The sequence below is a fragment of the Passer domesticus genome, chromosome 12, assembly GCF_036417665.1.
Source record: "Passer domesticus isolate bPasDom1 chromosome 12, bPasDom1.hap1, whole genome shotgun sequence".
NCBI classification, from domain to species: Eukaryota; Metazoa; Chordata; class Aves; order Passeriformes; family Passeridae; genus Passer; species Passer domesticus.
Window position 1 is genome coordinate 1,962,426 of NC_087485.1, and position 278,496 is coordinate 2,240,921.

At 50.8% G+C, this 278,496-nt stretch overlaps 8 protein-coding genes, 1 long non-coding RNA gene and 1 other non-coding gene across 18 annotated transcripts in view; 8 read left to right on the forward strand and 2 right to left on the reverse strand.

Moving 5' to 3' along the window:
* Positions 1 to 4,866: 4,866 nt before the first annotated feature.
* Positions 4,867 to 6,127, forward strand: LOC135279169 (uncharacterized). Of its 2 annotated transcripts, none has more exons than XR_010346479.1 (3): positions 4,867 to 4,955; positions 5,219 to 5,295; positions 5,730 to 6,126. It is a non-coding gene; the product is annotated as an uncharacterized LOC135279169 (long non-coding RNA). The 2 variants fall into 2 exon arrangements; XR_010346480.1 differs by having other exon boundaries at positions 4,870 to 4,955; positions 5,183 to 5,295; positions 5,730 to 6,127.
* A 4,906-nt stretch (positions 6,128 to 11,033) lies between these two features.
* CA5A (carbonic anhydrase 5A) lies at positions 11,034 to 24,223 on the forward strand. Its single transcript, XM_064386288.1, has 7 exons — positions 11,034 to 11,227; positions 12,255 to 12,452; positions 16,191 to 16,309; positions 17,267 to 17,362; positions 17,811 to 17,873; positions 19,142 to 19,297; positions 20,204 to 24,223. The coding sequence occupies exons 1-7, from the start codon at positions 11,110 to 11,112 to the stop codon at positions 20,336 to 20,338; spliced, it is 885 nt and encodes a 294-aa protein (XP_064242358.1). The 5' UTR covers positions 11,034 to 11,109; the 3' UTR covers positions 20,339 to 24,223.
* Positions 24,224 to 28,347: 4,124 nt separating this feature from the next.
* On the forward strand, positions 28,348 to 60,780 carry SLC7A5 (solute carrier family 7 member 5). 2 transcript variants are annotated; one of them, XM_064386280.1, is made up of 12 exons: positions 28,348 to 29,120; positions 39,931 to 40,056; positions 47,187 to 47,292; positions 47,751 to 47,795; positions 49,222 to 49,345; positions 50,456 to 50,559; positions 51,158 to 51,254; positions 51,699 to 51,848; positions 52,651 to 52,828; positions 54,070 to 58,660; positions 58,718 to 58,972; positions 59,649 to 60,780. In XM_064386280.1, the coding sequence occupies exons 1-10, from the start codon at positions 28,532 to 28,534 to the stop codon at positions 54,123 to 54,125; spliced, it is 1,575 nt and encodes a 524-aa protein (XP_064242350.1). In that variant the 5' UTR covers positions 28,348 to 28,531; the 3' UTR covers positions 54,126 to 58,660; positions 58,718 to 58,972; positions 59,649 to 60,780. The 2 variants fall into 2 exon arrangements, with proteins under 2 accessions (XP_064242350.1, XP_064242349.1); XM_064386279.1 differs by having other exon boundaries at positions 54,070 to 58,972.
* Positions 60,781 to 75,697: 14,917 nt separating this feature from the next.
* KLHDC4 (kelch domain containing 4) lies at positions 75,698 to 100,013 on the forward strand. Of its 3 annotated transcripts, none has more exons than XM_064386282.1 (12): positions 75,698 to 76,140; positions 77,091 to 77,182; positions 77,970 to 78,048; positions 78,882 to 78,980; positions 81,070 to 81,206; positions 86,428 to 86,520; positions 86,886 to 87,045; positions 91,261 to 91,342; positions 93,082 to 93,290; positions 94,375 to 94,783; positions 95,206 to 95,328; positions 99,478 to 100,013. In XM_064386282.1, exons 1-12 carry the CDS (start codon positions 76,042 to 76,044, stop codon positions 99,579 to 99,581), a joined length of 1,686 nt encoding a protein of 561 aa, XP_064242352.1. In that variant the 5' UTR covers positions 75,698 to 76,041; the 3' UTR covers positions 99,582 to 100,013. The 3 variants fall into 3 exon arrangements, with proteins under 3 accessions (XP_064242352.1, XP_064242351.1, XP_064242353.1); XM_064386281.1 differs by lacking the exon at positions 99,478 to 100,013 and adding an exon at positions 95,579 to 96,119 and having other exon boundaries at positions 75,713 to 76,140; XM_064386283.1 differs by lacking the exons at positions 75,698 to 76,140; positions 77,091 to 77,182; positions 77,970 to 78,048; positions 99,478 to 100,013 and adding exons at positions 79,532 to 79,654; positions 95,579 to 96,119.
* On the reverse strand, positions 99,222 to 147,024 carry JPH3 (junctophilin 3). Its single transcript, XM_064386277.1, is given in 6 exon segments — positions 99,222 to 100,805; positions 110,689 to 110,879; positions 110,882 to 111,592; positions 116,871 to 116,995; positions 131,704 to 132,481; positions 146,239 to 147,024. Coding segments are annotated over 6 exon segments (2,268 nt in total). The 5' UTR covers positions 146,621 to 147,024; the 3' UTR covers positions 99,222 to 100,724.
* A 23,402-nt stretch (positions 147,025 to 170,426) lies between these two features.
* ZCCHC14 (zinc finger CCHC-type containing 14) lies at positions 170,427 to 219,788 on the forward strand. The gene is made up of 13 exons (XM_064387260.1): positions 170,427 to 171,414; positions 184,247 to 184,370; positions 205,289 to 205,362; positions 207,168 to 207,239; positions 207,440 to 207,549; positions 209,481 to 209,575; positions 209,662 to 209,716; positions 210,176 to 210,449; positions 211,692 to 211,783; positions 212,696 to 212,823; positions 213,120 to 213,260; positions 213,330 to 214,796; positions 215,684 to 219,788. The coding sequence occupies exons 1-13, from the start codon at positions 170,851 to 170,853 to the stop codon at positions 215,737 to 215,739; spliced, it is 3,252 nt and encodes a 1,083-aa protein (XP_064243330.1). The 5' UTR covers positions 170,427 to 170,850; the 3' UTR covers positions 215,740 to 219,788.
* A 139-nt stretch (positions 219,789 to 219,927) lies between these two features.
* On the reverse strand, positions 219,928 to 228,263 carry MAP1LC3B (microtubule associated protein 1 light chain 3 beta). The gene is made up of 4 exons (XM_064387261.1): positions 228,107 to 228,263; positions 225,605 to 225,660; positions 223,227 to 223,333; positions 219,928 to 221,383 (listed from the first exon to the last, which is right to left on the reverse strand). The coding sequence occupies exons 1-4, from the start codon at positions 228,144 to 228,146 to the stop codon at positions 221,209 to 221,211; spliced, it is 378 nt and encodes a 125-aa protein (XP_064243331.1). The 5' UTR covers positions 228,147 to 228,263; the 3' UTR covers positions 219,928 to 221,208.
* An 8,475-nt stretch (positions 228,264 to 236,738) lies between these two features.
* On the forward strand, positions 236,739 to 236,811 carry TRNAM-CAU (transfer RNA methionine (anticodon CAU)). Its single transcript has one exon. It is a non-coding gene; the product is annotated as a tRNA-Met (tRNA).
* A 346-nt stretch (positions 236,812 to 237,157) lies between these two features.
* Positions 237,158 to 262,050, forward strand: FBXO31 (F-box protein 31). Of its 2 annotated transcripts, XM_064387318.1 has the most exons (10): positions 237,158 to 237,614; positions 245,009 to 245,080; positions 246,814 to 246,900; positions 250,479 to 250,555; positions 251,931 to 252,098; positions 252,758 to 252,832; positions 254,154 to 254,263; positions 254,916 to 255,069; positions 255,631 to 255,986; positions 257,241 to 262,050. In XM_064387318.1, the coding sequence occupies exons 1-10, from the start codon at positions 237,236 to 237,238 to the stop codon at positions 257,461 to 257,463; spliced, it is 1,701 nt and encodes a 566-aa protein (XP_064243388.1). In that variant the 5' UTR covers positions 237,158 to 237,235; the 3' UTR covers positions 257,464 to 262,050. The 2 variants fall into 2 exon arrangements, with proteins under 2 accessions (XP_064243388.1, XP_064243389.1); XM_064387319.1 differs by lacking the exon at positions 246,814 to 246,900 and having other exon boundaries at positions 237,160 to 237,614.
* Positions 262,051 to 267,080: 5,030 nt separating this feature from the next.
* KIAA0513 (KIAA0513 ortholog) overlaps positions 267,081 to 278,496 on the forward strand; it is a 22,535-nt gene continuing 11,119 nt past the window's right edge. For 2 of the 4 annotated variants that reach the window (XM_064386513.1, XM_064386516.1), the window contains exon 1: positions 275,246 to 275,497. The gene's annotated coding sequence lies outside the window, so the exon portion shown is untranslated. Of the gene's footprint in view, positions 267,236 to 267,914; positions 268,105 to 275,245; positions 275,498 to 278,496 lie in introns of those variants that run through there. The other 2 variants (XM_064386514.1, XM_064386515.1) reach the window with 2 other exon arrangements.

Below are 278,496 nucleotides of genomic sequence, written 5' to 3' on the forward strand. Positions count from 1 at the left end.
TGGGAAATTGCTCCCTCGTGCAGCTTTGGGAGTGCTCAGCTGAGCCTGTTGATTTATTTACCACGTTCTCCCCCTTCACAAGCAGATTAGGCAGTTCAAAGGTTAAACTACTTAGAATCTGACTTTTCACACCGGATCATTTCACGCTTTGCTGCACCGATTTGCCCTGCAAAGGTTTTGCTAAAGAGTTTCTGCTGGACTCAAGCAATTGCAGGTCCCAGCTGGAAAAACAGGGATACAAATATCTGTGTTCCATCTGCTGGTAAAAGCTTTTGCCATCCTAAACCAGCCCGATGTAAAAGCTGCCCTGTTTTCTCATATTTTCATAATATTGCCATCCCAAAGATTATTAACTCCTGTTTGCTGGAGGTGTGAGGTGTTTCTCCTCTGGAGAGCCATGAATCATTTCCCAACACAAACATAAATCTTTCCTTGTCATAAACCAGTTATGGTATTTACCCAAAGTTAATTTAGCTCAAATTAACGGCAGGAAATACTGGCAGGATCCAGCTGATGTCTGCGGCTGTGATCAGAGATAACAGCAGAATAAACAAATAAAACAATTTATCCCAAGGGAGGCTGCAGCACCTCCTCCTGCCAGTCCACCCTGATCCAGCAGCTGAGAATCCACAATTACCTCATCCCTTGGAAGAGTTTTTCCCTCTTTACCTGAGAAATGAGTTTGGATTTTTTTCCAAACCAGGGGGTATTTCTTTTTAAAATTATGGATGACACCAATGAATCATAGAAAGTCTCCTTTATCCTGGTTTACCCCGTGTTTCCTTGAGACTGCACAGCCAGAAATGACAAACACTTCATGCAGCACAAAGTCTGACTGGAAACACTGGGAAGCAGCAGGAGGAAAAGGATCTTTCTGCTAAATCTGAAGGGCCAGATTTGGCTTTTTAGTCCTTCATTCCCAGTACCAATGAGTGTCTGACCAAAGGGTAATTGCTTCCTGTGCTTCACAGTCTCCTGAGCCTCAGCTGCTGCCAAAACGGAGCTCCCAGGACTATTTCTGCAATAACTGAAAGAAATTTAGTGTAATCCCCATTTAGTGAATGAGGGCTTCACTTCACCCTGGGATAAGTCTGCCTATGAGCAAATGCCAAGAAGAACTTGATCCACTGGAAGGTTTATTCTGATTTAAGCCATGATAATTTGCTCAAGTGCCTACATCAAATCCATTCTTAATTTCCTGTCCTCATATAAAAGCAACTGAGAACTTCAGGCTGCTAATACATCATTTATTTTTTTTTAATTTTACAGGAGAAAATACCCCCTGTTGCCCTGTTAGTCTGCTGTCCCAAATAAAACAAGGGATTTCTTTGTTGTCTTATTTCCTCACATTTTCATGCTTTTTTTTTCGGTCTCTTGCATTTTATGTCTGTGCTTTGCCATGTTATGAGGAGTAATTTGCTTCCAGGAAGTATCCAGCTTATTTCACCGTGGTCTCAGCATTCATATACTATTGTTTTCTAAGGAAGTTGCTGCCTTCACATGTTTTGTGCGGATCAGGAGAGATTGGGATCTCATTCATTGGTTTCCTTTTTTTTTCATTAGGGGAAAAAAACCCTTCCCAAAGCATCAAAGGTAAAAAATTAACACACTGTGCACACAATTTTGCAGCTGCAGCAGAAAAAGAAAGGTTGCCAAACAAAGCTTTTGTTTAAACATGTGACAGACATCCATAATTATCCTCAGTGCCGAGCATGAGGACACGGGGAAAAGGGATGGGGAAGATGTGAGCAGGGCACAGAAGTCACTCCAGAGTATTTGCTGGAAGAATAATTTTGTTTCCTAAGGATAAAATCCCCAATTACATCCAAGAGTAAAAAAGAGTACTTAAAGCTCCCCTGTTTATTATTTTTTTCTGTTTGGGTTTATTCATTTTCTCTATAATATCTCTTGTAAGTATAAAGTTAATAAAAAATAAACCAGCCTCAGCCTTATGAACACAGCCTGTCCTATATTGTGACTGTGATGCTTAAGGAAAAATTACATAAAATCCCTCTTCAGCCAAGGGAATACTGATATTATTTGTACATGTGCTGTAGCAGCATGTGAGGAGAAGCTCATCATTTAATTTTCAGATGCCACCTCCATTTTCAATCCCCTCAGAACTGTTGTGTGGTTTGTAAGAGAAAACAGGGCAGCATCAAGTGGGTTTTGCTCCTGGACCTACTTCAGCTGCCTCTGTATCAATACTCTGATCTCATTCTGGTTTCTGCTGAGTAAACTCCATTTTATTCAATGAAAATACTCCTGGTTTTCATGAAGAGGGATGGAGGAAAAGGCCCTGAATCCCCTCAGCAGAGACAGAAGCAATGTGACACGTTTTGCCACCTGGTCAAAGTCCACGGTCCTGCAGGGTCACTTCTGCCAGTCTGAGGAACAAAGGGAGAGGGGTCAGGCACAGCCTCGATGTTCTCTTATTTATTTACAGACTCCTCCATCTCCCTGGACACATCCTGGAAAAAAAAATGATGGGAGGCTCCTTCCCTTCAAGAAAGGTGCCCCTGGCACAATCCCTGTGTTTACACTTTGTCTGGCTGGGATCTTCCAGGATCTCTCACAGATCCTGTGAGAGAAGAGAAGAGAAGAGAAGAGAAGAGAAGAGAAGAGAAGAGAAGAGAAGAGAAGAGAAGAGAAGAGAAGAGAAGAGAAGAGAAGAGAAGAGAAGAGAAGAGAAGAGAAGAGAAGAGAAGAGAAGAGAAGAGAAGAGAAGAGAAGAGAAGAGAAGAGAAGAGAAGAGAAGAGAAGAGAAGAGAAGAGAAGAGAAGAGAAGAGAAGAGAAGAGAAGAGAAGAGAAGAAGAATTCAGAAGGAGATCTCTCTCCTTCTCTGCCCTTTTACCTCCCCTCCCCAGCTGAGATTTGCCCAGTTTGCCCAGCTCTGCTCAGGTTTGCCCCAGACCACATTTATTTGGTCAGATACCGTTATCATTTCAGTATTTTTGGGGGATTATGAAAGCTTGAAGGGGATTCACTCCACCTGCAGGTTTTAGAGGACTTTATCCTTCTGTGACTCTAAGCAGAATTTCACCATCTCCTCATTCTGGACATGCATCCATTTCGACACATCCAAAATTATTTATAACTCCAACATTTCAGGTGTGAGAGGTAAAATAAACTGAGTGGAGATGTCCAGCTGTGGCCAGGGTGGCAGAACGTCCCTGAGCAGGTTTCCACACAGCTCCACGTGGCAGAGGCAGGAGGGCAGGGCTGCTCTGAGGGGCAACCCAGGTCAGCCAGAACCTCATCCACAGGCAAATTCCAGCCCTTGGGATGGTGAAATCCTGCATTTCCCTACAGCCTGGGCACTGCAAAGCTCTGGAGACAGTTTTTCTCCCATTCCAGGTGTTCTCCAGTAGATCCTGGAGTGCTCCCTGGCAGGGATGAAGGTCCATGGGCTGTATCAGACAGAACTTCCCAGCACTTCTCAGGAATTCCTCCTGCTCAGCACTCACAAATCTGGAATGTTCTGTCCTCTTTGGGGACTCCAATGCAAGAGAGAGAATGAACAATTAGAGGTGATTCCCACACCTCTGAGCTCAGCTCAGTGTCCCAGCAAAATGCAGACATCAAAAAAAAGCTTCTCTCAAGTAAAATCTGCCATGAGAACTGTGAGCCAATCCTCAGGGAAATGAGGGGCACCCAGGGCTGGCCTGGCTCCTGTGGGGAACCTGCACTAAGTGACATTTTTAGTCACTCCACAGAGGTTTCCACTCCTCAGCAGCAAAATTCCCCGGCAGCTTCCCACAACTTGACTGCGTGTCCTGCCAATTAGACAATAATTAGGTGAGGAAAATGTTCATTATTAAATCACTTCCACAATATCTAATTACAGTAAATCTGTAACACTGTATTTTTTGCTGAATTACTGGGTTTGAGTACAACACTAGGGCAGGAACACCCTTCCAAGGAGGATGCCTGGGGATCAGATTCCTTGGACTCACTGCAGTGAGGAGGTGATTTTCCCTCTGCAAGTAACACAATTTATATGAACAATGGTGATATAAAAACAACTAAGTACTAACAATGCTCTAGTAAAAAATCCCAGTTATTGATCCTCTGCTCAGTCTGCAGGCACTGACAGCAAAAGTCAGATGGGTGACAGCAAGAAAATTCTAGATTTTCCCTTGTTTCATTTCTGTGAGGAAAAAGAAGCCCGTTTCCATTGTGTGCACTCACACTCCTCAGCCACACTACCCAGTGATGGAGAACAGTTGATGTTTGAGTTCTTTGGGCAGAACTCAGAGCTGACAATACAGGCAGTGCTGGCAGCTCAGGGAATAAATGACAAGCAAGAAGGAAAACTCTGCTAAACAGGAGGGGTTGGAATAATAAATAGCACAGCTCAGCTGGCCACTTCAGGCTACCAAAGAGGATTCCCTGAGCCTGAGCCCTGCCCTGACACCGTGTGAGAAAGAGATAGCAGGCAGGCAGATGTTTCATGAAAATATCACCAAAAAGTTTCTAATTCAAAACACCACTTCGTTAAAAATAAATAAAGAAATAAACCAGAAAAGAACACAAACCAAAGCCACTGAAAAATATTTCACAATTTAATTTTCTTAGTTCATGAATTAAGAAAAGAGGAGGAATCAATTGCAGATTGTTAATACTGTTATCATTATCACTTCTTGCTCTGTCATTGATGGATTCTGGAGTTTTTAAAGTATAACCAATCAGGTATTTAATGAAAAATAGAATCACATGGGTTGTGTAAATACTTTCATTTTGTCATGAGCCTGAGGGATTTTTAAATTAAGTTTTAATGACCTCCATAATCCTCACCTGCAGCCTCCACCCACCACAATGGGCCAGGAGCCCATTTAAGCCTCAGCGCTGGGGCTCTTGGCTTCAGGTTTGTCTTTGTTTCTGTCTCTGGGAAGGAATTGGGATTTTTTTTGCTGCTTGGCTTTGCTGCCGTGTCCTTTTTCTCTGCTCCTGGGTAGGACCTTGGACCCCATTTGTTATTTTGTCACAGGGGCTGGGAATGCTGGGGGACCCTTTACTGTGCTGGGTTATCCTTGCCTCCCTGTCCTTGGAAGGGATAATTCTATCTTCCATGGTGTCTCATCTTCATTCCTATTTGTTTGGTAATAATCTGAAACATTGGGAAAATTTTATGGGAACAATTCCTTTCCTCTGTTTCTGTGCTTGGCCTGAAAAACGCAGCTCTGACTTGGATGTGTTTGTGCTATTGGTGTGGAGTTTTTTCAGTCGGAGGAAGAGCAAACATCCCAAGGAAAATCGAAGTGTGGGATTTCCAGGGAGGATTTTCACATAAGGTAACAAAGTTACTGGAAAGCCCCTGGAAACAGCAAGAGAGTAACACTCTTGTTCTTATCCCTGAGAAATATGGGTCAGGAAAATATCTGCTTCTGTCCTCTCCCAAACAAAAATTTCAGCTGGGCTCAAGTATGAGCAGAGGAGTAATTGTGGGTCCTTTTGTTACTATTTTCAGTCTATACCAAATCAGGGGATGTTTCTGTAACAAAACTTGTCGTTGGCATCCCTTGTTCTGCAGCTCCTCACCTGGAGGCTGCAATGCTGCTGTAGCAGGTGCTCAGAGCTAAAACGTTTCCTTTCCTGGGCCCAGCCTTGCATAGCTGCTGGATTTTGGGAATTCCTCAGTCTGAGCAGCAGCTCGGGGCATTTCAGCTGCTCCTGACAGCATCTCTTGGCTATCAGTATTCAAATATAGAACCATTCAAATTCACAGCGTGTATACACCGAGGAGTGATAAGAATTTTCTCCTTGCATACCAAAGAGGAGTTTTCTGCAATCCTTTTTTTGTTCTTGGAACCAGCTGAGGGGGGGAAAAACACCTCTGGGAAGCACATGTGGAATAATCATCAACTAGCCAGCCTCTGGAGAGAATGGAGAGCCAATGGAGAAGACAGTGCAGGGACAAGTTGAAAATTAACTCCCGGGCCGGCTCCACCTCTTACCCAGCAAAGGGTGCTCTCAAAATTATTTATAAAGAAGCCTGGGCACCATCAGTGGAGCTCTGCATCCATGTGGGTTTGATTCTCTGGGATGCTGCGGGAGGCTCCGCTGGGGCAGCGGTGAAGGTTTGGAGTGCCCTGGCAGCGATGAGTGCGGGGAAGGTGCCAGCCCTGGGGCGTCTCTGCAAGCTGCTGAAAACCCTCCGGGCTGTGCCAGCACGGCCCTGCAGCCTGGCTGCCTGCTCCCGCAAAAACACCAGGAACGCTGCCTGTAAGTCACTGCAACTCCTCCAAAGCCGTGAAAAATGGGAGAGGCTGGGCTGGGAAGAGAGGTGCTGGGGCTGAGTGTTGGTCTTATTTGTTAGCCAATTAAAAAGGGGGATTTGGGAATGTGGCTGAAAGGTTGAAGGAGAAAGAGTGGATAGAATGAAAGAAGTGAAAATACTTTGTGGAATTTCAGAGTTCCACCTTGTTCTTTATTTCTGCTGTCAGCAGCACTGGCCACTGGATTTTTGTGACTGGTTTTTTGTGACTGGTTTTTTGTGACTGGTTTTTTGTGACTGGTTTTTTGTGACTGGATTTTTGTGACTGGATTTTTGTGACTCCAACCTGTGACAAAAAGCAATCATTACTTGGGAAGGCTTGGCTGCTTTCAATGAAAACCGTTCATGAGCATAATTCAAAACACATTTAGCACAAATTGATTCTTACTCGGAATTTCATTGCCACTGCAATGTTTGATTTGGAAAATGAGGCCTAGAACAAGCCACAAACCCCTGCAAATGTGCTGTACAGACCTCCAATAAATCACTTTGAAGTGCAAGGCACTCCTGGAGGATGTTAAGGATTTAGTTATTTAAAATACTGATTAACTTGCTTTCAGATAATATGGGGCCAGCCAGAGATTGTCTACTCACTGCTGTGCAGATAATGTCAGCTGGAGAATAGCAAAGAGTAATTTCTTATAACTAGAAAAACCATTTGTTTCTTATTCTTTTTCCTCTGTAAATTTGTTCAGTGTAATAACTTCTGACAAAGAACAGAGCTGGGTTCCTCCTCGAACATTTCATGGTTACCCAGGGTAAGAGGGGATCCCATTCCAAGGAGAAATCAGACTGTTTGTTCCATCCAAGCACTGAATGAGCCACAACTGGTAGTTATTTTTATTCACATTCCTCTTTTCAATTTGAGCTAGGTACTGTTTACTCCTTCAGCCTTTCTCTCCTCTGTGCCATTCGTGCAGGAAATGCCAAAACAAACTGATTTGGGAAATCCCTGTCTTTGGAGTGGCTGGTTTTGGCAGGCAGGGAGTGGACAGGAGCTCTGAGTGAGGCAGCCTGGGGGTTACTCCACACTTACTCACACCAGCTTTAAACAACTCAAAGGATGACAGTTTCTGCAGCTTTTCGATTCCCCTTGTGACCCCGCAAGGAAAAGGGCTTTTCCTGCACTTCACTGTAGAAACACTGGGGAGAATTTGGCACGGATGTCAAAATTCCCGGTGGTGTGGAGGACCAGGGAGCGTCTGTGCCAAGCTCTCAGGTATCTTGTAATGACACATGGAGGTGGAGGATTTGGACATTCATTTTCTAGAATAATTGCTGGAAATGCTCTCCATGGGGATTTTTATGCCTAATTTAGTAATTATTAGCAGAGCAGGTCTGAAATGAATTTTTCCTTTCTTGCGCTTTTAGAAATAGTTACAAGAAAAGTGGAATCCTTCAAGTTTTGGGGTTTTTTTTCCCCCAAGAATTGTACAAGTCCGGCAGAGCCACACAATCCAGGTGTGCCATCTCCAGGCCTGCACATATAACTGCACTGCCTCCCCAAATTGTCCAGGAGTTTTCTTCCAAGCCCTTTCCACGCCGAGTTCCTAAGCCTGCATGCATAATTTCAGCACGTGTTTTTTATACAGGAGCAGATAAAGCCTCTGTTTGCTTTACCTCGCCAGCTGGAATTACCTCCCCCTTATCTGGGCTCAGCCACTGCCTCCTCAGCCAGGCTCCTATCTCAGCCAAACACTGTGGAGGCAGAGGAAAACTCAGCATTTCCCAATCTGCTGCGCTCCCCTGTCGAGCTGGGAGCACCCTGTCAGCTACATCTGTTTGATAAAAAGCTCTGGGCTGTTTATCAATAAACTGGCCTAAATCACAGCCCCCATCTGACATCAATTCAGCAGAACTTTCAGCACCTTGTCACGATGGGCCTGAGCCAAGCAGCGCTGTTATCCTCCAAAATCTTGATTCAGACCAAAAAAGCTTCAAGGAAATCAGCCTATCTTGGATTTCCTCTGCAATATTTGGTCCCAGTGGCTGAAGCAGAACTGTGGTTCTTTCAAGTTTAAAACGGCTCTTTACTGAGTTTCAGCAATGTGTATATTTTATTTTCTTGTTCAGAAAGTGTTGCTATGACAAACAGGGCTTTATTTCCTTCCCGGGTGGGGTTTCGCAGCTCTTCCCACTGCACTGACTGCCCTGGTTTATATCATTTGTAAAGAAATCAAAGCACTTGATTCTTTGAAAAGGTATTTTTCTTTTCAAAGATAAAAACTTTTATTTTCATCTGGATCTTGGTCCCCCCACTCTGAAGTTTTACTGAACTTCCTGCTCAGGAAGAAGTAGCATGTGCATGTAAAAAACTGGATGGAAATTCTGTCAGTGATACAGGAGGGAAATAAAAGTGTTGCAGGTCTAAGTTATTTCTCTTTAGTTTTGTACCTCACCAGCCCATCATTTCTGAGAGTGTACTGTAAACTTCCTTTTTTTTGTTGTGCAGTTCAGCCCACAAGAAGTGACTTGTGCTGTTCAGCTTAGCGAACAGCTCTAAATTTTTCAAATTTTGCAGGATCAAACCACCAAAAAGCTTCATGAAGTTGGGTTGTCTCGATGGTGGCACAATGCAAAGCAGTGGAATTTGAGGCTTTTTATTTCATCTGCTTTAATATAGAGAAAAGGGATGGTTGTCATTTTCTGTGATTTTTCTATCATTTCACAGTCAGGTGTAGACATAATTTCTAAACTGCCCAAGGTTATCAGTTGTATTTAGAGGACACATCCTGGATGAATGAAAAGAGGCAGAATGGTGGAGGGATGACAGCAGTTTGTTGGTAGATGAGAATAAGCCCCAGTATCTCTTGTTTATGCTGAATCTAAAACACCTGAAGCTCATCTGGGCTGGCCTGATGACCAGGAGCTGCCTAGAGTTGCCTAACCATGAGCAACAGGCTGTTAAACTGTGATTAAGCCTGACTGGATCATGATGTTCATGAGGTCTTTTCAATCTCATTGATTATCCATCTTTTTAAGCCACAGGAAGCATTCTGTTGAGAATAGTAAATTAGCCACCCTAAAAAACATTGGAAGTCGAACCAAAAATTCATTTATTTACAGTTTTGCTACAAAAAAGATTTTGCAGGGAGGAAGTAAAATGAGATTTAAACCAAGTTTAACATCCTGACATCACAAGCTGTTTGTACATCTCCTGATGATCTGTTTGTGATCATGCAGCCACTCAAAGCAAATCGGTGGTCAGATTTCAACCTGCTCTTACTCAACTCAGTACTTTAAACATGTTATACTGTGAATGCAATGGAAACTTCTTATGCAATGTTGGTAAAACAGGGCAAACACTTCTTGGTTGACTCTGGTTGAGTATCTGGTCCTGTCTTCATTTCAGTAAAACATTCTCAATGTTACATCGGGTTTCTTGTGAAAATTCAAAAGTCCAAGATTAAAAAAAAATCCCCAAAAAAGAAATGAAGATTTTCAAAATTATTTTAAGATCATACAGCAAGATGAAGGTCAGGAGGGTGCTGTTCTGCTCCTGATTGCCCAAGAGAACTGGCAAAAATTAGAATTCTTGCTTTATCTCTTTCACTGATGCTTTCAGGTTTCTACTGGCTTTCCTTTTTTTTTCTTTAATTTTATTTTTTGCCATGTTTTGTTTTTGCTTTACTGGCAGCTGGAACAGAAGGAGTGATGAAGGTTTTAGCCAGTTTCATTGATATTTCTCTGCCTCAGGTGGTGTCAGGTGAATACTGAGTTCAGTTGAGTTGACCCTTTCACCATCCAAGATGGGCCTGTTTTGGCCTCTTGCCTTTCTGACAGCCAAAAAAAGTAAATGCAAATATTAACTTTTCATAACTTTTCCAAGTGTGGCCTGGAGAGGGGACCCTGCTCTGCCAGGGCCACTCACCTCGGTGCAATTTTTTGGTGTGAGGGAATAAACACTTTTTTGGCGTTAGGGATGCACTTGGTGTGAGGAGAAACACTTTGGTGTGAGGGAATAAATATTCTTTTGGTATGAGGGGAGGTGCTTTTTGTTGAGGTGGACCATCCATGTGTGAGGACACGAGGCTTGACTCTATTTTCCTCAGAAGGCTGATTTAGTATGTTATATATTATATTAAAATACTATATTAAAACTATGCTAAAAGAACAGAGAGAGAAGAAAGATCAGAAGGCTACAAAGAACTAGAATAGAATAGAATGCATAACAAAATCCTGTGACTGCTCACAGCCTTGGTACGCGTGGCTGTGATCCGTCACTAATTGAAAACAATCTACATGGACTAATGGAAGATGCACCTGTTGCATTTCTTTCCTGAGGCTCTCGGCTCCTCAGGACAGGAAAAATCCTAGCAGAGGATTTTTCATAAAATATCATAGCTACAGCTTTTGATGTGAGGGAATGCTTTTTGGGGTGAGGTGATGCTCATCGGGTGTGAGGGGATGTACTCGATGCGAAATAATCACTTTTGATGTGAGGGAATAAATACTCTGCGAGGGAAAGCACTTGATAAAGGAGTATCGCTTCGGTGTGAGGGACTAAACACTATTTTGGTGTGAGGGGACACTTTTTGGGTGAGGCGATACTCTTTTTGAGGGGATGTTCTCGGTGCGAAGGAATCCCTTTTGCTGTGAAGGGCCGCGCTCGCTGTGAGGGGACGCGCTGTTGACAGGGCCACGGGGACCACCCAGAGCACGAGAAATGCCCATCCCCACCCGGCACGGAGCTGCTCCGGGGGCTGTCACAGCCGGAGCAGCCACCGAGGGCAGGCCCAGCCCGCCCCCGGGCCATGGCGGGGAGGCCGTGCCGGAAGGGGCCGCGCCGGGCCGGGCCGGGCTGGGCGGCGGCTCCGCGATCTCCGCCGCGATGCTGCCGCTGCTCCGCCGCGCTTGGGCGGCCGCCGTCACCTCTTCTTCCTCCTCGTCCTCCTCCTCACGGCGGTGCAGCCTCGGCGCCTGCTGCTCCTACCGCCTGCGAGACGCCCGTGAGTGCCGCTCTCCCTCAGCCCCCCTGCCCGCCCCGCCATCGCTGCCGGCGCCCCGCGCTGCCCAACTCTCTGTGGGAAAGGGACGCCGAGCTCTGCCCGGCTTTGTCCCCGGCTGAAACTTCAGGAAGTGACAGTGTTTTTTAAACAAAGGGAGTGTTTTGCGCCGCCTTTGCCTGAGTTGACCTCACGGAGCTCCGCGGTTTGCGCCTCACTGAGGGAAACCGGGGCGGGAGGGAAGTTTTTCGGCCACCCCTCGTGTGAGCGGTTTGAAAGTTTAATTTCCTTTCAATTGCTCCTTTAAAAGACCCTGAGCAGTGGTATTTAATGAAGTAGCCTGTGGAGTGGTGCTCGAAGCGTCACGATTTGGGGTTCGGCAGAGGCACTGTGTGCGGGTCACAGGGTGAACACAGGCAGCAGTTCTGGTTTTAAGCAGAATAAAGTCCTGTGGAAACCATTCACGTACCTGTCCTGCTTGTGCCAGTTTGAGGGACCCAAGCCACCCCAAAATTGCTGGGTTTTGGTTTGACAGGTGTGGGATCAGCAGGAGCCGTGTGCACGAAGCAGTTTGGTCAGGATCGGTGTGGTTGGGGTCAGCTCCTGCGCAGGAGCTCTTTGTGGAGTAACCCTTGTGCTTGTGTGTTCTTCTAGAGAAAGTTTTGCTTCCCAGTGGGAATTATCCCATGTTTGGAGTGCTCTCAGCTCAGCTGATGGTACTGGTGTGTAAAGAAAGCTGTAAAACAAAGCTGCCTTAAAATCTGGCAATAATAGGAAAACATTCTCTCTGGGAAATAAGGGAAGAATTTCTTTGCAGAGCATTCTGCAAAGGCAGAAGGTACTGACATGGTTCTAAGTCAAATTACTGCGCTTCCCTGTGTGGCTTTGAGTCATGCAGCTGGAATGTTTTATTTTTCTTTTGCTTTCCTGGGCACCAGCTGACTCGAATTAGCCTTTGGTGACACAGCACCTTCCCTTGCCAGAAAGTTCTGTATCCTGCATCAGCCTGACTCTGCCCCTCATCTTGCAGTGCATCCGCTGTGGCAGAGCCCGCTGACAATTCCCGGAGGCACCCGCCAGTCTCCCATCAACATCCAGTGGAGGGACAGTGTTTATGATCCCTTCCTGAAGCCTCTGAAAATCAGCTACGACCCCACCACCTGTCTTCACATCTGGAACAATGGCTACTCCTTCCTGGTGGAGTTTGATGATTCTACTGATAGATCAAGTAAGTAAAAACTCAGGGAAGAAAAAGAATCTGTTTAATGTCTCGTTAATGCTAAGAGAGGAGAAATACTTGTGTGATGCAAGACCTGATGTTGAAAATGAAAGTACAGTAAAAATGCTGGGTTTAAAGTGGAATCATGATGAAGAAATTCCATACAGACTTCACATTTACAGTGTTTTTATTACCATGGGCATTGTGCACAAATCCCCTGCTGTATGTTGAAACTCCTTTCACAAGCCTCAATGCCCTGCCTCATAGGTTTTGTAATAAACTTTACCCACACGAGTCAATCTTCAGTCATTTCTGTGTGTACCTACTCAATTTGAAACCTGATTCCCTCACTGTTCTTTATTGAAGTAATCTGCCACTTATCTTTTGTGGTGTTAATAAAGATATTTACTGCACTTGAAATAATCAGCAGCCAAATGAGTTGCAGTTGGAAACCACACAGGTTTATCTCCGTGGGGTTTTAGGGAATGAAATAACACTGAGCTCTGCCCTGGGGAGCAGGTGTGTGTGTCCCTGTTGTTTAGGGGAAGCAGGAGTGCATGGAAAATCCAACCATGCATTCCAGCAATTTCGTATGAGCAAACCTCTGACCTGAGCTGCTCAACCTTTTTAACGGCTCAATAGAGTAAAAAAAATTGACTTAAAATCCAGATATTGCTCCCAAATCCCAGATTTTCTGTCCACTGTTCCTTCTAAAAGCTGCCTTTACCAAAGGTTATTGCAGAATATGAAGGTATTTCATAAGGGTGGGTGGGCTGGTAGCTATTGGTCAGAGCTGTTGTGAAGCACAGGATTGCTCAGCTTGTCCTGCAGGGAAAAACTGAAGGACCCTGAGCAAGTTTGAACCTGTTGGATTGGAGTAATTTATGTTTTAAATGGCTGCTCACCATGAGAGCTCCTCCAGCTTCCTGAGGGATTTAGCAATGCCCTTGGGGAGGGAGCCTCCAGCACACAAACAAACACTTTGTCTTCACAACACCAACATTTGTGGTTTGTGTTTGGAAAGAGGCTGATAAAACACTGCAGCAAAAAACACTGGTGGTGGAATGCATGGAGCTTGTGTGACGTTTGGGACTCTTTTTTTTTTTTTTCTTGTTTCTAGCTGTTCACTTGGAATATCATTTCCAAGAGGGAATTATCCATTTGGAATAGGGAATATCCTTGCCCTTGCTCATTTAAGCACTGATATCATGAAGTGCTGTTTTTTTCAGTGAGGTTGGCTTAGGGGACAGACATCATTTGTTACCTCATTAGTGATTTTAATTTACTAACTTTAGATTGGCTTTGCTTTTCATTAAACAGCCTCTTGCTTTATAAGCCACACCCCACTATCTGTTAAGGATAAGATCCTGAAAAGTGTTTAGTGGAAAGGGGAACTGCCTGTAGGGGGTTCAGAAATATGCAATATTTAATTGCACAGGCACAGTTTTTGTGCAATAAAGGCAAGGCTGGAATCATCAGGCCTTTGAGACTGTTGCTCACCTCTGAAAGATCTTACCTGCTTTGTCTGTGAGACTTTCCTTGAGGTAAATTTTTCCCTGTGAACATTTGCTACCTTTTCATCATCCTCATCTTCCTTCAATGAATTAAAGTCCATGAAGGATAGGATGGCATCAATCAATCAGTGACAGGGCTCCAAAATGACACAGGAGCAACAGACAGTGAGGTGTTGCTGTGTAACCCCCAGTTTTCAGGTGCCTGCCTCTCTCCTCCACCTTTCTCTCTTCACTCTTGCTATTTCTGGTTTTTCTCACTGCCAGCTTCTGTCTAACAATCATAGAAATCCAGAGGAGAAAGCTTGGGAACAAACAAAAGCACCACAGTGGAAACAGAAGATGAGAAAGACACCCAGGATAGACAGAAATGCCTGAATCCTGAGATGGGGTTTGCAAGACTTGGGCTAAAGCTGAAGGTAGAGCAGGAGGAAGAAGAGGGTGAGGGGAAGGTATGTACAGCGTGTGGTCTGTCTGTGTGTGGTGCCACCAGAAACGAGGCTGAAACAGAGCCAGGGCTGCAAGAAACACCTGAAGTGGTTCTTGTTGTTAGAGCCCCTTAAACTTCAGTTTTGTTTTGAAATTGTCAAGGTTGTAATTTGAGGAGAAAGGCTTCCCAAGGGACTGAAGTTCCTGTTTGTTTCCTGTCACTTCCTGGTGGCCACTACAGGAACCTGAGTCTCTCCATACTGTGTCTGTGCCTAAAGTTACTTGTGAGGTAAATATTCAAGTGCATGTGTTAATAACACAAATTTGTAGTCACTTGTGAGTTTGCATCATCACATACACAGGAGTGGATCGTGTTAAAACAGAAACTTCACTTCTAAAGGCTTGGCTGTGTGACCCACATGTTTATCCCACCCCTTTTCCAGCACAGAATCCCAGCATGGTTTGGGTGGGAAGGACCTTAAAGCTGATCCCATTCCACACCCTCCACTACCCCAGGCTGCTCCAAACCCTGTCCAGCCTGGCCTTGGGCACTGCCAGGGATGGGCATTGTGATTTCCCAGTGATGGTCAGCATTGCATTCATGCCCAGAGCTCAGCAGCAGGGGGTGAAATTAATTCAATGTCACTTTGCACAGCTCTTTTTAATTTATTCCTTTTTCACAGACAGGCCTGTCTGGTAGGATTTCAAACCTGCTGGCTGGATTTCAGGAGAAGAAAAAAACAACCAAGAAAATCTCTTAATGCCACTCATTGTTTTCTCCTTAGCATGGAAGTGATTAACTTATTTCCAAAAGCAGTGTTGGGATTAGGTGCTTTATACCAAAGTTTGCTGTATAACTTTCCTATGTCCTACAGTTCAGTAAAAATCAGCAGATGCTGATAGTTTAGTGCTGGATGAACCCTTGGAAAAGCTCTTTTCCAACCTAAATGGTTCCCTGATTCCATAAGTGTTATTAGCCCTTGGGAAGCAATTAGGGTTTCTCATTTACCGGATGTTCTCATTTCATAATTAGCAAGATGACTTTGCAGGATGCTTTTGGTCCAGGTAGGAGGGAATGAGTGGAAGCAGAGAGCTGGGCATGGACTTCATTCATGTGTTTGCAGAAGGATGGGAGGCCTGAAATCAGGAGAGCAGACTGAAGTTTTACCTTTACTCATTGATGAAAAGGGCTTAAATCTTTCAGAAACTTGCCCAGTGGCAGACTGGATGTTTAAATCCTTCCTGAACAGCTTGTAGGCACAACAAAACATATTTCTGGCTGACCTTTGCTTGTGCAGCCTGGAAGCTGTGCTGGAGCAGAATAAGATGTTTGGATTTTTGCAGCTTGCAGGAGGCTTGAATGTTTGACTCCATACACTGATTTGTCTGGCAATATTTGCTTTTTGAAGTCTTGTCATGAGAAATGTCAGCATTTTTCACAGATCCTTGTAGGGATGGCATTGAATACATTTAATAGATGTGTCACTGCTGTGTCACCTGGTCAGGCAGTCCTGACACTCCTGCTCTGACAGAGGGGTGAGAACGTGACACTCATCACTGTGACTGTGCCAAACTTGGTGTCAGCTGGGAAAACATCCCCTGAGGAGACTTCACTCATCTCCAGTTTGGTGCAGAGAAAACCAGAATGTGTTTGCTTGAGTGACTTGGTCATGGCAAAGTGTAGAGAGGCACTGTTTGAGTTACTCCACCTGACACTTTTTCAGGGGCAAATTTCTTCCAAGGATTTACTTGTCTGGCCAATTCTAAATCATATTTATTAACATGTGTGTCTTGTTTTGTTTTCTAGTCATCGTTGGAGGCCCCTTGGAAAACCAGTACAGGCTAAAGCAGTTCCACTTCCACTGGGGAGCTGTCAATGACTGGGGCTCAGAGCACACAGTTGACTGTAAATTTTACCCAGCAGAGGTATGAGATGAAATCCTCAACAATGTAAATGTCTCAGGTGTCTGTGAAAACTCTCACATTGAGGAGTTGCAGTTTATTTTGAAGTGCTACAGCTCATCTGCTGTTTTATTCTATAAAAATTAAGCTCCACTGTATTTTCTGGAGAAGAACAGCCTGAAAACTGGACATTGGCCCCATTGCTGCAAGTGAAAAATCTCTTTGTTTATTCTTACTAAATTTTTCAGAGAAACAAACATATACTCTTAAAAAACATCACTTTATTTTCCGTTTGCAACTGATGAACAGTTACTAAAATAGCAAAACTTTGATGCTTAAGTAACTGCTAAGGAAGAAAACGTCAATAAAAAGGATGAAGTCAGTGAAAATGTGAAACTGTGACAGCTTTGACCACAGTTCTTTGCCAAAGGAGAAGCATTTGTCAAGTGATGATGGGTTATTTTTAAGGAGAGTTTCTCTCCTGTTGGTGTGTTCATGGTGCTGCTGCCAGCTTGGCAAGATCCTCATTAACAGGGAGGCTGTGACTAAGTTTTTGGGCTGGGGTATTCATTTATCACACAAAGCTCTCTCAGTATTGGCTGTCAGCAGTGCAGAGGAAGATTGTTGTGTGCAGGAGGATGTTCCTCAGGAGGACAGGGTGCTCTGCTCCTCCTGGGAAGAGAGGAAAGAGATGGAAAACTGAGCTTTGTCTGTGCCTTTGACCAGCATTCCTGGAGGCACACTGCCACAGACTAAATCTCTTAAATGCAGTGGGTCTTAACTATTGTTTAAAGCAAAAGAGAAAAAAGGAAGGGAAGGACCATTATTCACCAAGAGCACTTTGTTCCTCATTTCTGTGGTTTCTGAGGAGCTCCCTGCAGTGCCTCACCCTGCCAAGGAGCAAGTGCAGCCAGGATCAGGAGTCAGGTGTGGTGTCTGTGCTCTGTGCAGGGGCTGATTTCTCCCTCACTCCTCTTGCAGCTGCATTTGGTGCACTGGAATGCTGTGGAGTACCCGAGTTTTGAGGAAGCTGTGATGGAAGGGAATGGCCTGGCTGTTATTGGAGTGTTCTTAAAGGTAATTTTGTTCTGTGGGACCAGCTCTGATGAGGCCTTTGTTTGCATTCTGTTAAAGCAAATTTAGGGTAATTAAGGGAAGGCTGAGAGGGGATCCCATCAATCCCTATCAGTGTTCCCAAGGGGTGTCAGAGGATGGTGCCAGTGACAGGATGAGGAGCAATGGCCAGAAACTAAAAAAAAAAAATTCACCTCTATGTGAAGAACTTTCTGTTGAGGGTGGAACAGCTGCCCTGGGAGAATATGGAATCTCCCTGTCTGGAGACACTCCAAACCCACCTGGATGTGTTCCACCAGCTGCCTCTGCCTTGGGCTGGATGGTCTCCAGAGCTCCTTCCAACCCTGAATATCCTGTGATTGTTGTTATGCAAAAATACTAAGGCTGATAGGTAGAACTGATTGATTATTGATCAGCTTATTGATTCTCTAACCCCTCCCTGTCCCTGCAGCTGGGAGCACGGCACGAGGGGCTGCAGACCCTGGTGGATGCCCTGCCAGCAGTCAGACACAAGGTCAGTGCTCTGAGGTGTCCCACCCATTGTCACTCAGCAGGAAGAACCCTTTAAAAACCACAAAAAACCCAGGAAAACTTTCTTCCTTAAATTTTACCGGGGGGGCTGATTGACACCTTGGAAGTGGGAAAGGAAGATGATTTTTCAGGAGGAATTGGATACTTGAAGCTTTCCAAACCTCTTGAAGAAATGCTGCTCTTGAGACTGTTTCCCTTACAAGGACCTGCTTGAAGTGGGTGTTTATTTACTGTGGGATTAAGGCTTTTTGATTTTTGTCTGATCTTCGAGGAGGTTATTTGCTTTTTTGTAAACACTGGATTTTCTGCGGGAAGGAATGGGATCGTTCCTGGCAGGCTCCTGCCAGGAGAGGGAGTGCTGAGTCTGACGGAAGCATTTCTTCCTTCCCGTGCCTGTTCCCTTCTGAAAGTACATTCAAAAAACCACATCGATCTCTTCAGCTTCTAATCTCATCCAGCTGAAGTCGCTGTGCCTCTGCTTCTCACAGGAAGGAGTTTTTAAAATCCAAATAAAACAGGTTTTTATATCACAGCAGTGACAGCTCTGCCAGATAAACACCAAACATGTCAGTTCAGTGCCAGAAGGCCTCCCCAAATCTGAATGTACATCTATTGTGATAATATAATAATTTACAGCATGTGAATTTAAAAGAAATTTATCCAAGATCCCCCAGTATATCCTTAAACTCCCCCTGGAGCAATGTTTGTGTGGGAAATCCTGGGTTTTGAAGCTCCTATATTCTGTCTGATACCCGACGTGTGTGAATGAGCATTCTGGAGATGGGAATATTTGATTTAAATAAAACTTCAGTCCTCTTCCTGCTGCCTAAAATCACATGGTGAAAAGTAAAACACTTTTTGCTTGCAGTCTTTTAAGGATCTGGCACAGCTACCTAAATTTATTTCATCACTTATTCCCTCTTTTTCCTGGTTGCATCCAGCTCCCACAAAGCCTTAGGCTGTTGATCCTTCTCACTCCTTATTTCTCCTGCACTGAATTTCTAATGGCTTGTGGGGACAGCAGAAATATTTAACTTCTGTCTGCTCAGCAGCTGTCCCTTACACCTCAACCCCAGTTTTACACAAAATTTAAATAAATAAATTTAAAATAACATTATTAATATTCCCAACACCCCATTTCCCATGCACACACCACACACAGCTTTTAACCTCACTGTCAAGATCTTTTTCAGCTTTGTTGGTTTTTTCTCAAAACACCATCCTTAAACATGTTTTTTTCCTGCTGTTTAGGACACTGTGATTGAGTTTGATGTCTTTGATCCCTCGTGCCTGATCCCCTCCTGCCCTGATTACTGGACCTACGCTGGCTCCTTGACCACTCCCCCCCTCACCGAATCAGTCACATGGATCATTAAGAAGAAGCCAATCGAGGTGGATGAGGAGCAGGTAAATCTCAATTTTCCTTTCAGATCACACCTCTTGCTGCCACAGAGATGCTCAGAACCAGTTGTTTACCAGCAATTCTCTGTGAAAAGACAAAAATTCTCAGTGTTTTCAGAGATCTGTGACTTTTTCAACCCAGGATCTGGGGAGGAATCCTGGCATTAACAGCCACTAATACTGAAAGACCTAAGACCTCTCCAAGACGTTTTTCCAGCTTTATTCAACTTTGCTATCTATTCTCAAGAGTTTTAATCTTGATCTGTGATACACAATTCTGGAAGCTGCCTCTTGAAAACTTGGGGGAGTTTTAGGAACCTATTGGAATTCTCATAATTTTGCTCTCCTTAGCATGATGCAGCCTTTTTTGCAGAGGGAAGGGAAAAAGGGAAGATTTTGTGAGATGGAGATTGTTAACAGAGAACTGCAGGCACTGTGGCATTCCTTTAAATTGAAATTTTTCCAGTTTTTTCTTGGCTTTTTACTCTCATAGCAGTGACTTACCATTGGAATGGCCTTGTGAGCATTAAAAGCTGATCTCCTGCTGCTTTATTTTAATCCCAGTTATAAACCAGTGAGAGAACAGCCTGGGGGTTGTTGGGGTTCCCTCTTTTCTGGGCGCCAGGGAGGCTGTAAATGGAGGTTGGATGAAGTATTGGGGTGGAAATCTCTCTCTCAGGTGTGCCACATTTGGGGTTTAATTTCCCTGAGGCTAGCAGTGACTGATAATCCTTCCATGCTGGTGTGCATAACGGGACAATCTCTACCAGCAGATGTGGGTGCTGAAACCCCTCAGAACACAAACCTTGCTTTTACCCCCCTCTCCGAGAAGAACCTCTTGTCCTTTGCCACGAATTCCCAAAGTGGGGGGGTTCCTGGGCAGTGACTGGAGTGGCCCTTTGTGGTTCCCAGCTGGAGGCCTTCCGGACGCTGCTGTTCACGTCGGACGGGGAGGAGGAGAGGAGGATGGTGGACAACTTCCGCCCGCTGCAGCCGCTCATGGACCGCACCGTGCGCTCGTCCTTCCGCCCCCAGCTCAGCCCCTAGCTGGCCAGCATTTCCAGCATTTCCCCTTCTCTCCATGCCCTCCCACTGCCAGTGCTCCTCGGGAAGCCGTGGGTTTTTTTAGTGTTTTTTTTTAAAGACATGAGTGATATTAACCCTTAACGAATTGTTCTGAGGCAGGGGGTCAAGAAGGAGTTATTAAGACAGTTAAAAATAAGGGCAGGAGAGCTCGTCCCCTGCTCCTTCTTTGAATTGTTCTGTGTTTCTTCAGATGCTCTTTCAGTGCCTTGCATGAATTAATAATCCTGGGTAAAAATTGTTGAGAAGGAGGAAGTGGGAAGAAAAGAAAAATATCAGTACTTTGATATCGGTACAGGACTGATCAGATCCTTTTGGGGAATTGTTTGATGTCTGGGAAGAGAGCTGGAAGGGAACCAGTTTGTCTCAGAGACATTTTACCTTCTTCCTTTCTCCTTGGATGGGAGGAGAAGGACAAAGATGACTTCCAGGATCTCTTTCCATTCTGTTTGCTGTACATTCCATGTTTGATGTGGGTGCCACAGAACGCCCACTGTAAGGACACCAGGAGCCAGAAGACTTTTTCTAAAACCTTTTAACAACTCTAGAAGCTTTAGCAGCTTTTGTTTTCTGTGTTAATAATCTATCAGGAGAAGGGAGGAGATGAGAAATCACCAGTACCTCAAGACTGGCAAGATCAGCAAATTAGGTGAAAATGTTCAATTGATCCCAGGAAACTGATCACATCAAAGGAAAGCAAGATTAGATAAGGCCCAGATGACCCTTCCAGTGGGATTAGGAGGGCAAAAACCCAAACCAATTCCTCAAACCAGTGCTAGGAGAGTGTGGACAAAACACAGCACTGAGAAAGGGCTTTTATTTCAGTAACTCTGAGAGCACCAGTGCTCTCTTCAAAGTTTTGCCTTGAGATGTATTTTCCTGTAAAAACACTTACCCAGCTTCAGGAGCAGTGGGGACCAGTTAGTTTTTATTGCACCTTGTGGTAGCAAGGTCCAGTGGGGGTTGGAATTGATTCGTGGACCAAGCAGAGCTGCCAGCTCTGAGCCTTTCCCAGGAGCTGTGATCCAGCAGCCCCAGGGATCACTGACCTCTCACATCCTACCAAACCTAATTTTCTGTCAGGCACCTTTCTCTCTGGCCCTTTGTGCTCTGCTGTATTTAGCAGATTAAATTCCTGCTCCAGATTTCTGATGAGGAGCAGCTCTGTCTGTGAACTCCCTGTGTCATCTCCATGGGTCCAGTGTCTTTCCTCCCTCTGATTCCTGGTGGGATTGAGTGAAACCAGGACCTGGCTTGGCAATGCTGAATCCAGACCTTTCCAATTGGTACTTTGGTTTTTTTGAAGTCCAAGTATTCAGTTTCAAAGCACCTTAACACTTTTCAGTGTGACCCTGATGATTTTAAGGGTTTGAGATGATCTCGTTGAAGCAGTTGAGTGCCCAGATCCTGCCTTTCCTTTCTCAGTAGCTCTACCTCAGGCTGTGTTCTGGTGCCACAGTTGTGCCTTTGTCCCCTGCATTGTGGTCACTTCAATTGAGTGGCTCTGGGTGCTGAAAGGGAGGAAATCTCCCTCCATCCCAGTGCAGGACATTTTTCCTGTTGGGAATTCAGTGGAGCTCTGTGATTTCAGCACTTCCCCCAAGCCCTCCCTGCCTGGGGGAACATTTCCATTCTGGTTGTGCCCTCTCCCTTTGGATGGGGCTGGGATTATCCTGGGGTTGTGGAAGGTGTCCCTGCCATGGCAGGGGTGGTGCTGGATGAGTTTTCACGTCCCTTCCCTCCCAAACCATTCCATGATTTTCTCATTCCATGATCTCATTTGAACTCTGCAGGCTTTGCCATCATCACACAGATTTTTAGCTACAAAACCATATCAGTGATGATTTTGCTGGAGAATGAAACATTCCAAAACAAAGCTGGAAGGAATATTTACAGTTCTGGGAACAGGAAAAATAATTATTTTACTTTTTGCCTGAATATATATTATAATTATGATCCTGTCATGAAGTTTGAGATATTTATTCAGTGCTGTTCTTGCAGACACTTTCTGAGGAGGACCCTGGAGTAAGGTGGCAGCAGCTCAGATATTTTCTACTCATTAATAGAAAAAATTGTAATACAAAGACATTTTAATGTTGCTTTTTATTTAAAACCAGAGCTGCCCCAGCAGCACTGAAGTGTAGGTGCATCAATCTCCTTATCATTTATGAATGGATCTTTTTAAAAGCTTTTGTAAATGCTCAGTTTTTAAATTGCTTATGTAATTTAAACTGAGTTTTTGGATTTCTCTGATCCACTGAGAAGAATCACTAGTTGATCCAGCTTTCCCAACAAACCCAAAAACCAGATTATTTTAGGGAGCTGCCAGGGTTTAACTGTTTAACTCCAGCTGCTCTGGAACTCTGTAGCAGCCTCACAGCCACTGAGTTCTCCATGGTTTGCTCCTCTCAATCGTGTTTTCCTCCTGGATGTGTAAATCCCTTTTGAACCACCCTTCATCCATCAGAGGGAATGTGGGATATTCCCTTCCCAGTGATCCAGTTCAAGTTCTCACAGAGATTTATTTGAAGTTCTCACAGAGATTTACTTTGTTCAAGTATTGCCATGGAAGCTTTGGTAGAGAACAGTGAATTACCCAGTGATGCAGTTAAACTGTGTCCATATTTCCATCAAATCACACCTATTTTTACTGACAGAAAATGAAGAAAGTCCAATTTCAGCACTGATCACTTCAAATACCTGGAAACAGGGTTACAAAAAAAAGTTTTACAGGGGTTTTACATTTTGCTGTTTCTTCTTTGAGCCCTGCATTTATGTGTAGTGTTTTAGCATCTCCTAAAGGCAGGCAGGAGCTCAGCTGCAGGGCAGACTGTTGGAATTCATCTGGAAATGAACACACTGAGGTTGGTTTGTTTGTTTTCAGTTCTAACTTTCCTGTTACAATGACTTTATTTACCTTATGAATGTAAACTTTAGAAAAATAATTGTGTTTAAATCAAGAGATGGGATAGAATTCCTGTGCCTTATTCTCTCAGATCTGTGTGGAAAAAATGATTTGATTGTTGGGTTAGAGCTGATTTTGCACAATCAAGTTAAAAAGGAATCTTTGGGCTCTTTTGGGTGGCACAATACAAAAGGGCCAAAGCACATATTTCTATTTTCCTTGCATAAGAGTCACTTTATTAGTAAATACTGCCCTGGGAGGCATTCCTGGGGCAGCAAGTCCCAGGAATTAAAGACTGTCACAGGAGTGATTCTGGGACAACTCCCTGCAAAGGGAGGAGGAGGTTTGGAGGTCTGGGCTGGTCTGATGCCAGCTGCCTTTCAGGATTCCTCTGAAATGCTGCTCTCACCTTGTCCTGGGTGACTTCACAGTGGGGACAACTTCCTGTGGTGTTGGAATGCTTGATCCCCGTTCCTGCATTCCAGAACTTTCACTCTTCACGTGTTCCTGGGCACTTTTGTGCTGCCTTTTCTGTCAGGGATGACAGGAGGGTCTCCTCTGGCTTTGGAAGCTGCAGAATTGGAGTTTGCTTTGACCTCCACAGGGTTTTAGAGGACTGGAATTCTGCTTTGGATGAAGGGTCCCCTCATGCCTTAATTTGGGATGTTTTAACTTGTATTTCCTGGCACATCTTGGCTTTTTTTTGGTCTTTGTGCATCTCATTTTTGTGGCCTTTATGATGTTGTGTGTTTAATGTGTGTTACCTGCCTGACCATAACTGAAATCACTGTCTGCAGACAACACCTGGAACAGGGAATGCTTTATGTTTTCCTGGGATGCAGGCCCTTCCCCAGAGTTTTCCCCTGATGTATAGAACCCTTCAGCTGCTGCATTTTACACTGTTACATTAGTGTGCAACTACAATAAAGGAACAGAGAAACCCATGCCTGTATCTCGTTGTGTAATTAAGCTTTTCAAGTAAAAAAAAAATCAGATTTCCTGTCAGGAAAGCTTAGAACTCCTCTTTGGGAATGCCCCAGTTCATTAGGAGCAGAGTCTGATCAGCTGTCAGATGTTCTGTGATACTTCCAAGCTCTGAAAGACTGCTGAGCTGTGTTAGAATGAAAGCACAAAGAGCTCTCTGTGCTGCTGATGGGTATCCCATGATTGATCACAGCCAGCCAGATGCCACAGGCCATCTCCAGCAGCATTCCAGGCTTCCAGGACCTTTCCTGAACTCCTTCACTGGACACTGCCCATTCAGCTGGACCTGTCAGCTGAGCTCCTTGAAATGAAACTGAGCCTTGGGCTGTGTGCTGTGACTCAGCTGGTGCTTGTGGCTGCAAAAATGCTGTCTAAAAACCCCTTTAAGTCGATTAAGTTACTGATACAAATTAAAAGTTGATCTAAGAGAGCGGATTTAGATTAGATATTGGGAAGGAATTGTTCCCTGTGAGGGTGGGAGGCCCTCACTCTGTGCCCAGAGCAGCTGTGGCTGCTCCATCCCTGGCAGTGCCCAAGGCCAGGCTGGGCAGGGCTTGGAGCACCCTGGGACAGTGGAAGGTGGCAGGGTTGGAACTGGATGAGCTTTAATGTCTCTTCATCCCAAAGCATCCCATGATTCCATGAACTTTGGGTGAAATAAGTGTTAACTTGTCTGACAGCTGAACCACGCTTGGAGTCCAGCTGTCACCCAGGCAGGTTTTGTTTAGCTGGATTAATTCAAAGATGTTTCTTTTGATAGGAAAAACAGGAGATTCCATTCCGGGTTAAGGAATCCCCCTAAAATAATTGTAAGTTATGTTTCTAGAAGGTTCCCCAAGTGTGCTGGTGGGTGGGCAGCCCATTTTCTTCTGGACAAAGAGTGGCCTGGGTTAGGAGCGAGGCCAGCTCTGCTCTTGTGACCATTTAATGGTTCTAGAAGCTGCCACCGCTTCCATTAACGCAGGAAAAGCAGCTCTGAGGTCTTTATCAGCACAGCTGAGGTGTTTGCTGAAGAAATGGGGGATTTATGCCAGCAGGATCAAGGCAGCTTTTCCAAATAACTGGTTCAAAACATCCCCATCCCTCCTCACAAATGGCCCATTTGCTCCTGCTCCTGCTCATTGTTTGTGCTTCTGACAAATCCTTCCTTCCCTCCTCCTTTTTGATGTGCCAAACTCTGAGTGTTAGCACATGGAGAGCTGATTGGATAATCAAATAGTCTTCAAAGATCCTGCGGAAGACCTCGGGGGCCTGAGGAGAGGTAATGCTCAGGGCCGGGCTGATAACAACCCCGCCACTGGCAGGTGCTTTGAAGATATCGGCTCTGGGAACACACCCCAGTGCCAGGCTGCTGTTTTCTCAGGAATACAAATGGAAAAACAGTTGCAAAATGAACCCCATGCAATAATTTGCAATAGAGTCAAGCACGAGGTTGGCTCGGAACAGGGCAGTTCAGTGGCTGCTGTCCCATGGCCTCTGGAGCCTGGCATTTCCAGTCCTCAGCTGTGAGCAATTCCCCTTTGGAAGAGTTAGAACAGGATAACTCTGTCCCATTCTTGTGGGAGCTCATGGAAATGTCTGTGTGGGTTCATAGCAGGTGTAAAATGCCCATGGTGGGATTCTTGGGGCCAGGAATTTGACTTGATCCCTGTGGGTCCCTTCCAGCTCAGGACATCCTGGTTCTAGGTCATTACTGGCCTTGAGGAGCTTGGCCTGGAGCACTGGAGAAGTAAATCCTTTGATAAATGATTTTATTCCCTCAAATATATAACTGAGTTTGAGTATTCATCCGGAAACACCTGAAGCAAATACTTAATTTCAATCCCAGTCCTGTCTGCTGCATCCTGATGTAACAAGGCTGACACAGGGATAATCCCATTTGTTGTAAGTATCTGGTTCTTTCCCTGATTTCATGGTCCTGGGAGAAATCATGAAATGCAGTAACAAAAATGGCCGGTAATGGTAAACTAGTAAAGTAAAAAAGGCTTTTGAGGTTTCAGAAAACCTGTGATAAATGTTTTGTTGTTTATTTTTAATTAATTATCAGAGTCTTTTCAGTCTCTTCAGGATCCCATTTGTCCTTGAAAACTGGAGGAACGTGCTTAGTGCCAAGGTAATTTCTGGTTTTGCTCTCTTCTACAATTTGGATGTTTACCTAAAGCCAGCAGCAGGTTTTTGAGCTCCTGAGCAGCCACTAGATGTCAGGTTTGGACTAGTGCTCCAAGGATTGGGCTGGTTGGGACTCTGCAATGGCTGGAAGTGGTCGTGGTGGAAATGAAATGTAACTGAAATGTGCCCTTTCCCCCCCAGAATGTCCATCTCACGTTTCCCTGGAATTCTCTTGGAGAAAACCTTCCAGCCCACCTCCTGCCTGCCTGAACTGTGCTCAGAGGGGCTCCAGGGGGATGGACCAGCCTTGGGTCTGGAGCTCGGGCACCACTCCTGGTGTGACAGCACTGCCTGGGAGGCAGCTCCTCACAGGTACCCCTTCCACCCCCACAGGGAATGTTTGAATCAGAGCTTCCAGGCTGGAGCCTCTGAGCTCCTCTCCTCCCTCCAGGGAATCTGAATTTACTGAGGAATTGGCTCCTTGGGAGTTATTGTATTATCCTACTGAACTGATTCTCCTTGGATGCAGAACCTCTGCCTTCAGTGAGGCACACGTTGCTTTTTTGCCTGCACGGCTGCCAGATGGCTGAATGATTTTACATTTTCCTTTCACAAACAAGCATTTTGGTGCCTTTGCCATCTGTCAGATTTGAGATTGGTGACTCATTAATGTTTCAGAGAAGCCTTTTTGGCGATTTTGGTGTCTGCCAGGAGGGGCTGGTTCCCGCAGCGCCTCTGCAGAGGTGCAGCTGATGCAGCACCGGGGCCTCGCCCTGTGCTGTGAGCTGGGATGGAAAAGCACGGCAGGATGGGGCTGGGGGAGCTGGGACAGGCAGGATATACATACACACACATGTGTATATCATACATACACGTGTGTGTATCCTGTATATCATACACACATGTATGTATATCCTGTATGTCCTGTATGTCATACATACACATGTGTATACCCTGTATATCATACACACACATCTGTATGTCAAACATACACACCTGAATATCCTGTATGTCATACATACACGTGTGTATATCCTGTATATCATACATACATGTATGTATATACTGTATATTTTACATACATGTGTGTATATTCTGTATATCATACATACACATCTGAATATCCTGTATATCATACATACATGTGTATACCCTGTATATCATACATACACATCTGTATGTCAAACATACACATCTGAATATCCTTTATATCATACATACACGTGTGTATATCCTGTATGTCACATATATGTGCATGTATATCCTGTATATCATACATACATGTGTGTATGTCCTGTATATCATACATACATGTCTGTATATCCTATATGTCATATAGATGTGCATGTATATCCTGTATATCATACATACATGTGTGTATATCCTATATATCATACATACGTGTCTGTATATCCTATATGTCATGTAGATGTGCATGTATGTCCTGTATATCATACATACATGTGTGTATATCCTGTATATCATACATACACGTGTGTATACCCTCTATATCATACATACACGTGTGTATGTCCTGTATATCATACATACATGTGTGTATATCCTGTATATCATACATACACGTGTGTATACCCTCTATATCATACATACACGTGTGTATGTCCTGTATATCATACATACATGTGTGTATATCCTGTATATCATACATACACGTGTGTATACCCTCTATATCATACATACACGTGTGTATGTCCTGTATATCATACATACATGTGTGTATACATGTATACATACACAAGGACCCGCTCTCCTTTCAGGAACTCCTTTCCAGAGCACACAGCGCCCATGCAGGGCAGAGAGGCGCCGCTACCCCCGCTCCCCTGCGGGCACCGCGTGCCACCCGGGGCCGAGCTGCGGGGTGGTGGCACTTTGCCTCCTCCTGTCCCCTTCCGGGGCTCGGGGGCGCTCGGAGGGCCCCGTGCCGAGAGCGCTGCGGGGCGGAGCGGGCACCCAGCGCCTGCCGCGCACCCCGGGGGCGCTGCAGCATCCCCCGCCGCTCCTGCCCTCCTCCTGCCGCTCTCCTCCTCCTCCTCCTCCTCCTCCCCCCGGAAAGCAGCCCGGCCCACCGCCGCCGGAACAAAAGGGGCGGCCGAAGGTGGCGGCGTGGCCGCGCCCGCTGCTCCTGCCGCTCCGCCACCATGTCCGCCAGCGGCGGCAGCTCCCCCGGCAATGCCGTGAAGAAGCGGAGCCCCGCCGGCTCGGCCGCCTCGCTGGCGCAGGAGGACGAGAAGCAGGCGAGGGAGAAGATGCTGGAAGGGGCGCAGGAAAACGGCTGTGCCCGCTCGCCATCGCCCTGCGGCTCGGCGGAGGCGGAGGGGGTGACCCTGAAGCGGAACATCACCCTGCTGAACGGCGTGGCCATCATCGTGGGCACCATCATCGGCTCCGGCATCTTCGTCACCCCCACGGGCGTGCTGCGGGAGGCCGGCTCGCCGGGGCTCTCGCTCGTGGTCTGGGCCGTGTGCGGCGCCTTCTCCATCGTGGGCGCTCTGTGCTACGCCGAGCTCGGCACCACCATCACCAAGTCCGGCGGGGACTACGCCTACATGCTGGAGGTGTACGGCTCCCTGCCCGCCTTCCTCAAGCTCTGGATAGAGCTGCTCATCATCCGGCCCTCCTCGCAGTACATCGTGGCTCTGGTGTTCGCCACCTACCTGCTCAAGCCCATCTTCCCCACCTGTCCCGTGCCCGACGAGGCTGCCAAGCTGGTGGCGTGTCTGTGTGTCCGTAAGTAGCGGCTCGTGGCTCTCAGCTGACGGGCAGGAGGGGTGGATGGGGTTTAGGGGAGGAATTCCTCCCTGGGAAGGTGCGGAGGCCCTGGCACACCGTGCTCAGATCCCTGAAGTGTCCAGCTTGGAGCATCCTGGTCTAGTGGAAGGTGTCCCTGCCCATGGGACGCGATGACCTTTAAATTCCCGTCCCACCCGAGCCATTCCATGACTCAGTGACCCTCTGCAGGTCCCCGCTGTCCTACTCCACGTGGTTCCTCACTCCCCATCACCTTCCCCTGGAGATCTCCACCATCTCTCCTGTGCCACGCTGGCTGCATCCTGGGGGTGTTTTGGCTACTTTGAAATAGCCACAGCAGAGAACGTGTCTCCACCCGTAATAAATCGAGCAGAAAATTGCCCAAATGCCAGCTGTGGGCTAGCGAGGCTCCCTGATTCCCGAGCAGCGTGTGATAAATGCAGCGTGCGTTTTTCCTGGGAGCTGGAATAGGATTCCTTGCGCTTTCCCGCAGGAGCGAGCCCGGGCAGGGTAAAACCCCCTGGTTCCCAGGCTCTGCAGGGCCGTGCGGACGTTGGTGTGCGGCTTTGGGTGAGGATAACAATTATCTGTCAGCAGCAACTGGTGCTGAACCCGCCCCTGAGCTGCGCTGCTTTCAGCACCGGTTGTGACAGGAGGTATTTCCCGGCCGTGTGCGCGCTGATACCGCGCTCAAAACCTGATCTTGTGGGGTTTCTTTTTGCAGAAAACAGTCTGTCTGTCTGTCTGTCTCTGGGCGGTGCCTTGCAGAGAAGTTCAGTCACGATGGAGTGAATTCAGGGCTAGGGATGCCAGCCTGGGCACACAGAGCCCTGCCAGGGCACACAGATCTCTTCTTCTTATTGCCTCTCTGCTCTTTTGGGGTCTGCAGTTTTGCCATTCAAGTCCTATTTTCATCCTATTTTCTGTTTCTTTGATGACTGCAAAGTCACCCCATCCAAATTCCCAGTCCTTTAAATACGGGACCCTGCCCTGCCTTTTCCCTCCTCATTTCCCATTCAATCTGTTCTGCTCCACTGGAATTTAATGCCATTATAAAGATGTTTATTGGGAGAAGATATCATTTTTGTGAGAGCTTTATGAATCATTTATCCACTGTACAAAATCACAGCCAGGTGGTCTCTACATTTTTGCATTTTGAGTGATGAGTAGGAAGCTGCTGGTTGGTGCTGCCCTTTCCTGGGATTGTGTGAGATTCCTTCCCCCTCCGAGGATCTCAGGCATCCCAAAGCTGCAGCACATGGTCGTTATGGGAAGATATATTGTCTGGAAATGTCTCAGAGCCAGCCTGACCCGGGCTTTGGGAGCTAAATTATATGGCTAATTATAGGATTGATAGCAGGCATGGCACGGGGTTGTGCTTTCTTCAGGCAAGATTGAAACTCTGCAGTCCCCAGCTGAATTTTTAGGAATATGAAGGTACCTGGGCAGGCATTGTGGATTTCCACCCAAATTTTTTACAATGTGGAGAATGTTTCTTAGGGAAATCTAACATTTTTTTTAACACAGAAAGCTGTAGGTGGTCAGGGAATAGTCCTGCTCATGGGTGTGTTGCCTTTGGGAAATTTGATTTTCGAGCTTTGCTGCCGGTCTGCACTGTGGTTTCCTCAGGGACACACAGGAGAGGGACAGGGATGCACGTGGCATTTGTGTTCCTTGTTGAAAAACCAGGGAATTAGGATATAATTTAAAGTTTTCTGTCTGCCTTATGGCAAAGTTTTGCCGTGCAAGCACAAATGGAGGAGGCAAAGCCTTTGAGGATGTGTTTCTAACCAAAAGTGACTTTTCATCTTCAGGATCATTCCCAAAAAGGGTTTCTGTTCCCATTTCATTGCTCAAAGCCCAGGGCAGGGTTGAACAGACCTGCCCACCTTGGGATCTGTTCACTGGTGGGGACTTGCAGCACGAAACTCCTTGGAGCCAGCTCTCATTCCTGTTCATGCTCCTCCAAGAAAAGTCTCCAGCCTTCCTTTGGTACCAATTAGGGTTTCCCTGGGGCAGAATTTGTTCTTGAACCTTTCTCCTGGACTGCCAAGGGAAGGGTTGGAGTTCTCCAGATCTGCATCATCCCCATGTGTTTCTCCTTTAAGCTCTGTTTCCCCTTGCACTGCTGGCTCTTGGTTTGTTTATGCTTTGGGTTAAGTTTGGGGTTGTCTCCTTTGCTCCAGGAGGTTTGTTCATCCTGCAGCGCCTTCAGCAGGGCAGCTTTTGGGAACTTTGATTTTTGGAACTTTGAATTTTGGAATCAGCTTTTCATCTCCCCGCTGCCAAAACCACACCGTGACCCAGGAACAATAAATGAAATAAATCTGCTCCGAGGGCTCAGGCAGCCACACAACACTTGTGGGGACTCACAAACAGCTTTGTTCAAACAGAAACTGCCCAGAGAGAGACTTTTTATTCTTTTCAAAAGCTCTGGAGTAGAAAAAAAATGACCTATTTGTGCGTAGGCTGTAGCACATACATGAATGAGTTACCTCAAAACGGGGGAGAGCAGCTTGGGAAGCAGCAGAGGAATTTGGGACCTGGGGCTGGAGCACAGTAGCCAAAATCCAGCCTTGCAGAACAGTCCCAGCTCTATTCCTTGCAAAGTTTGTATCTCCACACAAAATGCACTTGGCTGCACAGTTTGTAGTAAGAGGAGGAATAACTAAAGTTATTTGTTCCTACTTTGCTGCTGCTGAAGGGTTGAATAAATCATGTGTTGTTCAGAGTTTGCCACCATGAACTTCAGCGAGTGAATTAATGCATTAAGAGAATCTAAATCACAGCCTTGAGTGAAAGGAAAAAATGGTTGGAAGAGGGAATTTTGTTCCCCTGGAAGGTGCTGAGGAAAACAAGGTGGGTGGTAAGGAGAATTTACCTACAAATGGGTATTTTCTGCCCTGGAGGTTGTAATCTTCACACAGTTGGTATGCAGGGCTTCTTTCATGGGCACAGGGAGTGCCTGTGGTGGTTGCCACAAATAAAAGCTGGGAATCTACTCCAGGGAAGTCTTCCTGGAGCAGGAGGGGTCAGGCTGTTCATCCTTAATCTGCCTCATTTCATATTCCCCAAAAATTTGGCTGAAGGCTTTGCAGGCTGCAGGTTACTTGGGTGATTCAGAAACTTGAGCATCTCTTTCAGCTGTGAGGTTGGATGGTTGATACTTTAAAACTCATAACACGAAATCCATCTGTGTTTGGTACACAAAAATTGGAAGTTCAGGAAACAGAGTTTGTGCACTTATGTGAAAACCCAGGAATAATTTGAATTCTTTCACTTGTGAGCTCATCTCTAAACCAATTTACCCCTTCTGTAGTGGGTGGAGGGACAGTTATTAGGTGCTAAATTTGCATATTCAATGATTACATTACAATGTCAATATTGGACATGGCAAAGAATTCAACTTTGGATTGTGTGCTCTGTCTCAGGTGTGGGTGGCTCAGGTTTTCTTTCCCTCCTGCTGCCACTTTCGTGAACATTTCTTCAACTTCAAGCTGATAAAACCTGACAAAAATCAGTAAAAATCACCAGTACACCCTGTGTGTTCCAGAGAGGGCTGAGGAATGGAAAGTGTTAAACTGATTTATTAAAGATGCTGTGGCTGTTCCTCATTTCCCACTGTTAATTTGCAGATTTCCTGCTTGCTCAGAGGCACCTTCCCAGGTCTGGGTTGGGGTGCAGTAAATCCATTCCCAGTGCATCAGGGAGACAGGAATGAAGCTGCTGCCAGCCCTGAGCTGGATCTTGGTGTTCCACAAGTGCCTGAGCTGTTCATCCCACACATCCTCACACCCTGAGAGCCACACACAGCTTCCAGAATTCCCTGATTTCCTGACAAGGAAATGTGCTCCACAGTGGAAAACTGGGATTGGACTCGGTAATTAATCCTTGTGGATCCTTTCCAGCTCAGGATATTCTGTTGTTTTCATTTTGTTCTTGCTCCTCACTGTCAGATTCAGTTTGCTTCTGAATCTGTGTCTCGCTTGTTAATTAGATATGCAAATCTGGCACTAATAACCCTAGCACAGCAATATCAAAGCCAGGGAATTTTAATCTTCCTCAAAATTTATCTAAACTTCCTTCACTGCTTCTGAGCTCTGCTGTTGGGCACTCCTCCTGCAGGGCTGGAATTGCAGGGAATGCTGCTGAACTCCTCCTTTGTCTCTTCTGTTTTGAGCAGCCAGAGAGTGGAAGGATGAGCAGCAGGCAGGTCTGAGAGCCCTTGTCCTGTGGAAGAGCCTGACACTCCTGAGAGGAGGAATCCAAGCAAGGGTGGCTGCCAGCTTGTCCAGGAGGGAATATCCAGTGCCAGCATTCCACCCAGAGCTCACAGATCCTGGGGGAAGCAGGAGTGTCTTTATTTGACACCAAGGTTTTGCTGCCAGGCTCAGCTCTTTTACAGGTGTGTGGATTTTCACCTCATCAGATATTAACTGGTGAAAAGCAAACACAAAACACTTCCAGGGCCTGTCTGCCTGAGGTGGGTTCATTCTGCAGCATTGCTGCTTTTAATTAATCAGCCAGGACAAGCTGGCTGTGAAGCTTTGAAGATTTATTCTTCCTCCTCCAGAAAGGTGGATTAAGGGACTAAAGCTCCATCAGCAAATTGCCCTTGTTGGAGTAGAGTAGAAGGAAGGGGTCTGTGGAATCCCTGCTGGATGGCAGAGGCTGCAAGGCTGAGGTTGCTTTTTTAATCTGAGTTTAATTAGAGCAGCAGTAATGAAAACAGGCTCTGACACTCGCAGGACTCTCCAGAAATCAATGAGAGCTTGGAGGGCTCTTGAAACACACAGGGAGCAGCCACTGCAATTCCAGCACCCCTCTCCTGGCTCTCACAACAATTATCCCATTAAATGTTTCTGTGTCTGAATGATTTATGTTATCACTGAGATCCTTCTGAGTCTTTCTCCTCTGGCATGAACAAATTGGGAAGGCTTTTGTGGAAAACCCCTCCAGGGTCAGCCTCATTTAAAGCAGCATCACTTGTTTTGAGTATTCCAAGAGTTCCATAGTCCCAGGGTCAGATGTGGCCACACGTCCAGTCCAAGGGATGGAAAATCCAGGTTTTCCAGCCAGGATACAGAGCTGAATTCCGTGCACATAAGATAGCAGCAGGTGCTGCTCCCTGTTGGGAAGATGCTTCTGTGAAGTGAGCATGGAGCTAGTTTGGGATGGTTAATGTGCTGGGAGTGGGAGAAATAGGGAGAAAGAGCTTTTCCATATCTTTTCTCCCTGTATTTTGTTTGTCTTCCTGAGGTAAAGGGTCCTGTTGGTGGAATTGCTGTGTCATGTCCTCTGGAAACCTTGGCAGTAAATCACAGCCCTCATCCTAAGGAGCCAAAATAGCAACTCCTGCCTCTAGATAGCAGCCACCTCTCCCAACACTGAGGAATTCTTTGGAGTTTTCCTGTGTCAGTGTCCTACTGTTATTGTGGGATAGGGGTGTTGGCCTGTTCAGGGTGCCTGGGTTGTTTGTTGGGACATCCAGAGCTCCTGGCCTCAGTGTGGGTTTGGAGACTCCTTGGTGGGGCAAATTTGCCTTCTCCTTTGGATGCACCCATTCCCTGATTGCTGTTTTGGGAAGAGGAATAAAAGAGAACTGGGAAGCATTGCCAGGGATGTTGATTATTCTAAGTAGATTTTAATAGAGACACATTTGCTCTGGGGCCAGGAGCTTTCCAACAGCCTCATGTGCCCCCAGGCCTTTCCCTTTCCAGGACTGACTGCCCTGGGTGTTAAGTTTCTCCAGGGATTTGTCCTTGCAGAAATATCTGCAAAGATTTTTCCCTCTGCTTTTTCCCTTCCCCACCTTGCAGGGTACAAAAGTCTCCAGTCAATACCTGCCAAGTTGAAATACCCTGAAGCATTTTCTGCCTGTGACCTTGCCTGTCCCATGTTGGAATGTGCAGTTGGAAACAGTCGCCACAGATTTTTGGGAGACACTGTAACATCCCAGCTGCTGGAATACAAAATTGCTGAGGTGTTTTTGCCTTGATGAATTGATTTTCCCATGGGTTTAATCCACTCTGGTCAGTATAACTTAATTTTTCCTTTGTCCTGTGTGGATTAACTGTCACCTGCACTTCATGTGGAGGAAGGGAGCAGCCTTTGCTGTGGGGTGGGGAAAGGAAAGTTCTGAGAGTAATTGTGAGGGAAAATCAACATCACCCAGTGGCAGATGGTAAATGGGAGCATCATCTTACAGTGGCAAGGGCCAGGCATTTTGGAAATGTGAGTTACAGGCAGAGTCGTGAATGATAGAACAGTTCACAGTCCTTGTTTCCTGGCAGGGAAGCTGATGGAGGGGATTTCTCTTCATTTTCCCTTCAATTTCCCTTTATTTCCATAACTTCCCAACCTGCTCTGTGTTATCAGTGGGTCCTGTGATACCACAGACAGGAATCCCATGGGAATTAAGAGCAAGTTAATGAGTTTAGTCCCTTAAAGGCAGCTACTTCCACACATTTATCCATGTTCAGAGGTGTACATGGAATCACACTGCCAGCACCATAGGTCTGGCCCAGGAGGTGAAATTAGGGACAAAAGGGATATTGTGCAAGTGTGTGTGACCCCACAGGCAGCTGTGCCAGTACCTTGGGAATTCATTCCTGTGCTCACTCCAGAGATTTCACCTGCAGAGCTGCTGAGGAGGGTCTTGGGCTGAGCAAGCTCCTGTCACCCCAGGCAGTTCCCTGTGGAATTGGATCTTTGTCCATCTCCCTTATCCTGGGAAAGCTGCAGCTGTGCCTGTGGGACAGGAGTGCTGCCAGGGCTGTTGCATCAGAAGTGGCAGCCCAGGTTCAGCTGTGTCCAGCTCCATTCCCACTGTCTGCTCAGCTCTCCCATCCTGCCTCTCCCTGGACACACAGGAGCTGTTGTTCCGTGGATGTGTTCCAGGTGGGACCGATCCATCTGTCTGTCTGCAGTTTTTCCTGTTGTCCTCTAGGAGTTGTGTCTGGGAAAGAGCTTGGGAGGCAGCTTCAAAGGGATACACCATAAAATGGGAGTTGTGGGTAAAGTCCTGGGTCTGGTGTCACATTAATCAGTTTGTCCTTGTTCCTATCAGGAATGGGGAATTCCCTGCCTGTGCAGGTGAGTGCCAGTGGAGCAGGTTCAGTGAGATGCCTGAATCCAGCAGGGACTGCAGGACAGAGGAGATATTGAAGCCAGACCTGTTGGTGTATTTAGAAACTCGGATTTCCCTCTGTGGTTTGAGTTGCCTTGGAATGAGGCTGGGCTGGAGCAGTCCCTGGGGGGTGAAGGGATGAACAGCACCTGGAGAGCAAAAACCACGATCTGTCCTGCCAGAGTCATGAGTAATTAATAACCCCAGCTAGATTAGGTGTAGGGGAAACTTTTGTTATTGTGAGATTGGAGAGGCACAGGTGCCCAGAGCAGCTGTGGCTGCCCCTGGATCCTGGAAGTGTCCAAGGCTGGAATGGACTTGGAGCAGCCTGGGACAGTGGAAGGTGTCCCTGCCCATGGGATTGGAAAAAGAGGAGGTTTAATATTCCTTCCAACCTAAACCAGTCTGGGATTCTTTGAAAACTCACCCCCTGTCCATCTGCCATCCCTTCAGCTTTCTAACATTTATTATCCCCATTATGTGAAGCTTTGGAGAGGGGCTGCTGGCTCAGCCAGGCCGTGGCACGTCGGGTCACGCTGAAATCCTCGTTCCTCGAACGATTCCCGAGCTCAGCCCTGGTGGGTCACTCCAAAGCTCTGCCTGGCTGCTGGCTGACAGGGGCTGGAGCCTTAGGAAAACACTGCAGGAATTAGGGCAGCACAGCCTGCTCTCTGTGTCAGTGCCCTGATTTGTGGTGGAGCTGTGCAGCTTTGCTGTGTTTTTCCTGGAGTGATTCAGCCGAGGTGAGGGAGCGCTGCCAGGAGGATCCCACGGCCCCTGCCTGCCAGGGCAGAATCTGGGATCAAAGCAGACTTGCTGCCCTAAGAAATCCCAGCCTCCTGAGAAGCTCAGCAGCCACTGGAATTTGTCCTGGAGTTTTATGGAAAAGCTTTCATCCTGTTTGTTGTCTGTAGGATTCTTCCTGATGGGCGAGACTGGGGGATTCAGTGGAGTAACTCCACTGTACTCCTTTAGGAAAGACAAATATTATTGTGAAGTGGGAAGAGCAAAGCAGAGGAAATGTGACTGATGACCATGGCAGAAACTTCCACCTGTTTACTCTCTGATCCCAAAGCGTTTTCCCATTTTTAGGGAGTCTGTTTATCTGGCACTGATGGGGCTTTGGGGCTGAACACAGACACTTGGACCACATAGGAAACTTTTGCCTTTTATTTTCAACACCACCCTCCAGGGGCCTCTGTACAGAACCAGAGCAGGGAAAGCAGCCCCTAAAAATGAGTGTTGAAGTGGGGGTGAAGCAGTTATTGTCACAGACACAGTGTCTAAATGGGGCAGGGAACGTCACTGTCACACCTCTCAGGGCTGTCCTCACCAGGACAGCAGCAGCGTGGTTCTACATGGGTGAGCTCATCCTCCAAATATCCCTCCGTAAACAAGGGCAGATTTATTTTTAGCATAATCGCTGGTCCAAGGGAATCCTGCTCCAGAGCTCGCTGCCCTGAGGATTCACTGGAGGTGCTTTCACTGGCTGAGTTGGGAGTTCTGCTGGGAGACAGTCCCTGTCTTTCCTTGTCCCCTGTAGCACTCTAAGGTCACTTGGTTAAGCTGTGTTTCCTCCTTGCTGCTGTCTGACCGTGTCCCTGTCCCCAGAGGCAGACATGTCCCAGTGTCCCTCTGTGGGGACAGAGCTGTGACCCCACAGGACAGGGCTGCTCCAGGCTGGGAGCCCTCCAGGCCTGTCCCTGTCCCATATCTCCTGGAGGGGCCTGGCGCAGGGACAGTGGTGTGGCACACTGTCACCACAGTCACTCACCCCTGCTCCTGGCCAGAGCCCAGCTCGTGCTGTCCTGTGACCCCAGCACGGCTCTGCTTCCCCAGAAACAGCTCAGGGTCATTTCAGCCACGCGCCCAGAGGGGCTCCAAGGGCACGGTAGCAAATCCCTCTCCAGTCCCTGTTTGCTGCTGGCTGTCACCCCTGTGGGATGGGTTGGATCATGTGCTTTCCTTCCTGACACACGCAGCTCTCACTCCTCCACACTTGAGGTGCTCCTGTGTTGGAATGGCAGCAGATCCTGGAGATGGGAGGGTGGGGCAAGGAACCAATGATCCTGGAAGCTGTTGGATCCTGGGACACTGGCACAGGCTGCCCTGGATCTGTGGCAGTGCCCAAGGCCAGCTTGGAGCAGCCTGGGACAGTGGAAGGTGTGAGAAGGTGTCACTGGATCTGTGAGACCCTTCCAGCCCCACCCACTCTGGGATCAGCTCCGGGCTCTAAAGTGGGCACACAGCTCCAGCTCAAACCTCAGGAGAGGCACTGGGATGTTTTGGGGAGCAGCTTGGCACTGATCAAGAGCTCCTGTGAAAAGGAGCTGCAGGCTCTGGGAAAGCTTTTGCACGGGGGCAGAGGGAGCTGGGAAAGGATCCTGCAGGGCAAAGCCTCCAGCTCCAGGAGGAGGTTTGGGATCTGCTCCTCCCTGAGCTGCTGGTGAGTGCTCAGGCTGGGGCTGGCCAGGGGACAGCCAGGGGGACAGCAAGGGGTCACTGGGCTGGAGGGAGGGCAGCCAGCACGTGGGCACTGTCACCCTCAGTGTGACATTGCCTGTGTCCATAACAAGCAGCAGGCTCTGGGGAGGGAGCAGGGCACCAAAATAGTCAATGATTTGTGAGGGCAGCAGAGCTTTGCCATTATTTGCTCTGCAGCAGGTGAAGCTCAAGCAGGAGCAGAGGCTTTAATCACAGCCTAGTTCAGGCTGTGCTGTGCCTGGCAGGAATGTCACACTGCCAGGAGTGGGATACAGAGGAGCTGGGGGGAAATGTGGCAAAAAAAATACCAGGAATTAATCCCCAGTAGTTGCATTAACCACAGGGCAACTTGTGGGCAGCAGGAGCTTCTCAGCAAGCAAATACTGCTGGGGGGCAGTGCCATGCTGGGAGAGCCTTTCCTGGCTCCCTAGGGAGCCCTGGCACTGCCCCGAGCAGGGATGGGTTTTTCCCCAGCTCCCCTTCCCACCTGCCCCAGTGCCCTGCAGGTTTTTGTTTCTGGCCCAGGGGCAGGGCAGGGCCCTGGTGCTGTGGCCTCAGAGCCTTTGGGGTGCTGCTGTTATAAAATCACCACAGATCAGTCCTGGAGGCTCAGCCTGACATCCCTGAGGGGTTTCCAATACCTGCAGCTCTAAGTTTGGCTGATGGGACAGGCACTTGGGAGCTGGGGGCTGCAGTCAGTCCTTTATTTACAAGTCCTCAGGAGTGTTTTCCAATGGAAAAAGTGGCATTGCCACTTCTGGAGCATGGAGCAGTGCCATTCCATGTCCCAAGGACCACAGGCATTATTCAGATCACTTAGTGCAATTGAGAAGTGTGAGGCTGCAGAGCTCTCAGTGACTTCCTCTTCTGGGACGAGGCTCTGGTTGGTTGTTTTAGCAAAAGGGAATCACTGAATGGTTTGGGTTGGAAGGACCTTGGAGAACATCTCATTCCACCCCCTGCCATGGCAGGGACACTGTCCCAGGGTGCTCCAGGTCCCATCCAAGCTGGCCCAAGGGATCCAGGGGCAGCCACAGCTGCTCTGGGCACCCAGGGCCTCCCCACCCTCACAGGTTGGAGTTCCTTCCATGTATCCCACCTAAAGATTCCCTGTGATTTTTGGCGCATTTGCTGTGTCTCCCTGGGTGCTGACCTTGTCCCTGTGTGTCCCCTCAGTGCTGCTGACAGCTGTGAACTGCTACAGTGTCAAAGCTGCCACCCGTGTGCAGGACGCCTTCGCTGCGGCCAAGCTGCTGGCGCTGGCTCTCATCATCATCCTGGGCTTCGTGCAGCTGGCAAAGGGTGAGTTCTGCTCCTTTTCCTCCTTCTGGGGCTGTGCAGGTAAAGCAGGATGAGGGCCAAAGCCCAGGAGTCCAACCCCAGGTGTTCCAGAGCTTTACAAACCTCCTTGTTCTCTCAGGTGCTTTGGGGATGTTCCCAGCTTTACCAAAGGTTGGGGTTTTGTATTTTATTTGTGGGGTTTTATATTTTATATCACTGCCAGGCTTGATTTCATGCTCCTGAAACCACTTAAAGTCTTTCCCACTTACACAGAGACTGTGGCTTCTCCCTTTGGGATTGAAAATGTTGGTGCTGCTGCACTGGGAAATCTCTTTGTAACATTTTACTCACAGAGAATTATCTGCATGTGCAAACCATGCCCAGTCATCTTAATCCTTCCAGAGACTCCCCCTGCACATTTCCCTTCATCCTGTTCCAGGTGTGCAGTGGCTCAGGCCAGCTCTGGGTCACCCAGGGACACAGAGCCCACGAGGAACAGAGATTGGAGCTCTCAGCTGGCACTGGCACCTGGAAACGGAGATAAAAAAGGGAGGACAAAGCAGATTTTCTGGTGGTTCTGCTGGTTTGCTTCATGCACCCATAAAATCCTCTCAGAGCAGGGAGATGGTTTGTTCCAAACCCATCTGAGTTTGTTCCAAACCTGATTAACTCACAGTTAAACCAAAGTGTGGCTTTTTTGTGCAAGTTTTGTGGGAATAAATGTTTCTTGGGGAACAGTCCTGTCCTTGTTTGCTGAAAGGGGATAAAATCTCCAGGGGCTCCTGTCCCTGCACAGGGTGTGTCTGTGTGTGCTCGTGGGTCTCTAATTCCTGTCTCAGCTCTGGGAGCCAGTGCTGTCTTTGCAGAATTTCTTGCTTTGTCAGAGGTTTTATTTTCTTCCAGCTCAGTGCAGACACTCAACAGGGACATTGTTTGAGGCTTATCACAAAACACACCTCCTCCCTCTGCCCAGCTCCCCAGCCTGCTCTGCTGGACCTTTTGATTCCCTCCCAGGAGGAAAAGGATAAATCATGATAAATCTCTTTTAGTTGGTTAACATTTTACCATGAAGATCTTTACAACTGGGCTTTGTTTGCAGATAGAATCTTAATTTGCATCTTCAGAATGTGCTGTTCTTTTGGCCTTTTTGGGGAGGCTGAGCCACTTTCTGCCCTGCTTCCTCAGGTGGAAATCCATGAGGTTTCCCTTGACTTCTCTGTAACCCAGAAGGGATTTCTGCCCTGTTACAATAAAACCCCCCTTCCCCTGCTGTGTCCCAGGAGTTGTTTTATTTCCTTTGAAGTTCCAGGTGGTTGTGGCTGTGCAGACCTTGCAGGGCAGAGAATTCCATGTGATTTATTTTCCTGCTGATCCACCTGGCAGGGAGATCCAGAGCAATTCCTGGACAGTGATGCCTGTCAGCAAAGACTTTTCTCCCTGTCTGAGCAAACCTGGCTGGGTCAGAGTGGGATCCTTGGGATCCACAGCAGATCCTGCTTCCCACTTTGTCCCAAGTGCCCATTCCTGCTTGTCCACAATTCCACAGCTGGGATTCTGCCTGGGCTCCAGCATGGATTTTATTAATCTCCTTAGGGAAGTTCCAGGCTCTCTGCTAAATCCTTAAGAATGTGCAAGCTCCTTTCCTGTCCCTTCCTCAGCTCCCACCTGCAGTTTGCACCTTGCTCCATTTTCCTTTCAATCATTCCAGGTCACTCTGTGCTTTTAGCAGGGATACAGCAAGAAATTGTCTCTTTTCTTCATTTTTTTTAAATTCAAAGCACAAAAATTCCTATTTCAGTGACAATGGGAGAGCACTGCCCTGTCCTCCAGCTTTGTCCCACATTTCCACACCCTGTGCCCATTCCAGTGTTGTTTTTTTTGGACAAGGAGGACTCTTCCCACCAGCAGCTGGGTGACCCCATCCAAGCTGGCAGCACTTTTGGGGTGAGATCTGCACCCAGCTGGTTTTCAGGGGGATGGGCTTGTGTATTCCTGGGAGGTTCTGGACAATGAACTGGTTTTACTGGTTCCTGTCCCACTGCTGCTTTGTGTTCCCAGTATCCATAAACAGACCAGAGGAGCAACACCACATTTTTTGCTCAAATGTGGAAATTTCTGTGATTTCAGAGAAATCCCTCTGCCTTAACCTCCCACCTTCAGCCTTTGGCTTTTTCTCTTTTTATCCTCTGCTTGGCTCTTTTCCTGGTTTGCAGAAGAGTAGGGATCTCTCAAGGACAAAGGACTCTGTGGCAATTTTGCCCCACAAAAGAACATTTCCCTGTTAGCAGCTGCTTCCCATCACTCCTTCCCTGCCCTTTCCAAAGGAGCAGGCTGCAAGTTGGTTTCCTACTCAGCCTTTCAAGTGCTTGGAGGTTGACTCAGTGCTTGGGATGAAATTATTTTATTAATCCAAGAATGAAACTTTTAAAAGCCTTTTTGGGGCTGGAGATGTGTGGCTTGAAAAGTCCTGGATTTGGGTATTGGTTTGTAAAATCTTCTCTATGGCCCCCAGATTATAGCCTGCAAATAATAGAAATAAATTAATTAAACTTAAATCAATAATAAGTAACTTATTTAAATAACTTACATATAGAAATTACTTACTTAAATAATAGAAATAACTTAAAACATAGAGAGGGTCAGAGTTTTTTCTCTCCAGTATTATGACAACAAGATTTATTTTGGTTCTTTGGTTCTTAATTTACCAACTCTCTCAATTTGCTTACTGTCCAGCTGGGTATTTTTTGGCCACATTCCTCAGCTGGGGAGTGGGATACCTGGGCTTGGATCATGGAGAAGGTTTGGACAGCAGGTTTGAGGGGTATTTTTGCCCTGGATGTGACACAGAGGTCTGTGGTTCTATCTTCTCCATACCCACACCTTAAAATTTCCCTTAAAACTGACTAAGGTGTGAAATGGTAAAAAAATCTGGGTATTTCTTAAGGACACCCTTGTGCTTTTTACAGGTGAGGAAGTTCAGGGAAGGTTTTGGTGTCAAAAAACTGGAAATAAACAAATCACAGACATGTTTGACATCTGTTTATTCCTGTGGATGATGCCCCGGGGTTTCTGGAATGTTTCTGTGCCCTCAGGCAGCTGGAGCAGGGATGCAGCTCCAGCCCTTGCTGTGATCTCTCACCAGCAGCTCTGCTTAAAAACCTGGAACTGGGCCTTTGGGACTTAGAGAAATAGAATTTAACACTGATTTTATTGCTTTTATTGGATTTATTGTCCCTTTATTTATTGTCCCTTTTCTTTATCCTGGCTGTAAAATTCCTGGTGTGTGGTGCCTCCAGGAGCTGTTTGGTGGCAGCAGCATTTTTCTCCCTGCCTCCCTTCCTTGGGCTGTCAGGGATGCAGAGCTGCATCTGCCAGAGCAGCTCGGGGTTAATTAAGGACAGAACAGGCAGGTTTAACTCCAGAGCAGAACTTAGGCTGGGCAGGAGATTTGGGTTTAATTTGGGCTTTTTTTTTGGTTGTTGTTTTTAGGTTTTTGTTTGTTTTTTCGTTAAGGTTTTTTTTATTGTTATTGGGGTTTTTTGTGTGGTGTTTTGTTTTGTTTTGTTTTGTTTGTTTGTTTGTAGAATGATGGAATAATTTGGGTGGGAAGGGACCTCAAAGCTCCTCCAGTCCCACCCCTGCCATGGGCAGGGACACCTTCCCCTGTCCTATGATGCTCCAAGCCTGGGAGGAAAGGAAGAGAGACTCAATTTTCCTTCTCTCTCAATCATGGAATTCTTCGCCCCTCCCAAAAAGGCAGGGAAAAAATGTGGACTGGAAACTACTAAAATAATCCCCAGGGAAACATACAGAGGCCAAAGGGCTGTTTTGTAGCAAAAGGGATTTGATAAGTGAAAGCAGCACCCAGATGTCTCAACCCCACAGTGCCAGACATTTCCTTGCACCTGGAGTACTAAAAATGGCATTTTAAGAGCCAAGCTCTGCTCACTGAAGGTCTGAATCATCCTTCTGGTACTTTCAGAACCCTCCCAGCAGTGTTCAGGATTTTTTCAGCCACAATATTACCTTCAAAGAGCTTTTTACAAGCAATATGGGGGTGGCAGAGCTGGCTGGGGTTGTGCCCTGGGGCAGAGCCTGGGCAGGGGTATCCAGGGAAGCTGTGGCTGCCCCTGGATCCCTGGCAGTGCCCAGGGCCAGGCTGGATGGGGTTTGGAGCAGCCTGGGACAGTGGAAGGTGTCCCTGCCATGGCAGGGATGGGATGGGAGGAACTTGGAGGTGCCTTCAACCCAAAGCAGTCCAGGATTTCCATGGTCAGCCAGGGCTCCTGGGGGATGTCCCCACGCAGCCCAGCCTGGCTCCCACCAGGGATCCTCCAAATGGGCAGGGAACATCCTGAGGGCACAGGAGGATGGCAGGGACAGTCCTCCCTGCTGCTGCTGTCCCCTGGCATCCCAAATGCCACCACCTGCCATGCTTCTCCAGCAGGGAGCTTTGCAGGGACGCTCCTTCCTCATCCTCCCCTGGCAGCAGGGATGGGACAAGGAAAGCAGGGAGAGCTGCCACACCGTGCCCCTGTAAATCACAGCAGCCTCCTGCTGCAGATTAATCAGATTAATCAGGTGTCTAACGCTTCTTTTCCTGACTCGGTTCCCTGAATTGCCCCTGTTTTTCCTCCTCTTTTGGGGCTCTGGGTACAGACACCCCGTGCTGAGAGCCCCCTCTCCCCATGGCCGTGTTCCCTCTCCTCGCTGTTGGGGCAAGTTGAAAATATTTAATTATCCTGCAGTGCTTTGTGCAGGAGAAGATTGCTGTGCTATTAAAACCAGACTAGACATGACTGGGGAGCAAATGAACATTTGTGAAGCTGGGGCCCGGCACAGACACGCAGCCCTCAGCCGGGCCCTCCCTCAGCCCTCAGCAGCGGGGCCCCGGCTGACCCGGCGCAATTACCGCACTCTTGGCAGCCGGAGGAGCCGCAAATGGGCTTTGTGTCACAGCTCGTTACCTTAATTTGGTTAATTGTAGAGCAGAGTGCGGTGGAACAGCCGGTTCAAACCAGGCTCGGGCTCTCCGGGGTGCCGGGCGTGGGCAGGGCAGTGCCTGGAGGCCGGGATGAGCTGGGGATGCCCCAAGGCCGTGCTTGGCAGCCTCACCTGCACATTTGTAACTCTTAATTTCAGCCAGATCCAAAAGCCTGGGGCTGGAATTGTCGAGGCTTGAAGGATGGAGTGCCAGCACCCTCCATCCTCCCCCTGCACACCCCGGCTTCACAAGGTGGGGTTGGATCAAAGGTCCAACCCGAAATAACTCCGGGATTTTTTAGCAGGGCTTGTTCAGGGCATGAGGTTTTGAACTGGCAGGTTTAGATTAGATACAAGGAAGAATTCTTTTATGCTGTGGATGGTGAGATACAGGCACTCCTCTGGTTATTTAATTGTGTCCTGACATGTTGCTAAATCCATTTGACCTTGGGGCACAGAAATGGGAAATTTAACAACTACTGGGAGGTTCTGGGGAGCTCCAGCTCTCCAAAGGTGAGGTGGGAAGGGCAGTGAGGTGTTGGCTGCCTCAGGAGAAGGAGCATTTGGCCTGAGAGGGTTTTGCCTTTGACAGAAAAGGAGGATTTTGGAAGAAAGAAATGGAATGCTGCTCCCAGATGGGAGCATCCTTCTGGGTGGTGAAGGTGATGGTCCATGGATCAAGGTGGGAACATGGAGCCTCAAGACTTTGGGAAGAGATATCCCGAGGGCTGTTTGAAATGCTGGAGAGCCTCCTGCTCTCCCAGTCCATCCATGTGCTGTTGCAGTAGCTAATTGCAGGCACTGTGAACAAAATGTGTCTCTTATTCCCATAACAAAAGGTCTGGAAAGAATCAGACTGGTAATTATTCAGAAAGGGCAGAAAATGAAGTGGGGAAAGCTGAGCCCAAGGGATGCAGGGGATCACATTCCACCCTCCTGCTCAGCCCTTTGATTCACCTGGGCTAAATTGGGATTCTGTGCAGAACCTGCAAGGCAGGAATTGAGGTTAAACTCAGCCTTTTATCAGTCTCTGCATTTCCTGGCTCTCCTCTTGCACTCAGATTTGTTTTTAAAACCGATTGGTGCATTTTGCTGAGGAGGATCAAATACATCCAGCACATCCCAAGGGAGATGCAGGGAAGACCTTTGTGATGCAAGGAGCTGCTGGGGAAGAGGTGCCTCCAGCAGAGAGCAGTTGGGATTGGGATCTGGGCAGGAGGAGCCTTGCACACCTGAGCTTTGTTGGAGCATCCCTGAGCCTTCCCAGCAGCACCTCCTGGGTGCCGAGGGATGAAGGGTTAAGCTGCAGGCCCTGCTGACTGCCTTGTGATGCAGTTGCTGGGGTGATTAGGAGAGCTCTGTGCCCTAAGAGGAATCACATGGGCTCCCCCTGGGTGCAGAGGTGCCCCTCTGGATCCCACCACGTTCCCTGCACTCCCTGTGGGAGCGTGGCCATCCCTGTCCCACAGCCAGCCCCTCCATCAAAGACAGGGAACAAAACAACTGCAGAGCATTTGAAAGCAAAATAAATAAACCTGGGGCTGCTCAGGGAGAGCTGGGACCAGAGGCACAATCAAATCTTCTATTTCTGGCCTTTTCTTTCAAAAGCAGATCCACAACAGGAACTTTTGATCATCAGGCCCTAAAGAAGGTGACTTCTGATATCCAAACCCCCAGAACCTGACTTCCCTCAATCAAAGGGATTGCCACAGGCCTCTGCTTTATCAGGTGGCTGGTGGGACTGGAGGAAATCCTGGGTTTCTGGGGGTTTGGGTGGCTGGTGGAAGTGCAGGAAATCCTGGGGCTTTATCGAAGGCCAGCAGCCTGGAGTTGAGAGGACAATGTGACAATCTCTGTTTGCAAAGCATCTTCCAGCAGGAAGGTCCCCAAGATGTCCCTGGGACATCACCTTGGTGACAGCACGTCGCAGCGTGAGAAAGTCTGGAGGAGTCAGTCCTTGCTTGAGATGAGTTTTTGGGGTCGTCATGTGGGGTTGAACCCAGCTGGACTGATCCCTGGAAAACTGGAGGGAAAATGAGCCCGTGCTCAGCATAACCCAAAAAGCAGCAGGCTGATAATTAAAATAATTCCACCCTAAGAGCAGCTCTTGCCTCCAGGTTTCTCTGGAGGCCTTTGGGGTGGCACTGAGCAGGGTTTGTGTCCTGCAGGTGATGTGGAAAACCTGACCCCTGAGAAATCCTTCGAGGGCACCAAGGTGGGCGTTGGGAACATCGTGCTGGCCCTCTACAGCGGCCTCTTTGCCTATGGAGGATGGTAAGGCACAGCCCCCTCTTCCTTCCACACCGAGCTCCATTCCAGCTCCAGTCCCAAACCGAAGCTCCTGCAGGGCTCCTTTGTCAGTCCTCTGAGCACCTGCTCTCAATTTGCTGTGAAAAGAGGCCACTTGTAACCATCCTCATCATGCAATGGTTTGGGTTGGGAGGGACCTTCAGGATCATCCAATGGGCAGGAACACTTCCCACCATCCCAGGCTGCTCCAAGCCCTGTCCAGCCTGGCATGGACACTTCAGGGATCCAGGGACAGCCACCGCTGCTCTGGGCACCCTGTGTCAGGAAGAATTCCTTCCCAACATCCCTGGCCTTGGACACCAGCCATCCCAAGTTTTCCCACAGGATCAGTGCCTGTGCCACTCCTGGAATCCCCGTGCAGATGAGTTAAACTGGAGGGGTTCATTTAACCAGAATTAACCCCTGTCCTTTTGAAATTACAGGAATTACTTGAATTTTGTGACAGAAGAGATGATAAATCCCTACAGGTAGGTGTGAGTCCTGGCATGACTTCCCTGGGGGAAAAGCTGCTGTTTTGGGGAAGCCCCTTCCTTGTGTGTTTAACAGAGGAGGAAGCCAAGGCCTTCATCTGGAAAAAGAGAAAACAAGATGAGTTAATGACCTTCCACCTCCCTGGAATCAGGGAAAGGGAACAATAATCCCTGCAGGGGCAGGGCTGTTGTTTTCCCTGCTCTCTTGTGCCGTGTTATCAGTGCTGGGAGAAACCTCTGCTTCCTTGGCCTGACACCTCTGTGAGTTATGGGCCAGGAAAGAGCACTCAGGGCTTTATTGCTGCCTTGCTTCAACTCCCACTGGGCATTTGTGCTGCTGTCCATGTGTTTGTGCTGCTCTCCATGTGTTTGTCCCGTGCTCTTCCCATCCTGTTGAGCAAGAGCTGCTTCCTGCTCTGCCCGTGCCTCTCGGGGTTATTTGGGGCCCTCAGCAGAGCAGGACAGTGCTGAGAAATCCTTTCTGGGATCCTGGGAAGGTGCCTGGGAGCTGCCGGGAGCTGAGCCTCGGGGGCACTTGTGCAAGAGCCCATCCTGGCTGACCCTGGGGGTGCTTTGGTCCTGCTGGGAAGCACGGGGCTGGATCCGCCCCTTCCCAGAGAAACAGCAAAAGGGGGGCTGCATTTTGCAATTATTTTCATGTCTGCTGGATGCAGTTGTGGTATTTGACTGTGCTCCTGCAGCTTGGAGCTCTGCTGGAGCAATTAGAGTGGCACCAAGCAGGGTTTCCTTTTGCACTTTCCCTTCACAAATGAAATTAAACTGTTGGGAAAGGCAAGTTTGTACCAACACAGGCTGTTCACAGACCTACTTAGGCTGTGCCTGAACTCCTTTTCTTTGAGTTCCCTCAGTCCAGACAGCTGAGTTTAAGTAGAGCCTAACACTGCCCAGTGCATCCCTGAGATTCCCATCTTCCCCAGGAATCCCCCCAGCACAAGGGAGCTCCTTTGCCCAGAGAGAATCCCCGTGCTGGTGCCACTGGGTATTTTTAATTAAAAGTGATCTTGAATTTTTGCTTGCCCAGGCAGCCAGGGCCTCTCCATGCAAAAAATCCCTTCTGCCATCATCCTTGCCTCTCCATCTGCCTCTCCAGGCTGTTCAGGGGCCACGCAGTCCTTGAGGCTGGAAAAAGCCTTTAAGGCTGTGAACCAGCACCACGTTCACCACTAACCATGGCCTCAAGTACCCAACTGTGCCACATCCACGTGTTTTTTAGGGATGGGGAGTCCCCCACTCCTTGGGCAGCCTGTTTCCTTGTGGATATCCCCTGTCCCATGGGAGCAGTGTGTGCCTGGGACGCTGCACACCAACAGAGAACAGAGTGGCTTAGGTGGCTGGCAATCCCTGGGATCAGCAGCTCCCTCCTGCGAGCTGCTCCAGGACAATGGATGTTTTTTTTTCCTAGAAACCTGCCCCTGGCTATCATCATCTCCCTGCCTGTTGTCACGCTGGTGTATGTGCTGACCAACTTGGCTTACTTCACCACGCTGAGCACCGAGCAGATGCTGACGTCCGAGGCCGTGGCTGTGGTAAGACCCCGCTGCTCCAGCCTGACTCATCCCAGGGCAGGTGAAATCAGCCTTGGAATCACGGCACACATCTCCTGCTTTGTTCCAGGCTGCTCAGGGCTGCTTGCAGAATCCCTGATGTTGAGCAGGAGATAAAGAGCAGGGAAGAACAGCGTGATCCTGAGGGGATTATCCTGGGCAGCAGTGAGGGTGGCACTCAGTGCTGCTCTTCATCCTGAGCTAGGGAAGGTTGCTGCTGGCCTTGTGACTGCCCATCAGTTACCAGAGCTTGATATTTGTGAGGAAAGGTCACTCAGTCAACACTGAACTGGATTGTTCTCTCTCTGTGTCTTCCTTGTTTTAATTAAGAGAGAAAAATAATACTTCTATTAGTTAAAATGCCAGTGTGGTCAGGAACCCTGATGGCTTCAGAAGGGAGCAGACCTTGCAGGCTGAGCCTAACCAGGGTTGTTCAGGGTTTCAGGGGGAATCTCCCAGCCCAGCATGAGCTGAGCCCCTCAGGTGACACTGCTCCATCTTTTGGGTTGGGACTGAGGCCCTGCCACAGCGTGTGCTGCAGGGAATCCTGGAATGGTTTGGGTGGGAAGTGACGTGAAAGCTCATCCCATGCCACCCCCTGCCATGGGCAGGGACACCTTCCACTGTCCCAGGCTCTCCAAGCCCTGTGCAGCCTGGCCTGGAACAGCAGGGGCTGCAAATCAATCCTGTATTGCTGCAGTGGAGCAGCACAGGCTCAGCCTGCGACAAAAAGCTGCAGGGCCAGGTCCCTGCGTGTCCCCAGGGCTGGGTCCCAGCTCCTGACTCAGCACTTGGCAGGAGCTGCTGTCTGAGTTTGCTCCCAGTTTCCGTTTGGTCTTGAACTTTCCGATAGCTGGTGGATAAATGTCGTGTCCTGGCCCTGAGGGACAGGCTGGCTGCTGATGTGTTTTAGCAATTCCACAATCTGCTTTTTCAGGAAGGGGGAGCAGTGTGTGGGAATATGGGAAACTGTCACAGCTTCAGCACTGAGCTGTGGCATTTGTTGAGATTTCTCCAAATACTCTTTGTAGGCAGCTCTGAGTTTTCTGGGACATTGTGAGTGTGAAATGTCTCTTGTTGTCTCCCATTTAGGATTTTGGGAACTACCACCTCGGTGTCATGTCCTGGATCATCCCTGTCTTTGTTGGGCTCTCGTGCTTTGGGTCTGTCAATGGATCTCTTTTCACTTCTTCCCGGTAGGTTCCTTGCTCAATCCTGTGGGTTTTGTTTACAAGCTGTGCTCAGTTCCTCACCCTTTGGAGTTCTCCTCCGGAGAGTGGCTGTGGGCAGACACAAAGTCTGGAGGGCCTGGAGGCAGGAAGACAAAGTCAGACTTAAAACCAGATTAAAGGCAACCTTTCAGTGGTGTCAATCTTCTGTTCCTCAGGCAAAGTCCTGGTGAGGTCAATAAACAGAACCAGACACAGGCTGAGAGCTCGGGGCTGCTGAGAAAGTGCCTTTCATGAGAAGCAGAAAGTTGGGAAACTTCAGGGCTGAGAATCCCTCGGGAAGGGGTGAAAGGCTGGGCAGGGGCAGGACTGAGATGGTTCCGGCTCTGACACATCCCTGGGTTGCCTGAGGAGTCACTTAATTGCTGTCCCTGGAGAGCAGGGCAGAAATCCATCCTTCCTGCCTTCCTTGGCCATGTCCAGCCTCCCTGGTGAGCTGTTCCAGTCCTGCTGTTCCAGTCCTGCCTCAGGGCTGAGCTGGGGCTGGCCGCACTTGTTCTGTGCTGAGCACGGAGCCCTGCAGGGCTGTGACTGGGCTGTGTCCCCTCTCTGTGTCCCCTCCCAGGCTGTTCTTCGTGGGATCCCGAGAGGGGCACCTGCCTTCCATCCTGTCCATGATCCACCCCCGGCTGCTCACCCCGGTCCCGTCCCTCGTGTTCACGGTGAGCCCCGGGGCTGGGGGATGGAGCAGGGCTGGCATCCCCCTGGAATGGAGCCACAGCCATTCCTGCCTGTGCCCACCGGAGATGGACCCTTCCCATCGTGTCCTCATTGTCCCCTTCTGTCTTGAATTCTTCCCATCCCTGGAAGTGTCCAAGGCCAGGCTGGACAGGACTTGGAGGAACCTGGGATAGGGGAAGGTGTCCTTGCCCATGGCAGGAGGTTGGAACTAGAGGTCCTTTAAGCTTTGATGTCCTTCCAACCCAAACCATTCCATGATCCTATCAAATGGTTCCAGACACCAATTGAAAATAGCTTAAATAAGTAAAAAATAGTCAATGTGATCCCTTTCCTGGCAGGTATTTCCCCTAAATACCCCCATTTAGTGTTGTAACACAGATGGTTTTGTCTGCTGCCTTTCCTAATGGCCTTTTCCCTGGATTCAGTGTGTCATGACCCTGCTCTATGCCTTCTCCAACAACATCTTCTCAGTCATCAACTTCTTCAGCTTCTTCAACTGGCTGTGTGTGGCCCTGGCCATCATCGGGATGATGTGGCTGCGCTACAAGAAGCCAGAGCTGGAGAGGCCCATCAAGGTGAGAACGGGGTGGCACTGCCAGGGGACCCCTCCCCAGCTCCCTTCCCAGCCCAGGGGAGGCTCAGCTGCTGGTCCTGCATGGAAAAGGAGCTGGGATTGCAGGGCAGTGTTGTGTTGTAGCTAAAGGAGGTGTCCCTGCTGCTGAATCCATGCAGCAGCACAAAGAGCTGCCTTGGGGACAGCACAGTGAGGGAGCTCTGGGTGCCAGGGACAGGGTGGGATTACTCTCCATGAGTGCCAGGACAGATCCCAGGCTGTGGCTCTCAGTGTAACACTCTGTACCCCCGTGGAATTCCCCTAAAATAGTTTTCTGCTAAAGCAGCCGAGCTCTGTCCCTGGTGTCCTTGGCCAGCTTGGCAGCCCCGTGTCCCATCTGGGGGGAGGCCAAGATCCTGTCAGCCCCTGGTGCCTCTCCCCCAAAAGCTGTTTTTCCCTCATCCCATGGCACACTCAGGTCCGTGCCAGGCAGCAGCACCCACAGGGAAACAAACCCACAGGCCTGGACTGGTGCCTTCCCAAAGGGAATCTTTGCTGGCTCTTCCCTTAGGTTTTGGGGTTTTCTTCTCAAAGCTGGGCTGCTCTGGTGGGTGCCCTGCTTGGAGTCCCCTGGGAAACAGCCCCAGCTTGTGCTGAGCCTCTGCTGGCTGTGGTGCTGATGATTTGGATGTGGAATTATGGAACTGAGATCCAAAAGGGTGCTGAGAAAGCCTCTTGGCCATGGGGGAGCAATAATTCTGTCCCTCCCAGGCTGGATAAACTCCTGGAAAGCCTCCCTCAGCTGTCCCTTGCTCCCTGCTCAGGTGAACATCTGCCTGCCCATCTTCTTCATCCTGGCCTGCCTGTTCCTCATCGCCGTTTCCTTCTGGATGACGCCCAAGGAGTGCGGGATCGGCTTTGCCATCATCCTCAGTGGGATCCCCATTTACTTCTTCGGGGTCTGGTGGCAAAACAAGCCCAAGTGGGTTCTGCAAGGCATCTGTGAGTATCTCCAGGGAGGAGGAGCAGCTTTGGCTCCCAAAAAGTTTCCCAGTGCTGTGCTGTAGCTGGCAGTGCAGGTTCTCCTCCTCTGGAGGAGCTTCCAGCATCCTGGCCCTGCTCCATTCTTCTTTCATGGGAACAAGTTTATCCTGATGATTGCCATGTGTGCCAAGCATCCAGAATGCAGTAATGGCAAAGTCTGGGGCCAATACCATGGTTTTTGGGGGAGGTTTAATCCTGCCAAAGAGGTTGTTAGCAGCAGAACAAAATTCCCTGCTCCTGGAAGAGCTCAGGGCCAACTTGTGCTCAGCAAAGAGTCCCTTCCAGTGGTGTAGGAAGGATTGAGCACAGCTGGCCTCAGTTTGACAGCTGAAAATCCACAATTAGTCCCAACCCATGGCTTAGGCAGTGCTGACATTTGGGATCCAGGCTAAGCTTTCCTTGGCATCCCCCTGTGGCAGCAGAGCAGAGGGAAGGGAAGCTCCCCTGGATGCTTTCTCTCAGGTTTATTTTTAAGATATCTGCTCCAAGGCTTTCCACCAGCTGCCACAAGGCCAGGGTGTGTTTGGAGGGATGCAGAGGCTGTGCTTGGCACACAGAACCTCAACAACTGAGCCCAGAAAGTCAGTCCCTGCTGCCCAAGTAACTGAGCTCAGCAGCTGCCTCCCTGCTCTGCTGCAAAGGGCTGACCTAGAAAAGCAGGCAAGGAGAAGTGCCCAGCCTTAGCTGGGTGTTTCACGAGGAAGAGAAAAGCTTTCAGCAGCACTCAGCACTTGTTATTCTTCTTTTCCCCTGTCTCTCTCTGTCCCTCTGTCCCACACTCACTTTTTTTTTCTCCTGGGTATTAGGCTCAGTTCCTGGAAAAGCCATTTTTGCAATGCCTGGGTGGTAAATTACCACAATCATTGTTTTCCTCCATCAGAGGATTGTAAGGAGAATATTGAAAATATTCTGGGAACAGACAGTGATAATTTTGCAGATGTCCAGTGAGAAACACAGGAACTTTAGAAGGATTTATTGATACATTGCAGATAATCTGATCACCTCTAACTGATCTGAGCCTCACTTGGTTGTGCTTAGGATTAGTTTTGCCATGCAGGAAAGGTTTGTGATCTCCAGCCAGGGTGGAGCAGCAGGGAGCAGAGGGGTCAGGGTGGGGAGGCAGAGGGCTCAGCCCTTCCCTCGTGGACCCAGGTTTCTGCTGGGGGTGATCCCTGACCTTTCCTTTGCTTTCTCTGCAGTCTCCACCACCGTGCTGTGCCAGAAGCTGATGGAAGTGGTTCCTCAGGAATCCTAGGCAGGAACAGCAGGGACTCTGAGCTCGAGGAAACGCACAACGTTGTTCTGAGATGACACAAGGATCCCACCCCTCACTCCCCAGTCCCCGGCACCGGAGCTGCCTCCTGCTGCCACCACTGCCCCGAGGCTCTGCTCAGCTCCTGCAGCCCCTCCAGCCCCTCCCAGCCCTGCAGAGCAGCCAGAAGTCCTTGGTACGAGCCAGGAGGAGGAATTCCAAAGGGCACTTCCAGGGGGGTGCTGCCAGTGCCCTCTGTGTGTGTGTGAGGGCCGTGCCAGGCTCTGGGGGCTCCTTTGCTTTGGCTCTGGGATCTGCTGGAGCCTGCTCTGAGTGTTCAGAGTGCCTGGGGGGAGCTGGAGCTGCCATGGATTCCTGGGGGGGTTCTGAGCTGCCTTACCTGGCCCAGGTGGGGGTGGGAAGCAGAGGTTGGCTGATGTTGTCTCACTCCCCCAAACCCACACCCCCATGTGCTGCTGGACACTGGACGTGGGGGGGCCTCATCTGAGTGTCACTGTGCTCCTCACTCGGGGCCCCGCCACCCTTTGGATTTGGATCACCACTCTCAGATCTAAGCCAGCTCCCTGCTGCTGAGCCAGTCCTCCAGGATGCTCTTCCCCACAGTGCCCGTCCCTGGGAATGAGCACTGAGGGGGGAATTCCTGCTGGGAAACCCAGGAGCTGCAGTCAGCTGAGGCCAAGTCCTTGGCTTGCTCATTCCATGCTTTTCTGTGCCAGGCTTTCATCCAGCATGGGATGAGCAGCTCTGTGCTCTCTCTCCTCATGGCCCTGCTCAGGGAGCCATGTTTGCCCCATAACCATCAGCAGAGAGAAATAAAGGGTGGGGATTGCCCTGGCACATTCCCTGGGGTCTCTCCGTGCACTGCCTGGCGCTGTTCCCTTTGTCCTGCTGTGTTTCCTCTGGAATGTGCCATGGAGATGGGACCAACTGGCTCTGGGCTGTGGAGAAGGGCAGATGCTCTGGCTGGCTGGAGCCTCCTCGGGCTGCTGGAGATCATGGAATGGTTGGGTGGGAAGGGACCTTACAGCCCACCCAGTGCCACCCCTGAATGGCAGGGACACCTTCCACTGTCCCAGGCTGCTCCCAGCCCTGTCCAGCCTGGCCTTGGGCACTGCCAGGGATCCAGGGGCAGCCCCAGCTGCTCTGGGCACCTGTGCCAGGGCCTGCTCACCTGTGAGCAAGGAAAGTGAGCTCTGCTCTAAGGAGCAGGGCCTGGGGCTGATCCTCCTTCGTGCATCAGGTCTGGCTTGCTGAGATCCCAGCACCACCCTCCCGTTCCAGGAGCAATCCCTGAGCACAATCCATGATCTGCATGTGAAATCCTGGTTTGCTGCTGTGGGTGGTGCCATCCCATCCCTGAGCACCCCCAGAATTCCTGTAGTTCCTGAGTAGTCAGCACTGTCCCCTTAGGGACACGTTGCTTTCTTTGGTCCAAAGTGTCACCTTTTGGAAAGCTGCAGTTCCTGAACCATTTGCTCGTTGTGCCTCTGTGCTCTGACATCACCTGGAATTCTGGAATTCATTCTCACCTGGAATTCTAACCTTTCCCCACTGGAGCTGCTTTGCTGTCTCTGTTGCAGATCTTTGTGCTTGTGCTTTGTGCAGGTGGCTTGGTGAACTATTTCCCATTTTTTTTAATCTTGGCCGTTGGGAAGCCGGGGTGCTCCGGGAGCTGTCGCTTCCCGTGGGTTCCCCTTGGAGCAGAGTTCTTTGGGGTGAAGGGGCATTAAGGACACCATGGTACTCCTCAGGCTTTGTCCTGGGAAGTTCTGCAGCACTGCAGGTGTGGTGGGGCAGGGGCAGCTCCTGCCCAGCTGTGTGGCCGTGTCCAGGTGCAGCTCCACACTCCCACTTTGCCAGCCCCGTGTCCTGCTCCGAGGCAGGAAAAGGGGAGACAATCAGCTCTTTATTCCATGGCAGCTGGAGTGGAGATTCCCAAATCAGCTCAGTGACAGTGTGGAGATTCCCAATCCAGCTCAGTGACAGTGGACATTCCCAGTGACAGCGAGGAGATTCCCAGTGACAGTGTGGAGATTCCCAATGGCACTGTGGAGATTCCCAATGCAGCTTTCTGGGAGCTGAGTTAATCCATGAGGATTTGCAGCTGCTTTGGGAATATCCAGAGGGCAGACCCCAAGGTTTTTGGCCAGTGCAATGAGTTGGAGCATCTCAGATCCAATGCCAGTGGAGGGGCTTTGCCATAAATAAGGTCATGAATCACAAAACCTGAACTCGAGTTTTGGCTTCTTCCAGCTGAAGGCTGAGATGGTTTTGAGCTGATCACAGCTCCTGCTGGACCTGCTCCATGGAGAGGGGACCTCAGTCTGTCCTGCAGCCACTCAAGCTGCAGTTTTTGTTGGCTGTGAGGTCTCAGGGCAGCTCCTGCAGGGCCTGGGTTCAGCATGGGGCTCTCAGTGCCAAAACCCACCAGCAGAATTCCTTGGGATGCAAAGCAAAGGCATTGGAATCTCAGTACCTCAATCCAAAGTCAGCTGGCACCAAGGAGTCAGCTCTCCACAGAGAGCTCAGGACTGGGGCCAGACCTCCCAAAGGCTGCCTTGGACACATTGTCCATCAGGTGATGACCATCCCAATGTCCTCCTGGTGACCCTTTCACGCTGCTTTGAAAGAGGAGCTGTCACACTAAAAAGTATTTTTTAAGCAATCAATGGATTTTAATTAAATCCTTAACTGGCTTGCTTTGCTTTTTGTGGGTTTCCATGATTTCTCACTTGCTCTTGAGGATTTTCTCTTGTACTAACCTGAGGCTCTGATCCCACCTTTGTGGGCATCTCATCAGCATCTCCTTGGCAATAGAGGTTTAGGAAGAAACTGAACCAGGTACCAGCAGAGAGCCACAAAAAGGCTGAATTTGGTCAGCCACAGCTCACATCTCAAAGCTGATCTTCCAAAATCTGATTTCTTTCACCCTGGAGTCATTGACCCCCATAGCTGCCCTCCACCAGAGCTTGGTGGCACGGCTGGAAGAGCTTGGGTTGGATTTTCCTGGAGGTTTGGTAGATAATGAGGGAAGGGGTAAAACTGAATTTCATTTTAGAAAGAAAAGTAGTTTCTGCAGTCATGGAAATGACAGCCTCTGCTGTCTGGTGTGGTAGCTTTTCCTTTGGATCAGCAACATCTGCCCCCATCTTGTGCTGTTCTGATGGGTTTGGGTATGGAAAAGGGAGAATTCACCCCTGGGAAAGAGCTCCTTGCTGCTTGTTTTCCTCAAACATGGAGTGAGATGTGTCAGGGAGGGCAGAGGAGCGACAGTTCCCAGTTTCCCATCCTTCCCAGCACTGGAGCTGGGATTTTTCCTGTTGTTTCTCTGTCGTGCTCTTGGGAGCCTGTGGTCAGACAGGGAGGGAGGTGAACCCTCCCCACAAGGACCCTGCGAGCACAGTGACCTGCAGGAGGTCCCACAGGAATCTGTTCCTTTGACAGCTCCCTGCAAGTCCAGCTGGAGCTGCTCTGTCCATGGAATTGAGGTTGGAAAAGACCTTGAAGGTCACATTGCCATGGCTGTGCCATGGTCCTGTGCTCCTGAACTGACCCCAGCTTCAATTCCTGCTCCTCTGCAGTTGTTTCTGAGCTCAGGCTCCCAGGCTGGCAGCTGTTTGGGTGTTCACAGAATTGCATCCTGCAGGGATTGCTAAACAGAGCAGGAGCTGCTGGCCAGGCACTTCATTCCCGTTGGGTTCCTCTTTCTAAATGAGCCCTTCCTCCAACTGGGAGGGGAACCAGCCCTGCAAGAACCAGGGGGATTTATGTCATCGTGATGGGCTTGTAATGATTTTATTTTATTTTAAACTTCCTGCAGAATTGGCAGTGGTTTCCCTCTCAGACACCGTGTTCTGGTAAACAGGCTTTTGTTTGGAACGGCCCCTCGGAGTTCAAAGGGACTCTGGCACAGTTGAACAAACTTTAAAGGCCCTTCAGCTGGGTTGGAACTCCTGGGAAGTGGCTTTGTTGTTGTCCAAGTCCTCTCCCAGTGGGTGGCTCAGGCAGGGGAATAAGTTGGGCTCCTCCAGGGGCTGTTCCTTGGAGCTGTGACTTCCCAGAGATATTCCCAGAGGCAGAGCCCTGGTGTGGCTGCAGGGAATCCCAGGGAATGTTTCCACCAGTCTGGGCAGGTACCTGTGCCTTCAACCGAGGGCATGGCGCTCTCGGGTTCTAACAGAAAATCAAATTACAAAAATCCTTGAGGAAACTGCCAAACATTGTCCTTCCACAACATGGGGTGTAAGGACAGCTGCTGTGGGCTGCCAGCTCTTCCTCCATCCACTCTGCAACCTCATGACATGAAATTGGGAAAGGGCTGGAAGAAAGCAGCTCCTGGAGCTTGGGAAAGGACAGCCCCAGGGCAGGGCTGGTGCCGAGCTCTGGCTGTGACGCCAGGGATTGAATCCCAGGGATGAGGCACAGCCAGCCACGCCTGGCTGCCAAGGAGGGAGATCCTGCAGGGCTGGGAATCTGCTCCTCATCCCTGCAGGCTGGGAATCTGCTCATCCTGCAGGGCTGGGAATCTGCTCCTCATCCCTGCAGGGCTGGGAATCTGCTCCTCATCCCTGCAGGCTGGGAATCTGCTCCTCATCCCTGCAGGGATGGGAATCTGCTCCTCATCCCTGCAGGGATGGGAATCTGCCCCTCATCCCTGCAGGGTGGGAATCTGCTCCTCATCCCTGCAGGGCTGGGAATCTGCTCCTCATCCCTGCAGGGCTGGGAATCTGCTCCTCATCCCTGCAGGGCTGGGAATCTGCTCCTCATCCCTGCAGGCTGGGAATCTGCTCATCCTGCAGGGATGGGAATCTGCTCCTCCATCCCTGCAGGCTGGGAATCTGCTCATCATCCCTGCAGAGCTGGGAATCTGCTCATCATCCCTGCAGAGCTGGGAATCTGCTCTTCCATCCCTGCAGGGTGGGAATCTGCCCCTCATCCCTGCAGGGATGGGAATCTGCTCATCCTGCAGGGCTGGGAATCTGCTCATCCTGCAGGGCTGGGAATCTGCTCCTCATCCCTGCAGGGCTGGGAATCTGCTCATCCTGCAGGGCTGGGAATCTGCTCCTCATCCCTGCAGGGCTGGGAATCTGCTCCTCATCCCTGCAGGCTGGGAATCTGCTCTTCCATCCCTGCAGGCTGGGAATCTGCCCCTCATCCCTGCAGGCTGGGAATCTGCTCCTCCATCCCTGCAGGCTGGGAATCTGCTCCTCATCCCTGCAGGCTGGGAATCTGCTCCTCCATCCCTGCAGGCTGGGAATCTGCTCCTCATCCCTGCAGGCTGGGAATCTGCTCCTCCATCCCTGCAGGCTGGGAATCTGCCCCTCATCCCTGCAGGGTGGGAATCTGCTCCTCCATCCCTGCAGGGATGGGAATCTGCCCCTCATCCCTGCAGGCTGGGAATCTGCCCCTCATCCCTGCAGGCTGGGAATCTGCCCCTCATCCCTGCAGGCTGGGAATCTGCTCATCATCCCTGCAGGGCTGGGAATCTGCCCCTCATCCCTGCAGGGTGGGAATCTGCTCCCTGATCCCTGCCAGGACATCCTGGAGCCCTCGGTGCTGCGGGAAGCTCCAGGGCTCCTCATTCCAGGTGTCTCCTTGAGGAGTTACACCCAGGATTGTGCTGGCTTTGCCTGGGCTCGAGTTCTTCCCAGTTGGAACTGGAACTGGGTTGGGGATGTGTGTGGGATGCTGCTGGTGCAACCAAGAGCTCCCAGGTTGGTGGTGCAGTGGTAGGCAATGTGGCTGGGGATCACTGATCCCAAAGGATCCCATATCCAGAGGATTATTCCTTGCCTGAGAAGGGGTGTTGCTTCCTCCAGCTGTGGAAGTGGTAATGAGTAAAAATAAAAAGTATTTTTTTAAACACTGAATTAATTTCTAGACTGCCTAAAAGAGACTTTATAGCTCCACCTGAGTTCTTCCCCAGGGCTGACGCTGAGCCCAGCACAGGGGCTCTCCCTCGTGCCAGGTCTGGCTGTGCTGGGATCAACGGCAGGCACGGGAAAAACCTCCTGCTTTGTTCAGGGGAGCTCCAAGTGCCACCAGAATCCTTGGAGAGGGAGGATCTTGAGTGGTTCCCAGACCTTGCTCCCACCCTCAGAACAAAGGGAGGGCGACCTTCACTCCTGGTGGAGAATCTGACTTTTCAGAGACTTTGCTTTGTATTTTTGTTGGTTTTTTTAAACACAGAAAAAAAAAAAGGCTCTTAACATACACAAGAAAACCTGAACCTGATTTACAATTTTGTTATATTTGGTTGCTTTAAAAAACCTGTTTTACTAATTTAAATATATCTGTAGATGACACTATATTTATTTGAAAGGGGTAAATATCTTTTAGTCTTAATTCTTCTCCAGCAAGCGCTGTGTGTTCCCAATGTTTGTGTTCCTGGCAGCACAGCAATTCCACTGACTGAGGGCTGGCCAGCCAGCAGCTCCTGAATCCAATGGCCTTGGACAACAAGATGTCTCTTGCAATGTAATTTTTTTTTGTAGTATTTCTTGATTCTTTTATGTCTGTGGTTTAACAAATCTGTTCAATGTTTGGGTTGTTCTATGTTTTGGGTTGTTTTGTTTTGTTTTTTTTTAACAAAGAAAGCTGAATTACAACACTCTGGTTGCTGGTCTTTGCCTTGAAATGTTTTCTTTTTCCATGATTATCTCACATCCATCAGCACCTGGTTTCCAGATACTCCTCTTGCAGCTGGATTTAGGAGCAATGAGAGCATCCATGCCTCCATCTCCATCCTCCTTTTTAAATTCTGGGTCATTTTCCTGAGGTTAAAACTAAGGGAATGGGGAAGTGGCAGAGCTTTGGGCCCCAGGAGGCAGCAGGGGGGGAATATCCCAATTCCCAGGGTGTGTCCATAGATCTGTGCAGCAAAAGGAATGTCCAGCAGTAGGAAGGGACCAGGTTTTTATGGGAGAAGTGCTGCATTTCCTCTTCCCTGTGCATTCCAGGCTGGAGAAGAGGAGTATCAGTGGGGAAGGAGCAGAGCAGGGATGCTCAGGCTCCCAGGGCTTGGTGGAAGATTTGATTTTGGGTTGCAGAGGGCAGAACTCCCAAGGTTTTCCTTCCTAAGGGAGAGGGTGGTGCTGAGGGACACAAACACATCCCAGAGGAAGAAACGGGCAGGAAAAGCTGTGGAGAAATCCCAGTGAAGTGGGACTTCAGTGGTGCCACGTGGGCTGAGCAAATGTCACACAAATTCCACAGCCAGTTCAGGAGTGACCAGGAGGGACTCACTGAGCTTCCCATGGGGTTTGGAAAAGGGAATTTGGGAGAGAGGAAGCCCTGACAGAAGCAGTTACTGACAGAGGGAGCTCTGCAGAGCTCACCCAGGGATCATCTCCTGCACACAGGGCCTGGAAAAGGAGATGGACAGGCTGGCAGAGCCTGGAGAATGAGGAAATACAAGGGCAGGGAGTGAAATCCCACTGGATCCGGGCAATCCTCAGAGCTGTGGGATGCTGCTCCTGCCCCACCAGTGACCCCTCCAGGGCTGGGCTCTGGTGGGAGCAGGAGAGGACTGGACACCCAACAAAGGCAGGAAGTGTCTGCACAGCCTGGGGCTGGGGATGTGCTCAGACCACTTTTCTTTGTGCACTGAATTCCCACAGCACACACAAAAGGGTTTTTTTATGTGGGGGACACTCTGTGAGTCCAGGGCAAACCTGGGCTGGAGAAATCCTGCTCCACACATTCCCTACAGGTCACGGTTGGTCACCAGCTGGGGCCCTTTGGCTCCTGGCTCCCCCAGCTGCCCTTTCCCTGGTGCCACTGTGCCCCCACAGAGCCATGGAATGCTTTGGGGGGGAAATGACCTTCAAGCTCATCTTGGAGGTTGCTCCAAGCCCCTTGAACACCCCCAGGGATGGAGCAGCCACCGCTGGAAACGCCTCCAGAGAAGGGATGTGGGTTCAGCAGTGGTGCCAGCGTGGCAGAGGAAGGCTCCTGGAGGGTTTTTCCTGGGAAGGACTCCTGGAATGGGAGCCACATGTGGCCCCAGACACGTCCCCAGCTCTGCCCTTGTGGCTGCTGGGTCTGTCCTGGGAGAGGGCAGCCATGGGAACACATCCCTCTGGAAAACACACAGGGAGCAAGGCTGACATTTTCCCACCCTCAGACCCAACCCAGGATATTTTTCTCCCCAAACCCAGGAGCTCCTGTGTGGGAGGGCTGTGGAGAGCACAGGGAACGCCACCAAGGAAGGGCGAGCCCTTGGAGCAGCAGGTGGCAATGTCCCAGCACTGGAGGGAATTGCAAAACCCATAAAACTGCTGTTCCTTTGAAGATTTGTGTGGAAGATGAAAGGCCCTAAATCTGTTTGGGTTGGGAAGAAGCCACTGCAGGGTGGGGTGTGACACGGGCCGGGAACAGCTTCAAGGGTGCACGGATAAATCAAAACAAGGAGCTGACAGGCAATTGTGGCTGGAACTAATAAAGGGATCCTCGGAGGAAATAAATTCATGCAGTGAAAACGAGCTCCAGGTATGAGGGAAACTGGAGGCAAGCAGAATTGATGTTGACAAACTTCCTTGCAGCAAAATAACACCCAGTAACAAAATTGTTCCTTTAACATTGAGGCAATGGAACTGCCTGAAGGGGTTTTTAACCATTTTTTAAAGAAGTTGCAGATTTTAACCTGCAAAGCCATTAAATAAAGGTGTCTTTCCAGTTGATTTTGCTGGAGATTTATTTTTTAATTAATTTATTTGTTAGGTGTCAGAGCTCAACAAACCAGGAGTTTTGGAAAAATGGGTGTTAAAGATCTTTAACAAAAGGATCTATTCAACTCCCTGACTCCAGACCTTGAAATCTAACAGGGATTTTTTAGATCCCTATAAGGTTTTTTCCCCCTGCATAATTCCTGGAGATGCAAATTTCCTGCCTGTCCTGGACTGCACTTCCCAGCTGGGAATGGATGGCACAGGAAGCAGCAGGGTGGGCAGGAGGGACCTGGAAATCCACGGAAACCACCTGGCTCTGTTGTTGCTGGCTGTGCCTCAGTTTCCCCCACTGAGAAAGGCCTTGCTCATCCTCCCAGAACAGACTGAAATCTCTGTCTCAATCAGTTGGGACAATAAATGCTGGAAATTCCCCTGCTCTTCCTCCAAGCTGCACAACGGGGAAGATGAATCCACATTTGGATCCCTCCATCGAATCAGAGACCAGGGAAGAGAGAAATGGCAATTCCTGTTGCCTGAGCCTCTTTTCTGATTTAATTAATGTGTCCTTCAGCCGCTGTCCTGGGGTGGCCATGCAGGACCCTGTCCCCAGTTTGCAGGCAGGGTTTGCTGGGAAAATGTCCCTGTTGCCTTAGGCCAGTGCACTCCATGCCTTGGGGAGCCTGTTCCTGGGTTTGGGGGAGCTGAGCCCAATTATCCACATGAACCTGGAGCTGTGGGAGCCAGCAAAGAGCTGGGGAGGCAGCAGGAGTGAGGGACAGTGCCCAAGAGATGGGAACAGGGAGGGTTATGGACACATTATGTAGGGAAAATAATTATTTTTTTTTTAATTAAGAGCTTTTCCAGCACCTCCTTTTGGAAGTGATTGCCTGCCTGCGCAGCCAGGGCAGGAGCACTGCAGTGTCCAGCTCCAGGATCCCACCCTGCTCTCCCAGTTTTTCTGCATGAGTTGGCATCACTTGTCACTGTGTGTGTCCCTCAGGGTGACAGGGACACCCACAGGAGCCACCTGGGGGTGGGAGTGCATTTGGCCATGCTGCCTGCCTTCAGAATCATGGAAGGGCTGGGGCTGGAGGTTAAAGCTCACCCAACTGCACGGGCAGCTGCCACCCCACGTGTCTGCATCGTGCCAGGGATGTCCCCAGGGACTGTCACAGCACCAGGTGACACATCCTGCAGCTCCAGAGCAGCCCAGGATCATCCCAAAATGAGTGAGAGGAATGAAAGGCACAGAACCCCGAGCCTAAGCAAACCCTGGGATGTTGCAATACTCCAGGAGTGTGGTGAGCTCCACTTCGGAGCCATTTCCTGGCTGGTTTGGTCAACACCTCCAGGAGCCTGGCTCTGCATCTCGGTGAGGTCATTTCTGCTCTGACTTGCCCAGAGAAGCAGGGGCTGCCCCTCTGCTCTTGTGTAACCAGCAGGAGCTGCAGGGCGGGAGCCTCATCCCTTGGGCTGCACAGAAATCAGGTCTGGGCACCTCAGGAATTCGGGAGCTTTGTGCTGCTGAGCTGCTGCATGTTGGATCCGGGAGCAAAAAAAGCCATCGGCTCAGCTAAAAGACAATTGAAATGTCTGGAGGGGCCCTGGTGCCTGTGCCAGGAGCAGGGTGGGGGTGAAGCTCCTGCTCACTCACTGGGATTTCAGCCCTGCCAGGCTCTCTGTGGTGCACAATATTCCAAACACTCCTGGAGCCTGTGAGGACCTGAAGGAGATTCCTGCTGGCCCCAGTTCCCAAAAGCAGCCAAAAGGCACCAGGGCAAAAATCACTCTTGCTGGTCACAATTTTTTCTTGAGCAAGAACATTTGGGGGTGGAAAAATCCTTTTCCCCTTTATGTTTTTTTTTTTTTTTTCTTAATGTACCTCTAATATTTTCTAGAAAAAACAGAAACCAGGTATCACCTGGTGGCTCTAAAGCCAGCAGCCCATGGAATATTTCTGGGGAAGACGAAGCTGAAGGTTCTGGGGTTATCCCAGCTTTTCCTGCATGTTTGGAAGCAGCTGGATCTTTGAATGGTGCACTGCAGGAATTGCAGGGCTGGGAGTGCTGGGCTGAGCTCCCTGCTGGTGGCTGCAGTCTCCTGTCTGTCTGTCTGTCTGTCTGTCCACAGCCTTGCTCCTGCTGGATGGGATTTATCCCTGTGCCAGCACTGGGTTTGCATTAAGGATAAAAACCCCCATAATCCACACTGAGAGAGTTTGAAAGAGGCTTTCCAAGAGGCACTGGCTCCCCACAAGGTACAGAGTTTAAGCTCTCACATGATGGCTCAGGCTGTGCAATTAGAGCAGGAATCAGCTCTGGGCAGCCCCTTCCCAGGGGAGAGCAGCATCCTGGGGGAGCAGCTGCATGGACAGCTCCGGGCTGCTAACTGGGGACTCCTTCCACAGGTAGAGGAAATAACGGGTTCAAAATCAAAATCCCAGCTCACAGAGGAAATCATTAGAGCCACGTTAATCCCAGTGTATGCCAGACCCTCTGATTAATCAAAAGTTGCTCTTGCTGGTCACAATTTTTTCTTGAGGAGGAACATTTGGGGATGGAAAATCCTTCTGTCCCTTGTTTATGTTTGTTTTTTTTTCATGTACTTCTAATATTTTCTAGAAAAAGCAGAAGCCTGGTATTACTTAGTTAGAAATCCTGCAAGCCTCAAACCATTCTCTCTTCATCTTCCACATTTAATTAAAATCAATAGAAATTGAAGCAAAATTAGCCTTTTTCCTAGTACCCTGTGGAATTTCTGAGCAGGTGCTATCACTGCTGAGCAAAGGTTAAACAGGTTTTTGTCTGTCTTATTCATGAAACCAAATCCCAGAGAAGCTCCTGTACCCAAGGCAAACAAGATAAACCCACAAATCCTGCAAAATATTCTCCCTGGGATTTGCTTCTTGCTGTGTGGGCCAAATACCATCTGGATTTCTCCCCTGCCCTCCACACAGGAAAATCAGCCTGAAAAGCACTTTGACACTCTCCCCATTCTGGCCATGGGCTTGCAGCATCCTCAGGGACTGTTGCATCAGAACAGAACAGCAGGAAACAGTTGGCTCTGCCCTGTTTTCCCCCAAAATTGCAGATTCTTCTTCCTTTTTTTTTTTTTTTTTTTTTTGAGGAAAGGGACTTAGAGCCACGAGGCTGCTGAGTGCAGAGCTGTCTCAGGAAAGGGAAGTTGTGCTGCAGAAGATTCCCTCAGGAATAGAATTTATGGCAATTCTTGGACTTTCCCAGCTGCCTGCTGTGGCCTGCTCTCCACTGGGAAAAAGGCTCCAGCCTGGAGCCTTTGGATGCTGCAGCTCTGTTGATTCATGCAGGGGATTAGGCAGGGCAGGAGGCTTTAATTTGATTTTCCTTGGCTTTATTAAATGAATTCCAGCTTTTCTGTGGAGCTGCACACGCTGCTTTGTGTGCCACAGCCTCGCAGGCGCCAGGCCTGACCCTGCAGGGATCACTGAGGGCTGATCTGCTCCAGCCTCGTTCCTAAATCCTGCTGGGATGGGGATCCATCCCCCTGATGCACGTGGGGGAGACTGAGAACACAACAAGGACACAAAAAGGATCTCAGCGGTGGTTTCTCCAGCCAGGTGTGACAGAAACAGGGCCTGGGAAGAGACAAAGAGGAAAATTGGCCTGGAACCAAAAAGGGATTTGATCCTACAAACAGGAAAAGGAAGGTCAGGAGGAGATTCCCTGCTGGTGGTTTGGTGGTGGGCAGGAGGAAGAAATTCCTGCACAGAGAACCCCAAAGGGTGATGATGGCAAGCACGGGGCCACAGCCTTTGGATTGCAGCACTTTGGGAAGTGGAAAGCTCTGGCCACAGCTGCTCCAAGGCCAGCCAAGCTCCCTGCAGCACCTGGGTGAAGTTGCCATGTTTTCACCTGGGGCTGAAGGGATTTGTGAGGGTGCAGGCAGAGCTTTGGCTGGGCCTGACTCACTGCCTCTCCCCAGCAAAAATCCACTGGCCTGTTCAAGCCCTGCTTCCCTCGGGCTGCAGGGGATGAAGGTGAGGGATTTGGGAGGAATGAGGCCAGCACCAGCCCATGCCTGCCTCCAGCTGAGCCCTCTCCAGGCAAGTCTGTGCCTGGGCAGAGCTGCAGCCCCTCCTCACAGCTGCTCTGCACTTCAGAGCATCCCTGGTTCATGTGTTTGTGTGATATTCACCAATTCCCACTGATGAAACCTTCCTGGAGATTCTCCAAGGGATGTCCCATGGCAGCAGTGCCATGGAAGGACTCACTGCCCTGTGTGGGCTGTGCAGCTCCTCGATGTCATGGTGTCCTGAAATATCCAACCTTTTTCATGGACTGACACCCCCCAGGGCCACAAGTGAGCAGGAGGTGCCTGTCCATGAAAGCACCATGAAGAGGGCAGTGGGCAGCTGGTGTGCACAAACACATTCCCCGTGTCCTCCTCTTCCAGGGGCCTGCCCTGGACTCTCAGGGAAACTGTAGGGAAAAGCAGCTGTATAAAATCCAGGGGTTGGACTTCAATGATCCTTCTGATTCCCTCCAACTCAGAATATTCTGGGACTCTTCCATGGGAGTGTAACCCCCCACTCCTGCTGGCTGCTGTGGGGACAGCCTGGAAGAGAGGAACAACCCTTCATGGACACCCTGCAGCCCACCAGCCCCAGGGACTCGGCCACCATTCCAATCCCAGTGCCAATCCTAATCCCAATGCCAATGCCAATCCCAGTTCCTCCCGGGCTGCTTCTCCCCAAAATGTGCCAGTTTACCCTGTGGGAAGAGTGAAGCTGTGCTGGGTGCCAGGAGCCACCATAGAAACCCCGTTTGCGCTCCAAGAAAAGCCAGGCAGAGCTGCCCAGCAGGGAGCTGAGTAAATATTGGTTTTGCAATGTTGGGATCTAATTCCCACGTGCCTCATCGGTGGGATGGATGGAGTGTGGTGGGTCAGGCTGGTGTTCACGTGGTCATCAGGAACCCCTGCTTTCCGTGCAGGCACACAGAAACCCCAGCTGTGACGTGTCCCTGACACCTGGGGCTGGCCTTCCTGTGGGACTGTCTTCTCTAGCAACAGAAATGACATCTCAGGTCAGGAAACCAAGGTGGTTGTTTTCAGAGAGAACAGGATGGAAACACTTAACTGAGGCTGCAGGTTAAAATTAGGCCTTTTCTTCAAAACCTGAGTCAGTGATAGAGAGATATGGGACAATCATCTGTTACATCATGTCTGTAAAAACACCCTGAGACCTGTTCAGGAGTGGATGTGATGTCATCTTTTAAAATCTAAATTGCTGCAGGTTGAATCCATGTGGGCAGTCATGCAGGAGCAGTGTTGGGAGGAGGTGGAGGGCTCTGTAGATGACACTCCGTGTCTTGCTGGAAGGAAAAGCAAAGTTTTATTTACATTTCACGGTCCCTAAATTGCCACCCATCCTTAGAGGTTCTGCTGAGATTCTGGGGGTTCACAGGGAAGAGTGAGAAAGGAAATTTAACATAATTTTAACCATGGGGAAGAGCTCTCCCATGTCTCCTGCACTGACCCCACCAGAGCAGCTCCTCCTCCTGCAGGTTAATGCTTTAGGAGAACATTCCTGCTCACAGAGTGGTTAACACACCCACTTGTACCTTCTTAAGCTGCTGAGAATGAACAAATATTTTCTTTCCTTTTGCAAAACCACAAGGAATCTTGCCAGGGTCATCGTTTGCTGAGGGTAAATGCTGAGCAAGATAAGAGATGTAAGGAATTATCTCTACTGAGGGGCTCAGGGAACCAGACTGAACTGGAGCAGAACTCACCAAATCCTCCCCAGCCTTGCCCTGACTGGTAAAGCCTTGTCAAGTGCCCTGACAGCAGCAGGTAGGGCAGGAAATCCATCTGATCCCAAAGGCTGCCACAGCACCACCGGGAAAAGCAATGCCAGGCAGATGTGGGGAAACCTGCCCACCCGTCAGGCCAGGGTCAGTGGCTTTCTGTGGAGCTAAACCAGAATTAATGGCATCAGTGGCACTGTTGTCAGGGCTGAGGGAGGTAAAAATCAAACATTTACCTCCTCAGCTGGGCATGGCAGAACAGGGAGAAGTGATCCAGATCCACCCTTTCCACAGGACAGCTTGATTCCCTCCAACCCTCTTTGACTGGGGCTTAGACACAGCTCTGAAAATTCCACAATCAGTCTCTCCTCATGTCTCGCTGTCCTGGAACTCATTGATTTTCTGTGATGTTTAAATGAAACCTTTTTCTGATAAAATATAAGAAATCCTCCTCACCCTCCCTGCCATGAGATCACTCCCCTGAACACAGGTAAGCCACTGAGCTCAGGTTCCTAAGGCTCCCTCAGCAAGTGACAGAGGAAAATTGGTGTTGGAGAACACCTGGATAAGGGCATTTTTTCCTGGATTGTAACAAAAGCCAGCAGGACACTAAGCCCTGCCCTAGCCTGGCTGTGTCTCACTGCTGATTTCATCTCCCCCCAGCATTTCCTTCCCCATCTAAGGGAAACGTCTCTAAAACATTCTCAGCCCTGTGAGGAAGGGTTTGTGCTGGGAACTGAGTGTTTGCTGTAAGATAACTGGATGTTCATACAGCATTTAAGGTTATCTTTAAGTGAATTTGTATCTGCTTTCTGAGGGCAAACAATGCTGAGGATTGTGGTGAGTCCTGTGCAGCACCCACTGCAGGCTCTGCTCTGGGGGTGGTGTATCCCAAAAAACACCCTGGGCTCTCTGGAGGTGGTGTACCCCAAAAACAGCCCTGAGCTCTCTGGAGGTGGTGTATCCCAAAAAACACCCTGGGCTCTCTGGAGGTGGTGTATCCCAAAAAACACCCTGGGCTCTCTGGAGGTGGTGTACCCAAAAAACACCCTGGGCTCTCTGGAGGTGGTGTATCCCAAAAACCAGCCCTGGGCTCTCTGGAGGTGGTGTACCCCAAAAAACACCCTGGGCTCTCTGGAGGTGGTGTATCCCAAAAACCAGCCCTGGGCTCTCTGGAGATGGTGTATCCCAAAAACCAGCCCTGGGCTGTGCAGGCACCTCATGGCAGAGGAGGTGTCCCCGAATGTGCTTGGACACGTTCTCAGCAGAACAATGGGATTAATAGTGGGAATACTTTCTCCACTGCTAAATTCCCGAGAATGTCCTCAAGCTGGAGAAACTGAAATACAAAGGATTTCTCCAGCTGAACATGCTTTTCTCACTGGGAATCATTTCCCTGCTGGCCTCCTGGAGCTGGGATATCCACATCCCTGAATCCAGGGGATATTCACATCCCTGAATCCAAGGCTGTGCCCGGAGCCGGGATATCCACATCCCTGAATCCCGGGGATATCCACATCCCTGAATCCAGGCTGTGCCCAGAGCTGGGATATTCACACCCCCGAATCCAGGCTGTTATATCCGCATCCCTGAAAGCCGAGCCCTGCTCGGAGCTGATGCAAGGCTGGGGCGGGTGTTGCAGCAGCAGCAGCAGCAGCAGCAGCGGGGCTGCACTGGCGCTGACACCTCGTGGGGCTCCGCAGCCACTGCAGCCTGACTCCACTCCAGCCCGGGTTGCATCAGACTCCGAATTTGAATATTGGGGAGGAAAAAATGGTCCTTTGCACAAGGGCAATGGATTTTAAGGTGTTATTGGCTGCTTTGTTTCCTGAGCAATATGATCTCACTGGCCAGGACTCACTTCTCACGCCTCACCCCCGATTTTCCAGGGTTTCCTTTTACTCAATTTCTCTCAGGTTCACTTAATTATTTCTTTATAAATCTCAAAGTGGATTCAGAGATACTTGAGCCCCAAGTTGTGCCCCTACAAACCCCTGACCCCAGGGACCTGTGTAATGGCATTGAAGTGCTTCTGGGTCATCTTGGGAAATAAATGAATGGAAAAATATCAAAACTTGTTCATCAGCAAATTGGGAATAGAGCAAAACAAGGCTGGAGACAGGTAAGGAAAAGCAGTTTCAGCTGGTGTCAGCTGGATCCATCCCTGATATTGTCAGCACTGCTTGTCCAGGAAGATTAAGCATCTCTAAAGAAGCTTAGGTAGCCTAATTAATGGTTCACCAGCCTAATTAAAGAAGATCCGGGACAGACATAAAGCCAGTGTAAGATTTCTGCTTTCTCATGGCTGTTGTGGTGCTGGAGCCGATTGATGGGGGTCAGTGTCCTGGAAAATGTGACAAGAGCTGGACAGAGCCTTTGCGAGCAGCTGCTGGAGCGTTTCAATCAGGAGCAGCTTCGGTTCTGGGCTGGTGAATCCTGTCACAGCTCAGTGACACCACGGACACACCAAAACACCCCAAAGCTGCTCTGATGAAACTACGGCACCAAGGCCCTGCTGCAACCCCTGGTGTCTGATAAAGGACGAGCAAAGGAGGGCAGTGACACGTGCAGAGAAATCTGGCTGCTTCACGAGGAAGTTTGGCTGGAGCAGAATGGAGACAGCCATTCCTCCGAGAGCCCCGTCCTCCTGTGCCTGCTCAGATGTGAGCAGGGATTGAGCCACCAGAGCCTTCCCCTGAAGGAATTTTGGGATTTGGGTGCTTTTGAGGGTGGGGATAAGCCAGTGAACAGTGGGAGCAGAACCCTTCTTGTGGCAGCTGCTCCTGGTGAACAGCTGAAACAATTCCACAATCTCCCTGCTCAGGCACAGAAGGTGCTCCATGCAGGATCCCAGCACAGTCAGAGACAGGGTCTGCTTTACACAAATCAGAAATTCTGTTTTTCCCCCAACCCACAACCAGTTAAAACCAGAGATCAGAGAGGGTGGAGTCTCAGGCTCCTTTGCTCTGACATTCTTATTTATTTGCTCTGATTTTTCTCTCAAATAGTGCAGAAACCCCAAGGAAATGGCAAAAGTAAGGGCTTTCACAGCTTCACAGGGAATTTTTGGCCTCAAGCCTGGCACTTTGCTGATGGATTTAGATGGATGTCCCTTGGGACCTGTATCTGGATAGAGCCACGCTTTGTACTTCCCTCAAGGGAAGCCTCTGCCTTCCTTGGCTTCCTCTGTTCTCCAGATATTAAAGCACCGATTTCCAAACAGAAAATCCAGGAAGCCAATTCAATGGCTGGGAGATGTTATCAGCTCCTGGTTATAAATGAGCCTTGAATGGAGCAGCAGGCACCTGCCAGCTCCCAGTCCAGCTCCAGCTCTCCGGCATAAGCAGGGAATGAGGGGCCTCTGCTGGACTCTCAGCACAGCCGGGAGGAAAAACAAGAATTCCCGAATTTTTCAAAGTGAGCCCTGGTTATGGACAACCTTTGTCCCTCAGCTGGATTTGCCTTTGGAGATGAGCAACTCTGGCTGCCACCACAGCCTGGAGGGCACATTTTGGGTGGATTTCTCCCTATTTTATCTCTGTGGAGGAGGAAAATTGCACCAAAGGTTATTTTGATTCATTTTGCGAAGTTTTCCTGCATGAAGCTGCTTCCAGCAACAGGATGAGAAGAAATGGCCTCAGGATTTGCCAGGGGTGGTTTAGATTGGATATTGGGGACATTTTTTCCTGGAAAGGGTCAGGTACAGACTGGTACAGACTGCCCTGGGCAGTGCTGGAGTCTTTACACCTGTAACTGTGTAAAAACCATGTAGATGTGGCACCTGGGGACACGGCTGACAGTGAATGCAGTGCTGCTTTGATGATCTTAAAGGCCTGCTTAATGATTCCATGATTTTCTGGGTTTTTCACCACACAGCAGTGAAAGAAAATAATTTTTCCTGGGCATGCTGGCATGTCCCAGGGCACTCAGAGGCCTGGCTCTGCTGAACTTCTCCGACACCCCTGTGTTCCCAGGTGTCACTGCTGTGAGTTTCTGTTCCCTGGCAGTGCTCCCCATTCCCACTGCGGTGCATCCACCAGCATCACTTGACTCCCCATCCCTGGAAGTGCCCAAGGCCAGGCTGGACAGGGCTTGGAGCAATCTGGGATAGTGGAAGGTGTCCCTGCCATGGCAGGGGGAGGGATGGGATGGTTTTTAAGATCTCTTCCAACAAAACCATTCCATGATTCTATAAAACACTCGCCATCAGCAGCCCCACAGCTCTCTCTGTGTGCAGGGCTTATCTTTATCCTCCCCTTTCCATACAGACAGAGGCAGAAACTCTCCAACACCAGCAATTCCAACCATTGCAATGCTTTTTTGGTTGATTTAGTTCCTGTGCTGTCAGCATGTCCTCCCGCTTAGTCTGTGGCATTAATTCCTTCCTTGCTACTGGCTTCAGAAAGCATTAACAAGGGAAAAATAAATCAAGTGTTAGAGCACAAAGAAGACTTGTGGGAAAAAGCTTTTGAGCCTTTTCTGAGGCTCTCATGCCTGTTATTCTTTACTTTGCTGATACAGCTGGATTTACCATCCTGTTGAATGAGCATATTCCAGACTATAAAAAAATAACAAAGTCGAACCACGTGGGCTTTGTATAGGTCAGGGCTGGAGAGGGGCTGCCAGAGACAACAGCACAGGACGACTTCAGAGCACGAAATGTGCAAACACAGCCAAAGTGCAGCTCATGTTCCTCCAAACAAAGCAGGGACCAGACCTGAGACACCACAGAAAACAAGCGTGGGACAGCTGGCCGTGGGAGCTCCGTGTGTGTGTGTGCCCCAGCCCGGAGCCACAGCTGTCTGCCAGCTGTGTGCAGATGTTGGTGAGACTGTGGGAACGTGGAGTGGCCTGTCCCATCCTGGGTGATGGGAAGCTTGTGGAAAGAGCTCACCTAAGTCAGTGCTGGAGTTTTAAATTGATGTTTTAGGGCAGGTTGGTGCTCTCAGGTATTCAGTGTCATTTTTTCCCTCGTCCTTCCGAGGAAGACTCATCCCTGAAGTCACCATTGTGGACACAGCAATCCTCAATAGTGGAGCAGGGCTGAATTCCCAGAGGAATTCCTGCCCTGTTTCACGCTCCTCTTGTGCTTTGCATTTTCAAAGCAGAGCTTTGGTTGTCCCCCCATCCTCCTTTCTCACATCCCCCGTGAGAAGCCGGACTGGGGAGTTCAAGAGATCAGAGAACTCACACCAGGCAATGTCCTGCCCCACGTGGGAGCCAGCTCCAAATGACCCCACATCCCAAACTGCACCAGAAACATGGAAAATAAAGGGGTGAGAAAGCAATCTGAGCTCAGAGAATCTCTGAACTTATGGAAATAACCACGAATGATGAAGCACCAAAAGGGGGTGAGTGGAGCTGGGTGTGCGGGAGGTGAAAAACTTCTCACTTCCCTCAGCAGGTGAAGCCTTTAAGGGTTAATTTCCTAAAAATGCAGCTTTTTCATTTCAAAGCCTCCCTAAAAAGTGCTGCGAGATCTGGACCCAGAGGAATTGCTGACCTGTAGACACCAGGAGGGGACGTGTTTTCACACACTGATGTCTCTTTGAGGTTGAAGCCCCAGGAGCAGCAGGGAAGCTTCCGAGCCCGTTTGCAGCGCCAGGGAACTCGGCAGAGCTCCCACATCTGGGAATTGCAATTGTCCCATCCCCGGTGCCTCTGGGGTTTCTGTTCCCCTTCCTGCACATAAACACCGAGCTGGAAACACAATGTTTTCAGAACAAACAGAAAAACAAAGTGCTGCTCATGGTGAGCATTGTCTGCAAGCTCAAAATAACTTTCCCAGCTCTTCCCTCTGTGCTCCGGGGCTGTTTTTCCTTGATCCCAGGTTCAAGTGTAAGTGGATGTTCCCAGCAAAGGATCCATCCTGCAATTCCATGGCACGTGCTGGATGATTTGGATAAATCAGTGGGTGTTGAACTGTGCCTTAGTGGAGATCCTGGCTGGATTAGGGTGGTGATAACCACTCTGCTTCCAGGAAATTAGAGGTTTTGTGAGAATTTAGTGAAAAATATGATTTTATTCCTTCTCCTCCACAAGAAATGATCATGATGGCAATTTTGATACACAGTGGGTTGAACTTGCAGCTGAAAGATGCATTTCAACCGCTATTTGCACCCTTAGGTGTTCAAAGTAGGTGTTTTCCCAGGAATTTTTCCCTGGGCTCAGCATTTCTGTGTGAAATACCACATAAATGATCATTATTCCTTCTCCACCACTGAGGGAAAAAGCAGCTGCCTGGCATTGCCTGACCGTGCCTGTACTTCTTTTGGCTCTCCAACAACTCAGGAATTGGAGAGTGGCCTGGATAAACCCCATTCCCAAAGGTCTGCAGCTGGAAATGAAAACACTTGCACAGTGCCCCAATCCCTGGGGAATTCTGCTCGCAGTTTAATTTTATTTTATTTCTGCACGGGGCCTCCCCCAGGCCTGGCTCATGTCTCAGGTGATGAAATTACAGAATCCTGGGATTGCTGAGGTTGGAAAAGAGCTCCAGGATCACCGAATCCAACCTGTGACTGATCCCCACTTTGTCCCCAGCCCAGAGCACTGAGTGCCACGTCCAGGAATTCCTTGGACGCCCCCAGGGATGCAGACCCCAAACCTCCCTGAGCAGCCCTGCTAATGTTCAGCCACCCTTTCTGTGAAGAAATTCCTCCTAATCACAGAATTATGGAACATTTAGGGTTGGAAGGGACCTCTGGAGATCATCCACCCCAAGGCAGGGCCACCTGGAGCAGGAATGTGTCCAGGTGGGCTTGGAATGGCTCCGAAGATGGAAACCCCATAACCTCCCTGGGCAGCTGTGCCAGCGCTCTGCCACCTTCACGGCGAGGTGGAACTTGTGGTTTAGTTTATGGCCATTGTCCTGTCCGTGAGCACCACTGAACACAGCCTGAACCTCCCCTCGAGGCACGTCCTCGCCTCCCCTCCCCTGAGGGGGGGCCATTTTGTGTGAGGGGAGGGGGCCATTTTGTGGGCTCCACGCTCTCCTCAGGGCGGGCATCCACCCCGCCGTGTCCAAGCCGTTCCAGGGCTGTGCCAGCGGGTGTGCGGGGCTGCATGAACCCCTCTCCCTCGTCCTGCGGGGCTCCTGACGCCGGCTCGCAGCGGCCGCAGCCCCGCGGAGCTCCCGCAGCGCTCCCTGAGCGCCATCAGTCCTCCGGGCCGGCAGGGGGCGCTGCCGCGCGGCGCCGGGAGCGGCCCCATCCCGGGGCCTTCCGGGGTATCCCGGCCCGGCGTGATCCCGGTGCGATCCCGGGCTATCCCGGCGTGATCCCGCTGCAGTCCCGGGGTATCCCGGTGCGATCCTGGCCCGTCGCTCTGTGATCCCGGGATATCGCGGCCCGGCCCGTTGTGATGCCGTTGTGATCCCGGCGTGTCCCGGCCCCGTCCCGCTGTGATCCCGCTGGAATCCCGGCGTGTCCCGGCCCCGCCGCCATGGGGAAGAAGGGGAAGCGCGACAAGAAGGGGAAAGGCGCCGAGAAGACGCTGGCGAAGATGGAGAAGAAGGTGTCCCGCCGAGCCAAGAAGGACGAGGTGACGGGCGCCAGGGAGGGCTCCGGGGCAGGGGGAGGCTGAGGACAGCGCTGGGAGCAATGGAGCGAATCCACAGGGAGCCTGGGCTGCCCAGGGAAAGCGAAGGATGTAATGGGTTGGAAGGGACCCACGTGGATCATCCCGGCCCTGCGGAGATAATCCCAGTGTGCCTGAGAGCTTTGTCCAAAGCTCCTTGAAGTTGGACTTCAGGGATGCCCCTGGATCCCTGAGGGTGTTCCAGGCCAGGCTGGACAGGGCTGGGACTGTGGAAGGTGTCCCTGCCCATGGGTGGGATTTAAGGTCCCTCATTCTCTGATTCCCAGCAGAATCTTGGTAAATCCCCTCCGATCCCTTGTGTGTGACAGCAGGTGTAAAAGGAGAGGAAAACACAGTTTTCTTCTTGCTTTCCATCCCCTTCATCCTTTTCTTCTGGTCCTAAAAGCAGATGAGAACCTTTGTTTTTTGCTCTCCTAGAGGAGCTGCCTGTGTTTAAGGCTCAAAGCAGTGACTTTTCCCTGGTAAAAAGTGCTGTTCATGGTCTTACTCAAAGCTCCAGGGCTTGGAAGGTGCCCCTGTGCAGCCTCCTGGCTGCAGGGAGAGCTGATTCCATGCTGTAAATTCCCAGGCTTTGGAGATGTCTGCTTGGAGCACAGCTCCAGCAAAGTGACCTGAAGTGGGGTGGTGGGAGAGACCCTGGCTCAGAACCCCCATTGCTGCAGTCCTACTGCTGCCCTTGGCCTGTCAGTTTTTGGGGGGCACATTTTGCTTTTAATCGAGTGAAGTTGAAAAGGAATAAAGATGCACGAGGTTTTTCTGGATATAAAAGAGTTTCCAGTTACATTTGGGCAGTTATTTTTCTTTTTTAAAAAGGGAAACTGTGGGAGTGAGTGCTGGTTTCATGTGTGCCTCTGTGCATGTCAAGCTGCTCATGTCTGGCTTTTTCTTTCCAGGAGGATCTTGAAGCCCTGATAGCAGAATTCCAGAGTCTGGATGCTAAAAAGACCCAAGTAATTGAGTCCTCCTGCCCACCCCCCTCACCCAGGTGAGAGCTTGTGTGAGGCTTTGGCTGCCACTTGCAGAGCAGCTGGGAGTGCTTTTAATGTAATTTCTTTATGTTATTTCCCAAGAGTGGAAGGTGTAGATAATATCTGGAGTTATGGAACATCTGGAATACTGACTTCATGGTTAAAAAGAGACCAAAAGCCTGGTTTTGGGTGTCAAAATCAATTTTTTAACCATCACATCAGCACAAAAGAGGCAAAGCAGAATCAGATTTCAGGGCTTTGAGGGAAAATGAAAGTGGAGAGGAAGTTTTGGGTTTGGACTAGAGGGCTGAAGGGAATTCAGAGGCAAAAGGACGTGTCATGAGGTGAAAACCACTTTGTTAAGTGGGGTTCACAGACTTGGGGTGTTCAGGAGAGCAGTGACCAGCAGCAAGTGCAGAATAATGACACAGATAAATGGACAGGAGACAGCCCAGAGTTCTGTGCCCTCATAAAAGTAATTTTTGTTCCTGCCACCCCAGCATTAAAATTCAGGAGCTCACGTCAAAGGGGGAGTTAAATCACAGAGTAACGTGTGCTCCTGAAATAGGAGAGCCTCTCAGACAGTGCCCCATTCATCTTGCTGGAAGTTTTGGAAGAAATTAATTTCTTTGGAGAAGTTTTTAGCCCTGGGGTGAACATCACAGCAGAGTCATTTGGCAGATGATGGAGAGACCTTTGGGGCTGGAGGGCAGAGGTGCTGCTGCCTGAGTTAAAGGCTCCAAGATTCAGGGTTTTAAGGACCTTCACATCTTTTTTTATTTTTTCCATCTTCTCTTCTTTCAGGCTGAGCTGCTCCCTCTGTGCTCACCCCGAGAGAGACGAGCTGATCCTTTTTGGAGGTGAATATTTCAATGGCCAAAAAGTAATGTATACTTCATTTTCTTCTTCTTTATCTCCCCCCTCCCTCCTTTTCCTGTAATTTGCACGGGTCTCATTTGAAGGGAAATTCAAGGCAGAGTCATAAAATATGCATTTGTCCCTGAATGAGAGCAAAATAGCCTTTTAATTCTGCCATGGCTCTGTCTCATGGCTGAGCAGTTGGCAGGAAGGAGACACGCTGGAACCCATTAAGGAGTCAGAGTGATTGTCTCAGCATCAATATTTCAGGGCTTCATAATTTCTCCAGACTTAATTGTAGCCATATCTGCCCCTCATTTGGGATAACTAGTGAAGAATCTCTTGCCCTTCTCAAAACAAGGTATTTCTGCACCTTTGCTGCTGGCTGCCTTGGAGATGGGAGCAGCAGCAAATTATTGCACTCAGGAACACTCTTTTTGCTGAATTTCTGCAGGTTGCAAGTGGTTATTTTGCTCCTGGAGACAAACTGCTCTGGAAAACTCCAGCCTGGCAGTGATATTTGGCCACCTCACAGTTACCCAGAGTGATGAGCTGAGCTAATTCTGCTTTTTTACCACCTGGAGCTGTTCTTTGCTCTGGAGCTGAGCAGCTTTAACCTGAACTGCATTAAGCTCCAGCTTTTTAAGTCCTCCTATCTCAAGCTGTCACCAAGGGTTTGGGAGGAACATTCCAGCCCAGTGGAAGAGCTGCTGCCTCCCAGTGTAGAGCAGGAGCTGTTGTCCTCCTTCCCTGCCCTCTGAGGAGGTTGTGTTTGCAATCTTCACCCCAAATCCCCCCGCGCAGAGCCGAGCTGGGCTGAGCTGGGCTGAGCTGCTGTTTCCTCTCCCTGTCTCACAGACCTACCTGTACAATGAGCTGTACATTTACCACATCAGGAAGAACAGCTGGGCCAAGCTGGACATCCCCAACCCACCCCCGAGGCGTTGTGCTCACCAGGTAATGCCAGAGCAGCAGCTGGGATTGTTCTGAACGTGGTTTTGGGAGGAGGGTTTGAATTTTTTCACCTCCTGAGGGTTTCTTGCCTCTCTGTTTTCCTCATGATGGGCTGCCAGTGGTGTCACTTCAGCTTTTCTGTCCAAGGTGCTCTGGTCACTGGGTGTCCTCTGGCAGTGTTCAGTGTGGAATGAAGATTTGGGGTTGTGTCTGTTGATTTGGCAGAACTCAAGCAGAGCCAGGGGGGAGATTCTTCTTCAGAAATTAATTCTTGGCTGTATTGTACAAGGACCAGCTCAAATCCATAATCCCAGGGGCCCTGAATTTCCAAACTGGAATTTGACCAAAATCCATTGTTCCCTTCGTGGCCACAGCCCTCATCCATGAACATCCCAGACACTGCACTGCTGCCAGCAGGGAGCACTTGGGCTCTTCTCCACCTCTCTGCAAATCCAGGTCACTGGCTGCTTGTGAGGATGAGGAATTTGGGTTTGTTTACTTTATGTGAACACCTGCACAGCAGAACCTGGACCAAAGACTTGTATTTTTTGCAGGTCTTTGGCCCTCACCAGCTGATAGATTTTCTTACCTGCTGCAGCCAGTGGGTGACTGGTGCCTTCCCAAAGCTGCCATAGAGGATGTGAATGTCCTTTTCCCACCCATCCCAAAGCTCCCTGGTAAGATCCAACCCCCCAGTTAGGTTCATCTCCTTTGTTATGTTACCGAGTGCCAGTGTTGCTCTGAGCTGTGTATCCTTGACCTGAAAGGTTCTGCCTTGATTTTTGGGCTGCTTTGTGCTGTTTAAAGTAGAGCTTGGTTTCAGAGGCCACATTCCAGCAGCCAGCAGGTGGCTGTCGAGCAGCTCAGTCCAAAGGAGCAGCTCAGGAGCTGCAGCTGGATTACAACAATAAACTGAGGAGTCCTGCTTTCAGCAGTGTCTCTGTCTGATAATTAATTATGGTTTCACAGGATTCAGCCTCATGAGCTGACTGGTTTGTCTTCCTTGTGGCTTTGTATTTAATGCATAGCTCAGAGCTAAACAGAAGAGTGTCTGTGGGTGCCAGGTGCATGTTTTTAGTTTTATTTGTCATCCCTGGTCTCTGACACTGTTGGAGTTGAGGTGAGAGGAGCTATGGGCAGGTTTTGGCAGTTGTTCAAGGAAAAAGGTTTGGGTTTGTCATGAATTCAAGCCAGCTCTTGGAAAGGTCACCCACAAGTATGAGCAGGCTGTTGCATAAACCTTCCCTTTAAGCTTTTAAGCACTGGATGCCCATGGAATTCAGGCACACATCCCCTTTGTTTAGGTAACTTCATGTTCCCACAAATCCTGCCTGAAAGCACACCCTGGATTTTCTTAATTAATCATTTCATGTTTGGGCTGGTTTATGGCAGGGCATGGTCCTGTGTGGGGCTAAAAGTCTTTTTTTTTGCTGGGAGAGACAGGCAGGGGATGAAGCCTTTTGAGGAAGGAGATCATTATCCCAGTGTTGAGTTGTGATGGGTTCCCTGGAGAAAACACAAATTGAAATTTTTACAGCCACAGCATTTCCTCCTTGGGATTCCTTCCTTCTTCTTTGGTCCTAACACAGATAACTTTAGTGAAGTGGAGTCTTGCTCTTCTCCCTGCTTTTAACTGGCACCTTGCATGCCAGAGGTGTTTGGTGCTGCTCTGTGCAAAAAAAAAAACAAAACAAAACCCTCTCAGCTATGACACAATCAAAGCAGTAACAGTCTCTCCTCTTGTCCAAATGCTGCACGTTTCCTTCTGTATTTGGGGTTTTTTTTGTTGTTTTCTTTCTTTTGTTCGGTTTTGAACAGAGAGAGTTGAACAATTTTTGTTACATTCATCCCAAGATGTTTCCTAGGAAACTCTGAACTTCCCCCGGGAGGTGGGAAGAGCCCAGCTCCTAGGCCAGCTTTGCCTTGCTCTAGAGAAGATGTGCTAAACACTTTTAACCCAAATTCTCCTTCCTTCAGCCCCAGAGAGCTGCTGCTGCTGTTCCCTGGGGTTTGGAGCTGTGTGTTTGACACGGGGGGAGGTTCTGTGCCTGGTTTGGAGCCCTCTCTGACCCAGCTGTCCCTTGTCCTGCAGGCAGCTGTGGTGCCCACGGCTGGGGGGCAGCTCTGGATCTTCGGGGGCGAGTTTGCCTCTCCCAACGGGGAGCAGTTCTACCACTACAAAGATCTCTGGGTGCTGCATTTGGCCACCAAGACCTGGGAGCAGATCAAGTAAGTGCTGGGCCCTCGTGGCTGGACCATTCTTTGCCAAGAAATTTGGATTTCTGATCCTTGAGATCCTGGTGGTCAGTAACTCCTTGGTGTTGGCCTCATGAGGAGCTGTGCCACTGTGATCCAAGTTTGATTCCTGGTTCAGTGCTGTGATTTCCCTGCTCTCCATTAAATACAGAGATGCCCATGCTCAAAAGAGTGGAGAAGACACCCCCAGAAAGAAGTGGGAATGAGAGATGTGTTCCAAGTCTGTTGAGACCAAAGCTGGTTTATTTCATACATGATTTTTGGGGTGTGGGTTTGCCTTGGGGTACTTAACTGAAGGGAAGAGTATCATGAGCATCTCTCTGTTCCCAACTCTGGCAGGCTCAGATGTCCAAAACTGGTGCTCTGTTCTCCTGGGCTCCTCCAGTGGGGTCTGTATGAGGCTGGTGAAAGGATCTCCCAATTTTAACACCACTGGAGAAGCCAGTTTGTATCCACCCAGCTTCACTCCTGGCATTTGCTGCCTTGAGATTCCTCAGGATAAACAAGCCAGTAATTCAAGCCTGTCAAAGGAAATAGGTGCCAAAAGTTTTTGAGAGGAGTGAAAGTGTAAATATTTTCAGTGGATCTGGCCCAGAGTCCTCTGTTGATGTTTCTTTAACCCTTGACTCCTTGCTTTGGCTGTTCCTGTTTGTATTTGCGTGAGAAAGGAGTTATATATATATATATAAAGTGATATCCAGTGACTGAGAGGCAGGAGATTGGCTTTGGGTCTGAGTTTGGCATTGGCTTCCTCTTGGACTTTGGGATTGTCTTGTACCAGGACACAGCTTGGGGTGGGCTGGAGCTCCAGATCACCCTCGAAGTGCAGCAGAAAAGCAGCAGCTTGTGATCACTTAGGAGCTCCATGTTCTTCCTTCAGGTGGGAACACCAAATCTGTCCAGGTTGATCCCATTTCAACCCCTGTTTTCACCTTTATGTGTTCAAAGTAGGTGTTTTCCCAGGAATTTTTCCCTGGGCTCAGCATTAGAGGGTGTGGGGTCTGTTTGCTGTGCCTCCTCTCCTTGCACAGTAGCTGAGGCTGTTTGGGATGAGCTGTGCAGGGATGGAGCCAGGGACTGCATCCTGAGGTCACACAGTGCCTCACTGTGCCTGTCTCACCTTTTTCCCTCTCCCTGCAAGGTGGGAGCATTGATAGTGCCTGACAAGTGGGAATTTGGAGTCTACTCCATTTGAGCTTCCTGCCTTGTTTGGGTGGCCCTCTGTCCTTCAGGCCTGCTGGAATTTTGGGAACACCCATGCCCTGGTCCCAGTGTTGGAATCAGACAAAGCACATCCCCTCCCCATCCTTGGGCTGCTCCTGGAGCTGCATTAATGAGGCAGAGGCAGGGAATGGCTTTGTTTTAATGCTGGCCTGGCTGAGCACAAAAATGCAGGTTCTGCTGCCTCTCTGCTTTTCCATAGAGCATCTTGGTCAGGAGGCTGCTTGGAAAGGGGAACAGGAAAGGGCAGAGGTGGTTGGTGAGTTCTACAGGGGATTTTATCCTGCTTCTTTTCAAACTCTGATCATGACACCTGCTGCACTTCACTTCTTCAGCATTTCCCATTTGTTGGGGTCATGGAGGAGCCATCCCTGGTGCCAGGAGCCTTCACACAGACCAAGGAATAATTCCATGTGTCCAGTGTGCTGCCAGTGTTACCTGAATAAATGCCAGGTGACACACATGGGGTACAGAGTACTGTGGGGTTTAGAAAATGTCATTTTAGTGCAAATAATAAAGTAATAAAATTAATTATTCATGAGGAAAGGTCTGGACAAGAGAGACAAAGTTTCTGTTTCTGTTCCTTTGGGAAGGATCACGAGTGCCCTGTTCCAGGTGGGTTTGATGTGTTGGTTTGTCCAAGATGATCCTGCTGTAATATAAACATGAAATTCTAGAAAATCTGGTTATTCCAGCCCCCCAGTTCAGATTCCAGACACTGAGGTTGTCCTTCCTGGCCTATAATCCCTGCCATAACCCATCCTGGTGCCGTGAGGGGCTTGATTCTGAAACACTTGGGAAGAGGAAACCTTGACTAACTCTGAAAACAGCAGCTCCATTTTCTCCCAGCACAGAGCACAGTGGTGCCAGGCTGCCTGACAGAGTTAAAAGTTGCTAAATTTAGCAGGATTTAGCTGTGTTTCCTTGCATTTTGCATGCACAAAGATGATCCAAACACAGCAAATCCCAGCCCGTTAGAAGCCGTGCCAGCAGCTGACTTTGACTTAGTGCAGCCACCTTATCTCGTGTGTGATGCTCGAGGTTTCCTCAGTCCATGAACTGTTTGTTACCCTGCCTTGGAGCAGCAATATTTTAACCTAATTGCCTCATTCCTTCCTAGAGAGAACATTCCCAGTCAGCTCTCTGAGTCCCAGTGCCCTCCCTCAGGGAGAGACAAGGAGCATCCTTGGGGCTTGTGCTTGGGAATTGTCACATTCTTATCCTCTGCAGCTCCCTTCACTGAGATTCTGGAGTGCTGCTGATGCTTCCTGTAGGATTTGGTGTAAATTTCCCAGTTTCACCAGTGGCTGTTGAACTGGAGCAGGCCCAGCACAGGGTTGGGTCTGATGGATGCCTCTCCTTGCTCACAGAAAAATGAGTTCCTGCCACAGCAGGTGGGAGGTGCTTGAAGAAAAGGGTGTTTTGGTGTAAATCAAGCAGATAGGCCACAAATGAGTTTGTTCTTTGGTAGATCAGGATCCAGGTGTACAACTGTGGATTGACTTTGCAAGGGGTTGGAATTGGGGATTTTGGGCCCTGTGCCAGTTGTGTTTTCCCTTCTCTACTTCCACCTGAGTGTCCACACACAAAGGGACAGGATCTGTGTGTGTGTCACTGGTGTAAAACAACACAAATCCTGAGTTCAGCTTCCTCTGCAGGATAAAAGTGCTCTGTCCTCAAGTGCCCCTGTGATGGAATGTTCTCTTCATCCCCACTTTTATTGTTACTGAGCATTCCCAAGCTTCACCTGAGCATCCTGTGGATGAAGAGGCAACTCCTGCAGCCTGTAGCCACTGGAAAAAGTAATTTATGAATCTGGGGGCTGAATTCAGCTTTGGTTTGTTACTACTAGTCCCAGGGTAACTCCACAGGGAAAAGAGAATTCCTTTTGGAGCAGCTCAGATCAGCCTCATGCTGTACATGTGTAGAGCCAGTCCTTAGCCAGAGTTTTTAGTCTATTTTTAAAAAAAGTCTGGAGAATTTACAGCTCCCTCCTACATGTCTGCCTTCTGGTGTCAACCCCATGAAACAGAGCATTAATCACAAAGTCTGGGAAGCCATTTCCAAAATGTTTCTTTGGGACCAGGAGCACTGAAACAGGTAAAAGGGAAGAGTTTGTGCTTGGGAAACAAGTTGCAGGAGGATCCTCCTGGAGTGGGAATGAGGTTCTGCATCACTGCCAGTCCTGCCTGACTGTGCCATTTGTGCCTTGGAGTTACATCTACATTGGTGGGAGCTTTATTAAAACACATCAATGAATAAACTTCTATTGATTTTGAGCTCAGAGGAAACCTGTTTGAGAAACAAGGCACAAGATAATCTCTGAGAACAGGATTTTAGTGCTCAGGTTGGGTTTAATTCATCCTCCCCTTAAAAAAAATAAAAAGATGATTTAAAAAGTGCCATCTTTTGGAGTAATGACACGGGAGCTTTGTTACAGCAAGAGAAAATAATGATTTCAGGTCTTGATGAAATTAATACCAGAGGTGCTGTTCTGCAGGGTGATACTTAAAGATCCAGTAAATGCTTGGAAAAACCTCCTCTCTGCTAGAATAAAGAGTCAAAGCAATCAATATTAATTCAGTCTTCCCCAAACGCTGCTGTTCTGGTGGAGTTTCTCATTATCACTGGGGTGAGGTTGTCATTTTCCATGGTGAATAAGGGCCCTCATTTTCTCTCTCCACAGAAATCCATCACCACATTCCCAGCTCCCTGCTGCCACTCCAAGTGTGGCTGGGGGGTTGTGGCTTTAGGTTTTGCTGCTGTTTTCATCTCTATTTGTTTAGGCCCTGATTGTGCAGTCACTTCCACACCTCAGGGCTGCCTGTTGGAGGAGTCTTGCTGGGCTCAGTGGTGCCAGCTGGGAGCTTTGGGAGACTCCTCAGTGAGGGAAAACAGGATGGATCATCCCTGGGGGCAGAGAACACACAGCAAACCCTCTGTGGCCTGGAGTTGGCTGTGTTGGGAAGTTGTTGGGGTTGTTTTTGTTGTCTCTTGTGTGATGGTGGAGGTGAAGGAGGAGGAAGGAGGGTGGATCCATGTTGGAATGGTGTCCATCTGCCCAGCTCCTCAGGAGCCTTGTGGATGGGACAGATAGAGGAGGTGTTGCTTGTTCCTGGAAATGGAAGCTGCACATTTAACTGAAAGGTCAGGAAGGCTTGGAAGAGCAGAACAGGAATGTGTGGCTGCTTTTGAGTGTGTAGGATCATGGAGTGAGTCACAGAGTCATGGAATGGTTTGGGTTGGAAGAGACCTTAAATCCCATCCCATTCCTCCTCCTCCATGAGCAGGGACACCTTCCACCATCCCAGGCTGCTCCCAGCCCTGTCCAGCCTGGCTTGGACACTTCAGGGATCCAGGGACAGCCACAGCTGCTCTGGGCACCCTGTGCCAAGGAGAATTCCTTCCCAAGATCCCATCTATCCCTGCCTCCTTCAGTGGGATAATGCTGATAATGATGACTTGTTTTGCTGCAGTGCCTTTGTTCTTGAGGAAATCTGGGTAATTCATGAAGTGTTTTCACTGGTTTGGAGTCATACCCAAACTGCAGGTGGATGAGTGAAGGTGGTGTTGATTTCCTGAGACTCTGAGGGAGGGGGATGTCAGAGCCAGGCTTTGTCTCTTGGTGCTTGGAGAAAACATCTCAGTTTGGAGTGTCTTCCCTGCAATTGTGAAGTGCTGTTCATTAAACTCTCCTGAAGAATCAGCTCCTGAGTCATCACTGGAAAGACTCTGGGTGCTCTTAGGGTGGTTTATCTCTAGGAATAGAACTGCCTGTGTTGCAGTCCCAAGAGCTCCTGGAAGAGCACCCATCCTGTCCTGGGGAAGAGCAGCCATGGATTGAGTCCTCCACATTCCCATTTCCAGGAGAGGCTGAGCTCAGCCAGCTCAGCTGCCAGTGGCTGCAGTAAAAATGGCCTGAGGCACTACCAGGGCAGGGAATTTTGATAAATGGAATTTCTTTGTGTTTCAGGGCACCAGGAGGGCCCTCTGGACGCAGTGGACATCGGATGGTTGTGTGCAAAAGGCAGCTGATCATCTTTGGGGGTTTCCACGAGAGTGCAAGGTGGGTTGCTGGCGTGCCTGGGAGTTTGAATCCTCCTTAAAAAGGCAACAAAATTTCACCAGTAACAGAAATCTGGGTGTGAATGGGAGAGCTGTCCTCAGCAGGACTGGGACTGAACTGGATTTTTGTGTTAGAAAGACAAGGGATCTTGATTTAAAGTCTTCAGGTGTGGGAGAAATCATTGTAGCACTGAAGCAGCTGCCCATCCTTGCAGCCAAAGCTCAGTCCAGCACTTTGGTTCTCTCCATCTTGTCAGATCCTTGTCTTGTAGAAGTGGGGGCTGTGAGCAGAGCTCTGAAATGCTGTTTTGTCCTGTCCTGAGTGTCCCCATCACAAAGTGTGCTGTGCCCATGTGCTCTCTGCAGAGATTTCATCTACTACAATGATGTGTACACCTTCAACCTGGACTCCTTCACCTGGAGCAAGCTGGCTCCTGCAGGGATGGGGCCTGCTCCAAGGTCTGGCTGTCAAATGACTCCCACCCCTGAGGGCAACATCATCATCTATGGGGGCTACTCCAAGCAGGTAGGGGACACTCTGTGCTGTCAGGTGTCCACAGGCTGGGAACCAAAACAGGCATCTTCTCATTCTGCCTTTTTTTCATGCAGTTCTGCTGATTGAGGGGCTGATCTTGGTTCAGATGATTTCTCTATTTTCCCTGCTGTTCTTATCCAACAGAAGGAATTGATGTCACTGAGGGAGGAATAAGCAACTGGGAGAAATGACATTTTTTTGGCAACTTAAAGCATTCTCAGGTATTCCTTTGTGCTTCAGCACTTGCAGGTTAAAAGCAGCAGTTGCCAGGAGACTTTTATTTTGTGCCATCAGTGGCAGAGGTGAGAGAGCAAACTCAATAAGCCAAAACAGACTTTTGACAAGCACCAGGCTCCCCCAGCTCTGCTCCTTGCTCTGTTAATCCTGGGATTTTATACCAGAGAGCACATTCCTCAGTGAGCAGGTACCCCTGTGTCCATGCTGGGCTGCAGGAAGGAAGTGTTTCATTGAGCAGAAGCTTTTCATGTTGGGAATGCAGGCAGAGGCCCTGGATCCTGCTGCTCCCGTGGAAGGCAGCAGGGGAGGAGAAGCCTTGTTCTTCTGAGGGGAATGCATCAACAAAGGAGGGAAGCAGGGAGAGGGGAGAGAAGGGAGTTGGTCTCTCTGTATATTTAGAAGCATTTGTGCCTCCTCAGGTCCTGAGCTTCGGGCTCTGCCTCATCAGATGTGCCTTGGATTCAGCAGCAGTAACAACACAGAGCCTTCTCCACTGAGGGGCTTTGTCCTCTTCCCTTCCCTGTGCTGTCCTCACTCCTGAGGGTGGGGAGGGAGCAGGAGCCTGCATGCTCTGCTAGGTGTGCAGCTGGGCTCCAGGTGCCCCGTGGGAATAGAAAAGTCACACATGTTTGCAGTTGGGTCTGTCCCACTGCTGCTCTGGGTTGGTGTGAGCTGGTGAAGATGGAGGGGAAGGGATGGGAATGCAAAGCTGCCCTCAGCCTTTGGCAGGGCACTGGGCAAGGATGGGAGCTGGGGGAAGTTCTCTGCAGCTTGGAAAACAGCTTTTCCATTAAAACAGGCACTCCATTGAAGCAAAACAGACATTCCATTAAAACAAGACATTATTCACAGACGTTAAAAATCTCCTGCCTTTGTCATGTGGAGAGCTCTGTGTGCTTCTCTCTGATGGGCCATTCCTGCCAGGCTCTGCTTTTGCAGCACAAACTGACCAAAGCTCTGAACAGAATTTTCTCTGCAGCCTTCAGCATGCTCCTGAAAATTAAATTCAGCAGGATATGGCCCCTCTAGGAGAGACCCACTTCTGTTAATGTGTGGCTATTTAATTCTCATTGTGTCTTCACTTAGAGCTGATTGTGGAGCTGAGTGTCTGGGTTTGCTTTGAAGTGAAGAAAATGTGTTTGCCTGGGATACTCTTGGGAGAAGGTAGACATGGAGAAAACAATACTTAATTGGAGTTGGGCAGCTACAGGAGAGGACTTACTCCTTGTCTCCAGTTACAGGGTCAGATACTCCAGTCAGGGCTGCTATGAAGACATTTTGGGAGGTTTGAAGACATTTTCACATCTGAAACCAGGCAAATATGCAAGGAAAGCACCATTCATCAAATGCAGAGTATTCCAAGGAGAGGCAGGACTAAGTCACACATGGGATGGGAAATTTTGAAGGGAAGAGGGGTGGGAAATCATAATAACTGTTCTTTTTGAACAGGGACATAATTTGGCTGTCAGTGCAGGACCTGCAGAGCCAGGGCCAGCACCTTGGTCCCCACACACCTTTGCTGTGGATTTTCCTGAGTAAAACAGGCTGGAAATGGTGAAATGGGAGCTTTCCAACCCTGGGTGTGACTGCCTTGAGTTGCTGGTGCCTGATATTTTAAAGAGCAGGATTCTCAGCACAGTGGTGTCTCTGATCCTGTTTCATCAGCAGCCTGGAGATGATAAAGACAATTTTTTGTCATCTCCTGCAGAAGGGGATGTTGTGGGTGCTGCCAGCTCTGCCTAGAACAGACCTCACAATGCCCAGAGGAGCTCAGAGCTGCTCTCCTGCTGATCCTAAAGATGTCCTCAGCCCTTTCCTGTGCTGGGGATGGGGCTTGCTGCAGCGAGCTGCATTTTGGGCTGTCTGGAGCTCCATTGCTAGGCAACAGAGGGGCTGGAGCTGCTGCTGCTCCACCTTGCAGGTGCAGCCTACAGGCCAGGGGAGGGCTGGAGTTACACGTGGGCAGGGCTTTGGCATGCCAGACATGGCTGGGTGTGGGATCTTGTTGTTGTTTTGGTTTTTTATTGGTGGCAGTCATCACAAAGCTGAAGTGGATTCTGCTGGGAGATGTGGAAGTGCCTGGATTGTAAGGTCTGCTGGGACTGGTTCCCTCTGTAGCTCTGCCTGCTGGACACTTTTGCTATTTGGATGTTTTTGAACACTGTTGATCTCCTACCAGGCAATTTTAGCACGTGGAGAATCCTGATTCCACCTCTCAGGCTCTCTGTGCCTCAGTTCCTTTGCAGGCTGGCAGCAGAGTTGGAATTTTGAGCTCATGCCTCCTGTAAGGCTCTTGTACCTCCCCACTCCCTGCATGTGCAGAGCACAGGCTGTCCACTGTGGGTATCCCAGCCAGTTTTTCCTGGAAAACAAACCCCTGGAACTGGAAAGCACCAAGGACTAGGGGGGAGCAGGAGCCTCTTGTGAGTGATGGAATGATTTGCTCAGGGCTGACTTGTCCTGCCTGGGAGGGGATGGATCTCTCCAGCAGCTGGAAGTGCCTGTGACAACAAAAACTGACTCCCACTCCACCTCATGGGGGTTTTCTGAGCCCAGGGAGCTTTGTCATGTTGCACACACAGTGTGTTTACTACAGGGAGCTTTTCAGGAGAAAGGAATGTGGATTTTCCCCACAGCTTGGGTGGCTGTGCAGCCAGCTGCTCTCTGTGTTTGCTCTCCTGCCTCTCAGGCAGTGCTGTGCTCCTCACACTTCCCCTGGGTGGGGTTGTGCAGTGCCTGGAGCACTCTGCCCTCTCTTCTCCCTAAAAACTGAACATCATTCCCAGGAACTGGATACCAGGCCCTGCAGCAACCACAAAACCTGCCAGGTACAGGTGTGCAGCAGGAGAGGCCTGGACCCAGTTGGTTTTAATCCCCTGTGACAATTAATTTCTCTTATCTGGGTGCTAAAATTCCTGTATCCTGTGGTGTCCATAGAGCTCATCTTCCTGAGGGCTGGACCCTGGGCTGCACTGCAGGGATGCACTGCTGGGATGCACTGCTGGCATCCTGGGAGCAGAGTTCCTCATCCCTGCTGGCATCCTGGGAGCAGAGTTCCTCATGCCAGGAGGAAGGAATGACAGGAAGGATGGCTGGGTAATGTCATTATTAACACAGCTCCCGTGTGGTGTGGCACAGAGCTGCCTTGGGATGCTGCTGTTGCCATGAGCACTGGAATCCAGGGCTTGCAGGGAGAGCAGCAGGGAAATCACACTGAAAATCAGGCATTTCATGGCTTCTGCTGAGCTTTCACCTTGTGCTTGCTGCTGCCTTTTGGAGGGATGGGAGTGGAGTTTCTGCTTGTGTTTAGGGGGATGAACCTGTTGCTCAGGGCTGTGTGGGACACATGGCACAGCTGCCAGCTGCAGGGGGACAGAGCTGTCACCTCTGCCCCTCCTGTGCTGGCCCAGGGGGGTGACAGGGACCCACAGCCTGGGCTGGTCACAGGGATGGGCCACATGAGGTCACTGCAGGTCAGAGCTGCTCAACACCCAGGGCAGAATCCCAGAGGGTCTTTTGCAAGGCCTGGAAAGTTGTCATGTCCCACTCTGGGGAGTGGGAATTGCTCCTTTTACTGGAGTTAAATCAGCCCTGAGAGCACCTGGTCCTGTCTGGGGCAGAGCAAAAGGCAGAACCTTGGCTCTTCTGTTTCCCAGTGCTGCTCACCCTTCCTCTGCTTGCAAACCACTTGGTTTTACTCCCCTGTGACAATTTCTTCTGCTCTGGGTGCCAAAATTCCTGCATCCCATAGTCTCCATACAGCCACAAACCCCCAGCAATCCGTGCTGCAGCCTGGAGAGCCCTTCCTGCTGCCACAGGCAGGAATTCTGGCACATCCCAGGGAGTATCCCTGCTTTGAGTGCCTGGTGCTCCTTACCCATGCCAGTGTTTGCATTTCCAGTTGGATCCCTCTGTGCTTTGGCCACTGAAGCTGATTCCTGAGCATCCCTGTGTTTCTCTTCCCTGCAGAGGATCAAGAAAGATGTGGACAAAGGCACCCTGCACACGGATATGTTCCTGCTGAAGGCTGAAGGGGCAGGCAAGGAGGAAGGTGAGCACTGCCCTGGGAATGCAAATCCTCTCCCTTCCTTGGAATAACACACCAAAAAACCTGGAACCAAAATCCCCTCTCACTGATAACCTCTGTGCCTCAGTGTTGGCTCAGGAAGAAATGGAGGAAAAGAGATTTTGGTGAATTTTTTTTATCAGTTTGTATGTGGGAGGGAATTAAAACAACATTTCCAAATTCCTGTTTCTGGGACATTTTGATCAGTGCTTTCCTGTTCACAACAGAAAACCTTTGGGATTGCAGAATTCTCCTGTGGTGGGGTATTCCTGGGTGGATGCCAGGGACCTGCTAAAGCTGCTCCATCCCTCCCTCCCCAGCTGGAGAAGGGAGAGAAAATCCAGTGGGAGACTCATGGATTGAGATCAGGACAGGGAGAACCACTCACCTCTTCCCCTGCTCCAGGCTGGGCCCATTCCATGGGGTACAATCCTTCTGGGACAGATTGATCCATGGTGGCTCTGTGGTTATCTTGGATTGGAATAGGAATTCCATCACTTCCCTTAGGAGATTTTCTCCTTGACTCAGGCAGTGGGACAATTTTCTTGGAACTGAATTTCTAAAATGTTAAAATTGTGATTGATTTCTCCAAACCTGACTGTCTGGGATGGGATTTGGGGAGGAGGGTTGCTCACCAGCACTGTCTGGACTGCAGGCCCTGTTTGCATTATTCCTGTTCATAGTTTTATCTTGCTGGGACTGCAGTTCCTTTGGAAGCACAGGGCCTGGCAGTGCTTCTCCCAGCCTGCATTTCGGGGATTTGCTCTGAAGTCAGAGCAGAAGGGATTGGAGGAAAGCAGAGGGATAGAGCACAAGTCTTGTCCTGCTGCTGAGCCCTCTTTTAAAGCCTGCTTGGGGCTTTTTGGGATGACCTGTGTTTATTTTTGGGGGTAAGGCAGCAGTGGAGGGTGGCAAAAGAGGTGGAGAGAGCTGATGGAAAGTGGGAGGGCTCCATGGGATAACTGAGGGACATTTTTTGGTGCTTGGAGGCTGCATCTAATCAGGCCTGGTCTGAACTCCACACTCCAGTTTCTAGAGTCTCCTTGCTCCAGAAAGCTCTGGAAATACCCTGAAGATGCCATGAGAATATCCAAAGCAGGGCATGGAATTGATGCCTCAGGTTTTATATTTTATATTTTTCACATTCTGTGCTGCTTTAGTGTGTGGGTCTGGATTCACATCAGGGGATGGTGAGCTCTGTGCACAGAGCAGGGACACAAAACAATTCCTGCTCCAGCTGGGCACCAAGGACAAATGATCCAAATCTCAGCCCAGGAGCACAAACCCCGTGGGCTGGAGAGAGAAAAACAAGCAGGATGGGACTGCAGGGGCTGCAGCTGGGGTTGGACACTGAACTGCAATGTGCACATGGAGCAGAGCTGAGCCCAGGGAGAGATCTTGTGACCGGTTGTCAATTTTGTGACCATTTGGGTTCATCTTGGGTTCATTTTGGGACCATTTTGGTTCATCTTGGGTTCATTTTGGGACCATTTTGGTTCATCTTGGGTGCAGCCCTGGCTGGGCTCTTGTGCTGCCCAAGGTGGATCCATTGAGGAGATCCTTTTAATAAATCCCTGCTGAATTCTTCAGCTCTGCCCAGCCTCTGTTCCAGCTCAGCCTTCCCAAGGCATCAGAATTCTTTGCTGGAATTCTGAGAGCCTTGGAATACACAAAGCAGGCAGGGTTGTGCTCTGCTGCTGCTCACATTTGTTCTCTCCATGCAGACAGGTGGAGCTGGAGCAGGCTCAGCCCCTCTGGAGTGAAGCCCAGCCCCAGGTCTGGCTTTGCCGTGGCCGCTGCCCCCAACAACCGCTGCCTCCTTTTTGGGGGGGTGCACGACGAGGAGGAGGAGGAGAGCCTTGAGGGGGACTTCTTCAATGACATTTATTTCTATGACATCGGGAAGAACCGCTGGTTCCCTGCACAGCTCAAGGTCTGGGGTTGAATATTTCATTCATTTCATCACCTGGCACATCCTTTATGGCTGGTTTGGCCTCTTTGAGATTTCACAGATTGTTTGGGTGGGAGGGGACCCTGAAGATTCTCTCATTCCACCCCTGCCATGGTCAGGGACACCTTTCAGGAGCCCAGGTTGCTCCAAGCTGGTCTTGGACATTTCCAGGGATGGGGCAAGGATTTTCCTCTCTTTGAAGGAATCCTGTATTTCTGGTAGCTCAGGGTGCACCTGAGCAATCCCTCTCCTCCAGCAATCAGGCTGCCCCATTATTGTGGAATGCAAAATGAAGCAAAGCAGCTTGAAAACATATTTCTGGTGTTTTGCTGAAAATCCTATCCAGGCCAGATGAGTCTGACATGAGGAGAGTTCACTCAAAGCTGCTGTGAAAAGATTTTGGGATCAAGCCCCTCCCTTTTCTCCCCAGTGCTGATGAGCTACCAGAAGAGATGAAATATTAACCTTGAAATATTAACCAAGAGCTTCAGAGCTCAGCTCAGCTCTTTGATTGTGTTTGAACCACTCTCACAGGCCAAGGGAGGTGCAGACCTGGTTCAGCTTCTCCTTCCTCCTGCCCCTTCCTGGCTTTGTTCTCCAAATGGAGAAGTCAATCCCATAATAACAGGCAAACAGCCACTCAGCTGGTTGCTTCAGCCTTCCCAAACTGATTGTTTCCCAGCCCTTTCAGAGAGTTCTTCCAAGACCTGGAGTGCTGCCTGGTAATGGGCTGTAATTTAGCACCCAGCAATTGTTGTGATTTCAGGAAATCGTGGGTTACTTTCCCTTGTCACTGAACTGTGGCCTCTGTGTGTTTGTGGCACCTGGGAGCAGGAGAGCTGCTCCTCTCTTAACAGAGGGAGCAATTCCACACCCTGGATTCTCCAGGATCTTCACTGTTCCTTGTTGTAAGCTGGGAGAAGCTCATGCTGTAGGAGGAACTGCACTGCTCGCGCGAGACTTTAAATTGTGATGAAAAATAGGAACTGTCCCTTCCCTCCATGCTGTCTGTATGAATATGTTAGGTGCATGCAATGCCCACAAAATCCTCAATTCCTGTTCTCAGGGCCCAAAATCAGAGAGGAGGAAGCGCAGGCGTGGCAGACAGGCTGAGGCAGAGGCTGCTGGAGGGGAGGAGCTGCAGCTGCCACCTCCCCAGGGCCCCCTGGAGATCGTCAAGGAGGTGGTGGCAGAGGATGGCACCGTCATGACCATCAAGCAGCTGATCCCTGGAGCTGCAGAAGACAAGGACAGGTCTGGCTCAGAGGAGGAGGAGGAGGAGGAAGGTGGAGCCCTGGGCCAGCCCGTGGAGCCGTGCCCACGCTCCAGTGCCATGGTGGCAGTGAAGCACGGGGTCCTCTACGTGTACGGGGGCATGTTCGAGGTGGGTGACCGCCAGGTGACCCTCAGTGACCTGCACAGCATCGACCTGCACAGGATGGACCAGTGGAAGGTGCTGCTGGAGATGGATCCAAGTAAGCTCTGCTGCTGGGAGCTCTGCCTGTGCCTTCAGGGCAGCAGCACTGGGGGAAAAACACAACTGTGGGGCTTCCTCAGGGGTGGTGGAGAGCCTTTGAGTGGAGGTTCTCTCTGGGTAAGAAAAATTGTCTTACCTGTGTGGCCCAGAGCTTTGGGGTCACTGCAGAGTCAGCTCTGCCCTGTGACTTGGAAATCCAAGAGCTGTAAAGTGAGTTGTGGTGGCATGAGCCATCCTGGGAGTGCTGCTGTGCCAGCCTTGTCCCCTTCTCCAGGGAACTGGGATGCTCCTGCGTGTCCCCAGTGTCTCAGGGCAGTGAAGGGCTTGGGTCCTGCAGAGGATGTGGGCATTACCTGGGGTTACCTCTTTGTACCTTAATTCTCTCTTTGTGCCTCTCTTCTCTTTCCTTTCTCATCAAAGAAACCCAGGAATGGCTGGAGGAGTCAGAGTCAGATGGAGAGGAGGATGATGATGTGGAAGGTGCCGAGGGAGGGGAGGAAGAAGAAGAGGAGAGCTCTGAAGAGGAGAGTGAAGATGAGGAAGGTAATTACTAATAAATACTGTCTCCATACTAATCTGAAGTGGGGTTAGTGCAGTGCCTGGTTCTGCTGTGAGCCTGGAAGGTCTCCCTGGCATCCAGGTGAGTTTCCAGCAGAAGCACCTTTCCTAACACATTGCTCTTGGAATGAAAGAGGAATTTTCCTGCTTGCTGGTAGATTTTCAGGCTGTTACATTGAGCCTTAGGTGGCCCTGGTGAGCTGTGTGTGACCTCTGTGTCCCTGTCTTTGCCCAGGGGAGCAGCAGCACCCAGCAGTGCAGCCTGGGGAGGCCCAGGCCCAGTACCTGGCCAGGACAGAGCAGTACTGGCTGGGGCTGGCCCGCAGCCACATGGGCCCCGAGGCCAAGGACAAGAAGGTGCTCAAGGTGGCTCATGCCATGGCCAAGACTTTCTATGAAGATCCCGTGCAGATGTCCTGAGGCTGCTCCAGGAGTGAAGGAAGGTGCTGGGAGCAGTGGCCAGCCCTGCTGAGCTCAGCCCCGTGTCCCTGCTGGCTCCAGCCTTTCCCAGCTCTGGGCTGACCGTCCTGGATGGATGCTCTGGATCTGCTGGTACTCCTGGGAATGCTGTGGGAGGCTCCTGAGGAACAGGATTGCTGTCCAAGCACTTGTTCTGCTTGTTCTGGGCTGTACAACACTGACTTCGTTGTTGCAAAGTTGTTTGGGGTCTGTCTGGACAACTGTGCACATGACAATGGTTCACTGGTCCCAGATTCCTGACTGGGGCCAGGATGTGTCTCCAGGTTTTCCTACAATAAACTCACTTGGTTATATCACCTTGTTTTGCTCAGTAAATCCCATCCCAGCTTTTGTTCTTGTTTTCCTTCTTGTGTGGAAGAGGGATTGCAGTTCCTGCTGTGACATCTGCAGGCAGTGTAAAGTGCACCAGCAGCTCTGAGATGCCTGGAAAACCCTGGGAATCCTTTCCTGCCTTACCTGTGAGATGCACTCACAGAAACCTCTTCCATGTTCACTGTAGTTTTGCCTTTGTGGAAAGTCCCAGTTCAGTTCTTCCCCCTGTTGGCCCAGTTGTCCTGCAGGTGACCTCTTGATGACCAGTGAAATGTCCTCCTGCAGACCTCACTGAGGCCAGGAAGGAGTGAGCTGTTCCAAGGCTTTGTTTTCCAGCCCCTCTCCTCCAGGCATCCCTTCCTTCCCAGCAGAGCAGTGCTGTGTCCTTGGGGACAACAGATGGCATCCAAGTGTGTGCTGCAGGAGCCAAGTGGTGCCTGGAGGTGCCACCAGGACTGGCTGTCCTTGTGCAGGGAATTCCAGGTGCCCTGGGTATTGCTGTGGCAGGGCCATCCCCGGGGATGCAGCTCTCCAGAGAGCAGGGCTGGGATCTGCCGGGCTAATTGGAAGGAAGATTAAATAGAGCTGACAGGGAGCTTTAATTGGTGAGATAAAAACATGGCTGGCAGGGAGGGACCTTCCCCACGAAATAACAGAGGTGAGAGGTGAAAACAAACCATTTACTGATAACCTGGGAGAGGAGAAAACAAAGCATTTATTGATGATCTGGGAAAAGTGAAAACAAAGCATTTATTGATGATCTGGGAAAGGTGAAAAAGCATTTCTTGGTAATCCAGGAAGGAATCCCTCACTTGCTCAGTCACTCACCCTGTTCTTTCACTTGGGTAAGTTCACATCTTTTTGTGCAAAGTTTGGGGGATTTACCACTCCCTGTGAGGGTGGACAGGCCCTGGCACAGGTGCCCAGAGCAGCTGTGGCTGCCCCTGGATCCCTGGAAGTGCCCCAGGCCAGGTTGGATGGGGCTTGGAGCAGCCTGGGACAGTGGAAGGTGTCCATGGCAGGGGTGGGACAGGATGAGCTTTAAGGTCCCTTCCAACCCAACCCATTCCATGATCTGATGATCCCACAGCTGCTGCAGTCAGTCAGGAGCTGTGCAAGGAGCTGAGCTGTTCCCTAAAGCAGGAAAAGCTGTCACTGTCAGGATTCTGTTCTCTGCAAACCCCTCACCCCCTGCTCAGGAGATCCCATCCCATCCCTGCTCCATCCTGCCTCAGCACAGCCCTCTGGAGCCACCCTGTCTCTGTGACAGCTTCCAAAAATCCCTGCTTTCCATCCAAAGCTGCCTGTGTGATTAGTCCTTAGGTCTCAATTAAGCCCTTGCCGTGGGTCCCACCCTGTTTCTCCTGTCGCTCCTCCCCTTCCGATGCAGTCTGGCTGTTTTCCTGGCAGGGATGCTGCCACAGCTCGGATCTCTGGAGCTGAGGCTCTGGGGAGTGCTGGAATCTGGGCCTTGGGTACAACCACCCAGACACCAGATGGGCTGGGAGCAGCTGACGTGGCACAGGGGCTTTGTCTTCCTTCCTTCTTGCTTTTCCCAAGGATGCAGTGCTGGAGCAGCCCCTCTCACACAGGTGGGATCCAAATCTCCCTTCCCAAATTCCCCCTTCCCAATGGCTCTGCTGTACCAGCCCCCTCTCATGCTGGCAGAACAAAAAAATTCCAGTGCAGCCTTAAAAAATGATCCAAACCTTCAACTGACCAAGTGCAGCTGCCAGCCTGGACATAAAGCAGCAGGGCTGGATAATTTCCCTGGATTTATGGCCCACCTTGATGGGCATTTTTATGGGCCTTAGGTAGATCTGCAGGAGCCAGGCTCATAAGACAGGGAAATACACTGAATTACCTCTCTCTCTGGGCTACTTCTCAGGAATATTTCTGGCCTTGGGCAAATGTGAAAAGCCCAGGACTGAGACAAATTGCTCAGCTCCCCGGGATTAAGAAAGGAATCATTATTTTGGACCGTGTGGGTTGGGAGCCAATTAATATTAGTCTGTGGCTTCTTTCCTACTGAGTAAACCTTAGCTTGACAGAGTGGAACAGAGAGCTGAAAAATCCTGTGCTGCTCCAGGGGCAAGAGCAGGAATAACTGGGCAGGCAGCAGCGGGGAAAATCCAGTCAGGAAACCACCAGTGCTTTTATTTGATGGATAGCAAGAGGCATTTTGGTGCTGTTTTACAGATATCCAAATATCTGTGTCTGCAGGGCTCTGTTTAACCTGCTCCTGACAGGACCTTTGTGCCCTGCACTCAAATGCACCAAAAAAAAAAAGTCCTTGAGAGTCTTTCCAAGAGTAGAAGCAGAATTCCAAATCCCAGGGGTGAATTCCCAAGGCTGCAATCCCAATAAATGGGGTTTTTTGGTTCATTTCATTGGTTTGTTTCATTTCAAATGTGCAGCAAGCCTTGAAGAGGGGAAAAAAAAATTATGACTAAGGACCCAAAAGGAAAATCCAAAACAACACAAAAAAAGGAAGAGGTGGGAAGATGATGGACAGTTACTGTGGAAAATGGAATTTCAAAATTATCCTTTCCCCTGTCCACCCATCGCCCTGTGCCTGGAAAGGAAAAGGAAGGAGAAGAGGAAGCAAAACTGCGACAGGAGGGAATCAGACCATGTAAGGAAAAGAACTGAATTTAACTGGCACATGCTCTAATCCTTAGTTTATTTCTGGTTAAAAATATAGCAATCCAGTGCAGTGTAATAAGAAATCTGCTGAAAAGGTAGCAGAGAAACAGCTAAAACAGAAGCAAAGCAAAGCTGAGTCCACGAGTCCGGGCTGGATCCAACAACTCTGGACGTGAATGTCGGGGAGGGCTTTTCCCTCCTTCCCCACCCCCAAAATCTCCTGGGAGGGTCTCACCCCCCTCGGGAGCTGCCACCCTCCTGCACCCTTCTCCTGCTGCAGCTGCAGGGGGGGATGAGGGTGGGATTTGGTCCCCAAATCCCAAAGGAGCCGTGGGAGCTGCTGGTGGGGGAGCACCGAGGGCAGGGCTGGGAGCTCTGGGAACGCTGCTGCCCAGGGCTGGGGCTGGGAGCGCGCTGTGATCGGCACCAGGACAGCTCAGAACAGGGATACGCATCTTTAATGAGTATGCAGGTTATCCGTGGGGACAGGGAGGGGACAAAAATCAAGGCAGGCATAGTACAAAGATGGTAGAAACGAACAAATTAAGTGACATAGAAAAAAAAAAAAAGAAAGAAAATACATCCTTAGAGGCTGCCATTGCCAATGATGTTTGGTTTGATTTTCTTTTTTTTTTTCTTTTTTTTTCTTCTTTTTTTTTCTTTTTTTTCTTTTTTTTTTTTTTTTTTTTAATACAGGGACATGTTGGAAGCTGGAATATACATCCTGCATTACAAAGTGCAAAATACTACATGCTCAGAGCCCAAGCATGATGTCTGAAACAGTCCACAGCAAGATGTAAGAGACAAACCCACCACCCTCTCCCTCCTCTCTGGGACATGCTCCAGGTGCTCCTCCCCAAGTGCCTTTGAGAAACAGTTGGATTTTTGCTTGGTTTTGTTTTATTGTCATCCTCAGTGGATTGGAATTGAGCCCTCTGTCCCCTGTCCCTCCCCACCCTGCTCCCTGTGCACATTTTTTGGGATGGGCTGGATGCTCCTCACCAGCACAGCACCATCAGCCACTCCATCCGTGCTGCTGGAGGTGCCTCCAAGGGGTTTTCTGGGGGAATTTTTTAGCCAGGAGAAATTGGCTGTGAATTAAAAGTAGCTCTGGGTGGTTTTCCTGCCTTGCCATGGGTGAGGAGCAGCCTGGGGAGGAGGAGTGAAGGCAGGAGGGTGCTGGGGCTGCTGCTCACACCTCGTGTTCCCTATTCCCCCCCTGCCCCGAGGAATTCTGCAAAAAGCCAATTTTTGTTTTAAAAACAAGGATCAGAACGTTCTGCCATTTTCCCATCCAGACAGGGTTCATCCCTTCCCTGTGCTCCTTCTCTCCTCCTTCTCACAGCAGCATTCCTCCATTTCCAAAAGGTGAAAAGCCTGATTTTGCTTTTCTCTCCCATTTATCATTAAAGCTGTTGTGCATTTCCCTGGGAAACTCAGCCTGGAGCATCCCAGAACCCGTCCCCACTCCACCCAAACTCTCCCCATGGTCCCCTCGTCTCATCTCCATTTTGGGGTTCATTGCTGTTGTTACAAAGACAAATATTTCCTTTTGTTGGGGGGGTGAAGGGAAGGGAAACGAGGTTTTTTCTTTTGTTGGGATTCCTTCTCATCCTTCCCAGTGTTGGGGGGGCAGAGTGTTGATAGCATTTTGCCATGCCACACAGCATAGTGTTATACAAGCAAAGAATTTTGGCTAAAATCCAAAAAACATTACCCAGGAAAAAAGGCAAACTGTGAGTGAGACTCGATCATTTGTTGTTCTTCTGTGAAAAGACTTTGAAATTGTCAGAGGACAGTTCGAGTTATGATTTTTCCCTTTGTTTGTTTTTTTTTTTGTTTTGTTGTTGTTGTTTGGTTCTGATTTTTTTTGTTTTGTTTTTGTTTTTTTTTCCCCCATTCATACATGTAACTGTTATTTTTGCAAACAAGACAGTCTTGAATTAGATGAAAAAGTTAATAAACAAAATGGCGACTCCAATATTTAGTAAGATCACCATGACTACCAGGATGGGAGCTGAACCCTGCAAGAGAAAGAGAAGGACAGGAGTTAGATGGATCCTTGGAATTCTGCAGGAGAATCTGGGGGGAAACCAGGACAATTTGCTCTGGGGAGTCCAGGCAGCTGTGGGGATGAACAGATCCCAGCTGACACCTCCCCAAGTGCCCAGGAACCCTTGGAGGATTTTTGAAGCTGCCAAACAAACACTTGGCTGTACCCCCTGATGGATCATGGATCATCCCATGCCACTCCCATAGGAATTCTGGCCTTAAAAACAGAACTAAAATTGGTTGTTTATTGGGTGGTGAATGAAAAGGAAAAAAAAAAAACCAAAAAAGCAGGTTATATGGGATCTTAGAGTGGTTTGGGGATGGCTTGAAGTGTCCAGGACATTTCCCAATAAACACAGTTGTTTTCCAGGTATCCTGGACATCAGGCCAGCACAGGGGCGTCCATGTTCAGGCAACATTTTGGGAATGCTCTAATAACCTTTCCTGAGTTTGTATGGACCAAATGAAGCTCCTGGGAACCACCTGGCAGTGCCAAGGCCAGGCTGGACAGGGCTTGGAGCACCCTGGAATGGTGGAAGATGTTCCTGCCATGGCAGGGGTGGCATGGGATGGGCTTTAAGGTCCCTTCCCCACCAAACCATGCCAGGATTCAGTGATTTCACTTGAAAAGCATTGCAGGAACACAATGTGCACACCCCGACCCCAGCTGGGCTGGACATCCCAGGAAAGGTTCAATCCCTTGGGGAGGATCCATTGCTCCCCCTGGAGCACATGCTGGACAATCCCGTGGGACCCCACCAACATCCCAGGAACATCAGGGCACCGCAGCCAACCCTGCAGGACACTGGTCAGGAAAACATCCCTGGCACCTCATCCAGCCTGGCAGCTCATCCAGCCTGGCACCTCATCCCTGGTGCCACGGTGTGAGCGTGGCTCGCACAGGGCGGGTGCTGCTGGCAGCAGGTGGGTGGTTGCTTTTTCTTGGAGCCGCTGGGATCCTCAGCTATTCCTGCTGCATCCCAGCCCTGGCATGCTCCAAACGCCTTTCCCCAGGCTCCTGCCCCCTCCTGGCGCTCCCCACGTCGCTGGGATGGAGTGAGGACAAGGCTGGGCACCCCTTGGGAGCTTTCTCTGGGTGGCTCTGCGGAGCTGCTGGAAAAGGAACGGGGAAAAGCAGCTCCCGGCTGCCCGGGGATGGTTTCTGTTCCGAGCAGCCTGATTCAGCTGGCGTTTGGGAGTGGGTGGGAGCGAGGATGCTGGAGCCTGCTGGAAAGGCATATTTGTAGCTTAGCAACAGGGTCAAAGGCAGCCAAGCCAAGGCAGGGATTGCGGAGAGCAGCCAGGTACCCATCCAGGGCTGGCTGCTCCCGGCAAACCTCTCCTCCTGTGCCACGAAAAGCTTCCAAAGGCAGCAACCACCCCCTGCTCGCTGCTCCTTCCCTTCCCCAGCCCGGCCGTGCCAAGCCCGGCCTTGCTGGCGCTGGGAGGGATTAGCTGCATTTCAGAAGATTATTGGGTTTTAGGGTTTTTGAGCTGCTGGTAATATAATAACAGATTGCAGGCGATTATCAGTGTCATTGTTTGCCTTGGCACAGCCCCGCCGAGGCACAGAACGAGCTCCTGCCCCGGCCCTGCAGCCAGGGAGGGCTCAGCCCCATCCCTGGGCTGCTCCATGGAGGAATTCCCTGCCAAAACAGCACAGCCAGCGCTGCCCCTGCTCCGATTCCCTGTTCCCTCACTTTGGGATGCAGCCGAGGTCCAGCCCTTGGGGAGGGAGCTCAGCCTTCACTTCTCCCAAGAAACAGCAGCAGGACAAGAGGAATCAGCCTTGAGTTGTACCAGGGAGGTTCGGATTGGATATTTGGGAGTAATTCTTCACCCAGGGCAGTGGCGGAGTCCCCATCCCTGGAGCCGTGTGGATGTGGCACTTGGGGACATGGAGCAGTGCTGGGGGAATGGTGGGACTCAATTCCAGAGCATTTTCCAGGTAAATGATCCCGTGGTTCTGTGATTTACACACAGGGCATCAAAGCTGTGCCCTCAGCTGGAAAACTGGGGGGATCCAACACCTGCTCACATTGGATCCCTGTGCACATGGCTCTGTTCAGGCTGGGATCCTAATCCCAGCATCCTGCAGCCCTGGGCAGGGCAGGGCAGGAGAAAATCCTTCCTTTGCCACTGCAGACATGGGATCTGCCACATTTCCCATCCCAGGAACAGGATGATCAGGCTGGGGTGGGAGCTCTTTGAACCAACCAACTCAAATCCAGCTGACAAATTCTGCCTCCTTTTTACAGCTCCTTGTTTTTAAGCCCCTCTCCCCTGTGCTGCTGTCTAGGTGGGAATGGCAGCTGCTGTTGGATAAGCAGTGTTGCCCCTCCAAAACTTCTGTTTTAGCTCCAATTGTGGATCCTGCTGCACTTCTCAATGCTTCTGTCTGCCTGATTTCTGGCTCATGAGGTCTCACTGCCTTCCCCTCTGTGCAGGGGGAAGGTTTGCCCTTCTCCCCTCCTGTGGCAGGGATGGCCTGGGAGATGAGACAGCGCTGAGCATCATTCCTGCTCCGTGCCAGGGCAGGAGATGGATCAGTGCTGGAGCTGAGCTTTGGGAGGGAGGCTTTGCTGAGCCCAGCCTGGCTGCAGGGCACTGAGCTCCCTTTTGCTGCAGCAAAGAACCAGTGCTTTAAAACCAGTGGCTTTTAAACCCTTCCCACTGTGTTCCAACCTCCAACGGGAGCCTTTAAAAAGAGGAGACGCAGCCCCTGATTTGCAGCTTTGTCTGTTGCTGTCACAGTTTGATGGGGCCAAATTTCAATTTTTTTTACAATAATATCCCTGGAGTCCTTCACAGGAGGAGGAAAACATCTGCCAAGGATGAGAATCTACACCAATATCAGCTGGGCAAAAGGATCCTTCTCTATCAACAGGTTGGATCTTCAAGGATTTTTAAGCTTTGTTTCCAAGCTTAAAGAACAGAAACTTAGACCTTAACCCATGGAAACACTAAAACAGGAATAAGCCATGGTTATGGCCCAGGAGTAATAACAGTAATTGTAGCTGTAGAGTAATTCCTGCCCCTCTGCCTTGTTTGTTTTTATCCTGGAACTGTTGTGTAGCAACTCCGGAGTTTTTCTGGGAATACGATGGACAGCTGGTTTACAAATGCAATTGTGGCATAATTAATTTAAGCATTAGCAATCCATTATTATCTGTTATCACAGGGTACAAGCTCTGCCTCTCTGCCATGGAAACCAGAGTGCAGGTTACCTAGGAATCCCTCCGGGATCTATTAAGTGTAATTACTAAGGACTTGGATCAGCAAAAAAAAAAAAGAGAAAAAAAATAGATATGCACCATTTTCCAGCCTCAGCACTGCAGAAAGGGCTGCAAACTTAGCAGCTTGGTGACATTTGTGCTGAATTGTCACATCCTTGCCAGGAACAGGCTCTGTGAAATGGTTAAGGAGCATTTAGCAAAGGAAACATCAGGGAGCCACTTGGCTTTCTCCAGCGGATTGCAGCAGCTCCCGTGGCTCCAGGAAGGGGCCCAGGAGATGCTAAAAGTGCTTGTGTGAGTGAAAGTGAGTTGGGTGGGATGGAAAAACCTGCTTCTAGGGGAAAAAAAGGCTAAAAAAATTGAGAGGTTTTCCTCTTAGAGATCCTTTAGCCTCTTAAAGGATTTGTCACCCCTGGTTCAGTCCTCACCTTCCAGGTGCTGGGATTGAGCTTAGTGTTTGTTCGGGTATGTTTGAAGCTCTCATTTTAAGATTTTTATTCTAAAAACAGCAGTCAAAATTTGGTTCTAATGCAGTCAAAAGCTGGTGTTTGGCCCCAAATTTTCCAAGGTAAGGTATGGAATTGGGCTCAACCCCCATATCCAGTGATAGGAGCAGAGCCAGGAAGGTGCTCCCAAGTACATCAAAGGCCCTGGAGATGAAAAGGCTTTGAAAAGGACCCTGTCGAGTTGAACATCCCATTTCTCTCTGAAGATTATTTACCTCAGGTTGTCTGAACACGAAAGGGATTAGAGGAGGAACAGTTAGTGATTATTATTTAAGAAGAGACAACCCCTGCAGCAATGCTCAGCCCTGCCTCATTCCAGAGCTGTGATGGCAACAGGACTCCTCTTCCTCCTTATTGCCATGAAGTGATGGCTTCTGTTTGTCTCGGCACACAGCTGCCAGCTGGGATTGAGGTGAATCTGGTTGGTTGAGATGAGAGGAATGAGGAAAACCCAGGGATGATTGTGTTGGGACACCTGGGGATGGCTCCCAGTGGGGAAAGGAATAAATGGGAAAACCTGAAAGGCCACAGGGATAAATCACAGAGTTTAATCCCAGGAAGATTAATGCCAAACAAATCCCTAGATACCTTCATCCCAAAGCAGCCAAATGGGAACACCTCCATGCACAGGGAAGCTTCACACCCCAAGCAGGTTGGGGTGGAGAAAACACCCAGGTTTTATTTCTAACTCATTTTACGACCTTTAGGGCGAAATGTGCCTCAAAAAGGAAAATTCATCTCCACCTGGGATGAATTCCTTCAGGAATAATCTGGCAGCTCTGGCAAGGGGGTCGCCCTGTTCCTCTAAAGTTCTCGTAAGCCTTCTGATGTTTACATTTTTGTAATGGAGTTTCTCACGCACTTTTCATGTAAATAATGATTGTTTTGCTTTCCTTTCTGGAGGAAAAGAGAACTGATGGGCTGTTGGTTTGACCAGTGTGGTTGGAGAGGTAGCAATTTCATCCTCCAATCCACGGTCACTTTTGGAATTCTATAAACATCCAAGTCAGGAAATAAACGCGTCTTTTTTTGCCTTGGACATCTCAGCGTGTGAGATTCCTTCATTTCGTGTCATATTGCCACAGCAAGGGGAGATCCAGCGGGGAGGTGCCGGTGCCGGGCTCCATCCCTTTTCCCGTGCCGGGGGAGGCTGAGCCGAGTCCCCTGCCCGCACCCCCGGCTCCGGCAGCTCGGCAGCTCCCTGCAGATTGGCTGCGTGCTCCTGCCTTCCCCAGCGACAGCGAAACCTGCCTGCAATAGCTGCTGGCAAATCCGCCCCTCTGCCGCTCGCTGCCGGGGGAGGGAGGGAGGGAGAGGCTGCCGGGATCCCTCCCCGCCACCCCCGCGGGGGCACGGGCGGCTCTCGGAGATCCCGCAGCCGGGAGATGCCTTCAGAGCCTCTGCTGCTGTTCTTTACCCGGGAATTTTTTGCATTTGGGCCGGGATTTGCTTTGTGTGATGCTGCGGGGGAGAGCCGGGGATGGCTTTGGACTGCTGCCCTCGCGTCCCTGCGGTGCCATGGGACAGGGCACCGTGAGGGGCCGGGCCTGGAGCCCCCTCACAGCCCCGGTGTCCCCTCACACCCCCGGTGCCCTCAGCCAGAGCAGGGCGGCCCTGAAGGCTCTGGGCTGCTGCCCTCGTGTTCCTGAGGTGCAGTGAGACAGGGCACCGTGAGGGGCTGGGTCTAGAGCCCCCTCACAGCCCCGGTGCCCTCAGCCAGAGTCCCTGAAGGCTCTGGGCTGCTGCCCTCGCGTCCCTGGGGTGCCGTGGGACAGGGCACCATGAGGGGCCAGACCTGGAGCCCCCTCACACCCCCAGTGCCCCCTCACACCGCCGGTGCCCTCAGCAAGAGCAGGGCGGTCCCTGAAGGCTTTGGGCTGCTGCCCTCATGTCCCTGCGGTGCCATGGGACAGGGCACCGTGAGGGGCCGGGCCTGGAGCCCCCTCACAGCCCCGGTGCCCCCTCACAGCCCCGGTGCCCTTAACCAGAGTCCCTGAAGGCTCTGGGCTGCTGCCCTCGCGTTCCTGCAGTGCAGTGAGACAGGGCACCGTGAGGGGCTGGGTCTAGAGCCCGTCACAGGCCCGGTGCCCTCAGCCAGAGTCCCTGAAGGCTCTGGGCTGCTGCCCTCATGTCCCTGCGGTGCCATGGGACAGGGCACTGTGAGGGGCCGGACCTGGAGCCCCCTCACAGCCCCGGTGCCCCCTCACACGCCCGGTGCCCTCAGCCAGAGCCGGGCGGTCCCTGAAGGCTCTCGTGTTCCTGGGGTGCCATGGGAAGGGGCACCGTGAGGGGCCAGACCTGGAGCACCCTCACAGCCCCGGTGCCCTCAGCCAGAGTCCCTGAAGGCTCTGGGGGAGCCGGGGATGGCCACTACTGAGCGGGGACAGGGGATGATGATGATGGATCAGGCTGTGCCCGAGCCTGGCCCTTCCCGCTGAGCTGCTCCGTGCCCAAAGCTTCTCCTCCCTTCCAGAAGCAGCAGTTGTGCAGCACCTGAAGGAAAGCAGATCTGCTCCCTTCCCTTCCTCCCCAGCCCTGCCACGGGCTGTGGTTTGTGGGTAAAACGCTCACTGGCGTTTTAGAAAGCTCCTTTCCCTTTCCAGTCTCTCAATTCCTTTTTTCCTTTCCTGTTTTAGTTCTCAAAGGAACCTGTGAAGCATCCAGGCCCAGGCTTTGTGTCTGGTGGGCCTTTAAGGCTGGGAAGGATGGGGACGTTCCCATAAATCCCTAAATCCCACAACACTGGCACGGTCCTGGCACGTTGGCTCCCGTTTTCCTCTGCTCCAGTGCTGACAATTGCTCTCAGTTTGTCCTCTGGGTGCTGGGGTCAGTGCCCACAGAGGCAGAGAGATTAGGTGTCCTTAAATGTCATTTTAAAGCATTTGTGTGGCTCAGTGACCCCAAAACCCCCAAATCCCCTGAGAGCCAACACCAAGCAGTGCTGAATTTCATCGAGGTTACTGAGCTGTGGCCTCAAGAAATGACCTTTATGAGAGGATTTTTCAATTTGTGGTGTGCAACCCCAGCAAAGGGGGGGTGGTTCTGGGAGCTTCTTTTAAAGGACTGGGGAAAAGTGACAGAGGAGAACAAAGTTCCTACAGCTCCTACAGACCCCTCTGTGGAGTCTACATCCCTGCCTGTGCAGCTTTGGGAAAGCTTGGATTCAAGGCCCCGTGGCTCCCAGCTTGTTTTACAGACAGGAATGAGCAGCGGTGATTTTTTTGGGGTGTGTTTTTGTGAGACCTGCAGCCCCAGCCCATTCCAGCACTGCCAGAGGTGTGCTGCCTCTCCAGCAACAGAGCCAAGCCCTGGGCTCATGGATAGCTTGTGCAGAGCTGGTTTAGGGCAGATTATTTTTAAAACAAGCTAAGCTGTGAGGGTGACCTCACTTCTGCTCAGGGATACCTCAGGTAGGGCAAAAATAGCCGTGCCCAGCTCCGAGCATCCCTCCTGCTCATGGCAGCTCCTTTCTCTGGGAGCCCAGCTGGTGGGAGCTGCCCTTCGAGCCCCTCCTTTTGAGGGAGCTGGCACAGCTGGCACCCAGAGGAGTGAGCAGGCTGGAGCACTGTGGGCTCTCACACACCTGCCCACAGCTGCCTTGCCCTGCCAGGCCCCAGGGAAGGGGGATTTCAGTCCAGCATGGGGAACTGGGCTTTTGGGGGGGCTGGGGAGCCTTGATTTGCTGGGGGGGGGGGGGTGTGGAGCAGGAGCAGGATGCAGGGGGGTTTGCAGGATGGAGTGTGTGAGTGTCCTGTGCTGCGTGGAGATGGATGTGGGGTCTGTGGGATAAATCCTTCCCCCTCAGCCTTCCCCTCCTCCTCCTCAGGGATTCACCACTCCCTCAAGTCTGAAATGCTTCTGGTGGCAGGTGAGGTCACAGGTTTGGGCAGGAGGTTGGAGCACAGATCCTGCACCTCCCATTCCTCCCCTACACCTTCCCCTGCTCCTGTCCAGCCACCCCCTCTCTGCCAGGGCACTGGAACAAAACCCTGCTAGCACCATGCAATTCCTGCTAGAACAAATTGTTGCTGGCATTGTGGGTTATTTAAATCCACATATTATCTCTTCCTCTGTATTACATTAGCTTCCTCCCAAACCTTCGCCATCTGTTCCACCCTCGGTTATGAATGTGAGAAAACTGAACATGCTGCTCCACAGCTCCAGCACTTCCAAAGTAGGATGTGCATCCTAATGGCTTTTCCATGCACTTCTCCACGCAGGCTGGGCCCTTCCTTAGTGGTCAGGACTCGCTGGGAATAGCCAGGAATGTGTTGGTGGCAGTTTGCCTCCAGCCATGTGGAGAGAGGTTTATTGTGACAGCTCTGAGGTGGGAGCACATCTGATGGGCTGGGTGGGGACACAGCCCAGGGCTGCTTGTGCCACTGATCTCCCCAAAATCACGTGGCTCTCAGCGAGGAGAAACTGTGGTTTCATCCCTCCTGGGGGCCCTGTGTCTCCCAGGTTGTGTTGTCAAAGGTGCTGGAACATCTGCGCATCCCACAGCCCTGCCAGGGCTGTGTCTGTGCAATTACTGCTGCTGCTCTTCCCCTCTGGGAGCCTGTCAGGCTCCTAATGCTGCCTGTCATGTCTCCAGTGCTTCCCAGGCAGGCAAGGACAGCCTGCATGGCTCTGGTTTTCCAGGGCTGCAGGATGTGTCCTGTGGAGCCCCTGTTCTCAGCTCCCCCTCGGTGCTGGGTGGGAGCTGCTGAGCCTGAGCCCGGGGATGGGGAGGCAGAGAGATCTGGGGCTGCTGGGGGGGATTTATCAGCAGGGGAGCTGGGGCAGATCCATCCTTCCTGCATCCCAGACTGCTGTGGGCAGGATTTATCCACAGCTCCGGCAGGGAAGCTGGGGCACAACCATCCTTCCTGCATTCTGGGCTGCTCTGGGGAGGGATTTACCAACAGCTCCAGCAGGGAAGCTGAGGCAGATCCATCCTTCCTGCATCCCGAGGTGCTCCCTCCTCTCTGCACCTCGGCTCTGCTGGCAGGTGCTGGAGGATCAGGGACACTGCAGCCATGGCAAATGTCACCACACCTCACACACCTCGATGCCTCTCGCCTGAATTTTCGGCCTGACTGACAAATTCATTTCAGTTTCGTGACCAGGCACCATCCTGTGCTCCCCTGACAGGGAGATTTAGCTCCTTCCTGCTGAAATGTCACCTCCTGAGCGTGACAGGCTTTCCATTTCTCCTGGGTAGGTCTGGGGCGTCCTCATGGGACCAGCCCTGCCCTGTGTTTGGCACTGACTCGACAAGGGACAGTTTGGGGCAGTGGTGGCTTCCCCAGGGTTCCCAGCAGACCCTATCACCTCTCCTGTCAATGCCAAACCTACAGGGACAACATGTCAATGCCAAACCTACAGGGACAACAAGTGAGGAAGCTTCTAATGGGAAATCCAGGAATCCTCAAAAAACAAGACTGCAAAAAACCCTAAAACCCACTCAGCTCAGCCTTCTCCTGAGGAGGTTCAGCTCTGTCCAGGTCCTGTCTGAGCTGGTGATGTCCAACCTCAGACCCCCCCTCTCCAGGCAGTTCATTACAGCCCTCACCTCATTAGCCATGGTTAATGGCTCACCCTCCTTGACTTTAAGCCCATTAATTCTGTTCGTGGAGAACAGATTATTCCCTTCCACTCTGCAGCAGCTTTTAAGATCACTCTATCTTCTCTCCTGAACACCTTCCCAGCAGCCACTTCATGCCCAAAGTGTCCTTATCTCCCCCAAAATGAGGAGCCCGGGGTGGGATGTGTCACAAGGAGCTGGAGCAGCAGGAAGCTCTGTGGCCATAACCATAACCCAAGGGACATCACCAAAGCTGCTTCTGCAGCTTTCCCACCAAATTCCCAGCAATAATGGATTTTTATTGCTGGCCCAGGGGCTGGGCTGCCAAACTCCGTCCTCCAGGGCAAACCCTGCTGCTCCAACCACAGTCTGCAGGGAACACTCCATACCAACGTCCAGCAGGGTAGAAAAAGGGAGGAGAGAGGACTCAAGGCACAAACCCACGATAATTCACATTTTCCAAATTTCCCTCCCATCCCTCTCTACTCAGCCCCACAACAGCCCGAGGCTTTCAGGCCAGAATTGCAGACCCAGTCCCCTCACTCACCGTACTGGATTTGAGCGCATCCCCACTGTCCTCTTCAGATTCTAGTGCAACAGGTAAAGATTTCTGTGGCGGGGAGAAGGTTAAGTCCCACCTCAGTAGCCGAGGTTCAGCTTTGTCCCCGAATCTCAGGTTTTCCAGTTTCTGCACCGTGGGCTCAGCAGAGGAAGCTGGCCTGAAATTCTCTTTGTTAGTCTCTGAACCCCGAAGCCCCGCTCTTCCCCGCGGTGCTCGTCAGCCGCGCTCCTGCAGCCTCCCCCTTTGCTGTAGTGTCTTTTTTGGGTGTGAATCTCTTGCATATAAGAATCCATCCTCATGAGGGGCTTCATCTCCATCTCGTAATTGCTCATCTTCTCCTCGTCCAGCTCAAGCAGCTTGGAGCTCCCTGAGCTGTGGTTGTGGGACCTGTGGTGGGAAGTCCATGAAACCGTGGCTGGGGAATCTGTCCACCTCTCTCTCGGCTTGTGGTTGGAGGCCGAATGTTTGTGTCCCCCGCTCCGACCTCTGTAGTCTTCGGGGCCAGCAGTGGAGCCCAGCTGCCCGCTGCGCATCGTCCCGCTCCTCCCGGCGCGGCTCCCGCCCACCTTCTCTTCGCTCCAGCTGTTGGGGCGCAGGTAATCCCCGCCACGCCCCTCCAGCAACATCTGGATCTCGCCGCCCCTCTCTTCGTCCACCGAGACCTGCCTGGAGAAGTGGGCGCTCTTGTTCCTGCAGGAGGGGCCGAGGGGCGGCGTGGAGCAGGGGCTGGCGGGGAAGCTCTGCAGCGGGCTGTCCTCGGGGGTCAGGTCGGACGGGGTGGTCCCTTTGCGGTACAGCTCGGGGCTCTCTTGCTGCAGGGGCGTCCCGGTGGACAGGACCTCGATGTCATCGCTCGAGTTCTGCCGCTTCGGCCGCTGGCATTCGAGCCCTTCGGGGGCAGTCGTGGAGAGGAGAGAAGGGAGAAGGGAAAGGCAACAGGATTATTTCTGGTGCGTGGATGCCCCGAGGGTTTTTCGTGGCATGGAATGGGGAGCAGAGGGTTGGGTGGTGGGGAGAAATGGGGTGGGATTGGGACGGCAGTGTCACTGGTGTGGCACTAAAACTGCCCTGAGCCCTGCCCTGCAGAACCACAGCAATGGTTTTCCAACCCCAGAGGTGTGGAGAAGGCACCATGATGCAGAGCTGCTGGGAAGAGGTTCTGATGGTATTTTGGGATCCATCTGAGCACATTTCCTATCAGTTCCCAGTCTGGAAGCATGAGAAGGGAGATCTGTGATGTGGCTGGTGGCACACCCTATGCTCTGTGTTTGTGTGTGCTGGGTGACTCTGGGACTACCCTGGGTGTGCTGGGTGACACTGGGATTGTCCTGGGTGCCACTGGGACCACCCTGGGTGTGCTGGGTGTCACCAGGATCACCCTGGGTGCCACTGGGATCACTCCACACCAACAGCCCTCACTCCCCTCCTGCATTGGAACCACCTCAGTTTTCCTCTGCCGGGTACAGGAGGGAAATGGCCACATCTCGGCAGGTGTACAAGAAAAACCCCACAAACCTCACATCTGAGAGTTTTCCTGCCCCACACAGCCCAGCAGGACATGGAGATTTCCCTGCTCAGCCCCAGGATGGGATGGAAGGACAGGGCTGGTTGTTCAGGGCCACCTGAGGCCAGCACCCCCATCCTCCTCATCCCACTGGAGGCTCCTTATTCCTTCAGCTCAGAGACTTCCCAGAGAGGGTCACGCTGGGATGGGCACCTCAGGAGGGGCTGAATGTCTTCTGCTGCTGGAGGAACGTGGAACAAAAACCTCCAACATGTTCATCACTGATGAAACACCAAACGATTTCAAGCGAGCTAATAGTGGTTAATTCTCCTTTTCCCTTCTCTAGTCATTCCCAGCTAAAGCCATGCTAAATTAGGTGAACAATTTGATAAATATATTAAGTGCCTAATGCCCCTGAAATGCATCTAATTGTGATTGCTATGGTGAGACAAGAAACTAGTCTTGAAAAGAGAGAGCTCAATTTTCGTGCCATCGTTAAAAATAAACGCTCGGGAGCGCCTGCTCGGGTCTCTCCACTTCTGCTGAGCAATTTTCTCTCTTGGATCTTTTTGGGGAGCTGCTGGGACGTGTCTTCACCCCTGCCAGGACTGGGATACACACAGGGAATGCTGGAATTCCCACTGGAGCCATGGCAGGGAGGGAAATAGTGAAAAAACTGCTTGGAAATCTACCCAAGCAATTTAGGGGAAATGGTCTCCTAAGGACTCGGATTTTTGGGACAATACTCACATAGTCCAGCCTTCATTTTTTCCCTGTTTGTATGTGGGAGACTGAATCTCCTGGGGTTTATCCAGAGCCCCTGAAAAATCCTGGTAGTGGTGTGAAATTGCTGAGAAGGAGAAAGGTGGAGCTCACCTCTCTGTTTTCCTGCAGAATATCTGTCTCTGGGATAAAAGACAAGATTTTTGGGGGCTCTTTCCCAGTCATTCCTGTCCCAGCCACCTTCCAAGATCCCAAATGGGAAGCTGAGGCACAGAGGGAATAAAGGATTTAATGTGAGAAAGCTGGAAAGTCACCTGTGGGAACAGGCTCATCCAAGGTTTGGGGTGTCCCCGGCTTTTGGGCTTTATCTTGCCCAGTTCAGGGATTTTGCTGGAGTTCCAGGGAGTTGCAAGCTTTCCACCAGCTCCAAGGCCTCCAGAGCTGATGTCTGGCCCCACAACCTGGCTACACCCACTGCTGCTGTTCCCAGAGCCCCAGAGAGGGGACAAGAAGCCCCAGAGATGCTCCCCACAGCCACAACAGGGAGATGTCAGCAAATCCCCCTCATCCCAAACCTTCCCCAGCCCCAAACCGCCGGGGGCTCTGCCTTTCCTGGGTTAATCCCCGAGGGCTGGGGCTCTGGCAGGAGCAGAACCAGGGGTGTTGGGGGTTCTGGGGCACAGCTGGGGCACAGCTGGGGCACTGCTGCCCTCCAGCCCCACAGCCCGCAGGGATGGAGGCGTTTCCTTGCGCAGGAACTCCGCGGATGCACCGGGGCCCTTTCGGCACCCGAGGATGTGCAACAATTATCCGGAGCTAAAATTAGCCCCGGGGCACGTGATGTTCCTGGAAGAAGGGTTGTGAGAGCGAAGGAGGATGCACAGCACCGAGTGTGGATTTCCAGCGGGATGGAGGCAGCCGAGCCCGGCCTCCGAGGCTCCAAAGCCAAAGCTGAGGAGCCACATTTGGGATTTGGGAGCCTCTGGCTCTGTGTGCTGCTGTCTCTGTGGGGGATTCGGTTCTGCAGCACCACCCAAGCCTGGGTGATCCTGCTGTGTGCAGGAATTGGGGTTGGTGGGCAGCTGGAGATGCCCATGGCTGATGGGCATGGGAACCATGGGCGAGAGGGCGTTGCAGGAGACAAAACAGGGATAGTTTTGTTTTTACCTTCCAGGAGCTGCAGCTGCCCAGGGGTGCCCAGGGCTGATGCTGAGGTGGGCACAGACCCCTCTGTGGTGTCCCACAGCACCCACAAACCCCTCTGAGGGGGCACCCAGCACCCCTGGCACTCGCTGTGCCAGGTAGGTGGTACCTACACCCACCTCCCTGCCAAGAACACATCCAGCACCCAGCATCCCGTGGAAAGGGAGCACAGCCAGCACCCAGCGGGTGGGTGGCACTCAGCACCCACCACAGCACGCCGTGGGTGGCACTGGGGACCTGCAGCACCCTGCAGGGGAGCACAGCCAGCACCCAGGGTCCTGAATGAGGAGGGCATGTCCAGAACCAACAATTCTGAATATGGGGGGCACAGCCAGCACCCACAATCCTGTACAAGGGTGACAAATCCAGCTCCCAAAATCCTGTACAAGGGTGACAAATCCAGCACCCACAATTCTGAATAGCGGGGGCACATTCAGCACCCACAATCCTGTGATAGGGAGACAAATCCAGAACCCACAATCCTGTTTAAGGGGAGCACATCCATCACCCACGATCCTGTGACAGGAGGGCACATCCAGCACCCACAATTCTGAATAACAGGAGCACATCCAGCACCCAGGATTCCGTGCAAGGAAGGGCATTTAGAGCACCCAAAATCCTGTGGAAGGGTGACAAATCCAGCACTCACAACCCTAAATGAGGGGGACACATCCAGCTCCCAAAATCCTGTACAAGGGTGACAAATCTAGCACCCACAATTCTGTGATAGGGGGCCACATCCAGCACCCATAATCCTGTGGAAGGGGGGCACATCCAGCACCCATAATTCTGAATAACGGGGGCACATCCAGCACCCATAATCCTGTGGCAAGGGGCACATCCAGCACTCAAAATTTTGAATAATGGGGGCACACCCAGCACCCACGGTCCTGTGCAGGGTGGGCACGCAGAGCCCCTGCAATGCCCGCAGTGTGGTGGCAGCTCCCCCATCCCGTCCCGGCTGTGCCCAGCCCGAGGTGGCGGCTCTGTGGGTGACACAGCCACTCACACCCGCCACCTGCCCGGGCGCTGCCAGCTCTCCCGGCACATCTGGGATGCTGTGTTTGTTTTTTAATGCGCTCTAAGTGGAACCGCCTTCCTTCCCTCCCCTCACCTCTCGCACAACCCCCCAGACAGAGCTCCAACCGCACAAACCCCAGCACGAGTGAAGCGCCACGGCCCCGTCCAGGAGCTAGTAAAAAATGTATTACCTAAAAATATCTTTCCAAGAGGTGATTTAAACCAGCAAAGTCTCCTGGCAGGAGGAAATGGAGATGAGGAACATCTCAGGGCTGGAGAAGCCCCTGGGAGCACGCAGCCCTGCGAGAAAGCTCAGATCTGCCGAGTACAGATGGGGCTGGGCAGGAGGAGGGATGGGCGGCTGTGGAGCGGGCTGAGCCTCCTCCCGCAGCCGGGAGATGCGGGGGATGCTCGGAACGGCCCTGCCTGGGGATGTGCCCGCCTCAGGCTGCTGCAGCCCCCAAAGCTGAGCCATGGGATGCCCCCGGCCGCCCCCGCAGCGCGGTGAGGCGAGCACCGGGCCGGGCTGGGCCAGCAGAGCCGATGGTCCCTTGTCCCCGAGCTCGGGAGCAGCCCTGAGTCACCGCAGCAGCCGCTGGAGCAATTAAAGCCAGTGAGTAATCCTCGCTGAGCTGGGAGGGGGAGAACCGTGACAGCCGCCTCCCGAGGAGGGCTCGGGGCTGGAAAACTTCTCTATAAACACAGCCACACTTTAATTATGATGTTAATTATTGCTGGGGGGACTGGAGCGTCCCGCTGCCAGTCGGCTGCAGACCCCGGCTCGGCTTGGGCTCTGTCCTCCCCGAGCCTTTGGTGAGCAAAAATGTGAATAAATCAACAAGGAATGGTGAAAATGAAGGGAGGGAGGGAAGGAAGGGAAGGAAGGGAAGGAAGGGAAGGAAGGGAAGGAAGGGAAGGAAGGGAAGGAAGGGAAGGAAGGGAAGGAAGGGAAGGAAGGGAAGGAAGGGAGGAAGGAAGGAAGGAAGGAAGGAAGGAAGGAAGGAAGGAAGGAAGGAAGGAAGGAAGGAAGGAAGGAAGGAAGGAAGGAAGGAAGGAAGGAAGGAAGGAAGGAAGGAAGGAAGGAAGGAAGGAAGGAAGGAAGGAAGGAAGGAAGGAAGGAAGGAAGGAAGGAAGGAAGGAAGGAAGGAAGGAAGGAAGGAAGGAAGGAAGGAAGGAAGGAAGGAAGGAAGGAAGGAAGGAAGGAAGGAAGGAAGGAAGGAAGGAAGGAAGGAAGGAAGGAAGGAAGGAAGGAAGGAAGGAAGGAAGGAAGGAAGGAAGGAAGGAAGGAAGGAAGGAATATCAAATGTGGATTTTCCCAGTGACTGATTTGCATGGCTGAGGGAAGGGTCAGGTCCCACTGGGTCCAAACTTTCCAGAGCAATCAGGAACTGCACAAGCCATGGGTGTAAAGTCATTGGTGACCTCTGGGATCATCTGTTTTGCATCCAGAGCCCCTTTTGGGCTCTTTCTTTGCAACCAAGTTTGAACTAAAAACTTGGGGAGAAAGAGAAAACACTGGGAAAACAGCACTGAACAAGGTGGAAGTGCTGGATATTGACAGCCCTGCCCTAAATCTCCCAAAACCTGGTGTTCCATGGAGCTTTCCCCCTCCAGGAGCTCCGGTGGGGATGGGGAGCTGCGGGCACAGGCTGAGCCTCCAGCCAGGGCAGTCTGGGGGGTTTGGGGCGTGTGAGGGCAGGGCCTGGCAGGGACTGACCGTTCTCCCTGTGCTGGAAGGAGGGTGAGAACTCTTTGGCAGTGATCCTGGCGATCCGCGCTTCCTCCTGCGCTTTCTGCGCCGCCGTCACGGCCGCCTCCGCCTTGGCCCTGGAGTGAGAGGTCCTGCAAGGCAACAGAGACAGCAGCACCCCGTTAGGCAGCTCCTCCCTGCCACGGGAAACCCCACATTTCCCCCTACAGGTTCCTCCAAAACCCTTTGGCTGTGAGGGAGGAGCTGCCAGCAGAGCTTGGGGCTGGCTGGGGAATGGGGGATTTTCCAACACCTTCACGAGCTGCTCCTCAGCCTGGAAATCACCCAGGAAATTCAGATTTATTCCCCCAGGGTCCCTCTATCCCATTTCCCACCCCATCCCAGCAGCCTCTCCGTGCATCTCCCACGAGCCTCCAGGGTTGAATTTAAAGCTGGTTTGGTTGTTTTTTTAACCAAACCCGTTTTTTGGGGGGGGATTAAAAAAAAAAAAAAAGAACATTTCCACGCCCACCCCCACGTTTTGCGTAAAATGCTGGATGTAAATAAATACTGGGAGCAGAGGTAGGAGCGGTGGGTTCGGCTCTGGAGCCGCCTCCACCATCCCTTCACACATTTTGATCAGGGCACTTTTCCCTCTGGATCAACAACTGTCCCCTGCACTCGCTGATGATTCCCCAAAGGCTTTTTTTGGATGGCATTTCATCCCATCACTCAGGATTTACAGCTTCTCTGAGAGCATCCTCCGGAGGTTGCTTTTCCCCCTTTTCCCCTTATCCGAGCTATCCAGGCACTTTCAAAAATTCCTGCACCCACCCTGGTGCAGGCAGGGTTATAAATAACTCCGCTGATTTCTTTTCCCTCCAAAATCAGGCCCTCCATCTCCTTTAATCATTTTTTTTCTGCTTCTCTCTGAATTCCCTCTAATTTCTCGACATCTGCGTGGAGAGGGAGTGCCATTTCTGACAGGCTCCTAAAAATGGAAAACAGGGCCAGGAATGTGCCTGCTTTGGTTGGAAGCATCACCAGGGCTGGGGAACAGGGTGTGAGTGTGGCTGTGCTGTCACCTGTGTTTGCTCCTGACACTTCTCAGGTCTCTTTGCTCTAATAAATTATTTATTCCCAGCCACTGGCTGCTTTGGAGTAGCCCTGGAAGCAAATCCGAGCTGTTTTCCAGAGTTATTGGGGGTGGTGGAGAAGCTGTGGTGATGCTGCTGCAGGTCCTGAGGGTTCTCTGTGATTGTTCACCCAAAAATTTGGTTTAAATGGGTTTTTACCCAGCTGGAGTCCAGGGCTCTCCCAGCCCAGCACTCAGGTGGGGTCAGAGGAGGGGACAAAGGTGTCACAGCCCATTCCCTGTCGGGTATCCCAGCCCTGCTCTTTTAGGAGGAGCAGGGATGCCCCAAGGAGGATCTGCAGCAAACTGCTGGGACAGGAGGTGCTCCCATTTTTCATGGAATCATGGAATGGTTTGGGTTGGAAAATACTTTAAAATCCATCTCATTCCAACCCCTGACATGGGCAGGGACAGCTTCCACTAGTCCAGGTAATTCCAGCCTGTCCTTGGACACTTCAGGGATCCAGGGGCAGCCACAGCTTCTCTGGGCACCTGTGCCGGCGCCTCACCATCCTCACAGATATTGGGAATTTCTCCCCAATATCCCATCTAGATCCACCCTTTTTCAGCTTCAAGCCATTCTCCCTTTTCCTGTCCCTCCATGCCCTGTCACTGTCCCTCTCCACGTCTCTTTCCAGCCACATTTTTGGCACCAGCATGCTCTGTGGGCAACACTGGGGCATCAAACCTGTGCATTAAACTATCAGAGTTTGTCACTGGAGGAGCCCACACAGAGCCACCACCCCGGGCTGGGCTCCTGGCATGGCCCAGACTCTGCTCCTTTCAGCCCCCCTGGATGGAATCACGGGGTCATTGAGGGTGGAGAAGAGCTCCAGGATCACCAAATCCAGCCTGTGCCCCATCCCCACCTTGTCCCCAGCCCAGAGCACTGAGTGCCACCTCCAGGAATTCCTGGGACACCTCCAGGGGTGGGCATTCCAACCCTCCCTGGGCAGTTCCAGTGCTTTGCCACCCCTTCCAGGAAGAAATTCCTGCTGATACCCAACCTAAATGGATTGAAATCACCAGCCCTGGGGGATGGATGCATTTCCACGCCTGGAAAACTCACTCCAAAGACTTCTGGATCTGCTCATCCCCACGGACTCCCAGGATCAGCCCAGGAAGTGCAGAGAATTAAGAAAATAAAAATTTGGGGCTTTGGCTCAGAAAAGGTTAAAAATCAATTCCATCAATGAAGGGATGATGCAAATATACTTGGGAGGGATGAAATGCACTGGATTCCCTGGAGGACATGGGACACACTGGATTCCCTGGAGGACAGGGGACACACTGGATTCCCCAGAGCAGAGGGGACACACTGGATTCCCTGGAGCTGAGGGGACACACTGGATTCCCTGGAGGACATGGGACACACTGGATTCCCTGGAGGACATGGGACACACTGGATTCCCCAGAGCAGAGGGGACACACTGGATTCCCTGGAGCTGAGGGGACACACTGGATTCCCTGGAGGACAGGGGACACACTGGATTCCCCAGAGCAGAGGAGACACACTGGATTCCCTGGAGGACAGGGGACACACTGGATTCCCCAGAGCAGAGGGGACACACTGGATTCCCTGGAGGACAGGGGACACACTGGATTCCCCAGAGCAGACGGGACACACTGGATTCCCCAGAGCGTCACCGATTAATTGTTTGTAAAGCTCCCTGAGACGCTGGCAGGAGTGAAAAGCAGAATTATGGAGATCCATACGTTGCATAATAGAATCCATAAGTATTCCCAAATAAATGCCAGTAATCCAGTTAGTGCTCGCATGACTTTGTCACATCCTAAATTTACCAGCTGTCTCCTTTCTCCACGCCTGCTGCTCGTGGCGTGTGCTAAATCTTAATTCCCACTTAATTGCCTGGAGTTTATTTCCCTGGAAAAGTGGGGTTTTTTCCTCCCTGCCACATGGACAGGGCCTGATCTCATCGCTCTGCTCGTCCTTTCTTAAGCACTGCCATAAATTTTTTCTGGGATAAAGACGCCAAACTGGAGACCACGGTGAAAATAAGGCTGGGGCCTTCCCCATAAAACAGAATTATGGGGTGGTTTGGGTTGGAAGGGACCTTAAAGATCATCCTGTTCCTGTGGGCTCATGAGGGGCTGGAGGGAAGAGTGATGCAAGAGGAGCTGTTTAATTCCTCCCACCTCTGAGCATCCCCAGCCTCCTCCTCCAGCTGGGATGAGTCCAGGAGCCTGGGATAGTGGAAGGTGTCCCTGCCCATGGCAGGGGGCAATGGGATGGGCTTTAAACTCCTTCCAACCAAACCATTCCATGCTTCCAGGATTTTAGTGCACTTCACCATCTAAGCTGAGGTGGGGACGGTGCTCAGGCAAAGATTGGGATTGGGAAGAGCCAGAGGGAGGGAAGACCAGGATGGCTTGTGGCTTTTGAGACCCCGTTTTGGGTCTGAGGGCGGGGAGTCCCTGCTGGGGCTGGCCTGGAATATTTTATTTATTAATTTTTTGCCAAGCTGACTCACTCTTCTCAGAGGATGAGCGGGCAAGTGGTCAAACTGGCAAGGGGAGCTGGCAGGAGGCAGGGAAAAATCCCAACCAACCAGCTTCCCGGAAATCTTTGCAGATCTCCTGTGATTTGGCCAGAGCTGAGAGGCCAAGGGATAATACCTGGGCCTGCTTCCTAATGCCAACTTTATCAGCTCCAGCTAATCTATAAGAAGCTGGAATCAACTGATTTGCAAGGAAGAACTTGGCTTTTTAGGAATTCCAGGCTGGCTTGGAGTGAGCAAGGAGTGGATCCAAGGGTTCTGCTGCAAAGCCACTGCTGGGGGTGGTTTAGCCAAAAAGGGGTGAACTCCCAGCAAAACCCTCAGGGATTCAGGAAGGAAGGAAGCAAAATTCAAACCAGGTGAGGCTTGAGAGGTGTTTTGGTTCCAGGAATGCTTTGGCAGGAGAACAAGTGGGACAAAGTGCTTTAAAATTAGTCTGGAAATTAGAGCGAGTTTACAGAAGCCCAGAAAGGTTTCAGAGCTGTGAATGTGACACCTGGAATTGCCAGGATGGCACCTGAAGCCACAAAAAACCTGGATCACTGGTGACTCCTTCTCCATTCGCTGTTTGAATCCAGCCAGGAGAGGGATTTGCCCCTTTTATTCCTATTTTTCCAGCGTTTTTGTACGGAAAATACATTCCAATAAAAACCAGGCAGCAGACACTGAGCAAACTCATGCTTGGGGTCAAAGGGAGCTCTGTGCTGAACACAGAGAGAAATCCACATTATTGGGAATGTTAAAAGGCATCCTATGGGTCAGATTTCTGGGAAAGAGGGTCTGTTTCCCAAAATTCACATGGCAGCTTTGGCTGTTCTTTTCCAAGGAAACTTCTCGCTTCCCTGACCCCAAAGCCTGGCTGAGGGAAGTAAGAAATTCCTGCTTTATTGCTGGGATCTTGTGCAGGGAGGGAGATTCCTGGAGATCCTCCCCCCCACACCCACAGCTCTCCCATTATCCCAACTCCAACAGCAGCACCACCAGGCTGCAACAAGTCCCAAACCCTTTCCAGCCCACGAAAGGACCCCGTGGTCCCTATTTTCATGGAAAACCTGGAAATTGGCACATTTCCCACAGGCTTCTCTGGGAGTGGTGAGGATGGAGTTAAGCTGGCAGTGAGCTCATCCCTAATGAACAGCCTCAAATTCTCCTAAGGGGCCAGGTTGGCTCCATCTGATCCACTTTGTCTCCAGGTCAATACTTCATCAGGCAGCTTTGGGGCTGGTTTTTTTCCTCTTTAAATGCATCTTTATCTTCCTATAGGAGGGAATGTTTTCTCTCCCTCCATTACAGAGCTTCATGTATTTTTCAAACGGCAAAATTCAATTAAAACACACGCCAGCTGCAAGGAAATACTTCAGGAAAAATTCAGAGAGAGCATTTGCAGGGCGTTTGAGACTCGCTCATCCAAACCCCGGGGTCAGGAAAGCCTTGGGATGCACCTTGTCCTGGGAAGGGATGGCTGGATGAAGGAGAAAAAGCAGATTTTCTGCAAAACCCAGGCTGGCGTGAAGCTGGGAAGGGATGGCTGGATGAGGTGAGGAAAAGGAGATTTTCAGTGCAGCCTCCCCAGCGGGAATCCCTCGGCTGTGTGGGCCCCACGGGGGTTGTTTTCCAGTCCCTGTGGCACAGCAGGATCCAGCCCTGACTGCATCCAGCGAGGAACACAAAGCCCCATCCCCGGGGGATGGATGCCGGTCACCAGCCCGAGCCCTGGGGACGCTGCTGATGCTCTGCCGAGGATCTGGGATCGCTCGGGGATGGGGCAGCACAGGCGAGCCCAGCTCCCAAAGCCTGGCATCGATCGCTTCAACAGCCCCGGGAGGCTCTGCCTGCTCCGGGCAGCCAGGAGGGGAGGCTTGGCTGGGCTCCGTGCTCTCCTAGATGGGACAAATTGGGACTGAATTATTAATAACCACTGCAGACTGTCTGGTTTCCACCTCTGCGGGAGCCTCTCTGATTTAGGGCACAGCTGCAGTGCCCATCCTGCCTCCCTTTCCCATGCCAGGGGCTTCTCCGGGCACCGCATCCCGCATCCATCCCCCTCCGGAGGGTCGGGACGAGCGCAGCCCGGAGCCAGGCTCTGTCTAGACACAGCCCCGAGGGAACGGGGAGATGGCAGCAATTAACAACCTGTTTGTTATTTTCCCTATCTGCCGTTTATTACCCCGATCAAACCCTCTCCTAATTCCAGCCTGGCTCTCCCGGCAGCTCTCCCGGTTTCCCTGTTATTGCACCAGGCTCTCCGGGAGTGATTTGTGCAGGCAGCAGCACCGCGCTGGTCCTCAGGGGGTGCAATATTAGACACACCAATTAGCTGGCTGTGGAGAAATTCCCATTTACCTGCTCAGCGCAGGCATTTTTCCCAGCCTGCTCCCTCCGTCTGCTTCCCCCTCTGTTTCCCCCCCGCCCCATCATGGCTGGAATTCTTAATTAAGGGGGAAAAAAAAAGCTGCTTAATGTGACCTCTGACATGACGTAATGCAGCCCGAACGTCTGCTGGGGCTCTTTGCAGCCAGACACGGAGCAGGTGCTGTGCATAGCAAAGAGAGGCAGCCTTGGCAGCTCCAGATGGAGATCCGGGCTTGGGAGCAGGGATGGATCACCCCTGGGCTCTGAGGAGGAGCAGGAACGCTCCCAGCAGCAGCAGGGAAGGGTGGCATGGCTGGGATGGGTGGAATGGTGATGGCACGCTCTGAAAAAATGGCTCTGGAAGTCACATCTCAAGAGAATTAAGGGAAAATAAACACTCAAACCTTTTAATCCTGGGCAAAAAAAATCCCCTCAATGTGTTTCTTGCTGCCCAAGAAAGCAAAGTAGAGAGAAACACAGAAAATGTTGTGGTCAGGAGGCCAAATCCAAGTTTTCCTGTAGTTTTTTACAGTAGGAAATGTCACATTAGGGGGGAATCATTCCCAAGGCAGCTGGGACACGGAATGATCCAGATCTCCCAAATTCCTGGGGCCAGGGCTGGAGCCAGGTCCTGTTTAGCTCACTGCCAGAGCCTTCCCCACCTTTATATTTTTGGAGTTACAAATGGGGAGCAAATTCACTGAGGGATCTTTTGCCATTTTGTACTGAAATTTCATGTTTTAATCTGAATAAGGGAAAAAAAATATTCCAGGCTGTCCTTGTGTCCTGTGCCTTGTCTTGGAGTGGCCAAAAGGAGTTCTGACGGAGAACTGAATTCACAACGTGGAAAGATGCAAAGTCTCAGTGGCTGGGGGGACAGGGATGGGCCATGTCCCCAAAATTCTGGGAGAAACAGCTCAAACCACACCCCTGAGCTGGGCCATTCCCGGTGGAGAAAGATGAGAGCATCAAATGCCAGGACTGTCTCCAGCTCACCTCATTCCCACCATCCCAAAAAGGATTTCTGTATTTTATCTCTGTTTTTACTAAACAAAAAGTGCCAAGAAAATCCAAATCCGTCGACTTTAAAAGGCTGGGCCAGGTGGAGCTGGTACCCAGAGGCACAACTGGCACCAGGATGCTCCCAGCATCTCCCTGGCCAAGGAGCACATGGAATAAACAGGGCCAGGCAAATTCCTGCATTTCCCTTCCTTTGAACTTTGTGCCCCCAGCAAGGACAGAGCTGATGGGCTTTGCAGGGAGATGCTGCCCTGGGTGTTATCTACAGCTGGCCAGAAAATCAACATCTGGAGAGGGAGCCTCATCCCTGCCCATCTGTCACTTGGGGTGGAGCTCTGCAGGAGGCAGGTGGGTGAAAACACCGGGACTGGCCTTGGGAAAGGGTGGCTTTGAGGGCTGCAGCAAAGGGAAGCTGCCCACCATGGAAAAAGGGGGTGGAGAGGGGCCAAAATTGAGAAATAGATGCCACCAGAGGAATTGGGACTTTCTCAGTCACAACTCTAAAGGGATAATCAGTCGGATCCATGGGTTAAATCCCCGTGGGATTTTCAGGGGGGAAATTTGCTTAGCAGGGTCTACAGTCAAATCCTTTAATTTCCTGGATTAGAAGCCAGGGCAGCTTGTCATTTGTCCTGTGGGGAGGAGGTGACAGCAACCTCATTGCTTGGGGCCTTTCAAACCTGAATAAGAGAGAGGAGAGCCAGGAATACCCCAGCCCATTCCCTGTGCTGCCCCCAGCATCCCAAACTCAGGGCAAGGAAAACCAGCAAGGAAAATACTCAATAATTTGGCTCAGCTCTGTGTTTTCCTCTTGCTTGTGCTCCTAATATTAATTTTGCCTCTCCCTGGGGAGGAAAGGGTGTGGGGAGGGACAAGGATGGGGTGTTGGGGATGTTGCTGAAGGGAAAAGGGTGGGAACAACCAGGAAACCCAAAATGGGAGTTGGGAGAAGAAAAAAGCACGGAGACCTCTCTCACGAGCTGGGAAAGCAGCAGAGAGACCCCAGCCCTTCCCCTTGGTCCTTCTCCACCTCAAATTTTGAGATGCAGCATCCCTGGGACACAGCAGGAGGGGCTGCCAGCATCTCCCCTCCCAGCCCTGGGCCCGGCTGGGAAACTGGGTATCCCAGCACCTCCCCACCCCTGGGAGGGTGAGGATGAGGATGGAGAGGGCAGCAGCTGCCAGGGGGAGAATCTCTCCTTCCCTGCCCTAAATCCCAGAGAAAAACAGCGCTGCTGTTTCGTTGAGCAGGAAAAGCAGCAGAAAGGAAAAGAAAAAGCAGCAGAAAGGAAAAGAAAAAGCAGCAGAAAGGAAAAGGTAAAGCAGCAGAAAGGAAAAGCAGTTTGTGTTGTGTTTTTGGTGTATTTTGGGTTTGTGTCGTGGTTTTGGTGTGCTTTGCTTTCCCTCCCCGTGTGATGAAGGCTGCCCCACCCGACGCAGCAGGAAGAGGCTCCATCACTTTGTGCCGGGCGGGCAGGAGGTTCCTGGGGGATCTCCGGGGGCTGCAATGGTCCCGCTCCCTCCGGGAGGGGCTGGATTCAATTAATTCGGATGATCCGCACTGCGATGGGCTGCGGTGCGATGCCAGCGATGAGGAGGAGGAAGAGGAGGAGGAAGAGCAGCAGGCAGCTTCTCCTTTCCCCGCGCCGCCCTCGCCTCCTGCCCGGCGCTGGGGGCAGCCCCTGCCCATGGAAGCGCTGCCTGCCAGCCCTGAATCACCTCCCGTGCTCCCCGCCTCGCTGCCAGCCCGTGCCACCCTCCCTGTCCCCTCCATCTGCTGGCCCTGCACAGGTGACCACTGCTGGCACTGCTCCCCATCCCGGCTCCCTTCCCGCATCCCAAATCCCCTTCCTGCTCCGTTCTCTGGCTGAGCCGTCCCTCCTGCATCCCAAATGCCCCTCCTGCATCCCAAATGCTCCTCCTGTATCCCAAATGGCCCTCCTGCATCCCAAATGCCCCTCCTGTATCCCAAATGCCCCTCCTGCATCCCAAATCCCTTTCCTGCTCCATTCTCTGGCTCAGCCGTCCCTCCTACATCCCAAATGCCCCTTCTGCATCCCAAATACTCCTGCTGTATCCCAAATGCCCCTTCTGCATCCCAAATGCCCCTCCTGCATCCCAAATGCCTCTCCTGCATCCCAAATGCCCTCCAGCATCCCAAATGCCTCTCCTGCATCCCAAATCCTCTTTCCTGCCCCATTCTCTGGCTCAGCCGTCCCTCCCAGCCGTGCCAGGCTGCGGGACCAGCACCGCTCAGAGCTCCGGGTTTGGGAGATCTCTCCTGGAGGGGACAGAGACAGAAACTTCAGGGACAGCGAGAATCCGAGGGGCTGGGAATGTCTGTGCGGCGTCAGCAGAGCCCAGCAAAGCTGGGAATGGCTTTGGGAATGTTTGTCTCACACCCGGGCCGTGGGTACGGGATGTTCTGGCTCGTGTTTATCTCGGTGCAGAGGGAAGGGCCGAGCTGGGATCAGAGGTGGTGGTGAGGGATGGGAAAACCAAAACCCCACAGAGCCGCTCCGCCAGGAGTACAAATGACCTGCTGAGGTTTTTCCAGCTGGATTACCTCGCAAATCTTCATCCCTACAAAAGGCACTTCATTGTCCAGCCTGGCCCTGCCCTGCAGGCTGCACCCCGTGGCGGGGTGGCTGCTGGGGACACACCGAGCTGGCCCTGTGCAAGCCCGGAGGCTGCTCCTGACTTTTGGCACGGCCACAAAAGGGCTTAAGGCTGCAAATCCCGTCTGAGCAGGAAGTTATTAAATTGGCATGGCTGGAGCACGTCAACAACCACGGTGCTCACATCGCATCGCATCCCGCAGGAGCCGGCCCTGGGGAGAGAGGGAGGGACGGGACACTCCGGGATGGCCGAGCCCGGGCTGGAGGGGGGAATGTGCCTGCCGTGAGCCAGGGGTGTCCTTGTCATCCCGGCTGACCCCAGCAGGAACGACAGCAGGGATCTCTAATGGGATCTCTAATGGGATGCCCTGACCCCTGGCAGCAGGGCAGAGCAGGGAGGGAGGTGGCAGGGAAGTGGCAGGGATGTGGCAGGGAAGTGGCAGGGAGGTGGCAGGGAAGGAGGGAATGCTCAGTTCCAGCAGCAGCAGAGCCCGGTGGAGGCTGCCAGCCCAATCTCTGCTCCTCTTGGGTTGCACAGGGGAGGTTTGGGGCAGACAGGGCTGGGGGAAGAAGGAAAAGGTGCTGTGAGGAGAATCCCCTCCTGCCCCAGCTGCTGTCACCCCCATCCACCCCCGGAGTGTTTCCCTCCCTGACCCTTTGTAGCCCTCAAGGAAAGAATGGGGAGACCAGGACGGGGTGGAGGGAGCACATTCACCCCACACGAGGCTCCAGGTGATGCCTCAGTGACCCCATCAGTGCCCAGCTCATGGGCTGAGGTGACTCCTGCAAACCCCCAGCTCCAGCTGCTGGCAGGGCCCTTGCAGGGAGCAGCAGCACTTCTCCAGAGGGCCACGAGCAGAGGAATCCTCCCTGGACTCAAAACTCCCCAGAGAGGGGCTGGTGAGAGTCCCTGGCCCAGCTGGGCATCAGCTCAGCCCATCCTTGCAGCCAGCTCAGCTCTGCCCCGTGCTGGCTTTGTGTGTCCCTGCTGTCCTGACCCAAGGAAGGGGACACAAAACCCTTTGGGGGCCCTTAACTCCCGCCCCTCCTCCTTCTCCTCCTCCTTGTCCCTCTCCATCCACAGCAGGAGCCCCTGGGGCAGCACGAGGCAGGACTGGGATCAGCACCCCCAGGCACCCAAAAAGCAGCAGCAGCGACCCGAAATCAAAGGCAGCGCAGACAATGGCAGAGCTGCGGGCTCAGGCCTGGCCGAGCATTAAGCACAGCATTACCGGGCTGGGACAGCCAATGGGGACATTACTGGGGCTGGGGACAGCCGGTGGGGACATTACCGGGGCCGGGGACAGCCGGTGGGGACATTATCGGGGCCGGGAGAGCCGGTGGGGACATTACCGAGCACAAGAACACTTTCACATGTATTATTTCCCAGATTCCTGTGACTCTCAGAGCACGGCTGCAGCAGCTTTGTTCTCTGGGTTTTGACCGAGCTGTGTTTCCATTTTTCTCACAAAAATACCTGTTTGGCTCTCAGAACCTCGTGCACTTTGCTGCTCGGCTCTCGGGGGCTTTTCCTGCCCCACGTTAGCCCTGGCTGCAGCATCCTCAGGGAGCATCCAGGATGGATCCAAACACCCCCCTTGTGCCCTCCTCACTGCCAGCTTGTCTTTATTTCCCTCCTTTTCCTATTTCCCTCCAGTTTCCCTGTCTGGAGTTGAATGACACTGTGCTAATTTGTGGCCCAGCTCCTCCTGAGACGGTGGAGCTTTAATTATATTTTTCTCCTGGTTGGTGCAAGGCTGGGCTATAATTATGCCAGGGAGAGCATTACTTAGGAGTGACCTGGGAGCAGCATTCCCTCTGGGAGCTGGGGCACTGGCTGCTCCCAGGAATTCTGATTTAAGGTGCTGGGCAGCAGATCCCCCATGCTGGAGAGAAGTGTTTGCCATGTGCCACCCATCCCTGGGATGGTTCCTCCTCCCACAGCCAGCCCAGCCACTAGTTACAAACCCCAAAACTGTGGAAGCAGGACAGGTGTAGGGTTTGTCTGAGCTGCCATCACCCCTCCTGGAGAGCTGGAGTCAGCCCTGCTCTCCCCTGACATTCCCTGTGCACCCATCTCCCCCCAGCAGGCGGCTGTGCCAAAAACCAGGGCTGGGCTGAGCTCCCTGGCCCACCTTTGTTCCCTGGATATTTTATTTTAGTGGATGATGACACACCAGAGCCTACAGATAATTTGCCTGAGGTGTCAATTAGCACTAATGAGATGGGGCTCGGGGTGTCCAGTGTGTCCTTCATCCTTCCAGGGTGGCAGCAGAAAGAGTGCAGCCTCTTGGCTGATTTGAGAGGGAGTGAAAATCTCCCAGAGCACTCACAGAACACCCTGAACATTCCTTTAAACAGGCTGGGGAAGAGTTCCCTCCTTGTCTCCCTCTGAAAACTGGCCATGGAATCATGAAAAGATTTGGCTGGGAAGGGACCCCTTAAAGTTCATGCAGTGCCACCCCTGCCATGGGCAGGGACTCCTTCCCTACCCCAGGCTGCTCCAGACTTTCTCCTGGCCTTGAACCCTCCCAGGGATGGGCCAGCTGCTATCAGCAGGAGCTCCTCACCCTCATTCACATCCCCTCCTCCCTGCTCACTTCTCTGAACAATTCCAGGGAATCAGAGGGAATTGTCCGTTCTCCCATTCAAATCACAGCAAAGAACATTCAGGAGAATCTCCTCTTGACCCTAAAAGAAATCCCTTAAAGGTGCAGATATCACTGTGCTCTACTCAGACTCCAACAACTTTGGGAAAGCAATTTCCTTGTCTCCAGCACTGTGTTTTTAGCCTACTTTCCTCAGGAAATGGGGCTCACTCCTGTGATTGTGCTGTTTATATATCTATATGCCATCACTCCCACACTAATAACTTTTGAACGTGTTGGCCAATTCCAACCAAATCTGACAGAGCGGCAGAGTTTTCAAAAATACTGAATTCTTACAAATTTAATGAAAGCCGTGGGTGGGCACATATTTTTTTTTTTTCCCCCACCAAGGGAAAGGCTGCAGAGTGAACTCAGACAGAAAAGAATACACACACAGCCACGCCAGGTGCTGGGAAATTGGAGTTTTTGTTGGCATTAGAGGGGGATATTCCACCCCTGAGCCCCAAAAGCTCGGGAATGAGCACCAGGGTTCTCCCCCAGCTCGGCTTGGTGGCGTTTGGATGATGCAGTTTGGTGTGGGCACTGCAGGGGAGGGTTCCTTCATTAGGAAGCTTTCAAATGAAATCGGACTAAGATTAATAAGAAAGCTTTTCCAGCTGGATCTCAGTATGTAAAACCTTGCTCTGCTCTGGTTCTGCAGGCTCAGGGACTCTGCCAAAAGCCTCGTGAGGGGGGAGAGCTCGAGCTGAGGGATTGGAGGTTTCAGACAAAGCGGTTTAAGGTAAAAGAGCAGAGATTTACATGGGATATTGGAAAGGAATCCTTCCCTGGACCCACCTAATCCCATCCATCCCCACTCTCCATCCTCCACCCTGCACTCCACAGCTTCCCTGGACTCCTCCAGCGAGCCCTGGACCACCCAGCCAGTGCAGGGCAGGGAGCTGTTCACAACTGGCATTCCTGAGCTGATTTTTTTCCCCTTCTCCCAATATTACATGTCAAGAGCTCCTTAAGCATCTCTTCCAATCCCACTCTCATGGTATTCCAGGATCATCACCACGGGAGGATTGAGGATGCTCAGGTTCTCAGACCCAGCATCCCACAGCACCCTGGAGCTCCACATTTCCAGCATCCATCCCACAGCACCCTGGAGCTCCACATTTCCAGGATCCATCCCACAGCCACTGGAGCTCCACAATTCCAGGATCCATCCCACAGCACCCTGGAGCTCCACATTTCCAGCATCCATCCCACAGCACCCTGGAGCTCCACATTTCCAGGATCCATCCCACAGCAGCCTGCATCTCCACATTTCCAGGATCCACCCCACAGCACCCTGGAGCTCCACATTTCCAGGACTGCAGCCTTTCGAGGCATTCCCATCCATCCCCAGACCACAGGGAAAGATCTGGCCTTCCCACTGCTCTGCAGTCTGCTTCCTACCTGCCATTCTAGTGGGATTTTTCTTTTTTTTTTTTCCAACCATCAGCTCAAAAACATCATCAAGCCCAAATGTGCTCCCAAAGCAGGCCCGGGAGGCTCATTCATATTGCAGATAAGCCCTTGGCAGACTTGCTGATAAAGATTTCAAGTGTGACTCTGCATACAAATATTCCAGACCCAACAATTAATCCAGCACAGGAGGCTGAGGAGGTACCTGGGTTTTTCCCCTAACCCCAGCCCTTTTTCCCAGCCTGGCTGCTAAATATAGGCCTTGCTCAGAAAACAGAAAGGAATGACATGCTCTAATAAACCACCCCAAAATGTGATACAAAGAGCCCTGAATTCTCCAGAAGAGCTTTTCCTCCTCAGCTCACCGCTGCTCTGGGAGCTTCCTGCAAGGCACAGAGCTCCAGGTGCCTTTTGGGAGCCAGCTACGGGGTGCTTGAGCTGGCCCTGCTTTGAGCTGGGACCTTATTTCAATTTTAATTAGACATGGCTCGTTTTCCCCTCCCCTCTTGCTGGTTTTCAGCAGATCCCAGCTCTGGATCTCTGAGCAGTTCCATGAGGGCTGCCCAGGGAGAAGGGGCATTGTAGGGCACCCAGATCTGCTGTTTTCCAGCAGAGCCTCCCCAGGGCTGAAGCTACACATTTGACTGGTTTTCCACTCAAAAAAACCCTTTTGGGAATGGAAAGAGCTGGGAATCCTCCCAGCTCAGGCCAGCCCTTGGCTGTGAGTCAGGCAGAGGATTTGGGCAAACTCAGGAGCTCTTCTGCTCATCCAAGACGAGAGGGAAAAATGGGATGAATAACCCAGCACCCCCTAAGTGACCGCACTCAGCCTGGGACAGCCACCAAGGTGCCACCACCCCCTGCCCAGGCTGCCCCGCTCTGGTGACCCTGCGTGGCCTCTCTGCCTCACCTGGGGAGGTTGTGCATGCCCAGCCCACTGGGAATTACCACAGGGACAGCTGGGCTTGGATCCACCCTGTTTTGAACAGCACTACAAGACTTGGCCAAGCCCAAGGCTGCCGTGAGGTCCACGTTACACCAACCTGCAGACTCTCACACGAGCTGCTTTCCTCCAGCAGCACCCCTCCTACAACAAAACCTCTCACCCCATTTATCCCAGCTCAGACACACCAGGATGGGCAGGACCCCCCTTACCTGGACGCCGCGATCTCCGCTTTCTGCTTGGCGATGGTGGCCGCCCTCTCGGCCGCCTCCACGGCCCGATCCACCTTCTCCCGGATCTTGCTGGCGCGCAGCGGGATGAGGTTCTTCCTCTTGCCGCTGACCAGGATGTTCTGCTTGTACTTGCCCTCCTCCTTGGTGCCGTCGGGGAAGGTCATGCAGCCGTAGCCGTGCCGCTTGTTGTTGGCCCACTCGCCCTCGTACTTGAGCCCGTCCGAGCGCTGGCTGACGCCCGAGCCCGAGCGCTTGTCGTTCTTCCACTCGCCCACGTAGATCTCGGTGGTGGTGGCGTCGATGTCGTCTTCGATGACCGAGAGCTCGGCCTCGCCCTCGCCCAGGCTGATGGTGGAGTTGATGTCGCTGGCGGTGGAGCTGACCGTGCTCATGCCGGCCTCGCTCCGGAACGAGCTCTGCTTGCTCCGCTGGCTGGCCAAGGAGCTCTTGGACTCGGACTTGCGGAGCTTGAGCCCGCTCAGCAGCGAGCGCCGGAAGATTCCCTTCTTCTTGCTCTTGAGGATCTCGGCGTCGCTGTGGGCCATGAGGACGAAGCCGCCGCGGGACACGGCGGGGCTGCCGGCCACGGCGGGCGAGGCGTCGGGGTGCAGCGCCGTGCCGTTGGTGTGCTCGCTGCGCAGGGAGTTGATGGACGTCCTCAGGGGTGACCTGATGACCGCAGCCATGCCGTAGGGAACGCTCTGCCGGACGCCGTAACCCTGGCGCATGCCCCCGACCCACTGGCCCTGGTATGTCCCTGCGGAGGGGAGACAAAAGCAAACGGAGAGGGGGGGTCATGGCATCAAAGTCCTCCGGGAGCAGCTCTGGGATCCCAGCTCCACGATGGGGATTGCAATGTCAGGTTTGGAGGGAAAATTGGTTGGATTCAGAGAATTCACAGAGTCACCAGGTTGGAAGAGACCTTCAAGATTATCTGAACCTGGCAGCCAGTGCCACATCCAGGCTTTGTTAAACACAGCCAGGGATGGAGACTGCACCACCTCCCCGGATTGCAGGCTTGCACTCCAGCTAGAAACCAGCCAAGCATCAAGGAGCTGCCCCTTGGATCAACCCCTAACGTGAAAGGGAAGGGAGCAGGGGTGTGGAATGCGGGAATGGTTATCCAGGAGCACACTCTGATCCTGCCCATGCTGCTGGCATCTCACAGTGGATGGATCATGTATAACAATACATTTATTTATGCACACGGAGCCTTCATCCGGGGTGCTGGGGAAGGAAGCAGCTCCACAGAAATAAAGGCCTCATGGGGAGAGATCCATTTGGATATTCCCCTTGGAATTGTGCCCCTCTTGGAGCTCCTACATTTGCGTGGGCACTTCCTGGAGTTTCTTAACTGGTTGTTGGTGGCACAAAACACACACAGGCCTCCACCACAGCACTGGGAACAGGGGGACAAGGAGCCCACCCGGCCTGGGGGGCACAGCTGGACCTCAGCACCCTCCCTGTGCACTGAAATGCAGGGTAGGTGGTAATCTGCTCAGGGTTCCTAATCCCATCCCCTCCTGGAGCTCGGAGCTTGGCACAATTCCAGGCTTTATCCCAGCCCATTGAAGTGAAGGGCTTGTTTTTATTCTTAGGTCGGTTTAATCTTCTCCAGACCAGCTCGAGATGCAGTGATCCACTGTGAGCCCTGCTGGGGCAGCCTGAGGAGCCCGAGGATGGCTCTGGAGCTGCTGGAATGCTGGGAGCAGTCCCAGCCCCGGGATGTGAGGAGCTGGGATGGGCACGGGCAGCACCTCACAGCAGTGGGACTCCCTTTGTGCCAGCCCTGCTCCCACATGCCCAGAGAACCTTAAATAGACCTGCTGAAGTGGTGAACCCCGCGTGAATCCCACTCCCCAGCACTCCCTGAGGAATTTCCCTGCCCAGTTCTGGGGCTCAGCAGTGGAGAAGGGATCCAGGCTGGAGCAGCTCATGCTGAGCACAGGAACTGCTTCCTGAGAGTGTGAAACCAGCACCTGGCCACATTTTGGGGTGTATTTTGGGGTTCTTCAACTGTCTTTCAGCTGCCAGTGCTTTGAGCAAATCCCCCAGGATTTGGGCATCCCCCCCTGCGCTCCAATGGATTACGTTATTGGGGTGACAGCTTTGTGCACCCCAAAAAACCAGCAGAACTGAGGTGGGGACCCCACAGAGGAAGGGACGTGGAGAGGCAGGGGCAGGCAGGATTTGCTGAGGGTTTATAGGATTAGCACCGGGATTAGGGCAGGGAGAGGAGGTGGTGACAGGGAGAAGGATGGGGGACAACCTGTGAGATGCAGCTCAGGGGACACAGCAGACATGTCCTGTGGGGGGGGTTGAGCAGCGAGCCTGCCTTGTCCCCTGTGGTGTCCCCAAGAACAGGGAACAACCAGTGCCATGCACCCACAGCTCTCCCGTGCCTGGCATGGTGGCTGTGGCAGGGGAGAGCCTGCCAAGGTGTCCCTGCATTCCCTGGGCACCTGGCAGCACCTCTCTTCCCTTTCTGGCTCCATCCCAGAGTGTCTCAGCAGGACAATGGAGCAACCTGGGGAAAGATTCCCCCCAGAGCCCCAAATTCCCCTGCCAAGGAGCCCCCAGGGATGTCCTCACACTGTGCTCCTGCTTCCCTGGAGGTGGATTCAGTGGGTTTCAGGGAAAGATGCCAGTGTGGGCAGGGGCACAGGGAGAGCAGTTCCTGCATGAGACCCACCAGATCCCACCCTGCCCAAATCCTGATCTCCCTTTCCCTTGGTGAATCCCTTCGTTCAATCCCTGACCTCACACAGGTCCCTCGGCCCCCTCATCTCCTGGCAAAAGTGCAGCTGAAAAACCTCCCTGGCTTCAGCTGGAGCAGCGTGAAGGGTCACAGCCCTGTGCTGAAACCTGAGGGACGGGCAGGGAGCAGAACAAAGCGCTGTGGGCTGGAGCACCGGCGGCAAACGGGTCACAGCAGGTCACAGCTGCAGCCCGTGCCTGTCCCCAGGATGCTCGGGATGCTGCCATCCCATCCCTGCCTGGCCTTCCAGGGATGGCACAGCTGGAATGTGGCATTTCCTTGGCAAGGTGGATTTTCCAGCCCCTCCATCCTGCTTGTCCTCCCCCAGCACCGTGCAGCACCTCCCCACCCCCAGCTCTGCTTTCGTGGGTGTCGTTCCTTCCCCGCAGGAGGCAGCAGCATGGATTATCCCTAGGGATTGCCTCAGAGGCCACCAAGGCAGCTTCATGGCCACCAGCAGATCAAAGAGCGTCCTGCCAGGGAGCTGAGCCCTTCCTCAGCCAGCAGCTCTCCTTCCCTGCCTGATTCCATGATGTTTTAAAGCCTGGATCTCCAGGATTTGGCAGGAGCCATCTGATCTGCATTGCTTAGCCACCTCCTCCCCGGGCCCTGCTCAGCTTAACCTCTGGCCCAACATTTGCAGATCTGTGCACAAAGCTTGGTCTCACGAGGAGCCCAGAGACTCCTTGTCCCTGCAGAGCAAACAGGATTCCACAACATTCCCCCTCACGTGCCGGGATGGACCGGCTGCAGCTGCTCCAGGTTTGGGACATGGAAAGGGAAGGTGCAGCAGGAATCTGGCACGGTGGGGCTGGGAGGGGTGGAACGAGCATTTCAGATGGAGCAGAATGCTCTGCTGAGCTGCTGAAGGGAGAATTCCAAGGATTTTGATTCTGAGCGCCTCACAGGGAAGGGGAAGGTTCTTCCCTGAGGAGCAATCCAGGGCAATCCTGGCCACAAACCCATCGTACTGCCCAAGCCAGAGAAGAGCCAAAGCCACCGTGATGGAGGAGAATCCCTGGGGAGGAAAAGGTCCCAACCTCTTCCCTCAGCCATGCAGGGCACTCCTGTGGGTGCCTCCAAGATGCCACAAATATCCATCCCACTTCTGTGTGGTTCTTTTGCACGGGGCAAAAAGGACAAAGAGAGAAAAGAAAGCCTTGGGTATGTAAAAGTCAAGATAAAGGTGAGGAAAGCCACGTCCATGCCAAGCAGAGCTAAGGAGAGGGCACAGCCTGAGGCTAGGAGAAAACAACTGGAGTCATCCCAAAAGATGGATTGGAGAGAAAAACCCTGTTTCAGAAATAACTGCTGAAGTGTAAGAAAGGGAACAGGCTCATGGGAAAGACAGGGATCGATGGAAACACGGAGAGAAGACAAGGGGCAGTGCTGTTGGACACATTCACTGGTGTTCCTAATGCTGAATTTGGGGTTTTTTTGGCTCACTCCCCTTGGAGCAGGGCTGGCTTGTTTCCAGAGCTCCTGCAGGAATTGCCATGGCCTTGAGGAGTGTGCAGAGCCCCTCCTTGGCCAGAGGCAGCGGGGCTGAGAGCAGACAGTGCCTGGCTGGGCAGCACCATTCCTGGTTCTCCAGCAGTGTCAGGGAGCAGCGCTTCCTCAGCATTTGGCTAAAACCCATCCTGGAAGGGAGCTGGGAGCCTGCAGGGCAGCTCCTGGTGGCCCCATAACACCAAAATCCCCAAAATAAAGGCTGGGCTGGGTTTGCACTTGCACCAAAGCAGGAGTGGGGTGAGCAGGACCCTGCAGCACCATATTCCCTGCTGGGAACAGGGCTAAGGCAGCAGCATTCCAGCAGCTCAGCTGGCCTGGGGACTCGGATGCAGCTCCTGTTTGCAAAGCTCTCCGTGAGGATCAGAGGAGCAGCGACTCTTTCTGTGCATTTCCCTTCCTCTGCCACAGAGATTTTGGGGAATTTGCTGGGGAGGGGAGGAGCTGTGGCTCATCCCCCTGGGATACAGCACTGTGGGGAGCCAGGACTGCTCCCTCATGGTGACACGGTCTTTCTTCTCCATGGTTGGGAAGGGACAACCAAGCCATGGTTTGCTGTCCCAAACTGAGGAATTTCCTGGACCTGGAATCCTTTCCTGCTTATGGAGAGATGGTGAAACCTCCCAGTGATGCCCAGCCACTGAATGAAGGGGATGTGCAGCATCCATTCCAGTGAAATCCAGCTTTATAACAAATAAACATCCCAAGGAGGTCCCCCAGGAACAGCTGGAGTTGGAACAGCACAGGAGGAAGCCCAAAGGGAGGATGTTGGGCTGCTCAGGTACGTGGGGCTTCCTCTGGCTTAAGGCAAGATCATGCACTTGGATATAAACCTGGGCCATGGTGTTGGAAGGAGATAAAAATAAGGATTTTTTGGGTTGGAATGACGGTGTTTTCTTTCCCCCCTCTGCCCACACCCAGGATTTGGCATTTTGTAGTCACTGAGCCCTCTGGCCCCACTCCAGGAACACCATTAAGGAGAAGCTTTATGGCTGCTCCCAGGCTTTTCCCAAGCCCACAGGGCTGGTTCTGTGTCCTGCAGGATGAACCCTTTGCAAACACATGGGTAAAACCACGGGAGGTTTGCACAGACCTGCCCTCTTCCCCTTCCTCACACGGAGACATCCAGGCAGGAATTTGGGATGTTGTGGAGCACTTTGAAGGCAGCAGACACACTTGTGTCATTATCACAGCCTGACCTCAGAAAAAGACAAACGTTTGGAAAAAATTCCTTCTCCATCCCTAACACTGAGTGAAAACCCACCACGCTGGGTCAGCATTCCCAGGTCAGATAAAATCATCAGCAACAGGGACACGACTTCCCAGATTTGCCTGGAAAAGGGGAGCAGGAGGCCCCAAAGGGCAGGAGCTCTGTCCCACCCTGAGGCACAGCCAGGTCCTCCTGGTGCAGTGGCAGTGCTGGGCACCAGCAGCATTCCCAGCTCTCCTTCCCAAAATCCCAGCCAGGAGGGGGAAGTGGTCCAAAGTGCCCCTCCACTTTTCCAAGCCAGAGTAATTAGGTTCTACAAATTGCTGATTTATCTCACAAAGGATCCTTCCTGGCGTGCTCAGCCCCCCCTCTTATCTCTGGCCTCTGCAGCATATTAATTAAAGATGTCCGATGGCAATAATTAGGCCGGGCTCTTGAATTCCAACCAGAGGAGGGAGTTTTACAGATATCCTCTTCCAGCTGCTCAATATCACAGAGCCCCGGAGGATTCACACACAAATCATCCCAGGAACACCCATCCCAAAGGGAAGAAGCCTGGGAGGAAAGAGAGGGCTGGAGGGTGCTCACCCAGCCCAGCTCTGATGGTGTGACAATGGGGACATCCTCGCTGGCCATCCCAGGGAATTGTTGGCAAAAATGTGCCCCCAAATGTTCTGCCTGACTCTGTGGGGACTCCTGAGCACAGCAGCACAGAATCCCAGAATGGTTTGGGTGGGAAGGGAACTTAAAATTCCTGTTGTTCCCCCTCTGCCATGGCAGGGACACCTTCCACCACCCCAGGCTGCTCCCAGCCCTGTCCAGCCTGGCCTTGGGCACTGCCAGGGATCCAGGGGCAGCCACAGCTGTGCCAGGGCCTGCCCACCCTGCCAGGGAACAATTCCTAATTCCCAGTCTCCCATCCATCCCTGCCCTCTGGCAGTGGGAGCCATTCCCTGTGTCCTGTCCCTCCATCCCTGTCCCCAGTCCCTCTCCATCTCTCCTGGAGCCCCCTCAGGCCCTGGCAGGGCTCTGAGCTCTCCCTGGAGCCTTCTCCTCTCCCGGTGAGCACCCCCAGCTCTCCCAGCCTGGAGCTGCTCCATGGCCTCCTCTGGAATTGCTCCAGCAGCTCCACATCCTTCTCACCCTGGGAAGCCCCAGAGCTGGAAAAGCACTGCAGGGGGGGTTTCAGAGAGGGAGAATCCCCTCCCTCAACCCCCTGGTCACTGCATGGCCGTGGGGACACATTTTCTGCCAGGACCCCCCTCCTGCACTGTCCCTCGTGGCAGCAGGACACCGTGTCCAGCTGGGTGATTCCACACCCTGCCCTGTGCCCAGCTGCTGCCCTCAAACCCCAAACCCTGCCCTACACCCCCCATGGATGGCTGGGAGGTGCCACCTGCACTGCCCACCCTGGCAGGTGGGAATGCTGCCCGTGTCCAGCCCCACAGGGATTGGGACTCCACAGCCACGATCCCCCTGCAGCCCTGCCAAGGCTTTCCAGCACCAAGCCACGCTAAAAACACAGTCAGATGCTTCTGCTGTGGCTGCTAATTTGCCAAAAATATGCTCTGGTAACTGCTTACACAGGGGAAGGAATAAAGTATGGATTTTTGAGTATGCAAATCTAATCTGCAGGCAGGAGCACGTGATGGGTGTTAGTCATAGAGCTAATGCTGGGTGCATCCAGACATGGTGGGCACAGCCAGGCCTGGGCAGCCGGCAGGCACCGGGGGCAGGGAGGAGAGGATGAGGAGGGTGAGAGCTGCCAGGGGCTGCTCTGCTCCTGCAGAATGAAATCTGCTTGGGGGGGCAGTGAATAATAAGGAATTACAGCTCGTGTCAGCGTGGTCAGCTTCTAAGGGCAGGGAGCCTCCATCTAAAGGAATCAGGCAGTGCAGGTGCTGGGTTTGGATGAGGTTTGGAAGGAGGTGGATTTGGAAGGGGTAGGGATGGGAGCAGGGATGGGTTTGGAACAGCCAGAAGCTCTGCAGGAGCCGGGGGCTGCAGGGAGGAGATGGATTTCTACAGCCTCACGCCTCATCCTCCTCCTTCTCCTCCTCCTCCTTCTCCTCCTCCTTCTCCTCCTCCTCCTCTGGATGCAAATAACAACAAAAGTATTTCTGGCTGAAATCCCACAGAGCAGGGATTGCTGAGCCCTTCTCCTTGGGGAAAATCACCGGGAAATCACAGAATGTTCCTCTGGGGGGTACGAGCCCCATCCCAAACGGGGGGACACATTTATGTCCTCATTGTCTGTCCCAGGGATACTCTGCAAGCTGCAGGTGAAGGCTCCTCCCTCACTGGAAACATTAAAAAAAAATCTTGTGTGGAAATGAATGCTTTCCAAGGAGTTTCAGCAATTTGCTTCAAAGGGAAAAAGTCTGTTCCTCTGTTCCTCAGGAAGAACCAAGCCTGTCCTGAGCATCCCCTCCCTCTTCTTGCTGCTGCTGCATCTCCTGCTTCCCCAAACCTGTTTGGGAAGTGCCTTTTCCAGCCAGAATTGAAGAAAAGGCTTCAAAACCCCAAAATAAAGACAATCAGATCTTGGTTTCACTGATTCTGATGGGGCTCATGGCGCCTCTCAGGCCAGTTGTGATTCCTCTTAAAGCTCCAGGTCCTGCAGTCAGGGCAAATACAACTTTTAAAAGGAAACAACCAAAGAAAGACATTCCTTGTTGTCTGTGCTGGGAGTGGGAAGGGCTGGGTTTGTCAGGCACAGGGAAAGCCAAGGAGTCATCATCATCATCATCATCATCATCATCATCATCATCATCATCATCATCATCATCATCTCCTGGTGAAATGGGGCCATGGTTTTCCCAGGACAGCTGAATCCCTGCAGATTCAGCTGGGGCCAAAAGCAGGACGAGGTTTTATCCCCAGGGGTGCAAACCACATCAGGATATTGCTCAGCACCTGTGTTAAGGCCAGTGTGCCTCTCTCAGAAGGCAGAAATCAGGCTAGTGCTGATCCCCTTCATCCCCCCGGGCTCTAATCCTGCCCCAAACTCTGGGATCTCTCCAGTTCCCAGCAGAGATCCAGGAGCAGGGGCTGATTCCCAGCCTCTCCCAGCCTGCTGGGTTTGGGGGCTGCACCCCCGAGGTGTGGGAGGTGCTCAGAGCGCTGGGATGAGGCTCAGCTCCCCCTGGATCAGGGCTAGGAGGCTGCTCCAGGAGGGATGAGGCAAGAGCAGGGTTTATTTATTCCCTAAATATATAGATTTATTTCATATAAATTTCATTTATATGAAATAAACCATGGAATCACAGAGAGGTTTGGGTTGGAAGGGACCTTAAATCTCATTTCTGCCATGGGCAGGGACACCTTCCACTGTCCCAGATTGCTCCAAGCCCCATCCAGCCTGGCCTTGGACATTCCAGACCCTTATTCATGCCAGGGAAACACCTTGCAGGCCACAAGTGATGGCCTGAGCAGGAAATAATACCTTTGTAGTGATCATCTTCTTGTGGAAATCAGTGAAATGAGGGGCCTTGCTCTGGCTGTTCACTCATTCATGAAAATTCATGATGCTCTGCTGTGTGCTGAGAGTGAGTGGGACCTCTTCAGGGAATAATGTTGGGAAAGCAGTGGCTGTTCTTGGGGAATGCTCATGCATCCAATGCAATTTGTAAGGATTTTTGATGCAAAGGCCAGAATCTGTCTTTGAAAAACCAATATCAAACCCCAAAATATAAACATTTGCCTTTCAAGTTCTGTTTTCTGTAAGCTCATGATTTTTTTTGGTTAAAAATACTTTAATTGTGAGTCAAACAGCTGAATCTAGGGGCAAATGACCATCAGGACTCTCTTGTAACTCCTGAAAACTCCTGCCAAAAAAATCCTTTCTAGCTCAGGAGTTCAATCAATGCCAAAAAAAGACCCAAAGAGACAAAAAAACCTCACAAGGCAGATGCTAAACCCCAGAGCTCACCCCTGAGAGACCATCCCCAAGCTCGCCCAGCCCAGCTCCTCCATCTCCAAGTCATGCCTGCTTTAATACAGCTCATTCATCTACGTCAGCGTTACCTGACTCAAAGCATTCAAAATTCATCAGGTTCATTTTAAAATCGAGGCATTTTTAAACAGAAGGCATTTTTAGCTCTTGTCTGCTGCTTCCCAAGCCTGGAAGAATGACTTTTCTGCAATAGCCTGGGTGGAAACCTTGCTTCCAAACCGAAGCTGAAAAATCTTGCAAAATCACATGATTCCACAAGCTGGAGCTTCTAAAGGGGAAGAAAAAAATGTTCAGCTCCAGGAGCAGATGTCACCCAACCACGAGGAGCCCCATGGGATATCAAATCACATGCAAATATCCTGAGATTTGCATTCAAAGGCATGAGAACCCACCCCAGTGAAAGGGCACGAGCACTGTGCTTCAGGGCTGAGCTCAGCCTCTGCTGTGGGTCAGGGAGAGGGGCTGCCCAAGGCTGGGGTCCTGCACAATTCCTGGAGAATCTCAGCCTGGATAAAAGGCTCGGGAAGATGGAGTGAGGGTCTGAGGCCTGTCTGGCAATTTCTGTCTCATGTTCTGTTCTCTGAGGTCAAAATCCTTCTTCCTCTGTCCTGAGCTGTACCTGAAACTAAGCAGCATGTTCCAGTGAGAGCAGTAATTACCATGAGTTCATAGCATTTATTTTTAATGAGGCTGGTCAGAATCTTCATTTAGTATTTTGATTCATTTTTCTGTGCTCGGCAGCTCCTGACATCTCTGGTTCTGCTCTCCTAGAACCACTGCAAGCAGCTTCTAGACCTAGCCCAGACAGTGAGATGCTCCATCACCAAAATCTTGATTTTTAAATGGATTATCAGGTTCTGGGGGGCTGTTAGGAGCAGCTGAGGCTGTGTCTGGGTGCTGCAGGAACGGGAGGATCGAGGATCAGGGCGCTCTTGTATTTGCTTGTTTCCGCCCACTGTTTAAAGTGCATCAACAATTCCTTCCCGGCAGCAAAACAAGGGAAGAGCTGGTACTTTTAAGGTAATTCTGACATCTGTGCTATGAATAGATCCTGAGGGAAATTTGCCCTCTCTCCTGGGTTCCCTGTGCAGGAGCTCAGGGGAAGGCAGGGCTGGGGAGAGGCACCAGGCCGCTGGCACTGTGGAATTTGGGAATGGCTTGGGGTGGAAAAGACCTTAAAGATGTCCCGTTCCAACCCTCCTGGCTGGTGGTGGCTCATCCCAAAGCATGGCTGAGCTCAGGTGAGGGGATGCAGCCCCCTCCAAGGCAGGCAGGTCCCACCCAGCATTCCTGCTCCAACCCCCTGGAGCAGCCCTTTATTTTGGGAAATATTCCATGCTTTTCCCCTCCTCAACCACTCCCCAGCCATTTGGTGGGTAGCTCCTGGTGCACCTGCTAGGAGAGGTGTCACCAGTGCCACTGCAGGGCTGGGAAAGTGGGACATGGAGCAGGACAGGCTGCCCCACCCCGGCAGCTCCAGCGCTCCGCTTCCCTCTCCCCACCCAGGAATATTTCCCAGCCTGGGCCAAGAAAACCCACTTGCCTACTCAGCCAGTGCTAACAATGCAAACACTAATTATATTTCCCTCACCTATCAAAGGATGATTCATTTTAGGTGAGTGGGCACGGAGATTACACAAGATGAGCACCACCATGCGACCGCCCGGCCCTTTCGGGGTAGCCCTCCTGAGAAACAGGGATTTGGGATTTAGGGAGTGTGGGACACTCAGGATGGGGAGAGGACTGGCAACAGGGTGAGGCTGGTTCACAGAAGGCACCCCCAGCTTGTCCCATTCCCTCAGGGATGCTGGGCAGTGGGTGCCCAGGATGGGGCTGGTCCCTGTCTGGTTTAGGGTCCCAGTTGTTCAGCTGGGAAGAGGTGGGAGGAGGAGGAAAACAGCAAAAAGGAGGAAAGGGCAAAACCAGACTTCCTTCAGCCACCCCACCTCACCCACTGCCACAGCCATGATGGTTTCAGCAGCTCAACCCAACCCAACACAGAGAATTCCCACGGGAATTCTGGAGCTCCAGCTCCAGCTGTCCCTGGGGTGAAATCACTGAGCTCCCCAAACACCCCAGGCAGGAAGCAGCTGTGATGTCTCCTGATCAGAAGAGGGTCTCCAGGACCCCAGCTCCAGTGGCAGCACCCCCAGCCCCACACAGCGCTGCTCCGGGCGGGTGCAGCCCCTCTCCCTGGAGCAAGGCAGCAATTCCAGCTCCCGCTCCGGAGCTGGCCTCAATCACACAAGTGCTTCAACTCCAGCACCGACCAGGCAACCCTTGGGAGCTGCTTTATGTAACATCAGGTGCTCTGGAGCGGGGCAGGAGGGTTTTTGGCAGTAAGGTGGGGGTGTCTGAGTGCGTGAGGCCTCGGGGACAGCGGGACGGCGCGGAGGCCGCGTGCCGGCCGCGCCGGGGGCATCGGCGACGCGCGGGCTCCTGGGGAGCAGGATGTGCTCTCCTTGGGGGCCAGGGAGCGCGTGGGAAGGCCGTGGGGGGCTGGTGGGCGTGGGGGAGCGGGCGTGGGGCGCGCGGCGTGCGCGGCGTGGGAGGTGTGAGCTCGGCAAGCTGCGCGTGGGGACGGCGCTGCCTGCGCCGCCCGCGGGGCTGGCGGGAGCCCCCGGGCCACCATGTGCCACCCCCGGCGCCCAGCGCGCCCAAGAGCCCGGCAGTGACACCAGCACCCCTCCCAGCACAGCGCTGGGGCAGGGGCAGCGTGCCCTTCCCCACTGCTGTGCGAGGAAATGGGAGAAAATCCCTGGATTCTGGGGCTCCCCGAGCCTCGCTGCGCATTTAGGGCCTCATCCCCAAGCCAGGGCTGGGGAGCTAAAAAAAAAAAGATGTGCAAGGGATGAATATTTATCTGTGGGTGGCAAGTGACAGATGCTGGGGCGAGGATTCTTGGATACTTCAGTTTGCTGGAGGTAATAACTGGAATAGATTAATGAGAAACATCCTTCCCTGCAGTTGCCTCCCCGGTGCCACCGCTCCCGCACGCAGCGGCCTCTGGGACCTAAACACACAAAGTTCAGCAAGGCTTGGTGCCCAAGGAGGCTGGAGATGCCCAGCTTTGGTGGTTTCCACCCAGAATGGAGCCAGGCAACTGGGAAAGGGACGTGGCCTCTGGGTGCTGGGAGCTGAGGTGGTGGAAGTGGCCTTGGAGGTGGCTGTGGCCCAGCTGAGGTGGGGAATGCTGGTGTGGAGGAGCATCCAGCACTCTGCATTTCCCCAGCACAGCATTCCTTCCTCCTTGGAAGGTTTGCAGAGTCCCAGGGGGAGCATTTTGCCACAGACCCTGCCCTTTCCCAGCACTGCTCCTCTTCCCTCCTCCTGAAATCACAAACACACGACGACGTCGCTTTTGGGTCCCCGAGCACAGGGAAGCCGGGCTGGCCTGACAAGATGGAAGGAAAAGCTGTTTGCTTCTGGTAGCTTCTCAGAAAACGCCAAAACTGCTGCTAAGCCACCCCAGGGTGGGGATGCTGCCCAGGTTTCCCTAAAAAACGCTGTGCTGCAGAGGATGGGGAGCGTGCCGGGGCGGGGGCACGTGCGTGGCCGGGGACAGGGCCAGCCCTGCAACACCCAGCCCTCAGAGACCTGTAGTTAGCCCAGACTTGTGTCTGTCCTCCCTCAAACCTCCCAGGCAGGAGCTGCGTGCCAGGAGAAGACAGCACCCACGTTGGGAGCAAGCAGAAATCCCCCCCCAGCCCCTCCTGAGCGCCTTGGATGTGGGAGACGGCGACGATTCCCTGCCCAAGCTTTATTTTTGACTGAAGGACTGCTGGGATTTATCCATGGCTTCCAAACACACAGCCGGCACATCCCAGCTCAGTCCCCAGCATCCTTCCAGGCAGCTGAAACAAAAGGTTGCAGCTCTCTTTTTCTCTGGCAGAAAACAACCAAATTATCATTAAAAATCCCGAGGTGGTTCCGCCTCTCCCTGCGAGAGCACAAAAAAAGCAGCTGCAGGTGAGGTTTAACCTCCCCTCCCTGTGCAAGCAGCAAGCAGCAGACTGGCTTTTCCAGAGCAAGGTCTTGCAGCACCTTTCGGCAGGGCTGCCATGGAGCTCCCCGGCGCTGCAATCTCCTCACCGGAGCCGTATGGAAAACCATAACATCCTAAAAATAACCCCAGAGCCTGCTTCAGGAGGCCACCATTGCCAGGAAAAGCAGGGGCCAGCAGAGCCCAGGGCCCCTGGCTGCCGGCAGGTAGGCCTGCCTCGGATTATGGTGGCAATTCCCATTGTGGAAGTAGCCCCAGCCCAGGAGAGAGGATGATACAGCCACTTCCAGCACGGCGCCAGCTGTTTCTCCCAGTTCAGCCCTAAAGCTTGTTAGCCCAGCAATTTTTTTGGGGTTTGATCGCTCCAATTGGGTTTTCTTGTTTTCCCTCTAATCCCAGTTTCCCCTCAGCATCTCGTTAAGCTGTGTTGACGGCAGAGAAGAGCTCTGGTGATCCCTCTGAGCCCCTACGCTAAGCATTAAGCCGTAAACTACGAATGTAAGACTCTTGTCTGAATTAAAGTCTTTTCCCTGGCATGGTTGAGCGTGGGGCTGCCTTTGGAGGGGCTGGAGGAGGAGCAGAGCCCCCCGCCCCTGGCGGGGAGCTCTGGCAGCACTGGAGCTGCCCCATCCTCCCCGGATCCCCCCACACACACGCTCGCCTCCATCCTGCCCCGCGTCGTTCCCGTGCAAATCCTACAGGTTCCAGTGGTGCAGTCAGAAGTGCCAATCCCATGTGCAACTTGGGCTGTGTCCCCAAGGCCTGGCCCACCCCATGCTCTGACCCCTCTGGGCCGGAGCTGGGCGTCCCCCCAGCAGCACAGCCCCTTCCACATCCCAAAATCCTGCTCGAGGAGAGGAAGGAGGGAGGACCCAGCACCCCATGGAACATATGGGGCTACCTGTGGCAAAGAGCTGGGCTGGTGCCACGCTGGGCTGGTGCCTTCTCTCCTGCAGGGTGGGAGCATCCCCTGATCCAAGGCAGCAGGTTGCAAACTCCCGGAGTCCAACCCAAGCCCCGCTGGGAGGTTCTCCCCACCTCCCTCCAGCCCACCAGGAAGGGATCAATGCATCACCTACCTCCATCCGAGTAGGTCTCTGTCCCGTAGCCATCCTGTAATCCATTGCTCCAGGTGCCTTCGTACTTGGCCCCGTTTCCAGTGCATTCCCGGACCCCGTACCGTCCCTTAAATCCATGGGTCCACTCTCCTTTGTACACCCACTTCCCTTTGCTCTCCATGCCAATGCCATGGCGCTTGCCCTGCGCCCAGGTGCCCTGGTAAGTGTTGCCACTGGGCCAAGTGTAGACCCCCAGCACCTCAAAGCCGTGACTCCAGGAGCCCGAATATTCACCTTGACCCTTCGGGCCGGTACAGATTCCATGGCCATGAGCCTTTCCGTCCTCCCAGCCTCCACAGTACGACCCTCCATCGTCAAAATTAAACCTTCCCCCACTGGACATGCATGTAATTCGGTTTGCAAATCTCCCGAAAGGTGAAAAAAAAAAAAAAAAGGGAAAAAAAAAAGAATAGGAAGAAATGCAGGAAATAAAATGCGAACGATGACTTGGGGAAAAAGAAATAAATAAAAATAAAAAAAAATTAAATCAAATTGAACTGAATTGAAATCATGCACCAGATCCAGGGAGCTGCTTAAGCCAGTTTCTTGTGATTATTCATTCTCTGGGAGTATGTTGAGGATCAGTTCTCTCTTCCCCTGCTGTGGAAACAGGATCATTAAAAAAAAAAAAAAATAGCAGCAAGAACAGCAGCAGCTATTGGATTTTGGTGCAAACGACTCCACCTAAAAACCATCCAAGGCAGGGAACGGGGGTGGGGGAAAAGGAGAAAAAAAAAAAAAAGAAAAGAAAAAAAAAAAAAAAAGAGGCCAAATGCCAAGAGAAGGGAAAGAGGGGAGGAAAAAAAAAAAAAAAAAAAAAAAAAAAGGAAAAAGCGAGAGCTGGGCAGCCCCGGGGGGAGGATGCTCAGAGCCCCCGCGGAGCCCCCCGCCGCCGGCCGGGCTGGCTGGGGCGCAGGGCCGGGGGCAGCGGCGGGCGCGGCGGCATCGCGGGGCTCGGCAGCAGCAGCGGCGGCAGCAGCAGCAATGCGGAGCCTCCTCCGCCGCCCTCCCGCACGGCTCCCGGCCGCTCCCGCACCGCGCACGCCCCGCGCCCCCTCCCCCGCCGCAAAGCTCAGAGCCGGGGGGCCGCGCCCGGCCCTGCCCGCATCCCGGCCCGGGGATGCTCACGGGGTGCTGGGGGGGCCGAGCTCGCCCCGCCGCCTCCCCCCCGCCCTCCCTTTCCTCGGGGATAAATCCCGCTGGTTAATGAGCAGCAGCCCGGGCTCTCTGCTCTGCCTCGGCTCCCGGCGCCCGGCTCGGGCTGGATTTAAAGGCACAGGAACTGCGTCGCCTTCGCCTGGCAGCCCGGCAGGGCCGCAGCCCCCCGCAGCCTCCCGGGATGCTCCCGCGTGTTTATTCATCGCTCCGGCTCTCCCCGCGGCTCCCGGGGGCCGGCATCCCCCGCCGGAGCCGGGGGTCCCCGGTGGGCAGCTGGGCGGGGGGACAGCGGGGAAGGGGCAGCGCCGAGCGGCCGGCACAGCCCGCTCCGTGCGGCTCCGGCCCGCCGCCGCTGCAGCACGGGGGCTGTGCATGGAAGGAAAGGCCGCGATGGAAGGAAAGGCTCCGCTCCGGGCTGGGGAAGCGCTCCGGGCTGGCTCCCGGGCCAGCCGGGCTGCGGCGAGCCCGCTCCCCTCCCTCCAGCACCGCGCATCCCACCGGGATGCTCCCGATCCATCGGGGGGCCCTCCGCGCTCCCCTCCGCACATATCGGGGGGTTTCTCCCTGTTTGTTTTTTTTTTCCCCTCCCTGGGTTTTTTTCTCCCTGTTATTTTTTTTTTTCCCCCTGGGTTTTTTCTCCCTGGGTGTGTTTTTTCTCCCTGTTTTTTATTTTCTCCCTGGGTTTTTTCTCTCCCGGAATCCTCCCCAGGCAGCGGCGGCGGCTCGCGTTGTGCCCCTGGAGCAGGCGGGGTCCGGCTCCGCTGGTGCATCCCCCTGGATGGGAACGTGCCGAATCTTTTTTTTTTTTTGGCAGCGGGATGCGTGTGCGGGTCCGTGAGCCCGCAAATGTCGATATATCTGTGTTAACACACCGGGGGATTCACGCACCCGGATTAAAGGGGGAGCTCTGCTGGGGAGTAATTGAAAAGATGCTCACAAGTGCTTATAAAGGAGATGGAGGAAAAACTCAGCTCTTCCCCAAAATCTCGGATTTGCATCCTGCCATCGCCACCAGCGTTACTGGAGTGGGGGTTTTGAGCCAGACCCAGCCTGGCCAGGACTCCAAGGAAAAAAAAAAACAAACCAAACGACAAACTGTGTAACTGCTGGCGATGGAAACCCGCGGGATTCAGGCTGTGATCCCCTCTGGAAAGGCTGCCTGTGCTCGGTCCCTGCCTCACTGCCCACCCACCGGCAACTTCCAGGCTGTGTCTTCCCACTCAGTTGTTTTTTGGGGTTTTTTGGGTTTTTTTTTCTTCTCTCTCGATGCATTTTCTTGTCCATCCATGGAAACACATCACCACCCTCCTCTGGAAGAAAACCTTCCTCTCTCTCTCTCTCAGAGCTGGAGGAAAGAGATGCAACTGGAGTGGGTGGAAATTTTCCCACTGAAGCATTTCTTTCCAGTAGAAAATGTCTTTTCAAACTACACCGAGTCCTTTGTGAATGCAAGGACTGTGCTCATTATGCACTGGGGGGCTTTATTGTTTCCTTCCCTAAAAATCCCACACTCCAGGTGCTGCATTTTTTGGCAACTGCAAACTCCCTTTATTTTATTTTTTTTTTTTTTTCACAGAGGGAGAATTTGGGTGGGAACCCCCAAAGTTTCCAAGGAAAACACCAGAACTGAAGTTGCTTAAACACACATAAAAATTCTGGCAGGGAACAAAAGAAGTTCCAGTCCCCTTCTGTTGCTTTCTCAGTAATTTTAGACACTTATAGTCATTTTACATGTTAATTAGCCAACTAATTATTGTCCAGCTGTTCTTTTGGGGGGGATTTGGTGGGATGTAGGGATTTGAGGCAGGCACCAAGGTGTGACACCCCTGTGACCAACGTGGGATGCTGCTCCTCATAAAGCAGGTGCTGAAAATAACAGCAAGTTGATTGGTACTGGTGAAAAAGAAACTCCCAACAATCTGCTGAAGGAAGAGAGGAGAATGGGACCTGCTATTAGGATGGTGTGTGGCTCTAAAATGAGGGTTGTTTTGGGAACAGTGCCTTTGTAGCTGAGGAATGGGCAGGTCCCACTCTAAAAATGCATCTAAAAATCTTCTGGTCGTGAGCTGAGGTTTAGCTTTTTTAGGTTTCCTGGGGTGTCCCCTGCCTGACATGGCTGGAGCAGAGGGTTTGGTCACAAAGGGACATTCTGGTCATTTAAGGGTTTAAGGTGGGCTCCATGAGGCTCCCAAAATTTCCAAAAGCCACGTTAGGAGGCAAATAAAGCAGATTGGAGGTGTCCAAGGCCAGGCTGGACGGGGCTTGGAGCAGGCTGGGACCAAGGAGTCCCTAAGGGGTGGAATGAGCTGAGCTGAAATCCCTTCCAGCCCAAAGCTGAGCTGCGAAATCCCTTCCAACCCAAATCATTCCACGATTCTCTGAGTGTGGGAATGGCAGGTAAGGGGCTGGATGAACCCTCACAGGTGCCAGGGTAGTTGTGGTGTGGTGGCCAGCCCTGACACTGCTGGCCCTGAGCTTCCCCCCAAAATAAACCTGCTTTCCCCAGACTTTCTCCAAAGGTCAGGGTTTAGTTTAAAATAAAAGCTCCTGCCCCAGTGAGCAGCCTTGGGAGTCCTCTCCAGAGCAGTTCATGTTTCCTCAGTGCTGCTGATGTGCAGGAGGCTGAGGGAGAGGAAATTCCAGATTGGATTTCACCCCAGCCCCGAATGCCAGCGGGCTTTTCCCTCCTGCCATGCCCGGTCAGGAAAGCTGGGCTGCAGGATTTCTCCAGGAGATGTGACTAATTGCAGGGACTTTTCCACCACAGGATACAGATGGTGTTAGATAGGGCTGGCAGGTTTTTCCTTTAAATACCTGGTGCGTGTGTGGATGAGGAGATGAAGTTGGGGATAAAAAAATAATGACGAAAAAATACAATAAAAGGCAAATCAGCTTCTAATAAATTATTGAGTATGGATGGAATAAAAAGGAGGATTGGGCAGTGGGAGCAGTGGGTGTTTTGTATCCATGGTGGAGATGCAGAGCTCCAAAGGGAACAATTCCTGGGGTATCCTTGCCAGCCAAGCTGGGGGCACCAGGCTGGTGATGGAAAGGAGGAGGAATGATGCAACCAGTTCACACTCTAAAAAGAAAATTAAATAAACTAAAATTGGGAAATGACAGGATTCAAAGAAAAACAGCTGCAGTAAAACAATGGAACAAGGTGGAATTGCTGAATAGAATCGTGGAACTCCAGGATCCCAGACTGGTTTGGGTGGAAAGGGACCTTAAAGCCCATCCAGTGCCACCCTTGCCATGGCAGGAACACCTTCCACTGTCCCAGGCTGCTCCAAGCCCTGTCCAGCCTGGCCTGGGCACTGCCAGGGATCCAGGGGCAGCCACAGCTGCTCTGGGCACCCTGTGCCAGGCCCTCACTTTCTTAGTACCCATCCTAATTAGGAATTCCTTCCCAATATCCCATCCAAGGCTCCCCTCTTTCAGTCTGAAGCCGTTCCTCCCCTGTCCTGTCACTCCATGCTCCTGCATGAACTCCCTCTCCATCCCCTCTGAGATCACTGAGCATTAAATCCACACCCCAACCCTGCTCCCAGTGCCTCAGCGTGGCAGGGAATTTTCCTGCCTGGAATTCTGCAGCCCTGGGCTATAACCACCCTCTCCATTGGATTTCCACTCTGCTTGGAGGTCCTGACCTGCCAGTCCTGACTGGGATCCCACTGGGATTGGCCGGGAGCGGCTCTGAGTCATTAACAACAAGGAAATGAATGATCCAGAGAGTTTCTGGATCAATATCCTGGGAAATAAAGCACGAGGCAGGAAGGGTCTGCAGCAGGGACTCGACACGTTCTGCTTCTTTAAGCAGCCACATCCATAATATCTAATAAAAACCTTGGGATCCCTGGGGAATTCTGGCTGAGCGATGGATGCTGGAGGTCCTGAGCTGCCAATATTAAAATATCCTTAGAACTTTGGGGGGAGGGGGAAGATACTATCCTAATGGAAAAAAAAGATTGTCTCCAGCATGAGGGAATTCCACATTTATCCTCACTCCAGCAGGTGAGGGTGGATTTCTCACTGGGCCAGGCACAGACCTTCGTGGCTTGATTCTATTTGTTATGTGCAAATGAAGTAAAGCTTAAAGCAGTAATGTATAAAAATCTATATATTTACCTGCCACTTTGAAAGGTCCTGTTTCCCAAATCAGAAAATAATTACAAGTCAGACGAATTCAGAGAAGGACTTTAAGTGAAACATGTGCCGAAAAGGGAAAAACCTTTAAGAATATTTTATCCAAAAAGCAGCAACACAGGCAGGAATCTTTATTGAAATGACCAACACCACTTGGAAAGGAAGGGAAAGAGCTGCCAAGACTGACACACAAAATATAAACACACAAAAGGAAGAAAAGGGAAACTGGTTGTAATTAATAAACCTCAGAAGCTGGGGAAATTAAAGACAGAAGGATATTTTCCATGAGCTGCGAGCAGTGGGGTGATCCCACACGGAAACAGGAGGTTTATCAATGACACAGACAAGGCAGGGATGCTCAGTGAGGGATTTATGGATTTATCCTGGAGTTTGGTGGGGAAAAAGACAACGAGCTAAGGAAATACTGCCCAGGAGAGCCCAGGAGAGCATCCAGCTGATGGAGCTCAGCAGTTTCAACCCAGCACACCCAGAAAACTCGAGAGGGCTGTGAAGGAGTGGCCAAGGAGCTGTGTGGACAGATCATGGTGCTTCCCAGGAGCCACTGGAAGTGTCAGAGGACTGGGAAATTCATTGGGCTGGGAAAAAGCCAGCACAATGCTCCAAGGGGGACAGGACACAGAGGATTGAAGTGTTTAAGGCTGGGAGGTTTCTTGGAACCACAAAGAGCTGGGTAATTAAAAGAGGGCAGTATAATTGGTAATTAGAGAGGGTGGTGTAATGAGTGGCAAAGAAAATCTGAGGGAAAAGGCCCTGGCTTTCACCTGCGGGGTGAGGGGGGTGTGAGGTAGGGATAATCCCACCATGGAATTCCTCAGCCTTCCACACAGCCCTGGGCTCGGTCCCTGCCATGGATGGATTGGGAAAAATGCCAAATCAGCAGGGCCTGCATGAAAGAAATTCAGGTGCAAAAGTGAGAGGGCTCAAGGCTCAGCTGTAAACAGAGAGGGAGGCACCCGCAGGACAGGTCTGGGGTGGAGTGACAGGACAAGGGGGAATGGTTTTAAACCAAAGAGGAGAGGTTTGGATGTGATATTAGGATGAAATTCTCCCTGTGAGGGTGGGGAGACCCCAGCACAGAGTGCCCAGAGAAGCTGTGGCTGCCCCTGAACCCCTGGCAGTGCCCAAGGCCAGGTTGGAACAGCCTGGGAGAGTGGAAGGTGTCCCTGCCATGGCAGGGAGTGGGACTGGATTGTTTTATTACCCTTCTCACCCAAACAATTCCATGATTCCAATATCCTGCCTGTGCCACCTGCATGGAGGCAAAGGCTGGGGCTCAGAGCAGGCAGGAAGAAAAGGAGGGGTTTGCTCCCTACCTCCAGCTCAGAGCCCTGCACAGTGGGACTCCCCAAAAAACACCTCTCTGGCAGCAGGGGAGGAGTCAGTGGTGGCTCTGGAACCCTGCAGCAGCTGCAGGGATGAGAAGCCCTCTGAGATGGGCTCAAACCTGATGTACAGATGTAGAATAATCAGGGCACCTCCCTCCCTGGCTTGTAACCTCTCTGAGGATTGCTCACCTTCCACTCTCCTCCTGGGATTAACAGGTGGTGCAGCCACCACCAAGCACAAGAGCCAAAATATTCCCAAGGTCTCCCACCATTAGATTGAAATGTGCAGCTTTGGAAAGCAGAATGATTTTTATTTTTGCTTCCCACTCCATCACTCCCCCAGTGAATTGAATTCCAGGGGTGTAGCATCACCTGATGTTGCCCCTAAGTTTTCTTTTCTTCACTTGGTCTCTGGCTAAATTACCCCCAAAACCAATTAAAGCCCAGAAGGATATTGCAGCAAGCTAATCTTCCAGAAGATTGGAACTTATGGAAGTGATTGAAATGGTGGGAAATTACATTACTTGGACGAGGTCAGCCTTGGAGTTGTAAGTAGCATTTTTCTTTTTTTAATATGTGGCTGCTTCGATGCTAATAATCTCACAGGTCAGGAGAAGCCAAGACCTGGGTTAACCAGAAAGGAGAACTCCTGTTTGTCCTTGGGTTTTTCTGCAGGGTTGTGCAGAGCTGAGGAGAAAAGGATGAAACGTTTGGCACTGTGCAGCAACCCTGCGAGGGGAAATGGGTGTGCAGGGAGAGGAAGGACGGGGCTGGATAATGGGCATGTTCCAGGCATGTGGACAATGAATTACCTCAGTTGTGCTCCCCGTGCTGGGCATGGGCTGAGTGCATTCCCTGGTCACTGCCTGTATCGCATTAACCTGCTGCACGCAGGACGTGTCTGTTTATCCTGCCAATTACTGCCAATCTAATCAGCTTCAGCCGGGTAAAAATAGAGCCAGTTTCCGTGTGGAAATCAAGAGGCACAAAAACAGCAGCAAAGAAGCTGATCCTGATCAGCCAAGCACATGGGAGGGAAAGGTTTGCAGCAGGAAATGGCTTGGGATGGTTTTTCCTTGTGGGCAGGTGGATCTTTTCCACCCAGGGCTGGATTTTCCCCAGCATCCATCAGCCTGAAGGAAGGAGCTGAGGGTGGGAATCACCCACAGGCAGGCTGAGAGCTCCTCGGAGCATGGATGTGCCAAGTGCTCTCAGGAGAGAAGGAACAGGGTGGAATCAGCTGGAAGGGACACACCAGGGGAGGCTGGTGTATGGAATACAACCCTGGAAAGGTTTGGGTTGGAAGGGACCTTAAAACTCATCCCATCCCACCCCTGCCTGGGGCAGGGACACCTTCCACTGTCCCAGGGTGCTCCAAGCCCCAGTGCCCAACCTGGCCTTGGACATTTGCAGGGATCCAGGGGCAGCCACAGCTGCTCTGGTCTCACCCCCCCCACAGAATCCTTTCCTAAAATCTGATCTAAACCTGCTCTCCATCTGCTAAAAACCATTCCATGATGGATGCATGGATGGATGGATGGATGGATGGATGGATGGATGGATGATGGATGGATGGATGGATGGATGGATGGATGGATGGATGATGGATGGATGGATGGATGGATAGATGGATGGATGGATGGATGATGGATGGATGGATGGATGGATGGATGGATGGATGATGGATGATGGATGGATGGATGGATGGATGGATGGATGGATGATGGATGGATGGATGGATGGATGGATGGATGGATGGATGGATGATGGATGGATGGATGGATGGATGGATGGATGGATGGATGGATGATGGATGCATGGATGGATGGATGGATGGATGATGGATGGATGGATGGATGGATGGATGGATGGGTGGATGGATGGGTGGATGGATGGATGGATGGATGGATGGATGATGGATGGGTGGATGGATGGATGGATGGGTGGATGGATGGATGGATGGATGGATGGATGGATGATGGATGGATGGATGATGGATGGATGGATGGATGGATGGATGATGGATGCATGGATGGATGGATGGATGGGTGGATGGATGGATGGATGGATGGATGGATGATGGATGGATGGATGGATGGATGGATGGATGGATGGATGGATGGATGATGGATGATGGATGGATGGATGGATGGATGGATGATGGATGGATGGATGGATGGATGGATGGATGGATGATGGATGGATGGATGATGGATGGATGGATGATGCATGGATGGATGGATGATGGATGGATGGATGGATGGATGGATGGATGGATGGATGATGGATGGATGGATGGATGGATGGATGGATGGATGGATGGATGATGGATGGATGGAGGGATGGATGGATGGATGATGGATGATGCATGGATGGATGGATGGATGGATGGATGGATGGATGAAGGATGGATGGATGGATGGATGGATGGATGGATGGATGATGGATGGATGGATGATGGATAGATGGATGGATGGATGATGGATGGATGATGGATTTGAATTCCTGTGTGCTGTGGAACACACCCAGCAGCTGTGTTCAGTGAGATCAAGATGCTCTCCCATGTAAGGGCTGTGAAGGAGGTATCAACCATGGGGAAGAGGAGCAGGACATGGCTCTACAGGTGGTGGGATCCCATCCTCCTTCCCTCCATCCCTCTCTCATGTTTGCTGAAGGACAGAGGTACATTTTTTGTGATCTTGGAACGTGAAAAATAAAACCAAGGGAAAACAATGGGATTTCCCCCCAACACGCTTAATTTGCCCTTTTACTTTACTGGATCGCCCTACAAAAAATGAATGTTGAGCTGTTTGTCCACAATAAACCCCAGATCCATCTCAAGGAGGACAGAGGGAGTGGCTCTGCTTTGCCCTTCTCATCCCAGCTGGAAAATCCCATTATTTGTCCCAGCCACCCCCATCCCCTTGGATTTCCCACCCTCCTCACCTGCCTGGAGCTCTGGGACAGCCCTTGGCAGGGCACAAACCCCAAAGTGACCAATTTCCCACAGCTGAAAGATGCCTGTGGATAAACCCGAGGTAGCCAGGCTTACCCACACTGAAGAGGGCCTTCATTTCCAGGCTCAGAATTCTCTGTCTGAGCCCGAGGAGCGGGAACGCTGCCGATAATTAAGGGACATCTGTCACCGCGTGTTCCCGCTGGGATTGTCAGGAAATGCTGACATCATGTGAGGAGAAGAAACCTGCTTTGGAGCAGGGCTCGGCATGCTGGCTTCCAGCTCCAGCCCTGCCACGGGCCAAGGCTGCTCCTGCCCGGGCTTGGGAAGGGCTGGAGGAGCTGGCGTGGGCTCATCCTGCTCTCCCAGGAAAGGACACGACCCAAAGCTTTGCCAGATCTGGAGAAAAAGCCATTCCTGCTCCCTCTGTCCCTCCTCAGCCTTGAGGCAGGGTTCAAGCTGAGTGAGGTTAAAAAAGAAACAACTTGGAGGGTAGTTTTTTTGCTTTGAGGGCATTTGGGGTATTTCCTGCCAAGAGCTTGGGTTTTTTCCTGGCTTAACAGACACAGGAAGTTGTTTTTTTTAAATTTTGAGAGTTTTTATAATCCAGAGAAGTTGAGGTTGTGGCTGCCCCATCCCTGGAAGCGTCCAAAGCCAGGCTGGACAGGGCGTGGAGCAACCTGGGATAATGGAAGGTGTCCCTGCCATGGCAGGGGAAAAATGGGATCTTTAAGGTCCCTTCCAACTCAAACCATTCCAGGATGCTGTGATCCCTAAGAACTCCTGGACTGTGGGAGCTGGGATTTACAAGTAATGGCCAAATTTTATTTTTTTTTTTTAATATTTCGCTATTTCCTCAAGCTCCCAGTGGGCTGAATGCTCAAATGTGACTTCACTGATGGGGAAACGGAGGCAGGGACCAAGGACACACTCACTCCTCTGGTCTAACCCTTTGCAAAAGATGCTGCTCTGACCCTTGGGATCAGAATCTGCTCTCAGAGGAAGAAATAAACCCACAGCAAGTATTTTGGCACCTGATGAGAAAGCAGGGCTCCCTCTCTCAGTTTAATGGAGCTGCTGATGGACGAATTCCTGTGTGAATAATGAATGTTTGGAAATGCTTTGAGCACTGCAAATGCGAAGGACACTGTGATTTCCCTGGGCTCTGAAAGCCAGTGGCAGAAGTTCCCAGAATTGTTTGGACTGTAGCAATAGGGATTTATAATTCATAACAAAGAAGAAATGTCTCTCAGTGAACCAAGAAGACACAGTGATGTAAAAAAGTTGACGTTACTCATATTCTTTTCTTATGAAATTCTGTCACACAAGAATGGTCAAGGATCTTTTGATAAATACCTATGGAAGGATTCATTCCATATTTGATGTAGGTTTTTCAAAGAAGGTTTCCTTCTTGCAGCCTGTTTTGTAGGGATTTAAACAGATGCACACTTCAATCTGGAATATCATGTCTGGGCTATCCAAACATGAAAAATTCCTTTGTTTCCCAAAAGCCAGAGCACAAAGTTATCCTACACATTTCATGCATTGGGTTTAAAGGAGGAAAAAGAAAAAAAGAAAAAAGCAAAGCACAAAACAAACCCTCAGAAAACTCCAAGGCAGATTGGAGTTTCTCACAGGGTTTTGAGATCTGCTTAAGGAATCAGCAAGCAGGATTCAGGAGCAGTTATTAATAACAGACTGCATTACATGCACTATTACCACGGGATAATCCAGGAGGAAAAGAAAGGGTGAGGGATAAAGGAACGTCACCCTACAACAGTGAGACCTTCAGAAATCAAGGCATGAGAATTCTAAACCAGATTAACTCAGCTGTCACTGTCAGGCACAAAGCAGGAGCAGCAGGGATGGGAAGAGGAGGATATTTGGATTTTCCCTGGGATGAGAGGCACACCTTGGTCCTGCTGAAACAGAGGAGCCCAGGTGCTGATAAATCCCAGTGGAAACTGTTCTGAAGTGAGGGAATTTCGGGATTTGGACTGAAACTCCTCCCAGACTTGATGGGGTGAGAAGAGCCCCCCAAAAGGAGCAGAGCTGGAGGCTGCATTCCCTGTCCTCATTCACTTCATACCCAGCTTCATTTCCAGCCAGGAATACAATCTTCCCTGGGCTTCCACCTCCTAGAGAACCTCTTCTCACAACCACCCCAAGCTCCTCTTTTACCCTCTGCTCATATTTCCAGTTTTGCTTGAGCCTTCCCCTCCTTCCCCCTTCCTTCATGGTATGACAGGATTTCAAGACCCTGTGGCTGTTTTTTTTTCTGGAGATCTCAGGGAAAAGGCTGGTGCCAGATGAAAACCTCCTCCAATTTGTCACCTACCTTGAAGGCCCCATCTTCATCAGGAGACAGGAGCACACAGGGGGCTGAAATTCTAAAGCAAGGGGCCCAAGTCAAAATTTGCAGTGCAAAGACTCCAGGTTATTTGTTGGAAGAGCAAATCTGGAAGGAACTGGCTTTCAATCTGCATGCAGGCACCCAACTGATTGGCAGAGCTGCTGAGCACTCAGATTTGGCCTTCAGCTCTGGATTTATCGACCCTGAGTGCTCACACACAGCTCTGGAGTGCTGCAGAGCAGCCTCTGCTCCTCCTGACGTGCTGCCAGCACCCAGCCCCAACACCATCCATCCCTAAATCTCTGTACCAGTCTCCAAAATTCCTGTGGGGGAGAGGGATACATCCCAAAATGAGGAAATCACATCCTGGGGAAAAGCAGAACCGTCTGAAATGAAACTCTGGTCCAGCTGAAGTCAATGAAAATTTGAACAGGGCTGAGGTCTCGCTCTGCCTGCAACAGGAGCCTGCTCCAGTGTCCCAAAAAAACCTCCTTAAACAAGAGCAGGCTGCCCGTGGTTCTCATCAGGCTCAAATACTTCCTATGTTTATTTTCTTGGCCCAGCCCCAGCTTTGCCAGTTGCTGCTCTGTGCACTCTGCTGGCCTGTGCTCCCTGCCATGTCCTCACACGTCCTCCTTCCCTTCCTATCCCATCCCAAATGCTCAGCTGTGGGAGCCCTGATCCCACCCCATCCTCCTCCCCACATACCCCTGGTTCATATTCACCCCCATGAACGCTTTGGGATCATTTTGGGAAGAAGAACTCTCCAGCAGTGTAAGATGAGACCATCCACTGGTGGCTGTTCCCAAGAGGATGTGGCTGCAGCCCCAGATCCTGCTGGTCCCATCCTGGGAAATCAGGGTGCTCACGGCGACCAGGGACCACAGACCTGGGGACAGACAGGGTTTCTTCTTGTCCCTTGGCCTCAGCAGCAAGGAAACAGCCAGGGATGGGCAGCCTGTGGTCTGTCCAAGCTCCACACTAAAAATCCCAGGGAAGCCACCAGGATGAGAAGGGTGGCCACAGCCAACAGCAGCACTTGGCCAAGTGTGGTTTTATTGGAAAACTGCTGTCCCAGACGAGCCTCTTGCTCCTTTACCATCCCTGTTTTCTGTCTGTCAGCCAGAAATAATTGCCAACGCGTGATCCTGACTTTTGGGTTCAGAAGCACCAGATTCCTCAAAAAAACAGGGAAAGAGGTGTCTGTGTGCTGGACACAGCCCTCACCCACCTGGTCAGGACACTGCTGCTCCTGCTTTGCCCTGAACTCGCAGTCAGGAGGGTGAGATCAGTCCTGCTGGTGTGGCCCAGGGTCAGCCCTTCGTCCCATCTGCTCAGGATCCCCCACTGTGGCCTGGGACAGGAGCAGACGGCTCCAAAGCTGAGCCAAATCCACAGGGAAAGCTGTCAGGATGTGCTGCAGAGTCAGGCAGAGCCGGCCTTTGGGATCTGGCCACGTTCCCTTCCCCTCCCTCCCACCTGTAGCTTTCAGACACTCATCCCAGAAGGTTCCTGTCCCCTCACTGAGCAGAAATCCACGTGCTCCAGAGGATCCCACGCTGGACAGGCAGGTGGGGAAAGCGAAACATGGGGATGGAGTGCTCAGAGGCAGGGCAGGGACACAGATATCTCATCCTCCAAGGATCCATCTCATTTTTCCCCTGTGCCAGCAGCAGTGTCCCCCCTGCAGCTGCAGCACAGAGGAATCACTCTCCACACTGCTGGGAGGGACAGGACACGAGGAATGGCTTCCCACTGCCAGAAGGCAGGGATAGGTGGGATATTGGGAAGGAATTCTTCACTGTGAGGGTGCTGAGACCCTGGAGGAGGTGCCCAGAGCAGCTGTGGCTGCCCCTGGATCCCTGGCAGTGCCCAGGGCCAGGCTGGACAGGGCTGGGAGCAGCCTGGGACAGTGGGAGGTGTCCCTGCCCTGGCAGGGGGTGAATGAGATGAGCTTTGAAGTCCCTTCCAACCCAAACCATTTCTATGATTTGTGATTTCAGTGATTCTATGACTGACTTGTGATTTGTGGTTTCAGTGATTCTATGACTGATCCCAATAGTTTCACCAACCCTGCCACAAAATTACAGAACTTTGTTTTTCCAAAGCTTCAAAACCAAGCAGGACACTTTTAAATCTGCTGTGCCTGCTGCAAGCAGCCCAGACCTGAGGATATTCTGCTCCTCCAAAGGGGCTTCTCTGGGATGGAGAAGAAAATCCATTCAATAACCGGGCTGTTTCCTGATGTTGGGTGATTTTTGGCAGACTTGGAGTAGAAGCATGGGGCCCACCCTTTACTGTCTGTCCTCACCACTACACCTTGAGCACAACCAGTGGCAGCCATACAAATTATTGTTTTCCACCAAAACCACCACATTTTTGTGGATAAATCCTGTTTTCTTTAAATGAGGATTTCCTATTCACATCCAAACAGTGCCCAGAATTCCTTGGGAATGTTGAGATCTCCTGCTCTTCACATCCATTTCTTGAAAACACATCTCTGCCTGCAAAATATCCCCAGTGAAGATTGGACAATGCTTCCAGGCACATGGTGGGATTCTTGGAAATACCCTGTGCAAATCCAAGGGCTGGACTTGATGATGCTTCTGTGTCCCTCCCAACTCAGAGCATTCTGTCATTCCACGGCTCTCCTTTAGAACGGGCAGGGCAAGACTGGGTCCAAAAATGAGGATGGCTTTGCCCAGCCCCGAAATACACGGCACAAAGTTGTGTTTTCCACGATTCCTGGGCTCTGTAGCAACAGTAGGTTCCTGGCACCCTCTAATGGAAAAGCTCCGTCACTGAATCACCGTCTCGGGCTGCGACTCTTGGCTCCTGCCTTTCTATTTTTAATCCAATATCACAGGAATAACTCCGAGCCAGGCACGATACACGGCGTGCCAGGAAGGACCTGGAGAATGTGCAGAACAAATGTCAGGGCTGCTCCTGGGGAAGGAGAGGCTGCCTGGTGCTCGCCCCCGACGCCGGGAATCCAGCACGCCCAGGGCTTGCTGCTTTACTTATGGAAATGCAAGGCAAGAGCTCATCAGCGCTGACATTTGGGCCTTGTTTGTGAATTTAGGGGGTTTAATCATGTTACATTTGCCTGTCCTTCCCTTTCCCCCTGCTCCCCCTCGGCTGCATTGATAGCGTGGAATTTTCTAGGATGTTTTTCCAAGTTTGGCGTCCTTGAAGTTGCTCAAATCTCAGGTCGGACTCGGCTCTGGGGTTGTTTGTAAACAGAATTCCTGGTTGAATTATAAGGTGTTTTTAAAGCTAGAAAGGGGCACCCACAGCCAGGGAAGCTCTCCAAGGATTTGTCCCCAGCTGGGGGGGACACCTGACATTTAGAGGCACAGAAAAAGCCGGGGTGCTCCAAGCCCAGGGTTCCTGTCAGCCTCAAATATGGGCAGGTAAAGGGGACAGGACATGGCAGATTTTGGCTTCTAGCAGGAGCTGGGATCCAGTCTGGGGATCCCTGGGGGCATCAGGGGAAAGAACTGGATTTTCCATAGGTGGCTCAGTGAGATCCCTGAGCAGGGAGAACATGGAATTTCTGCCAAGTGAGAGTCTGCCCCTTGCTGAGCTGCCACAGGAGGAGTGGGGTAGGAAGCAGGACCCAGCCCATCAATCTCACCCTTGTAATTTACACTCTACACCCAGAGACAAATAAAATCATTTAAATAACCATTTAGTACAGGAAAACCCAATTTCCAGCAAGCGCTGCTCCATGCCAGTCCCAAAGCTGTGGAGAGGAGCTCGGAGTCCTCGGAGAGGGGTTTTTCATCAGGACACAGGGAATGGCTTCAAAACGAGAGAGAGCAGGGTTAGATGGGATATTGGGATATTGGGATGTTGGGAAGGAATTCCTCCCTGTGAGGGTGCTGAGGCCCTGGCACAGGGTGCCCAGAGAGGCTGTGGCTGCCCCTGGATCCCTGGCAGTGCCCAAGGCCAGGCTGGAGCAGCCTGGCACAGTGGAAGGTGTCCCTGCCATGGCAGGGATGGGAATGGGATGAATTTCAAGGTCCTTTCCAACCCAAACCACTCCATGATTCAATCATTGGCTGCAGCATGCAGGAGGTTCCAGCACATCCACTGGCAATTCCCTTGGGAAAAGCTGCCAAACCCCAACAAAAGCTAAAGAAGAAAGCAAACTGCCCAGAGCCTGGCAAATGTGCCATTGGTGACACCGAGTTTGACACTCCCAGGGCCACCTGTGCATCTTTTGTCTCACAACAGAGAGCAAAAACCAGGCTGTGATGTGCCAGCCCATAAAAAACACAGGACCAGAAATCCCAAATATCCCCTGAGCATTACCTGGGCCCCTCAGGTGAATTTTGCCTCTAATTTTAAGGCATGGCTGAACACAGAGCTCTGGAAGTGAAAGCCAGTCCCGAAATTCAGCAGGTCCCTCCTCAAATCCCTTCCAAACCCTTTTACTTTTAGAATCCCAGTTTCCACAGCAACAAGACACACAGCTCTCTGCGGAGTTTAGGGCTATAAATAACCCCAAGATCTATAGTTGTGATATTAGCTATGAGGGCTTTAAAAAAAAAAAATTGCATGTGGTAATGAAGGGAAAGGCTCAGTGCTGAAAGGAAACAAATTTAATGAGGAAAAGATGGTTCCTAACTCGGTTTAGAGAGCAGCTCTGAACAAAGGAAAGCTGCTCCTGGTAAGATCCTGCCTTTTCTGAGAGTCACATTGATTTCAGTCGGATTTTTGGGAGTGGTGCTTTACAGTCTCCCTTTTACCTGTGTAGAAATGTTGCGCTGTCTTAAAAAAAGAAGGGAGAAATGGCAATTAGGTGTTGTTTTCTCAGCCCTGCCCGTTGTGGGGAGGCAATCAGAAGGTAACACTGAGCCGGGTTTTAGCACAGCCTGACCCCTGCCTGCCACAGCAGCCACTCCATCCCCCTTTGGGAAAAGGATGTCTCCATGTGCTAACTTTAAACACATCTTTTAATCCTAATTGCTGCTCTGATCCGGGAGGGAAGCTGCTATTCCTTGGGATGCAGTCAGAGGGCAGGAATTCGGTCTGCTGGCCCCGAGAAGTGCTGGCCTTCCCCCTTGACATCAGCGTGTAAACAAAGGCACAATCCCATGAGGGAAGATAAATATTGGCCGTGTTGGAAGCAAAAGAGGAAATTAAATAACCATCACATGGCATAAAAACCAGCTCATCAGGGGAGGGGGGGACTGGTGGCTTGGAGCTGGCAGAACAGATTTGTATACAGTAGTGAGGAGGAGGAGATGAGGAAGGAGAAGAAAGGAAACACAAATCAAAGAGTTATTTGGAGTTTCCTCTCTCACAAACAGAAGGTCCGTGTTATTCAAACAGATGCAATGCATGTCACCAGTTTGCTGGTGTTTGTTATTTTAAGGATGGTCTCAGGAAGAAAATAAATTCCACGCCGAGGCTCCTTTACACCCATTTTAGGCAGTCTGTGGAGAGGAGCCCAAAGAGTGGGGTTGTGGAGATTCCTCCAGGCTGAGCTGCTGGTACATCCTCTGCTCTCTCTCTCCAGGAGGGAATTTTAGTGAATTGCTAGGAAGGAATCCCAGAGCAGCTCCAGCCTGGGGCAGGATCCCACCAGCAGCACTGGGGCTGCACTGCTGCTGCTCCTTCCCAGGGGACACAAGGAACTGGGACAAAAAAAGGTGGCTGGTACAAGATGGACAGGCAAAACCCAGCAAAACATGGAAAAGGGAAGTTCTTTGGCCAGACATTCCCTACACAGTCCTGAGTGAGACACCTTGGGCTGGGGGGGACAGGGGATTCTGCAGCAGAGGGGAATAGTTCATTGAAATGTGATTCCTTCAGGTCCAGCTGGGATCTGAGCATCCACTGGGATCCCCTCAGCCTCACCACCAGCTGGAAAAACTCTGAGGATGGTGATCTGCTGTGGTGCCTCTCCAAAGGAATTGGTTTTGCAAGCCAGGATACAGCAGGGAGCAGAACAACATTCAGACCACACCAAAATCAGGGTTTGTTTCCCCTGAAAGTGTTGGTTTGTCCATGGAGGGAAAAGTGAGATATAAACCACGTTATTCTGGCCTCCAGCAAGTGGCCTGGTGGAGATCTGCCACAGGCACCAGTCTGGTGTTTTTATCTAACACTGCCACACTCAGAGCTGTAGGAATTTTTGGTGGGAAAGAACCAGCACAAATATTATCCATATAGAGAAGAAGAAAAAAAAAATTAAATGCCCAACTGCAATTTCTGGGCTCAGAGTGCAAACATTTAATTCAGCACCTCCTGCCCCGCTGACATTTCTGCACGGATTGTGTTTTCTAAAAGGTTTTCAAGCTTCTCTCCTCCTCTGGATAAAAAAGGAGAGGTTTTTCATAGAGACATGAAAAACCTTTCCCTTCAGAGAACACATCAGGCACAGGACACGCCGTGGGACTGAGGGAACATTTCTGTCCCTGTGATTAACTGATCAGCACGCAGGACACCTCAGAAGCTTTTTTAATAGAAGCCACAAAAGATTGGAATCAGTAAGAAACAGTAAAAGGAAAAGAAAACATGAGGCATTGCAGAGGGAGCAGGCAGCAGGCCCATCCTCTGAGGGCTCTGTCCTGCTCCCACTGAAATCAGAAGGAGTTTCAGAGTTGGCTGCAGTGGGAACAGGAACAGTCCTTAAGGCACTAATTAGTACAGCTGGCTGAATAATGCATAATGAACAGTTCATTCAGCTAATTTCATCTCTTTTTCTATTCATGACTTGCCTGTGAACCAATCCCAATTTTCTCATTTTGGTTGTCATTCAGCAGCTATTTGTGGGTTTCTTCAGGAAATCATCCCCAGTGTGTGATTCCAGCGTGCATCCCAACATGTAAATATTGGGAATTTGCACAGAAGGGCTCAAGTGTGGGACTGCAGGTGGGACAGGTGATATCAGCTCTCTAAAGGTGGGCTGGGAGAGCTGGGGCTGCTCGGTCTGGAGAGGAGAAGGATCCAGGGACACCTCAGAGCCCCTTCCAGGGCCTAAAGGGGCTCCAGGAGGGACTTTGGACAGGGACATGGGATGGGGGAATGGCTCCCACTGCCAGAGGGCAGGGACAGGTGGGATATTGGGAAGGAATTGTTCCCTGGGAGGGTGGGCAGGCCCTGGCACAGATGCCCAGAGCAGCTGTGGCTGCCCCTGGATCCCTGGCAGTGCCCAAGGCCAGGTTGAGCAGCCTGGGCTAGTGGAAGGTGTCCCTGCCCATGACAGGGGGTGGAATGGGATGGATTTTAAGGTCCTTTCCAACCCAAACCATTGTTTCATTTCTACCCAAGCCGATTTTCTATAACCAACTGCAGCAAGAATTTCAAATGTTGCAAAGAAACCCTGAACTTCACACCCAGATTCAGCACATACTTGGGCACTTTCCTTTTCTTCCTCATCCTTTCTCCTCCAGCACTTTAAAAGGATCTAGCTGGTTATTGGAATACTGACCCAAGGCAGTGAGAGGAGGGATAGGATGTGAAAACACCCCAAGGAATGTCACTAGAATAATCAAGTAAATACTTCCAGATTTTCCTTTCCAGCTCTGAAGTGTTTTGGCCTTAGCAAGGACTAAATTAACATTGTGTAATGGACAAGGGCTGGAATCAGCCTGTGGATCACAGAGGACAACTCCACACTCGGCTGTGCACATCCCAAATGTGGCAAAGTCACCCAAAATGTGACTTTGGTGGGCTAAGACTTAAGTAAGGGAATATCCCAAACAGGAACGCAAAGGAAATCGCTGGCCTGTGATGGGGCAGGGCTGAGGCATCCCTGTCCTTCCAGGCAGGAGGGGCAGGGACAGGGAAACCCAGGAGAGCTCCTTTAGCAGCAGCTCCCAGACAGATCGAGGAGCAGGGAAGGGAGCTGGCACTGGTTTTGGAAGCCAGGCACTGAGGATTTTCTCTCTGAAGGAAGTCCAGCAGGGATTTTTGCTCTGAAGAGTCCCTCAGGGAACCACGCAAAGCCAGAAGGGCATCCTGGCTTCTGGGACCAAAGAGGGACCTGCCAGCACTGCTGGAAGGGACACAGGGGACACACGGGGCAAGGGATGGTCACGCTTTGAATTTTGAAAGGTGACAGATGAAGCAGAGCGTGATTGAGGGGAGGATCTTCGCTGAGGGAGAGGTGAGCCTCTCTTTTATGCCTCCAGCTGGAAAAACCCCTGGAAAATCGGTATTTCCAGGCAGCTGTGAGCGTGCCGGAGCCTATCGGCAGAGGGCAGCGACACTCGCAGGCACAGCTCATCCCTGGCAACCTTCAATCCATCTGCTGTCACAGCAAGGACACCTTCCCCACCCCGCCCAAACCCAACCCGGCTTAATCCTTGAAAATCAGCCTCCAAGGGATGCTGCAGACCCGACAGCTGCTCGCTTTTTGCTTTGGGTTTTTTGGGATTTTTTTTCCCCCTCTTCCCAAAGCCCACGTGATATTTTTCTCTACGCTTCAAAGCCGGGGTTTGTTTGTTTTTTCAAGCCCGAGAGCTCCAATTCCAGCATCTGCGTGAAAGCCGACAGGAAATAACCCGTGGGCTCAGGAGTAGTTGAGAGAACATGCAAGGGCAATATTTATCTTCCCCTTCCGTGGGCCGGAGCGCAGACACGCAAGGCTCCTGCCACTCACCACATCCCGGCTGGAAAGGACAGCGAGGAGCCATAGGATCACAGGATTTTGGGGTGGTTTGGGAGAACTGGGCATCAGCCAGGGCAGAACAGCAATGAGGAGCGAGGTTTGGAACAAGGCAGCCAGGATGGGATGAGGGGAGAGGCAGGGGATGATGAGCACCGGGAAATTTGGGAGAGGAGGGTCTCCAAAGGAGCCGGCAGCTCCGGGGGGAAAGCACACAGACCCCACTTTGAACACCCAGCTGCTCTGGCAGGTTTTATGTTCATCCATGTGCAGAGTGGGCTCTCAGATGGGGTCATCCAGGGAAGGCAATTCAGTCCCCAAAAGAGGGAAAGCTGTTTTGGCACCGAGGGAAGGCCGCCCATCCCGGCTGACTCACACCCCACACAGCAGGGCGTTCATCTCTGCCCTTCAGAGCCATTTGGGTGGAAGGGCTGGGATTCCCAGGCTGGATTTCTGGCAGAAGTGCTAAGATTTCAGCCACGTTTAGGAGGTTTAAAATGTCAAACCTGTCATTAAATGGGCAGAGGATTTTGCAAGTGTTGAATGGCCTCCAAAATTCTCCTAAATGTGATGGGGAAAAGCTCTGAGAAGGCCCCTGTGGAGTTCTGTGGGCTGGGAGCACTGGGCACTTGATGGATCTGGGTAACTCAACTGGTCTTTTACCCAGCAGCCACCCAAATAAATCTCCTTTTCCATGGCAGAGATTCTCATTCCCATTGTCTCTGTGGATGGAAACAAAAGTGAATAATCTTCTTTCACACTGGACTCAGTCACCTGCCTCACACTGAATTATTTCAGTTAATTTTCATAGGCTTTTGGCCATCCTGTGTTGCTTGGAGTCAAACTCACAGGAAGGAATTATTTGTGATAATTAGGATATGATAAATCAATCCTGTGATAAAGGATTTGGCTACAATGGCTCTGAGGCTCTGCTTGAAGGGAAAGAAGTACTTAAGCCAAGCTCCTTGTTTTAACAGGATTGAGGAAATCCAAACAGGAGAATTCAGACCCTTACAACAGCTGGGAAAACGGAGGTGTTGAAGGGCTGGACCCTCTCTGAGTCCTCAGCTGACTGCAACATCCAACAACAGCCTCTGCATGCTCTGAAAACACAAAAAGAGGAAAATTAGTTATTGCTTACTGATTACTCCAGCAAGGAATCTTCCCCAGTTGTGCCAAGCATGCACAAGGAGAATTTTCAGGGAGAGCAGCAGGAGATGGGATGATCAGGGATGAAGTGAGGAGCCAGTTTGGTGTCCTGTGCTCGCAGGAGGGGCAGGGCAGCACAGGCACGACCTTCACTCCCACCCCGCTGCCTGGACAAGTGGTAACTCGAGCTCTTACTCTTTGATTTATCTCCCTGAGAGCAGTTCCTGGCTCTGCCCCTGGACAGCCAGGAATTCTTGGTGACAGAATTACGTCACGCCCCTTTTGGTTTCCTCAGGCTTCCCCCAAAGCCATTCTAATCAGAGAAAATGCTCCCAGTTCATCTATTACACTTCAGGTTAGGCTTGGTTTTGCTGTCTGGCATCAAAGACAAAAAATTTCTGTCTGTAAACCGCAGAATCACTCTTTTGCAACAAAATTCTCATTCAAACATTTATTTAGACTCAGTCTTAGACCTGGTTCCCAAGCAGAAAGTTTCAACCTCCTTCACCTTGCTTTGAGCACAGCGTGGTGCTTCCAGGATGGATTAGTGGATAAAGGACGTGCTTTCAGGACTGATAAAAGCATCAATATAAGCAGAAAGGCCACCAAAGAACTCATCATGCCCGTGCCAACGGCCTGGCCCGGGGTAGAACTCAAGGCAGACCATTCCTAAGGGAGTGAGAGCACTTCCTCTGTTTTCCACACATCCCTTCCTCCCACGGACAATGCCGGGCACGGCAGGAAAAGGAAGCACATATGGCTTGCACTCCATGAGGGATCTCTGCAAGGAAAGGACACGGAGGGGCTGTGGGGCTGTCAAGGACCCTCTCACAGCAGGAGTGTGCCACAGCAGCAGGGCTGTGTCTCTTTACAGTCCATGACATTATGCAGCCCCAGTCAGGGCGCTCTGCCCGCTGACTCCTGCATTTCACTGGGACTCCAAGAAACGCGGTCCATGGCCCGCGATATTCCACAGGGAAATAAAAAAGGATGAACTACCAGTGTTTGGAATGTTTGTGGTGCAGCAGTTCCTCTTAGCAAGGTGGTGTAATGAGGTTTCCAATAAACCATCACCCAGAGGAACCAGACTTTTTCTCGTCTGTGATACGAGTGGTCACACAACTCATGTGAGAGCCCGCATTTGGGCATCTGCACATCCCATAAAGATCAACTCGAGACAAAATGCAAAAATTTTGCCCTTAAAAGCATCAATGTTGGGTCTTTTGTTTATCTGCGGCGCAGCAACGCTGCGCTTGTGAAAATAAAACACACGGTCCATCTTCCAAGATTACCATCACATAAAACCCAAGCCTGGATTCATTCGCTGCCTGCCTGGGGCTGCATTTTAAAATGTTATTCCTGGCCTGTCCCAGTTAAAGATCTTCACCCATGTCATTTATGCAGCTGATGCGCGTTCTGGCTACCGGGCTACCACAGCCAAACAGCCGAGTGCCATGGAAAAACACCACGAAAAACAGGAATTGTGTCCGCCCAACGCCGCCCGTGCAAACCTGCAGCCCACAACCCTGCTAGAAAATGTGCATTGCTACGTCGCTGTCAGCCAGAACCACGTTTGGAATGGAGAGTGGGGCGAAAAAATGATCATTTTGAGAGGTCTGTGGTGTCTCTTTTGTTTCCACACTGTGTTTAAAGGCGATCTGGAGTCAGGTGCCAAACTGGCTGCGGGCTGGGGTGGTGGCGGCTCAGGCGAGCGCCGCTGCCAAGAGCTCGATCGGGGTTTTGGCACCACCAGCTCAGGCCGCATCCCCGAGGCTCTTTGTCATCCTAAAAACAGCGCCTGAGGAGGGAGAGCATCGCAGCCATTCCCGCTTCTGCTCCACAGGCTCCTCGTGGCTGGATTGAGGCGCTTTGAGCGGAGAGGCAGGGAAACTGCCCGCATTGTGAGCAGCAAACGGCACGGACAGCACTCGGGGCCGGGGGATAGACTCGAAATGCACCGGCCACGAAGGACAGAAGGAAGGAAAGTGCAAACACACATTGATTTGGGATGTCAGGCTGCACACCCCGAGGCTCCTCTCCAGCCTGCGGGGAGGACAGGAGCCCCAGGGCCAAACCTGACAGCTGTGAGGGAGCAGGGCGAGGCACAGCTGTGCCCACAGCGGGGTCAGGGCCCCTCAGAGCGCCCCGGGCCGGGCCGGGCCGGCCGCACCCGCGGCCCCTCCGCTCCCGCGGGCGGCCACACACACAAAAGAGAGTGCTTATCGCCCCTCGCTTATTTAAGGACTCCTCGACCAATCAGAGATAAGGGCGTGGCTAAACTGGGAGGATTGACAAGCCCCCAAGACCCCGCTCCGAAGAGCGGGGAAGGGGGCGGGGAGAAGCGGCCGCAGCCAATCGCCACGGGCGAGCTGGCGGCTGGGCCAATCAGCGGCGCGGGGGGCGTGTCCCGCCGCGGGGTCAGGCCGGGAGCGAAGGCGCCCGTCGCTCCCTGTTCCTCCCGCTCCGCTCGCGGCCGAGCCTGCTCACCGCGGGATCCCTCCGCCTGCGCGCAGCGGCCGGCGGGGTGTGCGCGCCGCTCCGTGCCCCTCCGCCCGGGAGGGATTACTTCCCGCGGTCGCGGCGGCGGGGCGGCCCCGGCGGGGCCGGGGGATGGAGGCACCGGGCGCCCGCCGGAGGGACGGAGGAGCCGCCCCGTGAGGGAGGAACGGGAGCGCAGCGGCCTCCTCGGGGCCGCCGGCGGGCGGGGACCCCGCGGCCAGGCCGCGCCTCAGCGCTCGGGCCTGCGCCGCCCTCAGCGGGGCCCGGCCCGGCCCTGCCCGCCCGGGGCTGCCCCAGGCCGGGTGTGCGAGCCCCGGCCGGGGCGTGCTCGGCGCGGGGCACCATGGTGGAGAAGCGGTGCCCGCGGCTGCAGCGGGACGGCGTGTACCGCTGGTTCTCCGAGCTGCCCTCGCCGCAGCGCGTGGAGTTCCTGTGCGGCCTCCTGGACCTGTGCATCCCGCTGGAGCTGCGCTTCCTGGGCGCCTGCCTGGAGGACCTGGCCCGCAAGGATTATCACTCCCTGCGCGACTCCGAGATCAAGGCGAACAACCCGGCCGACCTGGGCAGCCTCACCAACCTGACGGACGAGGTGGTGCGCAGCAAGCTGCTGGTGTCCCTCGCCCTGCTCGGCTCTGCCCACCGCGAGGCCGCCGGGGTCCTGTTCCGCACCCTCACCCACATCGACTCGGTCATCAACAACTACGGGCTGCAGCTCAACGAGGGCCGCACGGGGGATGAGTTCCTGTTGCTCTTCACCATGGCATCCAACCACCCGGCGTTCAGCTTCCACCAGAAGCAGGTGCTGAGGCAGGAGCTCACCCAGATCCAGAGCCTCATGGCCAGCACCAGCAAGAATCCCAGCACCTCTACCCTCAACACCATGGCAACCTATCCTGGCTGCCATAAGGTGGGTTGTCCTGCCTTTCTGCGCGCTGGAATGGCACCGGGCTGTGCCTTCGGCTCTCATTTCAAACAGTGCTTTAGCGCCGTGGTAAATGGCAGCTACAGAGGCAGGCGTTTGGTTGATGGTGGGCATGGCCAGCTGAGGGCACAGGATGGAGTTTTTAGGAGCTTGTGACATTTAAATGAGAAGGGGTGCACGGGCAGATCACCAGCAGCAATATAAGCCTTCCCTGATTGCTCCTGAGAGCATCTGCTGGGGGAACAGTCCTGCCAGCTGCGTGGAAAACCGGTGATTTAGGAAGGGGAATAAAAGCATGGCCAGATAAAAGCATCTGTTTGAAAGTTCCCCCTGGAAAAAGTTGGAAAGGAGGAGTAGCTGTCCAGTGTCCAAAGCATCTTGGTGAGACTGGGTTTTGTTTAGAGGGATGTGATGGCAAACGTTTGGAGTTGCTGGTGTTAAGCCCAAAGAAATGCTGTCGTTTTCTGTCACTCTGCATCCCTCGGGTATTGATCCTGGTGTCGGGGTTCACCGTCATTAACTTGCTGTTCTTTCATTCAGTTGCCAGCAGTTAGGCCAGACAGGAACGATTTAAGATGTGCTCTAAGTCATTGGATGTGTGGCTGCTTAATTGCTCTCAGCCCGCTACAAATTAGGGAGGCAAAGTGTCTTTGCCTGATTTTAACCAGCTTGAAAGTTCAGCCTAAGCACCAGCTTAGAAGGGGCTTGTGAGAAGTTAACAGGCTGCAGCCTTTGAGGGTGAGTGGATGATGTGTTACCCTGCTCTTGGGAAAGGTGGGAATACCTAAAAGCTGTGAAAACCCCTGGATTGGAGTAATGTCCTCAATAAAGCTGTTTCTCAGGGCTCAGTAGAGATTTCACTAAGTTGAGTGTTGAATTCCAGACTGAGACAGAAATCTGTGCACAGCCTTCCCCTGAATACAAATTCCCTTCCAATTTCATGTTTCTTTAAACACCTCTGCTTTGTAAAACTGAGATGTGTTCAGCTTCATAATTTTCTTATTCTTCCCTCCCTGCCTTGTTCCTAATCTCCTGTAGTAAGGGGGAAAGAACAAGGCATGGGAGAGCCTCTTCATTCAGCTGAAACCTCCATGTGGATAAAATATAGCTGGAAAGAATATTTCACACAGCATGCAGAAGGGTATAATTCAAACCAGAAAAAAGCTTCTTTTCAGATACTTCACTACTTGCAGCTTCCCTTATTCAAATGATGCAGCGACCCTGGCTTGGAAAGGAAACACTGTAAATCATGTCCAAGTTCCCCCAAAATAAGACAAGCAAGAAAAAAAGATAAAATCAGGCAGGCAGGAAGGCTTTTGAGTGTCTTCTTTCTGAGCTGCAGGATTTATGGAGCTGAGAAACTCCAGCAGTATTTATGTCAATCTAAGATGGACGGAGAATCCATCCTGCCATTTTTCCTGCCAGGAATAAGGCAGCCAGGATCGTTTGATTTTTCTTTTCTTCTGAGCTCACTGAAGGGTTGTCTCTTTGAAAAGCACATTTTTATAGATTGTGTTGAAGAATCTTGGTTGCTAAGTACAGAGTAGTGAGAGGGAACACAAAGGTGACTTTGCCTTCACAGTCTCTGAATGTGCATTTGTTTGAAGTGATGCAGATTTCCTTAAGATTATTTTTTTGTTGTTGTTCTGAACTGGGGAATTCTGTTACTTTTAGAGTAAGCAGTTGGCTTAAACCAGGAGTTGGATGAAGCAAGTGGAAAAAACAATCTCTTTCTCCATTCAGCCCTGTTTAAATATGCACAAATAAATTCCAACACCGAGTCCTTGAGGTGTTACCAAGTGTTGTTGTGACAATCCTTATTTTGTAACATCACCTAGAAAAAACCAGTGTGGCTGTGGAGAGAAGGTGAGTGCCCTGGGCTGCTGCTCTTCCTGCTTGGAATTGGAGGAGAATTCCCTCCCTGGTGCCAGCACTTGCTCCTGTTGCTTTACTCCAGGGTTAGCCACGCTGAGCTGGAAGCTGGGTGTTAAATGGGGGAATTCTCCTCTCTGAGCTCCTCCTTAAGGAGCTGGAGAAGTGCTCCCCATCTGAGGTCCTGAAAACTTTGGGATGGTGTGGATGTGAGATGGATTGCAGGCAGGGAGCTGGTTGGGAACTGGCTGAGTTATCCTCAGTTTCCCCCTTGGGAGAGTGAGAATAGGGTGTAACTCTTGTGTAACTGTACCTGCCCTGCTGTTACAATTTCTGATTTATGGTTAACTTGTTTAGTCCGGGAGATGCAACAGAAATCTGAGCCGTGCTCTTTGTTCTCCTTGCAGACACCGATGGGAATGTGCTGCTTCTGCCTAGCCAGCCCTATTAAAATGTGCCCCAACCTGGTATTAGCTATAACTTTTTCCAGAGGATTGGACCTTGCATTCCTTTTTCCATCTCCTCTTTCACATTTAACAGTGAAATATCTCAAAATCAAATTGTGTTTAACGGTGAAGAGACTGAACAGTTGATACAAATTTACTGTAAATATTTAATGATTTCTCAAGTAGCTTTGGGGTAGGTGAACACAGCTGAAGGTGGTCAGTGATGCAAACTGCTTTTTGCTGTTTCCTTTTGCTGCCCACAGCTGCTGACTGTGAGGAGGCTTAAAACAGCTGCCCATGTATTTTTTGTGCTTTTTCAGGTGCTTCTTGTCTTATCTGAACCTTAACTGTGCAGGAAAAGGTGGCTGTGGCTGGCTTTAAGTAGGTCAGTAATTATGAGATTGATGGGTTCTACCTGATGATATAAAATGAACATTTTATGAACAGGAGGGAAAATGCTGCCCTCTCTACATGGCCTTGGACTCTGTGAGGATGGAATCATGGAATGTCCTGAGTTGGAAGGGACCCACAAAGATCAGTGAGTCCAGCTCCTGGTGCTGCCCAGGACATCCCAGCAATTCCCCCTGGCTCTGCACAGCTCCTGCCAGGAGGGGACAGGTCCCAGGGAACAGGGACAGGAGGAGAGGGAATGGCCTCAGGTTGGACACCAGCAGGAATTTCCCCATGGAAAGGGGGATCAGGGATTGGAGCTGCCCAGGGAGGGTTGGATTGCCCATCCCTGAGGTGTCCCAGCAAGGCAGGAGGTGGCACTCTGGGCTGGGGACAAGGTGGGGATTGGTCACAGCTTGGACTTGATCACCTTGGAGGTCTTTTCCAAGCTCAGTGATCCTGTGATTCTCTGCTGGGGTGGATGGCAGATGGAAACACAAATCTGAACTTGGGTTCTGTTCTGCATTGATGCTGGACACCACAACAGGAATCTCTGCATGGACTTTCCCTCTCGAGAACTCTACTGCCAGTAACTCTGAGGGCAGAACTTCAGAGCTGGGGAAGTTACTCATGAGTCTGTCACTCTGATTCCTGGAGTTGTTTCATCTCCTCATTGAGATTGTGCTGAAAAACCAGGGAAATAAGAGAATGCTTTGGGTGCTCAGCACCTGCTCTGCTGTGACAAGAGCTCTTCAGTGCAGTCAGGGTGATGAGCTGTAGGTTTAGATCAGATATTAGGAAGGAATTCTTGGCTCTGAGGGTGCTGAGGCCCTGGCACAGGCTGTCCAGAGAAGCTGTGGCTGTCCCTGAATCCCTGGAAGTGTCCAAGGCCAGGTTGGACAGGGCTTGGAGCAGCCATGGCAGGGGCTGGAGTGAGAGGAGCTTTAAGGTCCTTGCCCACCCAAAGCATTCCTTGGTTCTGTGGTGATGATTCTGATCTGGCTGTGGGTTCAGCTGCAGAGCCAGGGTCAGAAATAGTCCCCCTGAGTGCAGTTTGTTTGCAGCTGAAGAGAAATAAGGGGCAGTGACCCCACAGTTATGTGCTTGTTTCGGGCTGGTATCTTGTGAATGGGAAGGAGAAGTCTTGCCCAGTCAGCTTCCAAATACTGCACCAATGGCTATTTCAAGTTTATAGCATAAGGGACTATTTTTCACTCATGCTAATTCCATAGGCTCCTCTAAAACTTCCAAAGAACTCAAGGCTGAGTATTGGGAGCTGTGGAGATTTCTGAGGGATCCATTTCAAACATTTTCACCTGTCTGCACTGTTTGCCTCAGGAGCATGAATGGACATAACTCCATTGAGAAATATTCTGATATTTTTACTTCACCAATGGAGTGAGGAGTTATAAAAAACCATCACTTGCTGGGTTGAAGCTGAGTTGTCAAGCCCTCACAGAGACAGCAGTGCAGCTATTAAGTGATCTATGTCAGCTGCCTCTATGGCTTTTTTTGAGCTGTGTAGGGATAGAATAAATCATGACAAACTTAATTTTTAGCCTCTTTGAGGGTATTTCATGGATTGAGCAGAGGACCACGTTGAGAGCAGTCGCTGACTGGGGTTAGAGTGTTTACTCACTGGTATCAGGAGTTGCTATCTCAGAATGATCTCACTTTCCAAACCACATGAATCCAACCTCAGGAGCTGTAGGGACAGGTCTTGTAGCTTCCAGCTGGTGGCATTGCCAAGCCCTGCATGTCTTTTGCATGGCCTTTGAGAATTTTTGGGTACTCCAGGCAATGTGGATTGCACACACCTCTTGATATTCCACTTTAGAAATGTCAGGCTTCCCCCTCTGGCTCTTTTCTTACTCATCTGAAATGTGATTAAATGGTTTAGTCTCAAACCTGCAATATTTTCAGAAATGAGCTTTACATATAAAGGAATCCTTGGACAACCATGGTCTTGGGCAGTAGCAATATTAATTAGCCCCAAATTGACTTTGCCTAATTGTATGCTACATGGTGAACCTGAGTTTAGGAACCTAAAGGAGTTTGCTTGGGAAATGCACCATGCACCCAAACATCAGGGACAGAGCAGCCAAAAAAATGTGTGTTGAGCTAATAATGATGATGGTTTTTTCCATGAACTGTTTTCCCATTTATTTTTGCACGGGCTGAATGAAGTTTTTGTTTTAAAAAGTGCATTCCACTTCACTTTTTTTTTTTTTTAATTTACTCTTTTTTCTACTAATTACCTCAGAACTGTTAGTTGTCAGTGAAGCAGCACTGAAGTGAGTCTCGTTCTTGTGGGATAAAGATTCCTGTTGGATGTTTTGGACTGTAGGAGATCCAGACTGTTTTAATGGAATCAGTGCCTGAGCTGGAGGAGATCCTGCAGCAGATCTGGAGTGGAGAGGCAGAGCCAGCAGAAGTTAACCACACCTCACAGGCATTCCAGGGGCTGACTTCAAAGGTGCTGAACAGCAGCCTTGTTTGGAAGTGTTTAACCATTTGGTTTAGTGGGTTTGTAAATGTTTGAGTTGCTAAAACAGAGGTCCTGTCACCTTCAGTGGCAGTGGGTGCAGCCCTGCCTCTCTTCCTGGCAGGGCAGAGCTCAGCCTCTTCTGTCATCTTTAATATTCAAATATTCTACTCTCCATTTATTTGCTCCGGAGTGCTTTTTATCCCTAAGAAAAGCAAATATAGTCCCGAGAACATAGATAAGATTTCTTAGAGCCCACAGAATTTTATTATAGAAATGCTGGATCTAATTTGTCTGTGGAATCAAGACCCATTGTCATACTTCTAGTTGAATTTGACTTCAGTCTTGGAGCCAGTTGAATTGAAGCTGTTTCTTCCTGAGATTTGAAATGGGTATCCATTCAAGCAAAAGGATGTTGATATGGTTCAGATCTGTGTTGTTTTGCATGGGGTTTGTAATGAGCAAACTTCTAAATTCCTCACTCTTGCTTCATGCTGAAACAGAATTTTTCCATTGATTCCACTGGGATATATCCTTAAATCAGCATTGGGAGGGATAAACCTTTTAGCAGGTGTTCAGGCTGGTACAGAGTTGCAGGGGTTTTGTGAATAGCTGAAGTGATCCAGAAATAATCAGATCAGTTACTTAAGAGCCAGGTCTTAATTTTAATTACAGACCTGCCAAGTCCTGATGATAAATAGTGAAAGTGAACACTTCTCATGTGTATTATGAATTCTTCTCCAATACTGACTTCTTTTATCTCCATAAGTGGAAGAAAGAAGGACATTGAGAGGCTGGAGGGTGTCCAGGGAAGGGAATGGAGCTAGGCAGGGTCTGGAACCCCAGGAGGGGCTGAGGGAGCTGGGAAGGGGCTCAGCCTGGAGAAAAGGAGGCTCAGGGGGGCCCCTGTGGCTGTGAACAACTCCTGCCAGGAGGGGACAGCCAGGGGGACAGGCTCTGCTCCAGGGAACTGGGACAGGAGCAGAGGAAACAGCCTCAGCTGCTCCTGGGGAGGTTTAGGCTGGATATTAGGGAAAATTGCTTCATTGAAAGGGTGTTCAGGCATTAGAATGGGCTGCCCAGGGAAGCAATGGAATCACCATCCCAGGAAGTGCCAAAAAACGTGTGAGTGAGGCACTGGGGGATATGGTTCAGTGGTGATCATGGTAGGACTTGGTCTCTCAGAGGTCCTTTCCAGCATTAATGACTCTGTGCTTCCATGATTCTGTGGAGTTTTATTACACTCAAGCTGTTATTTAAGTGAATGTTGAGGAGGGGAAGGAGGGAGAGCTAGAATTCAGTGGATTTGTGACCTGTCAGATAATTTCTTTGTGAATTGTTGCAGAAGAGACAGGGGTGGCTGGCTTTTGGTGGCATCACCTGAAGAAACAGGGTCAGGTTTGTGCACCAGTGCTGGGGTGTAGAGCAGCAGTGTCTGTTCCAAGGTCTGCTGAGAAGCAGGGATTTGTTTTGATTTTGAGGTGGTTTGAATGATTGGTTTGTAAAATTCAGATTTGATTAATCCAGTACCTCTATGGTAGATTTATGTTCCTGTTATTGGCAGTGTTCACCATTCTTTAAGCAAAGGGGTTTTAGTGGAAATTAGTCTATAAAATCCAGCCCAGCCTTATTTTGGTCCATCTGCTCTCCTGAATTCATGAGGAGCCTTGGAGCAGGTGTGTGATTGTCCTGTGGTGTTTAAGTACCACATGCCTCATTTCATTCCAGAGAGTCTCCCAGGACAGAACCATCTGATCAATTATCCATTATCCCATTTCCCTGTGAATTGCCTCTTCACCCTTTGTGTTCCTCCTCTAGGAGAAAAGGTGTATTTTGTAGCTGCTGAAACATGGAGGCACCTGGCTCTCACAGCTTATTTGGACTGTTGGAACCACTTGAATTTTAACACAAACCAAACACTTCCAGCTGCATCCACATCCCAGTCCAACAAAGCAACTAAATATGTGTAAATTCAAGTGGTGAGCACTTTACTGGGTGTGTGGAGAGTGTGGGGTGTTTGTGAGCGCTTCTTAACCATCCTCATGGAAGAGCCTGAATCTTCCAAAGGAGAAGGTTGGAATTTTCTTCTTCTGGTGGGAGAGCACTCAGGAGTTTGGGTGTGAGCAGATGCAGGAGTGGTGCCCGAGGCAGTGGTTTCACAAGGCTGCCTTGTTACCACCCAGGGGAAGGTGTGGGCTCTGTCCTGCCCCTCCTGGCCTTGCTCTGCATCTGGAATTCACATCCCTGCATGAGTTGCTCTGTCTCCCATTGGGTTTAGCCTGATGAGCAATCATACGGTGTCAGCCTGGCAGCTGAGTGTCAGCAGTGCATTTTTATTGAGATTACTTAAACCCCTGAGTTTGTCCCTTTGGTGGGAGTCAGCCTGAGCTGGCAGGGGCCGTGTCCTTGCCATGAAACTTCTCCTGGAGCCCTGTTGCCAACAGGATTGCACCACGTTAAAGACCTTGGTGTTAACCTCAAATAAGCTGCTGTTAATACTCAGTAATATGAACCTGGCAGGACAGGAGTGGAGTGGTTTTTACCCCCTGGAGGCACTGTTCCAGTTCCTGGGCTCACTCCTACATGTTACCTACTGCTGGAGGGCACTTTATGGCTAAAACCCCGTTTTTAAAGGAGATTTCAAAAGCCACTTTGGACAGAAGCATTTCTCTGTGGGACTCTCAATTTATCACTGGCCATTGTTGAAAACATGGGAAAGTTTTTCTGTGTGATCAGTGGGAGAATGTGTTTGTGTGGCTTGGGGCTCCAGGACCTCACTTAACTCACTCATTGCTCCCATATATTGTTTGCTTTTCCTGTGTAATACATGACCTAAATTTCTTACCTAACAAGGTATAGAAATCCATATTTTGTTCCCTCAGATCCTGTATCATTGTTCCATGTGTCCATGGTGCTTTGGGTAGGAGCTCTGTTGATTTTTTTTTTTTTTTTTTAATATTTTTGGCTCCACTTCAAACTAAGTCAGCAAATACTTTGCTATTAAACCATGTATTTTCTGTGCTCTGTTTATTTTTTCAAAGGAACAGATAATTGCTGTTTTGGTAAAACTCTGACCACATTAAGTTTGACTCCTATCAATCCTGTTATTTTTATGAAAGACTTTGCTGTATTCAGTGTTAGCAAAGCTGACAGTTACCCAGCTTCCCAGATTTCCCATTTTCCATAGTGATTCCCACTGCCTGGGACAGAGCCACTTCAGGCAGCAGTGCCTGAGAGAGCAGCACCACCTGTGGGGAGCACCTGGTTTATTTTCCTGTGTGCTTTTTAATGGATTGAGAGCTCAGGAGAGCTTCCAGAGCTGCTTTTGCTGTCCCAGGAAGATCTGAACCTGTTAGGACATCTCTGGTGCTGAGAAGGAAATCACAGAATTAATGAGTTGGAAAAGACCTTGGAGATCATCAAGGCCAACCTGTCACTGCACTCGGTGGGAAAGGAGGTTGGGTTTGGGTGATGACAGGTGAAAATGGGAAAAATGTGATAATGGCAGAATTCTAGCAAGGAATTCTGTTCCCTTGGCATGTTTGTCATCAACCCCTGGGTCAAAGCAATTGTTTCTCTTCCTGGTAACTCCTGGGGGTGGAGGACTCCAGGGCAGCATTCAGTGATCCTTCTGAATAATCTGTGTTGGGAAGGATCCACTTTTCAGTGGCTGATACCAATTTTGATCCTGTCATCATTGCAGTGGAGAGTGAGGCAGAGAAGAATTCACTCTGAGCCTCAGTCGCTGAGCAGTGATCAATTTTCTTTGTGATTTTCAATCCTGCCTTTAACTTGAAATGCAGGAGCCAGCAGGGTTTGCATCTGGAAAATCAGAAGTCCATCTGTGAGGCAGATGCTTTGCTGTGGAGGGAGCAGATCAAAGGGTCCCAGGATCACCAAGGTTAGGAGAGACCTTGAAGCTCATCTCACCTTCCTCCCGACCAGCGTGCTCCAGTCAAAGATGCAGCATTAGAATGGAGTAAAAATAGTTTTAAGGATCTTTTCTGCACCCACTTTCAGCTTTTAAAGGTGTTGAAGGAGCCTTCAGGCCACTGTGGTGTGGAAGGAATTCCTGAACAATGCAGTGAAGCTATGGAGAGGTGCATCAGAAGGTTTTCCTTCTCCCTGGAAACGCTGTGCTGGGGTAAAACCAGGCAGAATATTTAACTCTGGCCTTGCTGCTAGTTTTGGTGGCTCTTTATGGACTGTTTCTGCTGATGTTCTCAAGTAATTTCTGTAGAAAAATCCAGTCTTTTATTCAGAGGTCTAATGCTGTTTTTTTCTTAGACCTTGAGTGATTCATGGGGTTTTTTTTCCTGCATTTATAAAATGTCACTCCTGTGGTTTGTTATGATGTATGGCCTGAACATTCCTGGTTCTTGTGATGCCAACTTATCCATCTTCACTGTGGCCTGTTAGTGCCTCAGCAAACAAGCCCTGAACAGTTCTGGAGCTGCAGATGTTTATTCCTAAATGGCATCTTGGCTTTCTCACAGATGTTACAGCTCCTAAAAGGTCCAGAGCAATTTGCTCCCTGCTTCTCCAAACCCTTATCTCCCTGGAATGCCTCGTTCTTTATTCCAAATCCACTTTGTCCCGAGGAGCTGTTTGTGCTGAGCCTAAACCAGGGATTTCAGGAGTGTTCAGATATGGAGAACTCTCCTTCCTGAATTTCTGCAGCTGAATTTGAACAGGTCCTTCCTGTAAAGCTTTTCCCAGTGTTTCTCCTAACCCTCCCAGGACAATATCTCCTGCAGTTCTGAGCTGATGGGTTATTGTTCCTCTGTTTGGCTTGGCCTCAAGTTGGAGAAAAAAAAAAAAAAAGAAGGATAAAAAAAATGCTGTTACTATTTTGGAACTTTGATTTGCAAACCACTTTTCATTATTTCACTTTCCCTAAACAAATCCAAACCGTTGCAGTATCGTGATGTTTAAGTCAGTGGAAAAAATGATTTCAAAGTTTGGAATGGAAGCTTTAAGCAGTGGGATTCAGTGGTTCTAACACCATTCAGCTCCCTAACAAAGTGCTCCATTTGGAACTAATCAGAGCTTTGTGATTTTTCTAGGCCAATTTGGAACTGCTTTGATGTGCGACGGGATCAGATAGTATGAGCTCAGGCAGACAAGACATATGGGCTAAATTAATCCTTAGCAAGTCTAGGAAAATTAAATCTTTATGGAAAAAAAATGGAGGTTATGTATAAACAAAATGCAAATTATAAGCTGCACGCGATGCTTGTTGTAAGGAGAGTGGAGAGGAAGGAATACAAGATAAGAGGCAATAAATTGTAACAAACTGCTTGTTCAGAGGTTTTCTGGAGCTGTGTGGCTGCTCTTACCCAGCTTCAATCATTCTGAATGTTTATATTTCTGATTATTCTGAATATTTGGAACCTGCTTGTCCAGGATAACGCAGCCCTGCCGGAGCTCCTTTCCCAGCTTGCTCCTCTGTGCTGTCCCTGTGCCAGGAGGATGGTGCTCAGCCCTCTGGAACTTCCTCCCAGCAGCCCTGGGCTGGAGGGAGACTTTAATGAGCTCCAGGAGAGAGGCTGTGTGAGATAAGCTCAGCTAAAGACTGACTTTGGCAAAGGAAATTTAAATTTAAACTCTTCCCCACCCTCCTGCCAAGCTGGGAGTTTAATGGTTGGTCTAAGGCAAAGCTTGGTGTTAAGTTTTGTTATTGGTGGGAAGCTGTGCTGAAGAAATAATTAGATAAATGTAACACTTTTGCATTTATATATATAAAATAAACTTTATTTTTTTGTCAAGAAGTGCTGAAAAGGAAAACTGCTCCCTGTAACCCTCTTTTTTCCTGACACTCATCTGCCATTCTGGATTGATTTCTTTACACATAGAAGCTTTTTTATGGATGTCAAGTACACAGAGCCTTTCACTTGTTCCACTGCCTTAAAGTGTGTATAAATCTATAAATGTCAGTCTTAAAATGGAGCTTACAATAGGTAATTGCATGGAGTGGGGCTGTGCTATTTCTGACTCGCTTTGTGTGTGCTGACTGACGGCAACGTGGAACAGGAGGGTGTGCAAAGTATTGTTTTCTGCAGAAACTGCCCCAGCTCAGGGCACTGGGTCAAGTTAGCAGGGTCTGGGGGAGCCTTTTCCCTCACAGGGACCTGCAGCTGCTGCTTTGGAGTTACCCTGAGTGAAGGAGAACTAATTTTGTTATGGCAAGATGCACTTTTTCTCCTGTGATTTGTGCCAGGCTAAAAAATCCATGTGGAATTCTAATTACAGCTCTCCCTCCCAGCAGCTCAGGTTGATTCCAGATGTAACAGTTGAATTTCAAGTCACACAGTTACTCTGAGTAGTTACTGGCAGTGTTTTTGTTGGTCTGAACTCCCTCTTTAAAGCATCTTTTCCTCTTCAAGGTTCTCAAACCCTTTTTTGTTTTGATCTTTCAACCTTCTGCTTGGGCATTGTTAGGATAGAAGTTTCCATTGAAATATGATCATGACAGGTTATTAAATGGCAAAGACAAGAAAATCAGGGTTTTGCTAAGAATTTTTCATTGCAGTCTGTTGTGGAAATGCTTGGGAATGCCTTCAGTCTCCTCCTGGAGAGGTAATGGAGCCCCATGGAGCCACTTCTGCTCCCCTGGAACCAGGATGGGGAGGGAGTGGGAAGAGAGAAACAGGGGGAATTCCTGCCTTAGGATAAAGACAATTTAATGGGGAAAACAAAAGTTCAAGACAATTTAATAGGGAAAACAAAAGTTCAAGACAATTTAATGGGGAAAACAAAAGCCACACATGCCAGTAAAGCAAAGGAATCAATTCCCCATGGATGGGATGGATTTGCTAGGAAACCTCACAGGTCATGGTGACTGGGGAAGAGTATTGGGGTCACTGAATGTCCCCTGCTTCCTTCTTTCCCTCAGCTTTCCATACTGAGCATGATGCCACAGGCCTGGAATATCCCTTGGAGCAGCTGTGCTCAGCTGGCTGCCCCTCGTGTCCCCTCCCAAACCCTCGTGTCCCCTCCCAAACCCTCGTGTCCCCTCCCAAACCCTCGTGTCCCCTCCCAAACCCTCGTGTCCCCTCCCAAACCCTCGTGTCCCCCCAGACTCTGTGCTGCTGGGGTGGGGTGAGGACCCCAAAAGGCCTCGGCTGTGTCAGCCCTGCTCAGCAGTGACCAAAGCATCCCTGACTTATCCACAGCTTCCAGCACAAATCCAAACCAGCCTCACAGTGCAGAAAATTAACTCTACCCCACCCAAAACCAGCACAGTGTCATAACATAAAGGTGACATTTTCCAAGAGCCCTTTTCCCCAGTTTTCTTGTGGAAAAGTTAAAATCTGTGGTGTGCAGAGGTTAAAGGTCTTGCAATCTCTCTCCAATTGACTGCTGGGTGACTATTGTTTAAAAAAGAATTATGCTGTAAGTAGCTTTTTAGATTAGCCAAGATAATCTCAGTTTGTGAATAGCTGCTGACTGAAAGCACTTCCCTGAACTGTTACTTGGGGAATATCAGGAGTAACACCCTCAGTTTTGAGAGAAGCCAGCTTCTCCTGAGTGCCTTCCCAGGGGATCCCTCCCTGCACAGAAGGTGTGATGTTTGTGTGTTCCCTCCGTTTATTTTAATGGATTTTTGTACTTTTCCTTCCAGGTCACTCCAAGGTCGGAGACCCCCATCAACAGTGTCGGTAACAGTTTGGAAAATGTGCTCCACACATCCACACATTCCATGGAGGAGTCACTACCCAAGAGGCCTTCGGGGAAACACTCCAAAGGTGTGTCCTTCTCCTCCTGCCTGCTGCCCCTGGGGAACCAGCTCAGATCCTTGGTGGTGCTCAGCTGTGTTTTCTTTGGGGTTGGAGGCTGGAATTCTGCTGCTTTATTCTGGGTTGTGCAGTGGAAGTCAGAAGGGTTTGGAGGAAGTGTGAGTGTGTCAGGGAGAAAGGGCCAGTGAGAGAGGAGTATCCTGATTTTTCCATTAAAAAATAAACAACAAAGTTTTTTGAGATACCCACTCTTGGAGAATATTTTTGAGAGCAAAGCTGGTATTTCAAGAGAAGGTATCTTGGGTATTCCACCTCTCAGCAGGTTATTTCTTGGATAAAGGGAAGAGGCATTTACACAGTTTGACTGCCACTTCCACCTTTCTCTTGCTTTCCCAAATGGGAAACTGAGTGAGAAGTGGAAGATAGGAGAGAGATCTTGCACCTTTCTCTGTTACAAAATAAATCTGTTTTTTTTTAATGCTATATTGCATGCTGACCTGGCTAAAAACTGGGCTTAGCAAATCAGGGTTAATTATTCCATTTCCACACTCCAGGCTCTCTCTGCAAATATGAAAATGTCCAGGCTGAAATGTGACTAACAATGTTTTTATTTAATGCATTTAAAAAATCACTGGTGATGAGGAAAGTCTTTGAACTGGGAGCTGCTCTTTGTGCAGAACAGCTTTTGGGAGCCCTCTAGGGCAGAATTAATCAGGGGAGATATCTGCCCTCATATGTTGCCTTCAAATAGCATTAAAAATAATGTCAGGCACCATCTAAATTTTTTAATTTGGAATTTGTTCTCTTTTCTTCTTTTCCACTGGCTTTCTACAGAACTTTGCAAATACAGTTTGATACCAGAGAAATTCAAGAACTTCAAAGCACATCTTCACTCAGAGGATCTGGTACAGCTCAGAAAGGGTTAAATGTCCCAAGAAATGTTGACTTTCCTCCCCAGCCCTCCTTTTCAGTGACACACTCCACTGTAATCCCAGAAGTGGAAGGAGCAGTCATTTTTTACAGCCCAGTAATGCTGGAAGTAGCCATTTCTCCAGCTGTAAAAACCATCAGGGTAGAAGAAAACGCAGCACTAAGCAGAAGCATGCCTGGGTTTGTGGCTTTCATCTGATTAAAAATAGGACAGGGTTCAACACTGTTTTCATTTGTACTCAGTGATTGCTATTCCAGTACCATATATGCTAAGATTAGTCATGGTACGCTGTGAAAATTAATTAGGTTTTGCTCTGATCTGTTTTTCTCTTATAGAATACCTGCCTCGTGTTCAGTGTAATTTACAGAGTGCCTCAGTGATGGCTGGGAAAAGGGGGTGTGGAACAAATACTGATATCCTGCTTTCTGCTTCACCAGCAGTGTTGAGTTCTCCTTGATGTTTTGGGGTTCTGTTTCTTCAGCTTGGAGTGCAATTTAGGATTATTTGCCACCTGAATCCACTGTTCCTGACTTATATTCCTCATTTTCATAGCAAGCACAGCTTTTCATTTGGCAGGACCCACCAACTTTTTAACCTGGAGTACATAAAACTGTCATGAAAGCACGAGATGCTTGATTTTCATGTTGTTATTTTTTAGTGAGCCTGGTTTCAGCCAGCTTGACAGGACAGGATTTCTCCCTAGAAGTAAGGAGCTGCCCAAGGTCATCATTCCTCTCCTGGCAAAGCCCTGGAGCTGGAAGTGCCTCAGTTAAAAAGGCTGGAGCTGACACATGACAAAGAAAAGAGAAATGGGAAAGGTGCAGTATTTGTTGTGCTTAGCTGGATTAGAGACAGTTTGTATTAACCCAGGGAATGTTTTAATCCTGATTTGGAGACGTGTCAGTAATTTAATTTACTCTCCCCAGCTGAACAGTGACTGGGGTTGTAGCAGCTTGGACCTGAAAGCTCTCAGTGGCTGTGTTTTCCTTAATCTGCCACTTTTGGCATCAAGTGTGGAGTTCCTACATGGGAGGGAGGCAGGAAGAGAGGAGCTTTCTGCTGGATCTCTGTGGCAGTGTGTGTGCTCTTGGAAGTGGGAGCTGGAATGTTTGTACAGCTTCGTGCAGAGACTTGTCAGATACCTGGGAGTAATTTCAGCAGAATTGTGCTGCCTCAGGAAATGACTTTATAACAGGAGTGTCATCCTGAGAAGTGCACCAACCTTTGCTTTTACCTCAGAGGCCCAGCTCGCTGTGGGAGCAGTGTCAGGCATTAAATCATAAATTGTGCAGTGATTTGGATTGGAAAGGACCTTAAAGATTGTCTAATTCCATGGGCAGGAACCTTCCACTAGCCCAGGTGCTGGAGCCATGCTGTAATACTCAGGTTGTGGAGAGTGGTGAGCAGCAAACTCTTGGTTTTTTTATCAGAATTCCTCAGTTTTTCTCCAGGCTAAACCCCTTTGTCCCTGTGTACATATCCATGGTAAAATGGGATAAACCAGGTGGACATTGCTTCCAAGTGAAAGTTGTGGCCCTGGGAAGTTCTGTGCCTGCTGACATAAATATTTTGGGGATCTGTGCTCTATCTGGGCTTTTCTTTTATGAAATCAAGTTTAAAAATTTGCCCTGTGCAAGTAGAGAAAAAAATACAGATGGGTTCTGACAGAAGGATGTGGAGCTCTCGTGAAATTCAGCAACTGTAACTTGCTCTGTGAATTGTGCTTTTTATTCCTGTTTTGAGCAGTGGTTTGGGGCTGTTCAAAGCTGTTTCCACAGATGGGGAATTGTTTTAAGTGGAGGTAGCTTTGGGAAGTGGGGGCGGTCCCTGTTCTCAGGATCTGGCTGTTGTGCTGGAAGCTGCAGTCAGGCTTGTTCACAGGTACTGAGGCACTGACAGATCTCTGGTCAAGCAGAGCAGAGATAAACACAGAGATCCTTGGGTTACACACAATTAAAATTCCAAGAGAGATGTGTTGATTTCTGTCCCTCTTCCCACTGTTCCTCGAATGTAGTCAGGTTTATTAATGGTTTTAATACCATTTGAATAAAACATTCAAATACAAGTTGGGCATTCTTTGTCCCTCAGCCTTTCCCAGTACAAAGTGGTTAAAAAAAGTCACGAGTTAAAATTGCTTTTCCCTGCTTTGTTTTGCAGGCAATCCTCTGCTGGTAGCAAAGGGAAATTCAAGAAATTCCATTTCTATTCCAAAGTTCAGGAGGAGCTGTGTGACCCATGGGAAGCCCCGTGCACAGAGCTAATTTTTAACAAGCCTATGGATGTAGGGTTGGGGTAATTCCCAAAAGAGAGTAGTTATTGGTTATCACAGCTGACTGAAAAAATCAGCTTGTTTTTATTTGTTCAAAAAAGCAATAGGAATTTTCCATGCTCCAGAGATGTTGTTAATTACTCTTTTGCTGTCAGGTTCCAAGGATTTGGCCGTTAGGTGGAGAGCAGTGGAGGCAAGTCCTGCTCTCTGCATGTGACATATTTTAGCAATGTATTAAACATGCTCACTGACCACAGCATATTTTCCAAACACACAGAGGAATTAAATGCATTAGACCAGATGTTGAAGTGCAGAACAAAAGCATCTTTATTATAAAGACAGCATAAGTTACAAACATCCCAGGACAGAGACTGTGCAGGCTTCATCCTGCCACTGCTCTCAGTAAAACCAGTAAAAATCTCAGTAAATCAGTAAAATCCTGATTTGTCCTGGCCTCTGGGTGAAGTTTCCTGCCCTGGAGGTTTAGAATTTACTCATCCCTGATCATTTTGCAGGTGGCCCTTGCCATGTCCCTCCCCAGAGCAGCCTGGACAGTGTTTTCCTCAGCTGAACAAGTCTCATTTTCTGCAGTGACAGGAACTCTCCTATTCTGGTGTTTCCTGTATATTTATCTTGCCTTTCCTCTGTTGCCACACAAAACCCTCCAAATTGTCTCCACGCCAGCCTGATTTCAAATGAGGCAACTGTTGAAATCTGATCCTTCTACAGTGAAGCTGAATCATAATTCTTGCAACACAGGATCTAAGGATAGGCACAAACTGCTTCTGGAGAGTGAGGAGTAAAGCTTTGAGATGGAAAATGGGGGCAGGAGCCTTTATTCTACAATCTCTTCTCCATTTAGCTCTGCTGAGCACAGGAAAACCAATTGCTTAATTGAAGGGATGCTCTGAGTCCACACACGAGTCCTGAAAGCCTTGATGTGTCCAGACTTGGATAAACACATGGAACAGCACATGGCTGACTGCATAAAAGTCTGTGGGCATGAAGGAAAACAAGCTCTAAGTGCATCTCAGGAATATATTGATTTATTTTTCAGTCAATATTGGGATGTAAATCTGTCCCTGCTTGCTGAGGCCAGGTGGGATCAGTTGGAGGTGGCTTCTGGTGCTGGTCAGGTGCAGCCAGTGTTGGTATCTGAATTATTTCATGACAATAGGCAGCAGCAATGGGTGATGTCAGCCTCCCAGAACGTCTCACCACTATTTTTGCTGCTCTGTTTTCCTTGGCAAAATGTGTTTGTACGGTCTTGCACCTTTTTTTCTCTCCCACTTCCTTGACTCATTCTTTTTCCATAAGAAACCAGGCTGCAGGAGCTCTCCCAGTTTAATGGCGACTGACAGCCTTTTCCTCTTGAAATGTTTGATACCAGCCTGCTGAAGGCAGAAAATACAGGGAGAGGGGGAAAAAAAGCTCTGAAATCTATTTTGTTCAGGTCCAGACTTCAGACTGCCTTGTTCTGCATCAGTTGTGGAGCTGGATTATTCTATTTTTAAGTAACTGCATCATCTCCAACAATATTGGGTCAACTACTGGTAGGGTAGGGCTTAAAGAAATATTTAGGCTATGATAATCCTTCAGGAAAAATCTCCCTCTCCCAACTGTATATAATTTTTCAGCTGTTTGTGTATGTCCTTGTTCATTTTCCCTCTGAAGGGAGAGCTCTGCTTCTAAACTTGAGCAATGTAGGTTGAGATCACACACCAGGCAGTGCATTCCTGACCTTCTGTCTCTGCCACATGAGTTGTTTGAGGAATATCAAGTAGTTACAGTGAATTCTAGAAGTCAAACCCAAGGATTAGCGTGCTCCAAAAAAACATGTTTGGATGTTTTCCCCTATGCTAAAAGATTATTGTATGTTAAGGAATTTTTTGGTGATGCATAAATCACGTTGCTCAATGTGGAGTTGAGAGTTCAGTTCAGGTTGGAGGTTTGATTTTGCAATAAAGACAATACTCAAGTTTAGGCGTTTAAAAACATCAGAAATGTATTTCACCTCATGTTTTTATTGATAGTTCAGTTGTCCTCTGCTTACAGAAGGCCATTTTATATCCCCAAAGCCAGGGTGAGTGGTTGTTACAGAGCTGGGAGTGGAGCTCCTCATGCTGGGGCTGCACTTGGACTCTGACTAATTGATGTTGTCAGCTGTTAAAAGTTAACTTTTATCTTCTCTCGAGGTTGAAATCAGTATTTCTTTGTCACCCTCATTGTCTCCTTTTCCCTGCAATAAGCCTGATCAGGAGAGATTGCTGTGATAGGATGGAAGGGGACAGGAGGCAGCACAGAACTGCTCTGGCTGCATGGAAGGTGGCTCCTGGAGCCTGCTCTGTCACAGCCTTCTGTGCACTCCTGAAACTGCTCCTGGAGCCTGCTCTGTCACAGCCTTCTGTGCCCTCCTGAAACTGCTCCTGGAGCCTGCTCTGTCACAGCCTTCTGTGCCATCTGAAACTGCTCCTGGAGCCTGCTCTGTCACAGCCTTCTGTGCCATCTGAAACTGCTCCTGGAGCCTGCTCTGTCACAGCCTTCTGTGCCATCTGAAACTGCTCCTGGAGCCTGCTCTGTCACAGCCTTCTGTGCACGTCTGAAACTGCTCCTGGAGCCTGCTCTGTCACAGCCTTCTGTGCATGTCTCAAACTGCTCCTGGAGCCTGCTCTGTCACAGCCTTCTGTGCACTCCTGAAACTGCTCCTGGAGCCTGCTCTGTCACAGCCTTCTGTGCCATCTGAAACTGCTCCTGGAGCCTGCTCTGTCACAGCCTTCTGTGCATGTCTCAAACTGCTCCTGGAGCCTGCTCTGTCACAGCCTTCTGTGCACTCCTGAAAGTGCTCCTGGAGCCTGCTCTGTCACAGCCTTCTGTGCCCTCCTGAAACTGCTCCTGGAGCCTGCTCTGTCACAGCCTTCTGTGCACTCCTGAAAGTGCTCCTGGAGCCTGCTCTGTCACAGCCTTCTGTGCCATCTGAAACTGCTCCTGGAGCCTGCTCTGTCACAGCCTTCTGTGCCATCTGAAACTGCTCCTGGAGCCTGCTCTGTCACAGCCTTCTGTGCCATCTGAAACTGCTCCTGGAGCCTGCTCTGTCACAGCCTTCTGTGCACGTCTGAAACTGCTCCTGGAGCCTGCTCTGTCACAGCCTTCTGTGCATGTCTCAAACTGCTCCTGGAGCCTGCTCTGTCACAGCCTTCTGTGCACTCCTGAAACTGCTCCTGGAGCCTGCTCTGTCACAGCCTTCTGTGCCCTCCTGAAACTGCTCCTGGAGCCTGCTCTGTCACAGCCTTCTGTGCACTCCTGAAACTGCTCCTGGAGCCTGCTCTGTCACAGCCTTCTGTGCATGTCTCAAACTGCTCCTGGAGCCTGCTCTGTCACAGCCTTCTGTGCACTCCTGAAACTGCTCCTGGAGCCTGCTCTGTCACAGCCTTCTGTGCCCTCCTGAAACTGCTCCTGGAGCCTGCTCTGTCACAGCCTTCTGTGCACTCCTGAAAGTGCTCCTGGAGCCTGCTCTGTCACAGCCTTCTGTGCCATCTGAAACTGCTCCTGGAGCCTGCTCTGTCACAGCCTTCTGTGCACTCCTGAAACTGCTCCTGGAGCCTGCTCTGTCACAGCCTTCTGTGCACGTCTGAAACTGCTCCTGGAGCCTGCTCTGTCACAGCCTTCTGTGCCCTCCTGAAACTGCTCCTGGAGCCTGCTCTGTCACAGCCTTCTGTGCCATCTGAAACTGCTCCTGGAGCCTGCTCTGTCACAGCCTTCTGTGCCATCTGAAACTGCTCCTGGAGCCTGCTCTGTCACAGCCTTCTGTGCCCTCCTGAAAGTGCTCCTGGAGCCTGCTCTGTCACAGCCTTCTGTGCCCTCCTGAAACTGCTCCTGGCTGGGGTTTGGGATCCATGGCTCCCATTCCTTCCCCCTGTGCTCCACAGGGAGCACTCCCAGCTCACCCAGAGTGAAGGGGGTGCTCTGTGGGTTTACCTGTGGCTCTTTTGGAGTTCATCTCACAGAGCATTCTTTGATTTCCTGTGAGCAGTTTCAGTTGTGTCTACACCATCTGCCTTCATCCCATATTCCCCTAAAATAATGGATATCAAGCGTTTAACCTGAGGGTTTTATCCTGAAGCTGCTGAGTGATTTTCTAACTTTGGTCTTGTTTGGATTTCCTGCCTGTTTTTCCTCAGTGAGGAGGTGGAATCACTCTGCTTGCTCCCTACCTAATTAACTGCTGAGCCTGTTGATTAAATTCATTCAAATTTGACAAAGCTATTTAGAGATTTTATTTACAGTGGTGTCTGCATAGAAGAGACTCATTCATGCTTCCTCCAGGAGCAGTGAGAACAGCTGAGGTACAGCCTGGATCTCTGGGAAATGAGGCTTTGTTTTGCTCCTTGGTAATCCATAAAATCCCAGAATTTGTGTTGCAGGAGATTTAAAGCTCATCTCATTCTACCCCTGCTACCTTCCACTAGCCCAGGTTGCTCAGAGCCCCATCATTTATCTTGCTTTTATTTATCCTTGTGTTAAAAACAAAGATTTGTGTGCTGGGCAGTACAATTTCCTTATTAAACAGTAGGAAATGAGCAGTTTTCTGCTACAATAGAATTTGACAAAGAACACTTAATTTGGAGCAGTCCATTCAGTTTGGCTTCAGTGGGAGCTGGATGATACTTTTGTTTATAATTAATTTAATCAAGCTACTTGGAAAAATTTAAATTCTAAGAATAGGATGCTGGTAAATCCAGCTGTGCCAAGGATTTTGCCTCTCTGTAATGCAATCCTCAGGCACATTCCTGATCTTGGGTAAGGACAGTGTAATCATCAATACCTACAATGAGATTATCAACTCCTATTTAATATTCTCTGCCTTTTTCCATGGCTCTCTCAGGAGGCCACACATAGGATGTGCATTCCTAGAAGGGTGTTCCCAAATCTTTGGAGTCCTGGAAGTGCCTTCAGTGGCACAGGAGCTGTTAATGAAGGTGAAATTAATGGTCATTACCTCAACAGCTCTGGAAGCAGCAGCATGACCTTCTTCCCATCATGGAAACAACAAAGCAACTTCAGCTTTTAATTAAAATCGCATTAAATGGTGAAAAACAGTTTTTTCTCAGATCTTAATGGTAATGGCTTCATACAGCCCATCTTCTGAGGCAGAAAAAAGGTGTTGGGAGAGCTTTTCCTGTGGTGGAACTAATGCTTAAACCTGCCTTGTTACTGAAAATCCTTAATTAAAAGCAGGAGATGAAATTTAAAATTTAAGAAATTACTGAGGGATAACAAATACGTAATTCAAGACTGAGAAAAAAAAAAAAAACTAAAAAAATCCCAAGAAGGTTCATTTTAACTGCTGCTTTTTGCCTCCTGGCAAATTCCTGCTGCAACCTGAAGTGGCTCAGTGGGGCTGGACATTGCTGTGTCTGCTGCCTGCAGATTGGGAGGGGGATGTGAGAAATGCCCAGAAATGCTCAGCTGTTCCTCGTGCCTTCAGAATGCAGCACCCTGGAACATCTGGGCATTGCTGAAATAGCCCATTTTGCTGCCATCTTAAACAGGGCCATGCAAGAATTTAGGAAAGAATCTAAAATAAATGGCTTGCTTATCCTAGCTAGGCCCACATAGCCCTTAAACAAAATTGGATAAAAATTGGCACTTTAGAGAAGCAAATAGGAGTGATTCACACACTTATTCCTAGAAATCCAGCACATCCCTGCCCATTTTACATACTGTCACCACTGTACTAATGACTAAATGGCAATTTTCTGGTGCATGTCATGCTCAGGAAGCTTTTACAGCTGGTTAGTTGTTAGCTGGTAAATGTTCCTTCCCTTAACAGTTTATTCCTAAATCCCCCATTTTGCAAAGCACATTTTTCATTTCCATCTACCTTTCCATTTAGATGAATTCTTGCTTCCAAAAGCTGAGGGTAATAGGCTTAAAGTACAATAATTTTCTCAATAGGTAGCTGGAGTTTTCAGAGGTATCTGAATATACAAGTTAAAAAGGGTGTCATCTCTCACATAGTTTTGGGTCCAGACCTGCAAATTTCTGGGTATTTAAAATAAATCTGAGGTTTCTTGCTTGCCTTTGATGTCAGCATTAGAATTCTCACTGGGGGCTTTTCTCTGCAGACATGGGAGCCTGTGATTTTGGAAAGAATCAGACTGCAGCAGGGAAAAGATACCAAATAACTGTAGGACTGGAGAAGTGGGTGATCTTGGGAATTGGAAATAAATAAATGAATTAAACTGGGGCTGTACAGCCTGCCATGAAGCTGGGGAGGGATTCTTCATCAAGAACTGCAGTGACAGACGAGGGGGAATGGCTCCAAACTGAAGGAGAGTTGGTTTGGGATGGATGCTAGGGAGGAATTCTTGGCTCTGAGGGTGTTGAGGCCCTGGCACAGGGTGCCCAGAGCAGCTGTGGCTGCCCCTGGATCCCTGGAATGTCCAAGGCCAGGACACTGGGGCTTGGAGCACCTGGCACAGTGGAAGATGTCCCTGCCCACGGCAGGGGTGGCACTGGATGAGCTTTAAGGTCCTTTCCCACCCAAACCATTCCATGATGTGAAAGAACAAATGTGAGAAGAGCCAAAGCAGTGGAATTTTGTCCATTAATTCAGTTATTTTGGGGTTGTTTAAAGGAAGTTGTTCTCGTGGTTAATGACAGCTTAATGGAGTTTTGATGAACGGCGTCTGTTGGGAAATGCCAGAGCAGAGCCTGATCTGGGACCTGCATGAAGAGATTGCTGGGGAAGGGAAGCATCTGGAGCTGTTCTGGGGTTGCTTTTGGGGACTCAGTTGAGAATGAAATCTCATTTGTGGGTTGCAGACAGGGGGAACTGAGAGAAGTTTGAGGGGTGCTACTGCCCCAAACCCTCTGAACGTGGTCCCATGGAGTTGTGGATCTGATCTGTTCCTTTGTGCCACACAATTAGAGGAGACAAATAGTCAACTTTGGCATTGTTTAGGTGCTTTGAATTTTCATTTCTAATTTAATTTTCTCTTGTTCTTTTAAGCTGGGGAGTCACAGGCTGTAATTATGCAAGACAATGCTTTTGATTAAAGTAAATTTTCTTTCTTGGGTGCACAGAAATGCTAAGCTAAAAGGTTAACGTTTCATTTGCTTTCTGGCTTGTTTTATTTCTCCCTGGAAAAAAGGAGAGGGCTTGCTGTGCTGCATGATTTCCCTGCTTGGAGTGGATGCATTTCATCAGTGGAGGGTGTGGGTGCTATTTTTAACCATCACTCAGAGGGGCAGCCCTGCTAAAATTACATCATTAATATCCCCAGCTGAAAGGAAATGGCAGAAAACACAACAGGGCCTTTGGAGTTTCTCCCTATTGTGTTTTCCACTCGTGGGGGTGAATTATTCCAGGTGTATCATTCCAGCAGAGTTGTTTACAGTCAGTTCTTGTGAAGAGGCCTGAGGAAAAGTGTGATAAGTGAATTTGTCTGCAAAACCAGCAGGTATTAAATAGGTCTTAGTGGCTTGGAGAGCTCCTAGTTTGTATTCCTCCCTGTCCCTGTTATTAAGGAGTTCAGAGATTTGCTGGATATCCAACTGTTGCAAAAGAAAGTGGAGACCTAGAGCTTTAAACATGAATTTTTGCTAGAAGTGGGGTTTGTTCCATTCTGTAGGCCCTGCTAAAGGATCTACTGGTGAGTCTGGAGATTCAGGGCTTGGAGTTTTTAGTGGATGGGGTCTGGTGTTTTTTGCATTCTTTTTAGCTCAGTTTCTGGGCATTCTCATTGCCCTGGCAAATATCCATAAAATCAGCTTTGGGCTTTTCCCTCCTGTGCTTGCTTCATAGATGTGTTACAGTTATCCAGGAGTTGTGTGGTGTCTCCAAATCAGTTTAACTGCTGAGTTAGAACTTCCTTCTGCCCCTTTGAATCACTGGTCAAATCTTGTCTGGGATCCAGAAAGAAGGAACAATGAGTTGTACAAAAGTAGAAAAGGGAACAAGAATATTAAAGCCTGAGAACAGAGACATGAAAATTGCCACAAAAGGGGAACCTCACAGAAGTGACTGAGCAGGGATATTTGTTCCTCACTGAGCTGAGCACTTGAATGCATTTGTGGCTCTTGGCAAGACTGTCTGTACTCAAGGATTTTCTATTCCACATGAGTCCCTTAGTCTGGTGTTTTTACATAGCGTGCTAAGAGAATTTTTTTGTTGTTGTTAACAAGGCTATAATTCCTTAGAAAATAAAAATTGAAGCTGCTATAAAATGACTTTGTCCTTGCTGCTCCTGCCTGTTATTGCAGCCTTAGTCATGAGTTTCCAGTGCTGAGCCTGGTCTCAAAAATGCAGCAAACAGCACGTGCTTATTTACAGGAGCATTAAACCCTGCTGGCCTGGAGCAGCCCTTCCAAAGCAGGCAAGCTGCTTCCTTCATCTGCCTTGGAGTCTGAAATGCTGCATTTCTCTGCACTTGGAATCCCTTAAGTCCTTTGGGTAGGGGCAGGAATCCTTGGAGCCATCTGATCCCGGGGCTGTGGTGTTTTAGCACCAGATGCCCTTCGAGCCAGGGCACGTTGGCTGAGCAGCTGCAGCCTCATCCCCTCCCTCTGGGCTCCAGCCATGCCGATATATGGTTACAAACTGCACCCTCAGGCTGCAAAACAAACACCCCTGTGCTGGGAGAAATGTATATTTATATATGGAGCACTCAGCTCCTGCCTTGGGGACTCAAAGCTGAAATCCTGCCGGGCAAATCCTCATCAGATGCAGTTGGGGTTGGGTTCATGTGGGGTGTTTGAATAGAGCAACAAAGATTTTGATTAGATGAGTGGTCTTAAAATCTTTATTGAGTCATGAAGTGAGTAAAATCTTGGGTGGTGGAGGGAAACGAATGGGTAATAACAGCTTCAGCTCAGTTGTCCTTTTTCTCACCTCCAGGCAAGGTGGTTTGTGGTTGGTTCAAGCTGCACCCAGAGGTGCTTTGTATTTCACTGGGTGTTGCTGTGAGACTGCATTTGTCCATTGGTATTTAGGACACTGCTCCACACTTCAAAGCAAACCCCAGCTCAGCTCCCCAGCTGTGGTGGCCACCTGAATGTGTCACTTTTTGCCTGTTTTTGATTTCCCTTCTGAGGTTGGAATCCTCTCTCTGAGCTCAGGGTAAGCGGCTGCTCTGTGCAAACCTCAAACTTCAAAGCCTTCAGCTCAGCTGGGTTGGGATATTTGGGATTTAGGGAAGTCTGGATTTCTGGGATTTGGTGCTCTTTAGCAAAAAACTGAAAGTTTTCTGTCAGTTTTTCCATGGAAAACTGACTTTGCATGTGTAATTTTGTAGGTGAATACAACTTTCAGATCAGAATTAATCGTGAGGCTCACCTTGGGTTTGAAGGGGCTCAGGGAATTTTATGTGCCAGAGAAAATCCTTTCTGGGGAGAAGCAGGAGATTTCTCTATGATGAGCAAAGCTCCTCTTTAAGAATGAGAAACAAAGCCAACATTTTGTTTAAAAGTGCTCTAAGAATAGTAAATAAAATAAGCGCTCCATCAGATAAAACCAGACTAAATATACAACTGCATCTTGCTTACACGGAGAGTAAAATTATTTATATCCAAAGTTGAACATTTCTCTTGATTTCAGAGATGTTTTTGTTAGATAAATTCAACACAGGCAGCCTGCTTATTTAAATTGCCTGTACAAGGCTGGATGTTAATGGTTCCTGGAGCTGCCCTTCACCCCAGAGTCTGGGCTTTGCTCACTTCTGCAGGAATTCTTTTCCATGTTTCTGAGCTAACTGGGAGAAGGAAAATGACTCACTGAGCATATGAGGTTCAAAACTTAACACTTCTCACTTGGATGCAAACAGTTGATTAGCTGCAGTCCCAGGTGGAATTAGGCAATAAATCCAGTGTGCAAATGGAATTCTGGAGCACTTCAAGCATGCAGCCCACAAGGCACAGAACCTGAGCACGTGTTGAACCTCACTGGGACTGATCTCTCTGAATTTGTTTTAGAATACCTTAAAACCTTCAGTGTTGCACATATTTACCTAAAATCATGCTTGAAAATGGTATCAAATCCCATCCTTCAGGATTCCTTTTTCCCTTCCTTCTGCCTGCTAGCCCAAAGAGCTGCATCTGTCCTTGCTTAAAGCTGTTGGAATTAAGGAATGTATTGCTGGGTTGTCCCTGATCTCAGACTCCTGCATTCTTTTCTGGCTCTATCCACAACTTTCTGCACCCAGAGCTCCATTCCACATTTCACAGCAGATCCTGGGGGATGTTCCCAGGCCAGCACCTGCCCAGTGCCATGTGTTGGTGCTCAAATTTAGGAGCTGTTTCACAAATCTGGCCAATCCAGCAGCCCTTTCTGGGTACTTTATTCTACAAAAGCTTCTTCTGGCCTCAGAAAGAAATAAAAAAGACAATTCATCAGGCAGTTGTGTGCTATGGCAGGAGGGAGCAGGGATGCAAAGTGCTCCTGGCCTCAAGGATTTGGGCAGAAAACCCTTCAAAACAGAGCTTGAAGCCATGTCTTTTTTTTTTCAGAGCAGCTGAGTGGTTCTGTAGGGTTTTACATTTTTCTGTCCAGTTTTCTCCAGCCTCCAGCACAAGCACTTTGGGGTTTTGGGAAGCTTTTGAATCCAGGGAAGTTGCACAACCCATCTTTAGGTTGATTGACTTTTGTGGTTGGCTGAAGTGCTGACAGGATCATTCAGGATTACTGCAAAAATGCATGAATTCAGTTAAAAGCTGAGGTATATAGGCTTTTTTTAATTATAAATATCTGTTTTGGAGAAACATAAGAAGGTCACTTAGTTGGCAGCTTAAATCAGGCAAAGTGAGGAAATAGCAGGGACATGAGAACTCCTGGTTTGATTGGGGTGAGTGATACAATCCCAGCCTGTTATTGCTTCTCTGGGCTGCCAAAACTCAGCTCATGGCTTTTGGTTTTTAAAATGAGCTGGGTAATTATTTCCTGTGGAATATTGCACTTCATAGGCTCCAGCCTTGCTCTTCAATTAAAGCAGCATTGATTTGTCACCTGAGCTCATGGTGGAGGGATGTGTTGGTTTGGATCTTAAATATTCTGTATGTTGAAATAACCCTTAATTTTCACACAGGAAAATGCCAGATCTGAGAGCTTTTCCTCTGCTGACAGAAATTTTTCATTATGTCCATGAAACTTTAATTTCCAGGGTTTTGCTGTTGAGGAGCAGCCAGCCAGAAGATTTTCTTGCTAACTAGTGAAACTGTTTCTGTTTGCTTACAAGTTTTTTCCCAGCTGCACTTTCCTTTTCCATGGAAAAACTGTTGTCTGCTCATCCCCTGTTAGTTTTAAGGGATAGCAGCAGCAAACTGGATGGTGGGTGCTCTTATGAGGCTGAGCAGGATCCAAATGAGTCCAACTCGAATTGTATCTTCCTTTTTCTGTAGAACTTCAATAATTTTAATTTTAGGCCTCTTCACACGGTGTTTTCTCCATCCATAACCACTGCAGGATGTGAAAACAGGTTAATATCTTTATAAATTATCCTTCTGGAGAGGTCTGAGATGTCACTAATACAATAACAAAAGGTCATTTTCACGTGACAACTCAATGCAGTGAACTAGAGAGAATTGCTTTATTCCTACATCTGACTTTTCTAGAAGTAGCAAAGTGAGATGATTTTCAAGAAGAAATATTTGGTTTTTTTGCCTGTTTTCCCTCAATATTTGAAATACTTCTCCAAGCTGTTGAGTAGGACCATTTCCCCTTCTTGTATCTCCACAGACAAGCTCATGGCTTGTCAATTAAGTTCATGATGCCTTTTAATTGTTCCATGTAAGGGTGTGTTTGGTGGTTTTAGCCTCCCCAGCAGCAGTTCTGTACCTGCAGCCCTCCCTCAGCACAGAGCACCTCCTGTCCTGCTGCTCTGGACTCTGGCCCATCGGCTGATGCAGATCAGAGATCTCTGGGCAGGTTTGTGCAGCAGTTAATGTGTCATGGAACACGCCAAGGTGTGTTTTTGCTGGCTCTGGAACAGAGCAGAGTTCAAGTGGAATGCTTTCAGTGCCATCCTCCCCAGATATTGAGAGTTCAGAGCCTGCTGGGTGCAGGGCTGGAAGTTGGAAGTGAAGCTTTGGGATGCTCTTCCAGGGAAATCTTCTAAAATCACCTCAGGGACAGCTCAGCAGGGCCAGCTCTTTCTTGCCTTTAGTGACAGATCAGATAATTAGAAGATAATATTAGAAGATCTATTAGAATCTTCTAATATCTATTAGGAGATAATATTGTCATTCTGTGGTTTGTTAAAGGAATTTTAGTAAATAAACATGAGTCTGACCTGAGCTGTTGGGACAGTTCCCATCCCATCCCTGGGAGTGTCCAGGGAATCACTGGATGTGGCACTCTGGGTGGGATCTGTCACAGCTTGGGTTTGGTGGCCTTGGAGCTCTTTTCCAACCAAAATGATCCTGGGACAGCACCAACCCCAAGCTCTTGGCACCCCAAAGATGCTGATCGTGTTTAGATCTCAGTTCTCATCCTACAGACTCAAACCCTATTATTTGATTCTGCAGGTTTTCCTCAGGCCTCCATTATTCCAGTAAAAGAATAATTGAAGTTTTGAGAAGTAGGAGACAGGGAAATCAAATTTAGTGATGAGAAAACTTAGTCCTTGTTGTGTGTTTGTGCAGAAGAACAGGAGGGTATCCTGAATTTTTATCATAGCCTGGATAAAAAGCTTTAGAAAGATTTAAAAAGTGAAAGCAGCAAGTTTTCTGCAAAACAGCCAAAAAACCCCTGTCTTAAGCTGATACTTATAAGCAGTCAAAAAACCCAAACAAAACCCCCACAAACCCTTTAATTTCTGGTCTTTGGTTGCTATGAATGTGCTTTGCATGGAGCAAATGAATTATTTTCTGTGTTTTCCTTCCCTCCTGCCTGTGTATGTGGGAATATAAATCCTGCTGGGTTTGTGGGGAGCCTCTGTGGGATTTGTTCCCAGATTTTGGCATCTGCTGGGCAGCAGGAATTGGGTAATGCTGCTTTGGAAGCATTTCTTCAGCACAAAGAGGAGATGATGCCTTGTGAAAGTGGTGGTGCTGCATTTCTGCCCACTTCTGTGTAAACAGGGATGTGGAAAGGATTTTATGAGGTCCCTTTTGTTCCACTTTTTCAGCACAAACTCAGTTGCTTGTCATGGTGTTTGATGCCTCTTTCCATGAATGAAAATCTAATAAATCTTTTAGTCCAGGGGCCTCACTTACGACTATGGCCTCCTATAGAAAGGATTTTACTTAGGTTTGGGTTTTTTTACCAGCTTAAAAATGACTTGCAGCCTTTCTGCTGGTTTTGGTCAAGTACCACAAAGCAAAATGTTCAACCCAGTTTCAGGAGACTCAGATTTTGCCATCTGGAGGGTGGCATTTCAGTGCTACATCCCACCCAAACTGGTCCTGCATCCAGGGATTTCATCAAAAGAAATCCTCTAGGTATGGAGTGGTGAAATATTGGATTTTATGGAAAAGGGCTGGGCCACAATCAACACTCCTGATTTATCTTGAATTACTTGACTTTTTCAGAAGGAGCACAAAATTCTCAGTTTGGATTGAAGCACTGATCTGTTTAATCCTTTTATTAGGATGGATCCAGAAGCTGTAAAGAGGGAATTATAAAAAGATCAATACCTGATTGATGTGGCTTCCCAAAATGTCTGTTCTGCCCTTGCCCACATCCAGGGCAGGTTTTACCCTGACCTTTACCAGCCAGGAATGGCAAATCCTGAAGGGTTGGAATTGGCCTTTTGCTTTGTGGAGCTGCTGACATTTTGGGAAGAGGAGGAGATCCAAGCTCCTGCTTTTTTGGAGGGGGAGGCCAGAAATCCAGAGGATTTAACACCTGGTGTGAGCAGAGGGAGGGAATTGTGTGTCCCTTCACTGAAGCGAGCAGATGAGAAATGCTCCAATAGCAGCCAAAAGAGTGAAAATCTAGCTGGAAAACAGAAAATAAGAAATATGAAAATGGGAAATAGGGAAAAAACAGGGGAAAAACCCTCAGGAAATAGGAAGAATAGGAAAGCAGAGCTCATAAAATGTCTGCAGGCTGTGTTTTCCCTGGCTGCTGGGAGGCAGGGCTGGAGAAGCAGACGAGGTGACGTCCCTGCTGTCCTGGCTGTGGCTCCTGGCTGTGCCTCAGTGCTGGAGCATTCCACACTCAGCCTTCCATGCTGCATACAATGAAATGTACTCCAGAACGACATGGAAAATGCTTCTCTTGTGTTTAAAGAAAGCAGCAAATGGTAATAATTTTAAAAAACCCCTTAAGGGAGGATGCCAGAAGGTCTTGGGAGCACCGAGGGTGCCACAGCCCTGCTGGAGCTTCTCCTGCAGCCCTGGGCTTCTTTTCCTCTCCCCCTCTCCTGGGGATCTCATCCAGCTGTTCCCCTTACCTGCTGGAATTTCCCAGATATTTCTGGATAAATCTTCACAGCAAAAAGCCTCGTGTGCCCCTTTGACAGTGCAAATAAACTCTGGGAATCTCCTGAATTAGGAACTTTAACTTTTTGTGCCCCCTGGGTTGGGAAGTTGGAGTTTTGCTGAATTCAGCATCCTGAAAAGCCATCAGTATCATGTGTCCTTAATTCTGTACAAAGGGTTTTCTGCTCCTGCACTCATTTATTGGGATGCTGAGTAGAGTCAGCTCTTTGAGCTTTTGAGAGTAAAAGCAGTAAATAAAAGTCTTTTTTTTTTTTTTCTTCCCTTTGTACTTGGTGGATGGCACTTTTTCTTCTGGAGTTCTGTAGCACTGATTGAATAAAGTTGAGCTTCAGGGTAGGTTTAGGAAGGTTATTTCAATAAAACCAAGCAGAAGTTAAACAACACTCAGAGTAGGTGAGAGGCCACGGAACACAAACATACAGCTTGATAAATTAAACAAGATTTCTTTAGGCAGGTGATGTTTTTCATGGTATTTTAGGTATCTGGGAAAAAATTCCTGGAGCTCTTTGTGTGATATTAGGAATTATCTAGTTGGTTGTCTCCAGGACATGAAGTGCATTTCCTGCTCTAGAACAGAGCTCATCTTACAAGATCAGTGCAGAAATCTTTACCTGAAGGTCCATTTTTCTAATTGCAGTCCTTTTGCATGGATGAATTCACTGCAGTGGATTTTCCTCACTGGGTAAGTTCAGCCCAGACGTTGAGCAGGAAGAGGTGGTGGCACTGTCAGCACCACGAAGTCCAGGGCTGATTTAGGGTTTGTTATGAACCCGCAGAGTAAAACAGGAATAGCTTGGGTTTGTGTCTCTGGGTAATCCAATTCTGCTGGAATTGCTGGAGATGAAAAATGAATGTCTGGAAGAGATGGGGTTTGAATCCTTTGGAAATGCCAAACGATAAGAGCAGAAAAGTGATGCTGGGTTTGCTATAAACAACAAATGTTGCGTAACGCTGGCTGTGTTTTTCAAAACCAGATGTTGCAGCAGTTGACACCAGGATTTCTGCAAGTTATTTGCTCATCTTTCAGCTGCTTCACCACATTCCCCCTCTCAATACCCATTCTTTCTCATTATAATCCTGTAGTGCTCACAATTCCAATCAATATTCGGTGTATTTTAGCTGTGATCACAACTCGGGGGGCCCTGAATTCTCTGAAATAAATGTACTGAAGTAGATTTTTTTTTAAATTAACCTTTTCAAATCTTCATATTCAAACCTTCATGCCACTGAATATTGTCAGGATGGCTCAGCAATGTCTGGTGAGCAGATTTATCCCTGTGGTGCTCAGCATGTGGCACAAAATCATTTCAGAAGCGTGAGAGGAACCCAGTGAAATCTTTTGAAAGGAACAAACCTCTCCAAAAAGCAGAATGTGCAGGAGAAAGCAGTAAGTAATGAATTGACATTATTCCTAAGCCCAGGGATTGATGTAATTGTAATTGGGAATTACATGGAAGAGGAACAGTTGTGAGGATCAGAACAGAAATATTCATTTTCTCCATGTAAAGACAGGCACAAACATCTGTAGGGCTGAATTTGGGGGCTTTCAAAATTTTCACTGCAAACAAGACTCAAATAAGAGATTTTTAAGCAGCCAAGATCCAGGTGGCAACATTTGTAAATGAGCAGGACCTGCTCTAGAGCAGAACCTGCTGGTCCCCCCTGAGACCCCACCTGCAGAGCCGAGTCCAGCTCTGGGATTGCCTTTGTCAGGAATGCTGGAATGAGTCCAGAGGGGGCCACGGGGCTGTTCCTGGCTGGAGCCAGGCTGGGAGAGCTGGGGGTGCTCACCTGGAGAGGAGAAGCTCCAGGGAGAGCTCAAAGGGGCTCCAGGAGAGCTGCAGAGGGACTGGGGACAAGGATGGAGGGACAGGACACAGGGAATGGCTCCCACTGCCAGAGAGGGGGTTTAGATGGGATTTTGGGAAGGAATTGTTCCCTGTGAGGTGGGCAGGCCCTGGCACAGGTGCCCAGAGCAGCTGTGGCTGCCCCTGGATCCCTGGCAGTGCCCAAGGCCAGGCTGGACAGGGCTTGGAGCAGCCTGGGACAGTGGGAGGTGTCAGGGTTGGAACTGAATGGGCTTTGAGGTCCTGTCCAACCCAAACCATTCTGGGATTCTCTGAGGACACAATAAAAAAGATTGAAAAGGCCACAGCGAAACCTTCAGGCCACAACTGTTGGGAAACAGAGGGAACTGAAGCTCCAGAGGGGCTTTGGGTGGAGCCTCCCTGGGGACAGGGACAAGGGAGGTGACAAAAGCCACGTCCCTGTTGCAATGGTGCTGCTGTAACTTCACTGCAGTGCTTTGTTGGGCACTCAGGAGGAAATTCCATGGATAAACATTGGTTTGAGTCTTTCTGATAAGAAAAAGTTAATAATAAACAGAATAACGGCTTGTAAATGGTGATTCTCTGGAAATAAAGTGACAGAATTCTGGGCTGTCCTTGTTAGGACTGCTCAGTGAAAACACACCATGCATGGCATGTGTCCCTTCAGGCACCTGGCACTCACAGGTGAGATTTTAGTGACTCTGGGTTGGGATAATTCTGCTTTTGGAGTTTTAAGCCAATGTAAATTGGCTTTTTGTAAGAAAAAATCCATGTGTGTATCCCCATGTGTGCAGTCAAGAGGCAGGAGGAATTTATAAGAGAATAGAAAGTTGATGAAATAAAGGCTTTTTGTGGTGAATTCCTGATCTGGGTGTCTTGGGAAGTGGGAGTCTCCAGGAACTCAGCACACCAAATACCTGATGTGTAAGATGACCTGGCCTGCCATTGCATCCTTTCCACACTCAAATCCTGGTTTTATTTACACCTTATTCCAGTGGAGGCTGAAGTTTTCTGTGAAACTGCTGGAAGGGAGGAGTCAGGATGTGAACAGAGCTGTGAAACCACACTGAACTTGTAAAACCAGGCCCTGAAAACATGGAGAGTTCTTCCTCATCCCACTTTCCCTGGGAGGGATGCTGTTTATTCCTTGATGTTATTAAGATAATTCCATGTGTGTGTAGTGTGTTATTACAGAGATGAGTTGGGTGATAAAAGCTTTGCTTGGAGTGGATATTTTGGGTTGAAACTGCTTGGAATGAAGCTTTCCCAAGGTTGGAAAATAGCATGAAGTGGTGGTACCAACATTCCTGAGGGAGGAAGTTGGAACTGAGCACCTGGAGCACCTCCACAGGTCATGGGATGCTCTCAGAGCAAGGCCTGGCGCTTCTCAAAAATCATCACTTCTGCCTGTATTTAGGAACATCCTCCTCATTTGTCTTCTCTCTTTGTTTTTCCCTAGTGAGTGTCGAAAAAGTGGAATTAAAGGGGCTGGCACACAAGAAGAATGAAAGAAATGTTGAGTATTCCTTTGAGGTAAGTTTGGGTTTATCATTCAGGGGATGAATTCATCCCCTGGGGCAATGGCACCGATGAAATGGGTGCTGCTGAGCAGATGACAAACTGCTTTTCTCCCAGCTGGAGTGAAGTATTCCAAAATTTGGGATGCACAGCCCAGAAAACAGCTTTGGTTTTTTTGATGAGACAAAGTGGGGGGTGAGAAAAGGAGAACCCAGAAGGAGCCAGGCAAGAGAATCCCAATTATCCACAACTTTCACCAAGTTATTCCTTAAAACTCCTCAGCATCTGTTGGGATTTTGGCAGCATTCTGCAACCTCTGCAGGACTGGATTCATGGAAAATGTCCCAAATTTCCTGAATCCCCAATTGTTCCAAATGTCATCCATCACAGACAGGATTTTTCCAAGGGCTTTTCAAGCTCTGTATGAAGCCTGCAGTTGTCTCCACTCCAATTAAGATCTCGTGAAACTTCTTTTCCTATTACAAATTTTTCTATAAATAACAGAAATTACTGTACCCAGCGTTTGCCTCAACAGCTTGAACTGAAGGAAGAACAGAGACTTAGCTGAGTTGATAAATTGCTGTTTGCTGGGTTAAAAACCCAATTATGGAATGGTTTTGTTCTGTTCAGGAGCTTGGGAATAGCAGGTCAATGGATGGAGCAGTTTAGTGTTTGCAGTGCTATTGTTTCCCCATTTACAGTTCATGTTATTGTTTTATAAGTATTGAAAATTCAAGTTAAAACAGAAGTCATGACAATTCTTGAGTTATTACAGAACTAGGAAAAAAGAGAATTATTTCCTGTACTTTCTGAAATTCCTTGTGAATTTAAAAAAACCCCATTTATTTACCACAAACTTTAAAAAAAACAACCCACAAACTTGGTAAAACTGCTCAAGTTTTTCTGTCTTCTTTTCTTTCCCCCCCTTTTTTTTTTTTTGTGTAACAGCTCTGCTGAGAGGAAATTCCTCCCTTATGTAATATATTTTGAAATCCTCTCCTCTCCCCACTCGTTTTGGCAGCTTTTGGATGGCTGGAAAAACTTTGTGTATGTTTGGAGTTGTCATTGAAACGAATGTCATGTGAGAGGCTGCTCTGTGGTCCCCAAACTCCCACCCAGCTCCTTCCCCTATGGATCAGCTGCCTCCCAGATGCTCCAGTGGATATTTTGGATCCATGGGGATTCACCCCTGGCCTGTCTCAGGCTGATTTTCCTCAAGCCAAGAAATCTTGATTTTTGGCTCAGTTAAACTTCATCTCCCAAGCAATAAATGCTTCAACATCCAAGGATGTTGTGACTTGTTTGTGTAGGAAGAGATAGTGAATATTCCCTTTTTTTAGAGCAGGGCCAAGATGGAGTCTGGAGCAGGAGCTGCAGGTTTCACTGGGAAGGTTTTGCCTGATTTTTGCTGCCATTCCCAATTGCTGTGGCATATGGAGTTGATTAATTAGCAATAGGCAGCCTTGTGTGGGGGGAGCCGTTCCTGTTGGAAAGCAGATCCTACAAACCAGCTGTTTTCTTTAACAATAATGAGGGGAAAAAATTCCATTACTCTGTGGTTGCTTGCTTAACTCTGGATGTCTGCAGTGTGCAAGGGCTGTGTAAACTCTGAGGGGCTCTTCTGAACATCCAGAGGAGTTGATAAATGTAAAAACAGCAAGAATTGGGCAGCAATTTTGTCCCTGTGCACAAAAAAAATTATTTCCTTCTTGATGTCACCCATCACAACATCTGTGAGGGACAGTTGATACCAATTACTGAATTTTGAGGAACCAAATTAAATTAATTACTAAAGTAAATCCTTCTTGCTTTTCCCCAAGGTCCTGTGGTCTGATTCTTCGGTGACGTTGGTAACCAAATCTTCTGCTGAAGTGACTGAATTTATTTCAAAGGTAAAGACAACAAGAAAAACACTTTGAAAAGGAAAAAATATTTTGTCCCTCTCTCTAATTTTGTTCAATGATACTTCTCAAAATGTGCCAAGATAACTCAGATTGAATTTCATAAAATATTTGATTTATAAGTGGCAGTGGCTTGAATCTCACAGAAATAAGACTTTTCACTTTTATTTTGTCATATCCTCCCCCTTTAGCTGTCTCAGCTGTATCCAGAAGAAAACTTGGAGAAATTCATTCCCTGCTTAGCTGGTCCAGATTCATTTTACCTGGAACGGAACCACATGGACCTGGAATCAGACCTGAGGTACGCTGCCATTTTTTGGGGTTTTTATCTTGACACTGGGCTTTTTTCACTAAGAAAAAGAAAAAAAAAGGAAATAGAAATATTATCTCCATATTCTAAATTACTTCAAAGAAATTAGAGCCTGATCCTAAGCTTTTTTCCCTGGATGTTCCATTAATTCCAGTCCATAACAATTTTTCAGGAATTCTTTCTTCAGAAATACAGATGGTAATAATATTGTGTATTAAGCTTCCTGGAGAATTGATATTTCCTCATTCCTTGTGAAGAACAAATAGAGGATCACTGGCTTTGAAAATGTTTGTTTTGGACTCAAAAATAACCAGAATTGTTTAAAACAACCACTCAAAACTCAGGAAAAAAGAGAAGCCTGAATATTCACCCATCTGTATTGAGGAATGGGTTTTGGGGATTTTTTTCTCCTTTCTCAGAATTTTGATTTTCTCAGTTGTTTTGGGTTATCTTGGTGTTTATTATACTTTAATTTTTAAAAGTTAGGTATGTATTTAGCTATTATTAAAAGATTACATTTTTGGAAGCCATTAACAGCTAAGAAATGTTTTGAAGCCTTATCTTGTACCTCCTCAAATTATCACAAATCATCTGGCCATTATTTAATACAAACCAGTATTTTAAGTATCATAATCTGTAGCAGATCACATCAGGTTTGTCTTTCTAAATGTGATTTTCCTAGGAAAATTGGAGTAACTTAAATCCCTTTCAGCTGCTACTGTCTTCATCTACACAAAACGAGATTATTGTAATATTAATATTATTCTGATCCTAATATGTTATTATTATAAAATTAAATGACACTTTAAAATATTAATTAACTTTATTAGAGCTTCTCCTTTCCATTTTTTTTCCCCTAAGCCATGGTGGATGCTGGTTTTCCATAGGCAGCAGCCAGCAGGTGCATGCCTGGATTATTTTTCATGGCAGGCAGCATTCCCATTGCCTTGCTGTGCTCCAAGGAGAGCTTGGGAGGCTGCAGGGAACAGCAGCCTCTCCAAATCTGGGTTAATGGAGCAGCAAGTGCACTGCCAGAGCTCAGCTGCAGCTCTGGAGCAGGGGAGAAGCTGCTCCAAGGTGCTGCTCAGCTGTGAAATTCAGCACTGAACTCTGGGCTTTCCAGCTGGGAAACACCTCTGGGTGTGTGAGGTGCAAAGCTTTGGGAAATTGGCATTTTTTTGTGGAATTCTGGGATGGTTTGGGTTGGAAGGGACCTCAGAGCTCATCCCTGCCATGGCAGGGACCCCTTCCACCATCCCAGGCTGCTCCAAGTCCCAATGTCCAGCCTGGCCTTGGCACTGCCAGGGATGCAGGGGCAGCCACAGCTGCTCTGGGCACCCTGTGCCAGGCCCTGCCCACCCTCCCAGGGAAGGATTTCTCCCCAGTATTTGATCTAAATCCATCCTCTTCCAGCTCAAAGCTGTCCCTCCTTGTCCAGTCCCTCCATCCCTTGTCCCCCAGCCCCCTGGAGGCACTGGAATGCTGCTAAAAGGGCTCTTTTCCCTTAAAAGAGGCACAGGGAAAACGTGACAGAAGTTTTTTCCCTAAACTGCCAGACTCCGCATCTGCTGTTTATCTCCAAGAGGAGGAAATTCAATAACAGATCCATCTCTATTTTATATTCCTCAGGTTCCTGCATTTGAAAGGCAATTTTCAAGTTTACATTTGAACATTTTCTGCCTCAGAAGTGTTTAGGGTTGCTGAATGAGGGATCTTTGCTGAAACACTCACCAGAGTGAAAACAGCCCAGGGTAACAGGGTTTGGTATTAAAAATAAGAACATCCATAAATTTCCAGAATTCAGAATCGCATGGTGTGTTTCAGCTTTTAAATTTCCAATCTGATTTCCAAGTGTGTTGTCCAGAGTGCAGTCCTGATGGATTTGGGAGGCTCTAACAGGGCAGGGGTTTTGTTTGCTGCAGGTACCTGGCCCCGTTCCCTTCCCATGTGGTGAAAAACGACCACGTCAGGAAGTTCTTCAGCACTTCATCTCCCTCACAGCAACTTCAGAGCTCAAGTGAGTTGAAATCAAGTTTAAAAAATATTTTTCTGTACTGCATTTCATAAACTGATGCCATTTGTGACTCTGTTCCTTGTTTCCAGATCCTGGCAACCCCTCCCTGTATAAAGTAGGAACTACGCTGGGAACATCTGGAAGGTGAAATATTTATCTTGTTTATAACTCATTCTCTTAAGAGGCAGTTTTCATGTTCTCCAACAAAACCCAGACCCCCTTCAAGGAGCCAATATTGTGGCTTCTTTTGCCGCTTCCATGTGGAAATATTAAAAATTTCCATGGGATTCTATTTGGACATCTTTACTTCTTTTTAATAAGGCAAAGTCCTCTTTGTCAAAAGCTTTTTTAAATTGCAGAGAGGCAGCAGAATATTTCAGATTCAATAAAATTTCAGATTATTGAAGGAAAATTCTGTTTAAGGTGAAGATCAGCTTCACCTTTGCCAGAACTGCCCTGTTTTACTGAGCTGTGGAGCAGGGCAGGTACAACTCCATCCCTTAGCTCCATTTTTCCCATAATCCCAATTGTTATGCCCACAACAGCTGATCTCTGGCTGTCACAGCTCATCCAACTAAACCCAACCCTGTTGCTGTTTTCCAGACCTATCTGTGGGGTGGCTGGAATTCAGTCTTCCCAGAACCACGTGCAGCACTCTGCTGCAGCCCCCGTGGCCCTGCCGCACTGCTCGCACTCCGGAGGCGCCGGCTCCTCGCTGGCCTACCGCTCCCAGCTGGAGAGCTCCTCCCCAGCCATGCTGATGTCTTCCAGCCCTCAGACCCCTCAGACACAGGAGCAGAACGGCATCCTGGACTGGCTCAGGAAGCTGCGCTTGCACAAGTATTACCCTGTCTTCAAACAGCTCACCATGGAAAAGGTAGGGCAGGAAATGGAGGGGAGCAGCCAGATTTTTGGTTATCCCCGCGTTCTCCAGGCTGGGAACATCTGCACTGAGGATCACACAAGTTTCTGGCATGTGCTGGGGTGGTTTTCACTTTCTGAAAGCAGGAATGAGTTGATGAAAACCTTCTTGCTGTTCTCACTGTGTGTTGTGTCCGGGGCTGTCCAACAGCTGCTGCTTCTCCCATGGAGTGCTTGGAGATCCAGCTGGGATGCTGCCTCAGGAGCTCTGCCTGGCTCCCTGGACTTCCCTTTGTCTGCAGGAGACACTAAATATGTTGATTTCTCTTGATTTCTGCTTCTTGGTTGATTTTTCTCCCAAAACATTTGGTTATCCTCATTTTAAGAGCTAGATTTTCAGAGACTCGTGGCATGAATATGAACATGAGTGAGTGAGGTTTGTTTCCTGCAGAAATTCCTGTGGAAAAATGATCTCTTATATCTTTCATTGTAAGAGTCCCAAATCACACCTGTGTGTGCTGGATTTTATCTAAGCAAGGTTTTGGAGCATTTTCCCAGCTCCAGTGGGAGATTCCTCTGTCTTTTGGCCTGGAACGCCCTCCAGTGGAGGGAGGGCTCGGGCTGAGCTTTGTGCTTCTTGTGGAATATTTTATGGGTTTCATTTCAGTCTCTTACCAGAGGCTTCTGATTTAATTTTCTTCATTATAAGAAGGGAAATATACTGGGGTTTTTTTTCTTCAATAAAGTAGTAAAACTCTATATTCCAGTGTATTTTAAAAAAGCAAATATTATTATGCATACTTCACTGGCTTTAATTTTAATTACATTATAATATAAATGTCTGTACCTATCTCTGTATTTTATTATTAAATTTACTATTGGTGTGTATTTTCATTGAATTTCTGAGGTAAATGACACACTGGAAAAACTAGAGTGATTTTCTAAGATCCTTAAATTCACTGATAGCACCAAGTTCTATTTTAATTTAATTCTATTTGAATATGTACACGAGTTATTTCATCTTTATTGTGACTGGTTAATACAAGCATACACCTAATTAAATTGAATCTGCAGGTGTTCTTTCCTTCATGCCTGTCCCCCACACTTTCCTGTTACACTATAATTGAAAACTGGAATAGAGAGTTTCTTTGAATTTAAAAATGGTTTTAAAGTTGGCTTCTGGAATTGCTCTTCACTAAAAAATGGGAATAAGAATATTTCAGGACATAAAACTTAAACATGATTTTTTCTTTCCAAGTTTCTGAGTCTTACTGAGGAAGATCTGAATAAGTTTGAGTCCCTCACCATGGGAGCAAAGAAGAAGCTCAAGACCCAACTAGAGCTGGAGAAGTAAGTGAGGGTTGGGTGAACTTCTTTCAAGGTCAGAAACCACAAATTTTACTTTCCAGACCACAAACCTGCCATGATTCCCACCTGGATGATTATTATCTCCATTGCAAAACAATATTTAGCACTTTCTGGTTTACTGCTGCCTGTTCAGGGTTGTGATAAGGATACCAGATCTTTAAATCTACAAAATATACATATTGTGGTTAGATTTTCTTAAACTTGTGTCACATTTATTGCAGAGATTTTGGGCTTCCCATGGAAGCTGTTGAGTTTGCAAGCCCAGGGGATGCACTCCCAAAGTCAGGCCTTTTTTTCCTAGGAAGTGACAATTTTTTGGCTCCAGTCCATGTGGCTGGAGCACAGCTACTTCAGGAGCTGCCCTTGTGTCCCCAGGCAGCTGTGACAGCCCTTTGGGGACACTGATGCAACAGATTGTTCTGGTTTTTGCATCTCCACTCACAGGAAAGTGTTTATTCTGCAGCTACTGCTGTTCCTTAAAAAGCAATTAGAAATCCAAATCTGTGCCCATTTTTCAGAGCTCCTTGGCAGTGTTTATCAGCAATCTTAGTTTTTCCAGAGTTTGTTTGGAAAAGGAAAACTTGGGGCTGTGTTTGTTTTCTCTCTGGGTTTGGGATGTGCTGACATAATATGTGATAGAACTTTAGAGTTTAGTCAGGGTTTGGTGATGTTTTACCCTGGACAAGTAAGAGCATAGTGTTGTAATCAGATGGCAAATAGTCCAACTTTAACTGTTGGCTGTTCTGGTCAGCACTGCTGATTTCCAAGTGTTTCCATTTGAAATGGGCACAGCAGCAGTGGATTGTTTATTGGGTTTTGTCTGCTTTGAAATGGATTTATTTGTGGTTGTGTTTTAGTTTCTGTCTCTTCATGCTTCTCTCCATCACCCTGCAGGGAGAAGTCAGAGAAACGGTGCCTAAACCCCTCCACACCTTCCTCAGTGACCAGCAGTGGGGTGGCCAGGGTTCCCCCCACTTCCCACGTGGGGCCTATCCAGAGTATCCGGGGCAACCACGCTGCAGGTAAGGGGAGCAGGGGACACTGCTGTGCTCAGCTCTGCCTGCACGGGGGTCACCTCCTTCCCGTGCTGCTGCTTCCCCAAGCTTTACCTTCCAAAAGCCATTGGCTTCACAGGGAGCAAGCAAAAAGTCTGATTTTGGTGATTACTGGGGGCAATAAAAAGTGATTTTTTTCTGTGGTTCTGGTGGGGATGGGCAGCTGCTCTGTTCCACCTCTGATGTATCCCTGTCAATGCTGAGCGTGGCCATGTTCTGCTGAGGCGCTCTCAGTGTCACCTCCGCGTCCCCTGTCCCTGCAGAGCTGCGAGTGGACGTGGATCAGCCAGCCCACCCCCTGCCCCGGGAGGGCAGCTCCTCGGAGTACTCCAGCTCCAGCTCCAGCCCCATGGGGATCCAGGCACGGGAGGAGAGCTCAGACAGCGCCGAGGAGAACGAGAGACGTAAGCAGAGCCCCGCGGCCGCGCCCCGTGCCGCGCCCGGGGCTGTCCTCACCGCTCCTCTCTCCCCAGGCCTGGAGCTCCACCTGGACGCCTCGGACAAGGAGAAGCCGGTGATGCTGCTGAACCATTTCCCCTCGAGCTCTGCCAGGCCCACGGCCCAGGTGCTGCCCGTGCAGAACGACGCCGGCTCGGGCCCCGCCGGCCACCACGCGCTGCCCATGCAGATGCTGTCCCCAAGCCCGTCACACATGGCCCCCATCCGCATGCTGGGCTCCGTGCACAAACCTGAGCGCGGCTCCGCCGACATGAAGCTGCTCTCGTCCTCCGTGCACTCCCTCTTGTCTTTGGAGGAGAGGAATAAAGTGTCTCCCGGCTCGAGGGGCAGCATAAAGATGGAAAAGGGCTTTGGGAACGCCGTGGTGGATGTCATGTCCGCGTCCTCTCCGCACCAGCCCCTGCAGGTGCTGTCGGGGGGTGCCGAGAGCAGCTCCCCCACGTCCACCATGAACTTTGGGCCTCGCACCAAAGTCGTGCACGCTTCCACTCTGGACAGAGTGATCAAACCAGCCCAGCAGCCAGGACTCATAGTGGAGACGAGCACTGCTGCCACGGTGACGTCCAGCACAGTCTTCCACGTGGCTCGTCCGCCCATCAAACTCCTGGTGTCCTCGTCTCTTCCCACCGACTCCGCCATGGCCGGACAGACTTCCTGCTCCAGTAATATGCAAATAACGGTGTCCCCTGCAATAATCAACCCCCGGACTGCTCTGTACACAGCCAACACCAAAGTTGCCTTTTCTGCCATGAGCAGCGTGCCCGTGGCGCCCATGCAGGGCAGCTTCTGCGCCAACAGCAACGCGGCCTCCTCCAGCAGCCACCCGTCCCCGTCCTTCACCACCATGGCCAACCTGCCCAGCTGCCCCGCGCCCAGCTCCAGCCCCACGCTCTCCTCCGGCGCCGACAACAACTTCTACAGCAGCAGCAGCAGCAGCAGTAGCAGCGGCGGCGGCGGCGGCTCGGCCGGGAGCGTCCCCGTCCCCAACCAGAACCACCATCACCACCACCACCAGCAGCCGCCGCCGCAGCCCCCCGGCTGCATGGTGTGCAGCTCCTGCGGCTGCAGCGGCAACTGCGGCTCCAGCGGCATGACCGTCAGCTACGCCAACTATTTCCAGCACCCCTTTTCAGGACCTTCCATGTTTACTTTCCCTTTCCTGCCCTTCAACCCCCTGTGTAGCAACGGCTACATCAACACGCAGCAGTACAACAGCAGCACCACGTTCCCCGTGGTGCACACGGCCTACAACAGCGGCCTGGCCCCCGACTCCGTCATGGCCGGCCAGTCCACCTTCGCCGTGCCCCCCATGCAGAACTTTATGGCGGGCACGGCCGGGGTGTACCAGGCACAGGGGATGATGGGCAACGGCAACGGGTCAAGTCACAAAAAAAACGGGAACCTCTCCTGTTACAACTGCGGGGCCAGCGGGCACAGAGCTCAGGACTGCAAACAGCCACCCATGGATTTCAATCGGCAAGGTAAAGGCTGGGGGGACACACAGAGCCATTTCTGTGTGCAGAGTTCAGGCTGATGTTTGCAGCAAACTGGTTCATTCCTTCCTTTGGGATTGTTTCCTTTGTGTCAAGTGACGGCTGATGTTTCTTCAAGTGGCTCATGGCTGCGTTTGGGTGACCCTTTGGAATGTTTGGGTCTGGGTTTGGAGTCAGATCCAATCCAGAGTGTGGCCTTGAGACCTGCCCCTGGGTCTGATGGTGTCTTGGAATCTCTGGCTTGTAAAAATATTCTGTTATTAAAAGTTGGTGGTCTGAGCTATTGGCAAATTTTAGGCAGCCCCGTCAGGAGGACCCAGGTGAGGCCTCAGGTGTGCTCTGTGGGGCTGACACTGTTTTTTAGGGAGGGAACAAACACCAAGGAAAGGAGGGAGCTGCTGTGGACAGGTTGCAGCAGAATCACTGTTGTTGCCTCTGCATTGTCAACCATGGTCATTACTGCAAGTTCCCCTGGAAATTTAGAAACTGAAATCTCTGTTCCTCTTCCCTTCCTGCCCAACACAATAACCTAAATGAAGCATTGCAGTTCAAACCCTCCCTGTGAGGGTGGGCAGGCCCTGGCACAGGTACCCAGAGAAGCTGGATCCCTGGAAGTGTCCAAAGCCAGGTTGGACATTGGGGCTGGAGCAACCTGGGATAGTGGAAGGTGTTGGGGTTGGAACTAGATGGGCTTTAAGGTCCTTTCCCACCCAAACCATTGTGGGATTCTGTGATTCCATGAAACAAAGTTGTGCCAGCCCTAAAATTGCCCGCGAGCCCCAGTGATTCATTCCGTGGGTAAGAAGCAGCAGGTTGGTTTGGGGAGCCGTGGGAGGTGACTGGTGTGTAACCCTGTGTCCCTGTCCCTGTCCCAGGTACGTTCAGGCTGAAGTACGCCCCTCCCTCCGACAGTCTGGACTCCACAGACTGAGTGTCCCCAGCTGGCACCACGATGCTGTAAAGCCATGGAGAGCGACGGAGATCGAACTGCAAAACTGAGACGTCCAGTTGCTGTTAAGCTTAATGTATTTTTTAATCCAAAGGTGCTTTACTTTATTAGACTAGGTAGAAAATCTAGCTTAGGGGTGCAGCCAACCCAGTTTTGATTGCCAAATTCAAGCTTTGCTGTTGGAACTCCTGACTCCGTGTCCTCGGACCGAGGGATGGATGGACAGATGGATGGATGGATGGATGGTGGAGCTGGCCAGCTGCAGTTCCTGCTGGAAGTACAACATCCCCTGCACTTTTTTGGCTGGAGAATGTTGCCACAAATGGACTTTTCCAAGGTGAAAGGCCTGACTCCAGGGCAGCTCAGTTCTGAGGTGGAAGGTAGGAGTGGCCGGAAGGACTTTGGCACCCCTGGGCTAGGTAAAATGTCTACTTTTTTTCAAAAGTGATCAGGCACTAATCTCTGGGATTTTTAAGGATTGCACTACAGAAGAATGTAAAACTCTTCAAGCTTTCTGCACTTTTAGCAGACAGTGTCACTCTGAGACCAGTGCAAGAGGCAAAGAAGTTCCAACCTTTACAAATTGGCACCAGCAGGCTTACGGGACTTAATTCCACAATAAAAATCCTAAAAAGTCTCTCTTTTCCCTTCCAAAAGAACACACACGGCAGTTTCGGTTCCTTCTGGAAACAAACTCGTGCTTCATTGTCTCACCTATTTCTAGCTAGTGCTGGCTTCCCAGCACTGGAATAAACTTAGTTTCCAAGGGTCCAAGTCCCAGAGACTCCAGAGTCATAAAAGCTTCAAGGATATTTTCCTGTAATACACAAAACCTTTACGTCCTGTTACTGTATATAGGTCTCTTTCACAGAAACCTTATTATTCTGCTTTTGTAAATGAATTTTAAACCATCCTAAAAAAAAAAAAAAAATCAAACTAAGAACTCTGGTAGCAGAGTTGATAAGCTTTTGCTTTACTTTATATAAAATACCCTTTGGCTCCTACCCCAGGATTCAGGAGTGGTGGGAGTCAAACATGTAAAAGGTAGTAAAAAAATTCATTATTATCAAGACTTGGAAGGATTTCTTGTCGGCCTCCTTCGTTGCAGTAGGTTGTAGATGAGTAGCTTTGGTGTTAACTACTTAGTCCATCATTTGTGGGTGACAAATCTAAATTAGGACTCGAGAGGAAGCCAAACCCATCTCGAACTGCTAATTTGAAACACTTTGGTCCTGTCTGGTTGAAAGAAGATCCTAATCCTCATGGCTCTGCCCCCCAGGAATTTGACAGCATTAAATGGGCGAGGCCTCCTCTGTAAAAGTGTCTGACAGAGAGAAATTTGCATCCTGTAATTTGGGAGACACCTTTAAAGTCTGAAGCCTTGTTTACACGTGGAGGTATTCCTTACACCAGGATGAATCCATAGGATTTGTAGTGGAGCAGTGGCTCCTTTGGGAGCAGGAGGGTTTGGAGCTGCCCCCAGGAGATGGAGCCGTGTGAGGGGGGAGCTCAGCCCTTCCTGGGCCGTGCTCATAGGAAAGGAACATTTGGGGCCATCCCTGTGGCCCTGTCTCTCCAGGGCAGTCTCAGCCTCGTGGGATCATGAGCATCGGGAGAGCCTCGGGAATGGGGGTGGGCAGAACCAAACTGGGCCCAGGGAGGGATCCAAAACCTGAATTTGCAGAACAAACAAACAAACAAAAACCACTTTTTATTGCTATGCAATAAGAACCCCCTGATTTGTGTACCCCCAGCCCAGCTCCCGCTCCCTGTTGGCTCTGCCTGCGTTTGAGGACGTTGTCTGTGTTCCCATGAACAACCTTCAGACCTACAACACTAAAGGGATGAAAACTGACAATGCAATTTACTTTGCCTTAATGAGCTCGAGACAATGGTAGGAACAGTCTGTCCCACTGCATCATGCCCAAGGAAAATGTGCAGTTCCATGTTTACTATTTGCAGCTTTGAGGGTCTCTCCAGTGGCCTGGAACATGTGCTGAAAGCCAAACTTAGTGTTATTATTATTATTATTATTATTGTTGTTGTTATTATTTTTTTCACTTTTTTTAAACAGTATTTTAAAAATTGTATTTAAAGAAACTGTATTTCAACACACATGTCAGTGTTCAAAAACCCTCTTGAAACAGCAAAAAAACAGCAGCAGCAGCAAAAAAGAAAAAAAGTCATTTCTGTATCAGTTGTGTTTTGTTTTACTGCCCAGGGCTGGGCACAGTTGTGTCTGATCTTCCTCACAGAAAAAATCATATCAAAAGGACTGTAAAACTGAACGTCTGTCCAGCAAATTGTTTCATTCCTTTCTCCAGAGCTTTCTTTAGGATCCTTTCCTGTGTAGAGTTCAGGCTGGTGTTTGCAGCAAACTGTTTCATTCCTTTCTTTGGGATCGTTCCCTTTGTGTCAAGTCACGGCTGATGTTTCTTCAAGTGGCTCATGGCTGCGTTTGGGTGACCCTTTGGAGCAGCTGGCTCTGGGTTTGGAGTCACATCCAGTCCAGAAGGACCTGGAGGCAACACGAGTGTCCAAGAGGAAAATCTGGTGAGCCAGCAGCAACCTCAGAGCCTTCCCCAAATCCCAGTGAGCTGGGGCTTCAGACCTGCCAGTGAACACCCTCCACTCTGTACCCAGAACAACCAAAGCTGGTAAGTCCAAACAGAGCACCTTAATTCCATAAAATTATCCTTAATCTGTTCTTCAAAGGCACAAATTCATGTTTTTACCCCTAAAAAGCAAGGCAGCTTGGGTTGGAATAGTAGAGTTCCAGCTGCCCTGCCTGAAGGAACCAGTTCTTAAACCCTATTTTTGTACATTGAAAGATGGAGATTTCAAAGAGTGTTATTTAGCCCTATCTTTGTCCTGTGAGTATAAAAAGAAATTAGTTCTCCAGATGGATTTCAGTGTGGAATGGGAATGATTTTTCAGTGTAAGAGGGAAGGGAATCCCCAGTGATCTCCCTGCAGGGGCAGGAGAATCAGCAGGGAGCCTTTCCCAGGGGAGGGAGCAGCGGGTGGGGCAGTTCCAGCTGCATTTTCCATTTGATGATGGAAAGGCTCGAAATAGGATGGAATTTCCAGTGAACTCCTCCCCACCCTGCAAATTAAGCATTAATAAATATTCTGGGCTCGACTCTAAGAGGGAGTGCAGAGGGGGAGGAGAGGGAACTGAGATACTGATCAGAGGGTTCCACCTGACTTTTATTGAAAACTACATTTGAACCATTACTAAAGTTTAGCAGAACTGGTTTTTATTCACACCAGCTCTGTCACACTCAGCTTTTTGTGAAACCTTTTCGTACCACGGTCATTAAATTTTGGCAAATTAAGCACCAGACTTCCCAAAGTAAGAATCCAGCACCAGGCCTTGGCCATACCCCCAAATCCCAGAGATATCCCAGGATGAGCCAGGCTGGGGCACCAGGCAGAGCAAAGCTCCTCCCAAAATCCTGCGGGGCAGCAGAGCAGTGCCACAGGGAGAGCTGAGTTCAGGCTAGGCTGGAACACCTGTAAATGGGATAAATATGGGCAAATCTGGACAAAAATCCACATAATGGAGCGGCTGTGAGAGTAGGAATCACTTTGGCTGGATGAGGCCCCACAGCTCTTGTAATAAACCCTTGGAATTACCCTTTTGTTCCCTGAAATTTTCCTGATGTACACAAGAACTGTGTTGGTACTGAAGCAGAAAGCAAATCCCGTGTGTTTTCAAGTGCAGATTAACAGCTTCTCTTGGACATAACTTTCCATTAGGAATGAAGGAAATTCCTGCTCCATTTGAGCCATTTCTTTTACTTCGATCACTTCTAGTATTACAAATTCTGCATGTAACTTTATAAATATTTTAAATAGTTTTGTAAATATTTAATATTCAGCTAATTTGATTTTGAATTGTAAATGTCAAGTATTCTGGTATTGGGATTTTTATGTTTTATTATACTTTGTTAAAAGTTAAATTGTACATTTTTAGAATGTTTTTATCTGAGTAAATTTAATGTATGGAAAATAAAGAGTTAAACAGAATCCCTTGGTATTGGCTTTCATTTTAGAGGGATTCAGCTGTGTGGGGGCTTCTCCAGCTTGGCAGTAGCAGGGAATTATTTTTAATTCCTTTAATTATTTTGCTGTGAAAAATGCCTAGGAATAACCACACGAGCCGGAATTAAGTTGGGATGTAATCCATCCATATCAGCACTGTATTAATTTTAAAAAAGCAACATTTGTACAGGAATATCAGTCGATCACGTCGTAATTACAAGTACAGTTGTCAGTTATGAGTTAAACGAGTTCTTACACGAACAGAACTAAACGGAGAACAAGCTGCATCGAAAAGTTCACGTCGGAGTAAAAACACAAAGGACAATAAAAAACGGGCAGGGGGGGCCCCGGGAAAAGGAGATGCATGCAAAGAGTGGAGGAGGTACAAGGTGGAGGAGGTACAACGCGTGCACCCCGCGCAGTGCCAGGCGCTGTAGTATTGCTTCTGCCGGTGACACCGGGGACACGCGGGCACCGCGGGGATCCCGCCACCTCGCCACACCACTGGAGAAACACAGGTTTGTCCCACGGGAGAGCTCCCCTCTGCACAGCCTGCTCCCTGCTCGGAGCCTCCAGCCGTGCCACAGAACGTTTGTTCGTCGACTCTCGGCCCTGAGCTGCTGCTCCCGAGTGCCAGAACCTCCGGGCTAGGGGCAGGATCCTACGGATCGCTGGAAGCCAGCTCAGATGAACACACAGGGATTGGGAATTCATAACAGACTGGAGTTTATTTCAGTGTTACCTGTTTTCGGGTGTGCATTTTACAGTTAGACACTTCCTAAAACTACGATAAAGCTGTGGTGTTTGGTATGAGTATTCCAGAAAGCGGCACCGCCCCTGAGCGCGCGGTGCCCGAAAACCGGAGACACGAAGAGTTGTCCTTCCCCAGCTCACCCCGAGCACTTGCCTTAACTCCCTGCAGCACTGACACGAGTCTGATGGAGCTGCAGAAGAAAAAGCTCCCCTTTGGAACATTAAAATGCTTTTGCTCTCATGAGAAACCTTCCCATTTAAAACCAAAAAATTTGAAGAATCGTAGGGAGATTTTCCAGCAAACTCACGGGAAACACTTTAGTTCCTCCCTGGTGCTTGTTAAAAGTAAATCGAGTGTCCCTTTCTCTGCAAGTGTCACATGCACAACTGGGCTCCTTTCATCAGGTCCAGACCTGTAAATGTGCCTGTGTGGAATATTATTAGGGCAGGTTTCAAAGCTGGAGGTGCTCGTCTGTACTGTTTAATAGTCACAAACAAGGCAAGGTGAGATGAGACACCTGCTGAAGCAAGACTATGCTAAGGACTGAGAGCGTAGGTGACATCCGGTTCTTTCCCTGGGGGGTGTGTGGGGCAGAGTGGGGGTGATGGCCAAGGGTCAACCCAAATCCTAGGCTAGGGCCAGCAGGGTGTCCTAGGCGGATGCTGGCGCTCCGAAGGTCTCCTGGGAGGCGTAGACCATGTAGAGGAATCCATCCTCGTCCTTCTCGCTCTCGTACACCTCGGAGATGGGCGTGGACACGCTCACCATGCTGTGCCCGTTCACCAGCAGGAAGAAGGCCTGGTTGGAGTTCAGCTGCAGGCGTCGCCTGGGGAGGGGAGAGGGGAAAGGGGGACAAAGGACAGATGGACACGGACAGTCCTCAGCATCGACAGCAGCAGAGAGCCAGGGAATGGTTTGGGGTGGAAGGATTTAAATGAAGCTCATCTCATCCCAGCCTCTGTCATGGGCACCTTTCCCTGCATGTCCCACCCAGCCCTGTCCCTCAAAAGTGGACTGAATCCCTCTGCTAAATCCAGGCAGGTGCATCCACTGGCAGAGCCCTCACTCAGGGAAAAGCTGCACTCCAGAAGGGAATTGAACTGAGAAACTGGGAAGAAGCACCCCTGGTATAACCAGGGACCTTTGGCTTGCAGCTCACTGGATGAAAACCCAGAGATCCTTGGGAAGACTGGAAAGATGGGAAGAGCTTCCTTGCAAAATCTGGGCAACTTTTAAATTCACTTTGTCACCAGCTCTGTAACAGCCTGGGTTTGACCTTGGAGCATCTCGCTCCCTCTCCTCCTCCCTCTCTCCCTCCCTGGAAAAGCACAGTGGGAAGGGCAGGGAGCCACAGGCTGCACAAACTGCCTGGCACAGGAAACAGCTGATTTCTGGATTTCCCTTGGATCATTCCAGCTAGGGGGAAATGGGTGTTCCTGCTGAAGTGCCTCCTGCAGAGCAGGTCTGCAGAGAGCAGCTCTTCCCCTGGATAAACCAAGTGAGCAACAGCAGCTCAGGAGTGTGCAGCTGCCACCAGAGCAAGGAAAGAATAGATCAGAAGAGCTTCCTGCTGCTTCCACTCGCTGCTGAGGGGCAGCAGCAGCTGGAAACAAGGATTTATTTAGCTCCCAACCACAGCCCTGGACAGGGACCTTTCCAAAGCCAGACTAATCACTGCAGAGACAGCAGGCTGAGGGAAAGCAGCAGCTCTCCAAGGTTTGGGAAGGATGGGCTTTGCTGTGCATCACTGGAGCTGGCTGAGGCCCAAGTCTGGCTGGTACCAAGTTATTTATTAACAGTAAAGCCAGAGAAAAAAGGTGGGAAAATCCTTCAGCCTGCAGTTAACTTCTTTGCCCAGGGGTTTTCACGTTCCTGAGAAACTCTGGAAGACTTGAGCAACCTGGTTCCTGTCTCCAAAGCCCTCTCTGCCTTTTTTCCTCCTGCAGGAGTTGGATTTTCCTGTGACATTTTTTGCTTGGCCAACTCCCACAGCCCATGGCCTCCACGAACCAGCTCCTGCTGCAGCGTGACCATCACAAACAGTGGTTTGCTGCTCACTTCTGGAGAACCCTTCCTAACCAAACCCTGCTGCTGAGCCAGCAGAGATGCACTTCTAGCAGAATTTCTGACCACACAATTTCCACTCGGGGCTGTTTCACTCTGCCTTTCCTGTAAGCTGAGCAAGCAGCCAGGGCAGAAACACTCTGCTCTGAGCTGGTGTTTCCCAAGCCTCAGTGCTTCAGTTCCCCAAGGATGCCAAGAGCATCCCCAGGCAGCAGCCAGAGCAGAGCTCTGGCTCTGAGCCCAAACTCCCCTTCCAGTGGGTGGGAAGAGGCAGCCACTCCCCAGGGGGACTCCATGGCAGAAGAGAGGAGGCATCCCAAAATAGGGATGGACAGGAGGACCCATGGCAGCCAGGGATTCACAGCCCCACACTCCCTCCCACAGCTCTGGGAATGTTATTTCTCTTGGAGGCAGACTATCAGCCCAGCTCTCTTCAGAGTGGGGTTTTTCCAGCAAAGCAAAAGGAAAACACCTTCTCCTGGATTTGTCCTAGTGCTCATTAGATGAATTTTCCATTTAGACCTCCCAAATGGACCAAGAGGGGAATTAACAGAGCATCACACTCCGAGGATGATCAGTTCACACTGGAATCCCAGCCATACTACCTGATAATTTTGATTAGCTCGCTCATGTTGACATGATCTGGCACCAGGAACTTGGTCTTATCCAAAACTGGAAGCTGCTTCTCCCCCTTGTACCTTTCAATGATCACCTGAGAAGAAACAAAAAAGCAGAAGGTGTGAAAGGCAGGAACACTGTCTGTGCCCTCATCTCCCCCCTCCAGCTCCATTTCCCTTCATTTCCAGCCTGAAAAGCAGCAATTCATGGCTGGGCTCAATTATCTTAAAGGTCTTTTCCAACCCAAACAATTGTGTGTTTCCCTGAGAATTAATTACCTTCACGTGCTCCTGTTTGCAAGAGCCACTGCACAGAGGGGTAAGACACAGGGATTTTATAGCACACATCCACAGCTTTTAAAAGAGTTCCTTTGCTGCAATCATTTAACCCAGCAACAGGGAAATCCAAGGAAAGACCAAGCCCACTCCCCTCTGTCACACTGCAGTGGCTGACCAGGGGTTTGTGCTGCTATAGAAGTCTGCCAGATCAAGCAGCTGTCTCTGGAATTTCTCCAGTTTCAGACCATCTCTTTAAGAACCACCACTCCAGATGACTCTGCTGTTCCATTCACCTCCCATGGTTCCTTCTGATACATGAGAAAAAGCTACTTTGGAAGGGTATAAACCCTCCAATTTCCAAATTAAAGAGAAAATTTCCTCAAGCATGCTCAGGAGCCAGTAACTCTGCCAGGACTGCTGTGTAATAACCACTTAATTCACAGAGAAACTGCAGATTTCCCAATTTAAGGAACACCCTGCCCAGCAACTGAGGGTAGTTCCTGCTTTTAAGAAGTGATCTCAGAAGTCGTGTGCTCCCGTTTCCAGGGCCATGTGGGGTTTGTTGACTTTCAGTCAACAGCAGCTACGTGACACCAGTGCCTTGGATCCTCTCCATGCTCACGGGGTCTGGCTGTGTTGATCCTAAAAAGCTGCACAGGTGAAGAGACGTTGATTGAATTCTACCAGAGAAAGAGCCTGACATCAGTTGAAATAAATGCTGGCTCATTCGGGGTAACAAAGCCCCACTATTTTTAAGCAGTAGATATTTCTAACAGCAGAATGGAGGATGTTGACAGCACAGGAGGGATTTATTATCTGGTGTGACATTGCCACCTTATCTCATCCAGAACTGCTAATGACAATAACGAGGCAGTGACTGGCCCAGCAAGACTCCAGGGATCCCAGCAGGGATAGCTGGGAGTTTGCATCACCACATCTCCAGCAAGTTCCTTAGCTACCTCTGAATTTTTGGTTGGAAGCTGTCCATGGCTGACTTCAAGTGAGAGTTTTGCCATAAATCCCTGGCTTTCAATCTGTGGTCACAGAGCTTGGGGACCATGGCTAAGTGGTCTCTGAAAGGTGAGTGAAAAAGCAATATTTGTCAGGAAACAGATTTGCAAGGAAAGCACCTTTTGGGAAAATGAAACATTCCAAAAAAGTTTAAAAATCCTGCAGTGAAGTATTCCTTGTTCCTCTGCCTAACTGCACAGGGAAGCAGCAGCGGCAGCTCCAAAATGAAGGAAGGAGTTTAAAGCCCAAGAAAAGGTGAAAAACTTTCGGTTTCTGTTTCTACAGCAGCTTCTGTCAGTGAGCTTGCTCACTCTTGTCCCCAGGAAGTGGGGACAGTTTGCAGCAGTTGGTTCACAGCAGAATTTCCACACACTGGGGTCACCAAATCTCATCACAGAGCCAAAGGCTGAGGGTCCCATTCAGTTCCCTCTGCTGAAGAACTCACCAGTGACAACACAATCCATGCCTTTTGCTTGTAGGATATTCTCTGCATTTTTAACTTTGAGGATGCAGTAAATAAAACACAAACTTGGGCAGCATTTGGAGCTGAGCAGCTGAGGAGTGACAGGGTGAGGGGTGATATCCAGTGTGAGCTGGACAGCCCAGCAGCATTCCTGGAGACCTAAGCACTGGCCCATCCCAGGAGAAAAACATTTCTGTCCTTCTCAGCACAGAGATTTGCTGATGAGCAAATCCAGATCTGCCTCTGCACTCCTGTCTGCTCTTCTTGGTGAGCCTCTGAAGATTCTTAATTCGGAGAAGAAAACCACAGAGAGAAGAGCTGAGTGCTCAGGAGGAGCTCAGAGCTCAGCTGGGGTGTGGTTTTCTTCCAAGTTACAAAACACAAGTGCAAAACTCCGGAAATGCCACTTCCTCCAGCCCCTGTGAGCACCTTGCTGCACCACGCCACCCGTGAGAACTGCTGCTTGAGAATGCTCCTGAAATCCAGGCTCAGCCACCCTGAACAGCCACGTTCTCATCTGGTCTCCTCAGGACAGCTCTTTCATAGCTTTCTAACTGCTAAAAAGACCACGAGAGTGGAAACTGAAGTAAACAATTAAAAGAACTGGACTTACTGGTATTTTAGTGGGATGCTGATCCCGAATCAGCCGTACATCTTCCACTCTTTGTTCTGCAAGGGATTAAAAAAAAATCTGTTTAAACATTCACAGTTCATGCTGTTATTTCCTTATTTCTCCACCAGCGAACGGAGGGACCACGTGTCAGGAGCAGCCAGAAGAGGAAATTCAGGCAAAGCAATTTCCAAATGGGCCAGCACTATCAGGAGTACAAGCTCTCCTGTGACAGCTGATCCCCTGCTCCTTAACCCAAGGTGACAAGCGCTGTGTGTACCTGCCTGGCACTCCTAGAAAGTGTTAAAGGAGATCCTTTCCTCCCCACACCCCCTCACTTTCTGCCCACTGAAGCACACATTTAACCTCGCACAGTTAAGGCCTCAAATTACACCACCCAAACGAACAACTAAATACCCTGTGCTATTTCTGTCAGGTCCCAGAAGAGGAAATGGTCAACAATTATTTGAGCCCCGAGACTGGCCCAAGCCTGGCAGCATCAGCTTTCCTTGTGTGCTCTCCTGTTACCGAATTCCAGGTTTTATTTTGACTCGGCCTCACCCATTGTTGCAGGAGCTGCTGGAGGCTCTGCTGGACCTCCACATTTTGCTACTGTCCGTGCCAGTTTTCAGGATAAGGTTCACCTCTCCTCAGACAGAAATATTAATAGAACAGATATCATGAGCCTGGTTAAAGTACACGAGGCAGAGTAAACAGCCCGGCTGCTTTCAGGGGCCGCCTCTCTGTGTCCCCTGCCTACTTTCAGATTCAGTGAGCTCAGTTTTAAGCCCTCTGTTCTTCAGCAGGACGGGGCTTTCCAGGCTGTTTTCAGGTTCCAAACAGCTCTGAGAGAGATGATTTCGTGTTGCATCACGGCTTGCACACACACCTGCCTAGGCAGGGAAGCACTCAGGCCAGCTCCCCGCTGGAATGCTAATGGCAGGACACTCAGCAATCACATCCCTCGCTCTGCTCAGTGTTTGTGCCCATCCTCAGGAGCCCGGCAAGGAATGCAGCTCCTGTGAATCACCGCTTGGAGCTGCAGGTGAATCAAGCAGAACTCAGGCCGGGAGCATGCAAAGCCTTCACCTGAAAGCCACCTCACATCCCGAGCCACATTCCCAGAGCCCAGCAGGAGCGCTTCAAGGGCAGGGACTTCCACCTCGTTAAAAACACTTTTTAAGATTAACCAAAAAACACAAAAGATACGTGGAGAGAGTGAGACCAACCAGCCACCTGGCAAGCACTAACTTTTGAGCTGGAGCAGGTTTGCTCACAGCAATGTTATTCAGCAGAACTCCCTGGAGCAGGAGGAACACAAACCGGGCAAATCATGGAGATTATTGTGTGTGGTGTGTTCAGAATCAGGCCCCAGTCAGCCACAGATAAACACTGTTCTCTGACGACAGTAGTTGCAGTGGCAACTGCTTGGCTGCCATCCTAGCTGAACTTAATACCTGCCACAGAGGCTGCTGACAGGCGATGGGGTCAACAACAGTTTTGGAAGGCTCTGAGAAAAGGGGCGGCATAAACACAGACTTTTGTCAGATCCACATCCCACTGTGGGGAACAGCTCACGTTCAGCTCAACAGCAAAGGCAAGGGTGGGCACATCACAAAGCTCTCTTAAGCAGCTTGACTTTAACCCAAAGGCAGGACGAAAGGAAAATCTGGATCAATTACTTCCACCAATTCCATCTCGCGTACGGGATTTTATAGTTCATGCAGAAATAGGTTACGCTGCCAGCTCGTGTTACCCTCGCAGCGCTTCAGCCTCCCTCACTGACACATCCCGAGCCCTCCGACTGCTCCGGTCCCATCCTGAGCACACACACACGGCCCTATCGAGGCTGCTCCTTCTCGACAGGCACTAATCTCATTTTCCCAGCCATCATTACACAGCTCTTTTCGATGCCCGGCTAGTTTCCAGCAGGCAGACAGAGCAGGAGCCGCACGCCCCGCTCCGGGGGCTGCCCGGTGCAGAATTCCTCTCCCCGCGCCAGGCACCGGCTGCCAGCCGAGCTTTAATTCCGCTGCCACTGGCGCAGAGGCCGCCGGACACTGAGCAGACACCGGAGGGAAGGGCAGGCCCAGCTCCTGGCACACACGCCGAGGATGTTTCCAGGCTCCTGCGAGTTTTGCAGCCGATAATAGACGATGCCACGAAGAGATCTCCCCACCCCAAGCACAGCTCTCCTCAGCCGGGCACAGCACAGCTGCCACCCCGCACCACAAAACCCCCACGTCCCGAACCGCCCGGGTAAACAACCCGGGAGGACGGGCCGGGCTTTGGCTCCGCCGCAGCCCCGAGCAGGCCGGGGCACCGGGGCAGCCCCGGGCGCGCTCGGCCCGCGGAGCTCCGCTGTCAGCAGGAGCCGCCCGCGGAGCTCCGCTGCTCCCACCGCCATCGCCCCCCTCCCCACCCCGGCGATCCCCCCCAGCACCCCGCCGGCACCGGGAGCTCCGGCGGGCCGCGCCCCGCCGCGTCCCTCCCCGGGGCGCTCACCGAAGGTGCGGCGCTGCTTGAAGCTCTTCTCCGAGGGCATGGCGGCGTTCGCTCGGCCCGGGCCCGGCGGCGGCTCTGCGCGGCGGCAGCGGACACCTCCGAGTGCCGGCGCCCGCCCCCCGCGCCGCCGCGGCCGCTCGGCCGTCAGCTGACAGCGCGTCAGCGGGCTCCGCCTCGCCCCGCCGGCATCTTGAGTGTGGCAGCGCCGGCACGGCCGCGCTCCTGGCGCCGTGGCACACGGGCGTGCTGCTGTGGGAATGTCACAGTGCCCTGGCGGAGCGACACACGCCATGGCCGCCTCGGTGCCGGGCTGTGTTTCCCTCAGTGACACACGGCCATGGCCGCCTCGGTGCCGGGCTGTGTTTCCCTCAGTGACACAGCCATGGCCATCTCAGTGCCAGGCAGTGTTCCTCATTCAGTGACACAGCCATGGCCATCTTGGTGCCAGGCCTTGTTCTCCTCAGTGACACACGGCCATGGCCGCCTCGGTGCCGGGATGTGTTTCCCTCAGTGATACAGCCATGGCCATCTCAGTGCCAGGCCTTGTTCTCCTCAGTGACACACGGCCGTGGCCGTCTTGGTGCCAGGCGTGTTCTCCTCAGTGCCAGGCTGTGTTCTCCTCAGTGACACAGCCATGGCCATCTCGGTGCCAGGCATGTTCTCCTCAGTGCCAGGCAATGTTCTCAGTGACACAGCCATGGCCGTCTCTGTGCCAGGCAGTGTTCCCCTCAGTGACACAGCCATGGCCATCTCGGTCCCAGGCAATGTTCTCCTCAGTGACAGAGCCATGGCTGCATCGGTGCCAGGCAATGTTCTCCTCAGTGACACACGGCCATGGCCGCCTTGGTGCCAGGCGTGTTCTCCTCAGTGACACAGCCATGGCCATCTCCGTGCCGGGCTGTGTTTCCCTCAGTGACATGGCCGTGGCCATCTCCGTGCCAGGCCGTGTTCTCCTCAGTCACACAGCCATGGCCATCTCCGTGCCAGGCAGTGTTCTCAGTGACACAGCCATGGCTGCCTCAGTGCCGGGCCATGCTCCCCTTCAGCAACAAAAAAGAACAATCTCCCCAGGAAAATGGTGATTCCCCAATGCTGGGCACTTTTAAGATTCAGCCGTCTTGTCTAGGTGGTGCTTTTACCAAGAAAAGTTGGGCCAGATGATCTTTGAAGTCCCCTGCAACCTGCTATTCCATTAATCCATGAACTCGCAGGATGCCACCTTGGAGCGCCCCTTCAACATGAGCACTTAAGCACTTTTCTCCATGCAAAAGTGCAAGTTCAATGATCTCTCACCAGTTTGCCTTCACATTGGCATGGATATGGGTAGAGTTTACATTGGAAGAATAAAATTTCAGGAGCAGGTGCTCTGATTCTCTTGGAAGGCACCCCCCATACGGTTTGTGAGGAATTGATTAAATCACAACTTCAGTCACAGATACCACGTTGTGAGTAAAACTGCCCAACTGTTTCTTGTTTAGCAGCTTTCTGACACAAGCTGTTGGCTGGAGCCTTTCAGCTGCATCTCTCTTTCTCTCTCTTTCTCTCACATACGTTCCTGGCACCGTGTTTTGAATTTAAGGATGATTTTGTATCAATAGGGCACAATCTCGCTGTACAATCCGAGGGACAGGGAGCTGTGACCAGGACTGTCCTTAGGAGAACAGGGAGAAGGACAGCTTTCTAAACATCTTAGAGATTATCAGTGGTTTTTGGGGTGGAGCATTGAATTGGAGTGAATCTGCACTCACAGAAAGGAATGAGGGTTCATGACCTAATTTTGTGATTCAGGGTCACGCAGTTCTGATGGCCTGTCATTATGAGGCCATTAAAGATGTGACTAACAAGGAAATACAGCCCTGAGGTGTGTGTTTGCTCTGTTCATCACATCACTGTGCAGGGATAGCAGGTGAGACATGGATGACCAGCAGAACACTGATACACCTGCAACTTAAACCAGCAATCCCAAATTTCTGTGTCAACAGGACTCTTCTTTAAAAAAAGAACATTTTCCAGGCTGAGGAAATTCCACCATACTCTCAGAATTGTGTCTGAGGGCTGAAGGCAGGAGGATGAAACCACATAATGTTATTTTTGGGGTGTACAGGTGCTGGTGTCCTGGTGTCAGGGCTGACAATTCCGGGCTCTGTGTGCCGTGTGGTTTGCATCCACAAGCCGCCTGTTAGCAGGGCTGCAGCTCCGGCTGAAAGCATCCATATGGTGCTTGGGGAGAGCCACAATCAGAGTATCTGCTGACAGGCTGGGCTATCACATGCTCCTCTCATAAATAATCTGCAGAGACTGTGAGAAGGAAACTTAGATCCACACCGAGACTCGCCTGACCTTTCCCTCCTCGGCTCAGCCCTCGCCCGTGTCTGCGTGTCGACAGCACAGACAGTTGGCGAGTCTGGATTTGGGGAAGGTGTTAGGAGCAGTTGGAATGACAGCATGGACATAGCCTTTGGGATCAGCTCTGCCTCAGCACAGCTCCCCAGCCCTGGTGAGAAAACGCTGCTTTGGAAAATGCTTTGGCTTCAGGCTCTGGAACGGAGCCCTTCAAAAATGGAGCCACTGAGCGTTTTTATCCTGGCCTTAGAACACTTTACAAAGCATTCGGGCTGAGGAAGAGGAGACTTAACCCAAAGGGGACATTACAGACTCTTCAAATATGCAAAAGGTTTCTGCAGAGCGGGAGGGAATTAGCTCTTCCCTGCTTGCTGTGGGACCAGGATGAGAAATAATGAGCTTACAGCTTGGAAAAGGCCCTAGAAATTAGGGACTGGGCTAAGGGTAAGAATTGTAGAGAACCAGAAGAAATCCCTAGGAAAGAAATGGAATAATCACCTTTGGACAGTTTTATTTAACGAGAAATTAGTAAAACATCTGCTCTGAAGAGTTCAGGGAGAATCGTTCTGATCTCAGGGAGAAGGATGGGGTAAATAATCCCCTGCAATCCCTGTCAGCCCTAGTTTTGCATGAGGCAAAGGAGATGTGATTTCCCAAATTTACAAAGCAGGTTAGAGCACAGGCTGGGTTTGGATTCCAGCTCAGATCCTCCGTGTGCACCTAATACACCAGACTAAATACTAAGTAAAAAAAAAGCAACACAGGTTTTCCCAAGTGTTCTATCTTCCACAAGGTTGGGTTGTTTTTTTTTTTAAATCCAGTATGAACAGTGACTCCAAACCGTGGCTGATATTCACAGCATTTCCCTTGGGAAAAACTCCCACTTTTCCTATTTTTTTCCCACATGAGCTGCCTCACAATGAAACGAGCGTATTTCACATTCAGAATAATAAATCATCCACTCATTTTTTCTGGTACAACAGGACTGAAAAGGCTTTTTTATTTTTTTTTTCCAAGGAACAAAGCTGTTCCTCTGCAGTTCTGCACCCTTCCTGGAAGACAGCACTCAGTGTGTGGGGCTGGGAGCTCAGCAGCTGTCAGCAGTATTAAATTCACCAGGAACACGGAGAGAAAAGCCCCATAAAATAAAAGGAAGGACACTGTGCTGATAATAACTTGCATTTCAACCTGAATTCAAATACCTCCCCTCAGTTCTTTGCTCACAAATTGTTCTTATCGATCCAGCTCAGCTCAAGATTAATGTGGGTTTGGTTTTCTTATAAGTGTGCAGCCATTACCCAGCTGCTATTGGAGACTTTCAGGCAGAATACGACTGTAGAGAATTGTTTGCAGTGCCTTTAAATAACTCTTCTGGGAAGTTTTCATCTTAAATTTGCCTCAAGATGGTGGCTACCCTTAAGAACAAATTCCCATACTTCAAATTTCACCTTCTGAGTTAGGAGAACTTAAGGAAGAAGTGGTGAAAATGGCAAAATATCAGTTTTAGGGGTAGAAAAGTGTAATTTGAGAGAAGGGAAGCTAGAGAGGAACCCCACATTTTGCCAGGGTGTGTTTTCTCCGAGGTCTGACAACAGCTGAGCCCATCCCTCAGTGGGAGCACAACACTGTCTTTTGGAATATCACATGTTCTAGACTATTAGACACACTTTTTTTGGCTGGTAAATCCAAGCTAACACACAGATGTGTGCAATGTCCTCACAAACACACCATTTTCGTCGAATGTTTGGCTAAAAAACTCCCTGCACTCCCCCTGCAAGAAGGATTGCCCAAGACCTCCTTGCTGGGTACCATAACCGACGTCAGTTCCTGCTGTTCCTGCCGTTCCAGCAAACAGCTCTTGGCCCCAGGATCAGGTTTGAAACGGGAGCTGTTGCTTGATGGAACAGGGTGAATCGGTTGGTGTGAGCAGCACTGAGCTGTGTTTGTGTACTGATTTCCCTCAGAAAATCCATAACATCTTGGCAAGCGGCAGCGGCAGCGCGAGGCAGGGCGGGGAAACCGTGGAAGAACACAGCGTGTAACAAGGTCTTCCCCTGGTTTTTGATACTCCTAGGGTTGAAGCAATCCCCCACATGCTCAAATATTAACTGAGCGCTGCGTTGCCTGTGGTTCAGGAAACGCTCTCCTCGCTGACGTTGAGAGCTGCCCGGGGTTGCACAACCACGGAGCAGCAGCCAGGAATAGCACCCCAACACCTGACCCCTCCAGAGCAGGGGGATCCTTCTGCCAGCTGAGCTGCTCCGGGTGTTGGACAGAATTAAATTGTTCAGGCTGGACGGGGACAAAGCTGGAGGGACAAGAACTGCTTGTGGTAGAAGTGCTGTGATGTCTTGGGCGACTCCAGGCACTTAGATTGACTGGTTCCTCATGGAAGCAAGGGCAGCATGGTGAAGAAAGATCATACCCTCTTCCATAAGTCATAGAATCATGGAATGTTTGGGGTTGGAAGTGACCTTAAAGTTTTGGCTTGGAAGGGACCTTAAAGCCCATCCAGTGCCACCCCCAGCCATGAGCAGGGACACCTTCCACTATCCTGGATGGCTCCACGCCCTGTCCAGGGGCTCTTCCAGGCATGAGGCACTCACAGCTTCTCTGGGAATCTGTTCCAGGGTCTCACCACCCTCCTGGGGAAGAACTCCTTCCCAATATCCCATCTACCCCTGCCCTCTGGCAGAGGGGAGCCAGTTACAGAGAGGGCACGAGCTCTGCTCTAAAGCAGGAGGATGTGACCACTTCCTCAGCCATCAGCAGCTTTTCTGCAGTGCTCTGGATTTTCCCTGAACAGCCCAGCCTGTCCAATGCTGTTTATCCTGAAAATCTGGTGAAAGCAATGTCCACAAAGCAAGGAAGTGGGAAATCATAGACCCAGGACAAGAAGAGCTGTTTTCCAGCTTAAAATACATCATAAAAATCAAAGCAAAATTCTGCAACCTTTCTATTGTGATATTCTCTCTTTGATGTGTCCTCCCTCCAAGGATGGGAGCAAATTTTTTGGAGGCAGGAGCAGTCTTTGTTTTTTTATTACAAAGCAGAAATCTCAGGGTAGGCTCCTGCCAAAAAAACATGCTGCAAATACTCTCTGTGGCAAACAGGGCTTGCAGACAGGCTTTGTTCATCTGTCTCGGCCTGCCTTGCCATACTTTTCTGTCCCTCTTGCCAAATGGAAAATAAATCATTCTCCCCTCGTTGTTCTGGTTATAATTGGCTGGATATGCCATCAGCTGGCTCATCCCCTCTCCGAGCCTGGGAAGGCATAAACACTTCCAGGATTACAGAAAATGAGGACACTGACTTTGGGACCCATCCAAAGCCCTTTAGTGAGCGTGAAGACTAATTGACTACAGCGAGAGCTGCATCAGCTCCTTAATTGCTGAGGGGAAATGAAACAATAACATTTCCCCTTTTGCTACATCCTTTTCCAAGAGCCCTGTGGTAAGGGCTGCGAGCTCAGACAGCAGCACTGGAGAGCTCCGGGCCATTATTCTGGAATGTTTTCCAAGGAAGGTGCTCAGACAGTGCCACAGAGGATGGCAGATGATGATAACACACTTTTCCTGTTTTCCCTACTGTCACAAACAAAGCTGCTTGATTCAGATGATGGATTTGGTGAGATAGGGGAGGAAGCAGCAGTTTTAGGCTTTGATGACTGAAGGTGAAGGTGATATTCAGTTATAACCTCCCTGTTGCACACCAGGTCTCCACCTTCTGGGCCTCAGGGACCTTGGATGTGCCCAGGCTCCAAAGCTATTGTGTGTTTCTCCACAAGAACAGCACTGGAAATTGGATACAGCAATTATTTCTCCCCTCTGATGTGATGAAGGGCTGGGATTCCCTCACTCTGTCCCGTTAGAAGGGCAAACATGGTCACTTGGAGCACTGTGAGCTCTGCCTCGGGCTTTGCTGGGCTCTGGCTGGCGTCATTGTGCCATGGAGGTGGGCACTGCCTTTCCCCTGTGCCCTTCCTCATCTGCAGGAAATCAGCACGGGACAATGGAGCTGTGTGGGAATTGGCATGGATTTGTGATGGGCTGTCCATCCCAGCCCTTTCCAGTCCTGCCTTCTGCTGGCTTGGACTGGAAAGGGGGTCAGTGGGCCAAGGGAAATCTGATGGATGGGAAATGTGGCTCAGCACCCCCAGAGCCAAGACTGTGGTGTCACATTGTAGGGGTCAGGTGGGTGAGGGAAAGGAGAGAAGCTTGTAGGGTGTTTAGGCAGCAGGTGCATTCAGTGGGAAAGGAAAAAGAACAAAGTTCAGATAAAAATATAAAAGCAAAAGAGGGGAAAGCATGTGTGTGCTGCAGACTGCCGTGGTTCTGCTCCAGGCAATGTCACCCAGGACATCTTTTGTTTCATTCACACGAAAATCCTTGCCATCAGTACTTTCCCCTGTCCCCTCCGTGAATCCATCTCTTCCTAAACAAACAGACATGACAAGGCCTCCAAAAGCTGTGTCAGAACCTTTAAACACCAGCTGAGCATAATGTAAAAGCCATGTGATTCCCTACAGGTGGAAAACAGCTCCGGCCGTGTTTCCAAAGGTTTCACGTTTGGTTTACATGACTCACTGCTCATGTGCCTTGCTTTAGATGCTCGGAGCAGCTTTTTGTAATGTCATCAGAACTGTGGGCACTCCGTTTGTCCATCACTGAGGGCCCAAAGGATTAGCACAGCACTAAAAATGACACCTCATCCTGCCTGTGGGCAGTCGGGGGTGGAATGCAGGGGTTCAGCCTGGGAGAAGCTGAGCATTTACTCATCCCAGGACTGGAGCAGTGTTGTTTGTACCATGAGCCAGGCAGCCTGGACTCATCGTGTCATCATCCCATATCCACATCCTTGGGAATCAGGGTGTCCTGACCCTGACAACAACAGCTGCCCATCAGACCCTTGGCAAAACCTGTGGGCAGCTCAAGCATCTCATCTGGTCAGAGGACTGTGAGCAGTAGGACAAGGAGGTGATGCTCCCTTCTCTGCTCACATGAAATCCCACTGGAGCTCTGTGTCCAGCCCTGGAGCCCTCAATGTAATGAGGACGTGGAGCTGCTGGAGAGAGTCCAGAGGAGCCAGGGAAATGCTCCAAAAGCTGGGAAAACTCTGCTCTGGAGCCAGGCTGGGAGAGGAGAAGGCTCCAGGGAGAGCTCAGAGCCCCTGCAGGGCCTGAAGGGGCTCCAGGAGAGATGGAGAGGGACTGGGGACAGGGATGGAGGGACAGGACACAGGGAATGGCTCCCACTGCCAGAGGGCAGGGATGGATGGGATACTGGGGGGGAATTGTTCCCTGGCAGGGTGGGCAGGCCCTGGCACAGCTGTGGCTGCCCCTGGATCCCTGGCAGTGCCCAAGGCCAGGCTGGACAGGGCTGGGAGCAGCCTGGGGTGGTGGAAGGTGTCCCTGCCATGGCAGGGGGTGAATGGGATGATTTTAAGGTCCCTTCCAACCCAAACCATTGTGGGATTCTGCGGTGCCAGAGGTGTGTTCCTCCTCCACCCTCTGCCAGCTCCTTGCTCTGCAGAGCAGCCTCCCTGCAGCGATTCTCGTGGGCGATGCTCTCAGACTTTCTGCATCAATTCAATCTCTGTTTTTTCCGTCTCCTGCCAGTTTGGGGATTTGTTGCTCGATTGTCATGGCGACTGCATCCGTGGGACCCTCGCTGAGGGTGAGGCCCCTCCATTAGGATTCAGGGCAGCACTTCAGCCAGCATCACTGGGGACCCTCTTGTGCCGAGCAATCTCTGAGAGCAGGGAGCTCGTTCCACTGCAGAAATCCCAGCTGAACAGCGTCTGTTCACAGCAAACCAGGCTGGCTCTAATTTTTGTTAATTATGTAGAAGCAACTTGATTTCCTCGTGAGCCTGTTGTCAGCACAGCCCTCACAGTCTATTCCTGGCCAGCAGGATGAGGATGCTTAAGAACCCCAAAGGACTCTGCAGCTGTTTTGCGGAACAACATGGAAATGAAAAGGAGCCATTTCCAGAATAAATTAAAAAAAGAAAACAAAAAAAGACATAACCCTAGGTATTTCTTGCAGAACACTGTGGAAAAGAGGAGCCATTTGCAAAAAATCTGAGGTCTGGCAGAAAAGCAGGGAAAAGAAGGAGTGGGGGAAAAAAGAACGAAACAATCAAAAGAGGGGCAGAGAAGGAGATTTTTGTACGGAAAGAGGTTTTTCAGGCAGCATCCCGGGAATGGCGGTGAAGACGCGAGCGCCGGGAAGGGCCGGGAGGCGGAGGGCAGGAACAAGAGCCCTGCGCGCGGGGCTGTTTTCAGAGGAGCCTCGTTAGCGCAGTAGGTAGCGCGTCAGTCTCATAATCTGAAGGTCGTGAGTTCGATCCTCACACGGGGCAAAAGGTGGTTTCCTCATTTTTTTCCCCCCTCTCCCGCAGCCACGCGTTCCCAAGGGAAGAGAATGTCTATTTTTATCATGGAATTAGAGCAGGAGGCGGGACGGGGCGCGGTGAACCCGGCCCCAGCCCTGCACCGGCCCGCAGCGCTCCCCGTTACCGGGCACCGGCCCCGCCATGCGCACGGTCCGCTAGGCGGCGCACACGCTGGTTGCGTCGCTCAGGGACCAAGCCTCCGCTACCTGCGGGGGCGTGGCGCGGCTGGACGAGGAGGCGCTGATTGGAGGCGCCGCGCGGGAGGCGTGGCCTAGCGGCGGGTGGGCGGCGCTGATTGGTGCGGCTTTGCGGTGGGCGGTGCCGGCGGCAGGCCCGGCAGGTGGCCGGCACGGTGGCGCGCCCCGCGGCCGCGGTCAGAACGGCGGCGGCCATGGCCGTGTGTGCCCGGCTGTGCGGCGTGGGGCCCGCCCGCGGCTGCCGCCGGCGCGGCGCCGCCCGGGAGCAACGCCGCGGCGCCGCCGACAGCGAGCCCGACACCGATACGGACCCCGAAGAAGCGGGAGGTGGCGGCGTCACGGAGGACGACGAAGCCGCGGAACGCATTGAGGGCGGGCGGCCCCTGCCGCCTTCAGTCGAGGCCGGCCCGGCCGGGCGGGCCCCGCTGTCCCTGTTGGAGCTGCCCCCGGAGCTCTTGGTGCAAATCTTCGGCTCCCTGCCCGGTACCGACCTGCCCAGCCTGGCCCGAGTGTGCACCACCTTCCGCCGCATCCTCAGCACCGACACGATCTGGCGGCGGCGCTGCCGCGAAGGTACCGAGGGCCCGCACGGCCCGGGGCTGCGGGGGAGCGCGGGCGGCGCCGCGGGCTGCGGGAGCACACCGGGGCTGCCGGAGGGGATGAGGGGCTGGGGGCCCCGAGGGGCTGTGGGGGCTCCTGAGGGTCTGGGAGTCCTGAGGGGATGGGGGTGCTCTTGAGGGGATGGGGGTGCTCCTGAGGGGCTGTGGGGGCTCCTGAGGGGCTGTGGGGGCTTCTGAGGGGCTGGGGGTGCTCCTGAGGGGCTGGGGGCCGTGAGGGGCTGTGGGTGCTCCTGAGGGGCTGTGGGGGCTCCTGAGGGGCTGTGGGGGCTCCTGAGGGGCTGGGGGGGCTCCTGAGGGGCTGGGGGGGCTCCTGAGGGGCTGGGGCCTGGGCTGCAGGGCAGAAAGCAGATTTGGGGTGCGGGCTGTGGCTCGCAGGGCTCCATGTTTGCAGGGGGGAGACCTGGGCACATCCCCCGGGACACGGTCCCTTGGTGGTGGCGCTTGGCTTGCGGCAAAGGGCATCGAGCTGGGGGTGTCCCCCAAGGAATGGGATGGGAGAGGCCCTGGGAGGTGATGCCTCCATGTAGCATGTCCTTGTGGGAATCCCGAGGACTGGGAATGCTCAGCTCCTGAAAGGGGGGACCTCGGGGTTCCTGGAGCCGCGTCCGGAGGAGGCCGGGCCTGGGTAAGGGCATCCTTGGGAAGTACAGAGGCAGCGTGGAGAGGTTCCAGGTTGGGCTGTGCGTTTTCCAGGAATGCTCTGGTGCCAGGATGCTGTGCTGCAGTAATGCGAAGGCCCGGGAGGTGTTTTTTCCTCTGTGAGGCTGCGCTTCTCCCTCCGTACTCCTCATCCTCCTCCTCCCACCGCTGTGGCTGTGTGTTTGTTATTTCAGTCCTGTCCCACCTCCCAGGGTCTGCCTTGCTGTGCTCATCCTCTCCAAGCGCTGCCATCCTGCCAGGGGCTCCTGCTGCCACCGCATGAAGTCATGTGAATTTTCCTGTTTGCTTTCTGTTTTTAATAGCAGTGAGGGCACGGGGATGAGAGATTTGGGAATGTCAGTGGCTGCCTGCAGTGGGATCTGGTGGAATGCCTGAAACCTTGCAGGAATGAATTTGTGCCTTATCAGCACTATCCAAGAACCTTTGGACAGCACAAAGGCTGCACCTGGAAAATGTAAACCAAAGCATTATTTCATAATTCAGCATTGTCCCAATAATTTAACACTTGATTTAACACTTTTTAGGAGACAGGCTAATGAAATGGTTTAATTCTTTCCTTATACTTCTCTAGTGACGTGGAGATTTGTGTGTTTGATGAATGGTTTGCAAAACTTCACTGATTAATTATTTTAATAGGTTATGATCCTGGCAAAATGTGTATATAGAAATGTATGTCACTTTTAACTCTAGGCTAGGCTGGCTTGTAAAAAAGACCTACTGAATTAGGTCTGATGGGGATTTACATTTATTTATCAAATTCATGTCTGCTCCTTGGATTTTCTTTCCAATGGATGAAACTCAGCTGAAATTTAAGGAAATGAAGGAAACAGTGGGATTTGTATGGCTGAAACTACCCTGGACAGGAAGGGAAGGTATCAAGACAGCACTTTTGTCTATGGCCCTTAGCTAACTGCCAGGTGAGAGGTGTATAAACCAAATTTTGATTCTCTTTGCGTGTAATTTCTCCAGTTTCCCAACATATCCATTCCAAGCAGTGTCAGAGTGCCTTGGTGGCTGCTGCTGTGGCTGAGGAGGATCCTGTTCCACAGGCAGCTGCCCAAGCTGTGCTGAGCAGATAAGGGACCTGGCCAGAGTCTTCCTACCATGGTGAAACTGCTTCTGAGCCTTTTCACCAGCTCTGGTTTTCCAGGCAGCTCCTCAGCTGGACTTCTCAGGCTGTTTGTGGTGCTTTGCATTCCCTGCTGAGGTGGGACTGTAACTTTGGATGGTTGTACACACCAGTATGGAATTGGGCATTATTTTATAGGTAAACATCAGGTGTTGGTAAATAAATATGCATTTAAAACTTAAAATATTCTGTGCTGTGTTTCTGCACAGCCATACACTGGTGACTGTGTGATAATCAAACATAAAATGTAAACGTAAAATGTCATTGTTTTTTGTAATCTTTTCCAAAACCAATTCCTGTCTGAGCTCAGTGTTTAAATGTGTGTGTTTGTGTCTGCCTGAGCCTTGTTGTGAGCCTGCTTGTCCTAAAAACAGAACAAGAGCACGTGTGCCTTGCTGGTTTATTCACTCTGAAGCCTGCTGATGATCATGGAATCACAGAGTATCCCGAGCTGGAAGGGATCCACAAGGATCATCCGAACCCAGCACGGTGTTCCAGGAGTAACTGGGAAACTTCATCTTGCTGTCAGCTGCATGTGCAGAACCACTTCTGTTTTTAGGAGTGCACAGCAGTGCAGAGGCAGGAAAGAACCCTGAAATAACCAGAAGAGAGAGGAGCTTTTCTGGGAGGAGCTGTTGTTGCAGTGCTTTGTTTTGGACATTCTTTCTCTTGGACAGGAGCAGCCTGGCTGTGCCCCAAGCTGGATGGAGCCCTCAGTCCTTGCAGTGTTGATGTCTTGCTCTGCCCTGGGCCAGCCCAGCTGTAGATTAGTCTGAAAACATGCTGTGATTATTCCAAGTGTCCAGAGGACTTGTCTGCCTGAAAGTGGAGTGGCTTTTGCTGCTGGTGGAGCCCTGGGATGAAGCATGGGGAATTGTGTGACACTGGCAGAGCTTGTTGTCCTTTTATCATTGCAACTGTTTGGGGTAAACAATGTCTCTGGATTGCTTCCTTGGCAAGGGGAGGGTTGCAGTCACTTCCATGTTCTCTATAAATAGGAGATTGCTGATCCCTGCAGCAGGAGCAGAATTAAAGCTCGTGTCACCCTGGCTGGTGGCCTGCTCTACCTTGATTAACACCTTATAGTCCATTTTTAATCTTTAATTTCTTTCATCTTTGACCAGAACAGGGCAAGTGCAGCAGAACACCTGGGAACAGACCAGCAATGCAGAATAACCAGTTCTAGAGCTTGGAAGGAAAGGCTTTTGTTTGTGAAAACAACCTCCAGCAGCTTTTGGGCCTGCTGGAAAATGTCAGCCAAGGTGCTGGAGTTTGTGACCTTCAGGTTGTGTGGAAAGAGGAGGGAAAGAAGGGTGGGAAATGTGTACACTCAGTAAGGAGACTTTTGGGTGGGGTTCAGCTCTAAAAGCTTCCAAGGAATCCATGCAGGAGTTTGATGTACAAATGCTGCCACTACAGGAACCATTTCTTGCAGAGCTGTGCCCTAGTGAAGGTGGCTCTCATCAGCCTCAAGGCTCCAACCTCCCTTTGTGTGATGTGAAAGCATTGTGTGCTGTGTTAGTTTGTGGCTTTTCTTCATCCCTGATGACCTTTCCAGGCTTTTAAACTCCAGCTGGGCTGTGCTTGGCTGTTCCCACTGCTCAGGCAGTGCTCAGCCCTCTCAGCCACCCCTCAGAGAGTCTCAGACCTGTCTGCAGGCTGCACATCTGAAGCTGCCCATCCTCTGCTTTAGGGTTTCCACAGATATGTGCATTTATTGCAGATCAAATCTCCTGTTCCTCTAGGGTAGCCCCAGGCCTTCCCTGGCAGAAATGTTTGGGAGAGGGCTGGATGTGTTTTAATATGATTGCTCAACCTTTGGAAGCAAGAATTCCAAATCTGTCCACCTGCTACTTAGAACTGCTACCATGAGAATCTCCCATTTTTGTGGTATCTGGAATAATCCAGTGAGTTTTTATCCTCTCTGTTCTATTTCCAGCCTTGTGAACATGCATTTATCCAGGGATAATTGGAAGATTTGATTAGCCAGGACACAGTGGAAGTTCAGTAATGGTGAAGGGGATCCAGCTCTGCCAGACATCCTCATTTCCTCAGAGCTGTGGATGTGCACACACAGCTTCCAGCAGCTCCCTGGCGTTGCCATGCTGGGAAAGGCAGCAGAAAAGCAGGAATTTGGGCTTTGATGTGAGCACAGGGGTTATTCCCAGCCCAGGATGGGAGAGCCTTGCTTGTTTTTAAATTCCAAACTAGTCCTTGCAGGGTGAAGGTGACACAGCTTCTTTTGGGGAGGAGCAGGGACTGGGAGGCCTGGAAGTGCTGGGAGCAGGGCAGGGGAGAAATGCCACTTGCAGAAGTGTTAGTGCAGCTCATAGCCAATGGAAACTGCTTTTCCAAGCCCTTAAAATCCCGTGCATGTGACCATGGAAACAGCAGCATGTGCCTGTGTTTGGGAAATCAGCACTCCTTATAAACCAGCAGCCTTTCCAGCTGGTCAGTGGGGACCTGAAAAACCAATTTCCATCCTTGCTTTGCAAGCAGGATTAAGTAGCCATTTTCCAAGGGTGTGAATTTCTGTGACTATTAACTCCTTAAAATAAAAATACTTTACTCAGTGAGCTGTTGCACTGAGATACATTTCCTTAAAATAGATTTAATTGCACTGAAGTGGAATTTTCCAGGAAGCTCGAGCCCTTCAGATCTTTCTTGGAAAGGGATTTCTGTTCTCTGTAAAGAAAACCTTCCCAGATTTATTTTTCTCTCATTATCTTGAGGCTCTACTTGCTGTTAGTTTATGTCCCTCTTGCCTTCTGGATTAAAAGGAGCTGGCCTTTCATGCTTAAGATATTTGGAGGGGGTTTTTTTAGGCACTGTGAGCCAAAAGATTGATTTTTCCCATAAAATGACCATGCTGGTGTGAGCAGCTGGGTCAGAAGAGCTGCAGTAATGCACTTATGGAGCTCAGCCATCACTGTGGCATTTTCACTCTGTAGCTGTTTGCTGACCAAAATAGGATAAGAATTAGTTATAAAATGAGTCTTAAAGCACATTAGGATGGGATTATTGTTTTCTCAGTAATACTCTCTTGGATATCTAGTGACAAATAACATGTAGCAATATAGAAATCCATAATTTTTGTATTATTTAAAGGAGTTTATTTGAATCTTTCCAGGTGAGATTGGAATTACAAGCACTTTATTAACAGTTTGGCTTTCATAAAATTTCACTGCAGGTTGTCAGGGGCCCTTGCATGAAGCTGTGACATCAAATCCTTTCCCAGCCTGTTATTTGGAGGTAACTGCTGCTGGTGGATCTCCCATGGCACTCACTTGAGGGATTTATGGATTAGGGAGAAGGCTTTGGGAAACTGTGGGAATGGGGAATGTCACTCCTGGTGCTGCTGGAGATTCCATTTGGGGAGGATCCTCCGTGTGTCTCCTCCCTTTGGCATGCAGTGAAATCCCTTCCCTGCCTGCAGTGCCCAGGGCTCATCTCACCTGTCCTGCTGATGCCTTGGGAAGGCTGGACAGAGCTAAGGAATAAAGCAGGGATTCATTAAAAGGGTATCCTCAGTGGGCAGCACAAGAGCCCAGCCAGGGCTGCACCCAATAAACCAAAATGGTCCCAAAATGCACCCAAGATGAACCAAAATGGTCCCACAATGCACCCAAGATGAACCAAAATGGTCACAAAAAATGGATAATTGGTCACAAGATCTCTCACTTCTCTAAGTTCTGCTCCATGTGCACATTGCAGTTCACTGTCCAGTTCCAGCTGCAGCCCCTGCAGTCCCATCCTGCTTGTTTTTCTCTCTCCAGCCCACGGGGTTTGTGCTCTTGGGGCTGAGATTTGGATCATTTGTCCTTGGTGCCCAGTTGGAGCAGGAATTGTTTTGTGTCCCTGCTCTGTGCACAGAGCTCACCATCCCCTGATGTGAATCCAGACCCACACACTAAAGCAGCACAGTGTCTGAAAAATATAAAAGCCAAAACCTGAGGCATCACTGGGGCCAGGTGAGTTTTGTTCAGGTGCACAAGAGTTGCCTGTTCCTGCCCTTTCTGAGGACATTCCACACTGTTCCTGCACCCCTTGGATGTGTTTCCACCCCTTGGGTGCATTTCCCTGTCCCTCTCTGAGGTGCAGAGGGGTGCTGGGCAGCCTGGAGGGCTCTGGCAGGGTGGCTCTGCATTGCCAGGCTGCCCTGGGGCTGTGCTTCCATGGCTCTGCAGCACTCAGCTGGCAGAGCCCCAGCACTGACGGGTTTGTTTGTGCTGTGAGTTCTTCCTGCCAGCTCAGCTCTGCTAATTGTGCTTCCCCAGCCCACCTTGGGGCTCAGAGCCCTCAGAGCCTCCTCTGCCTTTGCCTGCAGAAGTCAGCAGGAATTCTGCCACTGCCCTTGGCATTTTTTGATGAAGGGCAGTGTGTTTGTTGTGCCCTGTGCCCCCCTCACCCTCGGGCTTAGCCAGAGTGTGCAGGATGTGGATTCCCTGGAGACAGGCTGCCAGTAAACCTCTCTCATTGTGTGCTTGCACTTACAGACAGGAGGAGGCTGAATTAATTCAGGGAAACTCCTATTTTTCTCATATTTGCAACCTGAGTTCTCTCCTGCAGAGGGTTTCCAGCTTTAGGTGGTGCTTCACAGCCACGGTTGTTGATTCAAGGATGCTCAGCTGAGGATGAAGTTTGTATTTAATGGCTTGATGAAGGTCTGCAGAGATACAGTTTTGTGTCAAATACCTGGCAGGTGTTTGTGCTGCTGGGGAAGGCTGCTGTTTGATCTGTGCTGTTGATGGCTTTGATGTCAAGGAGGGCACTTTGCTGTGCTGAGATCTGTCAGGGTCACTGCAGCAGGGTGGCTTTGTCACTGCTGATTTTTTGGGATCTCCCTCCTCTCATTTCCTCCCTCTGCTCTTTGGAGAATTCCTGGCACTGAGACATTAGTACTTGCTTTTATTTTTTTTTTTGTTTTGAAGTTTCTTAGAAGTTCGACGTTGACTTCCTGAAAATGAAAGGAGAGAATCTCATTTTCTGCTTCAAAGCTGCTCCCAGATCTCCGACTCCCTTTGTTTTCGGGGGGTTCTGGAAGCAATCAAAGCATCTGACTGCACAGCAGCCCTGTCTCAATCTGATCTGCTTTCAGTGTAACCATATTTGTACATGCTGGGGCCTGTTTTATGTCTGTGTTTCATTCTTTTTCGAGCCTGTGACCTTTCCTTCAGGATCCTAATAAGCAGTTTTCCCTGTCGGGTACCTCAGGGAGAGTAGATAATTGCTGCGCACAGCGGTGATTTGCTGGGAGCAGGCACACAATCCCAGCTGGAATGGGGATGTCTCCCACATTTCACACTCCTCCTGGCTGAGATGTGAGCAGCTGCCACTTTGCTGGGTGTGTTTGTGCCTTCTGCTGTGTTTGTTGCAGGCATTGCCTCTGAAATGTCTTGGAACCTGCAGTGGAATCGCATCCGGCTTTTAAAGCAAAAATCAGATTCTTGGTCTGCTTTGGCAGCTTCAAGAAAGCACAAATCAGATCTCAGTGGTTGATGTCAAGGCTCCAAACCTGTTTGTGCCAGAGTTGATCCTTTTTTGCTGTGTTGTTGCAGAATATGGAGTGTGTGAAAACCTGAGGAAGCTGGAGATCACAGGAGTGTCCTGTCGAGACGTTTACGCCAAACGTAAGTGATGAAGCCAATCCAAATCGTGCTCAATACCAGTTTTGAGAGCACAGAAATGATGAATATTTATTAAACTTTGATGGCAGCAGTTGTTCAGACAGACTTGCAGGGGTTTCATTGGGAAGTTGATATGTTTGGAGTTTTATTTAATATCAAAACTCAGGATTTCTGTGCCTCCCAGCCCTTTGGTGGGAGAAGAGGATGGAATTTAATTTTTAAATGAAGTTTGTTGTGGGGTTTTCATCCTGTTTTGCCATTTTCAGATCTTGCTAAGGAATTAACAGGTTTTTTTTTTCCTAAGCCTTGATCTCAGTGAAAGGAAATGGCTGTAGGAGAGTGGGAAAGGGATGAGCATTCCCTGAAGGAAGAGAGCCTGGCAGGAGGTGTCTGTGTGTTTTGGAAATGTCTGTGGGACCCTTTAAAACCCTGAAGTAGCAGTGACCCATTGATCTTAAAGCTGAGTATAAGAATAGGTAGAAGGGCTTTAATGCCATTTTTAATAGACTTGCTGAGCATCCACAGAATAATTATTTCATCACCTGATATCTCCCTTTCCCTATTACACTAGGGATGGAGCTGCCTCATTTTCCTGGCTGGGAGGGCTGAGTGATGCTGAGCCAGCACACACATGTCCCCAGAGGAGTCCCATTAACCCTTGAGGCCTCCCTTAATTCCCATTTAATCCCATGTTTTGGTGTGGTGACAGCCCCACAGCACATACCAGGTCAGATCTCAGCTCTTCATTGCCATTTTCAAGTGGGACAACATCTCTTCATGACCTGTAGTCCTTTTCACTGCATAACTTCCATGGTTCAGAGATACTAAAGTTGTATTTAGTGCTTTTTATGCACTTTTATGTGAGTGAAAATGGCCTTACTGGCTCAGGACAGTGGTGACTCTCCAGCCCATGGCTGAGGAGAGGATGAGCCTGTGGGATATTTTCCTAAACATTCCCACTGTTTCCAGCTTTCCAGAGTGTAATCAGGTTATTTATTTAATAACCTGCAATAAATCTACTTCACACCTAGGTTTCCATGGGTAGTTTTCAAATCCATGGCATCCATTAGCAAAGGGTCACACTTGATGTGTGAGAGCACCCTTGATTTGGCCTTTCCTGCCCTTCTGTGTCAGATCTGTGTTTGTAGCCAACCAGCACTCCCAGTCAGGGATGGATCCCCAAACTGGGAATGCTGGGCAGCAGTTCTGGCTTTCAGGATGCCCCATCTCAGCTCCTCTGCTCACATTCTGCACTTTGGCCTGTGCCAGGAGCAGATGGCTGCTGGTGTCACCCCATTTTCTGTGCTGTCCCATAAACCTCTTTAATTGCAGAGGAGTTAATTTGGGATTACTGCCTGGACTTTTCCATTCCCTGAGTGTGTTTCTGTGAGAAATGCTGGGGGAAAATGGGAACTGAGCTTAAGTGCCTGAAAGCAGAACTAATCCAAGGCCCATGGAGCGACTTGGTCTTCTTGAGCAGCAGTGCAGAGTTTGAGAAAGGGCTCTGATTCCACTTGGAGTTCACTGGATGCCATTTGTAAATAATGTCTGTGGGAATCTGGAGCATTTCTGTGTGAGAAATCCTGCTCACATGGCACTGAGGGTGACAGAAACACCTGGAAGCAAACTCAGGAGCGAGCTGTGCTTCCCTGCGTGGTCGATGCAGATCCATGGAAGTGTTTGCTGGTCCCAGTGGAGCAGAGTTTGCTGGCACTCACCCTGCTCTGTCTGTTCAGGTATAAACCCCCGGGTGAAGTCGGGGCGTTTTATGAAAATCCTGCCCGACTACGAGCACATGGAGTACAGAGATGTTTACACCTGCCGTACGTACCCGCTGCCGCTTGCACCCGGGCTGCTGCATGGACTGTGCCCTGCCTTGCAGCAAAGCACTGGCCTGACCCTGGCACAGCAGGGACGTGCCACCAGGGGTGGCTGGGGCGTGTCACAGAGCGCTGGCACCCTGCGGGGTGGCAGTGTGAGCAGGGTGGGGACTGAGGGCTGCTGGGTCTCCTTCAGGTGCTTCTTGGAGCACTCACTCTGCTCGGTGGGAATTGCTCCTTTCTTTGAGGGAAGAATTCAGATACCAGGTGTAGGAGTGTGCTCCCTAATGACAGAGTGGCAAAACTGGCCTTTGTCCCCCAAAAAAGGGAAGAAGCCCAGAAGTTTCTCTCAACAATTAAATGAAAAGCCACCTCATAGGACCTCAGGGAGTTCACTAAGAACTTGAGGACATCTAATTGGATAGAAGCCAAAACGTCTCGCCTGGCCCATCAGGTAGAAAAGAACAAAAGAGCTAAAGGGCTTTTGTGAAGTGTTTTTACCAGGAGCAGACCTCTGCACTTGGCTCGAGTTTTTCTGTTTGTTATTTTGCCTTTTATTAAACCTGTTTTGTTTCTAATAGCCATGTATCTGAATTCAGATACCCAGGAAAGAGTTCAAATACCCAGAGATACCTCCCAAAGGCAGCTCTGGACTGGCAAAGAGCTTTGTGGTGATTCAAGTGAGCCACAGTGCAATCCACAGCTCTTCCCAGAGAAAAATGCTGAGTGTTCCCATAGTAATTCCCCCTCTGCACACTGAATCCTTTTAAGCACCATCTCTGTCTCTAGGAAACGTTCTGCTAATGTTTTAAACATTGTGATTTGCCTTCCTCACTTTGGATAACCTTTTTTCCCCTCCTCGTGTTGTGTTGAGGGAGGAATAGGTAAACCCTTGGAGTTCAGTGTTCAGCAGGAATTGAGGGAGAAGGACTGATTAGTTTACATCAATTAAAGAAGCCAGGACTATTTGGTGTTTGTTTAGAGGGGGTGTTGAGCTGTCTCTGATGCTCCTTTGGGTCTGCAGAGTTTGGCAGACTCCAGTTACTAACCCACTGCTTGGGAATGGAGTTTTTCACACGCATTAATCAGTGAGTGGATGTGCAGAATTCCCTGTGCTGAGGGAAGCAACTGAGCAGGGGCCATGCAGGGGAGGTGGTGGCTTTAATGTGAGTCAGGACAGACCAGCAGCAGGGCTACAGCAGGAACTGGGACAAAGTTTGGGCTTTGGCAACCTGGGGTGTCTGTTCTGGGGCTGCAAAGGAAGGAGAAGCAAATCCAAGCTGCAGGATTGATTCCTTTGGAGACTGGATGTTTGCTCCAATCTTAAATGGCATTTAGTGCTGTTCCTTCAATTGTTATTTATTTACCTCCAGCCCCAAATTTCTGATGTGCTCCTTTTCTCTTGGAGAAAAGCTTGAGTGGTTGGACTTAGTGATCCTAGAGCTCTTTTCTGTGGTTCTGAGCCCATGTGGTTTAAGATGCAGTGGCCCATTTCCCCTTTTTCCCCTCCTGTGCTGTCAGGATTTTCCATGGAACTCTTCCCTAGTTGCTGTTCATGCAGGGTCAGCCAGGTGAGCTCAGATCACTTTCCCCAGGGGTTTAAGCTCACCTGGATTACTCTGAGCTCTTCCCACCAGCAGGTCAGGTGTCACCAGCCAGGGCACTGCTTTCATTGCTCCAGCTCCTTTTGCTTCCAGAGACCTTCCTGCATCCACTGGATGTGGTTTTGCTCCATTTGGCAGGATGTGGACTCAGAAATTTGGATAGGCAAGAGCACAGGCAGTGGAAGACCTTGGAGAAAGACCCAAGTGCTGTTTTCTTTCGAGGAGCAGGAAGGGAAACAAATGCTAAATCCATCCTGTCTCCTGCCAGGAGGAGCCAGAGCTGGAATTCATCAGGTTTCCCTGCAATTAATATTAGCTGCTGTTTTGCTGGAGCTCAGAGACAGCCCAGGCTTGAAAACTGAGCTGTGTTTTGAGACTTGTTTGGGCCTTTGGCCAAGCACCAGCATTTTCCCCAGTAAGTTCTGGAAGTGAATGACATTTTTTTTGGCCTCTAAAAAAGCTCAGCTCTGTTCCCTGAAATTGCTCCTAACAGGAGCTGGGCTAGGAGGAACATCCTCTTCCCCCTGGGATAGCTTAGTTTTCTGTCCTAAAATAATAGGACAGAAATAATAATATATTAAAAAAGGCTGGGTTTTATCAGCTCTGTGGCAGACAGAGTAGAAGGCAGAGTGTGGTGGGTGGAGCAGCTCATGCCATTAATTAATGTGTAATTACTGAGCTGGGAATGGGGTTTGCCTGCTTGCCTTAGTGTTGTTTGTGCTGCACTTGGTTCCCTGGGTGAAACCAGGCCAGTGGAATTGTTTACTGCCCAGGAAAAAGGCTCCTCCAGGCCAGTTGGCAGCAGCTCTGGACATCCCTCCCTGCCATCCTAAACTCCTGTGGAAGTTCTTGCTTTTGGTGGAATAAAACCACTCCTGTAGTTCTTGCTGTCTGAAGTAAATAACGCAACAAAGCTGCTGGAGCAGCTGCACTGAAACACAATTCTGCTTTTAAATTAATGCAAACCCAGCCCTATTATTCAAGCCAGCCCTGGAGGTTAAAAAGAGTTACTGTGGCCTTCTGAGTTGGCCATGGACTTGTAAAATCTCAGTGAAATACCTTCCTGCCATCTTCATGGAAGCAGTGTGCATGCTGCTGTTCCTGCCCAGAATGCCAGAGTGTGTGATGCCTTCTTCTGAAGGGTGCTGGTTGTGTGAGGAAACCACATGGACAAAAGGGAATTAGATGGACAAGGGGAAAGGCTGTGTAAGGACTGGAGGTGGGTCCCATCTCTAAGCTTTCCTCACCAGGGAGGGTTAAGATTATTCTGTAAAAACCCTTTTTTCCTGCTTGCTGAAAATGTTCCTCTGTTTAGATGGGATTGGAGGGACAGCTGGCTCTGAGATGAGAAACAGGGAAGCCTCCACTGCTAGAGTAGATTTTGGGTGGGTTTTGGAAGCGGCTTTTGGGCACTGCTGAGGTGTAGCTGCTTCTCTAGAATTTTTAAGGCCGTGACTGATGTGGCCACACCACCAAATTCCCAAGCTGGAGTGATCCATGTGCTTTGCCCGTGCTCCCAGTGGCTGTTCCTAAGGATGCTTAACTCTGGAGCCAAGATTGTCTACACAAGGCAGAGAAATGCTTTCAAAATCCTCCAATTTCCCTGTTCCTTGCTGCCCTTCCCTATTTTCTGTTGCTTTGCAGTGTGAAGCATTGAGTGCATTTTTGGTAACTGGAGGCAGCAGATGCTTTTATTTGGTTTTAGCTCTGGTTTTATGGTGTGATTTGCATTCATGGGACTGTGTTGCAAAAGTTCTTTGGGAATTCCTGCTGAGGTAGGTGGTTCTGCCCTTCCACAGGGCCAGGAATAAAGAACATAAAAGTGTGTGAGCTTGGGGGAGGGCTCAGCTTGCACACAATCACTTCTCCTGCGTAAATGCAGTTGTGGGTGCTGTGTGCAGCCTGGCAGCAGGGTTTTCATTCCCAAAATCCCAGTGGCTGGGCGGGATGTGCTCACTGTGTCTCCCTGTTCCCCAGTGCTGCACCGCTACCGGCACATCCTGGGATTGTGGCAGCCGGACATCGGGCCCTACGGGGGACTGCTGAACGTGGTGGTGAGTGAGGGGCTCATCCCGGGGCTTTTGGGGGCTCAGAGCTGGATTTTTACACTTCCCACACCTGGCAGCCATTCCCAGACCACTGAATAGTCTGAGCAGTCAGTCCTTGAGTGGGTGGTTTGGGCACAGAGGGTGCTCCGTGGTTCTTTCCTGGTTTCTCTTAGGCTGGAGCTCAGGAGGAATTGCTTCACAGGAAAGGTGGTTAAACACAGCAGGGGCTGCTCACGGGGGAATCCCCAGCCCTGGAGTGGGGGTGGCACTCATTGCTGTAGTGGGGACTGCTCACAGGCTGGACTCCATGGTCCTGGAGCTCTTTTCCAGCCTGAATGGTTCTGGGATTCTCATCATCATCACCTTTCTCCAGACAGTTTTTATATTTCAGCTCTGCACCAAACAGCCCCAGGAGCAGGTAGAAAACATGATCAGTGTTTGAAGGAAAGGCTTGATTTAGAGTTTGGCACTGATATTCCAGTGGCTGGCACAGGAGTCTGTTCATTTACTTCATTTTCTTTGCCTGCAGCTGAACCTTTTGCAAAGGGCTTTGCAGTTGTGTGGTTGGCAAACCTTTGACTCGTGCATCAGGTGCAGAGTGACACTGGTGCAAGATCTGTGGAGCCTGGCAGCTCTGGTGCTGCTGGGAGAGCATTAATGAGCAACATTTGACTCTGAACTGAGAGCTGAGCCAGGAGTTTGCCTGGAGCCCTTGTTCTCTGCAGCAGGATTCACCAGCTGCCAGCCTGAAGCAGAACAAATCATGAGACCTTTGGGTTTTGCAAGATTCTGGTGCATGAACCATGTAAGAGGGCATCCAGCTGCATCAGTGCTTCCCCTGTGACCTTTATAGGTCAATATAAAGACTTTTAAAGACTTTTTCTCAGATCTCTCTGTTTGGAGAATATCCTGCCTCTGGAATTGCAGGCCCTGAGGGAAAGGATTCTGTCAGGTGTGCAGGGGGGGTCTGTGCCTCTCAGTAGAGGAGAGTTGCTTCCTGTGCTCTGAGTAATAAAAGCAAATAACTCCTCATGCAAAAAGCAGGGGTAGTCATGGGAAGCAGAAGATCTGCCAGCAGGAGCTCTCAAACCAATTAGAGTCTGACTTGCTGTGTGGTCTTTCCCTCTGGATCCTGCACTCCAGGCAAGTCATTTGCAGCAATAAAGGCCTGAGCTTTTCCCAGTGGTGCAGGAAGCCTTGTAAAGAAACCCTCCTCACCCTGGGAGTGCATATGGTCTGGGTTAATGGCTGGAAAGCTGTTTGGGAGTGCAGCAAACTGTTCTGCAGCTGCTGGGCCACGAGAGGCCTCAGAGGTTGCTGCAGACTCCTAAGGAATCCTGCAAAGCTGATCCCCTGGGCTCTGTGTCCTGTCCCTCTGCAGGTGGATGGTTTGTTCATCATTGGCTGGATGTACCTGCCCCCTCATGACCCTCACGTGGATGATCCCATGAGATTCAAGCCCCTCTTCAGGATCCACCTCATGGAGAGGAAATGTGCCACGGTGGAGTGCATGTATGGCCACAAGGGACCTCATAATGGCCACATCCAGGTGGGCTCCTCTGCCTCCTCAGCATTGTCTGTGCACTTCGCCTCTGGAAATGGATTCATCAGAAAGCTGGGAGAATTTTATTTCAGAGATACGGCTTTCACCACCCTGCTGTGTGTGTGGGCACCAGCTTTACACTCATTATGTGTCTGACAAGTTGTGTGGGCTGTTGCCTGCTCTGAATTTGTTCCCTGGCAGTGGCACAGCCAGGCTCTTGTGCTGTTTCCTGGGCTGGGAGCAGCAGGATGTGCACAGGCTGGGGAAGGGATGTGTAAGCTGGCCTTGGGCAGCTGCTGAGTGTGCCCAGGCAGGCACAGACCTGTTCTGCAGCTCTCCCCATGCTGAGACCTTGGGAAGGTGATGCAGCATCCATTGCATGCTTTGAAAAGCTTCCTGACAGATTTTCTTTAAAGGAGGAAGCTTAAATAGGGAAGCAGCTTAAAACTCTTATTTTCATTAGAGTGCACTGAGATTGTTTCTCTGTTCTGTAGCTGTTGCACTCAGTAGCAGTGAATGATTTCTCTGTTGTAGTAAATCCAGCAATGTTTGTTTTGTAAAATTACTGGGAGCAGTCTTAGCTCCATCATCCCAAGCATCTCTAAACAGGTGTGTAACCTGTTCAATTGTGTAACCTGTTCAATTCTCCTCCCTGCTGACTACAGATTGTAAAGAAGGACGAGTTCTCCACCAAGTGCAACCAGACAGATCACCACCGGATGTCAGGGGGCAGGCAGGAGGTGAGTGCTCTGCCTTTGTGTGTCCCCTTCCTGAGATCTGCTTGCAGCTGCTGCCCTTCTGATTCCTGTGTCATTGGGCATGCATGAACCCCCAGGCTGGGAGCTTTTGGCTCATTCCCTCTTTCAGGCAGTTTTGTGTCAAGGTGCTCTTTGAGCCCCAGCACCTTCCTCCTGTTTTGGTAGCAGACCTGTCCAGGGAGGGTCAGCAGCACTTCTTGGCCATCAGCAGCACGCCAGGCACTGATCTCAGTGGCATTGCTGTCTGTATAATTAAGATCTTTCAAACACAGTGAGCACCAGCTGCAGTTGGATACCTGCTGGTCAGGGAGGCACCTTCCCACTGCTTGCCTTGCTCGAGGGATTAAAAGCTTCATTTGGTTGTTTCTCCTGTGTGTGTCAGCTCTACCCAGCAAGGCAGATTCCTGACTGAAATAGCTGTGTTTAAATGCAGGTATAAATGGCAGGATGAATACCTGTGCCAGGTACTGCTCTTTGCTTCCAGCTGGTTCCACGTGACAAATCTGATATTTCAGCTGCTTTCTGAGGAAGGCTGTAAAATGTCTGTCTGCTAATGGGAAACAGCTGGCTGCAAGGTTTAGTTAAGTGTTTTCTGGTGCTGGAGCAGATGAGAAATGCTTTAATACTTTCAAAGCACCACGTTATGTGTGCGTGGCTTTATGGAAATTGGAGGATCTGGCTTGGGAAGATAAAGGAGGCAGGTTTGGAATATCACTTGGCAGGCTGCTATCTCAGTGTAAGCTGTTATCACACCAACTCATAGCAGGGTATTAACTTGTCAGAGCTGCAGTTGGGGTACTTCAGGAGATGCTTTCAAAGCATCCTTTTGGATTTAGATGCATCAGTATTAAATCAGCAGGATTTAACCTCCTAAACCCTCAGTGCTTTTCAAAAGCTTTTTTCTTTTATGTTGAGCGTGTCAGGACAGGGCACAGGAGTCAGCTTGTGGGCACACAAATGAGTTACTGTGAGAGAAAGAGTAGATGAGCTACTTTGCAGTGACAGGCCATGCTCATGCCTTTATTCTGAGGAGGTTTATGCTTCTGCCTGGGATTTATTTGAAGGGGAGCTGTTTATTGTGTGATCACTGGCAGTTACCATAATCACTATTTGTTCAGCATATTTCCAAGCCAACACGTGCTTGTTCCCAAATCCAACCACGTTTCCCTGTCCTTGGCAGAGGATGTGCCCTGTCTGTGGCTCTGCCAGTGAAATGTGCTGTCACAGAGTCACACACTGAAGCCATCTTGGGGCACATCACTGAAGTGACCTCATCCTCCCCCCTTTTCTCCTCGTGCTGCAGGAATTCCGGACGTGGCTGAGGGAGGAGTGGGGTCGGACTCTGGAAGACATTTTCCACGAACACATGCAGGAGCTCATCCTGATGAAGTTCATCTACACCAGCCAATATGAGTAAGGGCTGCTGTAACTTCACACTCTGCAGCATTTTTCCTCAGGGGGGGTTTTCCATGGGCTTTCACAGCCAGAGCAATGTTGTGTCTTTGCAGTGCTTCCCAGCTGTACAGGGAGATGAGGTGGAATGACAGCAGTAGGAATAGGATTCCAAATTCTACACAATAACTATGCACAGTAAGGTGCTTTTGAGTCATATAACTTTGTTTAATTTGAAGACAGAGCAAATGCCTGTGGTCCCAAGGAGTGTCTGGTTATTACCCATATTAGTCAGTGTGCTCTGTAGTGCAGGAATTAGAGAGTCCCTGAGAAAGTGGGGATTTTAACCAGCTCTCCAAGCTTCTATTAGCAGCCACCTCACTGTAGCAGATGTTTAAATATGCTTCACTCTCAGGTTCTCTGGGAATCTCAAGGATTGAGGAAGTTTCCTTGCTGCAGGAATCTCCTGCTGTGCTCACGAGGATGGTGGGGAGAGTAGAGCAGGGAGGGAGGGAGCGCTTGCAGAGCTCTAAAGCAAATCTGAGCTTGCTGCAAACACAGATCCTGCCTGTCTTGACAACATCCCCAAGCTGCTGGAGGAGCAGAATGCAAACACACTGCTGCTGGGGAGGGATTTTTCTCTTGACTTCTGTGATGTTTTTCTCTTGCCCAGCAACTGCCTGACGTACCGGCGCATCTACCTCCCCCCCAGCAGCCCCGAGGACCTCATCCAGCCAGGCCTCTTCAAAGGCACCTACGGGAGCCACGGGCTGGAGATTGTCATGCTGAGCTTCCATGGCAAGAAAGCCAAGGGCACCAAGATCACTGTGAGTGCATTTTCCTGTGCCTCAGGTGCTTGCATCTCGGTGGATGCACAGGACGGGTTTCTGTCTGGGAGCTGGCAGCCCAAACCCTGTTCCCTGTGGGGATTGGTGGCACTGGGTGAATCTCAGCACACACAGAGTGACCAGGACCTGCTCTGCTAAGTTGCTCCTGGCTCCCCCTTCTTTTCCTCTCCCTTCCAGCTGCTTTCTGTGAGCAGCTGGTAGCAGGTCACTGGAGATCCCCTGTGTGTGTGTGAGGAGCAGGTACCAAATGTTGGCAGCTCTTCACTGCTTCACTGAAGTCAGGCAGGGGAGCTCCTTTCCTCCCTGCAGGGAGGGATTCTGCAGCTGCAGCTTTGACTTTCTTTCAGCCTTGCAAGTACAGCTTTTGATTTAAAATTCTGGTTCTGGGAATGGAAAAGCAGAGATGACAAAAAAGGTCCAAGCAGTAGTTTTTTTATTGCCAGCTTGATGATTGTAGAACAGGGTGAACTATTAACAAGTTCAGGTCATGGCTCTGTAGCACCTGGTGTCTGCAGCCGTGCTGTTCCTTCCTGTCCCTAGGGAGATCCCAACATCCCAGCTGGACAGCAGACTGTGGAGATAGACCTGGCACATCCTCTGCAGCTGCCTGACATCGAGAACCTGCGTGACTTCAGCGAGCTGTCCCGCATCGTGCTGGAGGTGCAGGAGCAGGTCCGGCGGGAGGAGCAGGAGCACAGGCAGGAGGAGGAGGAGCACTCCCAGCAGGCTGCCTCCCAGCCTGCCAGCCCCCTGGGAGGAGAAGGTGCTGAGGGGGAAGAGACTGCAGCTGGGGCAGAGGGGACGGCCCAGGACAAGGCCCCAGCTTCCCAGCCCTTCGTGCTGCCCATGGGAGTGATATCGAGGAACGAGGATTATCCCCGGACCTGCCGAGTCTGGTAACTGCTGCTTTTATGGCTGATTCATTTTGGAAAGGGAAAGGGAAGGGGAAATCTTTGAGGTGTGTCCTGTATTTATGTGCCCTTTACCTTCCTGTGGATGTCCCAGCCTCTTGGGCTCAGATTTCACAGAATCCCAGAATGGTTTGGGTTGAAAGGGACCTAAAATCCCATCTTGTTTGAGGTTGAAAGGGACCTAAAATCCCATCCCACCTTCCACTAGACCAGATTGCTCCAATCCCTGTCTGACCTGGCCTTGAACATTTGCAGGGATGTGGAATGCACAGTCTCTGGTTCCTGCCTCTGCTGCCCAATTTCCCAGGCTTTGGTTTGTTCCCTCTCTCACCATGCTGTCATCTGCCATCCCACTTCCTTGCTAGATTTACTTCAGAAGCTGGCACCTCTCCTGAATTCCACACACCCCCCCTTTTTTTTTTGGTGTGTTTTATGTCCCAGAGCTGCTCAGCTCATATATTTAGAACTGTTCAAGCTGCTTCCCATTCCCATGTGTGTCATTCATGTTCCTGGCTGTGGGAACACAGTGCTCTCTCCCACTTCTCCCTGGCCTCTGGTGCCTTGGGGCAGCCCTGGCAGGTGCTGAGCACCCCAAGCAGGAGGTGCAGGCATGCAGAGAGCTGTGCTGAATGGGAGCTGGAGTTGGTGGAGCAGCACACTAAATGAAGTGTGGAAAAAGAGCCCAAAAGCTGAGGCTTAGACAGGTGACCTTCAGCCAAACATCTGTGCTCATGGAAAAACCTACCCAGAGCTGGTTAATCCCAGAAGGCTTCTGCTGTCACAGCTCAGTTGTGTTTGGATAAAGCCCTGCTCCACCTGCTGCTTGCTCAGAGCTTTGAGTGACCTTTATTCCTCCTCAGGTCCTGGTAGGTTTCTCTGCTCTTTAGATTTTTCTCTCCCTTCCCTTAGTTTTTGCCTCTCTGGTCATGCTCTCAACGTGCCTTTGCTTTCCTGGAGGATTGAGCCTGTGCTCATCCTTGAGTTGCACGAGTTAATCTCACATGGGTTTGGGGGCTGCACTGCTGAAAAACCCAGCTTTGGTGTGCAGGTGCTAATTAGGATAACCCAAAGCAGGAACCTGCAAACAGCAACAGGGAGTTCTTTGTCTTTATTGAAAAAACGAGTGTAAATCTCGCTGTTCTGTCAGAGTGGCTTCACCAGAGCTTTGTGCTGATTTTTAACTAAACACTGGGTGATCCTGGCTCTTCTCACACCTGTTTTGTCCTCATCCCCTGGCAGTTTTTACGGGACAGGGCTCATTGCTGGCCACGGCTTCACCAGCCCCGAGAGGACGCCGGGGGTGTTCGTCCTGTTCGACGACGACCGCTTCGGCTTCATCTGGCTGGAGCTGAAATCCTTCAGCCTCTACAGCCGCATCAAGGTCTCCTTCCAGAACGCCCAAGCGCCTTCCCGGGAGGCCTTTGATGAGATGCTCAAGAACATTCAGTCCCTGGCTACTTGAGGAGTGTTTGTGGTGAAGGACAGGGCTCGGGGTGGCCGAGGCTGCTGCGCTCCCCAGCCGGGCCGGGGCGGGGAGTCCTCGCTCTCGGTTCCTCTGGATAGAAGCATGCACTTTGAATAAAGCCTTTCTACCCCAAATGTACACACATCCCACTTGAGACATCCCTGACTGCCCTTTCCTCTGTGCCACGCCACGCTGCTTCCCAGCAGTCCCTGTTTCCCAGTCTGTGCTTTGGAGAGCTGAAGGATCCTGCAGAGGAGGGAGCAGACCTTCCTTTGTGCAAAACAAGAATGTCTTGGGACAAAACCAACTTCTGGTCAGAGCTGGACAGAGGAACGGGCAGTGACAAAGCACATCCTCCTCTCCAGAAACCTTTCTGTGGGTGCAGCATTGCCAGGAGAGGCTGGTGTGATCCTGCATCCTTGCTAATTGCAGTGTGTGGTTTCCTCTGGAGAATTCCCTCAGCCAGGGCAGGATCCCCACTGCAGATGAGTGTGTGCAGCATTGGCCTGGCTTCTGGAGCTTGATGGATGTGCTGTCCCTGGAGCTCAGGTCTGGGTGTCTCCCTGAAACCAGAGATGTTTTTTTTTCTCCTTGCAGGAGCTGGGTGTGGGACTGGAGATGGGTGTAAACTGCAGAAGCTCTGATGTCTTCAGATTGGTTTGTACCTGAAAGGTTTTCTCAGTTCTTGTAAAGTGGGTCTGAAAATGCACAGGAAGGAGCCAAAAGAAGCCCAGCTGTGAGATGAGCCCAGTAGGCTCCAGCTGGGCAGCACAAGGTGCCACTGGTCCTGTGTGACCCCAGGGCTGCCATTCCTGTGCAGGTTGCCCTTCAGAGTCCAGAGTGACAAGGGGTTGTCCTTGTGGCTTCTTGTGGCTGCTGGAGTGGTGGCTGCTGCTGCCCCACTCACAGAGCCCTTCTTTCCCTTCCTTGCTGCACTTGTTTGATCCCAGATGCTTTTGTGGAAGATCTGAGCTCCAGATTTGGGAATTTGGGAATTGTGTGCTGCAGGCAAGGGAGCAGATTCCCTTTGACTGTGCTGTGCAGGAGAATCCTGGCCAGTGCTCATTTCCAGGCTGTGGGTTGTGCTGGAAACCATCAGCACTAACACAGCCCTTTGTTGCAGCTGCCCTCTGGCTGTGATGACAAACTCCAGGTCCCTTCTCTTCTCCCCAGATCGGTGTCTAACAAACCCCTGCTGTTACATCTCTGCAGTTTAATGTGTCTGGACCTGTGCTGGGAGGTTTCAGGCCCCTTCTGTGGAGAAGTTTCAGTCCCTGCCTGGTTCCAGTGCCTGTGAGCAGCTTTTGTTCTCACTCTCACAAGGGCTTTTTGCCATTTCTGGCTCTCATGTGTTCCCTCAGCTGTGTGAGGAGCCAGGCTCCAGCAGAGACAACAGGCAGCAGCTCATGTCACTCACAGGATTAATTCCTGTCTCTCTGGTAGAGTTCTCCAGACCTCTGGGAATTTCAAGGTGATTTAGGGCACTTTTTGCTTTGTTTCCTGCAGCTTTGTGAGAAGAGGCAAGCCTGCCTCAGCGCTGGGGGTGAGGAGCAGTGCCAGGCCTGCAGAATAAGCTGGGAAAGGCTGGGTGGTTGTGAGAGGTTTTCCTGCAGAGGGAAGAACCAGCTGGGGTCACACAGGGCTGGCAGGGAGGGAAGGGCTGCTCTCTGTGCCCTGAGTGGGCAGAGAGGGGACCTGAGCTGAAATTGGGCATCTCAGCCTTGTGCTGCAGCTCTGAGCTCTGTGCTGAGCTCCTGCCTGATCTGCAGCCACAGTTCCCAGTTTGGTGCAGGTTTCTGGGGCAGCTGGAGATGTTCAGTGCTGGGTAAGGGTTGGACTCGATCTCAGAGATCTTTTCCAGCCTAAATGATTCTAGGATTAGGACTTGATTTGGTATCTCAGTGGCCTGTTTATCTTGGAATTTGCTGTAGTTCTGTGTTCTACCAGCCCAAAGGGATGGGAGATGTGCCCTTGGGCAGCTGTTCCCATTGCTTGTCCCTAAAACCAGCTCTTCTTCAGCTGGATCTGTAGCTCTGATTGCAGGTTCCTCCCCACCTCAATATCCCCACCAAAAAAAAAAATCCTTAACTTTTACACAACTGACTTGATAAGTTTTGCTTTTAGCTCTTAAATTACAATTAATTTTTTTTAATGGAGATTAAAATCCAGATTGCATTGATGGCCCTGCAAGTACCTGAGGCTTAGGTCCCTCTCCCAAGTACTGACCTGTCTGTGGCCTTTGTCACCTGGGCAAGGTGTCACCTGTTTGCTGTTGGCACAGGTTTGCATCTGCTCTTCTCCAGGCTCCCTGACCCTTCTGAACCTTTCCAGTGGCAGTGCCAAGGCTCTCCTGATGGCCAAACCTGCTTGGCTGGCTGGAGGGAAGGGCTTTGGTGGAGGCTGATGCCCTGTGGGAATTTTCCCAGCTCTGCCTTGCCCCTGTAGTGGCATCTTTTTATTTATAACTCACCTGGCTGGCCTCAAAATGTCAGGATAATTCCTGATTAAAGGGAAAACTGCTGGTACCCCCTGGCTTCATTCTGTCTGGAGCAAAGGAAATAGCAAATTTTGTATTAATATGCCTCCTCTGATGCCTTTTCTCACCTTCTGCTGCTCCGAGCCTGGCAGGCTTTTGTGGCATTTCAGAAGAAAATCCCCTCTGCTTTGGCTGAGGGTGAGGAAAGCTGAGGAAAGCATCCAGTGCAGATGGATTTGGGAATGCTGGGGATGCTCCTGTGCCTGTTCCTTTGTGCATGGCTCTGCTGGTGCTTCCAGAGCCAGGCAGGATAACATGGAGTTAAAATTCCAGCTCTGGAACCTTTGGGAAAGGGCAGACAGATTTAGGAGCAGGCAGTTTGGGTCTGATCCCCCATGGTGAGGGGGATGCTCCTGCTTTCCCAGGGCTTTGCTGTGCTTGGTACAGGCTGTGCCACCCCTGCCCAGCTCTGCATTCCCCTCTGCTTTCCCAAATCCCGGTTCTGCAGCCCTTGGGATCTTTGTGGGAGCTGTTGACAGGGATGATGTGTGCTGGGGCCCTGCAGATGGTGATAAATCTCTGCTGCCGACGTCTCCTCGTCCTTGTGGCTCTGCAGGAAATCTTGGGGACAATTGGCTGCATTTCTTCATCCCAGATGGGTGGAAAGTGCTGGCGAGGATGGAAAACAACTTGTCAGGGGTAGGAATACTCTTGGCAGGAGCTTTTTGGATTAAACAAAGCCTTTGCAGGGAGGCTGCAGAGCCCCAGTGGCCACTGCAAGACCTGGGGCTGGATTCTGGCTCGGGACAGCTTGGGGACAAGTGTCTGCTTCATGTGCTGGGGATGGGTGCTGCTCCTCCATCCTGCTCCCTGTGTTGTCAGAGCACATGGATTTGGCCAGCTGGACAGCAGGAACATCAAAGCTGCACTTTGTTTGCCTTGGTGGGCCTGGTTTGAGAGCTGTGAATGTGCTGTGCTCAGGCGTGGTGCCTGTGGGGTTTGTCAGGCTGGGTTTTACTGAGGAGGAGGAAAAAGGAAGGAATTGTTTGTGAATTTGGGTGTCAGCTCCGTGCTGGAGTGAACAGCAGTGCTGCTGCAGCTGCCCTGGAATGGGACAGCAGCAGTGGGAGGGCAGTTCCTTAGGAAATGTGTGCTGGGGAAAAAGGGAATTCTGTGCAAACGTGCCTGGAGGTGTCAGCTCCCAGGAAAAGCCAAAACCACAGCTGGCTCCGTGTTCACTTTTCAACAAGGAAATGACTTTTTCTTGCTTTTTATTAATTTAAACCTAGTGGAACTCGATGGGAGTGTTGGGTGTTGTGTGGAAATGGGTTGTTTAGGCTCAACTTGCTAGTTTAGGGAATGGTAATGTGTTAACTCTGTCTTGTGGCTGGCTGCTCACGTGGCCACTAATCCTGTGTGCTGTTCAGCCTCCAAAGGCTCCTGCTGCCCCTCCCAGGGGGACAGTGAATTATTTGGGATGTGGAGTGGAAGAGAGAGGCACCAAACTGTGAGTGCCACCGACCTTTGGGTGCTTTGTGTGCTGAACTAAAATGTGTGGTTCTAGTTTTTGTTTGGATTGCAATCCTTGGAACTTTTGAGGCAAAGAGCACTTGGCTCGACTGTGTTCATTAGCTTAATTAAAGCAATCTGCACTTTTGTTTTGTCATTGATTACTCCCCCTTCCCCCTTCCCATGTGTATTTTGCACTCACCACTTTAACATGACACTGATGGATTAATCTGGGCATTTCCTGTAGGTTTTGAGTGTGGATAAGTCTCTATAAAAAGTATTAAAAATGAAGGTGAAATATAAATCCCTGCTTTGTAGAGAGGGCAGTGGGGGGAAACCTTTGGGCATCACCACCACAAATCCCCATGTGGAACATGATAAATTGCATTTTAACCACCTCACCTGTCCAAGGGCTGGGGTTTTGCCTGTTCTTTTCTTGGTGGCTTTGAGAGGAATGGGATGTATAAAATCAACACCTGGCCTACTTCACTGCAGGTTTTGGAAAGCTGAGCAAGCCCTGTGTGTTACTTTTACACCTGATCATTGTAACCCAAGGAGCCTTTTCCAATTTCAAATAATAAAAAGCAAAGTTTTGTGAACTTAGTTCTGTTTGCTTCCTTTTTTCCCCGCTTTGTCCCAAAGGAAGATGTTGGGCCAGTTCCACCCTCCTGACGTGCAGCTGCCTGTCTTCCAGCGTGGGATAGGAAATCATTCTCCCTTGTTTGGGTACTGGGTGAGCAGTTCTGATTTCCTGAAGATGTCAGACACATCCCACACCTCCTGCTGTGAAATCCCAGTTCCTGCCTTATCCTGTTCTCTGTCCTCTCCTCCTGCATCTCCCCTGGGGTGCCCGTGGTGCCTGGCTCCCTTCCCCAGCAGATTTGGGGTGGCAGAACTGGCACCCTGAGCCCTGACAAAACCTCCTGCCCTCCCAGGCCCAGCTTTCTCTGCCCAAAAGGAACCCTGAGGTAATCCTGGATAATTTTCCCCCCATTCTTCCTTCCTGTTGGTCTGAAAGGGATCAGCTGGCAGCAAACCAGCATGAGGGATGAGGAGGGGGAGGTGATGGTGTCAGCCCCTTCTCTGTGGGATCAGACTCTGTGTTTCCTGCACTTCAAATTCACACCCACTCCAGCTCTGCACTGCTTTTCCAAGGGATTCTGTGGAAATGGGAGAGCTTGTGGCACGAGCCCAGCTGCCACCAAGGAGCTTTTCCTCCTCCTGCTGCAGGTCCTGTGCCAGCCCCGTGCTCCCTGTCCTGCCTTTCCTGGAGGGAATGTCGAGCTTTGAGTTTTGCAGCCCGGTTTTGCTGGTAAGTTCCTTGGCAGCCGATTCTTTTTGAGAGCAATCCCTGCCCGTGGAGCTCTGAACTCGCCAGGTTCAGGCATGAACTCCCAATCCTTGCCTCGTGCCATGACCCAGCATCCTTCTTAACCTCTGTGGGTGATGGGCTCGGCTCCCGGCTCCTGGTTTAATGTCACCTCGTCCCTCCAGAGCCCCTGTGGGGTTCGGTCCCGTGGGGTCAAGCCCGAGGGGTTCAGTTCTGCAGGGTTCAGTCCTGTGGGGTTCAATTCCTTGGGATCAATCCCTTGGGATTCTCCCCAGCAGCCGCGCCGCGCCGTGTCCGCCAGGGGGCGCCTGGAGACCGGACACGGCCACGCGTGGGATTGGGATCGGCATGGACACGGGATTGGGAACGGGATTGGGATCGGGATGGACACGGGATTGGGATCGGGATTGGGATCGACATGGACACGGGATTGGGATCGGGATTGGGATCGGGATGGACACGGGATTGGGATTGGGATCGACATGGACACGGGATTGGGATCGGGATTGGGATCGGGATTGGGATCGGGATGGACACGGGATTGGGATCGGGATTGGGATCGGGATTGGGATCGGGATGGACACGGGATGGACATGGGATTGGGATTGGGATGGACACGGGATTGGGATTGGGATGGACACGGGATGGACACGGGATTGGGATCGGCATGGACACGGGATTGGGATTGGCATGGACACGGGTTGGACACGGGATTGGGATCGGGATGGACACGGGATTGGGATCGGGATGGACACGGGATGGACACGGGATTGGGATCGGCATGGAGACGGGATGGACACGGGATTGGGATCGGCGTGGACACGGGATGGACATGGGATTGACACGGGATTGACATGGGATGGACACAGACATGGACACGCAGGGGATTGGGATCGGCATGGACATGGAGATGGACACGGGATGGAACGCGTGGGATTGGGATCGGTACAGACATGGATACTCATGGGATTGGGATCCACACGGACATGCGTGGGATTGGGATCTGAACAGACATGGACACAGACATGGACACTCGTGGGATGGGGATCCACGTGGACATGGACACAGACACTCATGGGATGGGGATCCACAAGGACACCGACACTTGTGGGATCAGGATCCACATGGACACTCGTTGAATCAGGATCAAATGGACACTGACATTTGTGGGATCAGGATCCACGTGGACACTCATGGGACTGGGAGCCACAGGGACGTGTGCAACGTTGCACCCTGAGGCTCCTGGGTCAGGCCACCTGTGGAAACCGGGACCCCTGTGGGATTTGGGACCCCTGGGATGCCCCTGTGGGACTCGGCCCCTCCTTCCCTGCTCCTGCACCAATCCACTGTCCCACATCCCACCCCTCTCCCGCTGATCCCAAGTGAACCAGTTCCCATCATCCATCTCCAGTACCTGGGGGACAACCCCAAATTCCCTCCCCTCCCACTCTCCCTTCATATCTTACCTCTCTTGGAAGCATTTTCCTCCACGGGTGGCTTCTCCCCGGGGCTTTCTGTCACTTTTTCATCCTTCTCCTGACCTCTGGGAACCCAAATCATTCCTGCCCTGGGACAGGCTGCAGTCCTGGCAGCCCCGTGTGTCCCCTGTCCCTCAGCCCTGGCTTCCACCACCCCTGAGCCCTCAGAGGAGTGTCCCCTTGTTCCCTGCTCCAGTGCCTTGACCCCAACCCTGCTCCCAGCTTTGGGGGTGTTTTTCCTGGTCTCCCCTGATCCCGAGCTCCGTTCCCTGCCTGGATCAGCCCCTGCATGCCAATTAAAACCAAACGAGGGGATGCTGGTGAGGGATGAGCTGGATGGATCTGCTCCATTTAGGAGTTCTTGGATCAATAACGTGGAAATTTAATTTTCTGCCGCTCTGGAAAAGAGAGCCCTTGGATATTACTCGTGCACCTTTCCAAGCATTTTTGCTGTGAAGGGAAAACTTGGCTTTGCTGGACCCTTCCCAAAGATTCCCACATGGACAACTGCTTGTTTCACCCATGACCACATCCTGGCTGCTGCTGGTTTTTAGGGAGAAGGTGCCAAATTGTCCCTGTGCTGGGCGGTGCCTGACAGGGGGGCAGCTGGAGGGGAAACCTTCTCCTCTCCAAAACAAGCAACGGGAAAAAAGCACGGCTGGGAGCCAGGAGGCAGGAGCTGTATCCCGGCCCCTGCTCGCACAATTCCCTTCTCCCTTTTGTTCTCTCTGATTGCGCAGCCAGGCCTCGGGGCACAGCCCGTCTCTTCCTCCACGCGGCTACAAAGCTGAGCGGGGCTGGGACGCGCTGACCCCGGGAATGCCGCCCTGGGAGAGGGAGCCCCGGGCTGGGCTGCTCCCGGGGCAGAGCGGGATGAACCCCCCCTCACCCCGGGTATTCCGGCTGGAGCGTCCCCTGGGAGGGAGGGAGGGAGGGAGGGAGGGAGGGAGGGATGGATGGATGGATGGATGGATGGATGGATGGATGGATGGATGGATGGATGGGTGGATGATGGATGGATGGGTGGATGATGGATGGATGGGTGGATGAAGGATGGATGGATGGATGGATGGATACATGGAGGGAGGGAGGGAGGGAGGGAGGGAGGGAGGGAGGGAGGGAGGAAGGAAGGAAGGAAGGAAGGAAGGAAGGAAGGAAGGAAGGAAGGAAGGAAGGAAGGAAGGAAGGAAGGAAGGAAGGAAGGAAGGAAGGAAGGGTGGATGGATGAAGGATGGATGAATGATGGATGGAGGGATAGATACATGGAGGGATGGATGGATGGATGTAAGATGGATGGATGGATGATGGACGGATGGATGGATGGATGGAGGCGCTGGGCAGCACCACAAGCAGCCCGAGCAGGGTCCCCGCTGGGCTGGCAGCAGATTTATCACTTCCCTTTCAGCCTTTTGGGGTGGGATATCAGCTCCTCCCGCTGGGCACGGATTCCCTCCTTTCCCAGCACTTCCCTGCCTGGCAGGGCTGTTTCCCACTGGAGAGGGCTCAGGGAGGCGAGGTGGAATTACAGCATTACAGACAAAGCTTTCATATAATCTTCCCTGCACGGAGAGCGTTGCAGGGGGAGCGTTCTGCGGGGCGGGCTGCAAATGAGGCACGGGGGCTGCAGGATGTACAGGGAATTGCTCCATCACCGCTCCTAATGGCTTCACCAACAAAATCCATATTCATCAATCAAGCCGGGAGCGGGAGCCGACCTCTGCTCGGTGGTGCAGCCAGGAATAAAGGCAGATTATGAATTGCAGGGAGCTGCTGCAGCTGCCACGGCTCGGCCTTGGCATTAAAGGCAGCCCAAGGAGAGGAGATGCAATCAAAGCTGTCTGGAGGCAGCTGAAGGATTAGCTGAGTCAACCAGCAAAGAGCTGAGCTCATTTATCGGGCTATTTTCAGGACCCTGGATGGGATTTTACCCTCAATTAGCGATCTCACACTTGGACAGAGGGGAATCATCCAAAATGGGCTTTTTCCATGTGTTGGCTGTTTGGGTTGGGCATTGAGGGAGAGGTGGAGCTCAGCGGGGTGAGCTGGTGAGGGCTGGGCAGTGGAGCCAGGGGGAGAGGGAGCAATGGATGGACCTGTCCTCTTTGGCCAAGGGAATTGTGGTGCAGGGAGTGTCACAAATGTGTTGGCAGAAGGACCTGGTGGTCTCTCACCACCACTGGGCCAGGACAGCTGTGGCTTTTTCTGTCCCCCCCTGCCAGGCACACAGGTTCATCATTTTCCAGCCTGAAAATAACCAGTGACCCCTAAAATGTCACTGGAAAATCCAGCACAAAGTCTGGCTCTGCCCCTTTGCAGCTGAGCTTCGGGTTATCACACAATCCTGGAATGGTTTGGGTTGGGAGGGACCTTAAAGCTCATCCCATTCCACCCCAGCCATGGCAGGGACACGTTCCAGTGCCCCAGGGTGCTCCCAGCCCTGTCCTGGGGACACTTCCAGGGATGGAGCAGCCACAGCCAGGGCCTGCCCACCCTCCCAGGGAACAATTCCCAATTCCCAATCTCCCATCCATCCCTGCCCTCCGGCAGTGGGAGCCATTCCCTGTGTCCTGTCCCTCCATCCCTGTCCCCAGTCCCTCCCCAGCTCTCCTGGAGCCCCTGGAAGGGCTCTGAGCTCTCTCTGGGAGCAGAGCTCTCTCTGATCCTGCAGCTTGGAGCAGAGCTGCCTCTGTTTCCCCCAGTCCATCCCCTCCCCGTGAGTGTGGAAGGGGCTCTGCAGGGCTGGCTGCTCTCCAGGTGCAGGCAGCAGCTCCCTGTGACGGAGGGGCCAAAAATAGAACCTTTCCCGGGAGAGGAGAGGAATTACACTTTTCCTGACACCCTGCAATAGCCTTGAGGCTGCCAACGTGCCGATAAGCAGTTGTTTGCCTGTGCTCTGGAGCAAACGTGGTTTATCTCTTCCTTGTTCCAGCCCTGCAGGAAAAACCCAGCCGTTTCACTGCCGCGGGACCCCCCAAGGTCTGTGTTTGATTATTTCTCTCTCTTGCAGCAGCAGCACCTGGAGATTGGACTGGAATTCCCAGCCCTGGCAGGGCTGGGGGCCCTGCCCTGCTCTTGGATGAAAAGCCAGAAGCAGGAGGTGCAGGGGAGCTCTGCAGGGTTTGGGGGGTGGGCTGAGGGGATCTGATTCCTGAATCTGAGGAGTTCTGGAGGCCGGGGAGGTCAGGGATGTGAGTGCCCATCGGGCTGCTCCCGCGGGGCTTTTCCGGGAGGAGGAAACGTTCCCAGCGCCTGCACAAACAAGAGGCCCCGAGGAGGAAACTCATCAGGCTGGGGAAATCCTGACCTCCTCCCGCCGGGCTCAGGGCTCCAGGAGAGGATCAGATCCCAGAGAAAACTGAGCTCCCCCCTCCCTCTGCTGTCCTGCCCCAAACTCCTGGCTCTGGGTGAGCCCCATGGTGATGCTGTTTTGGTGGGCAGGAGGAAACCTCGCTGAGACCCTTCAGAAAACATTGATATTCCACGTGGAGCTGGTGTGAGGTGTTTTTCAGCCAGCAGCTCCCGGGGGTGATGCCTCACTTCGGTGGTCTCAGCCTCTTGCAGCAGCAGCCCTGCCCAGCTGCAGCTGAGCTTTTCCCCCCAAACTCCTCAAATCCCCTCCTTTCCTTCCACCTTCCCGGGGCTGATACAAGCAGAGGCTTTTCCCAGCTCCGGCCCATCTCCAGGAAGCAGGATGACATTAAATCCGAAACAAATTACGCTGTGCATTCGAGCGCGGCCGCTCGGATGCGTTTTCCCTCGCTAACGATGGAGGCAGCGGGAATTGCAGCACCATTAACTCCTCCTTGTGCCTCCTGCGAGTTGTCAGCGCCTGTCCCCCGTGCCTGGTAAGTGCCTCATCCTCTGGCTCCCATGCTCTGCTGCATCCCTGCAATCTTCTGCGCTGGAAGATGCCCCCCAGCAGCCTGGGAATGCTGCAGGGATCCCAGGGAGCTCCGGAAGGGCCACCCCGAGCCCGGCATCCCGCAGTTTCCTCCTGGTTTGGAACCTTTGTGGGGTTTGTGGTGCAGGCTGAGGGGATGGGGCAGCTGCCAGGCTCCAGAGCTTTTCCAGCCTGGAGGAAAATCAGCCCTGCTGCCGGCTCTTGGAACGGGAAACTGCTGCTCAGAGGACAATAAAGGTTGTTGAATGTCAGGGAGGAGTAAAGCTGCATTTTCCCCATTTTTCCCCCTGTTTTTTCCCCATTTTTCCCCCTGTTTTCCCCCCCTGGCTGTGCTGTTTGGGAGCAGCTCCTCAGGGCACCCCAGCGCCTCTGCCTTTGGGATGGGCCATTCCTGGGCTCACTCCTCTGGCATTCCAGGCTGCCAGCCACAGCTCGGGGGTCTCCAGGACGGATTAAACCCGTTCATTCCCCGGGCTGGCTCTGCCCGCAGGGGCTGAACCGGCTCTGGGCTCCGCTCTGGGATGCATCCCGAGCTGTCCCCAGGCTCAGGGTGAGGGTGACAGCCCCAGGCGCGGTGGCAGCAGCCCTGCTGGCCTCTGCCACGCCTGCCGTGCCCGTGGCTCCGGCAGGAGCACCGACAGGTCTTTCCAGTCCCGCCGGGAGCTGCCAGCGGCGGGCGGCGCCCGGGGACAGGGGAGAGCAGCGGCCGCATCCCCGCCGCGCCCTGTTTGGCTTTCGCTGTGTCACCCGGAGCTGGAATTAATCACTGCACAGCGGGAAGGGCCGGCGGAGTGTCCCTGTCCCTGTCCCTGTCCTGTCCTGTCCCTGTGCCTGTCCTGTCCCTGTCCTGTCCCTGTGCCTGTCCCTGTCCTGTCCCTGTCCCTGTCCTTGTCCCTGTCCCTGTCCCTGTCCTGTCCCTGTCCTGTCCCTGTCCCTGTCCTATCCCTGTCCCTGTCCTTGTCCCTGTCCCTGTCCCTGTCCTGTCCCTGTCCTGTCCCTGTCCCTGTCCCTGTCCTGTCCCTGTCCTATCCCTGTCCTTGTCCCTGTCCCTGTCCTGTCCCTGTCCTGTCCCTGTCCTGTCCCTGTCCTTGTCCCTGTCCTGTCCCTGTCCTGTCCCTGTCCTTGTCCCTGTCCCTGTCCCTGTCCTGTCCCATCCCTATCCCTGTCCTTGTCCCTGTCCCTGTCCTGCCCCTGTCCCTGACCCTGTCCCTGTCCTGTCTCTGTCCCTGTCCCTGTCCCTGTCCCTGTCCTGCCCCTGTCCCTGACCCTGTCCCTGTCCTGTCTCTGTCCCTGTCCCTGTCCCTGTCCTGTCCCTGTCCCTGTCCTGTCCCTGTCCCTGTCCCTGTCCCTGTCCCTATCCCTGTCCTGTCCTCTCCTGCCAGCTGTGCCCCCCGGGCTGCCGGAGCCTCTGGAAGGAGCCGGGGCCAGGAGGTAAAGGGGGTTTTGGGGTCCCCCCGGAGCAGGATGGGGCTGGAGGGGGGCTGGGGGGCTGATCCCACCTGGCAAAGCTGCTGGGAGGGAATATCGGGGCTGGGCTGCAGCAGGGAGGGGTGGGATGGCAAAAGCTGGAAAATTTGCTGTAGTTTGGGGACTTTTTGTGTTGTTTTGGATGGGTGAGGCGGATGCAGTCTTTGTCAGGATTTGGGAATAAAATCAGGAAAAGGGCACTGATCCTCCATTGATCCTCAGTATCCACACTCCTGGCTCTGGTGACCTTCCCTGTGGTGCCGTGGCCACCAGGGTGTCCTGGGTGTCCTCTGCCCCTGCCCTGTGTTTGTGCTGGGTGCTCTGGGGGCTGCGGGGCTCCCACCAGCCCCTCCCCACGTGTGGGGACCGTGCTGTTCCCAGGAAAAGGCGCTGCACTGGAGGTGATGCCCATCCCTGCCAGGGCAGGAGAGGGGACATGGGACTGGAGGTGTCACAGCACCTCAGTGTCACCAGCAGCTGGTCTGGGGGGGCTGTGAGGAGCTGTGTTGCCATTCCCTGTGGATCCCACCGTTTTCCCAAGCCCAGGGGGATCCAGCATCCTGCTGCTGCTCCGGGAGCTTCCGTGTGTGCTGCCACCACCCCAGCCTGTGGCACGGTGACAGCAGAGCAGAGCTGTCACCTCTGCCCTCCCAGCAGCCCTGCCCACTGCCTGGGACCCTCCCTTCCTCCCTGCCCCAGCCCTGCCGGGCCCCACGGGTGGCTTTCCACGCCCCAGGGGATGCTCTGGGTCCCTCTGGGGCTCCTCCCCAGCTCCCTGCAGGCAGCCTCGGCCGGGCAGATCCCTGAGGATGTTCCTGTCCTGGGCTGGATGGATCCAGACAAGATCCAGGCTTCTTTGGAGGGGAAGCAGAGGGAAGGGAGCTCCATTCCCACTGCTCCAGCCCGTGCCAGCCTGCGTCTCCCTTTCCTTCTGGGAAAGATAAAACAGATTTCCTTCTCTGTGTCAGATTTCCTGCAGGTTCCAGGCAGGCTGAGGGTGATTTTAACGCTTTGCTCCTCCTGGCTGAGCTGCTCTGCCCCAGGGGAGGTGGCAGATGTTTGTGCTGGGACACACACCCCGGGTTTTCTCCTCCCTGAAGGAATTAGGAAGAGTGTGGCTGTGCCAGCCTGGGGCAAACCCACAGGTTTGTGTCCTCCTGATGTGGGATCCGTCTGTGGGATGGCCTGGGGAGGGCAGAGCACTCCCTGGGCTGTGGTGGGAGTGTGGCTCTGGCATCTCCTGGGGGAATATCACCCCAAACTAACGTGGTGTGGGGCTGCTCTCCCAACCTGGATCCCAGCTGGGATCTGTGGGGGAAGCCGGAGGTCAGAGCAGGGTTTATCTCCTCCAGCTCCTCCCTTGTGCTGGGATAAGGTGGAGAAATCTCAGTTTAAACCACAGGAGCCCAGCAGAGGAGAACTCCTGGCTGTGTCACACTGGCACAGGGGAGCTTTCCATGCCCGTGTGGCACACAGGGGATGTGGAGCTGGGAGTGCAGGTCCCACCCTGTCCCCAAACACCTCCACACACGAGAAGGGAGCTCTGGTGACTTCCACACCAGATCTTCAACCAGGACTGAGACAAGACCAGGATTTTCCCAGCTCTTGAGCAAAGAGGGGTGTTGGGTATGGGAGGGTCCGACTTAATGCCATAAACAAGATTGGATTAGGAGGGATTTGCAGAGGGTCAGTCTGGAAGAGCGGCTTGTGGAGGTTTCCACAGCTGTGTCACAACCATCCGTGGTGTGGCAACGCTCGGTTGCGTTGTGCTGCTGCTGGGCTGGGGGGCCAGGGGGCAGCCAGGAGCTCTGGGCTGGGACAGAGCTCAGATCAGCACCAGGAACCCGCAGCTTCCTTGTCCTGGGAGGCTGAGCCAAATTCTGAGCCCGTCAGCTGGTGGAGGGTGAGTTTTTTGGGGTTTGGGGGTCTTTTGAGTGCAAATTATTTCATCCTGCTGCAAGGGGCTCGGTGGTGTTGAAGCCTCTTGTCCCTGTCCCTGTCCAGAGCTCTGGCTCTGGTGGCACAGCCCTGCCCAGAGCAGCTGCCCCTCTTTAGGCACGGGGTCAGCCTGGCCTGTGGTGGGCCTGGGATTTGGGGTTTTCAGCAGAGCTGTGGGGTTTTCAGCGGAGTATTGGGGTTTTTAGCAGATCTATGGGGTTTTTATTAGAGCTTTGGGGTTTTTAGCAGAGCTTTGGAGTTTTCAGCAGAGCTTTGGGGTTTATAGCAGAGCTATGGGGTTTTTAGCAGAGCTTTGGGGTTTTTAACAGAGTTTTGGGGTTTTCAGCAGAGTTTTGGGGTTTTCAGCAGAGCTTTGGGGTTTTCAGCAGAGCTTTGGGGTTTTTAACAGAGTTTTGGGGTTTTCAGCAGAGCTTTGGGGTTTTCAGCAGAGCTATGGGGTTTTTAGCAGAGTTTTGGGGTTTTCAGCAGAGCTTTGGGGTTTTCAGCAGAGCTTTGGGGTTTTCATCAGAGCTGTTATCTCAGTCCTCACAGCAGCGTTTGACATCCCAGTGGGAAGTGGAGTGGCAGCTCTGACACCCCTGTGCTGACCAGGGGCAGGACCTGAGTGACACGGGGCTGTGCCAGGGCAGGTTTAGGGTGGATCTCAGGAAAGGTTCTTCCCCCAGAGGCACTGGCACTGCCCAGGCTCCCCAGGGAATGGGGCTGCCAGAGCCCCAGGAGGGTTTGGACACTCCAGGCACAGGGTGGGGTTGTTGGGATGTCTGGGCAGGGCCCCACAGGGACTGGATGATCCCTGTGGGTCATTTCCAGCCCAGGACATCCTGTGACTCTGGGATCCCTCTGCCACCAGAGCCCCGGCTCCTTCCTGGACCCGCCAGCTCCTCCCCTGGCCCTTGTGCCTGATCCTGCTGCTCGGGGGTGTGAGGCAAAAAATTACCCAATGCTCCAGTAACTTCCACAAAATGTGCTTCCCCTGAGTGAGGGGGTGACACCCTGTCCCTGCTGGGGGTGTCCCCCTGTGCTCAGCACCCACCCTGCTCTGTGCCTCCCAGGATGGGATGGCAGAGGGAAAACAGGGCACTCGTGGTGTGTGACAGCCACGTGCAGGGCGGTGTGGAGGTGCCAAGGGGGCTCTGGGCACCACTGGAATGTGCCCAGCATGCCCAGCAGGGCGGTGTGGAGGTGCCAAGGGGGTGGTGGGAGATGATTCTGGGCTGGGATGGAGCTGGGAGAGGGGGCACGCTCCCGCTCTCCCAGGATGGTGTTTTTGGGGGCACCACCATGGAGAGATTTCCACATGGGAAGTCTTGGATGTCTCCTGAGGGTGCTGCTGGGGGGGAAACCACCCGAGCTGAGCCTGGGTTCTGCTCCTCAGCAGCTCCCAGCCCTGGCAGGCAGGGGGTGGGTGCTCTCCATGCTCTCCATGCTCTCCCCTCTCCTCTCCTTCCTGAGGTGAAGAATTCCCAGGCTGGACTGTGAGCTGAGGTGGAGGAGGCCCAAAACTTCACAGAACCATGGAATTTTAGATTTGGATTGGAAGGGACCTTAAAGCTCATCCCATTCCACCCCCTGCCATGGGCAGGGACACCTTCCACTACCCCAGGCTGCTCCAAGCCCTGTCCAGCCTGGCCTGGGCCACCTCCAGGTGCCAGGGACGTGTGTACTCCCAGGATTTCCACCTCATGCTCCAAACCCAGGGTCAAGAGCAGAGCAAACAGATAAAACCAACCAAACAGAGGCCAGGCATCCACGTGGGAACCCAGCCAACAAGAACTGGCGAGGGGGAGGCACCAGCCCCCTCCCCACGGTGTCGTGTCAGAGCTGGGGGGCTGGGGGGGGTTTATCCTGTCACTCGCAATTCCTGAAGTCTGCCTTAATTACAATAATCACCCTGGGCAGGCAGTCAATTAGGGATGCTGCTGGGCTTGTGCTGAGCTCAGGGGCTGTGCCACAGGCGAGCTGCTCCCTCCGTGGGCTGACGATGATGGCAGTGTGTGGGGATGGAGGGGACAAGGAGCAGTTTCACTCTAATTACCATCCTTTGAGTGACTCACCCATCTCCCTCACTCCTGCTGCCTCCAGAGCACTGCAAACCACAAAACTGAGGCTGTGGGCTCTTTTCCAGGGGTGCCCTGGAGCAGCAGAGCTCAGCTGTGCCCAGGCTGTGCCAGGGATGCTGCACTGCCCACCCCAGCAGTGTTTCCCTGGCATCACACAGCTCCAGAGGGAGGATGTGGCTCTGGCTGCTTCTTGCTCTTCCTGGGGATCTCAGTGGGGCTGCAGGGCGGGCTGGGGCAGCAGCTCCTGCCTCCCTGCCCTTGGGGCATGCTCTGGGGCACAGAAGAGGGCTCTGCTTGGGGCTGGGGGATGCTGGGGTGGGGAGGAGCAGGGTGGGAACAGGATCCTGTGCTGATATGGGAGTTCCCAGCCTCCCCTCCAAATCCTCGGGGAGACCCCTCTGGTTAATGCAGGCAGTGCCAGGGTCCTTTTGGGAGGGCTGGGGGCAGAGCTGGGACCTCGGTGGCCTCCTCTCCACGTCTGTTTCTCTTTGTGTCAGAGACTCCCCTTTGTGGACAGCACCCCAAACCTGCCCGGCCCAGGACGTCCCCCCCAGGGGGCTCAGCCTTGCCCTGCTCCCCATCTCCTGCCATGAAACCCCTGGAGTTTTCTCCCGGGGGTCAGGGGAGAAGCCAGGTGCCAGCGCTGCCCTGTGAGTGGGCAGCAATTCCCCCGAGCTTTGCCCTTGTCCTGTGCTGCCCCCACCCAGCTCCTCCTCCCCACCTCTCCTCTCACCTGACACGTTTTCCCCCAGAGTGGCTCACCTGGGGAGGAGCAGGGCAGATAATTCACAATCCTCAGGGGGCTGGGGAGGCCTGACAACCATCTGAAGGTGAGGAAAAAGGCTGAAGAACCCCCCTTTGATGGGGATCCTGCTTATTTTTGTTTAATCTCCCAGATGTCAGGGTGCAGAGGGTTTTGGGCTGGAGAATCCCCCTTTTATGGGAACCCCACCCTACTCTGGTTAATATTTGGGATGTCTGCATGTGCAGGTGGTTGGGCTGTTTTGGGCTGGAGAATCTCTCTTTCATGGGAACCCCACCTCATTTTGGTCAATATTGGGGATATCTGCCTGTGCCAGGACTGAGGCTGCTTTGGGCTGAGGAATTTGTCTTTGCTGTGACTGATGCCTAATTGTGCTGAATATCCCAGACATCAGGTGCACAGGGGCTTGGACGGGCTGCTGTGGGCTGGAAAATCCCCTTTTCTGGGGATTCTAATATTTGGGATATCTGCATGTGGTGGGACTCAGGCTGGGGAATCCCTCTTTGATGTGAATGATGCCAAATTGTGCTGAATATCCCAGACATCAGGGTGCACAGGGGCTTGGATGGGCTCTTTTGGGCTGCAAAATCCCCCTTTGATGGGCACCCCACCTTATTTTCTTGATATTTGGGCTATTTTGCCGTGACTTAAGATGATTTTTCCCCCCCTTTTGCTGAAGACCCCGCATCATTTTGGCCGATATTTTGGATATTTACCCACGCCCCTACTCAGTCTGCAGAACTCCCCTCTGATGGGGCTCCCACCTAATTCTAATTAATTTCCCTCAGCGCAGGGCGCACAGGGGCTGGTTTTGGGGGGGCGGGGGTGTCTCCCCGGGCGGAAGGCCGGCCGTGTGCGGCAGGCAGGGCTCGGGGGAGCCGGCCCGGGCTGGCCCGGTGACACCGGGCGCTTTTTCCGTGCGCGCAGCCGCGCGTGGGCAGCGGGCGAGGAGCGAGCGGGGAGGGAGCGCCGCGAGCCCGTGTCGCCTCCGTGTCGCCTCCGTGTCGCCTCCGTGTCGCCTCCCCCGGCCTGCCCGGCCACCCCCGGGCCGGATGCGGCGGAGGCAGCGGCGAGCCGAGGCGCTGCAGGTAAAGGGAGAGGGAGGAGGGAGGATGAGGATGAGGATGGCGCGGGGACCCCGCCTGGGGACAGGCCTGCTCTTGGCTGGGGGTTTAATCCGTGCTCTGTCCCTGTATCCTGCCGGGAGGTGACACACCGCTTTTTTATTTATATTTTTTTCCAGCTGGTTTTGGGCTCAGCTCGGCCGGGGGGATGCAGCCGCCATCCCCGGGAAGGGTCCCCCCTGCTCCCGCTGTCCCCAGGCTCCGGCTGCATCCCGGGGGGTGGGCTGGAAGCAGCATTTCCCCTGGGAATGGAGGGTGGTCGGGGCAGGGAAACCCCCCCCTCCGCCCCCGCCTGTGCTTTTCGGGGGGCTCATTTCCAAATTACAGCCCGGCACGGGCCCCGGGAGGAATTTTTGCCCGGTAAAAACGGGAATTGCAGAATGAGCAGCCCCGTTTTGGGGCTCCCTGGGGACGTGGCCGTGAGCAGGGGGTGTGTGGGAGCCGGGAAGTGCGAAAGGAGAAACCGCTGCTCGCACAAAAGCCCGGCTCGGGTCTATTCAAGGGACATTTAATTCTCCTCGGCAGCCCAGGCGAACGGGGAGCTGCCATCTGGTGTCTGATGGCAGCGGGGGAAAGGAAAAGGCGCTCCGGGAAGCAGGGCAAGCCGGGAGCTGCAGATTCCCGGGAAATGGCTCCGGTTTGAGGGCTGGGTGATGGTTTTATCGCTCCGTGTGAGATAAACCGGGCTCGGGAAGGGGCAGGATGCACCTGGAAGGCACCGGGGCCGGGAGAGGAGGTGATGCTGGGGGACAGATCCCGTAAACCCACACGCAGCACCCATGCCAAAAACCCTCCCTCGTCAGGCACTGGCATCCCGGTGGCGGCTGGCTGTGTGCGATCTCTGCCCAGCTGGGCACGGCTCTCAGGACGCCCCTGGCATGCAGGGAATTGTTTCAGGGAGTTGCAGGGCTGGGCTGCAGCAGGGCACAGCTCCCCGATAAATCCGGAGCGCTCCCGGCCCGGAGCAGAGCAGATCTGCGGGGGGACGGGCCGGCCCAGCCGGGAGCAGTTTCGGCTCTCCAGAGCCCAGGATGTGTTTAAACAAGGAGGATTGCGTGTTTAAATTCAGCTTGGGAGTGGGGTGAGCTCCGGATTTAGGGCGCTTTTGGGGATCTGGCACTGAACGGGTCTGGCACTGAACGGAGCCGTGACCCTGCTGCCGGCGTGTTCTCCCGGGAGAGGGACACGGGGAACAAGACTGACCAGTTCCCGGCAGGAAACACGCTGTTCCCTCGCGGCACAGGGAGTTTTCCTTGGCAGGCGCTCGGCCGTGCCCAGGGTGCCCCTGCAGGGGGGTGGTGGCCGTGTCCCCGGGCAGTGCCAGCCCCGGGAGCAGGTGGCACTCCCGTGTCACACCCGTGCCGGGACAGCGCAAGCCCCCGGGCTGGATGGGACAAGGGAGGACTTCCAGGGAGGGCCGCAGCGTGGAGAAGTGCCAGCAGCGAGCAGCGGTGCTCTGCCAGCCCCTGAGCTGAGTGACACCCTGTGCGTGTCCCAAAAATTCCTCCCAGCGTGTGTCCCCCTCCCCTGCAGGGCAGCAGCGCTCTGAGCCCTTTCCTGCAGGCCGGGCAGGATCTGTGCCCTGGCACAGCTGGCAGAGAGGCGTGTTGGGGTCACCTGTGCTGCAGCAGGGGCACAAACCCTGCCCTGCCCACGTGAGCATCCCTGGCCCCCGCACAGCAGCGGGATGCAGGCAGCCCTTGGCACGGATGCAGCAGCCCTTGGCATGGACACAGTGCCAGGGCTCTCTGCAGAGCTCTGCCTCTGTCCAAAGCAGCAGAGTTGTCCCCTCTGGGCTGCCAAGACGAGTCCTGCAGGAACATCAGCCGTGGCTTTCCCCCTTTCCCGGAGCTGAGTGTTCCCAGGGGCTCCCAGAGCTCCTGCACTCCGTGTCTGGGTGCCAGACTGCAGGGGTGAGGCTACGAGGAGGCAGCCAGAGGTTTCTTTGCTTTAATTACGGTTTTTAGTCATCCCTGACAGCTCCAGGCTGGAGCACTGTCTCCGTGTGTGGGTTGGAGCAGTGTCACCGTGTGGGATGTCACCCTGATGACAGGGATTATCTGTTTGTCACCCAGCTCAGGGCTCAGGCTGGGAGCAGAGCACTGGGCTGGAGACACAGGAGAGCTGGGACACAGCTTGGCCAAATCCTGCTCCCCGCTGGAGTTTCCATTGGGTTGGATCCCACTGCCCAGGTGTGAATCGCTGAGGCCTGGCCGCCAGCCTGACCTCAGCACCTGGAAAAAGCCCCCGGGGGGAAACTCCTTGCAGGGCTTAGGGAAGCTGGGAAATCCAGCCAGGAATGCTGGATTCAAGGGCAGCTCATGGACAAAAGCACACATGTGCAGCTGTAGGTGAATCATTCACATCCACCCTAGCATTTATTTTTAGTAAAAACAGGCGTTTTCCAAAGTTTCAGGGCACCGTGGGTTTCCTGTGGCATTCCCATGCATGGTTTCAGCACATCCATGGATTTTGTTCCTGGGCTGTTTCCTCCACTTGTCTGGTTGAGCTTCATGGTTAAAGCCAGCCCGGGAGCTGCTGAATTCCAGGGTGAGGCTGAAGCTCATGAACACCTCCAGTCCCTGTGTGCTGCAGCCTTGGGCTGCTCCTCTCCCAGGAGCCAAACTCTGCCCAGCTCCCGGAGCTCTGCAGTGTCCCTGCAGCTCCTGGAGCAGCTGTGGGTGTGTGCCAGGGGCTCCGTGTGAGACAGAAGGCTGCCAGCCGAGGTGGCTGCAGGGGTTCTGCCACCCCAGGTGACTTTTCTCTCTGTCCCTGCTGTCCCTGGGGACAGTGTCCCAGCCACTCAGGGAGCTGTGTTCCTGTCGCTGTGCAGTGCCCCAAAGGGTCCCTGGAGGAGGAGGGGGATGCTGCTGAAGAGTGGCTGCTCCTGCAGCCCAGGGGCTGTTTTCCCACTGTGCTGTGCTTGGTGAAACACGTCAGATTTGGTTTCAGCTGGATGTCTG

Excerpts from the sequence above, each read along its gene's own strand:
- CA5A (XM_064386288.1), top strand. The coding sequence starts at position 11,110 with ATGCTGCCGCTGCTCCGCCGCGCTTGGGCGGCCGCCGTCACCTCTTCT. Across the intron at positions 11,228-12,254 it reads CTACCGCCTGCGAGACGCCC|TGCATCCGCTGTGGCAGAGC; the intron begins GTGAGTGCCGCT and ends CTCATCTTGCAG. Across the intron at positions 19,298-20,203 it reads TCGAGGTGGATGAGGAGCAG|CTGGAGGCCTTCCGGACGCT; the intron begins GTAAATCTCAAT and ends TGTGGTTCCCAG.
- SLC7A5 (XM_064386279.1), top strand. The coding sequence starts at position 28,532 with ATGTCCGCCAGCGGCGGCAGCTCCCCCGGCAATGCCGTGAAGAAGCGG. Across the intron at positions 50,560-51,157 it reads TCTCTTTTCACTTCTTCCCG|GCTGTTCTTCGTGGGATCCC; the intron begins GTAGGTTCCTTG and ends GTCCCCTCCCAG. Across the intron at positions 52,829-54,069 it reads GTGGGTTCTGCAAGGCATCT|TCTCCACCACCGTGCTGTGC; the intron begins GTGAGTATCTCC and ends CTTTCTCTGCAG.
- KLHDC4 (XM_064386281.1), top strand. The coding sequence starts at position 76,042 with ATGGGGAAGAAGGGGAAGCGCGACAAGAAGGGGAAAGGCGCCGAGAAG. Across the intron at positions 77,183-77,969 it reads TGCCCACCCCCCTCACCCAG|GCTGAGCTGCTCCCTCTGTG; the intron begins GTGAGAGCTTGT and ends CTCTTCTTTCAG. Across the intron at positions 91,343-93,081 it reads AGGGGCAGGCAAGGAGGAAG|ACAGGTGGAGCTGGAGCAGG; the intron begins GTGAGCACTGCC and ends CTCTCCATGCAG.
- ZCCHC14 (XM_064387260.1), top strand. The coding sequence starts at position 170,851 with ATGGTGGAGAAGCGGTGCCCGCGGCTGCAGCGGGACGGCGTGTACCGC. Across the intron at positions 205,363-207,167 it reads ATGTTGAGTATTCCTTTGAG|GTCCTGTGGTCTGATTCTTC; the intron begins GTAAGTTTGGGT and ends CTTTTCCCCAAG. Across the intron at positions 207,240-207,439 it reads TGACTGAATTTATTTCAAAG|CTGTCTCAGCTGTATCCAGA; the intron begins GTAAAGACAACA and ends CTCCCCCTTTAG.
- MAP1LC3B (XM_064387261.1), bottom strand. The coding sequence starts at position 228,146 with ATGCCCTCGGAGAAGAGCTTCAAGCAGCGCCGCACCTTCG. Across the intron at positions 225,661-228,106 it reads CAAGCAGCGCCGCACCTTCG|AACAAAGAGTGGAAGATGTA; the intron begins GTGAGCGCCCCG and ends AATCCCTTGCAG. Across the intron at positions 223,334-225,604 it reads AGCATCCCACTAAAATACCA|GTGATCATTGAAAGGTACAA; the intron begins GTAAGTCCAGTT and ends GTTTCTTCTCAG.
- FBXO31 (XM_064387318.1), top strand. The coding sequence starts at position 237,236 with ATGGCCGTGTGTGCCCGGCTGTGCGGCGTGGGGCCCGCCCGCGGCTGC. Across the intron at positions 237,615-245,008 it reads GCGGCGGCGCTGCCGCGAAG|AATATGGAGTGTGTGAAAAC; the intron begins GTACCGAGGGCC and ends GTGTTGTTGCAG. Across the intron at positions 255,070-255,630 it reads CCAAGGGCACCAAGATCACT|GGAGATCCCAACATCCCAGC; the intron begins GTGAGTGCATTT and ends TCCTGTCCCTAG.